Raw genomic sequence first — 278,784 nt, 5'->3', positions numbered from 1 at the left:
CCACAAATAGTACAGGGTGGGCCATTTATATGGATACACCGTAATAACATGGGAATGGTTGGTGATACTAAAGTCCTGTTTGTGGCACATTAGTATATGTGAGGGGGCAAACTCCTCAAGATGGGTGGTGACCATGGTGACCATTTAGAAGTCGGCCATCTTGGATACAACTTTTTTTCAATAGGAAGAGGGCCATGTGACACATCAAACGTATTGGTAATGTCACAAGAAAAACAATGGTGTGCTTGGTTTCAACGTAACTTTATTCTTTCATGAGTTATTTACAAGTTTCTGACCACTTGTGTTCGATGTGCTGCCCTAATCGAACCGGATGTAAGTCCCAAAAAACTGAATTTTGGAACTGAAATTGAATTGTAGAACTGAAACTCAATGGTAAGAAGTCAATCTGAAATTATTCGAGAGCTAAATTTTTAAAGGATAAAATACGGTTTCAAAGCAAATTAATTCATTTTCAAAATATAAAATTCTATTTCAATTTAGTGATGATCATTTTCAAACCAACAAATTGAATCTCAAATTAGGATAATTCATATTCAGTTTTTAAAAGCATTTATTCAAGTTACAATTCAGATTCAATCTGAGCAATTCAAATTCAAATTTAACTTATTCATATTCAGTTTCTGATGGCACAGATTTCTGCCCATAGTTGAAGCTGTGTTCAGCTTACCGCATGTTATATCAGTTGCACGGAAGTAGCTGACTACGTAAGTAATCTGGACGCTACAGCTTTAAGCAGCTGCGCGCGCTCCCATGGACGGTAATCACGATCACTGTCTAGCACAACACCTGGAGCTAAGGGGGCAAAACAATCGGGTGAGTGCTGCTGTTTGACTGAGGAAGAATAAAGTAGTCGTGGTAAGCCAATCACATGACCACTTAAAGACAAAGCAACAAGGTGATATATACCAGTTTTTAAATTGTGTTGATAGGCCACGTAAAACCAGAGTCATGATAAACAATATATACGTGGCGTTTTTTCCTCAATAGTTTCGTCACGTTTACTGTCTAAGGACACAATAATTATGGATTGGGCATCCCGGGTGCTGGAGCTGGCCCTTTCTGAGGTCCCTGCGACAGTGACCTCTTGGTTTGATGATGTCACGCAGCTGCAGTGCCCCGTATTGCAGGGGGCCCAAGCCCAGCTGCCTGATTTTTGAGATCTGGTGCACAGGCAGTTCGATGCTCTTGCCGCCTTGCACCAGTGGTCTCCTGCCTGCAGACGGTTTGCAGCTATGCATGGCCGGGAGCAGATTGCCTATGGCCCCCTTCCCCTGGTGGATCCAACCCTGGCCCCGCTGTTCAAGGGTTGGATCACCGGGGATCACTTGGACTCACTTCTGGGGAGAGCCACGTGCCCAAGCAGGGACGTTAGGGTGATGGACTCCCTGTTGGTGTAGCTGCACAGGTCCATGGCTACCCAGGCCTGTCTGTCTAACTGGACAGCCATTTGTCGCTTCATTTGCGGCACCTGGCCCAACAGTTGCACACTTGTTCCGGGGACACAGATGGTGCGGGGGAGCCACTGGCTGCCTCGGCCCACCTGGATTCGCTCATGAAGGAGCAAGTCATAGCTACTGGCAGCTTCTTTGTGTCATTCTGGATGCTGCGGCACCACCTCTGGCTGTCCTAGTCTTGGCTCCGGCAAGACGACTGACAGGACTGCCTTATGAGATTGCCGGTCGACCCGGGAGCCATATTTGGCCCAGGTTTACGCGGCCAGCATGGGCCCGCTCGGCTCCAACTTCAACGGTTGAGCTGCTGCTGCAGGCTGTGTTCCTCTGGCATATTCCCTGCCGTTCGCCGGGTTTCACACCAGTTGGACCCCACTGCTTCTGATACATTAGCCGATGAGTGAGAGTTCTCCAGCCTGCAGAGCCGGCTTTTTTTCTGGTGTATTGCCCACGTGTTGGGCAATACACCAGAAAAAAAGTGGGCCCATGCTGTAAACCAGCTGGGTTTACAGCATGGGCCCACTCGCTAGCTCAGTGAGCTACCCTTTCTGGCCGACTATGAAGCTCCGCTCAGTTGTGGTCCTTGTGTCTTGCAGGACTCACTCAGGCCAGTTTTGCATCTGTAGACTGATGCCACTGCCCAGTCTGATGTCTGTATATATGTGCATTTGCAATTAGTTTGTTTGGCACTGGGGTTTTGGTGGCCCTGTCTCCTCGCGGGGTGTTTTAAAGAATTACCCCGTACATATGAAATATATAATGGAGTGGAGAGATAGTCTCGATATGATAGAGAACCAACAGCTACACTATAACCTTGATTCTCTGAGTTCTCCACCTTCAGAGACGCGTTCCGATCAAACCATTATTAGTTTCACATCTGCACAGCTGTTTTATACGTAAGCTGTGGTGTGTGGCTGGGCTAGCCAAAGTGTCTTAAGAAGTATCCACATGCCACGACCAAGGGTGTGGCCATACTCCGTACATATGGAATATGTAACGGAGTGGAGAGACAGTCTCTCACTCAGAGAACCAAGATTACAGTATAACTGTACCTTGAATTTCTCAATACTGGAATGTTGAACATAAATAAAATAAATAAAAATAAATATGTTCAAGTTAACAGTATAATGAGTCAGAAATTAGAATAACAGTGACTCTAATAGTGTGTGTGTGTGTGTGTGTCTGGTGCAGGTTGGGGGTGAAAGCGACCAGAGATGGGCAGTAACTGCCCAAGTAGTTGGGCAGTTACAAGTAACGCGTTACTGTAAGTACTATTGCAAAAAAGGTAATTAGATTACTGTTACTTTCCCGTAAGCAAACTGCGTTACTGCGTTACTAAAACCGTGATTTTTTTGCGTGAGTGTCTCATGACAATAACGTAAGCGAGTGCGACGTTCGTGGCAACAGCTGTGTGCAGATCAACAATGGATAATATATCGAGTGCGGGAGAGAGTATGAGCGTGCAGCATTTAAAGCGTGGAAGTACTGACCTTACTTTGAGTTTGATTCCGTAAAAAGTGACAAAAACATTAGCGTCTGCTGTACAGTGCGTGGGAAGAAAAAATCTTTTTTACAGCGAAAAAAACCCCTAAACTTCCGAGCAAGCACAGCCTACGCTGCCACGTAATGGGAAATTCACAGAGAAACTCGAGGATTCTTCCACTGACCGCTGCGGCACACCTGCACCAGGACAAACATCCGCCTGCCCCACTCCTGCTATACAGGTGAAAATAGAGCAACAGGACAGCTGAGTCTTTGATTTTATTTATTTTCTGCTGTGTTTCACTTGCATCTTTTGGAAAGACTGAGTGTAAACACAAAAACCTATTTTATTTTATGTGCTGGAATGTGCAGAAAATAGGTTTAAATGTTAAACAAATTTCTTCCAGTCAGAGAATGTTGCATATAATTTAATTTTTGCTTGATGCATAAAGTTAAAAGATTAAAACTAATAAAAGAAATTTTAAAAAGAGACTTTTTCCATTTGATTACATTTTATATGACGGATTATGCAGAAAAAGTAGAATTGGGCTGAAAGATCTATTTCTTTATCTCCTATTCGGGTTGTAAATCATGTTTTTAAAAAGTAACTAAGTAACAAATTAATTAATAATTAATTAACTAATTACTTTGGAAAATAAGTAATCAGTAAAGTAACGGGATTACTTTTGGGGGGGAAGTAATCAGTAATTAGTTACTGATTACTTTTTCAAGTAACTTGACCAACACTAAAAGCGACACACTGGAGCCACTTATCTCAGAAAACGTCTGACTTACAAAATGCATGACTTAAAACAAGAAGTTGCATAAAATAAATAAGTGTTGACTGACACAGCGTTTTTAAAGAGTAAAAGAAAATATTCCTCTGTTTGAATTTGAAAACAATAAATGTTCATGTAAAAATGTGATAAAGGCAAACCTAACTGAAGCATTACATAAACTGAATGAAACATGAAGTGAATTATATCCATATGTGATGTGAATGTGAATTCTCTATGTTAAGAATAACCAAGAAAATGTAATGAAGTGATTTTAAAGTTCAGAAGTTTAAGCATTTTGTAAGTCAGAAAGAGAGAGAAGGTATGTGTGGTAGTGATGTGTCGGTCGCGAACGAAATGGCTCTTAGAGCCGGCTCTTTGACGTGAACGACGTGAGCCGGCTCCTTATCGCGAACCGTGGGGTTTTTTTTTCTTTCTCTCACCCTCTCTCTCGCACTTTTTTTCAGCTTCACTCCGCATGCGAGCCTTGTGTTTTGCGCTGGGCAGGGGCGGTAGTTACCACAGGAACAGAGCCAGAGGGAGAGAGAGAGAAAGAGAGCCAGGGACAACAACGTCACATTAGAAAGGTATAGTAATCATCCACAACTATTTTCAGTTGCAGATGATAAAGGATTCAGAAAGTTTATTCATGCAAGTCCATATGACAGAGAATATGCATCTTCTTTTAGTTTTCATATTTTAATTTATATTTAATTGTGTTGTGGTTTGCAGTGTTTTGTGTTGTTTCACTTGAAATTTGTTTAACAGGTAAAAGCTGGAAATTTAATAAATAATTAATAAATAGTTGAAAGTTGAAATGTGAATAGTTGTTTTTTGTATTATATGATTTATTACATTTTATGTGGAGTGAATAAATAAAAGTATATTTACGGTGGCCCCTACAGACAAATACAAACGAAAAAGACAAAAAGACAAACACGTACGAACTCTGAAGCACGTACAAACTCCAAAACACATACAAACTCCAAAACACATACAAACTCCAAAACACGTAAAAACTCCAAAACACGTACAAACTCCAAAACACGTAAAAAACTCCAAAACACGTACAAACTCTAAAACATGTAAAAACTCAGAAACACATAAAAACTCAAAACACCTACAAAACACAACAGAAGTGCTCCAGGATGCTAGGCGCAGTGTTGAGCTTTGTTACCTAGTGGCTACACAAGCCAGCAAGTACCAACGACCGGATTTGGTGTGTGGTAGTAACAGGTAAATGAACTTTTTTTTTTTAAATTATTTGAATATATATGAGTGCTTGTGTATAAATACACAAACAATAAACATATGCTTTCAATTGTGTAATTTAAGTGATCTAGGTAGCCCTGTCTTGAAATCTCGAAGCACAGGCCGAGGGGGCGGTGTGGCAGCAATTTTTCACACCAGCCTATTAATTAATGAAAAACCAAGACAGACATTTAATTCATTTCAAAGCCTGATGCTTAGCCTTGTCCACCCCAGCTATAAAACTCAGAAACCAGTCTTACTTGTTATCATCTATCGTCCACCTGGACCTTACACAGAGTTTCTCTCTGATTTCTCAGGCTTCTTATATGATTTAGTTCTCAGCTCAGATAAAATAATTATTGTGGGTGATTTTAACATCCATGTAGATGCAAAAAATGACAGCCTCAACATGGCATTTAATCTGTTATTAGACTCAATTGGCTTCTCTCAAACTGTAAAAGAACCCACCCACCACTTTAATCACACTCTAGATATTGTTTTAACATATGGCATAGAAACTGAACATTTAACAGTGTTTCCTGAAAACCCTCTCCTGTCTGATCATTTCCTGATAACATTTACATTTACTATATCAAAGTAGATGTCTTTCTGAAAGCGCTGTAAGTTTAAGAATATAATCCACCCACTGTTATCATCTTCAATGCCCTGTACCAACATAGAGCAGAGCAGCTGTCTGAACGCTACTCCAACAGAGGTCAATTATTTTGTTAATAATTTTACCTCCTCACTATGTACGACTCTGGATACTGTAGCTCCTGTGAAAACTAAGGTTATCAACTAACTAACTCTAATCAGAAGTACCTGACTCTGTGGTATAATTCTCAAACACGTAGCCTAAAGCAGATAACTCGTAAGCTGGAGAGGAAATGGTGTGTCACAAATTTAGAGGATCATCATTTAGCCTGGAGAAATAGTTTGCTGCTTTATAAGAAAGCCCTCCGCAAAGCCAGAACATCTTACTATTCGTCACTGATTGAAGAAAATAAGAACAACCCCAGGTTTCTCTTCAGCAGTGTAGTCAGGCTGACAAAAAGTCAGAGCTCTGTTGAGCCAACCATCCCTTTAACGTTAACTAGTAATGACTTCATGAACTTCTTCACAAATAAAATTTTTATCATTAGAGAAAAAATTACCAATAATCATCCCACAGATGTAATATTATCTACAGCTACTCTTAGTACCATTGATGTTAAGTTAGACTCTTTTTCTCCAATTGATCTTTCTGAGTTAACTTCAATAATTACTTCCTCCAAACCATCAACGTGTCTTTTAGACCCCATTCCTACAAAACTGCTCAAAGAAGTCCTGCCATTAATTAATTCTTCGATCTTAAATATGACCAACCTATCTCTAATAATCGGCTATGTACCACAGGCCTTCAAAGTGGCTGTAGTTAAACCTTTACTCAAAAAGCCATCTCTAGACCCAGCAGCCTTAGCTAATTATAGGTAACCTTCCTTTCATATCAAAAATCCTTGAAAGAGTAGTTGTCAAACAGCTAACAGATCATCTGCAGAGGAATGGCTTATTTGAAGAGTTTCAGTCAGGTTTCAGAGTTCATCACAGCACAGAAACAGCTTTAGTGAAGGTTACAAATGATCTTCTTATGGCCTCTGACAGTGGACTCATCTCTGTGCTTGTCCTGCTAGACCTTAGTGCAGCATTCGATACATTGACTGTTTTCTACAGTCAATGGTCTAAACAGAGCGCGTTGTGTGTGACGTCTTCTTTTGTGCATGCGGGCCGCTTTGAGGGTTCACACTAGAGCGAGTTTGCTGTTACATTTTATTTGTAGTGTGAACAAGCAGACCAAAAAATCGGATTTGATCAAAAAATCAGAATTGAGCATTAAGACCTGCAGTGTGAACGTAGCCTTAGATTCTAATGAATCTTGAAGTAAAAACAATGTGAAATTTCAAATAATGTACAAGCTTCTTCTGCTCACCTTCAAGGCCCTTCATAACCTTGCTCCTCCCTACCTTTCTGACCTGTTAAGCACTACCTCTTTTGCCCACTCACTTCAATCTTCTTCTATCCAATTTGCTGTGCCTTCTTTCCATGTCAGCACCATGGGAAGCAGAGCTTTCGGTTGCTCAGCTCCCAGGCTGTGGAACTCTCTGCCCCCAGATATAAAAAACATTGGTTCCCTCCTCCAATTTATTTTGGTTCAAGTCTGCAAATTCACTGTGAACTTAATGTTTGTTTATTTTATCTTGTTTTGTTTTTTATTGTTCTTCATCTTGTCATTGTTCTACTCTGTGTTTTATTCTATTCAATTTCAAAGTCAAAGTGATCTTTATTGTCATCTCTGCTATATACGGTACAGTATATAAAGAGACAAGACGATGAGGCTCCAGTTACATCAGTGCAAAAAAAAATAAACAAACAATAAATATAAGAAGAGTAGGAAAATAAATATACACTTTAGGAGTAGGGGTAAAGGGGTCAGTAACAAATTAAAATGTACAATTTTCAGTATGATGCTTTTGTTATTGCTATTGTTAAGTGTCCTTGGGTGTCTTGAAAGGCACTTTTAAATAAAATGTATTATGATTAAAATTATTATTAATAATAATAATATCACTATAATAATAATAGTTGTTTTGTTGTTGTTGTTGTTGTGGCAAATTTGCAGTACAATAGACAGCATGTCAGCATGTCTTTTATCCTGTCTTCCTTCTCTCACCCCAACCGGTCGCAGCAGATGGCCGCCCCTCCCTGAGCCTGGTTCTGCCGGAGGTTTCTTCCTGTTAAAAGGGAGTTTTTCCTTCCCACTGTCGCCAAAGTGCTTGCTCATAGGGGGTCATATGATTGTTGGGCTTTTCTCTGTATCTATAAAGCGCCTTGAGGCGACATTTGTTGTGATTTGGCGCTATATAAATAAAATTGAATTGAATTGAATTGAAATTGATGAAAAATAGCTGGACTGATACTGTTAGCCCTTTGCTGTCACTTTTCTTTGGTGGGCAGGGTTTGTGCGTTGAGGACCTTGACAACTCTGAGAGCGGTGCCCAATAACTGATACATCTATCTGTCCTGGACAGGTCAAAGGTGAGAAGCCAGGCAAAGGCAGACCCTGGCAGTTGTGCTATGGCCTAATAAAACCTAATGGATGGAAATATTTCTTTTAGTACTGAATGTTAATTATACTAATAAATGTAATCAGAGCTTTTTATACTTCAGCATAACAACACATACAATATACATAAAATAATGAAGACAACAGATGACGTATTTCATTTACATCACATGAATACTGTCACGGCTAGCGGGTCGGATTCAATTGGAGGCTACGGATCATGTTCACAGATATTAACTTTTAAACACCAGGTGCAATAAGTACAAAGTGAAGGAATCAGGGAAGGACACGAGGGGTCGGCTGACAGGGGGGGAAAGAGGTACTGTGCTTCACACACTGCTCTCGCTTCACTCTCGTTCTCACATTCAGCTCCAGTCCTGTCAGGCAGTCATGCTCATTCTTCCACAAGAAAGCAGGGTTACTGGATGGTTCTGGGAATCTACAGATAATAAAGGGGGTAATCACCACTAGGATACTGATGAATCACACAAGTCTATAAAGCTGGGATTTACACTAACACGTTAACTCAATGAAGTGAGCCGGCCGAGTGATGCAGGAGAAGGAGAGAGGAAGAGGGAGAGTGAAGGAGGGAGAAGAGAGAGCAAAACACAAACAAAAACACATGTAGCCTCGCAGGGCCCCCCGGGCTGACATGGGGACCATAACAAATACTCTGAGGCAATGACACAGAAATCAACTCAAACACCTCAAATGTAGAACAAACAAGAATCAGCTGGTTTTGGAATCTCAGTTATGTACGTGTGATTGGTCCTGGAATGCTTCCTGCAAAGAGTGTATTATAAGATCAACACCTAGCATGTCCAGAGAAATGTCTTTCTACAGGCCTTTTTTCTCTTTCCATCAGTATTGTCAGGGGTCACGGAGTGGAGGCGAGGAAGAAGGAACCCAAACGCAGGACTCGCAGGTAGGTGAAGCTGGGTGATTTATTGTCGATGGAGTGAACACACAGAACAGAGGTAGGAAATGGCTGGCTGGCTGGACGACTGACTGAATGAATGAAGGACGGACTGAATGGCTGACCGAACACAGGCGGAAACAACAACATAACATCAATGACACGACAAAGAACGAGTAGAAACAGAAGACTTAAATACACAGACTGATGAGGATGATAATGAGAGACCGGTGAGTACACAGCTGAACATAATCTGGCTAATGGCACGAGACGAGCTGACACAGGAACAAACAGGAAGTGAAACAGGCAGTGGCAAAATAAACTGAACATGAACAAAATTGAAAGCACTGGGTCGATGACCCAGGAACCCTGACAAGTATCCATCTTGCATGTTCCCTTTTGTTTTCAGGTTGCCATCAAAAGTTTTGCTAAATTTAGATCCTTACTTATGTTGCCTTTGACTGCAGCAATTTTCATGGATTGCTCAACTTCATGCACTTCTTTACAAAACATTACTGGCCTGCCACTCTGTGTACAGCTATGAAGTATTTGGAAAACAACAAAGATGAAAGAAACTGCTTCATCCTCAAGACTCTTAGCTAAATAGCTTATTTACTCAAGAATAAAATGTTCTTTAACCATCTCTGTCATCATTTTCCTCTCTTCACAACTTGTTTGGCACTTAGAAAATGACACTCCTGCTTACTGGCTTATTTGCTCATCAAACATGCTAAATGTACAGTTGCTGTATTTCCAAGACGTTAGCGTGCAACACTCAAAGATTTTTTAAAAAAAAATAACGACAAGAGATTATTTTCAAATAAAATAACTTTTCGGTAAGTTACATTTGATTAACTATAAATTAACATGATCTGTTCCTTAGTTATGCTTCTGTTTCATGTTGTTACACATTTTGCAGAACAAATAAATACAGTAATACTTTTGAGTTTCATGTATCTACAGTTTCTCCATGCTTGGATGAGTGCAGCTGGGCAGTAGTTACTGGTTGTGGCTTACTCTGATGAACACGTCGACCCAACATGTCCCAGGCAGATGTGATATACAGTTAGATCCATATATATTTGGATACTAACACAAGTTTTGTTTTTTAACTGTTTACTGAAACATATTCCAATTATAGTTATATGGACATGGATATAATGTGGAGACTCTCAGCTTTAATTTGTCGGTATTCACATTGAAGTTGCATGAAGGGTTTAGGAGTTTCAGCTCCTTAACATGTGGCACAGTCTTTTTAGAAGGACCAAAAGTAATTAGACAATTGACTCCAGGGCTATTTCATGGCCCGGTGGGGAATTCCTTTGTTATAGCATTATCAGTTAAGCAAATAAAAGGCCTGAAGTTGATTTGACGCGTGGCACATTTGGAAGATTTTGCTGTGATCAGACAACATGTGGTTAAAGGAGCTCTCCATGCAGGTGAAACAAGCAATCGTTAGGCTGCCAAAACAGAAGAAAAAAAACCCTAGAAATTGATACAATATTAGGAGTGGCAAATTCTACAGTTTGGTACATCCTGAGAAAGAAAGAAAGCACTGGTGAACTCAGCAATGCAAAAAGACATGGACGTCCACGGAAGGCGACATAGGTGGAAGATCTCAGAATCATTCAATGGTAGGAGTATCAATATCCAAGTCTACCATAAAGAGAAGACTGAATGAAAGTAAATACAGAGTTTCACTGCAAGGTGCAAGTCACTCATAAGCCTCAAGAACAGAAAGGCTAGTTTTGGGCATTATACAGATGGACAATGACCCAAAGAAACCCAGGAGTTTAGCAAAGAAGCGGAATATTCTTGAATGAGCAAGTCAGTTAACCCAACTGAGCATATCACTTGTTGAAGACTAAACCTTGGACAGAAACGCCCACAAAAACACAGGAGCTGAAAGCCACTGCAGTAAAGGCCTGGCAGAGCAGTAAAAGGAGGAGACCCGGCGTCTGGTGATGTCCATGAGTTCAAAACTTCAGGCTGTCAACAAACCCAGCAAAGGGTTTTCAACCAAGCATTAGAAATAAACATTTTATTTTTCAGTTATTTAATTTGTCCGATTACTTTTGAGCCCTTGAAATGAAGGGATTGTGTTAAGAATTTGTGTTAAAAAACTTAAGTTCCTCATATTATTATGCAATCTTTTTCTAAAGTTGAAAGTCTGCACTTCATCTGCATCTGAGTTGTTTCATCATTTCATATCAGATTTTGTGGTTGATTTGAGTAGGGAGCACATCTAGTCTTATAAGTGCAACTAACTTGAAGATAAGTTTTAGGACTTCAAACATGTCTCTTCTTCCAGTGTCTAAGTGTGTCTGTATCACAGTGCAAAGTTGCAGCTAATATTTTTCAGTGCAATGTAGTTTTAGTCATACAGTGTATCTGGCAGTTCTTCTAGGCTTTTATTAGAGGGGCACTGTTTGTACAAGTCAGCCTTTTTATCTAGTTTCATTTCTGGTCTGAAAATATCACCCATTAGCACTTTTTCTCTTCCTCTTCTCAAACGCTTTTATAGCTGTATCATATATAAAAGTGAACTGTGGGCTGTGACAACAGGAGCTATATCATTACTAGTCCTGTACTGGGCCTATAGAAGTCTCATTATCCACTGAGCATGTGTTGTGTGTTGGATATGCACTTCAGCAGACCCGCTAGTTCAGAGACTCATCACTCATGAAGAAAGCAAGACAACGACAGAACTTACTTGCTAGCAAGGAGGCTGGTCGGAACCCAAGCTCTTGGAGCTGAACGCTCCTCACCTGTTTCCTAGCCAACTTCAAATAAACAGCCTTTCTTGCAGCCTTTTTATTCTGTGACACACAGTTTACACCAACACCCATTGTAACCCCCCTATGGTCACAAAAGGTTAAAACACTCCGTGTGTGTGTGTGTGTGTGTGTGTGTGTGTGTGTGTGTGTGTGTGTGTGTGTGTGTGTGTGTGTGTGTGTACATGACTTCCTGCCACACAATATATGCTTACAACTGTTTAACCACAGCTTCTCTTTTCAGCATTAATTAAAATCATTTGTATAATGACTTCTTTGTGACTGTTTATATTTACTTTTTCAATTTAAACTGAACAGAGTCTGAAGAATAATGTTCACTTTTTTATAGCACACCATTTTAAAAAAAGACTCAGCGATAAACCATGGATACATTTGTACTTCTTGTATTATTGTGTAGTAATACTTCAGGATTACTACAGTAATACTGAAATATTTCTATTTTTATCTTAATCTTTTTTTCTTTTTTTTTAGTTTTTTTGGCATGTCGAGTGCACAGCACTTTGTGTTCAGCTGGGAGTTGTTCTGAAAGTGCGATATAAATAAATTCCTTGTTTCAGTCACGTGCTTTGCACAATCTGACTCTGTCATTTCTGACCATTTCTGTTGCGACTCAGATTCACACACACACACAGACGCACACTCAGATATGACATCTGTATTTCATTGCCTATTAAACTTCTATTGTTGACATCATTGGGCCTCTGTGCACAGGCTATTTATAGTCCAAATATGGTCATTGTTCACGTCTTTTCAGAGTCAAACTCCAACTTATTATAGATGTTGATTTTATACTGCTTCTAGAGGCTCTGTAGTCCCGTGTTTCCAGAGGGTGGAGGACATGTTTTCTGTACAGAAAAGCGTCTGCCCACGCCATCTCATAGATGTCTGCTGATCACTCTGCACACCTTCACAATAACACATATACTTTATAAATCAGCAGGCTAACACATAATAAATCAGGTTTGATAAATTGATAAATATCTGTATTCATATATATCATATTTATAACAACAATGTTAATATTTGTAAATAAACAAATGTATTAATCATGTAAATTTCCTGCACCTGTCATAGATGTCCACATGACGTCCAAAAATATTACCCAGTCCAAAGTTCAAGTTTTAAGACCAACAGACTCAAGACAGACATGATCTGCACGTCTACCCAACATCCAGTGTTTAGTGGGAATGTAATATTTTTACAAATATCTACAGAAAACCTGGTTTTCTGTAAAACTGCTGTGATAAACAGTGGATCAGTGTAACAAAGGCTTACTGGTCTTACGCTCTTCAGTGCAGGGATGTTTGCAGAGGTGCTTCACTGAAGCTGGCTCGAGTACACTAGTGAACACAAGAGAAGATAAGGAACCACAAAGAAAAATTATATCAGATGTCAGAGGTGGAGGGCTTATCGTAGTCAGCAGCAGCTGGGTGCACTCTCAGAAAAAGGTTCCCATGCTCTCTTCATGGCAGTATAGCAAGTCAAAACTGTATCTGCTAAAAATGCAAAGTCTCATTGTTTTTTCTACATTGACATAAGCATTCTGAAATCAATTGAGTTTGTTGATTTTAATAAAGATTTCAATATAATAACAACAAAATCATTAAAAGGCTTGTTCACTGTGTGACGTGGTTAACTGTCAATACGTTGGCTGAGCTGAGCACCATAAGTTATCGAAGTTTTCTCTCTACACCACAGGAATGTTGAAGACATTGCTGTTTACTGCAGACACTGGGCGAGTTAACAAGTACAGACATTCTGTACTTAAGAAAAAGTACAGATACTAGTGTTAAAAAATACTACAGTGAAAGTAGAAGTACTTTATTCAAGTAAAAGGGAAAAAGTATAGGCATGGAGGTTCTCGCTTTTCTCTTTTCTGACCTCTGCAAACTACATTGATCCTCGACACAGGTTTTCCCTTCTTTCTCCTGTCCTTTGCCTACTCTCTGCATTACTGCACACTCTCTTCTCTGTTGGCCATCAGCAGTAATGCAGACTCTCTCTCTCTCTGCTGTATTTGCGATTCTCAGTCTTATTGCTGTCTCTGCCTTATTGAAGATTTAAAATTCAAGAAGGTTTCATTGTGATTTCTCAAGGTATCTACAGAAACACACAGGCTAAAACAAAATATTCTTGATTGATTATTGTATTCTGTAGTATAATAATCAGTAAAAAATAAAATCAAATAAAAAAAGAAGAATACAGTAATAAAAACCCTAAAATGAGTATAAATAACAATCAAACTGCAAATTGTTCGAGACACTCAGCAAACACAGGTGTAAACAGTCACAGTCATTCAGCCAGCAGCAGTCCTCACAGTCACTGAGGGGGATTACATTATTTCCATTAATTGTTATTATTACATGTCCTGGCCTTCAGTGGCCTTGAAACTTAATACAGGCTCTCCCTTTTTCTCATGACCTTTGTTCATCATCATAATCATCATCATCATCATCATCATCATCCTGTGTATTTAAGTCCTGAGTTTCCTCCAGTTCATCATCTTTGTCATTTTTGATTCTGTTTGTCTGTTTCCAGTTCAGTTCGGTCCCGTCACGTGTATCAAGATCTTCCTGAATTTCTTTGTACTTGTTTACGAGGTGTGATTTACTCTCAATGTGTTTTTACATGTAAACTGTTTTTCTGGTCGCTATAGAGAAAGGTGCTCATGACAGCACACATTAGTTGGAATCCTGCAAGAGTCAAAATATTATCAAAAAAAATTAAGGCTTTAATTTTCATGTGGTGATGCTTTATTGAATCCTGGAATTTAAACTGAATTTAAATTCATTTTAACATTTTATTGTTCAAAATGAAATTTAATTTACCATAAAAAACAATTTGGTGCAAACTAAATGGACTTAGGAGTGACGTTAATGAGTTCACAGGATCATATTTTTAGACATTTTTCATGAAAAATAGTAAGGCGATATTTACCTTCCTTAAGAATGTGGTTCAAAGCCACATCACTGAGCATGCGTATGCAAATGACACAAAAATATAGGAAACATTTCAGGGTGAAAATGATCAGAGATTATTATTTCTCTTCAGTATCTCAGCTGAAGCTTTGACTGTGATCTCACCATGATTATTTACTATAAACTGGCATTATTGACACTGGTACTGAGCTTTCATCAACAAGGTAAAGATCTTAGCATATTTTACACACACATGTTTTCGTATATATACTTTATTTCACTTTTGTCTCAGGCCATGCGATCATTGGAGGTCACGAGGCTGTGCCTCACAGCAGACCTTACATGGTGCTTTTGCAGATGAACAAGCCAGGTGGTCGTATAGAGGAATGTGCTGGCTTCCTTCTCAATGAGGATTTTGTGATGAGCGCTGCATACTGCCAAGCCGAGTGAGTCTAACACACTGTTTTTAAAAAACTGTGTTTTTTTTTTTACCTGTTTAGTGTTTAGGGGCCTACTGTGGAATCTATAATCTCAAGATTAAAGTCAAGTCACGTATTGAGACTGTCTTTATGAAGCTTCATGGCTATTAGATAAAATTACCAGAAAAATATTTTTTAATTTGTGAACACAAGACCAAAAAATAATTATTTTTATCAAACAAATGATACTTTTTTTTTTTTTTAGGTCCTACAAAGTTTTTCTGGGACTTCATAATTATGATGATCAGAATGGTGTACAGCACATTAATGTGCCTGGGAGAAATGCATTTCCAATGAAAGGCTACAATCCAGTTGATTTTCGAAATGATATGATGCTTCTTAAGGTATATATATAAAAAAATAAATTATGATTGTACTTTTGAAGTTTATCATATTGCTCTAATTTAGTCTTTTTTTTCATAATCTTCAAGTTTTTTCTTCTGTTTTTTTTTTGGCCGATGCTCAGTTCATTCAAGTAGCACTGAAATCCTGTACATACTGATTTTTTTTTAAAAACTTTTTTCCCTCTTCGTGTTACTGAAGTTGAGCCCAACTGAATGCAGCACTGAAACAGACTGTAGTTAACAGCGTTAATATTTACTTTTTTCTTTTAAAAAAGGGGTTTTCTCTCTCTCTTCCTTAAGTTGAGCACCAAGGCAGAGTTGAACGACAAAGTGAAACCCATTGCTCTTGCTGACCGTGATGATGGATCTCTGCCAAAAGCATGTGTCATTTCTGGTTGGGGAAGCACAGAAAACGGCAACGATTTGTCTGTCAAACTCCTGGAAGTAAATGTGACCCTGACTGACAATAAGCTGTGTGCTAACAGAAACGTGTACTGCTCTGAGGGCAAGAGAAGACCTGGTGAGGTAAGTGTATTTTTGCACACTAACATGGAGAAACAAACTTTGGTCAACAACAGAAATTCACTTCCAAAGCAATCACTAAATATTGTGTAAATACTAAATACTTCCAGGGAGACGCTGGTGGTCCATTAGTCTGTGAAGATGGAAAGGCATATGGGGTGATATCCGCCAGCAGAAAAAACCCAGATGGCTCAACAATCCAGAGTTATACTAAGATACCTGACCACTCCATCAAAGAACATAAGGGAAAGTTACATTCTCCAACAACCGATACAGTAACCATCATTCCTGTTTCTAAGGAACATCATATTTGTGTTAGAGATGCTGATTAGTCTAATAATACATGGTAATTGACAGAAATTAAATCAGCTGTTTTGATAAACAGAACATTTGATAGTTTGTCAGATATGTGATTTTCCACAGAATATAGCAAAGGGAATATTTTTGGTTTTAGACGGCTGGAGAACATTAAAGAGGCTTTGGTTCCATGCATTTATTTGTTTTTTGTCATTGTTTATTAAGTTAAACACAAAACAAAAGGTCAACTGATCAGAAAACTAACTGTCAACAAAGAAAATAGTAATCGCTGGAAACATTCAATCTTCAAACAACATGAGGTGCATTTAAAAATCAACACGGACTCAACTGTGGTCATCAAATTGTGTAATGTATGTTTCCTTTTACTTAAAAAGAGAAAAACAGCTCAAACAGCGAGAGAAACCTTCCGGTGATAAACTGCAGATTCACATCAGATAGAGGAAATGGTAACAGTAATCGGCACTTCCTGATTATTACAAAAATAATGAGAGACGCAAGAACATTTCCACATGTGTGACTAAACCAGATACACGATACTGAGAAACAAACTGGACTTTAAATGGTCGTCCTCCAATAGTTGAACAAACAGTGACAGCATTTCTCTGCAACTTAAACCTCTAGAAGACAAACACAATAGTGTCTTTATTGAAAATAATTTTTACATTTAAATTTAAAATTAATTGACAAGACAAATATATTCAGAAATTTAAATCAATGTATAAAGATATGGTTTTCGTGCAGTCCAATGTAATAAATTCTCATGGTTATACAACATTTGGAAGCAGCTGCACAATTACATGACTGAGCTATAAATATGGGAAGGGGGTGGTAACACGTGTGTTACTTCTTCCCACTGCTTTTTGAACACTGGTTGTACTACAGGACAGTATTTTCCTTTTCGTATATATGCTCTATTTTGTATGTATGTACGCATATGCTTGAAATAAATGATCTATCAATCAATCGCCTCTGTTAATAAACATGGTGAGCTTCATGCAAGCACAGCTTAATGGATGGTGGCCAGGAACACTGAGACTGTGCAGTGAATTAAAACTTGATTACATCTACTTGTTCACGCCAGACTGAGACAAAGCAGGGAAAGAAAGACTAAAGTCAGGTTTGTGTTTTATATAGATTTTACAGACCAGCACAATAAAGAATGTATACAGCAATTTGTATAAAAGGTAGGATCTCCTCTGGAGTGCAGTCACCCATCTGCACACGGACTATAATACCATCTCATGTGGAGGATAAATTTGGTCTGTTGATCTATTCTTGAAGAAATATGTACTAACTTACTAATAACTTGCGCTGTTGTAGGTTTCCACTTGCTTTTATATGTGATTTTATATATTAGGTTTTTTAATGATCTGTACATGTCAGGCCTCGAATCAAAGCAAACAGGCTGTATCCCATTTCAGAGCCCTGAGTACTTTTTCCCACACTAAAAAAAACACTTGAATGATAAAATTATGGGAACATTACCAAATAAGACTGATTCAGGACAGACAGTTACTTTAAACTTTTCTAGCAGTCCCTCACAAACAGGAAACAGTCTGTCTCTTCTCTTCATCTGTCAGCTGCTGCGGGCTCTTCCTCCTCCTCTTCCTCACACACTGCTGAGTTTGTCCTGGTGGATCATCAGGGGTGCAGAGCCTCACAGATGATGTGCAGCAGTGGGTCCCTCAGTCTGTCCTCACTCTGGACACTTGCAGTTGTCACACATGGAAATCAAATGTGTGATAAGCTGCAGGATTCAAACACAAGTGTAACTTATAAATACATGTTCATACTTTTATTACACAATCAGAGAGAAAGAAAAAGAGAGAGAGTGCAGGACAGACAGACAGGTGACGGTCTCAGGTGTATACACTGTACAAGAGAAGGAGGATTTAGTCAATACGCCGTCATTCAAACAAAGGTAAGTCAGCTTGAGTACTGCAAGTAAAATGCATTTAATTTCCCCCCGTACTTTCAGATTAGTGCAAGCATCAATTCATTAATGAGGGGGAAATTACAGTGAGAACATGTGGAGGCTCTGTTAGATAGATAACATAGTGAGTTCAGTGCATTGATGTGACATTGTCCTGAAGCATTTAGTCATTCTCTATGGTTAAAGAAATTGCAATCATTAATTCATATTTATTATAAATAATCCTAATTATACATCTTGCTTCCGTGTTTATGTCCTGTGTCACTAAAAATACATTCTTTTTTGGTTTTATACATTGATTAATGACCTGCAGAATCTCCTTATCATATTAAGTGATTCATATTTGTCACTTAAAGTCGAACTTTGTGCTTTCTCCCTCTTGAAAGTGATTACATCCTTGCATTACATAATTTAGGTTCATTTTTTGCTGGCAGATTAAAAAAAAAAAACAAAAAAAAAACAGGCAGAATTAGAATATAACATGCAACATTCTATAGATGGATACATAAAAAGATTTTTAAAAAATTACATGTATTGTCTTTAAATTAACTTTGTGTGTGTTTCAGGTACTGCACGGCACTGAATGAACCAGCATTGCAGCCATGGGTCATTGTGAGCATCACAGGGAAGGTTGAAACCGCCCACTGCACCTGTATGGCCGGAGTCGCGGATACCTGCAGCCATGTCACCCCTCTTCTGTTTAAAGTAGAAGCAACAGTGTTGATCCGTGGCACAAGGACTGTTACAGATGAACCTGCATACTAGGTTTTGCTGGGCAATATGACCATGATACAGTCAGAAGTTGGCCATAAGATAGACTTCTCTTCAGCTGCCCCGAAAAAGGCTCTCAATCAAAACACAAACAGACCATCCGTAGTGACAGGTAAAAGAAGCCATCCTCAGAAAAGAAAAATTCCACCTGCTACTGTGGAGGAGTCGTCTCAACTGATGGGAAAATATTTCTCCAAGCATAGTTCTGTTCTGAATAACCCATAAAGTTTTATTTAGGGGGTCTACATTTGTGCCTGAAGTGCATTGCCATGTAAATAATTTGCATTTACTGAATATGTGCTTACTAAGTAACACTTCAAAAAGTTGAATAAAGAAACAAACTAATATTTGCCTTTTAATTAAAACCACTTTGTAGAATATCACATCAGTTACAATGTAGAATCAATGTATAGTTTACAAATGACAAAATGTTCAAATAAAATTATGACAACATTTAAATAATATCAGCCACTATTAGCATTCTGTAATTTCCTGTCTCTTTTGAAAACGTATAACTACATACACAGCACAAGACTTTTAAGAGTATTTAACAAGAGCATTTTCCCCTGGTTTTACTACCACTCACTCATTCACCAAAGCGCAGCAAACCTTCACTATCTTATCCAAAAGGGTCACCTCTTCACCCTCACATGGAAGATGTAGTTTGAAGCAGGGATTTCGTAGTGCCCCATATGTAGCGTTGGAACCCAGTCAGGATTTGTGCCATCCATTTCATAGGCTGGTTGGCCTGCAATAATGAAAAACAATTAGCAACTCTATAAATAGAACGTATATCTACAAAATCACTCATTAGGATGATTGTTCTAATTTGCTATGACCTCAGAGTAGGGCTGTGCGATATGACCAAAATCACATATCCCAATATAAGCATCTATAGCCCCGATAACGATATAAATCACAAAAATGTAACATTTTCTGTAAATTCTGTGAATCTCGGGCAGCTCAACTCAGCTGGGCATCGTGTACCTGGAGTTGAGTGTTTTAACCAATGCATGAAACGATACATAAGTTGTAACGGCAGCCGTTTTCTTCGTATTTATTCAACGGCGTGCTGCGGGGAAAGGCCTGTTCTAACGTTTGAGTCTAAGGTTTATTTTTAGCACATGGCGGCTCTTTTTTGCTTCTCATCTATGGGCTCAAATTGTGGTCGTAAATATTTTGTTATTTATTTCTGGGGCGGTCGTGGCTCAAGAGTTGGGAGTTCGCCTTGTAATCGGGAGGTTGCCGGTGTTGTGCCAAAAAGTGATTGTCTGCCAAAAACTGATTTCCAATGTTTCTGTGTATTTTTTATGTGTAATATCTTTACGTATGTTCATAAATAGACTTCGGTGAACAGGGTTTACAAAGGGGTTATATATAGAATTAAAAAATTATCCGTTTTTCAAGTATCTTTACAACTGTGTGTTATTGTACTTACATTATAACCAATCCGGTCCTTTTTTCCTACTTAAAATATTTTTACAGAACTATTGCAATATTTGCTGCCTTTTCTTCTGTCCTCTTGGCCAACTTACTCTTACAAAAGACATTTTTAATGTTAATGAGATTTTTTTTAACTGCATAAATAAAGGTTATATAAAAGTCGCTGCCAAAAACTGATTGCGGCTTCTACCTTGTTACACGAATGTTGTTTGTGGCTCAAGATGACTTCTTGACATTTGACATCTGTTTCATATATTATAGCCCAACAAGTTACTTATAGCAGTTTAAATACGAGCAATCAATTTTTGGCAAATACCGGAAATTAGTTTTTGGCAGACAATCACTTTTTGGCACAACACTGGTTTGAGTTTCACATGTACTTTTTGGCTAAGTCCACACACAAATCTTTTTTACACACAAAAAAATATATATGTATGACCACAATTTGAGCCCATACTCATCCGTAAACACTCTCACGTGATTCAGTTTATTTTGAAAAGTCTCAACAGGATCTTGAGCTTTATTGTGAAAGGAAATTAAACAAGCGGACACGATGGTTTTACCGTCCTTGTTGCTAACGACAACACATAAAAACAGTCGCTTGTCCATCCGTTTTACAAACGGTAAAAAGAGATCCCATTCTCCAGCTTATTCCCTTCCCGATCGTGCATCTAACATTACAACCGACAACACAGCAAGTGCGTACCACTGCCGATACTAACCGTGTGCTTTCGCTCCTTTAGCCCTTTGTTTGGCCTGCTAAAATGGTGTCTCGGCGGCCACGCCCTCTCCAGTGACATCACACTCCAACGCTGACGTTAGTGTCACGTGATACATTTTCAGCTTTGAGCTGGTCCTACCAGCTCATAAATAGGCTCGGAGGATTTATTTCCGAAATCGCCGAAGAAACTTGATACTAAAAGTTATTACAGACACTAGTAACGGGATCAGAGAACAGCACAGAAAAAAACCTCAAATGGATTCCTTTAAAGCAGACAGTCCACGGGAAACCAGGCCCATAGAAATATCTGAAGAGGAGATGCAGACAGTTCTCTTCAAATCCGCCTTTATGACCCGTACACGGGCAGAGAGACGAGAAATGGATGAAAAAAACTTTATCGTTCAGTTTGTTTTAAAGCTTTCAAACACCATTACAAAAGAAAATAAATTAGTCATGAAACCCATCGACATGTCTGCACTCATCAAAACGATCACAGAAAAGACTGCAGGAAAATTACCTGCAGAACTGCCAACATCTATAGACAGGGTGGTTAAGTCTGTTTTCCAAGGACTGCAGAAGATGTACAACTCCGAGGACTTGCTACAATTTGTCATTGCATTTCATCAGTCAATATTTGAAGCAAATGTCACAAGAATTTTAATATCAGAGATCAATAAGGTAAAGAAGAAAAGGATAAAGTGTTCTGTTTTTGGGGAAAATCAAATCAGTCCTGCTGAAACGTCTGAAGAACAGATCCCCTTCTTTGTGTCCAGTCCAGGGGAAAGGACACAAGAAACTAAAGAAAGAAACTTTATAATTAAGTTTCTTGTTAGGCTGATCAACATGATCACCTCAAAGACAGGCACATCAACAAAGCAGGTCAACACTTTTGCCATTTTAGAAAACGTTGTTGAAATGGCTGTGGGTAAACTACCCGCACAACTTCCAAAATCTTTAGACAAACTTGTTAGAGCCGTTTATAAGAGTCTAAAGAAGACATATAAGTCTAAAATGATGGTACAGACTGCCATGGAATTCAGGCAGTTAAACTTTGAAGATAATGTAGCAAGAACGTTGATATCTGAAGCGAGCAAGATGAAGGAGAAGAGGATTAAGGTTTTTGTTGTTACGGAGAATAACAACAATTCATCTGAACAATCCTCTTCAAAGACCTTTAGAAAGTGTTGTCCTTTTGGGCAATTTTTGAAAACATTGTTTTCCTACAAAATCGTAGTCGAAATCAGGCTATGATTTCGACTATGATATATACAATTTACAAGATTGAAACAATTTTAAAATCCTACAGTGTTGGTTCTGTCTCTCATTAGCCCCATCCAAACAGGTCGCGGCAGATGGCTGACCCTCTCTGAGCCTGGTTCTGCTGGAGGTTTCTTCCTGTTGAAAGGGAGTTTTTCCTCCCCACTGTTGCCAAGTGCTTGCTCGTCGGGGATTGTTTGGGTTGGAGCTTTAATTTTGTAAGGTTTTTACCTTACAATATAAAACACCTCGATTCAGAACCTCTCACTGTTGTTGAAATTGTTTGGCCTTTTCTGTGTATGCACTGCATGTTCTCAATCTCATTGGGAAATGCTAAATTTTGCACATGAATGCCGATTTATTCTAAATTGCAAAATGCATTTGCTAAATATAAACAAACTAAACTAATGCATGGCTATGGTCTATTTTTATGAATCTCGTACTCCGGTAATAAATACTTTTGTCTTATTACTGAGCAATAATAAAGTTTAAAAAAAACTCAGTTATATATAGCTTAGTTATAACTAACTATAGTTTAGTTATAGTTATAGTTAGCTACATTAACTAACTATAGTTAATGTAGCTACCCTAACCCTTTAGTTGTAGTTAGTTAATGTAGCTTGAACTGAAACCTCCATGCTTCATAAGTCTGGTTTAAATAAACTAGTGCTTGACGATGTCACTGTTTGCTTCATGATGGATTGCAGCTCTGTTTTGATTTCAAAAACGTATTTTATTAAATGCGGGGGGGGGGACTGCTGCAACTATACTAAATAAGGTTATATTAAATACACTTTAAGTAGGGATGTTGGTTGCATTGAAGTATAAATAGAAATACGGTTTGTAAATAAGGTGTAATGTCCATGAGTGCTGGCAGTGCAGTTATCCTCCAATCAGGGTGGAGCACAGCAAGAATTTGCTGAAATAATTTTCTCAGCAAGTAATTTTTGTAACTTTCTATGTTAATATTAGTAAATATGGTAAAAATCAAGAGTAACATGTGGAAATCACAAATATCAAAACTAATTACATTTTAACCAAACTACAGTAGCTGGTAAATTAATAAGTTGTCAAAAATATAATTTCATGTTTAACAAGTACTGTATGGATCTAAACAATTATATGGCTAAAAATCACATGGTCCCGATTCTTGAGTGGTGTCTCATGATGCCGTCCACTTTCAACCACAGTGTGTTTGAGGTCATGGTTTCATATGAAGCTACAAGGCCTGACACTCTCCACCAGTATAGTGCCAACAAACCAGATGAGTGGGGCTTTAAATTGTTCTGCCAAGCAAGTTCATCTGGCATCACCCACGACTTGCTGCTATATCAAGGGGGTTGTAAAAAAAAAAAAAACCACTATGCAACCCCATAAAAGAACCTCAGCTCTTCACAAGTTTCAGCTTGGTCCAGAACTCGCACACCTCCTTAGGTGTCAGGTGCAATGGTACTGTATGGTAAATGGCCTGTATTTGTATAGCGCTTTACTAGTCCCTAAGGACCCCAAAGCGCTTTACACATCCAGTCATCCACCCATTGTACATTGTAGCCACAGTGAAGTGCGATTTTTTTCTGCGCAGAGACCGTGCCAGCAGTGTGCAATTGCGCATGCGCACAGCTTAGAGGGAACATTGCTTATGAGTCTGTATGACCACTGCACTGTCTGTATGACCAAACTGCACTGATGGAGCGCCCCTGAAGGCATGCAAAGACCTGATGAACAAGGGTCACAGAGCCTGTTATTGCAGGCCTGATGGAGGTCTGATTGCAGTAAAATGTGTCAACCTTCTAAACAGTGCCTGCGGGTTCATTTCTCTTTCATCGGTCAAACGGTGTTTGCTTTGAGAGTGTTGATGGAGAAGTTTAGAGAAGATCAAAAGAAGCTGCACTGCCTTTATGGATCAGAGAAAGCAGATGATTGGCTGTTGAGAGAGGAACTGTGATACTGCACTGCGTCCGTACACCACCAACCCGTTCATGTGTCTAATCATTCCTCCCCACTCTGCGACACGACCGCCGGGGATCAAACTCTGGTAACTGCGATTTTGTTCTGGGATATGTGAAGCTAGAGACACCATCAACCAGGGACGAGAGCAGGAGACACTGAGGCAGGCACGGAGAGCACCACTCAAGGTTAACAAGTCTTTATTCCCACGTACCGGAAGAATCTCTGGATGGAACTCTGTCTTCTGAGCAGGACTGAGATCTAAATTAATAATAAGTCAAAGTATCAACATACAACCTTCAGAAATTTTCACTGCTCTAAATTTAACTGCCATCAAGTATCTGTTATTTCTGTGATTTGATTGACAAGACCGCATGTTAGAATATAGAATACACACTGAAAAACCACCAGTTTGCCGAGACGTTTCAGAATTCTGACCGCTTTACTTTTAATTAGTATTAAGTTATCATGTTTTTAGTCTGCACTAAAAGAAATTCAGAATGAAAATATTTCTTTTTTAAAACTATTCAAGTAACCATTGAAGGTTTATTAGAATGTTTGCTTTAAGGAAGGGTGTAGAATGTCCTGAGTCCGATTGGTCCTCATTCCCAATACAAATTCCAGCAACTATATCCTGAAATTGTGTTTGTACACCTTGTCAGAGAGCTGGTCAATATTTAGCCGTGTCTTGATAACAATTTCTGTGGAAACGTGGGTTTATTATCTAAAAGCGAGGTAAAACATTATTCCAGTGCAAGGTATTTGTATCAGTGCGGATTAAATGTGATTTCAAATTCAGAAATTAATTTCCAAAAACATTGAAAACGGTGTAACAGAAAAGTGTAATTTGTGCAGAGAACAGAAAAGCTAACGTAAAACCGAATCTCTCCAAGCACCTGCAAAGAAGGTGCTCAGGATCTCAAACATGCACGAGGAAGGCAATGATTGCTCTTTAGAATATAACCATATTATTCACTTTTCCCTTAGCGCTGGAGTTGTTACTTCATTATTGAAAACTGCATCCGTTACTCCAATTCTTAACAATTTCCCATAATTTCAATAACTTTCTACAGATATCTAACCTCTCTTTAATTTCTAAAATTACTGAGAATGTTGACGCCTCTTAGCTTCACACACGTCAATAATAATAATCTCTATGAACAATTCTAGTCTGGTTTTCGCCCACTTCACAGCACAGAAAATATTAAAAACGACCAATCACCTCCTGATGGCAGGTGACTGCGGTGTCCTCACCATCCTCACCCTTCTCCGAGTGCAGCCTTTGATTTACCACACTATCCTTCTGAAAAGACTTTGGCATTAGTCATATCCTCCTAGCCTGGTTCACCTCATATCTCTCAGGTTGCACTCATTTCATTCAACTTAAATCTCACTTTTTAGGTTCATTTTCTGTTTCTGCTGGTGTGCCACAGGGTTCAGTATTAGGGCCTTTTCTATTAATTTTTTACATGCTTCCACTTGGTTACATACTCAGAAATGTAATATTAAGTTTCACTGTCATGCTGATGACACTCAGCTGTATATTTCTTCCTTCTAGCCGCTCTGCACCGCGGCACTGGAATTCCCTTCCTCCTGATATCAGGAATACTGGCTCTCTCTTCTCATTCAAGTCAAAACTCAAACTGGCTAACTCTCTTTAAACATTGATTCCAATCAATGACACAGTTTTTACTGTAATACAAACCTATCTGAAAATGTGAGGAAAGAAGTCACAAAACTGCTGACTCATATTTGTGTTTGTGCAGCAGCTTTATTAAGACAAAGTATGAAACTAATGTACAGAGCAGCATCACCTCATCACGTTAAATATGAAGGCCACTGGCTATGAATGTCTCAGTGAGTTTGAGCTGGCGATGAACAGATGAATGAGTGCTGAGTTTCTGCAGAGCAGCTCGTGGAGATCCAGCTTCTCGGGTTTTGAACCAGCACGCAGTTGGAGTCGTTCTCGGGCTCACCGGGGCTCACCGGCGCCCCCCTCAGTCTGGAGGAAGACAGCGAGCGACTGTCAGCCCACGATGAGCGTCCTGGACCTCCAGACAGACCTGAGGAGCAGAGAGAGGAGCCGTCAGTCTGGAAGCAAAGCCTGACACGCACCAGGCCTCAGGATACAACATATCATCCACTGGAGCTCCAAATCAGAGTCACTGAAACAAAAACCTTTCATCGTCATCAGAATCAGCCCGAAAACTCATGAATAAAGAAAACCTGCTCAGGTTTGCGAGGTTAAAAGTTTCCAAAGAGTTCAAAGCATCAAAAGATGGCAGATTCAAGAGTGAAACAACCAGAACAACATGCTTGGAGCTCAGCGCCTGCAGCAGAGGGCCACACCGACACCACAAAGCGTCCTTTGTGTTCAGGTGTGTGAGAACAAATTCAGCACCTGTGTGACAATGATCCTGCAGTTTACCTGCAGCACAGCCTCCTGCCAGGTAACAATGACAGCTTCATCGCTCTGAGAACAGGGTTTAAAAAAGACAGTGGCTTTGCTTTCTTTGCCACATATTCAAAGTGATGTCCCAAACTCTAAATCTCTGAAAACAGAACTTTTCTTTAAAGAGTTTGCTCGTTTATTCCTTCTACGTCAGCATCACCTTTGATTCTCTCTGAGCCTGCAGGTCCAGCGAGGTGTTAGTGAAAATCTGTGAGGGACCAGATTCAGCCTGCGTACAGTTTCACATATCTGTGCTACATCCTAAAAAAAACAGTGAAATAAAATCTGTTTCCCAGTCCAACTGCAGAGGCCTGCTGGGGTTTGTTCAGACTTTCAGTTCTTTAAATGTGGATAAAAGTCAACATGACTCAAAAGCCAAGAAACATCAGGAAACAGCTAAATTAACTATTAATTAACTTTATTAATTACTGGTTATCATTGGACGATCTGATATCCTCGTGTTGGTGTTGTTCCCTCGTCATCATAAATAATGTTGTTCCATGTTCAACATTGCAAGTGACCAATCACCTTCTGCTGACGTCATCCGCGACCTCGAAAAAAAAACACAAACGCCTTCAAAAAATCTACTTCACATTTTGCAAATTAGAAATGAATCGGGAACTTTGACTTCTGATCCAACGGAAATCAACTCAATTTTTAAGTCATTTTATAGTTCTCTGTATACATCAGAGTTCCCCTCTAATTCTATAGATATGAACCAGTTTCTTAACAAATTGGATACCCCTACAATTACAACCTCAACAGCAGCAGAAATTGATGCACCACTCACTTTGGATGAGGTTATATCATCAATCACATCCTTACAGTCTGGAAAGTCCCCTGGTCCTGATGGGTTCCCTGCCGAATTTTATAAAAAATTCCACTTAAAACTGGCCCCTTTGCTGCTGTCGGTCTTTGAGGAGTCACTGAAATGCGGCTCTCTCCCTCAGACACTAAGACAGGCTTCTATCTCATTACTGCATAAAGAGGGAAAGGATCCTACCTGTTGTGGCTCCTATCGACCAAGAAGCCTTCTTAATGTAGACTTTAAAATCTTATCCAAACTGCTAGCAACCTGTTTGGAAAGAGTTCTCCCCTCTATTATATCAGATGAACAGACAGGCTTTATTAAAGGAAGACATTCCTTTTTTAATATACGGTCCCTTCTTAATATAATATACTCCAAAAATCATAGCACTGTCCCTGAGGTGGTGATCTCATTGGATGCTGAAAAAGCATTTGATCGAGTGGAATGGGAGTATCTTTTTGCAGTCTTGAGGAAATTTGGTTTTGGTGACAGTTTTATATCTTGGATTCACCTTTTATATACTACGCCACTGGCATCTGTTTGTACTAATAATGTGAATTCTGAGTATTTTACTCTATCACGTGGTACACGTCAAGGTTGCCCACTCTCACCTTTACTTTTCACTTTAGCAATAGAGCCTCTTTCTGTGACTCTCAGAACCTCGCCTGTTTCAAGGGGTTAATCGTGGTGGTACGGAATATAGGGTTGCTCTGTATGCAGATGACTTATTACTATATGTTACAAATCCAACAATTCATTTATCCTCTATAATGAAAATACTTCTGAGTTTTGGCTCTTTCTCTGGGTACAAGATTAATATACAAATAAGTGAATGTTTTCCTATAAACCCAGCTGCAAAAGAGCTTAGACAGACAGATTTTAATTTCCATTTAGCTTCTTCGGGTTTTAGATATCTAGGAGTGCATATTACCAGTTCATTTAAAGCTTTGCAATCAGCAAATCTTAACCCTTTGCTGGCCTATGTAAGGTTGGCTTTTCAAAGGTGGGCAAATCTTCCTGTATCACTTCTTGGCAGGATTAATATTATAAAAATGAATATTCTACCTAAATTCCTCTATCTTTTTCAGTGTATCCCATTGTTTCTACCTAAGTCCTTTTTCAAATCTGTGAATCGAATGATTTCATCATTTATATGGGCAAATAAGACCCCCAGGATTAGTATGACCTCACTACAACAGGGTAAGCTCAGTGGGGGTCTTGCTCTGCCCAACTTGATGTTTTATTATTGGGCAGCCAACATTCAGAAGTATACCTATTGGCTGACTGATCCTCAGGCTTCTTGGTGTTGCCTTGAGGCTCAATCATGTTTCTCTTCCTCACTCCCAGCACTATTATTTTCATCCCTTCCTGTTTCCCTGTTACGATTCACAGACAACCCTGTTCTAATTGGCTCTCTAAAAATATGGTATCAATTCCGGCGTCACTTCAATTCTGTCTCTGCTTCTGCTCTGACCCCAATCTGCAACAACCACCTCTTCCCCCCATCCCTGGTAGACTCCTCTTTCCGTATATGGGCAAGAAAAGGTATCAAATGTTTTTATGACTTCTTCAAAGATAACATTTTTCTCAGCTTTAGTGAACTTTGTTCTTTGTATGATTTGCCCTCGTATCATTTGTTCCGCTACTTTCAAATAAGACACTGTGCATCTTCTATCTTGCCAGAGTTTCCAAGTCAACCTCTCAAGCCTTGGTGGGAAGACTTATTCCAGTTGAAGCCTCACAGTAAGGCTCTAATATCACAAATATATACTTTAATTATGGCATCGGGCAATTACTCCACCAAGAAAATTGCCTCGAGTTGGGAACAGGAACTGGGTCTTCAGTTTGTTGAAGGTTACTGGGACAAAGTAATTGACAGAATTCATTCTTCAGCCTCATGTCCAAGACTCTCCCTTATTCAGTTTAAGACGGTATACAGATTACACTTCTCAACTTCTAGATTATCTAAAATATACCCCAGCATTCCTGACCTGTGCAACAGATGCAACACCTCTACCTGTGATTTAACTCATATGTTTTTTGCCTGCCCGTCACTTCAATTATACTGGACTTTTTACACTTCAGAGTAAAAAGTGCTCTCTCATGTTTTGAGTGTTACTCTCAAATCATGTCCACTAGTTGCCATTTTTGGTGTTTCTGAGGACGCCACCCTGAACCTTAGTCGTAAGCAACTGGATATTATCGCTTTCACTTCACTGCTGGCACGGCGTCGAATTTTGCTGTCCTGGAAAGCTCCTCACCCTTATGTTCTTCTTAAAAATGGAGAAAATAAAATTTAGACTCAGAGGAAATGTTAATAAGTTCTCACAGATGTGGCAGCCTTTTATCATTTACTTTAACTCATTGAAAACACTTACAACAGACTAAACTTTTGTACCACAGGGTTCCCTTTTGTTACGGTTTTGGGAGGGAGTTGATTTTTTTTTTTATTATTATTTTTTTGTTTGTTTTTTGTTTTCTTTGTGTGGGTTCTTGTTTTTTTTTTTGTTTTTTTTTCTGTTTTATTGTTATCATCCGAATCTTAATGGCCTAATTTGTTTTGATATATGTCTTTATATCAGTTGGTACTTGCTGTATTGGGCCTGATATGCCAAATTACACGTGCAAAACTTTATAAATAAAGAGGGGAAAAAAAAAAAAAATCTACTTCACTTGCGAGAAGAGAAACCGCCTCTGTAAGGACAATATGTATAATGCTTACCGTTTATTAAAGAAAACTATCCTGAAATGCAAAGAATTCAAGTTCCTGGATCGGCAGACAGAAGCGGTTTCTCTTCTCGCAAGTGAAGTAGATTTTTTTAAGGCGGTATTTTTCAAAGGCACAAAAGGGGGACGTCACAACAATGTGATTGGTCACTTGCAATGTTGAACCTGGAACAACATTTATTATGATGATGTGGGAACAACATCGACACGAGGATATCAGATCATCCGGTTATCATTATTGAGGAAACACCCACCGATCCAAAATGGCTTCTTTCCTGCAAACCTCCAGAGCCAGCTCACGTCTCTCCTGGAGTGCACGTCAGTCAGGCTGCTGTTAAACCTGCCAGAGGAGAGGAGAGCAAAGGTCACATCAGAGAGCAGGTTCTTTACTGATTAATATTTCCTTCCTGCTCATACGTGCAGCACAGAGGTGCATGACCTCAGGCTGGCTCAGCATCGTTGCCTTAATAAAATGAAGCATGGTTTTCAAATGCTCATTAAGTTAAAATAAAAATCAAACAGTCACTACGATGGTTCAAAATCTTTTCCTTGCTTTGCAGCTGCAGGCTGTTTGCCGCGCACAGCTGGAAGAAACTCTGTGAGGACCTCCTTTAAACCGTCAGATGTGTTACAGTGAGACTCGTGGTCATGTTTTAAACATGTCATGGACATCAGTGATGATTCTGACTTGTGTCACATCTCAGCTGAGTGACCAAATCTGAAACCAAAGATCAATCAGCAAACCGGAAACAGAACGGAAACTGAGAGGAGAAAGCGGTTTCTTTACAGCAGCGAGCAGGTTCTGTCGGCGCTGGCCCAGCTCGCCACGGATGGGCTGAGGATGTAACATCGTCTCCTGTGATGCGTCCAGCCATCAGGACATGAGCTGCTCACAGACTTCCCCACCTGAACACACACAGATAGCCGGAGGTCAAAGGTTACTCCGGTGTGTGTGTGTGAGAGTGTGTGTATGCCGGTGTGTGTGTGCAGGTGTGTGTGCCTTGTGCTGGCGGAGCTCGAGCTGGTGTTTCTGAGCTTGATGAGCCATCTGAGGAGAATCTCCAACTTGGAGTTCCTGCAGGGGGCGACCGTGAGCTGACCAGCTCCACTCGACATCGCCCGGTTGCAGCTCCTCCAGCCGGAGAGGAGTCAGGCTGTGGAACTGGAGGAAGAAGGGGAGGAGGAGGAGGAGGAGGAAGAGACATTATCACAGTGAGCTTCAGTCAGTCTCTGGATAAACTGGCTGAGCGTCTTACCGTCCAAACCTTCTCCTGCTCGTCCTCAGGCCCCCTCTGTGCAGACAGACGGACCTGAACAACAACACAAAATTCAGAATTTACAGAAACACACACAGACGAGAAAATGGATCACAAATCTGTGAACAGATATTGTTTGAGAGCGCAGGCGGTGCCCATCTGAGCCCAACTTCCTGTTCGCTGATTTGTTACGATCGTGTGACAATCATTCACTCTGACTGTTTAAAGTTTAAAGAACTCAGATTCATGTTCTGTCTGTGTCTCACCGTGCTCCCAGTGTTCCCAGTACTGCTTCCAGTGTGCTGCTGAATGTTTAGGTGGCTGCTGTGGGGGGTGTAGCCATTGCTGTGGGGCTCTGGGTCTCGTGGCTCCACCTCTTTGTAGTCCAGGTGGTGTCGATTCGGGACGTCTCCTCGAGGCGGGTGAGGCTGGTTCTCCCACAGCAGCTCCGCCTCTATATTGATGACCGGAACCTCCTCTTCCTCCTCTGGCTGCAGAGGATCAGGGAGCTGAGGAGGGAGAGGGGGAGGAGTAGGAGGAGGAGGAAGGGGGCGCTGATCATCTTCTACCCACAGGTCGTCTGGGTCACAGCTTCCTGAGACACAGAAACAATCCTTTAACGTTCAGTCGAATCTAAGACTGACCAGCGGCTTAAAGTCTGAACTGTGATGGTGTGAGGATGGTTTGATGGAGCAGCAATTTTCATTTCAAATCGACTGGAATCATTTTTAAATCCCGCTCACAGACAATTTTATTGTATTTATTTCTCAGTTTTTAGAGTTAAATTCATTCATTGGACTCATTGATCAGATCGATCATGTCACCTCGGCGGGGGTCGATGATCTCCACGGTGGCCGAGCTCCTTGGTCCCAGGACGGCGTTCTGGGGGTTTCTCAGCGTGACCGTGAAGCTCTCGTGGTTTTCTTCCAGGCTGTCGTCAATTAGGTAAATGTTCCAGGTTTTCACCTTCACACCTGAAGCACAACAAAAAACAGCTGTTAGACCAGGACTGCACGCTGCGCCACAACAGGTCACATGATGAGGCGGTGAAAGTCCAAGCGGCGGTCAGACCTGGATCGAACTGGATGAGACTCGCAGTGCTGTGAGTGAAATCTCTGCCAGCTTTGGCTGATCCTTCGTCCACCTGAAAAAGAAGACGTCAGGATTTTAGTCCAAAACAAACCGAGCTACAGCTTCCTGCTCGTTACACGTCGGCTTCACTCGATTCTCAGCTGCTTTTAATCTGAGTTTGTAAAAGCTGGAGTCTTTCGCAGGTTTACCACAGCGGCTTGAAAACTGAGAAACGCTCAGGAAGACGTCTGAGAGTCTGCGACTGCACTCAGACTTAAAACAGAATCTGAGCAGACAAAGCGGTTAGGAACTTCCTGTTTTATATATTATAAACCAGGAGGCGGGCGAGGCGTGACCTGGATGGCGACGTAGGCAGGGTCAGCGCTCCTCCCGCTGCGCTGCACGTGGATCTGAAGTGTCCCGGCCGTCTCACAGGTTCTGTAGCAGGTCGCCGACAGCTCCACTCGAGACCAGGACAGCTCCAGCCTGCAGGAAAAAGAAGAGGCTGTTAGAGTCAGACAGCACCCCCACCTGACCGAAGGTTTCATTTATGTTCACAGAGTAACCACGAGCAGACAGACAGGATGTGATGTAACGTACGTCTGAGGCAACGCGCTGTTTCCTGCAGGATCTCTGAGGACAAACAGGAAGCTGTCAGACGTCACTTCCACGTCAGCGGGGAGGACGAACATCACGGCTCGCCGATCCACGTCGCGCTGCGTGAAACGACCTTTGATGTACGACCCTGATGGAGCAAGAGAAGGAAGAGGAAGCGAAGGAAGCCTTTTAATCTGACTGCACAGTAGGAGAAGCACGTGAGCCCCGCACAGGTGAGCCTGTGTAAGCAACCATCAGTTTCCTCGCACACCTGTGGCGGCGTTCTCCAGGTATCCTAAGTGTGGAGGTCTGCTGATGGAGAACTCGAGCTCCTCTGTGGGGCTGTCAGGGTCTGAGGCCTGCAGCTCTCTGCTGGTGATGAAGATTCCGTAACGGCCGCCGCCCAGATCCACCACGGTGCTGGGACTCCCCCTGGTGGTCAGAGTGGGAGGCGTCCGGTCGACCCAATCCACCTGAACACAGCAGGAAGTTAAATCAGTAACACAGAAACAGCGAGCACTTTAGGGGGACGAAGATCAGAGGAAACTGAGCAGCAGGAATCGAAAAGAAACCAAACGAGTCAAACACACGCAAAAAACTTTTTTATTTTCTTTAGGGAAACATTTCGTTTGTGCATCCGTCATCAACTCATCATCTCACTTCAGGACCTGAATGAACAGTTTAACAAACAGAGGGTTTTCTGGGACGTGTCTTCAGATGAAGTTCAGAGGAGAGGATGAGGATGATTTGTCGGTCATGCAGAGATAACAGTCGGGCTTCAGTCAGGCTTCCCAAGAAAGTGTCGTTCTGTCAGCACTTTACAGAAAACTCAAATCTGTGAAAGCGACAGATTCTTACGCTGCTGTTGTCACCAAACTGAGCACAAATAATCTCCCCCTCGTTCTCTCAGTGCCTCCTTTTCCTGAAAACGGCCTGCTGCACTACATCTCAGGATTTTTATGTTCTGAATATTTCAGAGAACTTTGTGAAGCAGCAGAAACAGGAAACTGATCAGTGTGTGTTATTTTACCCATCACTCTCACACACACACTGTAGTAGAACAAGAGGCTGCCTGCAGTTCAGCTGCCGGACCACCAGGTGTCACCGATGTCCTGTGTATGAGTCTGTTCATGGATGATTCTGCTGACACTGATGAAGCTTATGCCATCCTCTGACTTCAGCTCTTTTTTGGTGTGTGTAATTCATTTTCAGAGCAGGAACAGAACATCTGAATAAGACAAGGTGCTTTAATATCTCAGTGACCTGCAGCTCTTTCGGTTTCTAATATTTTAAAGAACAGAGGAAGGAGCCCAGTTTCATTCATCCGGGTTGCCTCTGTTAAGTCCAAACACAAACAGATATAAAATCTATGTTATCATCAGGTCAGAGATTTGTGCTGCAGGCATGAGCAGCTCCTCTGTGAGGGGATCCTCTGCTGCTTTTCATGGATGCTCCCTGCTCTAGTGTTACACATTATACATATCAAATGGCTTCTCACACACACACACACACACACACACACACACACACACACACACACACACACACACTATTCAATGTTTGGTCCAATCACAGGTGGCCTGCAGAGTCTCAGAGGCTCGAGGTGATGGTGTTAGCCACCTGGCTGCCTGTCAGCAGGTAACCTGTGGGGAGGAATCCAACTCTGGGTCAAAATCAGGCTTTTAGTGGAAACCTGGAACTGGTTCCAGATCAGGACCAGCACCTCCTGTGTTTGGCCCATTTTCACTGCTGGAAGTTGCTGGTTTGAAGCCGTGTGCAGAGGTCCAGATCGTTGTTTGTTGGGCTCCGTCTGACCTGCTTTAGTTATTATTAAAATTTCGCGTTTCTGCTGTGAGATGAATAGAGTAACTCTACCTGTGGATTGATCCACACTGACCTCTGACCCTGCAGTCAGTGTTTGGTTCTGCTGGAGTTTTCTGCCTGATTAAATTGAGTTTTTCCTTCCCACTGTCCCCCCGTCACAGGGGTCATGTGGTTGTTGAGGTTTACTTTGTATTATTGTAGAATCTTTACCTTATCAAAAAACCGTCTTGAGGTGACTGTTGATGTGATTTTTGCTTATATAAGTAAAACTGAACTGAAATGTTCAGACTTCCTGTGTTGTGTTACTTCCTGTTACTTCGTCTGAGTTGTGTTGTGCGTTTGTGGCTCACCTGTATGTCAAACACAGCAGGCTCCTCCCTCAGCTGCCCAAACTCCAGGTAGCCCCTGTTGTGTCCGTCGCCCGGCATAAAGTAGAACCCGTCGATCTTCGCAGGGCTGCTCGGGTCGTGTTGGTAGGTCAGGTGGAGGTCGTCCACGTCCGTCTGGGAGAATCGGGGCGGCGAGGGCAGCGGCGTGCCTCTCAGCAGCAGCTTCCCGCGCTGCGGCAGCTGCGTGATGACGTATCCCAGGTTGGCGGTGGTAGTGTCGGGGTCGGTGAGCTGCAGCTGGTCTGAAGTGATGGTCACTGTGGAGCCATCCTGCAGCCGGAGGCCAACGTTGCGGCTGAGGGTGGGCGGGATGCGGTCACCATGCTCGATGGTGAAGTGGAGGGTGGAGCTGCGAGACGAGTCACCGTTTGTAACAACAAAACTGAGGAGAGAAGAGTGGAAGCAGTTCGAGACTGATCTGATATTTAGCGTCAACTCAGTTCTGCAGCGCCTCCCGATGGGAGAACATGTTATACAGGACATTGTCCTCAGGTTGAGGCAGTGTCCTCCAAACCAGTGTGTGTGTGTGTGTGCGTGTGTGTTTTGTCCTCTCTGCTCTGTGCCAACACAATCTGCCTCTTAGCCCTGCAGCTGACAAACTGCCTCAGGCCTACACACACACACACAGTCCTGGTGTAACATCTGGCTGCAGTAGCGTCCACGTTTGCCCAGGGATGGCCGTGCTCTGGTTGTCGGTCGCTGTCGTGCCAACGTTGTTGTTATTTTTCTAATAATACACATTCATCATCTGCTGTCACCACACACACGCACACACACACACACACACACACACACACACACGTGTGCACCTGAGTCCTAACACACATCATCAGTTAAAGGTAAATCCAGCCACAGCTCAAGCTCAGACTCTAAAAGAGGGTGTCGTGATCAGAATTAAAGGAAATGCAGTGTAGTTGAATCTTCTTTATCTGACTGATACCAGTTTGTTCATGTAAATGAAGCCTAAACTCTAACTCTAAACCTCGCAAGATAAGAAATACTTCCTCCCTAAAGTCTGGAAATGACTGTCCCCCAGCAGCCAATCAAAAAGAAAATACACAAAATGAAAACATCAACAAATTAAAGTCATTCGTATAGCTCTAACATGAATGCAGGTACTGAGGTGTGAGGTAGTAAAGAAAGTGTTCAATTATCAGTTATCCACATTCATGCACCACAGCTACAACCACTGGAGTCAGCTGATGGAGGAATCTAATCGGCGGAAGCAGTTATTAATTCCCGCAGCTTGTCACATGTTTTATTTCGTTCAATTAATGTTTGATGATAAATGATGACCTCACTCGCCATCGGCTCTACACAGCCACAATTTAAACAGACATAATCAGCTGGAGCTCCACAGGAAACACAGCACACTTTTTCACTATGCAGATGACACCCAACTTTATCTATGTGTGAAGCCAGATAACACACACCGACTACTTAAACTGCAGGGATGTCTTAAAGACAAAGACCTGGATGACCTTTAATTTTCTGCTTCTAAATTCACATAAAACCGAGGTTATTGTACTCAAACCTAAAAATCTTACAAATATGGTCTCTAACCAGATACTTACTCCAGTAACACCAGACCAGCATGTCATTCAGTTCACATATTAAACAAATATGTAGGACTGCTTTCTTCCATTTGTGCAGGATCGCTAAAATTAGAAACACCCTGTCTCAGAGTGATGCAGAAGAACTAGTTCATGTATTTATTATTTCCAGGCTGGACTACTGTAATTCATTATAATTCAGCTGCTCTGGAAGCCGTCAGAGTGAGGCTCTCTCTCTCAGTCTTGGCTGTGATCTGATTGGTGTTCTGGAGCCAGATAGCCAGCCGGCTGGGGCAGCAGAGGTCTGGGTGACAAACCCGGGGTCTGCACACACCAGCATGCTCCCCTCCTCCTCCTCAAAACCCTAACCGCTGCCAAATTGGCTGGAAAAGCAGATAAACATACTGGAGCAGAGAAAGCCTCTCGTCTCCTGATGCTGAGCCTTTTTTCCTCTCGTCTCCGTGCCCAGTTTTCTTTTGTTGGCCAAATGTTGTGTGTGATAGTTTTGTGTGTGTGTGTGTGTGTGTGTGTGTGTGTGTGTGTGTGTGTGTGTGTGTGTTGGGGGGGCGGGGGGGGGCGGGGGCGGGGGGGGGGAGCAGAGAATTCCTCCTCTCACAGTGTGCAGATTTTCACAGGATCCTCAGCCTTTTATTCATCATCACAAACATCCATTTTATTCTGTCATTGTAACTTGTATCTGGACACAAAGTGATTTAAGGACTAAAATATTCTTCTTGACAATTCTATTTCTTATTTAACAACAACAGCGTTTTAAAACTTCATAAGACCTTAACCACTCTGAAAGCATCACTTTTATTTTGAAAATTCACTGTGTTTAGTGAAGCTTCTTCTAACCAGAACCTGCAGCAGGAGGACCGTTTGTGAGCAGAACCAGCTACCACCTGCAGAACTCAATTCAATTTTATTTATATAGCGCCAAATCACAACAGCAGTCGCCTCAAGGCACTTTATATTGTAAGGTAGACCCTACCCACCCTGCATTCAAAGAAAAAAACCCAACAATCATATGACCCCCTATGAGCAAGCACTTTGGCGACAGTGGGAAGGAAAAACTCCCTTTTAACAGGAAGAAACCTGCGGCAGAACCAGGCTCAGGGAGGAGTGGCCATCTGCTGCTACTGGTTGGGGTGGAACAACATGGAGGAGGTGGAAGAGGGACTCACAGGAGATAAAGCTGATATCTCCTCACAAAGTGTACAATGTTTTTTAAGAAGCAGCAGTGGTGCCACACAAACACACTCTTCTGGCTGCTCTGCAGATTCGGCTGCCTGTGACTTTGCCCTCTTTGCAAACTTAAATTCAAGTTGACATTCAGTGTTTCGACACAGTGACGGAGTTCCAGCAAGCATCTCAAATCTTTAATGCACGGTCAGAAAAGAACCTCCAGGAAGTGTCCTTAAATCAATGAATTGGTCCGGAGAACACTAGCAGATGACCTCAGAGGGCAGGTGGGGTAAACTTAACACACTGTGTGTAACACAGGAACACACAGCAACGGTTTGAAAGCTGACAGATTGCACTGTAACGATTCTTGGAAAAAGAGCCGAGAGCAGAGAGAAAACCCGGAGCGTCTGTTTTTAAAAAAAATCAGGCTCCGCCTTCACCTGCACAGCGGTTGTCATTAAAAGAAGCTGCTCTGAGCTCCAACGCTCACCTGAAGGAGTCAGCCTCGGCATCATGGCTGTTGTCGTGGGTGTAGCAGACTCGGTGCGCGGCCACGTCCAGCTGGGTGAAGCTGAGTAGCGGGACTCCAGGCCTGTGGACGGCGTGGACGAGGCCGTGACGCGGCGGGTCAGACACCGTGTAGACCAGCTCCTCGGGCCGGCCAGTCGAGTCTGATGCCAGCAGGATGTCAGTGTTCAGGACGACACGCTGCCCCTCCCTCAGGTGCACCGGCCTGCTCAGCACCACGACGTCCCCTGGAGGCAGTCAGAGGGAGCGTTCAGGTGTCAGAGGGGACTGAGCGATTGCCTACATAATACATGTGACAGTCGGGGCCCAAGTTCAACTTTTCAACTAAAAAGCACCCAGAGGAGGTGAGGCGGCGCCCTCCACAGCTGCTCCACCTCCCCGCCATTAATTATTTAGCAGCCGAGGAGGTCGGCCATTTCTCACCTCTCTGTTCCTCCAGGATCACAGGGCGCCAAGCCAGAAGGGCCGCGGACCCACGGCAGCGTGTTCATCCGACTGGTAAAACCGGCAGGAAGGGGGCGCGCTCAATAATGAATGAAGCAGGGCCACACAGGGCCCTGTGTGTGTGTGTGTGTGTTTGAGTGAGTCTGTGTGTGTGTGAGTGTGTGTGAGTGCGAGAAAACATGAAATAAAATCATGACCTGGATAAAAGTGTTACTGCTGAATTCTCCGCATTAAAACTCTGTGACCTCTGACCTTTCTGCACCACGTGCACAGAGATGAAGAAGATCTGAGCCGGAGACTCGCTGTCCAGGTCGCTGAGGGTGAAGCGGAAGCTGTCGTGACCTTTAAAGCCGGCTGCGTTGGTGGCGGCGGTGTGTTGGTACCACAGTCGGTTCATCTCCACGTCGCCCTGTGTGAAGTTCTGACCCGCCGTCAGCTCGTTCCACCCCGACGTCGTCTGCGGGCGAGACGCTCAGATCAGGAAGAGACGCGGCAGGAAGACGAGTCACCTTCAACGTCTCACATCAGCCTCAGGTCACAATTTAATCAGGAGGATTTAACACCTGCACAAACACACCTGACTTCCTGTTTCTGCCACTTCCCCTCCCATCCTTCATTCCTCTCGTCCCTTTGTCTTTCCGCTCTTATTCCCTTACTTTATTCTACCTTTTGTTGTCTTCATCCTCCGTTCCTTCTCTTTTCACATTTCTTCTCCATCCTCCCTTCACTCCTCCTTTCCTTCATTTTCTAATTATTTTCCTCCTAATTCCATCCTTAGTCTTTCAATCCTTCCTTCCTCTACTCCTCTCATCCTCCCTTGTTCCTTTCTTTTTCCTTCTCTTTCCTCCTTTAATTCTTCCTTCTTTCCTTCCCCCCTCCTTCCTTCCGTCCTCTTTAAACTTTTAACCTGGAAACAACTCAAACTGAAATCTTTGCTTATTATAGAAGTAAAACTCAGTAAACACACACGCATGCACAAACACACACACACCTTCAGCTGCAGTTTTCCAAACCGTGGAGCAACATTAAGGAAGTAGTACACCTGTTCTGGGGGCGTGTCCAGGTCCTCAGCCTCCAGAACCACACTGGAGATCACCCTGAGCTCACCTGAGTCCACCTGCAGTCCAGCATTCCTGAAACACCACAGAAGAAAATTTCTCATTACGTTTGTGGTCAAGCACATTTTTCTGTTCTCAGCATGCTCATAACTTCCATCCTGCATGGAGTTCAACTCAAACATCTGTTTAACTTAAAGTTAAACAGATGTTTGAGTGCCCCCTCCTAGCAGATCTGTGTTCAGAGTGAGACAAAAGTTCACTTAAACTTCTTTCCTGTGCAACAAAACTGCAGACAGAGAGGAGGTAATGACACTGACCCTCTAAGAGCACCTGTATGTCACAACACCAAGAGCGGCATACCATACCAACATCTCTGAGGTGAAGCGCAGAGGTGAAATATTTCTGACTTTAAAAACATCTTGCTTTATTTTTATCATCAAACATGTTTCGCCCAACAGGACTCGAAGAAAACACGAACAGAAGCCGTTTGATGTGAGTCACGAGCAGGAGGGTAAACGTTTGTGTGAGCAGGCTTTTCCTCTGGGATGGTGGAGATGTTGGTGGTGCTGGTGGTGGGGTCTTTTTTTGTTTTTTTGAGGTGGGGCGGTGTTGAACATCAGGAACCATCTGGCTGCTTCTTCACTCGGAAGTAAAATCCACGCAGGAGCGAAGCTGCCACGTCCATCCTGCAGGAAACGGGAAAACAAGGCGGCCGGCATCTGCCAAGTCTCTGTGTTATTTCTGCCTCGGCGGCCTTTACAGCACCAGCTCAGCCTCCGCCAACAACCTCCACCCCCACCAACACAGCTGATCTGGGGACAGCGCAGGGGAGGGGGTGAGGGACAGTGGGTGGGAGCCCAGTCAAGGATGCAAATTCACAATCAGTGGAATGAAAACACTAAGGGTGGGGGAGGAGGGGGTCACAGGTCACATGCACCTACCACCCCCTCCCTGGATTACACAGCAGCTGCAGACAGATGTTAAACCGGACGTCTGCTGACTGTTCAGGACTTAAACGAATATCCGAACACCCAAACAACACAAAAAATTCTAAACAGCTCAAAAGGTGACGCGATCGGAGCCGGAGAGATTTCTGAATTTCAACTTTTAGGGTCCAACGCTCAGACTGCAGAGGAACAACAGAGGTACAGGTGTGAGGTGGAAACACCTGGACTGAGCATCACACATTAACTTTTATTTTTAGAGTTTTTACGCCGTATTAAGAATTTACTGCACTTGTTTCTGTAGCAGTTTGTGACAGTTAAATGGATTTCTGCTGCTCTGTTGTCACACTGTGCAGGTAATTCCCCCTCCCTGTGCAGCAGTGTCGCCTGCTGCACAGCTTCTCTTTACTTCCTCCCTGAAAAACTTTAAAGAGTTTTAAATCTCCTCACATACAAGGTCTTAAATAATCAGGTCTTATCTTAATGACTTTATAGCACCATATTACCCCATTAGAGCACTGACTCCTTACTTCTTGTATTTAAGTATTTAAAAGTAGAATGAGAGGCAGGGCCTTCAGTTTTCAGGCCCCTCTTCTATGGAACCAGCTTCCAGTTTGGATTCGGGAGACAGACACTATCTCTAAATTTAAGATTAGGCTTCAAACTTTCCTTTTTGCTAAAGCATATAGTTAAGGTTGGATCAGGTGACGCCGAATCCTCCCATAGTTATGCTGCAACAGGTGTAGGGTGCTGGGGGATTCCCATGATGCACTGAGTGTTCCTGTGTGTTAACACACCTCTGCTGCATGTAATTAACTTTTGTCTTCTACTTGCTGACGTCCATGTTTGGTCTCAGATAAAGGAAGCCAGTCTTAGATATTTCTGTGTGACACCATGTTTCTGAGGTTTTTAGGGACAAGAACATTAACTTCATAACAAAGAGAATAAATGTGTGTGACAAACTGAAAACGATGTTCAGCAAATGACACAAAACCACCAAGAAGAAAAACATTTTGCAGCAGCTGCATTTTTAATTCCTGCAGCAAATTCACAGGAAATGTAAAACATGTTCAGCCTCCTTTCACCTGATTTTAATTTCAGACCCACAGGAAGCCAGATCCACATCGGGGTGAGCAAACACCAATCTGTGTGTGTGTGTGTGTGTGTGTGTGTGTGTGTGTGTGTGTGTGTGTGTATATATGTGTGTGTGTGTGTGTGTACTTGAGCAGTCGTGGTTTCTCGTCGTTGACCAGCAGCACGGTGACCTGAACTGTTCCCTCGACTGCATGGACACCATCTGTCAGCCGCAGAGCCACAGCGTCCTTCAGGGTTTCTGTGTCATCGTGCATGTAGACGATCCTCATGCCTGCAGGAGGAAAACAGAAAATATGGAGCAGTGTGTTTCTGTGTGTGTGTTTCTGAGAGCATGTATTCATATCTTTGTGGGGTTAAAAAATTGGATGTTCCCACTGTTGCCAAAGCGCCTTGAGGCAACCGTTGTTGTGTTTTGGCGCTATATAAATAAGATTGAATTTAATTTAATTGATGTTAGCTATACTTAACATCCTGGTCCCAACAAGTTTGAAGGCATTTTTTAGACTCAAAATGTGGGTTTTTTGTTATTTTTTTGATTGACATTTAGGAATCACTGTACAATACCATCAACTTCAGCAATTTGTTACTACGTGTATTTCAAAATGTGGTTTTCGAAGAGAGACGCGAGTCCGTCTCTCTTCTTTGTTTTTGGCCCACTTTGCACCAGAAAGAGGAAACCAGCAGCTGAACAACAGCAGCACTATTAAGCTTGATAAGCTGTTGTTAGAATTTATTTAATATTACTTTCTAGACCAGGATCTTTTTCTATGTAGCTGACAGCTGGTAACTGTGCAGGGGCGGATCTAGCAAAGTTTAGCCAGGGGGGCCGATAGGGCATTAACAGGGAAAAGGGGGCACAAAGACACACTTTTCTTTCTTATTCTCATTTAAAATATTTAGCTTTTAATTATTTAATAATTATCTGAATCTTACACCCAAAGTTTTAATCTGATGTAAAATGTATAGAAGTCCATTACTGTATATAGTAACTGTTAAGTCTAATATACCCTAGTAAGCTGTAGTACTTTTTCCTTTGGGAAAGTACCATCTGTGAATTCTGCAATTCTGTTGAAGAAAGATGTTGAATCTATTTAATTATTCTTGAAAAATAATTTTTTTCTGTGAATTTGTTTCCCCCTGCATCAAATTAAAGTTGATTACATTGATTGAGCATCATGAGGAAGAGGGTGGTTCCCTATGTTCTTTTGCTGGGAGTTTGCAACCCTATTAGTTAGGTTGCTTAATACTTCTGCTAAGTACTCTTTAAAATACCAGAATAGGGAGGATGGAGTAGGTTTAACTTTATTAGATTGATCAGTGTTGCTGATCTATGAAATATTTTGGGCGCAGTGTATTTTTTACATACAGGTATAACAGAATAGCTTTAGTGTTGTTGTTGTTTTTTAACTTGAGTATAAACTTATACAAAATGCAGCAAGATATTAAAAAAAACAGTTTTATTGATTAAAAAACACACTATATCGGATTCATATCGGTATCGGCAGATATCCAAATTTATGATATCGGTATCGGTATCGGACATAAAAAAGTGGTATCGTGCCATCTCTACTGAAAACTGAGATTTTGAAAAACTCCTGCCAGTGTGGAGTTTTCAAAGTCTGTTCTTGCATTTACCTGTGGACGACAAAAACGGAGATTTAGTCACGCAACGTCAAAGGTGTGTGCCTTTTTTGGCATCACGCTGTGCGTCACGTGATGTTTACGTGAGATGAATTTCTACAATGGCGGACAGAGACAAAATACTGTTGCTGTTAATCTGACTATCTGCAGTTTTTACATAAACACACGCGGTTACTGTCCGTCCATTTAGAAAGACAAAGGCGTCAGAGTGAACTTCGGACGTGGCTTCTACGTTCACCACAGACGCTTTCACAATCCAAATCCCTACGCCAACGTTGTCGTTGGCGTAGGGATTTGGAGGTTTTGAATACATTTAATTTTGGAGGTTTTGAATACATTTAATTTTTAAAATTATGTATGCTGTATGCATTTGTCCATTCCTAAGTTGTGAGTCTACATCAGGCATATTTAACAGCGCTGTGACTTATGATTATGAATCACTCAGGCTGATTTTCAGTTTATTTACTGAATAAACTCTGGTCAAGGGAGCCAGTGAGACAAAATCCAAAATACTGTCTTTAGTTATTAACATTTGAAATGATGAAGGCATTTGAAAAATAACATAAAATTAGCTGCCTTTCCAGAAAAACACAAAAACTTTTCAGTACTTTACTCCCAGGCTTCTAGACTTCTGATTGGCCAAAATTTCTTCACAGTTAGGATTTGGCACGTTCTTGACAGCGTTTGACTTCATTTTTTTTGTTTACATGCGGACGGAGATATTTTGTTCAAAACTGCACATGGGGGCGGGATTCTTTTTTTTTTAACGAAAATGGAAAATCTCAGTTTTCAAAAATACCCGTGTACCTGTGGACGTAGCCTTAAATAACATAAAAACAAACCGTCTTCATGGTGTGATTATTTTACGCGTGGTTGTTTTTTTTGTTTTGTTTGTACTGTGTAAGAATATTCAACACTGCTGTCAATACAAAAAATTACTCAATAAAATGGGTCTAAAAACATAAACAACTGTGGGATACTGTTTGTCTGTGATTTGGACAGGGGGAACACATTGTGGCAGGATCAGCCTGATATTATTTGTATCCCACTGTAACTTTACTGTATAAAGAGCTAACATCTCCAAAATTTCAGGGGTAGTTAGTCATTATAATAAGTGTTTGTGAACTAAAAAAAAAATCAAGAATGTGGGATACTGTTTGTCTGTGATTTGGGGCCAAGGTATTCCTGCATGCACTCCCCGTGTATGCGTGGGTTCTCTCCGGGTACTCCGACTTCATCCCACAGTCCAAACACATGCAGTTAGTGGGGATAGGTAAACTCTAAAGTGCCCATAGGTGTGAATGGTTGTCTGTCTCTAAGTGTTAGTGACCTGTCCATTGCATACCCTGTCTCTCGCTCTAAGACAGCTGGGATGGACTCCAGCCCCTTCGCGACCCGGGAACAGCACCATGCAGGACAGACGAGCTCTACAGAGGGTTGTGCGTTCAGCTGAGCGCACCATCCGCTCAGAGCTCCCTGACCTGCACTCAATCTACAGCAGGCGGTGCTGGACCAAGGCCAGGAAGATCGTGAAGGACCTCAGCCACCCCAACAACGGACTGTTCTCTCTGTTGAGGTCAGGAAAGCGATTCCGCTCCCTGAAGACCAACACAGAGAGACTGAGGAGGAGCTTCTTCCCGCAGGCGATACGGTCTCTCAATCACACCACCACACAGTACTGACCCACACATATGGTTCTTACACACACACTGGACATTCTGGACATTGTTTTCACTTCATCACTTAAACCACTTTAAGCATATTTGCACTGCACAAGACACTATATAATGCAGATTGCACAACACTGGACATTATATTCCTCATTTCCAATTAATATTTGTACAGCTGCTGTTATTGTGTGTATATATATATATATTTATATTTATATTTCTTCATACATTCTTATATATTTCTATACTGTGTATTTTGCTGTACAGTTATTTTATTTTCAACTTTAATTTATATATTTTATCTTATTCTTCCCAGTTAAATTTACCCTTTACCCTTCATTCTAATTTGTGTTGTACAGTTATCTCATTCTTAACTTAATTTTTTTTTTTTTTTTTTTTTTTTAATTTTTATATTTTATTTTATTTTATTCCTTCCTGGTTAAATTTACCCTTTTTCATTTTCATATTTATTTCCTATCTTATTCATAGCCTTCTCTTTTTTTCTTTAGGTCACGAGCAGTTGTCCAAGCATTTCACTGCATATCGTACTGTGTATGACTGTGTATGTGACAAATAAAAATTTGAATTTGAATTTGAATTTGAATTTGACCCTGATTTAGATAAGCAGAAGCAAATGGATGGACCAAAAACATTTTATTTTTTAGATGGTTGGGAACACGGCCCTGCTGCTGACCCTCTCTGAATATAAAATAAAAAGCGATTATTGCTCTTGTTCAAAGTCATCCTGGTTCAAAGTGTTTGAATGATGATCATCTGTATAAAACACACCAATAATCTAGAATGTATTCACCTTGTACTTTCACACTTCCTGTTTGAGTGACTGCCTCACCTTGTCGGAGCTCTTGCAGAGTGAAAGAGGTGACAGAGAGGCTCCTGTGCAGGAGGTCAGCTCCCGCCTCCGTGCCGTGGATGCTGTTAATCAGGCTGCCGTGAGCCGGCGGCTGCACCACGGTGAAGGTGAGCAGGTCAGGTGGGGCGTCCAAGTCAAAACCATCCAGTATGGATGGAATTAGCTCCCTCATCCCGCCCTCTTTTACCTGCAGAGAACAGGAGGAGTGCGCCCCTGTGAGGCTGTTGTGATCATCGCAGATTCAGTTTCAGTCAGAGAAATCGTTTTACTTTTACTCTCTTGTGTGAATTTTGTTTAGTCTTTATTGTTATTTTCTCTTGTTTGGTGTCACAATTACAGCTTTGTCACCTCAATCGGGGGGAGGTGACAATGTTTTTAATAACCAGTCAGCTGTCTTCAAGTCATAGCTGATTGATGACCAATTATTGACCATGCCTCAGGTCAGGCCTCAGGTGTACGTACGGTGAAGTTGGCGAGCAGCAGCGACGGTGTTTCGTCATTGGTTGGTTTGATGATGATGTAGAAGGGGACAGGGGCGGAGCGATGCAGCCCGTCGCTCACACTGATGGACAGCTGGTCGACAGTTGGCTCCACCCCTTTGTGCTCCGATTGCACGTAGTTGATAAAGCCAGAGGTCAGGTGTGTGAGAGTGAAGGATTCTGGGAAAAGACAAACATTAGATTGAGATCTGAGTCGGCTCCCCGAGGTTCTGCCCGTGCACCGCACACTGACCGACTCGCACTCCCGCGTTGCTCTTCTCGGAGCCGGGCATCGGCTGCGTGTTCTCCAGGAAGCCGTGAAGGGGAGGAGTCTCCAGGTGAAAGACGAGCTGCTCAGGGGGACTGTCTGGGTCTGACGCTCCGAGGACCCCCCCGCACAGACAGATAGAAGAGCCTTCATCCACCACCAGCATGGACTCGCCTGAGCCAGGACACAGCAACACCTTCATTCTTCATTTATCAACTACGCTGCTCGCCACACTGACTGAGCGCCTGATGGTGGATTTCAACTCTACTGCTTCCACACATGCACGCCATGCAGTAAGCACAGCGTCCACCGAGATGTCCACTCGAAGCACTGGCTTATTTTCTGCCATGATGTTGAAGCCCACCTGAGGCACTAACACAACTCTGGGCTGGACATGTTGTACACAATAGGTACAGGTGTAGATGTTGAGCTGCCAGCTCCTCATGTGTTAGCGGACGGTTCATGCAGGCGAATCCGTCCATTCTTTCACTCCCACCTCATCACACTTTACCCCAAACTGAGATCTCTCACAGCTGGAAACTACACCTGTGGTTATTAGTTTCTAACTAAAGTTCAGGCATCGTTTAATAATCCTGTTTTTTATTGAGTGAAACTCAAACAGGACCAGGAGCAGAATTCCCTCCACCTGCAGCCTCCACCCCCCGTTTCCTGCAGACAGGAGCGGGTCTAAGCCTGCTGTGTTCAGTTGGAGTATGAACACTGTGGGCGGATGTGAGTGGATGGGTGTGAGCATTAATGAGGGACAGTCCTGGATCTGGCTGATAAACCAGCGTCGTCCTAAAACAGGAACACGTGGATGTGAGGCTCGCTCCACTAAGGCTCTTATTCTGCGTCTTTATTCACTGCTAATTAATTAGACCAAGAACCCCCCACCCAAACACCAGCACCACCACACGCGCATGCACACACACACGCACCACCCCACCCTCGGCCCTGAACTGTGCGCCGGTGCCGAATGAGCAGGGAGACCCGCCGGCAGGATTACGAGTCGTCCCGCCGTCGGCAGCGCTAAGCTGATCTGGCTGCTGAGCTGCGGCTAACACGTCTCCTATTGTGAGCACGAAATGGAGGTTCTGTCTTTTGTTTAGTTAAGACGCTCATTGTCCGCTGTCCACACACACACACACACAGCTGAGATAATCTCTCAGCCGTGTGTGTGTTTTCATGTAATACCACCAGACAATTAGCAGATTTCATTTAAAACACATCAGTGCCAACCTCGTTAGCCGGCTGACAACACACACACACACACACACACACACACACACACACACACACACACACACACACACACACGAACACACACACACCAAGTATCGGGCCAGTTTAAACAAAGACCTCAGCAAGTGTAAACTCAGAGCTCTCTCTCCAGAATAAACTCTATGCTGAGTTTAACTTTAAATCTTTAAAGTTAGAGATCATTCTGATTTCGGTTTCCTGAAGCTCGACAGGATCAGAGCACCAACCTACAGTTACATTAAAACTCAGCCAACCCCCAAACTGCTCCATCTTCTCATCTGCTGCCTTGATGTTTAAACCCTGGTTTTTGAAAATGTAATCCTTGGATTTCCAACACAAGGTCCGAGGGCCAGAATCATCCCGGCAAAGACTGAAATGCGGCCCACGGGATCTCATTAAAAAATGGGAAGGAGGGCATAAACTTTTTAATGTATTTTCATAAGTTTTTCCTTTTGGGTAGGGTTGGGGTAGTCTTGGGTTGGGTTAAGACCTTGCCCATGACTACTCACACTATACCAGGGGTGGGCAACTCCAGGCCTGAAGGTCCGGTGTCCTGCAGGTTTTAGATCTCACCCTGGGTCAACACATCTGAATCACATGATTAGTTTGTTACCAAGTCTCTGGAGAACTTCAGGACATGTTGAGGACATAATTTAGCCGTTTGAATCAGCTGTGTTGGTTCAAGGACACATCTAAAACCTGCAGGACACCGGCCCTCAACGCCTGGAGTTGCCCACACCTGCACTACACCAAGGTAATGAAGTAATAAATAAACAGTTACATAAAAGAAAAGTCCCTGCTTTTAACCACCTATTGTAGAATCTTCTGGTTTTATAGTGAGTAGTTAATGCATTGTTAAACTTCATTAGACTGACTGGAAGGAGAGTTTCTTTGGTCTGACCCACAGTGTTTGACATCCCTGCTGTAATCAAGCCAGCAGCAGGCTGACAATGCAGCTCACAGTAAAGTGTTATTTGTGAGACGGCTCATTTTGACTAAAATGGTTCTGATTTATTGCCCTGAAATAAAGCATCGTGTTCACATTTCACTCTCGACGAGCATCATTTCTGGGGAATTTTGCGCCGTTTGTAAAGGAACCCAAAAGTCTTCAGCCACCGACTAACAACACAGACCTGCTGTTTCTCATCTCCCATCATCTCCACCTGTGACAGGTGAGTCACTGAGTGCAGCTACCTCACAGTTTAAACGTCTGTGACCGAAAATCACCTCAAAGAACATCTTCAGGATTAAAACAGAGAAAATAGAGACAATGCACAGATGATGTCTCTACTGTGGAGGAGATTATCCCCTCACACACACACACACACACACACACACACACACACACACTCGCTCTCTCTCCTGGGATGGATGATCATTCTCACTGCTCACAGCCAAAAACAGGGATTGAAGAGCTCCATGGTTATCAATGGAGACCAGTGACCACTGGGACACACACTGGGAAGACTGGGAGACGGTGTATGTGTGTGTGAGAGATGTTAGCCCCCCTTGCCCCTCCCATTACAGAGTGTGTGTTGGACTGATAGGTAACGGTGTGTTGTTGGCTAGAGAGGATTAAACACACACATGCGCACACGCACACACTGAGCCTTTCAGTGGGAATGAAAGCACACACTTCCCCACAGTTCACAGATGTAAACACAAACACAACATTGAAAGGGCATTGTGTGAACGCCGTGTGTCAGCTTCACTAAAATCTGACCAATCCTGAAGGAGATCAGTGAGCGAACATCAGCAGTTTTTTAATGGTTTTTGTTATTTTTGACATTTCTTTATTTCTGCAGTTTAAATATCCACAAACCTGTTTCCTGTTTGCAATAAAGTAGTTTGATGACAGGCTCTGGTGTTGTTACAGAGGACAGTTAAGACTTTGGATTTTAGGGCTTCTCTCTGATTGGTTCACTCACACAGATCCAACAGGTGTGTCCACGTGACATCGTGAATGAGGCTGTTGTGTAAACTGTACACATGGTTTTTGTGAATTTGGTGAATCTTACCCAGAGTGACGGCAGGGACTTTATCGTTGACAGGAAGAACTGTGATGTTCAGATCGTAAACAGGAAGTGTACCATGAAGAGGAACAGGAGGGGGCGGGGCTTCCCCGTGGCAGCAGCTGTCCGGCCCTCTGGCCTCACTGTCGGAGATGATGAGGGTGACCGTGTCGAACACCGGCTCAGGTCCGATCTCCCCGCCTTAAACAGAACAGCATTTCCACAACAAACGTTTCTAAAGAGCTGCTTTCGTTTCATTTTATCTCATTTATGAATGCACCACGGGTTAGTTTCTGCTTTCAAACCTAGTTCATAACCCATTCAAACAGTTCAGCCAAGGCTGGTTCCTTTCCTGCGGAAGGAACACACATTTTTCCTACGTGCCGTGAACGCAGCCTGGCCTGCTCACCTGTGTGGGCATAGTAGATGTGACCCTGCAGGACGTCCTGCTGGGAGAACTTGTCCACAGTCACTCCGGCTCGCTGCAGCTCTCCCCTGCTCGGTATCCGGGCGAGCATGTAGGTCAGCGCGGAGTCGTCGCTGTCCCGGTCGGTGGCCGACAGGTAGTCCACTGTCACCTGGACACGCCCCCCTTCCTCGCAGCTCAGCCCCCCTTGCAGACGCGTGCCCAGCTGAGGAGGCTCGTCGTTCATCGGCAGCACCTGAGGACGGGAGGGCGGTTACATTTCGTTTTTATTAACCAGCTAAAAGTCCCGGCTGTGTTTGGTCTTTTTTACACACGCAGTCATCGCTCTGGTTTCTCTCCAAGTTTGAACTACAACCAGTGAAAACTCCTCACAGTTCACTGAAATAGGAAACTCTAGAAAGTAAACATTCACCAACATCAATGTCAGCCACATCTGCTGACCCCCCACCCCCCCACTCTGCTTGTTCCTCCTCTGCATTGCCCCCTGGTTTTGTGTGGGCAGGACTCAGTGTTTACAGGTGTTAAGCAACACCTGTAAGCACTGAGCTGTTTGCTATAAAAGGTGGTCATGCCCTAACACGCTGACCTCTTCTGATTTAGGTTGCTGTGTGTCACCTTGCTTTTATCCACAAACTGTCCACTGAGACAGACTGTCGCTGGTTAAACACTCGGGTGTCTCTTTGTCTCCCTGTCTTAATCTGTGATTTTTTAACTGAAGTTTTCCCGTTTCGATTTCTGCTAGTGTCTAAGCATCCCGCCCACAGTAGCACCTGAACTTTTATAATCAGCTTCTTCTTCACTTGTTACATGTCAGTAGAAACCTTTGAGTGCTCAGCAGGTGACACCTTTATTCAGTAGATTCACCTGAACGTGCAGAACGACGTCCACCGAGTTCAGACCGTCCGACACCTTGAGACCAACGACATCCTCGGTGGTCTCAGAGTCATCGTGGATGTACCTGAAACACAGAGACGCCGTCACGCTGACCTGTGACCAGCTCCTCAGTCAAACATCGGTGACATCAGCAGCTTCTACAAACACTGATGATGTTTAGAGCCCAAAGAGTTTCTGCTTTTTAAATGGAGACTACTGAACCTCTTGTGAACTTTCCAACAGCGGTAAGCCGGGGCTAAAGGTCCAGCACAACACTGAGTCTAATTTAATCTGAATAATTACACAAAGTAAAACTCAATAAGAAGCTTGAATCTTAATAAATACATTAAAAACAAACATTCATGTCATAAAATAAAATAAACTGGCACAAAATAATTGCTGAATAAAAATGTTATTAAATGTACAAAAGAAAACGATGAGTCGACGAGTCAAAGTTACGTGTTGACAGAGTCTGCCTTTAATCATCGCATTAACAAAGAAATTCTTAATGTATAAAATATGAAGCCTGAAGTGGGGTTTCAGCTAAAACAAGAACCTGGCCTCCGAGTATAAATATAGTAAAAACAGCTGCTAATTATAGAAATACTCATAGTCACCTAAGAACAACTGAAAAAATGATGGATGCCTTAAACATTCAAAAAAAGAAGAAACTTTCTGATTTTCGTGAACTTTAAGAACACAAACTGCTGGTTGGTGAGTGACCCGGGGTCCCTGAACACCACACGGTTACAGCCACCGGCTGGTTGGATTTTACGTGACTGGCGCTCTTTGCAGGGTGAGGTTTCAGAAGAACACGACAACAGCAAAAACAGCAGCATCACTCGTGTGTGCTGGAACAAGAAACCATACATCACCTACAAATGAATGTGAGACGAGCAAAAGCAACAAAAAAACAGGAACAATAATTGGTTTATCTAAACGTTCAGTGGACGTTTAAAACAGAGGTGCAGGTGAAACACTTTAAAGGTGACCTACCTGCACACTCTGAGCTCGTTATTAGAAACATGTTTAATGTGAACGCCCACCACTGGAACAGGAGGTACATGACAGGAAGTGAGGAGTAGAAAAGCTGGCAGTAAATCCGCTCCGTGCTTTCTGCTCTAAGAAACCAAGACTGACTGCAAACAGTCGACCACAGCGCGGTGAGCGGCTTCATGATCACCTGAAAACTTTGGAACCTCTGAAACCGAATCCTCTGGCGTTACATCACCAGTGAAAACACACCCATCTGCTGAAGCAGCGGATAAAACCAGAGAGCTCTCCGAGTGATCGCTGAGCTCAGATCACCACGGCACGTCCAGAACCACCTGACCCGGGTCTCACCTGACGCCCAGCCCTCTCAGTTCCTGCAGGGTAAACCCGCCTCCCTGCTGCAGCGCTCGGCCCCGCAGCTCCAGCCGGCCGTGACGAGCCGTGCTCCGAACCTCCACCCTCAGCGCCTCCTCTCGACTGTCCCGGTCCCGGACCAGGAGGTGCTCCTCCGTCACGAAGGCCGCGCCGCCCTCCTCTACCCGCAGCAGGTTGGTGAAAGCCTGAGGAGCACAGAGAGATTCAGCACGACATCCACAGCACAGTCAAACCAGAGGCTCTGCCCGTTTGACCTCTGACCTCTGGCACCTGGTCATCGACAGGGGTAACCGTGATGTTGAAGATGAGGCCGGAGACGGTGTCGCCGTGGTGATCGCTGACTGAGAAGATGAACTGGACGAAGAGCGACTCGGGCCCGATGTCCTCGACCGGCGGCATGAAGGCCACCTTCATGTGGTTCACAGCATGCTAGGAGAAAACAAGAAATTTACATCTTAACCTGCAAAAGCACGACCCATGCCAACCTCGCCAGCCACGCCACTCCCCCCCCCCCCCCCAGCAGCGACTCCTTCATATGTATTTGAACCAAGCAGGTGTTGCACACCTGAGTGAAGGACTTCAGCACGGGCGCTGTGTGGTCCTTCTTCATGGCGTTGGTGCTGTCGGTGTAGAACAGACGTCCTGCATCCATCAGGCTGAAAACGAATACAAACACGATAGTTAGTTTCTCAGTCACAGGGTCTGCTCTTCCTCCTCTGTCAGAGCTAAGCTGGCAGCCGGGTCCTCACCCAGGATGTAGCGAGCTGAAGCAGGGCTGTGTAATGACATAGGTGAGGTCAGCATCTGGGTGCTCTCGGTCTGTGAAGTGAAGGTGAGCCTGGGTGATGTAAACCACCTCCGTCTCCTTCACTGTCAGCGAGCGGACGCTGCCGGGAACTTCGACTGGCACCTGGTCCTCCACTGGGAACACGTGCACCACCACCGTCTACACACAGGGAGGAAGAGGAAGGAAGAGGTGAGGGGAAGAGGAGGTCTCAAAGCGACATTCAGACTTGTCACTCGCTCAGACCAGAGCTGACTCACGTATGTCTGCGACAGGTTGGGCGGCCGGTGGCTGTCAGACAGCGTGAAGTCGAAGGCGTCCTCAAACTGCTCGTCTCCCGAGTGCTGGTAGAAGATCTGACCCTGGATCAGGTCCCTCTGCAGGAAGCTGGCCACCCGTGACCCTGCAGGGAGAGCACAGAAGAGCTCAGAGACCAGCAGTGCAGGAATATGATGGTTTACAGCAGAGAGCTGCAGGACTGAGCCCTCTCACCCAGAAATCAGCGTTTTCACCCCCTTGTAGATTATTTCTGAATGTGTTTGTGGTTCAGTGAGTAAAGCTGAGCGTCCCCCAGGAGCTCAGGGGTGTGACCCCAAGTCATGTGACTGTGGTGAACATTTACCTTTACCCTTCAAAACCATTAAATTCAACACAAATGGAGTATCACAAACATTTATTTACCACAGAGGTGATTCTGGTCATTGAGGTCAGTATCAGCTGATAATCAGCTGACCTATCAGAGTGAGTTTGGATTGGCTGATTCTTCTGGGTGGGAGAGTCCCAGCGTTAGACACGCCCACATTGCCTCTCTAATTATTACGTCTAAATACTCGCCCTCACCTGTCTCATGGGCAGATGTCCTCCTGACCAGGTGCCCGGCCCGGGGGGCGGAGACTATCTGATAAAGGATGTAGTCGTCGCTGGAGTCGAGGTCGGAGGCCAGCAGCATGAACTCCTCGAGCCGCACGGCCCCACCCTCCTGCACCTCCACCGCCACGTTGTTGATGAGGAAGGGTGGAGAGTCGTCCTTCGGGAGGATGTTGATGGGGAACTTGTGGCGGACGCTGTGACGACCGTCGCTGATGCGGAAGACGACGTGGTCGCGGGTGGAGTCGCTGTCGGAGTGGTGGTAGACAACTGTGCCCTCCTTCAGGTCCCGCACGCGGAACATAAACGCCTTCCCGCCTGGAAACACAACGCAAAAGTCACATGACTCAAAGAGAAAGATCTTTGATTCTTTTCCACTAAACAACAGTGAGTCCTCACTGTTCCCACAGCTTCAGACGTCCGTTTTCTAAAATAAAAAAGCCTCAGATCCTCACCTCTGAGAAGCCTGACAGATCAAAACACCTTCGATTCCAGCCAGCAGGTTCAGAGCGATTTCAGACATTAGAGACTGAAAGGTCGGCGGCCTCCTTCCAGCCACTCAAAGCATCTGACTGGCAGCTAAAAGGATGTTTTTACCTGATCATAAATAATCTGTGATCCTCTCAAACTGGACCTTCAGTCTCACTGAGGAGGAACTTCAGTCAGTAACTTTATTCTTCACGCTCACTGCAGACTCTTGCCTGTCTGACTGGGGTCGCGTTCAGATCTTATATTTAATGAGACAAAACCTCATTTCTACATTTAAACAAAACTCTGACTGTGATGACGACTGTGTTAATCAGCTGGGGGCAGATTCACAACGACATCAGTCAAAAGAAAGACAGAAAATCATCTGCTGCAGGCTTCACCTCAGCGACAGCACAAATGCACCGAAGTCACTCGCTCTCTGTGCCTCTTCACGAACTACTGGCAGGATTTTTTTTTAATGCTGAAAGAAGTTTTTGCAGTACTGTTTGGACTGAATAAAGATGAAAGCACTCCCTCTTTAACCTGACTTATAATTCAGAAAACAGAACGATGCTGTAAACTCTGTTTTAAACACTGCACATATTTCTGACCCTTCACCATTTATTGTTACATTGCTATTATTTATTGTCTTCACAAGCGTCGTCTTTTTAAAGAGTAAATAGCCTCCATAAAGACTGATTATTGATTTATTTTTTATGGGATCTTCCCGCTGCAGCCCGGTTTCACAATAAATCTTCATGCTGACTTATAAACTGAAACAGATTGAATGTTTCCACGGAGTGACGCGTCAGGAGGGCATCGTGTCGTACTCGGGATGAACGTCAAGAGGGGAGGAGTCGGGGCAGAATGAGACAAGTTAGTTAAGGAAACTGTGGTTGGTTTATGGTTCATGTTTAAATTATTCTTTATAAAGGTTTTTTTTTCCTTCAAACCTTTTTCCCCGTCTACAAATGTGGCAACCCACAGTGAAACAAAAAAAACAAAAACAAAAAAAACGTCAAGCGTCTGCTTCTGTCACAGAGCGGCGGGATGCTGTTTGTCTCTCGTCGAGCCGAACATGAAAAACTTCGGTGTCCTACATTAATGAAACGTCGGCCGCGTCCATCTGCCAGCTCTCTGCCGCTGGCTGGCCCTCCTCGCGCTCTACAACATGCTGATGGCCCAGCGTCACGTGACCGTGGCCTACCGGAGGACACGTGTTGTCGGTGGCCGGTTTCCAGCCAAAGCTTCGCACTTTGATTCAATTACCGTCTCCAACACGTGCGCTGCTTTCCTCCCATTGTCACTTGGAAATAACAAGTTTGTGTTGGCGCCTGGAGGCACAGCGAGGCGCTGGCTCGGTCTGCGCTGCGAAAACCGGTGGGCTACAACATGGCGTCCTTCCCGGCGGCTGCCCGGCTGCCAGGACGGGGGCTTCCTGTCTCCCTGCGAGTGCCAGAGAGACAGAAGGGCAAGGTCAGCAGACAGATTGAGAGACGAGCGGTCGCAAGCCCGAACCTCATTAGCAACTTTACCGAGGGGAACCGGCTCGCGGTCCAAGTGATGGAAACAACTTGGTAATTGGGCCCAAAGGTGGCGTTGGGCAGCCGGCCCACGAAGGGAGAAACGGCACGCCTGTGTATATGTGTGTGCGAGAGTGTGTGTTTGTTAGGGACAGGCAGCCATCCATTTGGCTGAAGGCGTTGGAGCGAGCCCGTCCCCACGCTGCAGCCGCCGCCCTCCAGTCGCAGCACCGAGGGTCACCGGCGTCCTCAGAGACGCAGCTCCACCGCAGCTTCCTGCACGGACGCGGTGCCAAACTTCAGCCCAAACCGACGGGATGAAATGATGCAGGAGCAGGTGCTGCAGGAGGAGGAGGAAGCTGCCTGGTGGGACCAAAGTTTCAACAAGCATCCAACTTATTTTGAAGCGTGTTAGAGACGTTCTTCCCTCTGCAGGTTTCTGCGCTTTGAGGATGCAGGCATGAGGAGCAGCTGCGACTCCGTCAACGAAGCAAGCACGAGTTCTCGCTGTTGTGAAGTTTGTGGTTTGAAGCCTGACAGAGGTACAGTGAGCAAGCTTTTTCCATGATGAAATCATCAGCCTGACCTCACTGTAGCTTTTCTGTGTGACCCCGATCTGTATATCTGAGGAAACTGCTGCCCGATCTGAGTGTGAACACGTGGTAGGAGGCTTCCTCAGAACAGAGGTCTGAACGTCACATGTTGGATGGAGAATTTTTGTGGATCATTTTCTGCATCAGCTTACACAACACGAGTTTTTGTCCCAAACACAGTGAAAGCTCCTCTGCTGAAAATTAAACAACCAATAAAAACAAAAACACACATCTCGATCAATAAAGTAAAAAGTAGGACAAAACCAAAATCTTAAAAAGGTACAAACTTAGAGGAGCTGAAGAATAAATAAAAAAAATATATAAAAGTGGTTAATCATTTAAAATCTTCTCTCCTGTTGTTTTTGCGGCAGTGACGATCCGATTCATTTCAGTCTGATTAAATGTGTTTATGTTAGTAATAATTCATTTATTGGAATTCATAAACTCATTATTTTTGTTTCCATGGTTTCATTTATTTCTGTGAACTTTGACAGCTGGGACAAAAAATGATGATGTAATTATACCAAATTATTTTTGCCTCCACCTTTTTTAATTCCTGTTTATGGATGTAAGTCAGTGGATACGGCAGCACGCTGATGAAAAATCATGTTCAGGAAATAAAAATGAAACTTTTGCAAGGACATGAAAAAAAAAAGAGCAGAAATGTTGTGGCGTGATGGCGTGATGTCACAGCAGCTCAGGTGAGGACTGCAGCTTGAATCACTGATTAAACCTCACAAACGAGCGGAGGATGAGGCGAGCACAAAAGCAGCCATGAAAGGTTAACTCCCGCCCGCCTGAAGCCCTCGGGGCGCCCGCCACCTCCTCCCCCTCCGAGCTGGTAGCATGAAAACCTGTTTGGGGACAGTGCATCTGCTCCCTGTGCACGGCGCCATGAAATGGCAGAAGTCGCTCCAATCTGCTCCGTCCCGATGCCGTTCAGACAAAGAGGCGACCTCGCCGAGCGGCGGGCTGGAAGGGACGGAAGTGGACGGAGAGGCGGGCAGCGGCGGCCCCTGGCGAAGTGGCCCTGGCCCCATTTTACACCTGATTAGGAAACACATGCAGGACCGTGAGACATATGCTTCCCCTGCCACACGGCGGTCCCTGATGGACGCGCAGCACATGGAGCTAAAAGGGCGGAAAAGGCCAGACGCCGGTTTGCAGAAGTCCCGGGCGACCGAGCAGCATACCAGCGAGGGAGTCGAAGACGGAGGGACAAGGCAAGGCGGCGTTGCCGAGGGGCTTCCCGAAACCCGTCAACGACATCTTCTATACTTTCTGTCTGTTCTGTGTTTATCGTTGGTCTTGATGATGGTTTCTAACAGACGTAACATAAATACCCATGGATCATAATTTATATATAATAAGATTTAAACTCAAAATAGAGAAGATAAAAAGTAAATGAAGCGCAAATAAATAAATCATTAATTTTAAAATGGAAAATAAATCCTTGAAACTTGTTTTGTTTTGTTTTTATTCGATGTAAATAAATAAAAATAAAAATATATAATTTTAATAAAAATTATCATAAATATATAATTAAAATTTTAAGGTGTTTAAAAAAATATTTTGTCACAGCCAGAGGTGGGTAGTAACTAGTAATTATATTTATTCAGTTACATTTACTTGAATGACTTTTTGGTTACTGTACTTTTTACTTGAGTAATACTATTATTATGAAGTATCACTACTCTAACTTGAGAAAAATTTCCAGCTAATCGACTCAGTGTGAGTAACTTCAGTGAATGAATTACAAGCACGTTTTAACCAAAAATGCATGAGACACAGACACAAACTTGCAGTTTATGTCAAAGTGATTCTTGTTTGTACAAAAGGTTTGTTGTTTTAATGTTATTCTGCCTGTTGTGCCATTTAGAGATGAAGTAAAGTAACACCATATATTGTCACTGGAAGTACTTTACCCTTTTCTTACACACACACACACACACACACACACACACACACACACACCCGCGTATGTTTTATATTGAAATAATATTAATTTGGAAAAGTGCTTAGATGTATTATTTTGTAATCATGTTATTTATTTTTGTTTCAAATACCAAATTTTGGACTAAACTTTATACTTCTGTCTGTCTGATTATCTCATTTTCAAACATAAATCGGATGTTATGATCATGTACTCAGTACTCAAATAGGCTATATACTTTTTTACTCTTGAGTAATTTCTTGGACGGCTACTTTTTACTTTTACTTGAGTAAAACTATGTTGAGGGAGTGTTACTATTACTTGAGTACCATTTTTGGCTCCTCTACCCACCTCTGGCCATGACTCAAGGATTAAAAACTAACATTAAAACGATTTTTAATATTTTAATAAACGTAGCACCTCACCATGTTTTCTTTCATCTGCTCAGATCTGATCGGTCAAAAGAACTCAGACTACACAGAAAGCAGAAGCTTCATGTACAAAAGTCTCACCTACAGTTTCAATTTTGTGGCACATCAAAGTTTTGGTAGCAACTAAAACTGAAAAACTTGATTAGTCTGAAAGAGAAGAAAGAAAACTGAGGAGAAGATTTTTCTTCACTTTGTTTGATGTTCGATGGAGCATTTACCACCTTAGACCCAACCCTGCCGACCTTTGACCCCTCACCTCTGACACTGAGCCGCCCGTGCACGGGTCCGTCCACGGCCACCAGGTAAACGGCGTCAATGTTGTCGCTGTCGACTATCTGCAGCTGCTCCCAGGTGATTGGTCGGGACTGACCCTCCAACAGGTCTAGACCTGAGATGGCACACATGTTCACATGTTACCTCAACGAGTAAAATGCCATGAGACATTTTTCACGCCACAGAGATGGACGCAAACGTACCCACGTTCCAGGAGACTCTCGGAGCATTTGTTTCCGATGTCCTGATGGAGACGTGGACCACGATGGGTGGGCTGGTCAGATAGGAGCCGTCTATCACCTGAAACTCCACCTAAGCATATAAAAAGGGAACGCAATGACAGGAAATGACATTATTAAGCGTGTAAAACAATGTATGTGTGACCTATTTACAGCTTCATGCCTGTGACGCAGACAAGTTCCATCTGAAACTTCACAGAGTGCATTCTGGGTACACTTTCAGGGCTCATCACCTACATTTGACACCAGGATCATCTTCTAGTTGCGATTCCTTCTGGGTCAAAATAATTTTGTAATATATATTTCTTTAGCCATTCCAGCCCAAGCAGGCCAGCAGTGACTTTGACCCTGTGTGATTGTATCTCACTCTCTCTCCTGCTGCTGTTTTTGTACAGCTGACTTGAAGGTAAAGCGTCTCCTAAACCTCCATGTCTCCTTTTTTTGACATAGACATTTTTGAAGGGAACAGAACACGAACACTCAGATCTGGAGCCCCGGTTCAGACCCTCTGAAACATCGGTGTGGGGTGGGTTAGCTATGGTTAGCTTTGGTGTGCTGTTATGCTGTAGAAGTTGAAGCGGCATTAGCAGCTACAACGTTAGGTTTGATTCCTAGAATAAAAGCTCAGATATCTGCCACACTGCCCTAAAAAAAAGCTGGTTTCTCCAAAATTCCCAGTGTTGGTGCTTCTAACATTCCAACTTTTCTACAGAAACTGGAAGAACCTTTGGAGCCCTGTCACGTCTTCAGTACCTCATAGTTCCTGCGGCGCCCCCGGCTGCTGTTGGATGGCTGGTAGGCCACTTTCATCTCGTGAAGGTCCAGCCATGTGAAGGACCGGATGGGCTTGGTGTGGTCGTCCAGGTGTGTGATGTAGCCCTCGGCGGGTGGGACGGTCACGTTGAAGACCAGCTTCTCCTGCGGAGTCTCGTGGTCCTTGGCGTCCAGCGTGGCAGTGGTGAGCGGGGTGAGGATGAACTGGTCCACCTCCAGGATGAAAGAGGCCATGAAGGTAGCCTGCGGGGGCTGGTTCTGCATGGCCCCGTGGATCAAAACCGGCAGCCACACAGCCTGTGACTGTGGGAGGAGGAGGACAGGTAAAGTTTAACACACCACGCAGAGATCAACACATGGCGCCACAACTTCTGCTGTTACACCCGTGAGAGGTGTTATGCCACCGCTCACGTGCTAACGATGAGACAGAAATGCTTTAAAGGAATGCTGGAGGCTTCGAAACCCCGCACAACCTCCGCCTGCACATCCGTCCTCATCGCCGAGCTGAGAAGGCGGGATGTCACCTTCTCACTGCCAACATCTCACCTGCAAACAGCAGAATCTGCACTTTACAAACTTTCTTCCTTTAAAGCAAGTCTGAGCCTCATTTCTGCTCTCTTTGTTTCCACGCTGCTGTCTGAGCTGTGAGCTCATCGGTCTTTCCTGTACCTCCAGCAGTGCTCTGCTCGCCTGCTCTCTCAGCTCCACCCGGACGGGGACGTAGTCGATCTCCGGGGACGGCGGGCTGAGGTGCTGGTACTTGAGGCCAGAGCTCAGGAATTCATGGCAGCTGGTTTTGAGGAAGCGGACCTCGGTGGTGTCGTGAAGACACGGACTGTTTCCCGGGCAGAGCGTCGCCTGTCGACCTATCAGAGAGGAGAGCCGAGGGTTTTAGACCAGTCGGTGAGTGGAAAACACCAGACACACACAAACAGATAAACCACAAGCAGCCTGCATTTCAGTTTATATTTATACTAATGTGTATTTTATATTTAAGCATTTCTCTCAGTTATTTTTAAGTTTTGATATTTTTTATAGCTTTTGCTTTATTTGTGCTCCACATTGTAAATAAAGTTTAATTTATTCAACTTAAAAGGTTAAATGATATTTTATAAACTGTGATGACACAATAAAACAAAGCAAATTAAAAACATCTTATGAGTTTGGTACCCTTCCTCTGCGTGGAGTCTTCCTCCCTCACCAGCCGACCCGCAGCGGGGACGCTGGTGTCTGCGGTCAACAGCCTGACGGTGCAGACAAGGTCAGGTGCGGCCCTGATATTCAGCACCGAGCCGTTGATGGCGTTGGATAAACCGTAGAACTGGGGAACGACAAGCGGAGCGCTGCCGAGTGCCACCACGCCCTCACCCGAGTCTACCACCCGGACCCTCAGGATCACCGTCTCCACCTGCGTGTCCGAGGACGTGAACCTCCACACAGACACCACATGTCGTGTTAAACAGAGCTCCACACTGGCCCACGAGGTCATCACATGTACATCCAAGTTTGAATTAATGTTTAAGCCACGTCTGTAAACGCTCCATAAATCTAACCTGCAGAAATTGTTTTTCTCATTATTCTAAAATGAATGACAACCTTCAGGAAGCCTGCTGAGGGGCAGCTCCCAGCATTCTAAGCTGTGTCGTGAGTGTTGAGGGGGGTCGGGGCCGTTTTCCTTGGGCTCAGAGGGGTTGTTGTTACTGTTTGCAGGATCAGCTAACAGACCATGTCTGTGCCTCCAGGACTGGACTAGCACCTGAAATCTTATCTGCTGTGTGTCCCAGATGGGCCTCAAACTTTCCACCTAGGAGAGTCCAGGAATGTCCGATCACAGGTTGAAACTCCCTCCCTTCAGTGTTTCTACTCTGACCTCCTCGCCTCAGCCCTCAGAGGAGTCATTTCTGCTGCTTGGATCCTCCATCTCATTCTTTCGGTCATCACCCACCAATCCTGCTCCACCGTCCTCTCACTGAACAAGCCCCTAACACCCTGACCCCCCGAGCACTGCAGCCATTTCCAGCTGACCCTCATGGGTCAGAGCACCTCAGATTAGAAAGACATGTTAGAAGACATGTTGCAGACCTGTGGATGCTGCTGACTGACCTGTAGACTCTGAGCATCACCACATCCTCGTCCAGCAGAGGGTTGCCGTCGTGGACATACTTCACCTCGTCCTCCAGGAAGCTGCAGTCAAACACCTGCAGAGTGCACAGAGCAGAGCACCTGTAACTCCTCTGAGCGGCTGCCATACGGCACCAACCTGTTCCACCCTCACCTGTGGGCTCAGCCTCCCGACCCTCTGAGTCACGGGCTCGTTCATCACCACCTCCACCTTACAGTCGGCGCTCGGGTCCACGCTGATCTGAAGCTCCGCCCTCGTGATGAAAACCGAGCGCCCTCTGCTGACCTCCATGGCAGAGTTCACCACAACCAGAGTCCGAGGGCAAACGCCCGTCACAGCGAGCAGCAGCAGGGACATGAGGACGGCAGCCATGCTGTGGGTGGGGTCACCGGTTTCAGTAGTTCAGGTGAAGCAACACTGAGGGAGAATAAATCTGTCCGAGGTTTCAGAGGTTCCCGCTCAGTCCGCCCACATCGTCCTCAACTCCTCGTCTTTGGGCTGAAGGAGGAAAACAGGAAAACCTCATATCGTATTTCAGCATCACTTGACTGATTTCACACACACACACACACACACACACACACACACACACACACACGTCAAAATAAATATATATATGAAATCCGAATGGAAACAAACTGAATAATGTCAGAATTATTGTCTGACATCAAACAGACAGAAGATTCAACACTGTGTGGTGTTTGCATGTCTGCAGCTTCCTCCCACAGTCCAAACACATGCAGTCAGTGCTCAAATGTGCTCCAAATGTGAGTGTGACCAGTTGTCTCTCGGTGTTAACCCTGCAACAGGCTGATGACCTGTCCAGGTGTACCCCGCCTCTCGCCCTACGGTAGCTTGGATAAGCTCCAGCCCTCCCACAACCCTGATAAGGACAAGAGGAAGAGGATGGACAAAGATGTTATTCTAATTTATAGGCTTTTATACACTTACTGCAGTTTAACTGTTCAAAAAGCTCATGTTAAATTTAATGTATTAGTCATTTGTACACACTCATTTCCAGACCCTAAAAACAAAATAATGGATGATGGAACAGAGTGAATCATATTTTAGAACTGGTTGACTAATGCTAACATTGGACCATTTACAGAGGAAATCATATGAACCATATCCAATAAGGGAGCACGGAGCCAGACAGTGTGCAGGAGCGCTGCCTGATACTGTATTGTGCTCATTTACAGTTTACACTGTAAACTCTGTCAGTCTTAAATAACTGCAGCTGTCATGCAAATGAGCTGTCAAAGTGTCTTCATCTGACACAACATGCCACAGAAGCACCGACAACATGTCAGCCGACCCTGAGCTTATTTCAGGCAGGTATAAATACAGGTGTGCATTTACATTTTGGTTTGCCCTTCAGTGTGCTGTGGGTGCGCTTTGAACACCACCTGTCTATGAAACCGAAGACTCCAGCCTCTCCTGCAGGAAATACTGCACACAAAGAAGCAGGGAGCTGCTGCAGAACAACAGAGTCTTTCTTCTTCTGTGGTTTTCTTTGTGTGTCCTCCACAGGTCAGTTTTCTGCATGAAACCGGCTCAACACAGATCAAACTAAAGCACATTTAATAATGTCTGACTCCAACAGAGACAGATGTAATCCTGACTCTGAGCTCTTCCAACACAAACACTAAACCCAGCAGACCAGAATACTTACAGCAGATACTCCAGAGCAGCTTCAACCCTCCTCCACTGTTCCCTCTGAATCCCTGCAACTGCCCCTTTGCCACATAAAAAGTCCTCTAAATCCTTCAGACAAAAACAAAAAAACACTCCCAGCATGCAGCTGGCCAGCCCAGCTTCTTCCCCCACTGCCCACACTCCCAGCCGGAAACTGCTTCACCCTCCATTTCACTCCCAACCAAAACTGTCTGCAGGAAACGACAGGTTAATCTGCATGACCCCGCAGAGGTGCTGGACGGGCCGGGGGAGGGGGAGAAGGAAGGAGGAGGTGAGGAGGTGATGGGGTGTTTTCAGGAACAAAGCAGAGAGCTGGCGTGCCGCTTCCCATCCAGCCAGATGAGCGTGGGTTCATTAGTTTGAGGTTGGAAGGAAACAGAAGCTACAACGAACTGCAGTCCCTCTGACGTCCAGCAGATCAGCAGTGAGTCAGTCCCCATAGACTCCCATGTAATACATTAGAGCAGAAACGAACACGTTTAACAACCTGTTTTTATAAGTTACCTGTTTAAATTGTACTAAGGCTTAAATTAGGATTATTAGAGGCGTGGCCTCTTTGACTGACAGGTGGATGTGGACACAGGTGGCTGTGCCTGCGAGCTGTCTGCTAGGCTTCACCTGAGCTGGACCTCTGGGCCATGTTTGTTTTGTTTGAGCCTTTTAGAGCATTTTTAATGCCACTGTGATTTTTTAACTGGATATAGGATAAAGGATGTATAAAAGTCACTGCCACTGATTGCAGCTTCTACCTTATGACAGGAATGTGGTTCAAGATGACTGGATATCATTCGTGAGGGATCCATTATTATTGTTATTTATAACAGTTCAAACACATTTAAATAACGCTAATCACTTTTTGGCACGACACCGGTCAGCAGTCTACACACGGCTCATTGGTACTTGTCGCAATTGACCCAAATCACGCTGCAGCAGATGGACGGATGGATCCTCTCAGACGCTGTCTGGCTGATGTTCGAACAGTTCAACCCTCATCCTCCATCTTCTCTGAGTTGACGTGTTTAGATTTGCCCGAATCCCATTCTCAGAGACACCTGGACGTTAAACTGTACTGGACGGGGTGTATCTCTCTTACTTTAGTTAACGGTTGCTTATTTGGAATGTTAAGCCTGCATAAATTAAAAATTACTGGTCAAAATCATGTTTAATCGCAGTCCTGGTGATTTTCATCAACACCTCTTTGGTGGGCAGAAAAAAACCCAAACGCTTGATCGGCGGCACCATTCACAGAAATCAGTAATGACCAAAAAGTAGACGTACAGAGACTTACATGTTTTGTAAGGATGCCGGGTTTTTACATAAAAGGACACAAAGGTACTGTCACTTCCTGCCACCAGCTCAGCTTCGCCAACAAAACGTGTCATCACTTATAGGCATTAAAGAGCTGAACTGAGTCGCGCTTCAGGTGAATGTCTGTCTGCATCGCTGCTTCCTGCTGCACCAACACAGCTGACAAAGTTTCATCCTGAGCCTGCAAAGCCCAATGACTCGCTGTGTGAGGTTTTTCTTTTTTTAAAGGAGGAGGAGGAGGAAGCCAAAAGGAGAAAAGGGTGAGAGAATAACGAAGGAAAATCCTTTAATCTGCACGAGCCGGTTGGAGATGAGGGAGCTGGCACCTACCTGCAGCTGCAGGAGCTCCATACTTGTCTTCTTCACCTTCTGCACACGCTCACAGGAATGCTGTGACACAAACAACACAAACATCCACCGCGCGCTGTCAGTCACCCTGACACATCTGGCATCTGAGGGGAGCAGAGGGGGAAAACTGAGATAAGGAAAACAAGGCGAGCACAGACGTTCTACACCCAGAGAGAGAGAGCAGACAGGAAGTGTGCTGAGAAGTTTCCAGGACTTTTAGTTTTACTGCCCCCGTCTGTTTACCCCCTCTGTGCCTGACTCAGCTCCACCTTCTGCTCTCAGTCCTGAACCACATCAGAGCCCCGAGTCCCAAACACGCCTCTGATCCTCATCAGGAATACCAAACATTTCACTCACAGATCTGAGTCCACAAACTGAACTGTATCTGTTATCTGTACACTTCAGTGTAAACGTTTTAAACGTTAAGTTGAACCTTCTGGCAGGACGAGTGAAACCAGGGGGAAACGAGGAACAAAGCTCCACAAAGTTCAGACAATAAACTCCCAAAAGCAGCGAGAAGGTTTCTGGTTTCTCCAACAAACCCATGAAGACTGAAGATGATTTCAAATATATGAGGCCAACTTTCTTCTGATTGGCTGCCCATTAAAAACCGCAGGTGGGTGGGTCTTATATCCCTTCTGTAACATCCCACAATTTAACTTGTAAAAGAAAAAAAACTGTGTGAAGTCTAAACTTTCAGAAAATAAAGAAAAAGGTAGAACCTTAAGTTCCCACAGCAACTTAAACTGTTATTGTTAATATCATTGAAGCTCCTTAAATATAAATTAGACCTGTGAGAATCTTTCTGGTTCACGTGGCTCTTGCTTCATATGAAGTAGGAAGACTCAGATAACGATCAAGTCAGAGCCGTGTGAACGTCATTTGATTTCAGTGTGAGGCTTTTAACATAACCAGCAGATCCAGCTGTGAATCATCGCTGACGGCGTGTTTAATCAGAGGAACCCTGCTAACAGCTTTTTCTCCATCACAGCTGCAGCTCAGCTAACCACAAACACTGGAAGTGTAGCATAAGGACAGAAAGTCATCTTTCGAGAACTCGTGTTTGCGTCTTTTTAAAACTAAGCTGGTACAAACGAACTTTGCCACAGAGCCGCCGATGGCCTCACAGCTCTGTTATCCTCGTTAACTCCCAGGTTACCCTGATCCCTGCTCTCTGATGGCTTCTGCAGCTGCCAGAGGAGAAAATCTGCCTTAATGGAAGAACCAGCAGCAGAAGATCAGCTGACTCAGCAGAAACAGTTTCACAGCCAGCAGTGCTGCCTGTAACGTTCAGTCTGAGCTCAGCTGAGAGTCTCCCTCCATTCCAGCATTACTGAACCCAAAGCAACAAACTGGAGGCAAGAGTTAAACACCATCACAGCGTGTGTCTGTGTCGTGTGTGTTTCTGAGTCTTTATCTGTGTGTCTGTGTGTTTTTCTACATGAACAAATCTGATTAAACGCGTCTCTGCCACACAGAAGCTTTCCTGCAGGTTTTCCGGTTTCATTATGACTTCGCTGTCTCTGGCTCCTCCCACCACAGCTGCAGTAAACAAACGCTGAGTATTCCGGCCTTCCGTCTTTACCACCATAACAAGTCCATTCGTCTGACATCCTCTCAAACTGTCCTCGGTCTCTGTTGTGCAGACGTGATTGGTTCCTACATTTCCCTGTTCAGCAGATGATTGGGTGTTTGGTGGCAGCGAGCGAGAACATGTCTCGCCATTTTTGCCGTTACCAGATTACAGGTTTCTGTTCGGGATTCTCTGAGCGTCTCAGCCTCCCTGATAACATCTCTGCTGCAGAAAAAGTCTTTTTCATCAGCTAATTAACATTTTGATGATTTTGGAAATCTTCTAAACTCCATGCAGCGATCAGCATCTTTCCTGGGAAGAGCTTCAAATTTGGGACAAATGATCCCACTGACTGAGGGAGGAGGAGTTCAGCATGTTCTTGTTCATAAGGAATATCATGTCAGCTCAGGTTTAGTTTAAAATGCAAGAAATTTAACATGAAGGGAAAAGGCCCGACGGGTTTGATGAAGCCGGCGGACTGGACGTACAAACTGTTTGGAAACTGAGGAGCTGTGAAGAAGAATCATGAAATGGTTCACGGGGTCAGAAGGAGCGTTGACAAGGTCGTGTCCTCCCCATTCCTGTTTGGGTTTCCATCTGAAGCTCGTCCCAACAGCATTTAAACACCTGTTGGGAAGCAGCAGCGGCTCGGCCGGAAGAGGGAAACCGTCCCAGAGGGAGGAAACAGACCTGCTGCGGGTTTTTTACTTTAGTGGGATGAGCTGATGACTCTGTCACAGCTGATTGGACGAGGTCAGAGAGTCGAGGTCAGTCTTCATCAGGCACGAACGTGTGGGGCGGCAGTGAGTCCGGCCTCTGATTGGTTGGAACAGAAGTGAGTCATGCAGAGTCCAAAAATTGTTCATTTCTGAACCACAACAGACACACAAACCACTGTCAGATCATTTTTCTGTGGTACGGAGGCCCAAAGCTGACAAGAGTCAAGTCAAGTGGCTTTACTGTCGTTCCAACCCTGTGCAGTGGTACAGTACACGGTGAAGCGAGACAGCGTTCCTTCAAGACCATGGTGCTACATATAAACAGACAATCAATACAGGATTACATAAAGTGCAAGTGTGCAAAAACTGCAACAAAACAAAGACAGAACAGAACGATACAGGCAGAACAGCGCAATAGAAATGTGCAACAATGACAGTGGGTTGTGCAAAAAGTAACGTGATGTATGAATCTGTGTGTGTGTGTGTGTGTGTGTGTGTGTGTGTGTGTGTGTGAGAGAGAGAGAGAGAGAGAGAGAGATTGTGCATATAAATGCTTGGTAGGTCTGTTAAAAAAAAAATGGATCCAGTGATCAGAAGCTAATGTAAATGTGGAGCTGAACAGGAAATGGAAGTAAATGCAAAAAAATACACTTGATTAAATACTACATGTAAATGCAGAACTTAATAAAAACCAACCATCCAATAAAACTGCAAAAATGTATAAAAACTGTGGAAAGGTTCAGATTATTATGGCCAACATGTTTGGACCCCCGTACCTGAGTGAGGCGCTGTTGTGCATTTTTCCAGAGTTCAGAATAGAAACGTGATTTCTTAATGCATTTCTTTTTCATGCTTTGTGTAGAGTTTAAACCTTAAGAGCGATCTCTCTGAAACCGTCCGCACCCCCGTCCCCCAGGCCGTGCACACGTCCTTGCCGTGGCCTCAGAAAGTGGCGGTGAAGTTGAAGCGTGTCTGTCACATGGGTTTATGTTCATTCAGAGGCTTCGCTGCCAGAAACGCACTGACTTCCAGTCCGCTGTCCGGCGCTCTCTGATCACTTTTGACTGCTACCCTTTTGCGTGGTGACTTCAGAGGCTACCACGGCATTTGGCCCCGTGCCCGCCCCCCCTTGGCCCCAGGGCCCCTGTCAGCCTGACGCCGTGACTCCTCCACCGCCTGAGATTAATTTCCCTTCCTCGCTGACCCATAATTAAACAGGCCGTGTCGCCGAGCAGCAAAGAAGAAGAATTTTCTCTCTGACTTTGCAGGCCTTTAACTTTTCTGCTGCAGCTTCATTGTGGCGCTGAAGAAGCGCCACTCCAAGTCTGAAGCTGCAGATGTGCAAACGGGGCTGAGCTGCTGGCTCCTCCTACAGCTCCGGTGGCCCAGAAAGTGATTCTGAGTTCAGTGAAGATCAGGTAAGAGCTGTGGTTCCTGCTGAGCCTCTTACAAAGAGAGAGATGAAAGCCGCTCGGGTCTGCAGCGTGCTGGCAGGAGAGCGACGGGCCGCTGCCAGTGTCATGGCTGCTGTTCAGCTCGATGGCATCGACCCACAGAAAGCCGCCGCTCTGGAGAGACGAGGGGCTCTGTAATAGCAGACTCAGAGGTTCCATCGTGACTGAGCGTGCTCTGTCTGTCAGAGGAAACTCTACTCCACTCATCATCATCATCGGGACGCAGAGAAAGAGAAGGCTCCACTTCCTGTTCTTCCACTTCCTGTCAGTCTAAAGCAGCCGAAATCCCAAGCAGACATAAAGAAGCACGTTCTGAGATGAACCTTTACAACCTGCGTTTGTCTGCACAGAGTTAAGTCCTTTCAGCTCTTTCTCCCGTACCTGTGAATACAGCTGATCCTGCAGCCAGAGTCCACAGCTGCAGGCCAGGCCACACTTCTCATGGCCGAAGAATTCATGATAACATGGATCTGTACAATTTATCTGCAGGAAGAGCAGGTTCGATCCCTGGCTGCTCCAGTCTGCCTGCAAGCTGCTCTCTGAGTGTGAATGTTAGATAGAAAGTGTGTTTGTGTGAATGAGGCGTGTTGTATATAAAGCCCTGTGAGTGCTGAGGAGAAAGGAGGACCCGTCCATTTAAAGAATCATTTTAACATGTGTGAAAATTTTGCTTTTTTTGGCAAAAAAAATTACTCTTAAAATATGAGCACAGAGCAGAGGAGAGTCTCTGGAACCAGAATTGACCAATTTTATCACATTTTCATATTCAAATTTAAGCCATTACTAATATATTATCTTTAAATATTTAAATGTTCTGATGTGGACCCAGGAGCTTTTGGAAAGATTCTTTCCTGTCCTGAGGAAAAAAAAGGACATTTGGGGTCAAAACAAAATTACAAATAACCGAAAGAAAAAACTACTGGGAGACATCTGGATGGTCTCCAGCTGTTTGGCTCATTCAGCTCCAGTTTAACACTCAGCTTCACATCCTGAAAGTTCTGGTTCAGGCCGACCCATCTTGCTGTGTGTGTGTGTGTGTGTGTATGTGTGTGTGTGTGTGTGTGTCTCTTCTCTCAGGCCATTAGACCCATTAAGGGCTATACTGGTAACCAGTGGATAGTCACACTGGGAAGCTGTCAGCTCTCATACATCACAATCACTGACTGACTGACACCCTCCTCCTCCTCAGGAGAAGAAAGGAGTGATCTCACACACACACACACACACACACACACACAGAGAGGCCTGCAGGTCGGCCTGCAGTATCAGGTGAAGGCATATTTAAGGAGGAATCAGACAACTGGATGAGATGAGATGATGAAGAGGAGAGGGGAGAAGGTGGTGGGGATGGTCTGTGGGGGGATATCGCCTCCTGAGGAAGATGGGGAGCGGAGGGATCGACCTTCCCTGGCAGTGATGAGGAGGGAGGAGCTCAAGCTCAGATTATGCAAATGAGGCGTTGTTTTGATGCAAAACAAGCCGGACTGGCTGCTAATGTTTCTCCAGTCGTGAAAGGGCGAGACTCCCTGGGAGAAATACCAGAAGAGAGAGGGTGGGGGGGAGTGAGGAGGAACAGGGGAGTCTGGGTAATAAGCGGCGCTGGGCAGGCAGCTCCCCCGGCGTTATACATTATCATATTTCCACGTAATTAGTTGGTTTTTCCACATGAAATGAGGAAGCAGTTCGACGGTGCGTTCACTGCCGCGAGGACAGCCGGCTTCTTCTTCTTCTTCTCCTCCTCTGTTACCAAGAGATGACCTTTGACCTTTACTCTCTCATCAACTACCCTATGCCCCCCCCCCCCCCACACACACACACACACACACACACACACACTTACTTCACTGGTCAGTAAACAATAATTGAGCTACAGGACCTGATTAATATATGAATCGAGGCATGTAGAGGCAAACAGGGAGTTAATTGGAACCTTCTGGAACCTTTCATAGTCTGATTTCAATATCAGAAAACACACAGCAGGATAACTGGGACACACAAACAAAAAACACACACACAATTGTAAAGTGAATCAAAGCAGCAGAATCATCTAATTTCCAGCAGGACAAATCTGCACCTGAAATAATCAAACAGCCACCTTGCTTTAGCATCCTTCCCTCCATGTGCCTAATATAAATCAATTCTGGTTGTGCTTTAGTCTGAAAGGTCTAGGGGCAGCTTTCGCACATCAGCGACATAATTTCCTGATTTAACAGTCAAGTAGTGATGTGCGATACCACTGATTTCCTTTCCGATCCGATACGAAGTAAAATTCAGGGTGGCATCGACGATACTGATTCGATACCGATACTTTGTACAAAAAAGTAATATTTCATTGTATTTCATATATAATTGTATTATGTAATTGTAATAATAATATAGCTTCATAATGATTACAGGACATCAGACTACTTGTTCTTATTGCTTAATAATTCAGAATTATATAGAAATAAAACTTAAGCCCGTATTTCACACATGACTATGAAATGCGGAAGAGGAAGTAGTTCCTTCCAATTTAGATCCAAATGATATAGTTTCTACTGTGTTCCTGTTAATGGTAAACTACAAATTTACCCCAAAATACTAAAATATCAATATTTTAATATAAGAATCGATTCTAGAACATAAATTACTGGTATCGGAAGAATCGATATTTCAATACACCACTACAGTCAAGCCAGCGTCTATTGTGTGTAGCTCATTCTGTCAAAATTTATTGTTATTCATGCATTTATTTCAACACGTCTGGATAATTGTAGCTCATTGTTCACTTGTCTTAAAGCTGCCCTGAAGCATCTGCAGGTTGTTGAGAACGTTGCTGTCTTATATTTGCTCTAGTGTCACACCGCTGATAATTCAGCTGCACTGAAGTCGTTCACGTTACCACGTGGTCCCTGTAATATACCATGTGGACATCACAGAGACCGCGTGCACGCTGAGAAACTCCGTGATGGTCAAAGATGCTACAGAAATACAGCCTGACCCCATCTCTGACTGAGGTTCTCACACAGCAGGTGAGTTAGCTCGATGGTAATGTACCACAACCTCAACTTTATTGACATGAACACATGACATTAACTTTAGTTGCCTGAAAGCCAAAACTCTAGATGTTGTGGCCCAGTTTATCCCACATTTATACCTGACTGACATCTCACCTGGATACCAAACGGCTTTGAACAAACAGCTGACGATTAAGCTGTTTAACTCTTGGAAGGTCCTGGAGCCATTTTAATAAAAAATAAAATATAAAATAATAATAATAATAATAATAATAATAATAATAATAAAACGTGTAATTCTGAGATTAAAACTGAAATGCTGCTCATACATTTTAATTCAATAGCATATTTAAACTTTGGAGGAGTTTTCCACTGACACTCATCGTTTTTTTTAATAAATGTAAAGGTGATGAATGTTCTGCTGTGAGGCTGCACCTGCAGCGAGTCAGGTTAGACGTACCTGTTAAATCATCTTCACAGCACGAAGCCTCCATCAGCTCAGGCTGAGTGCCACGTGCTCCAGCAGGTATGCTAGCCAGGTACGCTTCTCTTCATGATGGTGCATTCAAGGAAACTCCGACATGTTAGAGTTAATGATGTGGATCGATACTGAAATATCGATTCCTTCTATACCAATAATTTATGTTCTAGAATCGATTCTCACATTAAAATATTGATATTTTAGTAATTTAGGGTAAATTTGTAGTTTATCATTAACAGGAACACAGTGGAAAGAAACTATATCATTCAGATTATCTACATTCAAAGGAACTACATCCTCTTCCGCCTTTCATAGTCATGTGCGAAATACGGCTGTATAAATGTGTCGCAGCCCCTTGGCGTGCGCACTCACAACAATGGCTGAGCGTAATTGTGCAGACGTATTTTATCTCCACAAACAGCTGAGACGTGGTTTGCATACATGTGGCAAAAAAGTGAGGTGTTGTGGCCATACTTGCCAACTTTGAGACCTCAGAATTAGAGAGACATTCAAAAGGGCTGTTGGGGGGGGTGATAAATACATTTTACAGTGTTGATTTATCGGATAAAATACAGCGGGGGTGTCCAAATTCAGAGGCTGCTTCCACCTGAGGACCCGGCCTTCGCGGTCTAAAGAAAGCCGGGTAGTATGTCACGAGCTCCCTCGATGGAGTGAAACTCTGCCGTCTGCTCCTTGCTATCTAAAATATAACCGGGCGCTGGCGTAAACTCTCGACCGTCTCACACTTTGTTTAATTAGTTTTCTGTTTGACATTTATTCAGCTGTGTGAAAACCCTGGAGGAACCCTCCCGAGGGATTAAATTTAATTTAATTTAATCTAATAACTTTAATCTCAGCCAAACCGATTTACGCACAAACAAAACACTGAAAAAGCCAAACAATAACATTTTTAAGTTATCAAAGTGACTTATATATCATGTTTAACCCGACTAGTGAAAGACCGCGGGGATTTGAAAACGATGTGTCGTTCGGCTCAGATATTTGAAGTTTACACAGCTACATTCTCACCTGAAAATGTTTTTTTGCGACCCGGAAAGAGAAATAAGAGTAATATTAAAACTAAGTAGCTGCCATCATTGTTGGAAACTGGAATTGGCTGGGCCGCGCTATGAATTCTGCGATATGGTTTTTCAATTTTGTTGTCCGGGTGGAAAATCGGGAGAAATTCGGGAGAATGGTGGCTCCGGGAGATTTTCGGGAGGGGCACTGAAATTCGGGATTCTCCCGGAAAAATCGGGAGGGTTGGCATGTATGGTTGTGGCCACATCACTAACCTTGTCAAACACCTCAAAGTAAATCATATCACAGAATATGACGAGTGTATGTTGAGTCGAACTGAAGAGGAGGACAGGGACAGGTGCTGCTAGGGCGAGACAGACGTCTCTCACGGAGTCCTTTAGTGCTGCAGGCAGGCATGGTGCACAACATCAGTTTTTTCATTTCTATATGATGAGCTCTGCATTACTAAGTGATAAGAACAAGTAATCTGATGCCCTGTAATCATTATGACGCTATAATTTGAGATACAATAAATAAAATAAGTTTTTGTTTTTGTAAGTATCGGTATCGGATCAGTATCGTCGATACCACCCTGAATATTACTTGGTATCGGATCGGAAAGGAAATCAGTGGTATCGCACATCACTAGTTAGAGTTGAGTATCAAGCAGGTGCTAATCACATGATCGCCACTAACTCGGAAACATCTACTTTCAACACAGAATTTCAAAATAAGAGAGCACTCTTCCTGCTTAAAACAACCAAGCTTGTGTTAAGTAAATAAGTCGGAGAAAGTTTTTCTGAAGACGAAGAAGCTTCTCAGAATATTTTTCACCTTAAAACTTTATCAGCTAATATTAAATAAATCCACTTCATCATGTTTGTCGGCCAGGCTGATGTCACCCAGAGCGCTCAGACCTCTGGCTCGACTGATCAGCTGATTATTAAAGATTTCCTTCAGTACCCTTCAGTCCAAACTGAGGAGGATAACCAGGATAATTTCAGCCTGTTCTTCTCCGCGGGAATTTTTTTTTTTTCCCTCCCAAATTCCTCTTCAGCTCAAACTCCTCTAAACTCTTCTGACGTGACATCTCCGTGCTCTACATCCATCCCTGGGGGTTCTGCAGTATGTGTGCTCAGGATGGATGGATGGATGGATGGACCGGAGGCGGGGTGGAGCAGCAGCAGTGGGCTGGGATGGCGTGTGGCCCGCAGAGTGTGCTCAGTGAAGCAGGAGGCAAGCAGTAGCTTCAGATTAGGCCACCAAGGCTGGAGAGGAGCTGGCTGCGGTCCGGACTTCATGCATCATCAGCCTGTGTGTGTGTGTGTGTGTGTGTGTGTGTGTGTGTGTGTGTGTGTGTGTGTGTGTGTTTTCTATGTTTGGTGCTCGGCTGTCATCCACCATGTTTTTCTTCTTTAAACTGGACGCCATGTTTGTCCATTTGGCTGGATCTGACTGAACGACCTCAGTGTGTGTGTGTGTGTGTGTGCTATTCTCTGAAGAACCAGGAGGATAAAAGGTGGCTCGTACCTGTTGGTGCATTTCTGTAAGAGCCGATGCAGCATGTGTAGGATTAATTTCTTATTTTTAAAATTCAGACATTAAAAAAATCATTAAAAGTTTTGGACGTTAAATTGTGAAAGAAGATCAGATGCTTTAGTCCACAATCTCTCTCTGCTGCTGTATCCTGAAATCATTTGACTGAGCAGATCAGAGATGAGGCAGTTCACATGTTAAAAATAATTTTTTAATGAAAATTGTATAAAATCCTCAAAACTCAAGAGATTACACTTTTGATGTTCTCAGTGGTGCTGTTTTGTTGGCCTCCTTTATTGAAAAGCATGTTGTCACAGTGATGGACATATAACTTAACCTCATAATGGAGTTTCCTCATCGATTAAATACAAATGTTCCCAAATAAACGTGTTCTTTGTCCCTTCCTTTGAATTTCACGTTTCTGGTTGATTTGTTGTAAAGTACATTTCAGGTTCGCCTGGTGTTACAGACTTTGGTCACAAGGTCTTCTTCTTCTTCTTCTTCTTCTCACAAGGTCATCTTCGTTTCACGTTGGCTTTGCGTTTGTTTCTGACTGAGCTGGAGGAGCACGGAGGACAGAAATGTTGCACTGCTATGAAGTCGTTGGCCAATATGTTCATAACCTGTTCAGATATCCTTGTGTGAAGACTTTTAGGAAGTCATGAGGTCATATTTTAAGAGAAGCCGTTGGTGTTAATGGCCGCCATTTACTCGAGACCACCGTGTCCTCACATGTGTAGCACGACAGTAACCGTGCAGTCTCCAGAGTCCAAAGCTGACGTCAGAGAACCTGTTCTCAAATGTGTATGTATGTTCGGCATTTCACTTTTGGGGCTTTTGGTTGGGCACTCATTTGTGTCTTGGTGTTTCGTTCTGAGCCCGCTGACTGCTGTGTTTTTTTGTTTTTTGTATTTCCATCCATACATTTTCTACCGCTTACCCCAGGTTCAGGTCACAGAGGCACCAGTCTGAGCAGAGAAGGCCAGACTTTCACCTTTTCCCGTTTCTCTGAGGGAACACAGAGTTGTTCCAAAGCCAACCGAGAGATGTAATCTCTCCAGTGAGTCCTGGGTTTACCCCGGGCCCTCTGTCTCCTTTTGATGTGGAGGAGCAGCAGCTCTGCTTCGAGTCCTTCTTGAATGACCCAGCTTACCCTATATCTCCCTCCTCCTTATAAGGAAGAGCTCAGCCACCCTTCAAAGGAACCTGTCCCACAGACTTGAGGACAAGTGTCTTTTGTCTCAGCCGTAGCCTGAAGTAGCTACATGGATCTGTCCTCCTATGGGCTCATCCCACACAGGAGGGACCATAGGGGTTCAGTAAGGCAGAGGTCCTGGCACTACACGCTTATCTTTTGTTTAGTGTAGGTTTTATCACATTTTCATGAACTGTTGGTTCCCAAATATTTTTGATGTGCCAAATGAGTGAATCATAACAATCATGGAACATGTTAGGTCCCATGTTTTAGATCTTCCTTTCAAATCGGTGTCATTAAATGTGTCATGTGCCAGTTCAAAGATGTAGAACTACTTGTGAGACATTTGATTCACAAATCAGTCAGTTGGCTCAAATCATTCTTTTGGGCTGTTGTGAAGCCTTTGCTGAAACATAAATGTGTGCATCATCAGCAAACATGCATCAGTAACATTGAACACATATCATTATGTCAGGTTTATGTCAGAGTTTTGGATGAGCATTTACAGTCGTGTGAAAAAGTGAATGACAGTCTGGGGCTATTTTGCTGCCTTAGGACCTGTGTTAGATGGAACCATGAATTCTGTCGTCTACCAAAAAAATCCTGAAGGAGAATGTCCGGCCATCTGTTCGTGACCTCAAGCTGCAGCAGGACAACGATCCAAAACAAACCAGCAAGTCCACGACTGAATGGCTTAAGAAAAACAAAATGAAGACTTTGGAGTGTCCCAGTCAAAGTCCTGACCTCAATCCGATTGAGATGCTGTGGCATGACCATTAAAATTTGGTTCCTGTTGGGGCAAAATTCCTCCTCAGGACTGTAAAAGTCTCACTGCCAGTTATCAGAAACACCCGATTGCATTTTTTAAGGATGGCCCAATCAGTTATTAGGATTAGGGGGAAAACACTTTTTTTCTCACCACTCATGTAATTTTTTCTAATCTTACTGACCACTTAAAGTGCTTTAGAGTCCTTTTTAACTTTCTTTTTCTTATTTAATTTATTTGATGTCTTATCACATTTAATTGTTAAAATTGTGAAAGGTCAGATAACATTATATGCTCCGCAGTGTCACGCATAGCCACTCTGAGGAGCAGGCTTTAAGGTTGCCATTCCTCGGCAGGAGCATGAAAGTAAGTGCCTCAAAGGTCAAATCTCAGTGGTACTTTTGCTACTTATTGTAGCTGTTTTGCTTTAGTATCATTTTAGGCTTCTATAAAGCTAAAATTCTAATGTGTATTAGCTTTGTTACTCTCAGTGCATTTTCTGTTTTAATCTAATCTATCTGGACTTCAGTGGATGACCTTATCTGAAAGACTGGGTGGAGTAAAAACGCAGGAAATCAGGTTGAAATTGTGTTTCTCCCCATTTTCATGTCTCCATTTTATGCATAATCAAGCAGCACAGATGAGCTCTTCTTAAGGCAAACATGTGATCATTATGAAAATATGTCTCAGTGTTCACATGTGAGAAGATGGAGATGATGGAGCTGGAGAAGCTTCACAGTTTCCTGTGTGAGGAACACTTGTTGCCGCAGATATGAGAAAAAAAGATCTCAGATTCAACCAGAGTGCAGAGAGGAGGGGGAGGGGATGAAGGCGGTGTGGAGGAGGATGCTAGCTGGCTGGTGGAGGAGTGGACGGGGCAGCATGGCGGAGCTCCAGTCGGCTGGCCGGAGCCCAGTTGGTGCTTAATCACAGCGAGTGGTCAGCCTCCACTTTTCACAGCCAGCTGACATCAGGCCTGTGTGTGTCTGTATGTGTGTTTGCAGGGGTTGCCCCAACACCCCCCCTCCTCCCCCCACATCCTCAACCCCTCACCTCCCATCCAGCATGTAGGTGTGTAATCTGCAGCCAGGAGGAGGATTAAACACGGCTGCTGTACATCACTCTGTGTGTGTGTGTAGGTTGGGGGGTGAGTGTGACCTGCCAACACCATGAGTACATGCAGACGGTGGCGGAGAGCCGAGCCAAGGCCGGAGCTGAGCTGCCAACCGAGCTGGGTGACCCGTCCGTCCACCACTTCTCCCCTGACACAGCCGAGCAGTGTGCCAACATAGTGTGTGTGTGTCTGTGTGAGTCTGTGAGAGTGTGTGTGTGTGTAGCAGATTTCGGGTGTGAAAACGTCACATGATGAAAGTTTGGCTGCACGGCGTCACATTTGCATCCCCGCTGAGTCCGTGCTGTGAAATGAGCGTTGAGGCTCCACGCGGGCACAGCGGGCCAAGACGAACAGGAGCACAAAACAAACGCCCCCAACAAGCAGGGAGGAGAGGATTCCGACGTCCAGGTGTTCAATCAAACAAAACATCTTTACAGCGGCGTGTTTCATCAATGGCTTCTGAATCCAAAAGAGCTGACAAACACAGATTCGGTGCCGACTATCGTGACCTCAAAGGAAAAATAATAAAAAATGACAGTGCTCTCGTCTTCCTCTTCTTCGTCGGTCGGCTGGTCCCTTTGGAGGTTACTGAGGGCAGTTCAGAAGTACCACATTCACACAGCTTTTGTTCCTTCCCTTCTCGTCTTCTGTCTTCTTTTCATTTTGGGGTTGATGTCTGACTGAGTGCTGACCCACATGTTAGTACTTGAGCATCATTGTCAGTGCAGGAGAATATTTCATATTTATAATATCTGTATTTTTCCACGAGTTATAATGTTACTGTATAATAATAACGATGCTGTGAATCAGTGATTTAAAGATGTATGTGAGTTTTCTTTTCTTCAGGCTGACCAGCAGCAGCAGGAGGAGGTTAAAAAAGGAGAGATTAAAGGAGGAAAAAACTTTGATGCGTACATATGCAAATGAGGCTGGAAATGTCAAATTAGCATAGATTTGGGTCGGCCTCCCTCGCAGCTACGGGCAGCCGGGACGCCTGACAGCTCGGCCCGCGTCCAGACGGCCTGCTTTACATATTAGAGAGGCCTCCCATCACCGCGGGTTACCACCAGCATCCCGTCGCCTAGGAGACTGATGGAGACTGACAGGGCAGACGGCCTGAGTGATAGACTGACGGCTGAGAAAGAGAGAAAGAGAAAGAGGGGGGATTAGCTGTGGGCCTCGCTCGTCCACAGAATGTAAACAGGCTCAATTATGTAAATGTGTCGTTAATTTAATCAATTACTGCCGGAGTGTTCAGGACGACCCTGAGCCGAGCGCCTCAGTGGACCCTACGCTGCAGACACAGCACTGAGAAAATCTTCATCGTCACATCTTCACGGCATCCTTTACTCTGAGTGTTTGTGTTCTGTAATTAAATTCTGTTTCAGGTTGATTTCTGTGCAAACCTCTACAGGTTAAGCAGGTAAGACAGCTGCCTGCTCAGGTATGTGTGAACCCTGCAGCTTTAAGGACACAGCTCCCCCTGCTGGGGGACACTCAGATGGCAGGGAGGACAAGATCCATGTCCTGCACCTTGGTGTGGATCCTCCAGCCAGACGTTTGAGCTTATTTCAAACCTTAAAAACCAACAAATCGAAAGAAAGACATCCTGAAAAACGCCCGACATTTTAAAATCTGCTGCATGTGAAGATACGCAATAAGGAATAACAGATGTGATAGTGAACAAATAAATCTTTTAGTGTGTCTGATCTGATTTCTATTTCTGTGTTTATTGTTGTTCTTTTTCCTTTCTCTGACTTTATGAAATTGTTCTCGGTTCACATGTTTAATCTTTTGTCTCCGGCGGGTGTCAGGGCTGCTGTATGAATAAAGTTTAATTGATTCTTGTTGTCATGTGTGCTCGCTGAGTCGTTCTTGTTTTGTAATCCTGCTTAAATGAGACTGTTCATCTTACAGGAAGTGACAAAGACAAACATGGCTCACTCACACTGTGTGTTAGCGCGCCGCCCACACGCTCATTTGGAAGTTAAATTTGAAAGCCGTGCAGGCCTCTGAGTGTTTACACTCCGATTTATCACAGCGATTATTAACCAGCACTTGATCCTGGTTTCATCCTCTCTGTTCATGTAGGTCAGCGAGGAGCCCGAGGCGCTCTGATCGGACCCTGCAGAGGGAAACACACACACACATTTTCTATGATTCTTCTAGCACCACTTAAATTTGATGTATTCTATTTGAAATTGCAGTGTAATTATATCTGCCTACAAAATACAACACAGCTACACTAGAATAAGAGTTAATAGGTTTTTACAGGAAACAAAGAAATAATTGTAATTTTAAATAATTTCAAGTAGTAATTTTGTAGTAAAGGACTGTTCTCCAATACCGGCTTACACAAAAAACAAATACCATCAAATTATGCAATACTTAAAGTGACTCATGCACTCCCTAAAATGACTTCCACATTATTTAAAATTTCTTTGTTTGCTTTAAAAACCCGACTTGTTATCTCTTATTCTCGTGTACCTACCTACATTTAATTATATAAATATAATTACATTGTGATTTAAAATAAAAGTCCTTAGTCACAGGCAGTATTGCACATTGTTACATTTTTCTCTTGCAATAAAATTCAGTTGAAACTTCAGATTCTGAGATGAGCAGCAGTAACATGAACAGAGCATTTATACATTTTACAGTACTTTTGTACAGTATAAGTTGCCTCTGGTTTAGTTACTCTGTGCTCTGTTAAATGAAACCATCAGAAACAGCTTTGTGGGATTTTCCTCTGCTGATAGAGGACAACAAGAAAGTGTAGTTTGAAAATGGTTCCTGGTGTGTTTGTGTGCTTGCGCGAATGTTTGTGCGTGTATGTGTGCGCGCGCGTGTGTGTATGTTCCTCCATCTCAGCAGCAGATCAATTAAAAATGGTGGATGAATAAATGAAAGGTGTTTGAGGCCATTTAAGCTGAGTTTGTCCATTCAGCTGACAACAAAAACCAGACTTTCTGGCAACATCTGGACACACACACCTCCCTCCCTCCCACCCACACACACACTCGCCTCCTTCATGTATGTATAATAGATGTGCTGGCTCTGTGCCGTGTGGGACCGGCGGGCTCTGCTCGCTTCACTGCGACACTGCAGGTTTTGAAAACATTTAAAGCTGAAACACACCTGACGAGTGCAGCACCTGAACACGAACACTGCGTAAAATCATTAAAACCTGATAATCACACAAAGAAAACGTACTGTGTGTGTGTGTGTGTGTGTGTGTGTGTGTGCTCATTCTGAATTTATTGCAGCTTCCTGCATGATGTAGGACATCAGCTGCTCCCTTGTTGGTTTCATGAAGCTCCACATGTTCAGTGAGTGATGGTCTGGACTGTATTCAGCTCATCTTGACTCTACCTGTGAAACCATACATCTGGAGTACAAACTCAGTGCTGTTCATTCATCGTCTGCTTGACTGTTGCTCCTAAACCTGCATATATGGTTCAAGGGGCCTTCACAAGTGTCCCAGTTACCCCTGCCATGTGCACTGATGCTCCCCTCACGTACTATTAGGTCTGTTTTAAACTTTGTGCTGAGGGTGCCCCTCCTCTTTCGCCCAGAGAACAGAGCATCCATGACACAAAATCTCACACTCTTATTGGTCCAACAACAAGGCAGCGATTGTGATCTTGGGCCCAAAGGAGGAAAAATAGGATAATGACCACATGAAACATGGAGTGTGGAAACAGGACATTAGCAGCACTCGCTCTCCGATCATTTGGATGAGTGAGATTTATTTTTATGACTCAAAGAATCTGAACTTTTCTCCACTTTCCACTGTGAGCGAAGTTCAGCCTGCCAGCACATGACGCCACGCCAAACTGAACCACGGCCCATGGATGGGGACTGTTTTACTTTTATGTAGAAAAACACATTAATGACATCTCAGTGTATTCCACTGTTTTTTCTAATCCCTCTGACTTAGGTTTGTATTAAACTAAACTCACTAAAACACATGCTAGACGGACTGAAAGCAGAAGAGCTGCAGTGCTGCATCGTAATGGACAATCAAACTGTTTGGTGTCCACATACTTTTGACCAGGTGATGACAGCGTGATTAAGAGGACCTCTCTTCCTGTGGTCTGTTTCAGGTCCAGAGTTATTACCGACCAATCAGCAACTGTAAACACAAGTCACATGGACTGACGGGAAACTCATTCATTCACTCACAGTTGTAGTGACCCTCTGCTCCTCGCCATGACATCACGACTGAGACAAAGCCAGCGTTCATGAAACACACGCTTACACTCAGTGAATCTGGCGCCTCAAACATATCGCGTACACACATGCACACATATGCACACATGCGCGCACACACATACACAGGCACACAAACACACACACACAAATGCACACACACACACGCACATAAACTCACACACACATGCACACACACACACGTACACAGACACACACCTACACACACACATATATGCACACCCACATGCGCACATACACAAATACACACACACGCACACAAACACACACACACGTAGACACACACACTGGTGAAAACCAGCTGCAATGTTGTAACTGTTTGGCATCTTGATGCTGCCGTGATAACAGACTACAGAAGAACTCAGAGACATCATCGATCTTCCACCTGAAGGTCTCTTCCTCTTCCTCCACCATCACTCACACACAGTGAACAGTATCAGCACACACATAGTAGAAAACTTCACAGCAGTCTTCAGCAGTTCCTATCAGCTCACTTTTTTCTGATTGGCTAACATCTGGAAGCCTGCTGAGGGGCACCTCCTGTTTTTTGTGAGCTGCTCTGGTCCTGATGACCGGGTTCAGAAATTTTGATTTTAAAGATAATGAGATAATGAGAAGGAGATTGAGCTATCTTTAATGCTCCATAATGGCCACGGTGGGGTGACATGTTTCTGCTACTTTTTATGTATAAAAATGTTTTGTGCACATTATTTATTTCAACATATTTTAATAATATCAACACTCAGCAAGAATAAACAAGAATGAACAAACAGATATTTGTCAAATAATTATTTGGCAATATTTCTTTTGATTCTGAACGCAGGTGATGTATTTCTACTCCCTAACCTCAAACGTGTTTATCTAGTAAGTGTGAAGCGTCCACCTTCATTTACTCTGGAGGATGCTGTAAAACTGAGACTGATAAGAGTCAGTGAGTGAGAGACATTCACTTCTGTCTCACAGCCACACTGAGGTGAGTGAGCATTGCTCTTGTTGCCGCTGTTAGACTCTTTTAGCTGCTGTTACCCAGGGTTGCTGAAACTATCTTTGGAGAACTGAATTTAATAAGTGGATCTAACAATTTTGGACCTTCAGTGAATAAAGTTTGATTCACATTTGAGGATGTAATCACAATGACACTGGAGGCTAACATCAGCTAGCATAATGTTAGCTTGTAATCAGCTGCTGTTGTTGTTTAGCTGGCTCATTGTCAGCTGTCCAGAGAGGGTCACATGTGTAAACTGCCATCAGTAAGGAACTGTGACTGTATCAGGAATAAATGAGTGTGACTGTGCACGTTTTCCTATGTTAGAGCATGACTTCAGTTCAGGAGGTGAGGAGTAGACTGAGGTGGAGATGAGGGAGGAGAGAGGGCAGTGGGGAAGGCGAAGAAGAGGAGGAGGAGAAATAGATGACGTAGAACAGCGGTCCCCAACCTTTTTTGCGCCACGGACCGGTTTATGCCCGACAATATTTTCACGGACCGGCCTTTAAGGTGTCTCGGATAAATACAACAAAATAAAACTAGTACCGGTACCGAAAAAAAGAAGATTTATTCATTAACGATAAAAAACGATAACAAAATAACGCTGAAAACCGATAAAAACCCTGAAAAACATACATTTCACACCTGAGCCTCAACTCTCGTGGCCCAGTACCAAACGACTCACGGACCGGTACCGGTCCGAGGCCGGGGGGTTGGGGACCGCTGACGTAGAATGTAGAAATGTAGAAATCCTACATGGTTACATATAGTTTAAAAAGCAAATTGTTGTTAAATGAAAACCAATATATAACTGAGACTTTACAGCAGTTCATGTATTGTATTTATTTACTGCTTTTAGATGTTAGCATGCTAATAAACCATTGTTGGGGTATCGAAGGTTCATCTTCTGAGGCTTCTCATTATTTAATCCTAACTTTAGCCAATCTTTGCTAGTCTCGCTAGTCAAACGGCAAACAGAAAATACTCATTCTAGCTGAAGAACAAAAACAAAAAATCAGTGTTTTTCCATAAATATCAGTTGGTCTTTGTGGAAAGTAAATGGAGAGGGTAGGGTTACCAGTGATAATGGATCAGAGCATTTATGGAGCAGGACCGAGAATGTGGACAAACACCATCACGTCCAAATGAAGGCAAGAATTTAGGCTCCACGTGAACCTGTGAAATGTGGATGGACAGTTTGTGATGAATAAATTTCCCTTGTGTGGGACTAATAAAGGTTATCTTATCTTATCTTATCTTAACTAGAAACCACTGTGGAAACGTTTAGTTTCATCGCTCTTCACAGCCTGTGTGCTGTGGATCAAAACGATCATGCATTAAGGTGAGTTTCAGTGAATTCGAAAGAAAAATGGAGACCCACAGACATCAGGAGAGAGTGTGAAGTTTCCAGGTTCTTAATGTTTTTGTTTGAAGTTCTCCATCTGGCTCTCATTAATAACCGCCTGATTGTGTAATGTGTACAAGGAGCTCTGAGAATGCATTTCCAGCCATGCTTTTCGTGGTCGAACTGATGGGATTTATTGTCGGAAAAGCCCTTTCTGAGGTTTTTTTCTTGGCAATAAGTTGATTGAAGCTTGTTGGTGGTGAAAATTTAAGGAGGAAGCAGAAGATCTCCTGCAGCATGTGATCAGAACATATTCAGCTCATTTAAAACAAATATCTGCAGATGTGGGAGCACGGAATGATCCATGTTCTTTCCGAAGAAACCAAGAATATGTTCAAGAGGATGCTCAACACCTCACATTTATCTGAAATCAAATCACAGTGATCAGAACAGAGGTTCTAAGAGCTTAGCTCCTGGTCGGCCTTTATTGTCTGCTTAAGTTTTGTAGTTCCCTGCATGAAAATGAAGAAATAAATGAATGCTTTTAATCTGAAAGTCAGAGTTTCTTTCAGCTGAAGCCATCAGCTGTGTCTCGGCGATGTTTACAGGAGAAGATATGAAGCATTAAACTGAGGAGCTCTGGGTGCTTTTGGCTCCGTGGATCCTAGATGCTGATTGATGAATCTTTCATCGTGTCCTGAATCTGAAGCTTCACGCAGACCGAGGAAAAAGTCCAGGAGGAAGCTCGCAGCTGCCAACCAGACTGCTCAAACGCAGCTTTGTTGTTTTTCTGTCATCCACCAATGAAAAGCAGCGGGAGAAGGTGGTGATGTGTGTGTGGATGCTCCTAACAGGCCCTCCACCCGCACCGGCCTCCTTTTATTCAGGCTGGAGGTCGGCCATCTTCCCAGCGCCACCCACTGACCTCGAGCTGCTGGAGGACGTCAGCGGCCACTGGGAGCTGTCTGCAGTCAAAAGACTGTTATCTGCGTTTCTCGCGGTGAAGAACACACACATCACATTGTTCCTGTGCGAGCTGAGGGTGTGTGAAGAGCGCGACACCACAGCTGAGAGAGCGACCTGCCACCTCCAGCAGGCTGATTATAAAGAGCTGGAGACGCTCGGATGATAAAGTCGCAGCAGCAGATCATCTGTCACCTACGCTCCTGAAGGTTTAAACATCTCTGTGCATGCACGAGTTTATCTCCATCTCACTGATGGAGAGCAGATCACAGGAAGGAGCATACATGTCTTTGGTTTTTAAATCTCCAGGTGTTAAAAATGTCTCACTTTTCAAAGTAAAAGCCTGCAATTACTCTAAGGAGCTTGGAAAGAAAGCAAGTGGACTTTGAGTTTCTTGAAGACATTTCACCTTCAGCTTATTTAAAATAAACATCTGCAGATGAAACTTAAAGAAGTCCACTCGCTTTCTTTCCAAGCTCTTTAGACTACCATGAGCTGGATGACTGAGAACCTACACAGACCTACAATAACTCATTGGATTGGATGTTACCAAAATTACTTTGCTGTGACATTTTCAAAGTAAAATCCCGTCTTTAGTTTTACAGAATTAACAGGATACAGAGGAATATCTCAGATTTCCAAAATAAAAGCCCACGTTGTCTAAAGAACTCACTGTACCTTAGAAAAATGGTAAAACCTAATATAAAAAATGTAAATATAAGCTAGAACACCTTTTGAGCAACCTGAATGGGTCAGAGAGTCACACCCATCCCCCACATTCAGAGCTCTGCAGTGTGGAGGCAGCTGAGCTGGTCCTTGAACACACATCCTGAATCTGAAGTGAAAATACATTCACACCGTTCCACTCCCCCCGGCTCTTCTCTGCCATGTTTGCCAGCTCTTTCTGCAAACACAGGGAGTTTTCACCCTTTTATCTTACACATAATTGGATGGCAAGGTGCCCCGCGCCACCCGCTCACCGTTTGCTTATCTTGGCTGGTCTGCCTCATCAGCCTGACTGTAAGCCCCAAGAGTCCCGAGAACAACCAGACTGTGGTGAGGTTTCAGATCTGACACTTCAGTGATGTCGAAGAAAAGCAGCAAAGAAACAAACAAATGCAAAGACATTGTGACCACAAGGTCACGTTTTAAAGGACCACATTTTAAACCACACAGGACAAACTCACTCAACCCCAGTAAGTCCTGCTCCAAGGTTGGTGTTTCAAATACTGAACTCAGTGAGTGTGCAGTGTCCCTGCAGGCAGTCAAACAGTCCAAGGAATGATCTCCTACATCTGCAGGATTACTGCTACTATTTCCTTTTCCTACATCTTTTTCCTTGAAATAGGGAGTATGAAAGTATGAAAAGTATGAAAAAGAGATCTGGAAGTCTCGAGGTCACACAGATTTTAGGCATGGGCACCTTCATGCATTAGCGTCTGATGCATCCCAAGTCATTTTGTTCTGGGCTGCAACGAGTCCCAGTATCACTGAAACCTAAATAAAAGTTTATGATGTTTTCCTCTTTGTGGAGACAGATGATTTAATCTGCTTGTGTCCTTAGACATGTGTCACACATCTTTGATGTGTTTTTAGTTTTTTTTTTTTTTATCCAGTTAAACAAACTGATCTGGACGATAAAAACTTGTCCAACTACAGTCCAATTACACATGTCACTGAGACACATGCCTCTGTAGTTGGATTAATTGACTTTTAATGCCACAAACACAGAAATCTGATTCCTCAGCCTTTACAGCCCACAGCTCCCAGTCTGCTGATGGTCAGCAGGAAATAAAGAGCAGGTCTGAGAGCGATGGACCCTCTCACTGAAAAACACATCACATGACTGAAATAATAAAATCATGAAACACAACCTTTATAAACACACCCTAAATAACACAACCTAAATAACCAACACGGTTTATCTCTTCATCATCATTGTCATCACCATACGAACGACACAGCTTCCCCCTCTTTTTAAATCAATTCGGCTCTCACTGCCATCAGCGAGGCGCCTCTACAGGGCATGGAGCTCGCCTGCCAGCAGAAACTCCCCCACCCCCAGCCGGCCAGGCCTGATTTAGTTTTGGCTCCGGCTTTGTTTGGGACAGCGATCCAACATGTTTCTCGCCCATCAATGGAAACATTTGGAAGCGTGACCAAAGGCACGGTCCTGGTCCAAGTCCCTCCCAGCAGGGGGCCCCGGAGGCCCCTCAGGACCCTGCGCTGCCTCTCTGCGACTGTGAGAACACAAACCACACAGGACGAAGCTGACATTAGAAAAATAAGACATACGGCTCGTCACAATAAAGAGAGCAGACCGAAACCCGATTTCACCAAATAATAAAGAGACAAACAGCAGAGAGTGTGTGTTCGTGTGTGTGTGTTTGTGTGTGTGAATAACAGAAGGCGTCAATATGTCTGCAATGACACTGTTTGTCTTTGATTTTTAATTTTCTAATTTTTGTGTGTGTGTTTATGTGCATGTGTGTGTGTTTGTCTGGTTACATGCACTTAGACTTGACTTCAGGTGTTTTTGGCTGTCAGAAATGCTGTTAAAAGAAATTCTTCTTCTCCTTTCAGAAATCAGTTGCAGCACGCTAACACTGGTTAGCACAGACTTCCTGCTTTAGTCACTTCACAGGTTATAAGAGTGAAATGTTAGCTTTGAAGCTGCAGCAGGTCTGTGAAAGACAGGACACATCTAAATCATTATAGCTTCAGCTTACAGCATCTTGGCTAACTCACCTTAGCAAGACCGTGTTAGCGTTTTTTGGGGGTTTGTTTTTACCTGGTAGCCTAAGCTAATAAGCTAACACTGTCCAAAGAATCTTTTTAATAACTGCAGGAAAATAACGAACCAGCTGCAGCCGAGTTGAGGAACCTTGAGGAACTTTCTTTATCTTCAGTTGGAGATCTTCTTTGCTTCAATGCTTTTTGGCAGCAATGATGAAATCATGATCACTGATTAGCTGAGGCAGTTGATGTCAAAGGAGCCTCACATAAATCTTTTTATTAGACAGCGTTCATCTCATGTTTTCAAGCTTCTGCTTCACCACAGTGACCAGAACCCAACAAACCAAATATGAAACAAGGTTTGTGGGACAGCGTTGATCAAAAATGTCGTAGTAAGTAAACACACACAAACTTGGCTGATTACTCTTTTAAGTTTGTATACAACTGAGAAATGTGTCTTAGTGTCATGAAGCAGTGGTACTGTATGGACTAGATGGCATTTCAAGTATATATAATACACACATCTCTACATAAATATTAATATAAACACACTATAGGAATAAATACTGATTGCGTCCATATTTTAAAATAAATTTCCCCATCCTTCCTTCCCCGCAGGTAAAGAGTTTGGGTGTCATACTTGACAGTACTCTCTCATTTCAGTCTTACATTAATTACATAACCCGGTCTGCATACTTAACATAACTTACGTAACATTAATCAACTTTGTTCCTTCCTTACTCTCCATGCTGCTGCCATCCTTGTCCATAGTCTTATTACTTCCCGGATCGATTATTGCAACTCCCTCCTATTTGTTCTCCCCAATAAGTCCCTCCATAAACTTCAACTCCTTCAGTATTCTGTACCTCGGGTCATGACTCGTGACCATGTCACCCCAATTCTTCAACAGCTTCACTGGTTTCCCATAGAAGCCAGGATAAACTTTAAAATCTTAGTTCTCAGGTTTAAGTGTATTAATAACCTTGCCCCTCCTTATCTCTGTGATCTGCTTCATATCCCCACTCTTTCCCGCTCTCTCAGATCTTCATCTGCCACTCATCTTGTTGTTCCTTCTGCTCGCCTTACAGAGCTTTCAGTCGCTCTGCTCCTCGGCTCTGGAGCTCACTTCCTTCAGCCTTAAGGAATATAGATTCCCTTCCCTTATTTAAGTCACAACTCAAAACCTACTTGTTTAAACTGGTTTACTCGCTTTAATACAGATTTTACTTGCTGTCAAATCGTGGGGTTTTTTTTGGTTTTTTTTGTTGTTTTTTTAAATATGTTGTTTGTGGTTGTATTTTGCTGGTTTCTGTATCTTAATTTATTAGAATCTATTTTAATCTACTGTTTTATTGATGTCTTTTTCTCTTTGTAAGGTGACCTTGGGTTTTAGAAAGGCGCCCTCAAATAAAATGTATTATTATTATTATTATTATAAAAATAAAAAAGCCTGAGCAGTCAGTGTGTGTAAGACACTGCGACAAATAAGACTGGCAAATGTTATTTGAACTAAAATAACAATTCCCTCCACCAGCATCACCCACTTACCAGCATTTCATGGTATTTGTGGCAGTTTTCCTCCCTCTCTGCAGGAACTTGCAGACCCTGTGATGTTGTGAATTCAGGTTTTCATCTCATACTCATCAGTCAAGAACTGAATGTGCAGCCTCTCATGGTTTCAGACTTTTAAATGCTTGAGCCCATCAAAATGTGGAAATTTTGATCTAGCTTTGCCTCTAGACAAAGTGCTGTGCACTTCCACAGAAAGAAAAACACCTCCGCCCTGTGCTCTTCCTCCTCATCCCTCTTCTTCTTCACATCCAGCTGCTATGCTTTGGTAACGCTGATGCTTACAAAATCAGAAGAGGTTTCTAAGAAGGATGAGAATCATTCAAAGGGCAACGGAGGGGAGCTGCTGCAGGTTTACTATATCTGCTGTTACACAGAGAAAATATTCCACAACAAGTCGGTTTTCCATCCGCTGGGATGGATTTCTGATTATAACTCCAAGCAGAGGAATTTCCACTGCAGCTGAAATATCATTTAAAGTGAAGATTTACTGACAAACTCTTTGGCTTGAAGCTCTTTCACAAGCTACAGCTCATTTACAGGACTGCAAACATGGGCTGCAGAGCAGTTCTGCTTTCTTTAAATTAAAATAAATATTTATATAAATGCATTTTAAAAACTGAGCAGTAATGTGTCTGCAGAAGTCATTCAGAAACGATTTTCTTTGGACTGAGTCGTATCCTTGTGCAGAGACACGTGCACTACCTGTGAATGAAATGCTCCCCAGCTGAGCGTCAGTGTTAGGTAGCTGCATGCTTCTTTTAATCTGGAAGATGAAGAAAGAGGTTTTATTGCTGTGCAACTCGCATAAACCATCATTTTAAAGAGGAAGGGTACGTCTGTATGACTCAAAAATCCACGCCGGGTGACTCACATCTGCATAAACAGCTCTGCAAACCAAAGAAAACATCTGTACATGTGACTCTGAGGTGAAGTGAACCTTTAGCAAACAATGCTGACTCCGGCACGAGTTTCCCCTCATCGTGTGGTAACCCTGCAGCTCATGAAGATGAGATGAGAGTGGATCAGTGGTAACACGAGGAGGAGGAGGAGGAGGAGGAGGAGGAGGAGGGCCAGCTCACAGCTCTAATAGAGCTGACTGCACTCATTAATTATCTCATTTAAACACTTATTGCCCAGCAGCTGTCTTCTTACAGCAGCAACAGGGGGGAGGAACAAAGAGTCAGCCACTCTGGCTCTCACCTGATCTCCTCAAACTGGGAAACCCATTGCAGCAGGAAGCCCATTAAAACTCAGTCTGCACAGAAATATGACAGATAAGTTGCCGGTGCTCTGATTACTAGGTTTACTAGGTAATTTTAGGTTGCTCAATCAGAATGCCCACACTTCAGATGGCTCCAGGCCTAGCTGACTGGACTCTTCTTTTGGTTGATTCACTGCAGACGAGTTGTTCTTCATCACTGCTGAAGCCCACATCCTCCCATGAAGAGAACTTCTCACTTTATAACTGATCTAGTGGAGATTTCAGTCTTCTATTGCCAAGTCTCATCCTAAGTGGCCGTTTCCTGCTGTGGTACAGGTTTGGTCAGAATCAGAGAAACTTAATTAATCCCAGAGGGAAATTCAGTTGTCATAGCAGCAAATATACAACAAAAAACAAGTACTCATATAAAATGAGTGTAGAAACAGAGTCATGATAGATAAATATTGGGAAAAATAGATAATGATAGAGATATACATATAAATATAAAGGACAAGTATGTGTGAAAATATATGTTGTGGTGTACAAAAGTGATGGTGCACTAAGGTGTGATTAATTCTGTTCCACATGTGTGGACCTGACCCAAGTATATGAATTAAAGAGTCTGATAGCAGCGGGAAGGAACGACCTCCTGTAACGTTCCCTCAGACAGTGAGGTTAAAGGAACCTATTGCTGAAACTGCTCTTCAGATTGTCAAGTGTGTTATGGGGGTCCTCCCCCCCCCCCCCATAACACACTTGACAATCTGAAGGGGGGGGGGGGCATAGTCCATGATTACCAGCAGTCTTGCCAGCATTCTGTCACCGATCACCTCCTCCAGGGTGGCGAGCTTCACGCCAACGACAGACTCGGACCAGGACCACAGGACAACACACAACAACTGGCACAGAAAGCACAGGGCTTAAAAACAGAGGGATAACAGGTCATAGACACAGAAGGGAACACAGGTGGGAGTAATACACAAGACATGAAGCAAAACTGAACATACTAAACACTAGACTAGACTATCAAAATGAAACAGGAAACATGAGACACAAGACTAAGACGCAGACTTGACACTAAGACCAGGAGACATGACTGACTAGACAGAGGGAACATAGTCTGGTCTAACTTAGAGACAAGGATGACTAGACATGAAACAACAAATCCAGGGGAGGTGTAGTAACAAAACCTAAATCCTAGAAACTACAGAAAATAACTATGAAACAAAAAATACAAAGACTATGAAATGAACAACACTAAATCAAAGAACCCTGGGTCCCTGGACCCAGCACTGTGACAGCAGGCTCCTTAGCTTTTAACTTCCTGTTAAAAGGGAATTTTTCCTTCCCACTGTCACCAAAGTGCTTGCTCATAGGGGGTCATATGATTGTTGGGGTCTTCTCTGTATGTATTATTGGAGCTGTAGTTGAATTATTTGTTTTTGTATAATATTCTTTATTGTAATTTGGATAAGAGTTTGTTTAATGGAAGACTTTCTGACGTTCAGGACAGGTGTGGGTTTATGCTATTCCCACAGTTGTGTTTTCTCTCACTTGCACAGCTCTGAACCCAGAATGGATGACATGTCGTCAGCTGTTTCAAATCTCAGGAGCATGTTCACTGAGTACTCTGTGGTCTTCACTCAGTATTTCAGCCTTTGAGGTGAGCTCCTTCCTCGGGGATCGGGTCCTGTGAAACAAACTGAAGTGTTTAGGAAAGGACAAACTCTGGCTAATGACGCTAATTAAAGGCACTTATTAATGAGTGCGACACAGCTGAGAGTCCCCGGTGATATTAACTGCTATTAATCTGTGCTAATCAGTTCTGTCGCCCGGCAGGAGGACACCCCCTCCCTGCTCCTCCTGTGAGCGGGCCCCTCTGTCACAGCGGTTAGCGTGGCGTGCTAATCACGGCAGGCCTCCATATTGTAGTCCCCAGTGAGCAGGTGGTGCGAGTCACAGGCGATGACTGATGAATCTGCACGGGCGCTGCAGGCGGGACCTCAGCGAGCCATGCTGCCTTTAACCGCTCAAATATGTCCGATTTACATCCGCTTTCACATTTCAGAGCGGGTCTGACCTGGAGCAGCGGAGGACTCTGATACAAGCTCCCGTGGCTGCGCTCCAGATTCGATTTAAATATTTTAGAGCAGCCTGCAGCCGGGACTCTCTTCACATTAACGCTCGACATATTTTGTGTTTCCTCTCAGCCGTGCGATGTGGCACAGGGACACCGCCCCTCTATGACTTTAATGTCATCACTTTAACTCGAACTGCTCGTCGGAATCACGGCGACATAGAATATCCACTCAGATTATGGAAATCAGTTTTTAACAATGGAATAATTCATGAAACGGAATTTAAACACAAAGCTACACAGAAAGATGAACTGTGAGGAAAGAACTCCATTCATTTAGAAAGGACAGAGAACTTCAGCAAAGACTGACAATTACAAACTTCGTGTGCGCTCACAGTCCCAACTCTGACTTAAACCAACAGTTAACATGGTCGAACCAGTGGCTTAAAACGTGGTCACCATATGACGGCACAAACTGTGAAGATCCAGCGACACAAAGCAAGAGACATGAGTGAATTACTGCAGCGCAAAAATACATGCTTTGTATAGGTGACATATGGCTGCTGACTGATTTGCTCACTAAGAAAAGACGTCCCGTCAACATCCATGCACAGAGTTTCATTTCACCACAGCCTGATTCTTAAATAACAGTTTCTATCTCTCGGCGTTGCCTCTGTGTTCCCGTCATCATCGTGTTTAAAGAAGTGGTACTCTGTTAGCTCGGTCGATTGGTTCCTTTTGTTCTCATCAATAGAAGAACATCCATCCAGATGACCTTCACCAGGCATGCCGAGCCTCTGGTGAACATCTCCAACATTCACACAGCAAAAATTAGTCTGAGTTTCATTTCAATGCTCTAGTGGCTAAAAAAAAAGCTCCTAAAATCAGATGCTGAGGATAAAACAGTGCAAATTCTTTGAGTACCAATAAACTGATTAGTGAGGTTGTTTGAATTAAGTTTAACACCAAGTATTCACAAAGCTTTCTTCCTGCTCCATCCTCCTATGATGACAGAATTTCTGGGTAAAGTTTGGACTGAACCATTCTAGAAACGACCTCTTCCCCTCTTTTTTCTTCACGTCAGGAAACTGTGCAAACACACACAGGAGTGTTTGTAACCTTCAGTGGTGTTTCAGAGTTCAGTGAAGGCGGATGTGGGCCTGGATGATGATGTGAGATTGAACAAAAGCAGCGAAAAGGCCCGTGCAGGACATCTCGAGTCCAAACACAAACATTTTTAAGACGATTTCATGTTTCTCTTTGAAACCGAGCAGCTGATGCTCAGTGAAGCACTGCGAGTGTCTCCTCGCTGTTTCCTTTCTTAAAACTTAATCTGAGATTTTAAACGGAAGCCCCAGACTGAGCTCCGAACGGAGTCATGTGACCGCACAGCCTCACTTTACCTTCAGACAGATCGGGGTGGTCCTGGCTCTGAGGATCTGCTACAGGATCAGATTTCAGTACTCCAGGCAGAGGAGGAGGGACAGATGATGATGAAGAACTCCTGACCCAAGGGCGGGGGCCCTCTGCAAGAATGGAGCGAAGCATCCCGGGCCGAAAAAAAAGCTTTGTTTTCAGTCCGCTGACCGCCAGCCCCGCCTCGCTCCTCCTTAATGCCTGTGTGCAGAGGAGAGGAGCTCAGGAGCAGCAGGAGAGGAGTGATAACAAGGAGGAAGTGCTCTAAGCCTCAGAGAGGCTTGGATGGGGTCCCGGGATGCCGTCCTCCTCTGGGTGTTTGGGTGTGAAAAGCTGTTTTGTTGGAGGAGCGCTGTGTCGGGGTCCACGGGGGGAGGCCGCTCACTTTGTTAATCTGCGCCCGGCAGAAAAGGCTGACGGACACGGTGCCAAGAAGGAGCCAGCAGGCCGCAGACTGCGAACCTTCACAGGCTTGTGCACGAGTGCGGAGTCCTTCCTTTAAGAAAGCAGGACTCTGAAGTCTCTCTCTCTCTCCCCCCCCCCCCCCCCCCCCCCCCCCCCGCTGCCAGCTCTCTTTAATCAAACACATCTGCAAAGGAAGCACAAAGAAAGACATGAGCTGATGGAGGCAGCACACCTGCCAGGATATGAGCTGTGTTAAAAACACACCCGGAGAGTAGGTGGCACCATGCAGCTGTCACGCCGACTTATCCGACACTTAAAGAGAAGAAAAAGCCCTGAAAACAGTGAATCAGGGAGCAGGAAGTATCAGGTCATCGTGGTGTCGGTCTCTTTACTCCCCAGAACCAATGAGCAGCGAGCTGATGGACATCATGATGTGCACAGCAGAAAACAATCAACGCATCACCAATGATGAGGTTAGATGATCCATAACTCCATGTCTTTCCAAACCCTGAAAAACAAAACCTTCATGATTTAGTGTCAGGTTCTCGATCACAGCGGTCCGAGCTTCTTGGCCCGATCTTTGCAGACAGTCCTTACACCATCCACACCATCATGCTCATTTCTGACATCATTCCAATTTTTCCTTGTAAATGTTTAATTTTATAGCCAGTGACTTTTTCCTTTTAATTTTTTGTTGTAATGAATTTTTGAGTTTTTCAAACATTTACAACTTAAATGTTATTGTGTTTTTAGTTGTCGCACCTCCAGGCCACCCTACCTGACCCATACAGGGACGACACATATGGGGAAATAAAGCAGGAGGATGCTTTACTCTTCCACAGCTGGAGTCAGGACCACAGGTGGGGTAAAGATGGAAGCAGTTACCATTTTCTTTTAAATGCGAGTTTCTCAAACAGAAAGGTTTTTTTTTCTTGGAATAACCGTCCTTCATTGGCCCCGATACGTCTTCACAGGAAACAGATCTGTGTGACGGGAGTCAAATCCAGAGCTGATGCAGAACAACACACTCCTGATCTGATTTTTTCTTTTTACTTTAAAGCGTGGATTACGTTGCCTCTGCTGCAGCTGAAACCTCTCTGTGTAAAAGCATTCCTACACTTGGTGGAGCAGGTGAAGGACACCTGAAGGTCGGAGTTATTTGCAGAGTTGGGTGCCACACACATCTGCATCGCCTCTCATTAAAAACACCACAGAGGGACTGGAAGAGTGTCAGAGCTGCGCGCCAGGCCCTGGAGGAGGCGGCAAGGCTCGAATCACAGCGGCAGAAGCTTTACGTTGGAGCCTCCAGTCGGACATCTGCTGGGGGGGTTGGTCAACATATGTTCCCACAAAGACGACAATCTGATCTCCCTCCAATTAAAAAAAAAACCTTGAAAATAACACGAAACGCAGCGAGCTCAGTCAATGTTGCAGAGGTGGTGACGGATGAGGCTGAGGAAGAGGAGGAGCTGCGGCTTCTCGTCAGGACTCGTTCATGTTCTCCAGAGGGGCACCCAGGTTACTGCTACAGTTCCAGTTTACAGAAGTCCCCTAAACGCATCACACACAGATCCTCTAGAAAGACTAATCTGAATGACGACAGAGAGTGACCAGCGACACTGGACTGAAACCAGCTGAGGACATGGAGGCCGCCCCACCAGAGACCACAGCTCGAGTCCCACACAGGACAGATTTTTGGTCTGTTATTTTAAATGCATTAATAATGATTGTCATTATAAACCATGCAGTCAAGGTTAGAGAAAGATCTCTGACAACCTGCACAGGTGACTTCATGTTTTATACAGTCTGTGGTCAGGACAGCGTTAGCTTAGCTTTTTTAAATTTTTTTATTGTTTTAAGAATTTAAAAGTTATGCTTGATGAAAACCTGAAGATTCTCGATGGTCTGACGCTTGGCAGGAGCTGGTTAAATATCCAGCCTCCTGGTTTCTCCTCTCAGAAACTCTCGCTGCAGATAAAAACCCTCTCTCTGTCTTTGATCGTCCCCGCCGCCGTTAAACTGGTTAGCGTGGCGATGTGATGCCCAGTGGCAGCAGCCCGGGCTCGCTGGGCTCCACTGTGGGCCGATCACATTAATTATGCTAAGCAGCAGTCAGAGGCGGGGGGGCAGCAGCATTGTTCTGCAGGAGATAAACTCATGGCTGATGGCATTCACAGATCACAGCCTCCAGTCAGCCATGGTGACCGCACGAGGCGGGCAGGTCAAATTTAAAATGGAGGCCGGAGGGAGGGAGCATTAGCATGAACCTTTGCAGGGGAGACGCAGTGTTGTGGCACCTTCCAGCTTGTTCCATGAAAAACATCATCGTGGTTAAACATGCGGTGGCGGCTGGAGGTGAGAGGCTGAGTGAGGAGGCGGAGGGGAGGAAGAAACATGGCGGGAAACAGATTCAATAAATGAGCTGAAAAGAAGGCAGGAACACAAAAAAACCCCAAAAAGAATGGAAGACATGTAAAATATGAGAAATGCTTAGTTATACACAAGAAACAAACAATAGTGAAGTCAAGTCAAGTCAACTTTATTTATACAGCACATTTAAAGGACATCGGTCAAGTGTCGGTCAAAGTGCTAAACAGAGGGATAATATAATCAAATAAAAGAATTAAAGTAGATGAGATGAAAAACATTATAAAAAACATCATAAGACATCCATATATATGTATGTAAAAAATATATATGTACATGCAAAATGCACATACATATACATATACAAAAGTGTACACATTCACACACAAGCACACATACGTGAACATAAAATACGTATATACGTATACATATGCATACATCATCCAATGAGATAAAAGACCAGAATAGCTAAAACAGATTAAGAGTGGTGTCAAAGAGATCCGAAAGCCCTGGAAAATAGGTAGGTCTTCAAATTTGATTTGAAGCTTTCCAAGGAGGAAGAGGATTTTATAAAAGAGGGAAGACTGTTCCAGAGTCTCGGGGCGGCAATGGAGAAAAGCCCTGTCAACTCTGGATTTTAACTGGGAGCATGGAACCAGTAAAAGAATCTGACTGGAGAAAGGCAGAGTTCGAGTGGGTAGGTGCAGGCTAAAGAGATCTGAAATATAACCCGGGGCCAGACCATGGAGAGCTTAAAAGACAAATAATAAAACCTTGAAATCAATTCTATATTTAACTGGCAGCCAATGTAAAGATGCGAGTATTGGAGTAATACTCTCTCTCTTTCAGGTACCCGTCAGGAGCCTTGTGGCTGCATTTTGAACAAGTTGCAGGCGGGACAGGCTTGATTGACAAACGACTAAATAGAGAGAGTTACAGTAGTCAAGATGTGATATGAAGGGATGGATAACGGTATCCAGATCTTTAGATGACAAGATATTTTTTAGTTTAGAAATGCTCCTGAGCTGGAAAAAACTGCCACAAGATACTGAATTTATTTGTTTGTCCAGCTTGAGGGTAGAATCAAAAATGAAACCATGATTTTTTACATGGGGGTGTACTTTCGCTGATAGTCGGCCCAGGTTGTTTCTTATGAGACTAACAGGGTCTTGCTTACCAAAAATTATAATGTCGGTTTTGTCGTGGTTTAATTTGAGAAAGTTCAGAGACATCCGGCAATGTATGTTGCTAAGACAATCTGAAACTTTCTGCAGCGTACTATCAACACCTGTTTTTAAAGCCAGGTAGAACTGTGTGTCATCTGCATAAGAGTGATAAGAAATCTGGTGTTTCTGAAAAATAGAGCCTATTGGGAGCATGTATATGGAGAATAAAACAGGGCCCTGAATAGAACCCTGAGGTATTCCACAAACAAGTGTAGCATGGGAAGAATATTTGTTACTCAGCATCACAGAACATGTTCTGCTCTCTAAGTAGGAGGCAAACCATTTTTGAGCATAGCTTTGAATGCCGACACATGTCTTTAGACAGTTTAATAGGATTGTGTGGGCAACAGAGTCAAATGCTGCACTCTGGTCTAGGAGAATTAAGACTGTACTTTTTCCAGAGTCAGCAGCTAAAAGCTGAACACCTTCAGTAGAGCAGACTTTGTGCTGTGGAAGCCTCTGAAACCAGACTGATATTTATCCAGATTATTTATCCTGAATACTATACTTTACCACAAATAAAACAAGATAGTTGCCGTAGGCTAACGTTCGTTTTTTAAAAAGGAATTACTTCCAGATGTTTCTTTAGGTTGAAGTCTTCCGATGCAGCTTGGTTGCTGGCAAATAATGTTTGCATCGCATGGTCAGATTTCGCCCATCCTTTTCTTCTTTATTCGCTAGCTGGGCCCATGTCCTCATTTTGGTTTGACAGCGTTTTAGTAGGTAAAAGTGAATGGACTTTGACATGAATTGAGCTGCGGTTTGGGAAAGGCCTCGAATGAACAGCTTGCACAACTAGGGGGAACCTAAATAGATGACAACCAGAAGGAGCGTGTTTGGAGGGGTGGTCCCGCTCCTGAAATTCCGATATATAATCTAAAAAAAATATGAAATGGTGTTGGAATTTCAAAGTGAGAAATGCACTCCTGCCCATGCACTGCTGACTCTGTTATGCTGGCTCTGGCTCCATTGTGTAACTGACGCCACCAACATTAACAGGACACTCACATTAGAGCCTCTTTTGTGTGTTTTGTTTGGGTTTCTGGCATTGCATTTAATTACCAACATTAGAGAGGGGATAGCTTAACATATGAAACAGGAAAAGACGGCTGTGTAATCCATCTATTTCAACAAAATTCTATTCTAATTATCACCTATTTAAGCGGTAACTGTAACAGAATAAGGTTATATTTTGTATTATAAATACATAACACGTGTATTCCGTTACTCCCCAACACTGGTGACGGCGATGGATGCCGACGTGCTCACACTGAATTTAGAGGAAGAGGAAACTAACCTTCACTCTCCACATTGTCCTCCCGCCCCTGTCATTTTTCTTCCAGTCTTATTCCGGCTGGCACAGCCTCCAGCCTCATGTTGGGAGCTCCTGTAGTGACCATTTTCAATTAATGTCTCCATTCATCAGCAGGCAGCGGCCTAATTCTCGAGCCGGCGACCTCATTCTCGTACAGATTTTATTTTTATGGATGAGTCTTTAGACAGCAGAGTTCACTCTGTGTGGGTTTTAAAGTGAGGGCCTTTAGCGGCTGTAAATCAGATGTTTATCCACCGTTTTATCAAAAACGATGACCTCTGATGCACAATTCACAGTGTGAGTTCAGCTGTAGATTTAACAGTGTCATACACTGAAAGCAGCACTCCATTTTAGCATAAACACACTCAACCAAACAAGAATATATATTTATTAGAAAGTCTGTTCATTAATTTTCTTCCGCTATTTTAACTCCGGGTTGTCATGGGAAGAGGGGAGGAGTACACCTGGACAGGTCGCTTGTCTGTTGTAGGTCTGACACAGTGACACAAACAGTCATGCTTAGTTTGACACCAATTTTGAGAAGTGTCTGGCTGCAGCCACTGGGGAGCGCCACATTAACCACAAATACGTGACCTCCACAGTAACCAGAAACACGTGACCTCTGCAGTAGGTAGAACCACATCCAATATATTGCAATACGGGATACAACACAAAAACAGAGGCCGTTTCTCAATTCTCAAGTACGCAAGTCCGGACTTCTTAAGCACACACGGAAGTCCGGACTTCCCAAAAATGCGAGAATGAAATACGATCGTTCTAGAATTGGAACAGCAGCATACTTGATGACATCACCGTTCCAGAGTTTTTTACTGCCTCCTCTACTCCTCTCTTAGGCTACGTCCACACGTACACGGGTGTTTTTGAAAGCTGAGATTTTCCGTTTTTGTTTTAAAAAATAATCCCGTCCACACGTAAACGCAGAAATGAAGGAAAACGCTGCTAGGAACATGCCAAAGCAACAGGTGGCGATATATTTCTAACCATGTAGAAATGTTGGCCAATCAGAAGTCTAGAAAACTCGGTGGGAAATAGTAAACAAAGATGGGGCATAACAGCAGAACCAAGTCGTATGTGTGGAGGGACAGTAACTATGTGTGTATATGTAAGCATTTAAACACTGCAGAGAGTACAAGTAACAGTAACACTATTGTAGAAATTCATTTCACCGAAACAATAACGTGGCGCACAGTGTGACGTCAAAAAAGGCGCACACCTTTGACGCTGCGTTTTCTCCGTTTTTCTCATCCACACGTAAATGCAAAAACTGAGTTTTTAAAAATCTCCGTTTTCAGTGACCGAAAATGCTGTTTACGTGTGGACGAAAGGTGCGAACGCATAGAAATATCTGCGTTTTCACAAATACCCGGGTACGTGTGGACGTAGCCTTAATTTAACTGTGATTAATATTTACAACGGAAATTACACATGCTGTTGTAGGTTTTCTTTTCTTTCTTTCTTAAAAAAAAAAAAAAAAGATAATTTAAAAAAGTATGTTAAGCACTCTGGAAAAATTCGCTTTTATGTATGATCTGTTCCATAATGTCACTAGATGTATGAAAACACAAGCTTAATCTCTCTATTAATAAAAATAGTATACATGTATGCCTGAATAATAACAAACAGGTGAGATGTTAGAACGCTTTTATTTATTTTTATTTAAGTAGACACTGACACTTACAATAGACAGCTGGGGTTTGGAAGAGAATTGAACAAATATTTAAAATATAATCGGATCATTTTGGAGCAGCCTACAGGATCTCCATGCATTAACGTGCTGTTTTTGCTCCTGGTGAAACTGTTTCCTCTTGAATTTAAATATTTTTAATGTTATATTTAATTCAGAGTCAGCTGTTTAAGTAAGAACAGAACATTTTACATCAGGGGGTATGACGGGTGAAATTCAAAATATACTGACAGCTCTCCAAGTAAGACTTCAGTATTAAATAAAACAGTCCAGTTATAAAGCTCAACTTTAATCTCAGCCAAACTGATTTGTTCAGGAACAAATACAACACTGAAAAAAGCCAAACAATAAAATTTTTAAGTTATCTAAGTGACTTATATATCATGTTTAACCTGAGTAGCGAAAGATTCAATTCAATTCAATTCAATTTTATTTATAGAGCGCCAAATCATAACGACAGTCGCCTCAAGGCGCATTATATTGTAAGGTAGACCCTACAATAATACATACAGAGAAAAACCCAACAATCATATGACCCCCTATGAGCAAGCACTTTGGCAACAGTGAGAAGGAAAAACTCCCTTTTAACAGGAGGAAACCTGCGGCTGAACCAGGCTCAGATAGGGGCGGCCATCTGCCACGACCGGTAGGGGTGAGGGAAGGAAAACAGGATAAAGACATGGAGTGGAAGAGAGACAGAGATTAATAACAGGTATGATTCAATGCAGAGAGGTCTATTAACACATAGTGAGTGAAAAAAGTGACTGAAAAAGTCTGGGTTTGAAAACCGGTGCTGGGAGTTTGCTGTTCTCGCCCGGTATAGTGATCCTTGACCTCCGGTCAGCTATTGAGCTGACGGGTAACAGACGTCTCCAAAAACGTCAGAGCACTTTGGCAAATATGTGATGTCTTGACAAATTTAAAGTTTACAGAGCTACATTCTCGCCTGAAAATATCTTAAAAGTTTATTTTGTGACCCAGAAAGAGTAACATTTCTAAATTTTTATATGTACTGTGTGCACACATGCATGCATATTAAGACACGGCTCGTGCAACGTAACCGTGTTCAAATTTGAACTCCAATGTTTCCGGTTACTGTGGAGGTCATGTGTTTCCGCCCACTGTGGAACTCCACAGTGGCTGCAGCAACATTCTTGCCTGAAAATATCTTAAAAGTGTATTTTGTGACCCTAAAAGAGTAATATTTCAAAGTGTTTATATGTACTGTGTACATACAAGAACGCATATTGAGGCACGGCTCGTGCAATGTAACTGTTTTCAAATTTAAAGTCACATGTTTCTGGTTACTGTGGATCTCTACTGTGTCTGCAACCGGGTGCTCTTGACAATTTTTAATCACCATAAGAATTAATCTAAATGAATTAAAGTTCTTTCCAAGCATGAAAGTGCAAACTGTCAGTAATGTTATTGAAATTTATATCGGTGCCTCCACTTAACAATCATTCCAGTGAATCAGGCCATCGACAAACAGCTGAAGTGAAATATAAACACAAATACACAACCCTCATTAACCGAAATAAGAGACTTTAGTCAAAAGAATTTGATTGTTCAAAGGCTTTGAACAAAGTTTCAGAATAAACAAAATAAATGTACGATATAGTCCCAGTAGAAAATTTCCCTGCACACTTCCAATTGTCAGAAGGCATCCGCAAGGCCAACACGAGCGAAAGGGCCCAAGAGCAGGCTCAATAAACTCTAGAATGAGATGCAAGAGGGGCATGGGAAATGGGTTGTCCACAGCAGGAGCATAGGGTCTCTAGAGCAAAGGGAGAACAGGATTTGTGAGGCGGACCGAGGCGGAGAATCAGAGGAGTGGTTTTGCGGAGCGGTTCTCCAGTCGTGGGTCCGACTGAGCGATTAAGGGTCCAGGATTATCCGGCCTGTGAGTCCAAATCTCGAAGCAGGCAGCGGAGGCGAAGGAAATCCAAATCTTCACACCGCAGTTTCTGCAAGTGAAGAGATTTTCCAGCTGGAAGCTGCCAACCATTTGGCAGAGTAAGTGGTGTGGCAAAACTGTGAACACAAGTAGAAACGAGTAAGGCAAAAACATTGACCCGACAGAAACACTGAGGTATGCGGCCTGTTACCACCATTAGCAACTGACCGACTGGCAAAGGAGAGATGAGAATGCCGGGTTTAAATGCAGCTTCCTGATTGCAGCTGATGAGTCACAGGTCCACCTCAGGTGGACCCAGGAAAAACACTGCCAGCCCCTAAGACACATGCACCACTCACTCACTCGTGACACCAATACTCCCAATGACTAAGGAAAAAGTTCTCACACCGTTGTACTGCAGTCAGAGTCCTTTAATATTAAGTGAAAAGTTGCAGCCCTGTGTGCATGTTTGTGTGCATTTTGGTCTGAAACTATGAGACCCTCTCACGTGCACGTGCAGCAGTTTTACCTCCTGACAGTCAGCTGTCACAGCCTGGTAGTGAATTAGTGATGGAAACCTGGAGGAACCATCGAAGAGAAGGACGAGAGGGTGCAGCGACAGAAATCCCCACAGGAGAAAGCGAACATCTGGGTCCGTCTGTGCTCCATCAGGAGGAGGTTAGCCTCCTGCTGCTGTAGCTTAGCGAGCGTGCACAAATGTTTCTCGGTGCGTTTACTTAATGAAGCTTTTAAACCCGTGTCAAGTTCACTGAGCTTTTCCTGACTTACAACAATGAAACACATTACCATGGTAACTGACACAGCTACAGGTGGTACACGTGCTAACATTGCTATCCGCTATTAGCATGCTTAACACTGTGCCTGAGACAGTCCAAAACAAACCTCAGATGCGTTTACCTCCACATATCTACAAACTCGTTAAACCAAACTCTGCAGTTGCCATGGTAACAGTCACGTATTCACTGCTCTTCACAGGTGTCATCTGTGAAGTCTTTCAGCTTTCGCTCCGCATCTCGCACGGCCGCTCTCTACAAGGTCAGCTTCACATCCCACACCGACAACTCCTGAAGTTGGTCTGAAGTTCACCAAGAACCAATACTGACAGTGTGCAGCTCAGCAGGGTAGGTACGAAACAAAGCTGTATTCAGTTTTATTAACATAATGATAATAATAATGGATTGGATTTATATAGCGCTTTTCAAGGCACCCAAAGCGCTTTACAATGCCACTATTCATTCACTCTTGCATTCACACACTGGTGGAGGCAGCTACAGTTGTAGCTGGGGCAGACTGACAGAAGCGAGGCTGCCATATTGCGCCATCGGCCCCTCTGGCCAACACCAGTAGGCGGTAGGGTAAAGTGTCTTCCCCAAGGACACAACAACCAGGACAGAGAGCCCGGGGATCGAACCGGCGACCTTCCGGTTACAGATATGCTTCCCAACCCCCTGAGCCACGGTCGCCCCAAAAATCATTTGTTCATCATTCAATCATTCATATAGAAAATCATTTTACAGCTAGTGTTTTAAAACAAATGATTAACTTTAAAACACTTCTAAATGAACTTTTAGGTATTTAAGCATAAGTCACTTATGTGCTGGGCTCTATGTGTTTAAAGTGTTTAAAGCTTCATGAATCTAACGCCTAACCGGTGACCTGCAACAGAAATTGACACCAAAGCTTTAGAAACATGGATATTTTTTCATATTTTTTATTTATTTTTTAATTTAAAATAATAACTGGGGTGCCAGTTTAGCTCATCGGCATGAGCAGGCGACCACATGCTGCTAGGCAGAGAACGGCTGGCCCAGTTTCGACTCTGACCCGTGGCCCTTTGCCGCATGTCTTACCCCCTCGCTTCCTGTTCTTTCCCATCACTCTTCACTGTCCTTTGTAGTAAAGGCCAAAAATAAAATATTTAAAAAAAATAATAGTATTAACAGGAGAACATGACGAGGTCCAGCAGTGACCTTGTCAGGTAGACAGATAGTGTCTGAGCTCAAGGAACACCAGAGACACGTGTCTGTAGTGAGACGATTGTTCGATTGTTTCCGTGATGACAGGATTAGCTGTCGGCAGGAGCTGCAGGCATGATCCCACGTTCATTAGTCTGTGTTTGTTTCTGTAGCATGATATAACGAGCTGACGATAGAAGTGTTCATCAATACAGCTCAGCTTGATTCAAATACAACATTTCATCTCTTTAGAGGCTCAATCTTTCCGCGCTGCCTTCCTGATTCTCTTTATTATAACATGGCCACTCATGGAGTGCACATCTGTTCCAGCTGTGGTCAACTTTCAGTTTATATGACCTGTGCACTGCAAGTGTGGCAGTAATGATCATCTGAGTAACTTCAAATTTCAAGATTCAGTGTTTCGTTTCGTTTCTGGATGTGACGAATCAGAGTGGATCTCACACTGCAGGTTCATGTGTGCACCTTTGTAGCCCCGCCCTAAATCCTGCACTGCTTTCTGACTCAAAACTCATCGGGAAAGTGATCAGTGAGATCAGAATAGGTGAGCAGGAGGATCATTTCCTCACAGACTTCTTTTTACAATCAGAAGAGTCTCCCCCTGTTGGACATTAGAATGGATGCAGGTTTAATCCTCTTCAGCTCTAGCTTCACTTTGCAGACCTGGAAGATACGGCATCTTTATTTACAGTCTATGCTTGCTAAATACATCAAAAGGTGACAGCTTGGTCTTCAGAGGGGGAAGGTGAGGAAAAAGAGGTATAACATGCAGGAAAAGGTGCAGCCACACGCAAATCTGCCAGTTGGTTGTTGTTTTGGGGTTTTCTTCAGTGGTATTTTTCTGAGTTCAACCAGTTAGGACCAAGCCCAGTCTCACCCAGTTTCTGGCTCTCTTCCTCCGCTCACCTCCAACCAGTCATGGCAGACAGCCGCCCCTCCATGAGCCGGCCTCTCCTACATAGTTTTTCCTTCCCACTGTCGCTGCGTGCTTATGTAAATAACACTGAACTGAACTGAATTTCACATGGCAGCTCCAAAGACCTCTCCTGGAATTCATATCGCTACATGTCCGAGCTAAGCTGGAGGTCACAGGTGAAGTATTCTGTGTAACAGGATCAGCTGTCAGACAGAGGCAAAAAGAAGTGGAGAATAAATCAAGCGTTTGGTGGTTTTGTGTCGGTGCTGTCCTGCAGATTCAAAAATTAGACACTAATGGCGTGTGAAATGGAGCTTGACATATAAATCTGTCGAAATACACAAGAAATAAACTCCCAGATAGCCCAGGCCTGGATGCTGAAGGCAGATGAAAAACTCTGAGTTTTTCTTTAAGAGAAACCAAGAAGAGCAGACAGCTTATTTTACACAAATGCCCGCTGAAGATTTCCTATCACGACAAGCAGACGATCGTATATCAAAGAAAATTCGGCTGTATTGTCGTCGGGATGGACGGGCTAATTCAGGCGATGGAGTGTTAGTCGCCCGCTTCAACCAAATCAGCAGATGAAAGCGTCCTGGCCCGGGCCGGCTGCTGAAGCAGGAGGAGAGTTTCAAAGGTAGAAGGAATAAAAGTGAGCTTTCAGGCCGTCCACTCAGGGGAGAGCAGCTACTCTGTGAACTTCAGTTCCAGCGTCTAATCTGCAGTCACAACAAAAGAGGCATTATACTGAGAAGAGGAAATCTTAGATCCAGCTTTCACCCAAACCCCCCAACACACACACACGCACACACACACACACACACATCCCAAAAACAGCATTTTAAACCAGCGGCCTCCTCGTTACAGCAGATAGGTCTTCCGCTCTTGATACAGTAAAGCAGACATTCCTGTGCAGATTCCTCTCCTCAGATAACCGGGAAAGGTTTGCTCAGAAGTTTCTGCAGAATGGCAGCTCAGTGATGTACAAAGCCGAGGTTAAAGAAACCGTTTCCTCCCACAAAATTCACTAAATGTTTTTAGCCTGGAGCCAGAGCACCAATCGGATCATTTAAGATCTGATCTTACAACAAAGATTTGAGATGCTCGATGTCCATACGGTCAGTTTTATGTTATTTAAGGACAGGATCCTGTTCTTTTTTTTAGTTTAACCAATCAGGATCAGTCAATAGGATGCGCTTTTATCTCCACAAATAACCTTAGTGATGTCTTACAGGTTTTGTCTCTTTAGTCAGAGCTCACAGAGACAAAACCTGTTTGTGAAAGTCGAAATCAGCCTGCTAACAATCGTCACTGCGGACGTGTCATTAAACTACAGATAACCTCGTCATTAATGCCGATTACATCATACACGTTAACTGAAGCCTACGCTAGCTAGCTGTACATGTTTAATGCAGTGTGGCGAGTAGCTCTATAGTATTTTGTTATTTGTACCAGGATGATGTGCTGAGATGAAACCAGGAGTCTTTGGATGCTAAGCTGAGTCTGCTGCGCCTGCTGGGTCAGGCAGGTTCTAAGAGAAGAAGTGATCGGCATCTGCTGCATTAATGAAAGGATTTGACCCTGCAGCATGAATGATCTGTGCTTTGTTAGCAGAGCAGAGCGAGCGTGTGGTTATTTGCTGTAGAGGTTTTCCTGAAGCTGGAGGCTGCAGACATTTGATTCTGTAGTTCATGATTCTTCATGCACACGGGAAACTTCTCTGATGGTTCAGTCCACTTTAGGAAGCCTGCATGGTGCTGTTCTTCGGTCTTAATGATGAAGGCTGTGTTTCTGTTAGCACAGACTGAAATCGTCACATCATTTTGGCTGCACGTGTTCCTAAACTGGCCCAGTTTACCGCTAAGACTCTGAACATCTCGCTGTGTTGGGCCGGGCTGTGGAGAAGTGTTTGTTGTGTTGCTCTGGCTGGAGAAACCCTGCAGCGCTGCCAGGACAAGAGCTGCTGCCAGCCGCTGCCTCGCAGCCCAAGAGGGGAAGAACCTCAAAAAGCCAAATCCGAATTGAGCGATGGCCAGTTTAACTGATGTCTCATGCTCTCTGTGTGAAAAGCAGCGTCAGTCTGCATGAGTGTGATCATATTTCAGTTAGCACTGAAATAAAGATGCAAACCTTTAACATGCTGGCTTTTAGAATTATTTCATGTTCAATCTAAAAATGTGAGGAAGTTAAAGAGAGCTCTGGCGATTTTCACCAGTAAAATGTGACTTGAACCAGGGTTAGTGGTCTAAAAAGGCTACCAGAATATGAAAATACTAACCTGCAATTATAGCAGAGCGAAATCGATGCGACGAGCAGCACTGACCATCAAGAACCAAAGCATACCACAAAAAATGATTAGAGAGAAAAGCAGTTAAATTCACTTCTTATTAACCCGTCATCTATAAGTCAAAGAGGTTTGATTAGGCTCCAGTCCCAGTGGCTGGAAATGTGCTTCAGGTAGCAGGAACTTTATTATTGAACGGACATGAAACCTCTGAGCTGGCTTGGTTTCAGTTTTATTCTTTATTTGATCTTCTGCCTTAGACCAGATTTGGTTAAATACTGGAAGGAAGCCTGTGCTGTCCTTTAAACACCCCCACACTGTGTAGCATCTCCTCAATATGTGAAACATGTCCTCATAAACATAATTTATACAGCACCAAATCACAACATCAGTCTCCTCAAGGTGCGTTATATTGTAAGCTAGATCCTTCAATAATACATACAGAGAAAAACCCAACAATCATATGACCCCCTATGAGCAAGCACTTTGGCGACAGTGGGAAGGAAAAACTCCTTTTTAATAGAAAGAAACCTCCGGCAGAACCAGGCTCAGGGAGGGGCGGCCATCTGCCGCGACTGGTTGGAGTAGGAGAAGTAAGACGGGATAAAAAACATGCTGTGGAAGACAGCCAGAGAGGAACTACCGACTGTGCTGCTATCTCAAGAAAAGCATGTTCTGTGGAGCAGACATCAGTCTGAAATGATGAAACTGAAAAATATTAGATTTATTTCATTCAGTTTTATTTATATAGCACCAAATCACAACAACTGTCACCTCCAGGTGCTTTATATTGTAACGTAAAGACCCTACAATAATACAGAGAAACCCAACAATCATATTGAGCATGCGCTCAGTGACGGTGGGAAGGAAAAACTCCCTTTTCGCAGGAAGAAATCTGTGACAGCAGGCTCAGATTAGTATATTGATGAATGATTTTAATTGCACTGAGATGTCTGCCTCTTTAGACAGCAGCCAGCTCCCCCTGAGCAGCATGTCGGCTGCACACATGCATCACCCTGATGCACAGCAGCTACCAGTTGCCTTCCACGAATACGATCATATAATATTAATAAAATTATGTGTGATAAGAATATAGTTTTTTGTTTCTGTTAGCGCTCATATACTCAGCAGCAGCTGTTTTCCTGTCTTATTTTTCTGACCGTAAACTCAAGGCCTTGTGTCTGAAACATGCCGTCAGTGCGCAGTGGTGTTTGGGGCCGAGGTGGAGGAGCGAGGTCTGGGGGGCTTGTCGGGGGTGGGAGGATCCTGGCTGTCAGAGGACATGAGGATGACGAGTTTGGCTGACACTCACCGTCACTCTCTCTGATCGGCTGTGATGTGCCAAGATGGACATCAGCACAGTCGGGGATGCTCTGGCTACCGGCCCTGCCTGTCTGCTCGCATGCCAACACAAACTGCACAATGTCTTGTTTTAGGGGAGGAAGCGTGGCTCTTTTGGCATCCCACGCCGCCTCGCGTCATTTGGCTGCTGCTCTGCTGTCTTCAGGGCCTCTGTGGAGGGAGGTGCACGGCCTCTGTGTGTTTTTGTCAGGAAAAAAATCACTCCAAAACTTTCATGTTGGGTGCCAACGTGACCGTCAGGCCTCACCCAGCAGAATTGATGAGTGCCTTCTGATAATCCATTAAGACACAGCGAAAGGTCGCGGGGTATAAATAGCCTTCAAGGACGCGGCGTGGCGCCATCTGAAGAGGACATGCAGAAATCTCCTCATCAATCTGCATGTGAAGCTGTTTGTTTCTGAGCAGCTTTGTCAGGCAGCCCCTGACATTTACACAGACCGGGGGTGGACAAAATAGCAGCAACACCTGAGAACAGGACGTAACTTCTCCCCGTGACCTGTTTATCCTGCAGCTCATCAACTCAACATGACGGCCTCGAAGCGGAAAGCCCACGCAACCACAGCAGCAGTTGAAAACTGGACTCTGGTCGTGACACACTTTCTTTCTGCTGCAGCAAACGTAAAGTCTGTTTACACTCCCAGCTAGTTTACTTTGGTGCCATTTTAGGACTTTTTCATCTCACACGGAGAAATCTACCAACTTTTTTCAACAGCAGGTGGGTGGGGCTTCTGTGCTCAAAATGACCACATTACCGCTATCCTGTTATGACATCATGCAGCTCCAACAGTAGGAAAAAACTGATTAACCTGAGTTTTAGGAGCAGCCTGAGGTTTACTGCACATGCACTGGCCTCGTTATTAGAAACTGTGGATGCATTTAATGTGAACATCAATCACTGGAACAGCAGAAGAAGCAGAACAGATCTCCCTTGAATGTAAAAACAGGTTAAAGTCTTACATAGTTTCATATGGGATGCAAAGGGAGGTTCAGAGGTTCCCATAACAACACATCACACAAGTGAATGTGAAAATAAAGCCTGCTGCATTCAGCTCAGACATACTGTGCACATAACAGGTCTGCCGTTCCTCCGTAACTGAAGCTTTGTCATTACATGCACAACGATCCTGTTTGTCTCCGCTGGGAGAGCGTGTCATCAGGCGGCGCTCAGGTGACCCATGAGCTGATAACAGGCAGAAAAGAACAACCTGCAAACACGGTGAGCAGGACGAGCGCCCAGCCTCACAACCACGTCCAAGCTCGCCGCCGAGCACTTTGACCAAACGTCTTGGCTCTGAGTGATGGAGAGGCAGATGGTGCTCATGGCTAACACATGCACACACACACACACACACTCGGGCTGAAGAGCAGCAGCTGTTGTACAGTGGAGGTGGCAGCTCTGCTGTGTGGAAGCTTTCCAGCAGAATACATTAACCTGCATCCGTGTTCACACAGAAACAGGAACTAAAACATTTGTTTTGATGCACGTTTTACTACAAGAACGGATTTTATTTATTTTTGGGAACCATCTAAATCACTCAAATCACTTCACACCTTCTCTTTGTTATCAAAGGAATTTTATTTTGAAAAACGTGCTTATTGTGTTATTATTTAGTATCATTTATTTAATTAGAAGAATATCTATTAACACTGTCAGACTGTCAGCGCATCGGTGTGAAAGTGAAGAAAATGTAATTAAAGAAATAAAGTCGTGACACGACCCCGCCCCCCACAAATGAAAATAAATGATGGCAGATGTGAAAAACGGCTGTAGCTTCGTACCTTACCAGCTGGGTGGAGATGTGGTTGCACCGCCTGTTTTGCGAGAAATGTCTCCACATGTTGTTTGAATCTCTGACTGAGGAGTGATACGCTGCAGCATTTCACTATTATTACTGAGATGTAATGTATGAAATCTAGACCCATCACAACAACTGTTGTGTTCAGAAACCATGTACTGGACCGGCTTGCTTCAGGATGCAGTGCAACCGTGAATAGAAATGGTGTAAGACTGCTGATGTTCAGTGTCTGTCTAAGGTGGTTCTCAGCAGCTCTGCAGCTTTGGCATCAACAATCTTCTTGGGAACAAACCAACAACCAGAGAACAAAACAACACCCCTCACAAACGTACTCATTCGATTTCAATTCAGTTCAACTTTATTTAAATAGCAAAAAATCACAACACAGTCACCTCAACGCGTTTTATATTGTAAGATAAGGACCCTTTAATGATAGAGAGATTACCCCAACAATCAGACGACCCCCTATGAGCGAGCACTTGGTGACAGCGGGAAGGAAAAACTCACCGTTTACTGGAAGAAACCTCCAGCTCAGGGAAAGGCAGCCATCTGCTCTCCAGACAGCTTCACATTCTTTACTGTTGGCTTCAGAAACCGTCAGCCACCATCATCCGTGTTTACATTACCTTGGTAAGGACAGGAACCCCGTGAGGTGTAACAGAGGCCACGTGACCAGGAGGTATCACAGTTGTCCTCCAGAGTAAGAACAACTTTCTCCCTGCAGCACAGAGCTAAACTCTCCGACATGTTTCTCTGGGTTTGCTGTCTGTAATGTTTAAGGATTGCTGAAGTACCACAAACTTGCAGTCTGTTCACACATCTTTGTTTTCCTCATCCTGAGAGGTGATCTAAATATTCGTGTCTCGGAACAGCTGGAAAACTGACAGGTGTGCTGTACAGCGTTTGGAGGGCTGTTTGTGCTCTGCGGCGGCAAAATAACAACAGTAATGCTGTTTGACACGGACGCAGATTCATGAAGCAAACTCATGTGGAAAAAGAATCAGACAAGAAAAAACGAGCTCGGACAAATAAAACCATGCGGACAGGTGACGGTTACATCGAGGTGATGGCGGTGTAAGGGTAACGTGCTGACGTTTGGGTATCCTGCTAGTAAACGTGAGAGCGGCGACGCTCTTCGTGTGGAGGCCGACGGGAAGTAGCACGTCAGGTAGTTTGTGTGCGAGTGCTTCAGCGTCTGTTTCTCTGCTGCGGAACAATGAAGTCATTATTGTGCTCATTTGTTTCTCGTGCTCCGTAAACCAGATGCAGCATGTTTCTAATCGTCAGAGCACGCGTCCATCGGGTCCTCGTTACTACCTCCGCGGTGACATCAGGACACGTCCGTACATTAGAACAATCAGCTCAAAAAATATTTAGATTTACATGATGGCCACTAAATTACTTCCAAGTATTCCTCCAAATTATTTGGACAAGACAGATTTTTTAAAACTGTCCAGTCGCACCAGTGAGTTTTCTTCTTGTTTTTACAGGATTTATCCACAGTTTGGTTCCAGATGTCATGTTGTTTCAGGAGTTATTGTGTGTGATGTTTGGTGTAGTGACTTAAATCCTTTCATACTGGAGAGATTTTATTCTTTTTTTTTTTTCTGTGATCTGCTGTAGTTCTGTGGTTAAATGCTTCTTGCTTTCTGGGTCCTGTTAGTTTATCCTCTATTTGTTTCAGCCTTATTCCAGATTTCACCATCACCTCCAGTTTCATCTCTCTGGCAGTGGTTTCTGCTTTGTAGGAGGTAAAAGAGCTACAGACCGAACTGTGCCAGCACCCCTCCCAGTGTAATGCATTCAGTATTTCAGAACCATCCCAGCAGTTTGTACTCACAATCCTAAAAAAAAATTCACACTGTGATTATTTGCTTTGATTTATTTTATGGGAACTGAAGAGAACCGACTTTTCAACATGTGACAGAAAACATTTTCCAGGTCTCGATCTTGTTGTCTAATTACAGATTAACACATATGTTCATAGCATCTGTCTGTCATTGGAAATGTTCTGGAAAATGACTTCCTAAAGGAGTGGAAGGCCTGGTTAATAACAATTAGTCACGAGCAACAGATTGATGAGGAATTCTTCCAGCTTTGTGTCCACAGTTTACTTTTTCCATTTTGATGACCAGATTCTGCAGAAATGCTTTTACAACAATCAGACAACCCCCGTGAGCAAGCAGTTGGCGACAGTGGGAAGGAAAAACTCTTTTAACAGGAAGAAACCTCCGGCAGAACCAGGCTCAGGAAGTGGCGGGAATCCGCCGAGACCTGTCGAGGATGAAGGGAAAGAAATTGAAATGAAACTGAGGGAAGTGATGTGAAAGTGAAGAATGCAGTTGTAATTGCTGGTCATATTCAAAAATGCCCCAGATCAAAATGAATAGTTTCATACGATTATTATGTGACCAGATGAAAACAATATGTTTAGTTGTTGTTATTTGTTTAATATGGTCGTTGCAACTCACTGTTTTGATATTTGATTTTCAGATCAAGCTAGATTTTTCTGATTTTTCGCAGGCGAATAAACAGATCTGACACAGTTTCCACTTTAGAGTCCACACCTCAGCTTTCAGTACTTTTAAGGAGCCTGCTACCCAAGCCTTAGCTATATGAGACCAGAACACTTCTGGACCTGTGGAGGATCTCCTGCCGATTTCCGTCAGGATCAGAAAATCATAAATGTTTTTCTGTGAGCAGCAGCATTGACCTTTATTGGATGCGAACCCTGAGAGAAACACAGGTTAAATACCACTAGTGAGCTCATTCACTTTCAGCTGGTGCTGATTCGTCAGTGGCCCGGAGACAGTAATCAGTTCCTGTTGTGGATTCCCTGGCCATGTGGTTCTTTTACCCTTGGTGGTGTGCTGAATGTGCGCGCTGACAGCAGCGGGAATAAAGGAGGATGTGTGGTGTTTGTTTCTGCATGTGGTTTTCCCTCTGCAGCCTCAGCCACCTGGAACACAAAGGCATCTGACAGCAATCAGGACAAGGGGGAAAGGCATGAAAACAAACACTGTTGTTTGGAGCTCAGGCTTCCTGGCTTTTGTCAAACGCTTCGTTTGAATGCTCCTCTAATGTTCTGCAAGTGCTGCACGGCCAAACAGCGAAGATTAGGTGCGAGAATACACGAGAGACAGGGAGCAGGAAGAAGACAAAGGGTCATTTAATATGGCTGATGTGGCGAGCGCTGCGGGGACAGCTGGCGAGCTACTCGGGGAAATGTCCCTGATAGCGTGTCCTCATATGAACGCTTTGGCTTCGGTGAGCTTCAGCGGCCGGGTGGACGGGCAGACGGGTGGGTGGCAGGGTGCTCCTGCTGCGGCGCCTGGGGGCGCCACCGTGCTGCGCAGAGAGGGGGGGGCAATGGGAAAAACAGCTGCTGACAATCAGGTCTTTTTGTCTCTGTAGTTCGGGGGAGGAAGGAAGTGAAACACATATATTTGGGTAACTTATTGGATTTAGTGGAAAAATTGGAGAAATGTGTTCTCGGCTCGTCGTGCTGACAGTTTGTGGTCGACACGAAAGGTTGTTGTTCATGCTTTGGGTTTTGCAGCATTTTCACTTGTTTCTGTGTATTTTTGTACTGTGCTTTTTCACAGAGGCCAGAAAAATATTGAAAAATGAGCCGTGTGCCCCGTGAAACGCAATACCTGTGCTTTCTTAATGTGTTAACTGTGGAAATATAATAAAATTAACGTAAAAGAATATGTTCCGTATTAATATAAATGTGCTTTATATTTAATTCAGTTACACCTCATTGTCTGAATTCCTTAATAATATGTGGGAACAAATATATATTTTAAGTAAGTGTTTATTTGATTAATATCAGCGTGTCCGCAGTGTGATTTTAAAAAGGTTTTCATTTTTGCTCCCAAATGATTCCTTTTTAATTTGTTTGCAGAAAAAGTCACGTTTTCAGTTGATGAACACAGATACATCTAATCTCTGCCCTGCAAGAACAAATGATTCCACTGAGTGATGATGATGATGAACGTGATGCGCTTTTCACCGTCAGTTTTGTGTTTATTCTGAGAGAATAAATTACTGCCCTGCGGCAGGTGAGTAGAACTCTCAGCAGAATCAGGTGGAATAAGGACAAATGTGCCAACTTTCCTCTGCAGGTGAGCACAGGAGGTCCAAGAAACACAACAGCGCCTTCTGCTGGGAGCTGAGGTAAAGCCCGGCAGCTGCTTCAGAGTGTGCAGGTACTGCAAAGCGTGGAGGTCCCACTCATCTGACACACGAAAGGGCCACACAGAAGAAAACTTCACACTTTTATTGACATCCAGTCAGGTCTTCACACACAACATCATCACTTCCTGGTTAAACCCGGCTCCCCGCGGTGAGGAGGTATTAATATTCAGACAGTCTCACCGTTTGGAGCCTGCTGCACTGACAGATGTTTATTTTTTAGACCCACAGACACACATGTGAATGCAGACCAGACATCATTTCTGAATTAAAATCTGAACTTCATCACAAAGTAAAACGTAAAGTTTTTCATAATTTTTGAAAATACATAATTTACAACAAAAGTCGCTTTTTAACATTTATATTTAATATAGATTTTTTTTTGTTGGGGGGGGGGGGGGGGGGATTGTTTCAATCAATTTCAGTATTATATATATGCATGTAGCACCATTCATATTCATAACAATAATAACATTAGGCACTTATAGTTTCATTTTTTTTTAAATCAACCACTAACATTTAAAATAGACTTACATAATTTTATTCAATAACAAAAATAAGATTGCTCAGATTTAATGTGTATTTCCGGAAACGTACAAGAGCATATTATTGCTATAAATACTAGAAAACAACCCACCCATAGTAAACGTTTATTTCCAAATAACGGATACGTAATGTCATCATTCCTGTGACATCAGCTACTACATATATAAATATGTAAATCATTGTAAAGATTTAAGTGTTTTTGTGTGTTTTAAGAATTATTTCCAAAGCATATATATATATATCCTGAGCAGTTCATATAGTAAATTTCCTCGTGATGTGATGAACACTTCTACGAGGAGTTAGAGACACGTGTATGCTACGATGGTGACGGTAAGAGATATATGTGGTTTAAGCAGCTCACAGGTGCAAATGTAATGTGACCAGTATTAATATCAGTTAAAATTAGTATATTCAGTTTTATTTTAGTATTGATCAACATTATATTTTACCAGCTAAAGTTTTTTTCAATTTACTTTTATTTTTGAAGAAAAAGTTTGATTTAGTTTATATTCAGTTTTTCTTTTTGTGTAGGTTTTTATTCAGCTGTTAATTTTACATATTGAACATGTGAAATTGTCATGTGTGCAGTTTTTCTTAAATAAATCGTAGAGTTTAGCTTGAATGTGAATGTTAGCTAACTGTTTAAATGATGCTAAAAAAAACGAACGATTAGGCTAATATAGTTTAAGCTAAATTTACATTAACACATTAATACATTTATGATTTGTTTCAGTATGTGTAAGTAATTACGATTAACTTATCCAAATTTTAAAGGTGAACTTGTGGTAAATTATTCCACAGCTGAATAATTTAATAGTTTTTTTTTTATGGCGGTTTTTCGTGACTTTGAAACGTGAAGGGACGTCTCTAATGGACTCAGCGGTACGAGACCAAGAAAAAAGAAGCTTTGAAACGTGTGGTGAAAATGTTTCACTCTGTCCACGATGTTTTCATTAAGCCGAGCGAGTTGCCCAAAACGAAACACAGAGGAGCTGAAAATGTCTCCAAGCGTTGAACCCATTTCTGGTTCAAACTGGAACTTTGAGGTAAAAGGCCTCCTCCTCATACCTGGAGTGGACTTCAGGGACAGCTTGGTGAGTATTTCACAGCCTGCTGTGAGACTTTTCACTTATTTTACATCAGCAGCTAAAACAGGTTTAATTTACAGGAGAAAAGTGTAACTGTACCTTTAATCATGAAGTCCAGGTGGATTAGAGCTGAGATGGGTCCTTTTGGGTAGCAGACAGCGTACTTAAAATTAAAACTGACATCCCAGCTATCATGGAGAGGCACAAACTGGATAGGTCACCATTATAATCAACATTTAACAATTTTAAAGGATACTGCAGAAATACAGTGAGCATAAATGTATTTGTCACAACAGTTATAAATGTAGGGTCTCTGCTGCTATAGGAATTGGCCCTAAAAGCCAGTATTTAAAAGTGGTTTACATTTCCTGGTTCCTGACGTCTCGGTTAAGAGCTTAGTGACGTCTGGCTTTCAAAAATAAAAATCATCAGGAAAAACAAGGGAAGTGTTTCAAGGTCCTTGTCCGTGTTAGTCAGGTTATTCTATTAATGGTAAACAGCCTCAGGTATTTGCCTATCCCGGCAGGCCTCGCCTCGTCCAGCTCTCTCCACAAATTTAGGATACGAATCGGCGAATTAGACGCAAACAGAAGGCGGTGCTGCCAACTGTTCACTTTCATGTGAATGACTAGCAGTTTTGTGTCGGTTTTCTTAGAATAAACTGGAAAATAACTAATCGACCGAACCAACGTGTAACCGCGACCTACACCGCCGTGTGGATGCCGGTTGAGGAAGAAACCACTACTGTTGGTGCTGGCACTACTCAGGTTAGTCGCACTCCAGACCAACCTGACAGTGTGTGTGTGTGTTTGCAGCGCTACACACAGGTCCGCAGATTTCGACGACATGATTTGATTAAAAGGAGCCTGACTAACAAGTTCATGCAGCTCTTTGAATGCACAGGAAGTATTTCTGACCGATTATTAAATCATCTGACAGGAAAATTCCTGATAAAACCTGACAGGTGGCTGAGAATTGTGAAAGCTGTGCTGGTTTGCAGAAAGCTTCTGAGTGAAAAAAACACGCAAGCTTCATAAAGTCTGAATTCAGAGATCATCCTCAGCGCACATGTGGAGGGAAGCGGAGCTGGCCTACAAAAACAGTTCCGCTCGGCATCTGTCGAACGCTCGTGGCTGGAGTCACAAAGTTTGTCAGCAGGGAAGACGGAGCTGGTTCCTTGTGTTCCCGGTGAACGACGTGTCCTAGATGATCCCAAACAGCACCACAGACGATAACTGCACCTGAGCATGCTCCATAAGCCCGACTTGATTTAACCTTTCACTGCAGGGCTCTCCAAATCTATTCTAATTTCTTTCCAAACTTTACAGAGACCCCCTCCTCCTGGCCTGGGGAAGCTTAACACCCCCCACCCCACCCCCCCGACGTATCTCCGGCCGAATCGCATTCCTCCGTTTGGCCGCCACAATGGGTGAACTGTTTGATGGCGGCTCTGCCCTGGTTCAGGTATTCCCCGTCTGATTAGGAACCTGAGCTTCACAGACCCCCCCCCCCCCCCACACACACACACACCTCCTGCTCAGACCCCCCCACGCACACACACAGAGCGAGGCTCTCTTAGGCTGAAGGGCTGAAGCACATGTAATGGGACGACACCGCCGCTCTGTCCATCCTGAGAGGAAATAAAAACAGAGACATGTATGAAGAAGATTCCAGAGTTTAATTACCTGCATTTCCACAAAAAGAGAAACATAAAATAATAAAGGTAATATTCATACACACAGTGAGTACACAACAGAAATATATGCCACCTGACCATTATCACTTGCTTTTATTATTAAAAAGGAATAATTAAAGACCTGCATCATTTTCTAATTAATTCCTTCCTATTCTGTGTCATTATACATATATATAATTAAAAGTTATTATGTATGATGAGGACAAATATTTATCAATGCTTCCTATTGATTTAGCTTAATAATTTTTCTCTTTCTATAAATGTGAAATAATTACAAACAGGAAGTGCTTTGGCATTAAAATCTCCACAGCCAGGAAATAAAATACATATTTCTTTTTTATAAATATACAGTGCTATAAAAATAATTTAATTCTACTCTTTGAGTTTACGTATGGTGTAAAGCGTGGCTGTGACATAAACTGTCCTGTCAGATTGTTGTTCAGATTTGTTTTACGCTCACACTAAAATAAATAAGAATAAATTTGGCTTAGATTGAAATAAAAAATAAATCATAATTTACAATGATTTCTGTCTCATCTGAAAATATATGAAATATGAAAGCAGCTCCTTTATTAATGGCTGTAGACTCCTAAACAAAAATATGAAAGTTTAATTAAAGACTAAAGCAGCGTCTGTCTGAAATTTTTATTTTTACATCAATAATAAAGATAAAAACCAGTCAAGCTGATTTTAGTCTCAAGTTTAAGTTTAAACCCTCTCTGTCTGTTCATTTTTAGGCTTGGAGTGAGGCTGAGTCTCCTGCTGTCTCCTTCCTACAGGTGAGGTGCATGATGGTGGAGCAGACTTACTGATTGAGCTCGGGATGATGAAGCTTCGGCCGGGAGAGGTGCGCTCTGTCCAGGGTCCACTCGCGCACGGCCCCTCGGTCTGGAGGTATTTATGCCAAAACACACGAGGCTCGGCTGCAGGAGGAGGAGGTGGAGGAAGAGGAGGTGGAGGGCTCACAGAGGATGAAAACAAAACAAAGCATGATAAGCAGTTCCATGTGCACCCTCCCTCCCTGCCTCCCCCTTACCTGCCTTTAAAGTGACCACGAAGAAGAAGTTTGCAGAGTTCAGCTCGCCTCCTCTTCCTCTGCTCCTGATGATGATGAAGAAGCCCTAATTAAACCGGAGGAGGAAGAAAGGGAGAAGCGACCCGAGGCGCGCGACGATGCGTAAAAAGGCTCGTCATTCCTGCGCTCGAACGCGCGCGCGTGTGAGTGTGTTGTGTGCGTATAGAGTGTGTGCGTGTGTATATGCAGTGAGTGTGTGTGTCTGTTTGTGCAGTGAGTTTGTGTGTGTAGGGTGTGTGTGTGTGTGTGTGTGTGTAGGGGGTGTGTTTTCCTCGCAGCAGATGACTGCCGCTCACCTTGCCACGGGGTCTGCAGGAGATTGGTTCATTGTCAGGGCGCTTTTTTTCCCATGATTCCATGTGCTGCGGCTACATGTTGCCCAACATGCCAGAGCAAATGTTTTCTCGGTGAGGTGTCTCATGTCCGGTGAGCGCGCTCTCAGATGAGGCTCGCGGACAGCGTGATGGCGGGGAAAAGCTCGGAAGGATCCATCAAATGGCAGCTGTGCTACGACATCTCAGCCAGGACGTGGTGGATGGTGAGTTGGCACGAGCTGCTCTCCTCCTTCTTCTCTTTCTCTTTTCCTCCCGCCAAACACCCCCGCTCCCCTCTGCTCCTCTCTCTGCTCCTCTCTGCGGTGTCGGAGCTTCTCTCTACTCAGAAGCGCAAACTTGTCAAAGCGCGCATAAAGTGGCTCCGCGTCCGTGTCCGCGCGCTCCTGCCGGTACTTACGGAGCGGACACTCCCGCCTCCCCCCTCCCTCCCCGTGATGTCCCGGGACGAGCTGGGCTCCGGCCCCGGTCGGCTGCTCCGTGATGACGCGTAAGGGTCGGCGGACCCACCGTGGTCCCGCGAAGCTTCAGAAGCTCTGGGGCCGGAGGCACCTGCAACTCCCGCTCCTCCAGCCTGAGCGCGGAGACACAACGGCGGCTTCATGCTGCCGAACAGCTCCGAGAACTCTGCATTCCTCCGGTCACACTGTGCCGTCCGCTGCCGCCGCCAGCTCCCGGTCCAAGGAGAGAGAGTTTAGGTGAAGAGTTTCTATTAAAATAATCTTTTGAATTTAGTTTGAAGCAGGAAAAATAAAAAAATAATTTATTTCCCGTTTCAATGAAGTGAATGTATTAAAATAAATTTATGGCACGCGCTGAGCACAAGATAGAAACGTCTGTTTGTCCTTAAACGTTTCTTATTAAAGGAAAAGTTTCCTGTCGTTTTACTTGATTTAAATAATTTTATTTAAATAATTTTATTTAAATCAAGGAGGTTAAATTAAGCCCATTTGTACTTTATTTATAACATTTATTTAAAAATACATTCGGAATATAAATGTAAAATCCTGACTGGACTCTACTTTTACTTTTTATTTCTTTATTAAAATGATTTTGAACCTCACAATTAAATGTAAATATAAAAAACTGAAAATAAATTAAAATAATGCCAATGCTGGAAGTTCACAGTGATTTTAGGCAATAATTATGCACAAAAATTACGTTTTTTGGGATGTAAAACCTGAAATATAACCTTTTTCCTCTAAATGATTTAAATGAACGGCACAGGTATTTTCTGGGTTTTTTCTACTGGACTTTGGCAGTAAATTCAAATTAATAATGATTTTAATTTTTCGCTCTGCGTGAAAAATTTGACAGTTCGTGGGGAGATAACAGACACGTTTACAGTGACTGCATTAAAAACTCAGCAGTTGAGAGTTTTCTAATGAGGTATCACCGCAGCAGCGTCCTAAATGATCATAGCGGGTAATTAGTGGGACTTAAATCTGTGAAGCAGCAGGAAAGGTTAAACTGGCTGAAAGCACAAAGAGGATTATCTGCTCCCATTTTCAGAAAGCAGCTGTGATTATTCCAGATGATTTCAGGCCAGCGCACCAGTTTTCCTTTAGTGCTTTAATGGATTTTAGGTTTTAATCTCATTTAAATATTTTTTATAATCTGCTGTTTGGTGATTTAATATCGTTAATGAGTCTTTCAGATTCAGGATATTTTGTTTTTAAAGCTGTAAAAATGTTCTGAATTCCTGCTTCCTCTTGTGGAGTCGGGTTTTTTGTGAGCCTTTCTTCGGCCTTCTTCGTCTTCGCTGCACGTTACAGTTAAACGCTGGAGAAGTGAAGCTGAATTGTTGCCAGTTTGTATTTATTGCTGTGCAGCATCTGCAGCAGTGAACACGTCGCCTTCATTAATAGTCACATTTACAGTGAGAGTAGGATGAAGGCGGAGAGCACGAGCAAAAAGAAAAATAATATCAGGGAGTTTTTCTCAGAAGAGACAGAAAATTTATTTAAATTATAAACTCAAAACCATGCAGGACAAACGGGCTGCGCTTCAATTTAAACTACAGCAGAAGAAGAACATCTGACTTTCATACACAATAAAGACGAGAGAGTTTGTGTGTGTGTGTGTGTTCTCTGCAGGGGTTAACAGCACTACAAGCGACGTTTAGCATCACAAATAAAAAAGCAACTCTATTTTCAGGATGTTGTTGTGTATGTTTATAAACATGTTTGTAAACATGGTGTGTGTGGAACATGTGGAATGTTATTATTATTATTAGAGTTTCTGCAGATGCTTTAAAAACTGCGAAATTCATGAATTTGAAAATTATTTTTAAATGTGTTAGAGAGCTGAGGAGGAGGCAGGTGTAAACACCACTAACACTGAGCTCCTAGAATATTCCCATCTCTTCAGATTGTTCTCTCTCGCTCATAGTGCCAATAAATGAGTCTTCGAAGACACAAATTAAAATATTTAGTTCCTTTTTCAAAAGCTGCTTTATGCTCATCTTAAAAGCAGAACGTTGGAGTAAGCACTGGTGGCGATTCGGCCGCAGGCGCTTTATGATTTGAAGTACCTGATCAGAGCTCATGCTGGGTGTTGGAGGCTCAGGAGGAACAGTAGCTGTGTGCTGCAGACGGAGCACAGTACGGCCTCATGTCTGCACCTCCATCAGTTTCAGCTTCAGTGACTGACAAAGCACAAAATCCAAGTGATCTGAGTGTGTAACCCTCAGGAACTCTACACACACTCACAGACACTCACAGACACATACAGAGACACTCGCAGACACACTCACGCACACACACTCACGCACACAGACACTCACAGACACACACACAGACACACACTTACGCACACACACACAGACACACTCACAGAAACACACAGAGACACTCGCAGACACACTCACGCACACAGATACACCCACACACACACTCTCACAGACACTCACACACATACACACAGAGACACTCGCGCACACACACTCACAGACAAACACACACACACACTGATGGTGGCGTCGGGGCAGTTTGCGGGTGTCGCCTTCAGTTGTGAGGCAGCTCTTCGAACCTGTGCGTGTAAAGTGTGTGATTGGTCGGTGGGATGGTGGTGCAGTGGATCGCATGTGTCTCACTGTCTGCTGCCCTTTGCACTTGTTTACTTCGACTCTGCAAGCTGATTGGTCCGGGCTCTGAGACCCGTTTGATGGTTTCAGGAAGGTGTGATCAGTCTCAGTGTCGCTGCCGTACGTCCGACACCGAGGTTCAGCTCGTGTTTGTCTCTGAGACGCCTGCAGCAGAGCGAGCTCGTTGATCGTTTATTCGAAAATCTTTACCATTAATGATGAAACCGTAAAACGTTAGAAAACCATTACGATGTCCTGTCAGCGGAACCTTTCTCGATAAGGTTCAGCTGACCTTATCGAGAATCTGAGTGAAATATTTAAATATAAATCATCAGTGTTGGTGTGTGCGAGCGCGAGTCTTTACACATTCAAAGAAAATTTGAATTCTCTGCATATGAAAAGAGTTCAATCACAATGTGCTTCCCGTCTGAAAGCGTCGGAGAAGCGCTTACTGTCACAGAGAAAAACTGGAGGATTTCAGTCCCGTGTATGAGTTTGATGTGTCAGAGACCTGTGAGCTGAGCCTGATGGGTCACTGTGTAATATGCAGATTCATCCTTCAGGGTGCTGAGTCTGTGAATATGTAGAAATTATGTTTTTGGACAGGGACACAAGTAAATTAATAACAGCCAGCTGTGTGTATTACTTTTCATCCAGCTCCATGCATTGCCTCCAAACACGCTGAACATCCTCATGACTGTCAGTATTAGTAACAACTGATAATAATTCATTTAATGGCCACTCCAACGTGGGAATAATGATTGGTGTTGGCATCGATATTTTCTGTTAGTCAGTACTTAGAGTGTAAACTGTGCCGCGGCTCTATAAATCAACAAAACGTGATTTATTGATACTATTCTCTGAGTTAGATGAAATGATGACGAGTTTACTGAGAAAGCAGCAAATAAAAACTTTTAAAATCTTTCAGCAGAGAATTTCTCAAATGAAAAAAAAAAAAAGATCAACCAGGTAAAAAAGATTTAGGTCGGCTGTTCGGTCATTTTGAAGAGTCTGGTTTATGGTGTGTTTGTGTTTATGTTACTTTGTCCACCCAGTGAGGGTGCGTTCAGGTTCGGAGAGACGTTTTAAATCACAGTGACGAACCTGTTTATGAACACCGCAGCGTGAACCGAGCAGGTCTGCATGGACGTGATGATGATGATGTCACAGCGGCCAGACTGTGTAACTTCCTCCTACACAATAAAAGAAGCTGAATATGGAACAGAGTAAATTATTGATCATTAAGGATTCATTAATAACTACAGCTGATTGATGATTCGATTGGTTCTGACAAATTTATTTCTACAGTCCAAACATCACAAATCATAGATGAGCTGTAGGGGGCGGGGCTTACAGCATGACGCTGAGGGAGACGGACAGGAAGTACCAGCTGTGCGCGTAGAAGAGCAACACAGTGGATATGTGATGATGTAGGCGTGTAAAGAATCAGAAGGAGTTGCTTCCAGGTGTATTGGGAGAAGGCGGGGCTTTCTGACATCCATGAGCAGCTCTGACTGTGTTCTTACAGCACGGTGAAGATGACATGGCGTCTTCGTCTGGCTGTTATTATTAACCTGAGCACCTGAACGCCACTCAGGACGCACTCTGTTGTCGTCTTTAAAAAGCTGAATAATTGTTAAAGCTAATTAATATCAACCACAGTAATCAAGTTATTGTGTAAGAATTAATGAGCAGTAGGAAGGTGTGTGTGTGTGTGTGTTCCAGGTGAACATGCTGGCTGTTTGATGGCTCTGGTTACTGACCCGTGTCCGGGTTGGCAGTGTGTTCGGGGTCAGAGGTTGAGTGAGGTGATGCTCGGCTCTGTGAAGCGGTGACTTGGAGCGGGCCGGTGGCGCCTCAGCGCTGTGTTTGTGGTCCGTGTGAGGTCGCGTTCATTAGCCAGAGTCTGAGAGGAGGACCGGGCCTCAGTGATGAGCTCAGCGAGCAGAAACGCAGTGCAGGAAGCAGCCGAGCATAGACAGCACGCCAAAACTTTAGAGACGGTCCTGAAACCAGGGCGCTCTGACTGTAGCTGCGGACCGAGCAGGAGGGTGAAGGTCTTCCTGAGCTGGGCCCAGTAACGTGCACTGAGACCACTGTGGGTTTGATCTACAAATGAACACTGATCACTTTAAAACAAGCAGAAGGCTTTAACTTGTGAGTTTGGTGGTTGCTCAGTATGTGAGCGACGAACAACTTCTGCTTCTTGTTTTCAGTGTAAAAATCAGCTTCACGGTTTTTTAAATCTACAGATGTGCATGACCTGATTCAGTAATCCACCACCCTGCTGTTATTTACATTTAATAGAAAATCTCTTTTTTCTTTTCTTCTGCAGAGTCATTGTAAAAAAAAACCAAAACAACATTTTATAGTAGATGGTGAAATTGTCTGTCTTTTATTTATTTATTTCTTACCTACTTTGGTGTAGTATGTCCATGGAGGAGCAGGAAAATCTGTAAACCACAGTTAAGAGTCACAATTTAAACTTTTCCAACATGGTCCAGAAGGCCGGATTGGAGCCCTCTGGCCTTATGTTTGACACCCCTGGTCTAGAGATACAGGACTGTATCAGCTGGGAGCTGTGGACCAATCTAAATCCAGGTTTTTGCCACTTGCTGCTCCTAAATGGCCACCTCCTGTCTGCCATTCAGTGGCCCGATCATGATGATTGTTGACCTTTGACCCAGAGGGCTCTCGTTATTTAACGTGCCTTTTCTCTTTGGCGCTCGGGTTCTTAGTAAAATCAGACTGATGAGAGGATGAGTTTTTGGTCTTCAGTATGTTGAGAACGAACCTGGAGAGTACCACCTTTACCTCCGCCAGTGACATCTCGTGATTGGCCGGGCTCCCTGAGGTGGAGCTTGCACTCAGTTTGGATTTGGATTTAGGATTTTTTGGGTAGATGATTTGGTGTCTGAAAAAAAGAGACTCTGCTCCACGCTTGGAGGTCATTTTCAGGCTGGGAGGACTGCTCTTTAACTTTTCTTCCTCCATAAAAACTCGAATCAGTGTGTGTAGGAAAGGTGCGCTGATGGATTTAGGTGGTTTCCCAAACAGACGGCAACTAAAAGAGCGCGGACTGTTCCTTTAAAAGCGCCGCGACCTTGTGCTTGATCAGCTGATGGAAATGACTCATTTTTTCACACGAATTTTACCTTTTCAGCACAGAGTTCACGCAGAGATGGCCCGGCAGGGTCACGTGGTCTGTGTGTGTTTGTGTGTGTGTGAGAGAGTATGTGTGTGTTACACAGCGAGTGTCATATTGAGCAGAAGATGTTTCCAATTTGGAGGCGGCCATGAGCAGGCAGAGCTGATTAGAGGGGAGGAAATTGGAGGATTAGGATTGTCTGCTTGAACTTCCTGAACGTGGCATGCTCGCTCGCCCACGCCTCTCTCTCCCTCTCTCTCTCTGTGCATTTGTCCTGGCCCTCTCTCGCCCTCCCCGTGGTTGTCCCGCGGTGTGGAAAGTGTGAGGACACGTCGAGTCCTCGAGCTCCCGGCGAGTCTCAGGCTGTCGAACGTGACTCACTCCTCTGCTCGCCTTTCACCTCTCCTTTCCTCTCCCCCATCATCCCTTCTTTCCTTCCCTTCTGTCCTTCCTTCCTCTCTGTTTTCTTACCTTGCATTTTTCATCACATCCTATTTTCTTCCTTTTTCTTTTTGGTTCGCTTCTGTTTTATTTCTCACGCTCCATCGTTTCTGTCTTTGTTCACTTTTTTCTTTCCTTCCCTTCTTTAGAGCTTCCCTTCCTCTTTTTTTCCTCAAGTATTTATCTTTCTTTCCTCTTCACATCATCTTTTCTTTCTTTGCTCTTCATTCCTTTTTCTGTTCTCTTTCTCGTGTTCGTGTATCTTCAGATTTCCTTTTGCTTTATTCCTTTATTCTCACTGTGTTTCCTTCACTCTTTGTTTCTCAGTTTAATTTTCTTTATTTTTAACGATCTTCATTTCCTAATGTTAATGTCTCTGTTGTTTCCTGCGCTGCGTCTCTTTCTGAAACACGATGAAGTGAAGCCGTTGCTGTTCTGTCCGTTGTATTCGTTCTCAGACTCTGTGGAGTTTGAGTTTATCTGTGAGCTGTGATTCCAGTACCTCTCTGCAGCTTCTCCTCCTGCTCTGTGTCCAGGGAGAGGTCGTCGTCGGCTCGGGGCTCTAATATCCGCTCTTGTTTTACCCGTCTTAGTGAGGAAAGCTGAGCCCGGGGCGGCCTTAAAGGAACATGCTGCATTTCTGCACTTCTGTTGCTCACAGAAGGAAAACTACTGACCAGATCTGCGCCGCGTGAGCAGAAGTATTTGGAGGGTGAGACATGCAGCCTTATGTCAGCGTTAAGATGAGTCTGATATCGTCCTCTCACCTTCGGCTCTGAAACGTCTGACCGCTCCTTAAACTGGTGTCTGAACTTTGACCTGAGCGGGCAGCAAGCAGGTGACTCCTGAGCGGCAAGGATCTGTTTGGCGGGTTTTTCCTGCTGCTAGTTTCTGGCAGGGTCCTCGATGGAGCTCTGAGAACAGACGTACCGGCCTGGAGTCGGTCCAGAGCCCGAGAGCCGCTGACTCCAGATCAGATTAGGTGCACAGAGGGTGGAAATGAAAGACTAAATGAGTTTTCATTTTATTTTCAAAGAAACTCTTAAAACGTGACTCAGGCTGATGACTTTTAATTAGAAAAATCAAATGAATCTGATTCAGTTCCATGATGTAAAATGTCTGAATCGGATCATCATGTAATTATCTCCACTCTCAACTGATGAGTGTTTGTTCAAAACTACTTTCTGTGGTGGTTTAATCCACATTTAGCTCTGAACTGTTGAATGTTGTCGTCCTGCTCTTTGCTGTGATCGTCTGATTGCACTGAATCAAGCTCAAAGATTAACTTTTTACTTTTCACATGTTCTCATTTAATTTTAGTTTCAGCTACGGGCCGCACTCCAACGGCTCCGTGGGTGTGGGAAGAGATTTGAGCTGTATTAATCATTTAAAAACCCGATTCTTTGATTTTAAAGGGATGCAGCTGCTCAGGTTTACCGATGTATACTGAGAAAATGGCGAGCTGGATTCAGGTCATTTGTTAAAAAGAAGTGCGTCCACCACGCCATGCTGAAACCACACATCTTTTCCTCAGTCAGATTCCGACTTTTCCCAGATTCCTGAATAATTGCTGCTGAAATAAAGGACAAGAAACTGTCACCGAGCTGGCAGCTGAAAACACAGGTGTGTGAGCCCGGAAGCTTTGTACTTCATGTGCGACCAAACCTTTGCTATAAGAAGGAGCACATACCTGAGCACACCTGCCCCCTCTGACAGGAATGACCGCAGTCACGTTTTCTTTAAATATCTCAGATTTGACGTCACTTTTTTCCTCCTTGTGTGTCTTTTTCGTTGCACGGTTCTTCCTCTTCTTCTTCTCCTTGCTCTTTTCCATTCCCAGCTCTTTGCCTCCCTTCTTCCTCCTCTCCTTCCTCTTCCTCAGCCCCTCTTTGTCCTCCTCCTCTGCCTCCTGCTCCCTGTCTGTTCCTCCCTGGAGAAACATGGCTACTAGCCAAGACAGCTGCTTCTTCTTGGGCTTGTTTTTGTATGAGTGCTGGACGTCCTGCTGGGAGGAGAGACAATGGGACAGTTGTTGATGATGATGATGATGATGATGATGATGATGATGACGACGATGTGAGCTCGTTTACACCCTGAATACTTCATACCTTTACCTGCTGGTATGATATTCAACTCTCAAACAAGTTTCTGGTATATGTTTTTCACCATTAAAAACCACAAAGTGAAAAAGAGAGAAAAAATACTATTTTATTTATATTATTTTTTATTAAGAATTATTTTTTATACTCAGACAGAAAATGTGTTAAAACTGAAGAGCTTTAAACCCACCTTCCTTCCCTCACCCAGGAGGGGGCGACTCCTCCGGTGGTTTAAAGACGCCTCTGAGGAAACGAGCCTCGTGCTGATAAGTTTCTGGTCTCAGTCGCTGCTTTCAGGTCTGATTGAAGGTCATTTTGTAAACTCTGCTCCTGTTAGAGTCTGAGGGGACGCTGACAAGCTCCGCCCCTAACTGGTCACGTGTGGTTTCCGAATAACAAAGTTTGTATTACTCAGTGCAGCTTCGTTTGTGTCTTCTCTTACATAAAATTCTTTTGTTAGTTCGAGTTTTCTGGAGTCTTTATTATCATGTCTCATCATGTGATTAGGAGCACACGTGTGTGCGTGTCAACATAAACATGAGTGATTATATGAACAGTGCATGTTGTGATTTATTAAAATAGCGAGACGGTGCCGAGGTTTTCATTTAAAGAAGAAGGAATAGTGTGAATAGCCGACTTATTGTTATTATTATTATTGTTATTAAACATAAACAAAAATTTTAGCTAGCGTTGCATGGTTTTAGTCACTGTTTTCTTTTGTTGTATTTTTACTGCATTCATCTCCATAAAAGTTGCTCTCTGAATGAAGCGTGACCTCACGAATGTCGTTTGTGTGTGTGTGTGTGTGTGTGTGTGTGTGTGCGCATGTGTGTGTGTGTTGTCTATCTGGAGGTCAGGTGCGTGCACAGAAGAGCTGCACGGCGGATGAATGCAGCGCCGCCTTCCCCTCTGTCTCTGAACCGAAAGATCTCGGCTGAACAAAGCGAGCTTTGTCTGTGTGCTGGGAGCCGCGGCTCTCTGCCAGCTTGGGCTCGGTATCAAAACGCTGCTGCTCTCCACATAAGCCGCTCTCTCGCTGTAATCACTTCAGTAACTGATATTTTTGGCCTCTCGGGGAAACGAGTCAGGACACTGCCATATCGCCTTTAACAGAGTCTGAACTCCTTCTCTCTACGCTCCGGGTTTGGTCTCCACCACGGAGCATTTGTCAGCTCAGACTGCAGACAGCTTCTGAGCGTCTCTGAGCGTCCCAGGTTATTGGGATGTCACTGCAATAGCGGATATGAACGTAGCTTCAGGTTTTTGTGTTGTTAGTGAAGGTGTTTTACTTCTTAGCGGGGTACATCACCATGGTGCGCACAAAACCACCACCCACTGATCAACCAGAGCTCAGATTGGTCCGTGGAACGTCGTCCCGACTCATGCAGATACAGACAATCTGAAGTGTTTGAATACCTTCTTTCTTTTTTCCAGTTGACTTGCCGGTGGTCTTTCCCCGCTTTCCTGTCCTGCCTTCACTGTATTTGTCAAATAAAGTTGAAAAAAGCCAAAAAAACCCAAACACTCCAACTTTTATCTCTTTATTCATTAGAATGGCAGGAATTTGTGGTGAACACCTGTACATTCATGGGGGCTGTGGGGGCCCACTGCAGGCTTTCTGCTGGGATCTGGCCATGGTTATGGCTCTTGTCCTCTCTGGGTGATGGTTTTCAGTAACTCCGCGTGTGTACCTTTTTCGACCCTGCCTTATTGAGGCTCTGTGCGCTCAGAAAGGGCCAATCAGAGCTAAGCTGTGAGTCCAATAGCAAAGTGTTAAAGCCTCAGTTTCATCTGTGTGTATGTGTGTGTGTGTGTTTCATCCACAAAGTGTGGCTGCTTTGTGTGTCTGTGTTTTCACTCTTTTGTGATTGCAACAGGAAAAATTGGAAACAGAATCCAGAAACACCATCTGCTGTGTGTGTGTGTGTGTGTGTGTGTGTGTGTGTGTGTGTGTGTGTGTGTTGGTCTGCAGCCACTCTGAGTTCGGCTGCCAGCAGAGGTGTCAGTCTTCAGGCTGTTTGCCGTTTGCTCGATTGGCAGAAATGGATTTTTGCCATTTTTTCTCAGTAAATATCACCTGTTCTGTCACGCAGCCGTCAACACTCCGGCCTGGAAGCATTCACACGCTTTGGCTGTTTTTGCTCTGCTAGTGTTTCCCTCCTGTGCGTCTGTTTATTTCTCAGACTTTGCTTCTGTGTGAAGAAAATTAAAAATCTGGAGCTGATCCAGGTCCCGGCTGTTTGTTGTTCCTGCAGAAAAAGGATCGCAGGAGGTTTTTATTCCTTTTTTAAAGAATAATTCTTGTTAATTTCAGTCTGCTGCGTTCTTGTGACTCAGCTTCAGATTTCAGGGGGAAGCCAACAACAGCGAGCATTAGCAGAGATCTCTGACGGAGCTGGCCCTGCTGCTCTGGCTTCCTACCAGTGTGCTGTGTGTCGTCATCATATAGAAAGTACCATATTTAACCCCACATTTGACCTCTGACCTCTCCTTCTAGGTTTGCTACCTCTAAGTGCTTCGAGTCTGTTTGTGCTCACGTTAATGAAGAACTCAGCTAACAAAACCAAAATAAGAGCTCTGCAAAAGGATGAAAGCTGAAACTCAGAGAAGCATCAGTGTGGAAAACAAAAGAGCGATGGATGAAATCTTCTGCCTCTCACCTGAGCGGGTGGAGCGGGTGGAGGGGCCTGGGCTTCTACTGCTGGGCAGAGACACAGCAGTGTGTGTGTGTGTTCACAGTAATCATGACGTGACTGAATATTATCGGCTTCGTCCTAGTTAATTATGTCCTATCAAAGCTTGCAGCAGCTGCAGCATGCCACCAAATGTCCTTTAATCACATATGCCCCCCCCCCCCCCCCCCCCCCTCCCCGCCTGGCCCCCTCAGCAGCCGGGTCGTGACGCTGTGGTGAGAAAGTTTAACCTGTTAATGCTTTAATAGCAATCCAATTGGTGAAACACTTAAACAAATGAAACAACGCCTGCAGGAAATAACATCAGAGTGCCACTTAGCCCATGATGGTGAGCGGCAGGGGATTAGTGGAAACTTCCAGATGTTTGCATGACATCAGACGGCCGATGAGCCCTCGTGCTGCTGTCGGTGGTACAGACAGGAAGTGAGATGTTTCTGACGTGATTCACAGCTTTGATTCGAGGAAGAAGAGTCATAATTGGTTCTATAGGTGGGACCGCTGTAGTAGATTTGACTAGTAAGCATGGCGGTGACAGCGTTTCCCACCAATCAGCTGTCAGGAAAACATCCTTGTTTCAATTTTTTTTTTCTGAACACAAGTCCTCTGAAGAGAAGGCTGAAGCTGAAGCTAAGCAGGAAGTTAACGGTTGTGGTGCGAGGGTGTTACTGACACAGGATGACATGGCGGCGGTGAAGATCATGATCCTCTGGGACGGCAAAGAGGCTTGGCCAACAAATTCCAGTCACCATCTCTGGTGCTCCCTATGAAACAGGAAGTTCAGAGAAAGGAGGAGCTGTGTCTGCACTCCGGGGTCATGTGATCCGTGTTGTCCTGACTTGAGTCACGCCCGCGGCTCCTTTCAAGGGTGAAGAAAAAGACTTGACTGTGATTTGCGAGGACAGGTGGGTGATTTTAGGCGTCCCCGTGGGGCCGTACGTTTTCGACGTACAGCATCCAAATTTCACGAGCTGGCTTTCACCCCTGTGGAAATGTAACTACATGTCAGGTCGACCACGTATGAAACACTGAGACACGTGATTCGGTGACACAACACGCGACGTACTGGCACGAGCACGATGCGGCAATGCAGCCACCTGACATCATCGACTCTGCAAAGACTCTCCGCAGAATCTGGCCTGAGGAGGGTTTGTCAGCCGCTTCCTCCAAGGACTCGTTCACCACCGCCAAATGATCACCTCTTTATCAGAGTGCACGCACACTCACATGCACACACACCTCCCTCACCTAATTAAGTTGATTCAGTGGTGCCTGTGTGTGTGTAGGAGCCCATTATTTACACCTGTCCGCTTGGCTGACCCTGCCCAGCCTGTCGCCGTGTTTTGCCAACGACTCCAACAGGGGGAGCCTCGACCTCGCACCCCCCTCACCGTCCCGCCCCGCCCCTGGGGGACCCGTGAAGGAACAGCTGGTGGGGGCATCGTGGGAGACCTCGTCTCTGCTCTCACACATGAAATACCCACTAACAGGGGAGGATGTCCTCTCCATTTCTTTTAGTCTGAGGGTGCTCAACGGGGGGTCTGTGGACCTCCAGGAGTGCTTTGGGATGGGTGGGGGTGGGGGGGTGGGGTCAGAGTATTTATAAACTTTCTGCGGAGTCTTAAATCTGCTGCACACTCTCAAGGCTTAAAGAAAAGGGTAAAGCTGTTGGCATGTTGGTTAAAACTGCTTGACGCTCCATGCAACTCAGCCATGCACAAATGCATCATCACAGGTCATTAAGGAGAACACAGATCTGAGCATATGGAGCATCACAGCTCTTTAAATGGAAGGAGAACCCAGCTGGCACCAGGAAGACGAGCAAAGTTTAAAAATGTTGGCTTCAGTCTGAGCGGTAAACTAAAACTGAAGTCAGAATTAGTTTTCTCTCGACACTGAGGATGTGTTTAAGGGCGTTCTGATGTCATGTTCAGAGAACGTATACAGCAGATAGATTCGGGACTAATCTGGGCTTTTCTTGGCTCAGGTATGTGTTCTGAGGGTCAGCTGAAAATCGAATGTACCTGAGAGCCGCCTGGGTCAGGTGGACCTGTGGCGGCGTTGAGTCAACGAGGGAAAGTGTGGAAGTGTGATGGGGTGGTGCAGCCAGGTGGAGGTGCGATGGAGAGCTTTGATTGGATAAAACAGTCTGAGGTGGTGGTTCGCCTCTCCTCACCTCTCTCCTCTTGTAGCTGCACATGCAGATTAAAGGAGGTGAAAGTTAAAAACATCACAGCGGAGTTTTCTCTCCTCCTTCATCCTCCCCCTCCCCCTCCCCCTCCTCCGGCGCAGCAGGAAGCCCTCCCCCAGCCTCCTCCTCCCCCTCCTCTGCCAGCCGGGCAGCGTGGAGGGCAGCGGGGGCGCAGAGGAGCCTGGTGCTGCCTGATGGCGGTCAGGACAGGCCGTGCCGTCTACAGATGTGATGCCAGCTTTTGCCGGGGGTCACCTTGGAGAGGCCGATGGCAGCACGTCCACCCCCACCAACCCCCCCCATCACTACAGCTGGCTCCCTGCTTAATCCGCCACAGGGGGGACAAGCGGGAGGCCACGTGGCCCTCTGCATGTTCTGCACATACAGACGCCGGGTGTGTGTGTGTGGGGGGGGGGCTGAACCAGGCAGAAGCTGAACTGTGAGCTGGAGGACAGACTGAAGTTTGAGCGAGCTGCAGGTCAGAGCCCAGAACACCCTTCTGAAGCTTCGCTGCGAGCTCGCCATTGTAACCAAGACATTATTGTGTGAATGGCAGACATCAGGGCGGTAGGGCGGTAGAAGAAAAAGGCCACACGATGCATTCAGGTACATTATAAACTGTGCGTTAAATTACTCTCAGAGGTTTTTATGGTGGTTTTACTCTTCCAGCTGCAGCACGGTGCCCTCAGAGAGCAATCACGCCACCAAGAAACATGAGCGAAAATCAATTTCATATTAAGTCTCCGAAGTTTCAGGAACATTTTCAAACAATAAAACCTGGACTGGAACTCAACGAGCTGAAAACAGAAACTCAAAATTAAATAAAAATGAAACTATTGATGAAATTATTATGATGGAATATTAATAATCATAATAAGAGATAATATGTATTTAGTTTGCTGTAGTTATATAATATAATAACTGGCTTGTGTTTTTAAGACTGTATTTTTTGGCTGTTTTGGCAAATACAGAACAATGAAGTGATTTTCACTCAGCAGGAAAACGGTGAGGATTAAATCTGTAGTTCTTATTGATGCCTCGATACAGGAAAAACCTCTTCCCTGTCACATCTTGGAGGGATCTTCAGAAAATGTCACGCTGCTTTCCAGAGCCCTGATTGGTCAGTAGGCGGTAGTTTTGTCTGTGTATTATCAGATGTTTTTGGCAGGGTGCTGCGTGTTCAAGCATCAGTTTTTCTCCAGCCTTGAACACATGCTGAGTTGATGAGCTCGGCACCACAGAGCTGCCCCGGTTTCCACCAAAAGGTCTTTGTGTGTCTCGGTGGGCCTTAAAATCCTGCGTGAGGTTTTTTTTGTTTCTGTTTCTGAGTCATTCTCAGAAAGGTCAGGGTGAGTTGGAAAGACAAAGAGAGTCTTTCAGAGCTCTCAGATCCTCCTGGCTCCATCGCCGGCTTTGGAGGCTCCAGTTTTTGGTGGTTCGGCACTCTTTCTGCTTCCTTTCCGAGCTCTTAAAGTCGTTTGGTTCCTTGCCGTGTTCTCCAGCCTCTCCGTCTTTGCGCTCAGCAACAGCCGCGTTTATTCTGAACTAATCAAAGGAATTGATGCCAGCTGTGCGGCAGTCTGCCCGGCATGTGATCGGGACTGAGCTCTGTTGATTTCAATAATCTTTGTGAATGTTATTAAAATGTTGATGCTGATGGTTTAGAAGCAAGGTTTAACCCGGCATGCTGATCCCAGTGAGGTAGTAGAGTTCAGATATTTGCGTGCTGGGAACATCAGAGCCCTCGGAGCGCAGTAGAAGACGTTTTAATGGTGGTGAAGCCGACAGCGTCAGTCAGACTCTCCGTGTGGTCGGCAAAAGGTGAAGATCTCCTTTTCCAAACTGGATCCATGCTCTCCACTAATCAGCCGCACATCTGCATGTTCCTAATTTTTTCCATGTCCCGTCCCGATTCTCTGCGCTTGCCTAGCTCTAATGGGCTGGTTCTGGTTTCAGCGGGAAACGTCGGAGGGGCTTTACTCTGCCGAACCTGCAGACATTAACAGATCAGCCAGAGGAGATTACATTCCTGCCTCGAACTGAGGGTTTCTGTGATAGACTGTGCAGATAAAGAGGTCATGATTAAATTATAAACTGCGTTCAGAGCCCATTTTCCAACTCTGGAACATCCTGTAGAAAGCGGGTTTAATGATGATTATCAGAATTATTATGGATTTATGAGCTAAGTCTCTCAGGTCTTCAACTGTTTATATAAATATATTTATGTTGTTGTTTTGAAATTCAGTCATGAAATATACTTTGTGCTGTTAGTTGCAGCAGATATTATCAGTGGGAATGCAGGACGTGGTGGAATCGTCCTTTTAAAGCCTCCGTGTCTGCTGTATTTCCAGCGTGACCGCCTGCGCTGCAGTTCAGTGATCGAGCAGGTACAGCTGCAGGTGAGTGAGGCCTCGGACGGGACGGGCTGAAACCAGAGAGGGCCGAGGCGGCTCGGCGCTGATGGTCGACTGGGAGCATTAATGAAGCAGATTAGGTGTCCCGGTGGCCCTGCGGGCCTGCAGAGGCCAAGCAGGCTGCCACGCTGTCCACACACTGAACAGCAACAACCCAGCTCGCCGTCCACCACACCAGCACAGACCCAAGGATCCTCAAACCCCGCCTCCACACTGATGGACTCAGAGTCATAGACGTGGCTGCTGTTGGGAGATGAAACAGTGTTTAGAGCAAAATTCCATCAACACTCGGATTTATTTGTGACTGCTTCGTGATACCCGTGCAGCTGTAATGCTTCACCAACGAGCCCCTCAAACAGCCTCAAAGCTGTAACTACAAACCTTAACTAATTACTAACTATTGTTACTAACTACTGATTAATCAGAGGAAGCTGCTGTACCGCTGATCACGACTTTAATCAGACGCCTTCCTCTCGAACGTGGGTGATTATGCATTTTTGAGCTGAAAATATTCTAACTCTTTGTCGCAGAAAGACTTCCAGCTGATAGAGGTGGAGAAACCCTATGACATCCTCTCGCTCTGAAAATAAGTGACTTTAACTTAATTCCAGCTGTAGTCCTCTGATTGGCTGTTAGGAGGAGTTTATCAGTGGTTTGAGGAATGTCCAAAAACACCTGAGTTTGTGCGACTGACGTGAGGTGAGCACGTCGTGATGTCAGTGTGATGTTACAGAAACACGGGCAGCAGAGACGTCAGCAAACCACAGATGGAGCTCTGAGGTGGGTTTTGTTGGTTCTGTTGTGGTTCTGAAGGCAGAGTTGTTCTCAGGGCTGGCATTACGCTGGGATTAGTCGCTGAATCATTGATCGTTAGTAAGCAGATCACACGAGTCTGGCACGAGTGCAGTGACCTGCTGTTGGCCCATATTAATATTATTCAGATTCCCTTTCCTGACCCCTTCTGTCTGCTCATATTAGCTTTGCATGATTCACAGTTCAAAATAATTCCTCTTTGTCTGATACTGGACCTCAGTGCAGCCCCTCAGTTCAACCTTATGCTGAAACAAGCTGTTTTAGCTCCTCCCCCCTTGTTTAAGCAGCCATTCTTCAGCACAAGAATACCTCACATCCACCTTGTGAGGTGGGTGGAGCTTCCATTCAGTTTTTCATGACATCATCCAGATCCGAGAGTAGAAAATCTGTGATAATGATAGCTCATCATTAGAAAGCCTGATCATGTTTAATATGAACACGCAGCTCTCAAACAGCAGTCACACAGCAGGAATTGAGGAGAATATAGTTGGAAATGTGAAAACATGTCTCTCAAACAGTAAAAGGAAGTCAGCCTTTTTCCATGCACGGATTAAAACCACTCGTTATGTGTGGCCGATTTCAGCAGATTCAGGAGTTAAGATCCTCCACAGCGTTCTCCCTCCTCATCCTCCGCCTCCTGCTGCTCCTGCATGCCGGACTCATTTCAGCTCCCACACACTCTGAGCCATGCAGTTTGTTTAGGACTCGAAGCCCGTCCCATAAAAGAGCCATTTCGGGGTGAATGGAGAGGTCTGTTCGAGGGGCCGGAGGACAATGAAATGGGATCAGTGAGCAGCGGATTTAATTAATCCGGGGAACGAGGAGAGAACAGGAGAGACCCAGCTGGAGATCACAAACCAGCTCTGCAGGCCCAGATCAAAATACTGGAAGACTGCTCACCACTCTGACCTTTGACCTCTTTGCAGGATGAGCTTACAGACGTCTTAAATATACCGAAGTATTAATAATACTTGAAATAATTTCCCTGACTCTGATGGGGGTTTTTTCTTTGCTAAAACCAGCTTTAAAAAATTAAAAAGTCTATTTGAATCATTTCAAAACTCCAAATTTTCTGATCCTAGTCAAAAATTATGATTTATTTTAGCTGTGCGCAGACCAGCAGACAAAGTGTCCGTTCACGTGTTAGTGCTGCATCCAGTGAAAGCTGCTTGTTGTGTCATGAAGGGCGGGGCCAGCGTAAGGCTGCGACTCACACAGAAGTACCGACATGCTCTCACACACGAAGTGGGCGCTTTGTGACAGAGTTGACTCATTTGGATATTTGAAAGTTGTGATGTTCGCAAGCTGACCCTGAAGTCGATTGTCCCAAACTCTCCACCTCCCGATTCCCAACTTCAACCATTCTGATAACTCTTGAACCCCCTCAGTTAATCTCCGGGATCAGTGTGTCAGTGCAGGTGAAATCATGACATCACGCTACAGTACATCTGACCTGGAGCTTGTAGAAAGACAAAATTCTACTCATCCGCTCTTAAAATAACCGTTCAGACATGACAGTGAGCATCCAGGCTTCTGTTTTCCCTTTAATCAAACTCAGCAGTAAGGAAAGGGAATCGCAAACAGTCCCTGGAGCCGGTGGGGGTGCTCTCTGTCATCTGGAACGTTTGGCAGAGACTTCACGTTAGCCGAGCTGTGTGATTGACAGATATATTGATTATCAGTCCATCGCCGTAGCGATCAGAGCCGTGCTGGATGATTATTATCTCATCTGGAAAAACACTCCTCCTCCTCCGGAGAGTCGTGCCCTCAGTGCGTCCTGTCAGGTGACTGACAGGTGACGACGGCCGCTCAGGGACTCTCTCCAAACACACTCTCTGACCTTTGACCTCTGGCTCGGTGTCAGACTGACAGAGAGCGTTACCTCATCGGCAGCAGGGTTAACCCTAGGCGTGCCGCAGCTCTTCAGGAAACTCGGGCGATGATGTTAGAAAGTTTTGAGCATCTGTCTCTGAGCTGAGTTCCGTCGCCTGCAAGTGTTTGACCACAGCCTCCATTTATTCCTCCCTTTAATTATTACTTAAACTTAATTATTTCTTCTGTCTTTTGGTTAAACACATAATTATTCCTGGAATTCATAAAGGATCCAACATGTAAGCTTTAATGAGCCCGCGGTGGAGGTGCTGCTGGATTCACTGCACCCAGAAACACAACGTTTTTCATTCTGGAGTCATTAAAACTGATCAGGAATATTTAAGGTCATAAAATGTATTTACAAAATATCATTGTTACCTGAGGTGGTGCACATCACTGTGACAAGTTCACATACTTTGTTAGATGATGGGGATTTACCTTTGTCATGGTTCTGGGTTGTCTGACCCAGTGTTGGCATGTATTATTAATTATTATTATATAATGTTCATTAGTTAGTCTAGAGTTTATCCTATATCTTGAATTCTCTAGGTTTCCCTGTTTAGTTCTTGTCTTTGTCCTCTCTGTCCCTCTCTGTGGGTTTGTATCCTGTTTCCTGTTCCCATGTTCCCTGCTCCTCGTGTTCATACCTTGTCTCCCATGTCTGTCATGTGTACTCATGTATGTTTCCCCAGTTCTGTCGTGTCTCTCTCTCGCGCCCTCTCTCATGTCTTTCTCCTTCCTTCGGCGTTCCCCTCGTTGTCTCTTCCCGTTGTCCCCATCTCGTTTCCCTCAGTGTTCTCTCCTCCCAGCTCCCATGTCATGCTGTATGAATTAGTCTGCATCTTAGTGCTTCCTGTTTTACTTTGATAGTCTCATGTTCAGTTCTGTTTCCCCACGTCTCGTTAGCTAGATCACGTTCACCTTATTTGCTCTTATGTGTATTTATGTCAGCGTCTCCCTCTGTCCTGCGTCGCGATCTCCCTCATGGCCGTGCGTTTCTCCTGGTTTAGTTTTGTATTATTTTCCATCCAGCAATAAAGCTGTGTTTTTTGACTTAAGTCCAGCCTTCCGCACACAGCAACATATGACAACCTTTTATTATTATCTTACTAATTTACAGGGGTGATTCCTGATTCATTGTTAGCTCGGTTTCTCTTCAGCCCGGTGTTTGATTGACAGCTCTGTATAGAAAACTTTGGATATAAAGTGTTCAGTTTGTTTTCAGTTTTGTGGGTGGGCATCTGTATTTCCTGTACACACCAATAAGCCTGATTTTAAGAAAACTCCTTTTTTTCCTTCCTTCAGCTTATTTTTTTCTCATGAGTTATCATGCTTGAATTCAGCTTCCTGTCTCACTTTCCTGATAAAATTCATTTCCAGCTCTTCATTCCTGGAAAACCGCTGGGTGGGAGCGTTCGAGCTGGTTGGCGACTGTTTCCTGTCACACGTGTTAAAAACATGTTCACATGTGATTTTTACCAGGAGAGCATCTCTCTTTCTCTGCCTTCAGACCTTTGTGAGACTTTTCTGTTTTCCTGGACCGTAAGCGCCTCCGGCCTGCCATCCCTCCTCCTCCTCTTCACCTCCCCTCTCTGAAGTGGTGTCAGGTAGACGCTGTAAAAGCAGTGCAATGGATACCTCCTCACCTGCTCCTTCCCCGGGACCCCTGCTGAGAGCAAGCTGTTGTTCTGCAGCTCCTCCCCCCTCCTCACCCTAAACACACCTGTCCACCTCCCACCTCCACTCTGCAAACCCGCCTCTGGCCTGGCGCTTCAATTATTGATGAGGCCTAAAGAAGAGTTCAAGCTCGGCTTTCTGTGACAGGACTTTCCAAACTATTCTCTTTGATCTGCTGAATACATTTTTTTTAGACTTTTGTCACAGAAACGTTTTCATTATTTTATTTAAGGACATCAAACCTCCTCAGAAACTATGTGAGGATTTTTTTGCCTCTCATGAGCTGAGAAAATAGAAACCATCAAACATTTTTTAATCATTTTACTCAACAAGGCTTCTGGTTTCTTTAGGATATATTTAATGAATCAGGAGGAACTGATTAAATAATTTCAGTTTTTTAAGTTTATTTGTTCTGACTTTGCCAACTTTTTTCTATTTGGCTTAAGTGTAAAGAACTGCATCGTCTGCATACAGCATCACGTGTCAGACGTATTTACACTGCAGCGAATAATAACGGGCCTGTTCAGTCGTTCTGTTTCCTCTACAATGTAGGATCTTCCTGACTCGTCAGGTGATTAAGTCACTTTGGGTCTGCTTTAAATTCAGAGATCACCGTGATTGTACAGGTTGTTAATTATATTTCAGTTTACATTTATTGATACAGAAGAACTGGATGAAACAACCTCAACATCCAGGGAAAAACAGAACATCTTCCTTCGCTAAAACCAGAGATGATTAGATAAAGAATCCTGTCTGACAGAGCAGATATCAGTGATTCAAATTGATGCATTTATCAACAAAGCACAGTTTTTTATAGGTAATTATTTTAAATTACATTTAAAAAAAAAAAAAGCACTTGACTCTGTTTTATGAACTGTTGAAATCTGAAAAGTAATGTGCAGCCCATATATCACAAGTACTTTGGAGTAAAGAGTACATTTCTCTTTTTGCAGTAAAAACTACGACTATGAGTTCAGCTGGAGTTACAGTGAGAGGTTCTGAGATGAGTTCTTACTGAGGTCAACCTGCACTTCAATTCATGTGTTTAAGAAAGCAGCTGAAGCCAGAGAGCGGCACACATGCTCACAGTGGAGGAAGAGGAGGGGGAGGAGGAGGGGAGGAGGTCTCATGGTTTGCTATCTGTGCAGGACTGTAGCTAATAAAACTAAACTGGGCCTGAGGGGAAGCGGCTGAACTTCCTGTAGCGGTGGTATTTATTTATTCGGAGGGTCCGTTTCAGGTCTCCAGAGTCAGCCGTAAACAAAGAAAACTCTCGTCCTTCTCCTCCTCCTCCTCGTTCGGGATCGCCTGCTCGACTCTGATTTATTTATAATTCCCTGAAACCACTCTGCGCTGCAACCCGATCGCTGCGAGCTTGTGAAAACGTCGCTTTTCCTCGAGATTTGCTAAAAAGGAAGTTCTCCTTCCCTACACCGTTTAATTCCAGCCCTCGGCCACGCACGCAAATAAATACCTTTCTACTTTAAACATACACGGGATCATTAATTTGGCCCATCTGTTCCCCGCTCTGCAGCACAAACACATTTGGCTCATGTTGCATTGATAAGTGGGACGCCGTGAGGAACACGATGAAACAAACAGATCTGACGGTTTGAATCTTTTTCACGCTCTGAGCGGCAGACGGAGGAGGCGCTCTGGAGGGAGCGCACGCACCGACGAGCAGGTTACTCCTGGAAACGGGAGGTCAGAGGTCGAGCCTCATTTAACTTCACCCCAGAGCCAAACGGTCAGAAAACACGGTTGCGTGCAGAGCGAAGGATAACATCAGCTGTGATGTACTCACAGGAAGTGATTTCAGTGGCTTTCTCGAGCTGCTCTCAGGACATCAACTTTAACAGTCATCGCATCAGGAAAGGTGACAGACTGAGAGCTGGACATGAATTTGATCACCGCCAGTATAACAGTTACTGGACTCTGCTGATGTTACAGTTGTAGTGTATGATGTGACGTCAGCCATAACAACAGCATCAGGCTCCAGAAGCACTCAGGTATAGAAAACAAAGTTTGGGTCAAAGTGAAACAGTTTAAAAAAGCTCCGATTTCTTGGTCCCTCAGAGAAGTCGAGCAGAAAAAAATGGGATGATTCGCGATCACGTGTGCAAAACAACAGAAATGATTTCTGATCCTGATCAGAAGTGTTTTTCCGTCGTGAATTAGCCACAACGTGTCGGCTGAAGTTTACGCGTCCACAGGAACAATCATTAGTTTAGATAATGCTTCAGGTAACGTATCAGGATGGCTGCTGAGTAGGAGAGGGGAGCGTCTAACAGTTACTGAACGTGACTGCAGTTCACTGTTGATCACCATGACGTTTTTAGTGACGGTTCTGGATCTGTGAGGGCTTCTTTGTGATTCCTACTTTATGTCAAATTTTTTTCGTCAGGCTGTATTTTTGGGGTTTTGTGCCAGAAACCGAAAGGCCTGAATCTAACCCAGCAAGGACTATCTGTATGAGGATGCTCCATCTTAAATCAGGTCAGGTCTCCTTAGTAAGAGGATGCTGCTGTAGCCTGGTCCATGGTTGATATAAAGTCCATCAGACTGGGATGTAGAAACGGTGACGGGGGGGCGATGCTGGAGCTCTCTCTGCCTTTTATGTTGGTTTACATCCTCTGAAGGGGGTGAGGTCAGTCAGAGAGGAGTCCTCCCTCCTCTGAGCATTTCACACCAGCTTTAATCCCTGAATCCCTGAATGAATGCCTTAATTTCAGTGTTATTACTGTTAACTGTTCTGTGAGAAATGGACGAGTCTCCACAGCAGAAACCTGAAACCTGAAAGAAGAAAAACAATGATGAAAAAGAGGGAAACGAACGACAGTTTGAGGCGGACGGTGTGATTAGCAGATCAGATCAGAGACGCTGTGCTGAGACGGCACAGCTGTTGTTGGTGCGCGCCTCAGAAACAGCTGAGTGACACGTGAGGGCCGGCCCTCCAGAGGATACCAGACAGTTGTTGCTCGTTGCTGGAACATCTGGACGGCCGACCGAAAATTTGTCTCGCTCGCCTCTCGGCGACGGACGAGCTGGCGGCATAATTGTAATATTTGGGGAAAAGTTTGGAGGGAACTTGATTTAACCCTGAAGAAGGGAGTTTGGAAAGTGGCTTCAGGGCTGGAGGGGAATATTCCCCCATCAGGAAGAGCTCAGATCAAACAGGAAATGACATCTGATTGGCCCTAAAGTTCTAAGAGATGAGAGAGGAGCTGGGATCAGCCTGGGAAAATATCTCATCTGCTCCAAGTTTAACACACCGGTAATGACCCAGCGCACTGAGGAGGAGTCCGCTCTCACTGACCGGATGGTGATTGGAGCTGTGGTAAAACGTCACACTGTGGTTCTCGGTCTGCCACCTTCAAAAACCTGACGTTTGAATGCTGATGAGTCACATGACAAACCGTCAGCGAGCTGACGAGCTGAGTGTGGTGGAGTCCAAGAATAAAAGCACAGAGGTGGACATGACCAGAATAATCCTCTAAAATCCAAACTAATAAACTAAAAATGAGAATCTAACGAACCTTATGATGTTTGACGGCTGAGTCCATGCCAGCTGTGCGCAGATACCAGAGGTGTTAGCTCGAGTTTGAGTATGACTCGCTGTGATGCAGATGAGCCTGTCTGCCAAATACGATTGGTTGGAAAGATGTTTCTGATGTTCCAACAACATTTGGGGAGTTTTTGATCCCAGACGTTTGAACATGTGAGCAATTTTTCACGTAACCCTGCAGACTGAGTTTTATCTGAAAAGTGAAGAGTGTCCTCTGGATGTTTTGATCACTGTGTGTTTATTTAAAGTTGTCTTTTATAGGCCGGGCCAGATGTTGGGGTGTTTCTGTCATGCATGCAACCGTAACTCAGTTTAAACATCTGTTTAATTTACTGCAAGTTTCGTTTAACCAACAGAACACGGGCCACCTTTTACACAGCACAACACACCTGCTGTATAGGCCAGACCAAGGAGCCAACCCACAGGAAACGTTTGCTAAAGACGGCGTGGTAGTACGAAACTGTTCCCCACAGCGCTGTCCGGTGGACGTCACAGGTACTGCACTCTGTGCTCTGCTTCCTGTTTGTCAAAACGGAGCATGTCGAGTGTTTGTCATTGTTCCCGTAAGTGTGCGATGGCAGCCTGCTGACTTCAGCACATGTTAGCGACAAAGCGGCGTTGTTGTTGTGTGTCTCAGCCTGAAGCAGACAAACAGACAGATTTCCGTCCAGCTGCTGTAGCCATGAGAGTGTGTGTGTGTGTGGGGGGCGCCCGTCTCTCAGGCAGCTGTTTCGACCAGAGGCTCCATCATGAATATTCATGATACACCTATTCCCAGCAACTTGCAGCTGGACACACACACATACACAGACACACACACACTCTGAATGATGGTAACAATGGTTATAAAAGCTCACCTTTCGTACTTTGAGTTTACCTTTAAAGCTCCATTACTTCAGTCTGAGCGTGCTCGTCAGGGCGTCACATCAACCTGTTGAAATCCACACATTAATGTTTTACTCGGGTCAGTTTTCTGTTACCTGAAGAGTTTGAATTTTGTGGGGTTTTTCCTGGGTTTGTCTGCCAGGCTACACACAAGCTGGTGCTCTACTCTTTGATTAGTCAAGATAACCCTTTGACCCACACTGCACCATCATCATGTTAACATGGTGCTATTTCCATTTGTTGTTGTACACATTCTCCTGTGCTGTTGGAGATAGAAAAGCTGATAAATTGAGCTTTCAGGTTTATGATTTGAATTGATTTCAGTCACTGGTTTGATTTAGTTCCCCAGTCTCTATGTTTAGATTTAAGAAAATGCGACATTAACCACTGTAGGGTTTGCATGCACTTCTTCACTCAGCCACTAGAGGTCTCTGCAGACAATCTTGCTTTGTCAGCACTTCTGTTTTTTTTTTATCTCAGTTATGCACACAAGTTTCCTTCAGCGGCCACCTCATCGTTTTTCACTGTGTTGGTGTGAAGTGATAAATATTAAAATGACAGTGTGTAATATTTTTCATCACTAGTCAGTAGATTGCAGTCAACTGAGTTGTTTCTTTTAACCACTAATTTATAGGCATTATCATAGCTAATGTGGCTGCTATAGGACAAACCTATAGATAGATCAAACACATTCAATTGAAACTGTACGCCATAATGGCCATGACCAGCCAGCATGTTTCTACTACTCTTTGTATTTTTTCCCTATCAGTGGAAGGCTGTCAGTCCACTTTTTGCCTCAGCTGTCAATGGTGGGCGTAAAGCATCCACATTTATTTACTCTGGAGGAGTCTGTAAAAAAAGGAGTCAGAGAGCCAGAATCTCTCTTCTGTGTGATTACAGCAACACTGAGGTGAGCTGTTGATTATATATATATATAATATATATATTATATAACTGCAGCCTTTTTTCTTAGCTACTCTTAGCTGTTAGCTCCTGTTATATGGTGTTAGCGACTGTCAACTACTGTTTGCTGCTGTTAGCTACTGTTAGTGGGTGTTAGGGATCCTATCTTCAAAGTGTATTTAACATTATTGGACACTTAGTGATTAAACTCATACGGTGTGTCAATGTATCAAACTGTATCAGAGGGGAAGTGTGATGTTTTTGGACACTTGAGCCTGACATTAGCTGCTTTAAGGTTAGCTTGTAACCTGTTGTTGTTGTTCAACCGGTTCTTGTCAGCTGTCTGGAGATGGGAGGGTCACATGTTTCATCTTCTGACAGTAAGTGAGTGTAACAGCATTGGGAATAAATGAACTTGTGCACGTTTTCCAGTGTCCAGTGTTCCAGGCCTGACTTCAGGACATGAAGGTGTGGACGAAGAGGACGAGGTTTTATTGTTTGATTGTGGTTTAGGTTCTTTTGTGAAGAGGACCCTGTCTCTGATTGTAAGACAGGTATGATGCTTCGCATCCTGAGTCTGAAGATGTAGGCATGAATTTAAATGTTCCTCCACGGCAGGCGAACACCTATAACTTCTCTTTTCCTCCACCTTTGGCTCGGTACTCTGTGGTCTTCCGCCATCGGCAGAAGGCAAATGTCCTTCATGACCTGTGTATTCAAACATGGTGGGGGAGGATGTATGTCCTATGTGTTTTTAATACAATAATTAGACATTTGTGAGAATGCGTCAGTTTGTTGAACACATTCATCTCTGCATATTTATGTGTACACAATCCTTTTTATTTATTAAATAACCTCTTAAAATGACTGACTGCACCTTAAGCCCAAACTGCCAGCAGCCAGTCAGTGTCGCCTCATTCATCGTGTCAAAGCACCAATGCAATGATGCTGAGGACGGGGTGACGTATCAAGTCTCCTTCTGTCACGAATAACGGTGGGAGGCAACAGGTGAGGGCGTCAGCTGGCAGCGTGTGTGGGATCGGTCACAGCCAATGAAAACTGTGGAATAAATTTGCAGATGATGCTCTCTGCTGTGATGCCTGCCGTGTGAAATGCATGCTGGGAAGAACACATTTGAGTGTTAAAAGCTGTATCCATGAAAGTTTGATCCGTTCCTCGTTCGCTCCTCGCTGCGTTTCCTGTGACTTCCTGTCTCACTTCGAGAGCAGGTGTCGTCATCGGAGTTGTGAACGGGCAGGAAGCGCATCTGATGTCACATCTTCGTTCTTCATCCTGTAACAGTTGAACAGGCGGCGGATGCTGCGAGGCACTTTAAGGTGGAGAGAAGAGTCTCTGAGTAAAGGAGGGAGTTAAGGTGGTATGAGGAAATTTTTGGATCTCCAGTTTCTAATAGTGGAAATCCCCCTCGCCTCCTCTCTCCTTCCTCTCCCTCTCACAGATTTTTGTCTCCCCCTCTGGCCCCAGTCAACCCGAAGAGGTGGCCTGGAGGAAGCAGAGGAGTAGGAGGAGAAAGAGGAGGCGCTGGCTGAAGAGAGAAAGCAGCCATGTGCTTCTTATTAAGCACTGCGGAAATAAGTTCTGACCTGCTCACTCGGAGGGGGGGCATAGAGGGGAGATGCAAGAGGTCAGAGAGAGAGGAGAGGTGAGGAGGTGAGGCGTGATGAGGAGACAATTACTGAGTTAAAAGTGGCACTGAGATGTGTTTAAGGTGGTCTGAAATCTGTGGGAGGTAGTTACGGTGATGTGAGACTAAAGGTTTTGTGTTCAGCAGCATTTTTATTAGGATTAACGATGTCGGCAGGACTTAAGGAAGCATCTACTTCCCGTTTGGATTTCTGAGATTAGAAGATTACCTCCCGGTGGTCTGTGATGTCACTGTGTTGAAGGCGGTCTAGATCATCCCTGCACAGGTGTAGCGGACGGGCTAGCGTGGTACAGACTCTGGTCGGGTTAAAGTTTCCGACTCTGCATTGTTAACGAGCTGAAGATCGAACGTGACAAACACGCTTGGCCGGGCGCCCAGGTGTGAGCTCAGGTGCATGCATCATCCACAAACCTACATCATCTCCCTATGCTACACATATGGGAGGAGGGATGGAGGTGGGAGGGGCCAGTGAGTGATGGCGTCCCCGCGTCCCACTTCCTCCCACAGCGTCCTTCATCATCCTCCCTCCCTGCTGTTGCCCCCCACGGTGGTCATCACTCTCCTCCACGCTGAGGTCACACACCTCTGAACCCACTCACACAGATTCACACACACACACACACACTCTTATTCACACACACACACACACACACTGGTCATGAAAGGAAGTCTCTCTGTAAATTTAGATAAAAACTGATTTGAGTGTTTGAGTTTGTGGTAAAAAGAGAAACTCTGAGGATGTGCAGAGACCCAATGAGCTGAAGGCTCGTATGGTCGTGATGTCGTGATGCATCTCCGTTACCCTGTAAGGCCTTTGCTGTCAGTGCTTTCAGTACTGACCACGAGAGCCCACAGTCCTGTTTTACAGACGTGGTAGAGTTCAAGTCTTGGTTTGACCTCCTCATCACTCACTGCTGCTCTCCTGGCATTAAAGAAAACACACAAAAGCCAGGTGCTGCTCTTAGATTCCTGTAAATGATTGCTTCATGCAATTAAAATGACAGAAATATGAAATAAAAACTAAAAACACCAAGTTAAAAACATAAAAGAGAAGGGCAGTTAAAAATGCTCAGGACGTGAAAGAAACACAGTGGCATAAGAAAAGGCTGATAGTAGACTCGAGGAACAGGAAGCAGGCGCGAACTTCCTGTCAGGTCACATGAGAGTTTCTGCTGCAGAACTTTGAGCAGATCAAACATGTGATCGAGTTACGTCACACTCTGCTAACCTGCAGCTTCACATGCTTCTTGCTGGACTTACACGTGATTGAGGAGGCAGCGTGGTGCGAGGAGGTGGTCACGGTCATGGTGTATTGTTGGAAGGAGGCGAGGTGGGCAGGAGTTACATCAGACGCTTCGTGTTCAGAGACAGAAATGACGGAGCATCTTTAACCTGAGCTCGTCTTCTGTGTTTGGAAATGAGATTTAAATGTGCTTCAGCTGCACCACATTTAAAGCTGAGGCGTGTGTGAAAGCGCCAGAAGAGCCGCCTTCTGCAGTTTGACCCTTCATCCTCTGACCTCCTCTCCTCTGTGTTCAGATCTTACTGTTGTAGTGCTCCTGAGCAGCCAGCAGAGGGCGCTGTTGCACTGTTGCACTTCCAGCTGTGATGTTTTTTGGTCTTTCTCATTTTTTGGAATACAAAACTCTGTTTTTCTTCTTCTGCGGTTTTTCCTGTGAGTATCTGCAGTCAGCAGCTTCATGAGTTTCTCGCCAAGCCTGTGGAGAAGTTTGAACACACTGCTCGTATGAAACCCAACACACACAGGCACACAGACACACGTTTGTGCTAAATGAAGACATTAAAGTTGTGGGGGCCTCAGGAGGATTTTGGGGGAGCTTCGGCCACTGACAGCAGCACGTGTTGTGGGAAGATAACCGGCGGTGACGGCGCACAAAGCCGGCATCGAGCCGAGCAGAACGGCCGCAGCTCTCTGCCACCTTGGCGCTGTCGCTCCACGTTAGTCACACCGCAGGAGACGGGGGCCCGGCCTCCCGACCACCGCCGAGGGCCACAAAAGGCTGAGCGCCACTCCTGTCTAAACGCCCCCGTCCCTGTCAGGAGAAAGAGTGAGACAGGGTGAGAGAACGGCCGCAGCGTTCAATTAAAAATGTATTAGGGTCGGAACCAGTGGCCTAAACCAGCCACTGAGGCGTGAAATGGGCGCGAGTCAAGACAAAGCTGGAAAAAAACATCAACACAAAAAAAGTGCAAAAAGAAAAATCTATTCAAAAATCAACATTAATTGAAGAGAAAAAAAGTTCAGTTTTAAAGTTTAAATAAAATCACGTCAGAGTCCTTCAGACTCTTGTATCTTACCTTTAACTTGTTCCCGTTTGGCCGTTGGACCCCTGTGATCTTCCTGAGCGCCCCTGATGGGGCCCTGAACCACAGTTTAAGTCACAAACAGACTCTGTTTTCTCTCATCGCACAAAAGCAGGTTTAAAAAAATCAAAGAACACACCACATCTAACCAGCTTCTGCTTTATAATCTCATCATTTTAATTAAAACAGCGTGTGCATTGGCTCCCCCGGCACCTGTGTGTGTGTGTCTTTCCAGCTGTGTCTCCCGTGTTTATGTGAACAGCTGGCAGGTCTCTGTTGTTCTCACATTGTGTTTTGGGGCGTGGGAGGGGGCGTGTGTGTGTGTGTGTGTGTGTGTGTGTGTGTGTGTGTGTGTGTGTGTTCAGGTGAGTTCCCTCCATTAGAAACACAACAAGCTGATCAGGGGCACGTCTGCTGAACACTGATCAATATGATTGCTGATCAGTTTTTGTGCATCGAGAAAAAAAACCTTCATCAGAGGATGAGATGAACGTCAGCACATTGAGGGCTGCATAAATGAGACTTGAATGGGCAGGCGACTGTCACATGAATACAAATGGTGTGAACTGATGCAGTAATCCACTGGATTATTAAAATCTGTAATCTGAATCCTTTTGATCTTTTCCACATCAAGCAGTGAAAAATGAACGACTTCTCAATAAGATTCATTTATGGCTGAAATTCTCTCTTTAAACATTTGAAAACATTTTCAAATAAAAACACAATTTCACATGTTTAAAGTTCACTTTCACATCGTCATATTTTAGACTAGTAATCTAAATCTAATGCAGTAATCTGTAATATTCATGTGCCTGGTCTGGGTTTAAACTTGCGCATGTACGGAGGAGCAAATCTGCCAAAATCAAATATGTGACTGAACGGATCAGTAAACTTCATGTGCAATAACAAGAAATCCCAATAAACTAAAAAATCAAATGTAATTTATAAAACTGATGTTTGCGCTTGAATCTGCTCCTAGAATTTGTTTTCTTTCTTTTGATTTTGATTATTAATATTTACAAATCTGTATTTCTGTTGTGAGCCTGGTATCGACTAACATAAGAAGAAAACGATTTACGCGTCAAAAGGTAAAAATAAAAAGGAAATATAAATCAATGTGAACTTGAAAGAGAAATCAAATATATTTGAAACAGAAACAGGAGAAAAATCTTCATCTTCACACAGAGAAAACTTCACTTCTCAAATGTAAAGATCAGGACAAAGATACTCGGACGCGCTCAAAGCTGATGAAACACCGTAATGTGTGATGAGTGCGATCACATCACACGGTGTTCGTGTCTGCAGGAGCTTGGGCCCTCTCTCATTGACCCCACTTCTCTTCACGGGGAACCTCGAAACTGCTGTGCATCTGTCTGTCAAGGTGACCCCAGCGGGAGGCCTGATTTTCTGACTGGTTTCACTGGCTGTGCTGGTTTGCAGACTGGTTTCCTGGCAGAGAGGAGACAGAAGGAGGCGCGGGGGGGTTGTTGTTGTGTTTTTATTTTTTTCGGGTGGGGGGTGGGGGGGCAGCATATGCCCGGCCCTGCTGCCAGCCTGCCTGCGCTCCCCATCATCTCGCCTGCAGGCTTCCTTCTTCCTCTCAAAGCAGGCAGAAGATTTTTTGGGCGCCCCGTCAGGTTTGGGTCCTGCTGAAACCTGGAGTGCGTGGGCAATCTGCTGCTGAGGGAAGAGCGAGGCATTAACGTGTGTGTGTGTGTGTGTGTGTTAGATTTGTAAGACAGAAAGAAGAAGAGACAAAGAAGAATCTGAGGAGCTTGTCTCTTGTCGGGGTTGACCTCTGACCCCTCGCTGCTTTCCCTTCAGCGCTTCACCAGATATTTTCGTTAGCTTGTATAATGTGAAACTTTCTCCTCGACTCGATCCATAAACCGAGCCGAGGGTTTCCAACCACACACACACACACACAGACACACACTCTCTCTCTGAGGGAGGCCGGAGGTGAGTCTAGGAGGATTTTCTCTTGTTCGTACCGAACCGCTAACTCGACTCGTCCTCCGGCCCTCGCAGCGCTTCATCTTGTTTATGTTAACGTTCCCGTCGGGCTGGACGGAGGCACGGGTCACCTCAAAATCCTCTGAAGTCTGCTGCGTCTTTGCCACACCGGGTGAGACGGGGCATGATCAAGCATGCTCAGTACCGCAAACAAGTCTGGGTTTAAATAATCCCAACTCTGAGATCGGCTTAGAGGAAACACAAAGATGGGTGAAGACGTGCTGTTTCTTATATTTTGCAAACAGTGTGTTACTGTTCTTGTTGTCCTGTAACCACAGGATTAATAAAATATTCTGTTTCTGATAAAAGATGCTGTTCCAAAGATGGGTGGTCAAGTTTAAATCCTCCTTCACATTCTCCAAAGCTGCCGATTCTGGCCTCTGGGCCTTATGTTTGACAGCACTGCTGTACTATGGACGTGTTTGCTGTTTCTGACATTCTTACAAGTCTAATTAACCCGACTCCTCGCTGTCCTTCATGTAGAGAAGAAGCTGGCGTTAAAACCAGATGTGCACACCTGTAATCAAGCCCGCAGCAGCGATCAGGCGCTGCTCTGGTGTCAGGGAGCGTTTGTGTGGCTGCGTTTGTTTCTCAAGTCGTCAAGTATGTATTTGTTCAGTCGTGATCAAGTTTCACTGTTTCACATTTTCCTCCATCAGCCAGGTTTCTGCCCGTGTGTGTGTGTGTGTGAGTCTGTGTGTGTGAGCTGATTGAAGCTGAAACCAGCAGAAACTGTTTGTGTGGGGATGCTGGCGAACGGCTCCATTTGTGTCTGTGTGTAAACTCAGAATAGTTGGGGTGGTGCTGCTCTAAATAATACTGCGCAATGGCATATGTGTCTAACACGTGCTACATACACACACACGTACACACACGGGCTCATCAATGAAAGTCGGTCAGAGGGTGGGGGGGTTCCGGCCTCTCCCCATGCTCTGCCAGGCCATCTGTTCCTCCTGCCTGCCTCTCACCACACAACTGCCTTCCTGTTTCATCCTAAACACACACACACACTCACGTACACGCGCATGCACAGACACACACAGTATTCAGTAGAAAAAGGAGTTAAGTGTGTGTGAGGTGAGGTTGTCATCATAGCGATGATATTCTGACGTTCATGGAATTATTTTTTGGTTTGTTTTCAAACTGTAAACAGAGCCCCACCCACACCGCCAAGGTCAGCGTCAAATGGGCGCTTCATTTTCCAGTAGCCATAAACACCTTCGGCGAGCAGACAGAGCAGCTGCAGTAACACTCTCCGAATCTCTCCTGATCCCGGTCCGATCTTGCTCTCCCCTGATCCTGATCCAATCTCCCGGTCCGATCTCGCGGTTTGGTCTCGCTCTCACTCTCATTCACGTTCACTGTTATTTGAGACATGCATGTTTCAGATGTCCCTTTTGCGCCTCTTGCAGACGTGAAACTACGAATCTGCGGTCAGGCCCTCCCTGCGGTAGAAGTACGAGAGGACTGAAGGAGGGTTTGGATTTTTCCGATCTTGGGATTTAAACTCTCAGATTGCGATTACTGAGGTCTTCAGAGAGCAAAGTGATGCAGCTGACGGACCCCCGTGTTAGGTCTGTACCTGCCACCTCCGTGCAGGCCGCCGGGGGCCCAACAGGTGAACAACACGGGTCCTGTGTGAAAATGTACCGGAACATAAAAAACGCCTTTCTGCTTAATCCTGAGCCCTCATTCAGCCAATCACACCCAGAGCTTTATTCACACCTGAGCAGCTCTGCCCGACATTCACACTCGCGCAGGTTTGTTGAGGCTAGCTCAGGGTCCGCTATCTTCTCCCAGGAGGAGCCGGGGCTCAATCCAGGTCTACCTGAGCCTCTGGGGCTCCATGGATGGGGTGGCAGTTAAAGGTGGAGATCAAAGCTGGCTGCAGAGATGTAGAATGTCAGCGCTTCGTTTATCCTACTATTGGACCCTCAGCAGCTGCTGCTGTTTAACTCCAACAACAGAGCTTCTGCTGCAAATGCCACATCAGGCCCAGATGTGTGTGCTGATGTGACTGTCGTTGACGGTGATGATGCTCCTGCTCACCGTCTCAACGACGGTTCTCTCTGACTCGTGTCATGGATCCAAAGAAATAAGGGAGAACCGAGGCTGTGATGCAGCTCTGCTCAGCAGCTGCTGCAGATGTTCTCAGAGGGCCTCCACTCTTCTTCCTGTCCTAAACAATCTAACCTCTCCTCTTCTGTTCTCCAGCTTTGATCTACACCTCCTCGCTGTAACGCTCCTCCTCATCTGTGGCCTCCCTGCTCTCATATTTTTATCATCACTCATTTCTGAGGTTTTGGGACTAAAATCAGGCGTTTTTTGGGGTTTTGAGATGTAAAAATTGATTACTGATTGGCAGAGATGATGGCCGATGATCAGCTGCTTCAACGTCTCAGATCCACAAAGAAAACAAATGAGAAGCGTCCCCCCTCCTCCTCTTCTTGCTTTTCTGACCTTATTCTTCCTCCCCATCGCTCCGTGCTTCCTCTCCCCTTCTGTCCTTCTCCCCCTCCTCCCTTGTTTTCCTCCCTCTCTCTCTGGTTGTGCGAGCTTGGCTGCGGCTTGGTTTCAGGCCTGGTTCTGTTGGCTGGTCTCCAGCCTGGCAGCAGCTCAGTGGGAGCAGGTGGAGGAGCCCCCGTCCCCCCATCACACACACATGCACACATACTCACTCACAGACACACACACATGCACACAAACACAAACACTCACTCACACACACAGAGAAACACACACTTTGTATTTTTTAGCCCAAACTGCCGCCGACATCAGCCCGTCTCCATGGTGACGTCCATGTCGAGTTTTTGGATTTCTGCTCACGTCTGATTGGCTGGTTGGTGGCGTCCCCCCATCATCTTCTGACCCGTTCCAGTCTTGTGCGTTGCACTGCAGAAACAAACAGACAAAAAACTGAATCTTTATTTAAACAGCGCTCCGTTAAAGATGAAGGAGCCGATCGGCTGATTGGCCGCTCTCTGAGGGGTGGAAATGTAATTGGAGTCTCGGCCCTGGTTACACGGGTTATAATCTGTTACCATGACAACCGCCCAGCACTTCACAACGCTGCGCTGACGTTCAGGGCAACGTCCTGTCGTCACAAACATCCCCGTGACATCAAATTCTCCGAGCGCTGCAGGCCTGAGCTCCGGGACCTCGTTCTGTGGTCGTTTGACCTTTAACCTTCCAGGAACGTTCCCTGAGGGACATTTCTATCATTTCAAACGTTTTCTTGAAAATGCCGTCCGAAATCGTGGAAGGTGCTGGCGGAACGTTCCAGCTCGGTTCCTTCTGTTGTTCTGTTAGGACAAAAGTAGTTCCACAACTTTTTACTGAAATGGCAGCTCGGTGGCGTCCAAAAAAAATGTCACTGCAGGAAATCACCACTGATTGGCAGAAGCAGGTGGGGTCAGATTGCAAACACAGACTGCTTCATGCACCCTCCCAAAAGACTTCAAATGAATATTTTTACTACTGGTGTTGTGGAAATTTATTTCAGGCTTTGAAGTTTTACTCTTGTTTTTGTCTTCAATGTTTTTACTTTTTATTTACTAAAATGAACGAATCAAAATCAGATTTTTAGCTTTTGTTGAATCAGAGAATTTATCAAAGTTTCTCCCTTAGATCCTGTAAAATGAACACACACACACACACACACACACACAGATATTCAAATGCATACACACAAAAACACACACACTCTCACACACGTACATGTCTGGTTTGTGATCCTTGTGGGGACATCCCATTGACATAATGTTTTCCCTAGCCGCTTACCCTAACCATCAAAAATGAATGCCTAACCCTAACCCTCTCCCTAAACCTACCCATAACCCAATTATAACCCTGACACTAAAACCACATTTTGAGTGTGAAAAATGCCTTCAACCCTGTGGGGACCTGAATTTTGGTCTTGGTCCCCACCAGTATTGCCAATTTCAGATTTTGGTCCCCACCAAGATTGTAAGAATTCATACACACACAAACAAACACACACACACACACACACACACACACAGGCTACAGGCTGCTGTAGTGTCAGTGAGTCTCCTCTAGATGGCGCCTCAGGCTGCTTTTCTGCCTCTGCTGCCTGATGAGGCAGAGAAATATGAGCACTGTGACACTCAGCAGGCGTTCACCTGCACCTTAAACACCCGATCATCACTTCATCACATGTGGTCACTTAAAGCTCCGCCCTCTTCTGATTCTGATTGTCTGACAGGTGATTACACCTGTGCTGTCTGAGCTGTTCTTTGGAAGGTTTAAAAAAACTTAGAAAAAAAATTAGACAGGCAGAAAGCACCATCTTCCTCCCATAGTTCAGTCACCTGTTATCCCTTCAGGTGAGGGCATACCTGATTTGCCCAGGTGTTTTCAGGTGAGTGACGTGCTCTTTATGAATGCTGTGTGCGCTCCATGGTGGCAGCTTTGTGCTGCAGAATCAGTGCTCTGTGCAGGAAAGGACTGAGAAAGTGGAACATTTGAGTCTTTGATTGGTTCATGGTGATGCTTTTCTCTCCTTTGGTAAAAGTGGATCTGCTCTTCGCTGCGGTCGCCTTCGTGGTCGCTATCAGAAGTGATTCTACATGTGATTCTCTGGCTCCGAGGTGCTGGCTGGTGGAACAGGACTGATGCTTCTCAGGATTCTTAATGAGTCAGACTGAGAGAGCAGGAACCGTGAGGCGAACTCAGTCTTTGAATAATGTCCTGAGGAACAAATAAAAGTTCTGAGCATCTGCGATTGGTCCATCTGATCATCTGCCTGTAGTTCAGGATGTGAGGCCTGACGGATGAGTTCTTGTTGACATAAGGTGAGGCTCGGAGCGAGGGAACGTGAACGCTTGTTAAACCTGAAGCTGGAGCTCAGATCATGGCGCATCTGCTGGAAACGATGAAACGGGAGCAGGATGTCCTGCTGTGAATTCCACATTAAGATTATTGGTCATATCAAAAAGCTGGTTTAATTGCTCTAATCTAATTACCGTCTCTGTGTGCCGACCTTCATTCAGAGCCGCTGTTTGGCCGCCCGATAACGAGCAGCCTCAGACGTGTTTGAGCCAAAGTAAATGTGCAGATTGTCTTGTTAAATCACGGCGCCGCTCCTTCTATTAACATAAAAGCTTCTGTTCATTAACCTCGGACGACTCGCCGCTCAGGTCCAGCCCGCGGGAGCACGCAGCTGCTTCACTAGGCAGACGTCACGGCTTCCTCCACATCCTCTGAGACCATCGATTACATGAGCCTGCAGAAGGAAGTGACGTCAGCACATCTCCCACCTGCTTCACCAGCCACCAGCACTGAGCTGGAAACATCTTAGGATCACAAAACACTTCCATATATACAGTGATCCTGACTTCACAAGTGTTCCTCACAACAAACAAACAAATAAAAACAGCCTGACGAAGGAGCCGCTGAAGTGTCTCAGTTAGCCAGACCAACCCCTTTCTGTCCTAATTATTGATTTATAATAGTTTTTGTGGTCAAACCTGACTCACCTTTGTAATGGTGCGTACGGCGTGTAATCTGTAATCTGAGTAATCCAAACCTGCTTTTATCCTTTGTGGACTCTGACGATCAGATCAAAATGCTTGATTATTGATTGATTACAGCTGTGATGTTTCATCTGAGACAGACTTGTCGTGACGTAGCGTCCTCTGATTGGATGATAAAAGAACCGTGCGTGTGTGTCTGAGTTCAAAGAAGATAACCTGAGTGAATTTCTGCTGCTGCTGATGTTGATGGCGATGACGATGATTATGAGGTGTGATCTGATTGGTTTGTTCTTGTGTTGTTGTGTTTAACTGTGGTGAAACAGAAGGTCCTGTGGTGGCTCCGCCCACTGATGTTCCTGCAGGTTGGTCACCTGAGGGGCTGTGTTGGGGACAGGTGGAGGCTGGTGCTGATTGGACTGCTGTATGGGTTTATGGTGGGTCTGTGCGTCTCCGTGGTGATTCAGCGTCGGTTTGATGGTACTGTCGGGACCGTCGGAGCGTCTGCAGCTTTATGGAGGCTTTATTGAATCTTGTAGATGCTCCTGCAGGATCTCCACAGACTAATATCCCCGTAAAGCCGTTTACAGACTCTCTGAGTGCCTCGGGTGACTCCGGCCGCCTTCCTTCAGACCTGTGAACTTCCTGCAGGTGTGAGGCTTTAGCATCACAAACAGCTTTTCAGATATTTTATCAGACAGCAGGTCCTCAGATCACCCCAGACGCTCCTCACAGTAAACGGCAGGATCTGACCTTTAACCTTTCAAAGCGGTTCTGTGTGTCATCATCCTTCTTCCTGTTCAGGTGGAACAGGTAGAGCCTGCAGCGCACAGAGGCACAGAACCGCAAACGGACGAGCTTTCAGGAATCAGTTGTTTCTGATGGCTGCTGATCCAGAGTCAGTGTGAAGCAGAGGATGGTGGAAGTGGTGGTGGTGCCAGGTGTGTGATGGATCTCAGAGCAGCTTGATGCTGAAAATGAAGATGCACACATGTGAACAATGAGACACCTGTGGTGAAGAGGGCGGGTCCATACTCGTTCATTTGTCTGTTTTCCTCATTTCTACTGCGGGAAACAAAAACTAAACATCTGTGGGAGCAAAAATATCTAAAAACAAGTCAAACATGGAATTAAAAAAAAAAAAGATGAAGGTCAACAGCTGTTTACACTCAACTCAGGAAACAGGTCGGAGGTCACAGAGCTTTACATAAAGAACAGCTGATTGGCAACATATCTGATCACACACATTATATAAGTGTGTGCGTGTGTGTGTGTTATGTAAAGTAGAGCTGAGCTCATTTCTCCTCATAATAATAGTAATAATAATAATAATTTCAAAAAATTTCAGCGGTTTGTTTTTATTTTTATTGTTTTTATTTGTATTTATTTGTGTCTATTTGCATTTACTTGTATTTATTTGTGTTTATTTGTATTATTTCTGTGTAATTGTGCGTACTGTTTGTGTGTATTTGTGTGTTTGTATCATTAATATTTATTTGTGTGTTTGCATATTATTTGTATTTAGTTGTGTGTATTTGTATTCATTTATGTGCATTTGTGTTTATTTGTATTATTTCTGTGCTTGTGTCTTTGTGTTTATTATTTGTGTGTGTTCGTATTTATTTGTGCGTTTGTGTATTATTTGTGTTTATTTTTATTATTTCTGTGTATTTCTTTGTGTGTCTTCGTGTGTATTTCTGTGTACTTTTGTGTCTTTGTGTTCATTATTCTGTGTGTTGTGTGTGTTTTGCCCGGGGCCCCTGAGTGCCGTGCCCCTGCCCCCTGTGCGGGCAGACCCCGGGGCAGAATCAGGGAGCAGAACTGCGCAGCTGCAGCTCGGAGTTCCGACCCAAACTGCCCCCGCCCCCCCGCCCGCGCTGTTTTCGCCGGTCACGTGAGCCTCCAAGTTTTCAGCCCGTCCCGGTGATACCGATCAGTGAGTCCGTGGTCGGGTTCACGCGAGGAGCATCCAGCAGCTCAGCCGCGCGCGCACGCACGCACGCAGCGGAGGCTCGAGGAGCGGGTGTGAGCGCGCGGACGCCGCAGTCCGGAGGTCCCGGAGCTCAGGCCGGAGCGGGCGCGCTCTCTCCGCGTGCTCGCCGCACCGAGCAGCCTCAGCGCCGCAAGCCGGCCACAGCGCACCGCAGGGCGGACGGACATGCTGCCGGGGGCCGCCTCGCGCCGCGGCCGCGCGGAGCTGTGAGCGCGCTCTCGGCGCCGTTACCGGGGATGGTGTCGGGCTGCGGAGCGGAGACGGCGGGGTCAAAGTTCGGCGGCTGCTCCTCGCGCACGCACGCACGCACACACGCGGGGCCGGAGTTCCAGTAAGAGCCCCGCGCACGCGCAGCCGCTCTCATAAACGCAGCGCAGCTCGCGGGCGGCGGACGGAGGACGGACATGTACTCTCCGCTGTGCCTCACGCAGGTCAGTCACACTTTCTGCACTTTTCACGCACTTTGTCCGTGGCCGTGCGCGCGGCTGTGCGCGCGGCACACGCCGCTTGGAGCTCCGGCGGTTCTGCCCGCGGCTCCGTGCCCGGGCTGAGCGCTGAGTCCCGCCGCCGATCTGCGCGGGGCTCTGCGGGGCTCTGCGGGGCTGTATGCCGCCAGCCGCTCGCTCTTGCGGGGTTGCGTTCAGGGTCAGAGGTGAGAGTAGAATTATCTGGACGTGTTTCAGGCTCCGAACAGTAGCTCTGGTGTATGAAGCGCAGAGAAAACGCAGGTTTAGTTCTAGATGATGAGTTTCATCAGAGGATTTATTGATCGTGGCTGTGAATGAACGTGAGGCGTGCTCGTGTTTGCCCTGTCGCCTTCTTTCTCGGACTCTGGTTTTATTTGTGGGTGAATCTGCAGCAGCTTTACATGTAATCTGATTACCGGGCAGTAAAACCAATAAACAGCAGACTGTCGGTTTTTACAAATCCTGCTCAGAGGAAAATGTTTTAGTGTGAAGGTGTGTGTGATTCATCTCAGTATTCAGCTTTTTATTTTTGTTTCAGGGAAATATTCTGACAACTGTGTGTGTCTGTGTGTGTGAGAGGGAGAGAGAGAGAAACGGGGGAAAATCAAAATTTAAATGTGAAAATTAATTATTATTAAAGTTTTGTCTGTGTTCAGTCTGAATCTGAAATTTCATAATTCTTTGGGATAAATTTGTTCAGAGGTGATGTAAGTGGCTTGTTTTTGCCTGCCGGCCACGGGAGGGCGCTTCACACGAAATGTTTTGGTCATTTACGGTGTGATTAAATTTGTATATTTCTCTGCAGTGGTTCGGACGAACGTTTAAACTTCTTTTAAAGAAAAACAGCTCAGATCTGTGCGTAGTTCCACGTCGATTATTTAAAAAGAATAAAAACAAAAAAGCAGCAGATTTTTCGATCGTTTTTAAAATATAAAAATCTAAATATTTTTGTGTGTTTATCAGTAAAGTCAGAATTAAAGGGTCCGATCAGCTGGACTTTCCCAAACCTGCATCAAGAGGATCCAACACCATCAGATCCCCAAAACATAAAGCAGGAATGTGTATGTGTATGTGTGTGGCTGGTTTAATAGGAACGTGCTGTCTTTGAGTTGGTATGAGGGGGATCGAACCCTCTGATTGGTGAGAACCTTCCTGTCGGTCCCCGGGCGCTCGCAGCGGAGCGTCGGCAGCTCCGCCGGGCCTCAGACGACAGGCCGATAATTCCCTCAGTGTGGCAGTGGGGGGGATTAGGGTTATTGCGCCTCTAAATGACTATGATTCAGAGGGTTGTTGTTACTCGGTGCCCATTACATCTGTCACCGAGGTGCACGGGGGACGCGAGCCTCGGCCCGTGCTCGCTCTCCCCTTGCAGGGAAAAAAGGCCGAGAGATAGACGAAGAAAGAAGCCCACTTCGGCTGGGCGGCCTTTCATTCAGCGCTGAGCTGCAGCGCGGCTGGCCGCTTCAGCACAAATCAGCTCAAACCAAAAAAAGTCAAATTATAAGGAGAAAGCTTCAGGAGGCGGGAACGGCACCCAGATTACATCCAACCCGGGAATTTCATGTTTCAAGGAAGCTGAAAAATTCCCTGCAGCTCAAGCAAATCGATCAGCGTGTCGTTTGATTTTTAATGAGTCTGATTTATAACACGCTCACTAACAAAGTGCAGAGATTTAACTCTCAGCACTAGTTTCACTTATTCAAATCCATCCAAACATGGACATGAGGCTGTGGGGAGCGCCGATGCCTGGCTTCAGCCTCCCGGTGATTTTCCCGACACGCTGAACGTCTGAATTTTCTTTGTTTTGTGGCTTAAAATATTTGCAGCAGAGAGACTGAAGTAAACCTCTAAAAACCCCAGAAACACAGCGGGAGGAGTTCTGCGAGGAGTGCCGCAGGATTATTCAGTCTGAGGACTGCAAACATTCCTGAGAACAGGAGGGATTATGCCGGCCTGTTTTCAGGCTCAATCTGAGAGTGAGTGACTTGTTAAGTGGGATTTTGTTTGCAGCGGGCGGAGTGTGAAGAGGCAGTGGAGGAAGCGGCGGTTTAGTCGGTGTGAGCGGCTCAGGAAGCTGAAACGTTGCACTGGGCTGTGAGGAATGTTGGTATGTGGCTCCGGCGAACATCCAGAGCCAGCGAGCTGCAGATCCACTGTGGAATGTGTGTGTGTGAGTGTGTGAGAGAGAGAGAGAGAGAGCACATCGCCTGTCCAGCAGCCGCTCTGCGTCCTAATAAGCGCCCGAGGACGCTCGCAGACAAAAGGCCGTCCTGCGGTGAAAGCCGGGCTCGGAGAGCGGCTGCAGGTCGGCCGCGGAGCTGCTGGAGGCGCTTTGGAGACGAAGCCGCTCGCCTGGATCGTCTCCAACCAGAAACAATGTGCTGTATTCACAGCCTCTGACAAGGGAGGGCGAGCAGTGTTGTATGAAAAAAAAGGCGTGCAGCTGGTGCTCTGATGCACAGCCTGGAGATACAGTTTCCTCTTTGGAGGCAGCGCTCCGAGCTCCAGGTTTAATACAGCTCTGACTCCCAGCTGGAAAACTTTGGTTTCTATACATTTAACCCCGAACCTGCAGCCCCAACCCCAACTCTTCTTTTAAGAAACCAAACAGTTTGAGTTTTAATGTTGAGCACCCAGTGTGCACCGATCCTACAAACATATTAATCCCCCGCTGAAACTAGGGCCCAAAAATCCAGATTTCCATCCTGCTTATTGGAAAAAATCCCACAAAATGTGTTTGTGTTTGCAGAGGGAACCAATGAGTTTCGAGCTGCAGACAGGAAGCCGACGTTGGTTCAGTGTGACGGTTTCCTGTAGGATAAAACATTCGTTGTATTTATTGTGATTTAAACTGAGATGATGCGGGGGGTCACAATTCCACTCTTCCCACTTTTTCCTTTCTAAGCACTCTGCTCTGAACGAGTGCAGATATATTGGAAACTTTCAGTTTTAAAATGAATGTAATTAACAGTTTCCTGCATGCTGCGCTGAAACACACAGTCTCTGGGTCTCGTGGAGAATCGGGTCAGACCTCAGGACATCCTGGTTCACTCGGACATGTGTGTGCACTCTGAAATCAGCTGTGATGGCTGCTTGTAAACATGAAGTGCTACAGGAGCTTGTCACTGAGGCAGGAGAGAGTCAAAGAGCTGCTACAGGTGGACTCTTGGATCAGACTCGGTTCAGGACAATGATGATAATAATGCGCTGTGCTTTCAGGGACTCCGCAGCTCGAGCTCCTGTGAAGTAGCTCGCCTCTGAAGAAAGAAAGCGGGTTTGTGGGGCTCGCGCACAGCTGTGAGCCGGCGTCCACATGCCACCCGGTTGGAGGCATTCACACGTATCGAGATCTGTGCAAGCCTCTTTGATCTATGAATAGAGCTTTTTTCTTTTTCAGTACGTGGCTGAGGAGGAGGAGGAGGAGGTGCTCTGGGCCTCCGAGGGGTTTGGTCCAAATCAAAAATGTTCCATGAAGACGTTTTCTGTCCGTCTGCTTCCCCGGGACTATATTTTCCTCCTTCCATGCTGTTGCTGCTGTTTTCCTTCATAGCCGTCTGTGTTTAGAGGGAAACAAAGTGAAATCACAGGTTTTCTCTGAGCGGCACCACAGACCACAGAGCAGTAGTTAGTTTTTCATCCATGCTCTTGGACACTTTGATTTCACCTGTTTAATCAGCTCACATATGAACCTGCCACCCTGCCTCTGACCAGCCCCGAACACACCTTTATACTCTGTAAATAACAGACAATAATAAAAATCAGCTGATGTGTTGTAAATAAAGTAAGTCTTTCAGCCTGTGGAGTTTAATCACACGCTGCTCTTAAATCAGCTCGATGCTAATAAAAAACAGTAAAAAACAAATAAATTAGAAACTGCGGTAAAACCTGTTTTCTGGGATAACATCTAAATGTCACGGCCTTAACTTCCTGTTGACTCCTGATTGGTTCCCGGCCATTGAGGGTGACATGTGCTTGTTAAAAGCTGAAAGTGCATGTGTTTTTGTTTTTTGGTTCAGTATGTGACCGCAGTCGTTTCATTGCCACATGTCAAACAGCCACACGTCCTGTACTCGGATTACTTTTACCTGACGGTGATTTTCTTAAATCTAAAAACAGCGTCTGTTTATTCCTGGGCTCATTATCGCCGTTAGTACAAAGACGCTGGGTTTGAATCCATTGCTCGTCTGAGGACGAAGCCACGCACTTACCCCGTTCACGGCACATTTGCACTTTTTACTCGAATGTGTTTTAGTCCGGAAGGAAAAGTTGTTTTTGCTAGGGTTCATGAACCAATCACAGCCCTGAACTGGCTGCTGCTGGCCTGGTGGATGGTTGCTTGTGTTTGAGGAGGTTGAGTGAGAAAATGTTGGACTATTTGTGACTGTGAGGCAGGATACTGTCGTTACTGAAGCTCTGAGATTTTACAGCAGGTAAAATTTGAAACCACGAAATGAACAGATCTAAGAAAGCTGTGTCTAAAAATGATCTTTTATAAAATTCAACTGTTAAAAATCAAGAGCTGGAGCAGCTCACCTCACCGAGATCAAAGTGCGGACCACATGTGGCCACATCTGCAGCCTGGGTTAGTCCTAGCTGGGCCCGCTGTGCGTCAGAGGTCTCTGAGTTTTGGAGGCTTTCTCATCTTTATTGTGTTGGCAGACGGGAGGAGGAGGTGTGGGCTCCGTGTGCTTCGTGCAGCTTTGCTCCCTGAAACCTGAGGCGGCCAAGCTGAGCCTCCTCCTCCTCCTCTTGTGTTTGCGCGCTGTGGTTTGCAGCACCTTAGTCGGCCCGCAGAAAGCCGGCACAGAGCAGGTGTAACCCGCCCCATATTGGGTCTAATCCACGACGTGCTGTCTAACCATATTCCCACCTTGTTAACTGCACCACGCTCACCAGCCAAAAGCCACATAATGCACCTTTAATGCAGCTGTAATCCCCCTCGCGGTGCGCTCTGAGCGCGTGCAGGAACGCTGCCCTGCGCTGGGCTTCCCGCCGCTTGCTCGGCGGTGTGTTTTTTTTTTTTTCATGTCACAGAGTCGAGGACAGGTTTGAATTTAAAGCTGCAGTCTGAACTCTGCTTTTAAATTTTCTACTTTTCTTCTGATTTTCCTTTTCAAATTTTTATTCCTTCCTCCATAATTTCCTCCTCATTTTCCTTCCACTTTTACTTCTTACAGTATTTCCTTGTTTCTTTTCTTATTCCCGTCCATCATTCCCGATTTGCAAATTAAAATTTGGAGAAATATTCTATTATTTTTTCTGTGGAGCAGATACTTGATTATGTTCCAAATACAAACATTCACGTCTGAAAAGTTATATTTTTAAAACGCATAATTAAGAGGTTTTTAACAGCTCCTCAGCCTCACTAAATTCCTCCCTGCAGACTTTTTGACTGCAGGTCGTTAAAGCCAAATTTTGTGAAAAATGTCCTAGAACGATGCACAAAGAGACATTCAGAGAATTTTGTTGAATTGATCTCCAGTCCTGCTTTATAAAATCATTTTTCTAAATTCACACCAGCTGAAGGGAACCCGTTGTTAACCTCTCTGGTCGACGCGAGTACGTTTATGTGAAGCTCTCTACTGCAGTATTTGTGATGACAGCAAAAGGAATGAGTCGACAGACAGACAGGGGAGGCTCAGGGTGGAGGTCGGGGAGGATGGATGGGTCGATGTCAGTGCAAAAGGCTGTTTCCTGCTTTAACCAGCAGACACCTGCATGTTTCTTATTATCCTTCGCGGTATTATGAAGCCGAGACAAACGCTTTGTTTTTGGAGGTCTGAGTTTTAACAGTCACCCAAACACAACACAAAAAGCTTTACTTAAAGCTGCATCTGTAACATGCTCATTAGCCGGTGCTTCAGTCGTCATGTTTCTTATAATGTTTAAATGCTGTATGTGGCCACGTGACATGTTACCTGCCGCTCACCGCGTCTCCCATCTCTGTCCCGCAGGATGAATTCCATCCTTTTATTGAAGCACTGCTGCCCCACGTCCGGGCCTTCGCATACACATGGTTCAACCTTCAGGCCCGTAAGAGGAAGTACTTCAAGAAGCACGAGAAGCGCATGTCCAAGGAGGAGGAGCGCGCCGTGAAGGACGAGCTGCTCAGTGAGAAGCCCGAAGTCAAACAGAAGTGGGCGTCTCGCCTCCTGGCCAAGTTGCGCAAGGACATCCGGCCCGAGTTCAGGGAGGACTTTGTGCTGACCGTGACGGGGAAGAAGGCACCGTGCTGCGTGCTGTCCAACCCCGACCAGAAGGGCAAGATGAGGAGGATCGACTGCCTGCGCCAGGCGGACAAAGTGTGGCGGCTGGACCTGGTCATGGTGATTTTATTCAAAGGGATTCCCCTCGAAAGTACTGACGGGGAGAGGCTGGTAAAGTCTCCTCAGTGTTCGAACCCCAGCCTGTGCGTACAGCCGCATCACATTGGAGTTTCAGTCAAGGAGCTGGATCTCTACCTGGCCTACTTCGTGCATGCAGGTAAGCCCCGCCTCTCCTGCTGCTGGTGTGTGTGTGTGTTTGTGAGAGAGAGATGCTGCGAGAAAATGGCGGTCCTGCTGGCGGATCATCAGATCACTTCAGGTGCTGGATGCTGGTTTCTCTGAGTTTGCTGTGGACATGTTTGGTATTTCTGTGGCAGCATCAGTTTGGTTAATGAAGAAAGAACGTGTCTGTCATGTAAGTTAAACTCCATTTAGCTGCCGACACCTAGCAGTTTCACTGCAGTGGTCTTCCTTTGGTGGAAGACAGAAATGATCTCTGTGAAATGAAATTTACATGGTTTTATTGTGGTAAAAACTTGGAGAGATGACAGACTTTGCAGGTAGCTAGCTTGTCCTCGAGTCCCTTCACATGGATCCACATGGGATGGCGGATTTCCTGTCTGCACTCGGAGCGTTAATGCTGTGCTATTTTTGGCTTAGCCCACCTGATCGCTGCTTTGGTCTGACTCTCACAGTTTTCAAAGATGAACTTGTTTGTTGAAGGAAGCCTTTAGCTGATTAATAAATGCATCTCTGGAAGCTGTTCTTTGATGACAAGACCTAGTCTCACAGCTAAATGTGCCCCAGCTGTGCAGGCCCAGCACACGTTTCAGAGGGCACGCCTTGCGGCGGTTGGGTGGTATCTGCTCTGGGATCTCTCTGCAGCAGTAAAACTTTTATTCTAAGTTGTTGTTTCATTTTGAGCAGATTTATAAGGATTTCCCCAGTTGGAAATTTATGTTTCCGATTATTCCAACATCACGTGAAAACCCAGTAATTCAGGTGCAATATGAAGCAGGACTTAAGGTGTAGATGGGTTTCTAAGCGACTTGCAGATGTGCACCATGCAGGCAGGCTGCAGCTGATTAGCGACAATCGTAGGTGAGCTTTTACTTTATGGCTAAAGGTAGAATCACCCCACAGAATGACATTATCACAATATTTCACTCATGACACTAAATATTACTGTGATATTAGTACTACTTTTAACATGTTGTAATACACAGAGTATTACAGTATTACATTTACTTTTTATTTATCACCTTTTTTCAAATGTCCTCAAAGTGAAACTTTGTCAGTCTCTTATGATAGATAATGATATATGAAGACAATCATGTCTCACATCAGTTTTATTTTTGCTGCAAAAAGCTTGTCAAGCAAACCAACAGTGTCACTAAAACCGGCTGCAAATGTTGCCACAAGAAAATCAGTCTGCAGTCAGTCTGCAGTCAGTCAGCCAGTTAATGGGGTCAAGTTGGCAACTACATGCAGTGTGTGTCTCAGAAAACACTGATTAACTGATACCACAGATCTGTCTCCGTCCCATCGTTACTCGTGTGACTGAGCTGTAAGCTTTGTCGAGCTGAGCATGTCATGTTTTTGTTTTTTGTTTTAGCTGATTTCCGTTTGCTTGGCTAAACTTACATTAGATGAGTCCTCTTGTTGGTAGTATTTTAATTTATTAAAAAAAATTATATTTGGTGTTAATGTATAATATCCTAATAGTCCTGTTCTGTATCGACCTTTTTTCCCCCAACACTCCTGTTTATGGATGCATGATGTAAACCCAGAGAGCGGATTGGTGGTGTTATATCTGAGGATTTTCACTCAGGAGACCACGGTTAGTCTCCTGAGTGCTGCTGTTAAAATTTCAGTCTCGTCTTAGTTTAGGACTAAAGCTAAAGTAAGACCCTTTCACAATGTTAACCACACGTTGGGAGTCCATTTCCCTTCCACTTGGTGACACAACCTAACAAATATCAGAGTTTTCCAGCCTTGAATGCACAGATATTACATTTTGTGCTTTGTGCACAGTTTGCGGGATGACATCTGCTCTGTTTGCATTCCTGAGAGGTTTAAATATGAGATTGTTTAGTTGTGAGCTGATAGAATTTGCTCTGTTTGTCTGGGGATGAAAGCACACCCTGCTCTCAGTTTTAAAGCAGATCAGCGTGTTATCTCCTGCAGACACTCGTCTTTTCGTCACCAAAGCACAAGTCAAAGGAAACTCGGAGACGTCGGCATGAGCAGAGCAGCTCGGCGTGCTTTTAGGGTGAAGCTGGCACAGAAAAAACACAATTATCTCTGGAGCGATTGCTCAGCACGTTCCCGATTTCCGACTGATTCTACGGGAAAATAATTTGGCTGGCTGGAATATTCTAGAGAGCAGCAGCGAGCGGTGGCAGAGGCGCGCAGAGGAGATATTTGGCAGCCGGTTTGAATATTTGGCACCGAGCTTGTTCTAAGTTTGTTGGAGCTCCTGAGTTCAGATTTATCCGCCAGGCCCACTTTCAGATTCCTCCAGCAGCGGATTGATTTCCAGAGGCCTCAGAGCCTGAGTGAAAACAGCCGTTTCCAACCAAACATTTCTCAGGTCAGGTTAAATTCTGGTGAATTTCAAAGTTCAGTTTTTACGTTCGGTGGCTGAAACACAGTTTGAACTACAGGTGCATTTAGGAGAAAAGGAGAAAAAGTCAGATTTAAAATCTTAATTTCCTTGACTCTGATTTCCTGGTTAAAGTTGGATGACTTCTTTCCTCCTTTCTTTCTTTTGTTTTCGGGACTTGAAGTGGATTTTTTGAGGCAGACATCAGTAGAAACAGTTGTTTTTGCAGGTTTTGCCTCAGTCTCGTGTTTTTGTGGCGGTAAGCTCTCAGCTGTGATCCGTCATCGTGCACAAACGGCCCGAGCGGAGTGCTCTGAAAGATCTCCATCCCTGAAGCTTAATTACAATCATTTCCTCTCTCAGACTGAAGCCTCTGTGAGCCCAGAGAGAGCGCCCATTCTCCACACCTCCGTCCACATCGCCTCGCCTGTGTATGTTTCCACTGTGCGCTCGCTGATCAGCTGTGCAGCTTCACACTGAGCCTCCTTGAGTCTGGAGGCGGCTGCGGTCGCGGTTTTATTTTGAGGGGAAAGGCTCTGATTCTTGGCAGCGAGCATGAAACCCTCAGTGAGGTTTTTGTTTGAGCGGAGCAGCCGCTCGCCACCGTCACAAACACAGAGGGGGATCATTTGCGGCGAGAACAGTGGCAGCTCTTCAAAATCATCTAAATTTAGCTTTTATTTTGAAAAACTCTCACCACGCAGAGCTGTGAGGGCTTTGAATCCTTGAATTCGCCCGGCCTCTTGTTTAAGACGACCAAGCTTTTTTTGGAGCGACGGCATCGATTAAAAGCTGTGTGAAGGCGGCCTGACCTCGTGGCTCGTGGGGCCGGAGGTGGGGTCTGTCAGGGCAGCCCGAGTGGGTAATTAAATTCATCCCCGTCACGCTGACTTGGGGTGGGGGCCAACATTGTTGCCCGTAGAAACAGCAGCATGCGCCAAACCATTTCTTCCTTAATCCTCAGAGTGCGGCGCAGCAGAGACTTCAAAGAGACGAGAGTTGAACGTCCAGTTGAACTCCACCTTCACCTCCACCTGCTGCTGGCAGGAGGCCTCCCCTGCGCGCGTCTGCTCAGTGTCTCCTGTGTTAGCAGCCCTGAGGTGCAAGCGATTGGTTGGCTGCAGTCAGTTATCACATGACAACCTTTGCTTATATCCACTTTAAACTGCAGCCTTAGACTCACACAGCTCTCCAGGTTTTGGTCCAGTCCAGACCCTGAAAGCCACTCGCTCGCTGCCTGTGTCCACTCACGCCACCCTAATTAGAGCAAGCACAGCTAACAGGAAGTAGTCAGCAGTGTGGACAGGTTTCACGCCTGTTTGTGGTGTAACTGTCGTCTACTCGACTGTAAAACGCCACTGACACCTGCGCTCGGTGCAGCACAGTCTGGGACGCTTGTGTGCATCACTACGGTAACACAATGGATTCGTATTTGGATTCTTTCTGCTCCACTCGGTGTGCGATGAGGCGCACTCGGAGCAGGGAAAGGAGGAAAGACTCCCACACTGAGCTCCTATCACAGCAGGGACAGTCAGTGAAAGACATCATTCTGATCAGTTTATTTTACTAACAAATTCTAATTGAGTGATTGTTTGGATGTATTGATTTTATTAGCAGTCTGGTCCTCACAGTACAGACGATCCACTGGACTCAATATCAGCAGATTGCTAAAGCCGCACTGCAGGAGCTAGATTGTTATTAAACGTCCCAGATGTTCAAGCCTGGAACACATCGGGAAAATGAGACGGTGGAGCTACAGCAGGTCGTCTGCTCACGAAAAGGTTGGCGGTTTGATTCCTGGCTACATGCCGAAGCATCCCTGGGCAGTTACAGCAGAGACCTTTCAAAAAGTCTCAACTATAACCGAACCATTAAAGCTGAGCCCAGGAAGCTCCTCAACAAGTGGAGCTTTTCAAATTAACAGTCTTCGGCTCGCTGTGAACACACAGAACAGGCACACGCAAACTTATGCAACTTTTGGGAGGTCAGAGGTCACATAGACCCCTCCCCCCACCCCTCTGATGTGTGAGCTCGCTGGCAGCAGTGGCAGCAGCGGGTGTTACAAACACAGGAAGGATCGACACGTGCTGGCAGGTCAGAGGTCAGCACGTCGGGGTCGTGACCTCCATCATTGGGCCGTTTGACCTCCAGGATAAACATGTCAGCCCCTCATTAGCAGCCAGTTGAGCGCACATGGAGCTGGGGGGCGGTTTGGAGGGGGGCGGCGTGCGGGACAGAAGGTGAAAAAAGGTCGAGAGCAGCTGTTTGTGTGATTTAGAGCTGTCGCAGGCGGGAATAACGGCGTTAACGGTTATTACTGATGGATAATATTTATGTGAGCAGTAAAGGCGATTAAACACAATTAGAGAGATGGAATCATAAAAGTCTGATAGAAGGACTTTCACAGTAATGCTTGAGGCTCTGCGGCGTACCGCTGCCACCGCCTCAGACGGCACCGCCCTTCATCTGCAACACAATGCTCCAGAGTCAGCATCAGACCTGGGCAGGGTCATCCACCTGAAACCTGACAGGATTTTATTGGCTTTATCGCCCTAACCTCTACTGCATCACAAACACGTCTGTTCATGCAATAATCATTAACCTCACAGCTCTGCCCACCCGGCGCTGACGGCCATATTGGATGCAATAACTGAGCATGTGTCACACCTGTTTTAAGAACACGATCAGCAATGCTGGGTTTTTTTCTGATGTTTTCGGTCAGTTTGTGCTGAGCGCAGACTTTATTCTTGTCTCTTCTGTGATTGGTCACCTCGTGCTTCTTAGGATTTTTGTGTGTCGGCAAGATAACGAGCCGCCGGGTAGTACAAAATGAGGAGGGTCAGATATTCTGCTCGCCGTCACCTTAAATGGCCCCGCAGGGCTCAGAATGAGTAAACAGAAAGACTGTGTGTGTGTGTGTGTGTGTTTGAAGATGTGTGACCCACTTCCTTCGTCCTCCTGAGCTCTTAAAGAGATTTGGAGCTTCGTCTCTGAACTTGTTACCACAGGTCTGAGCAGCCCCAGTCTACGCCACACACCGGACGCCATCTTAGTTTAACCACACACACACACACACACACACACACACACACAGGAGTTGTTCAGAACCCCCAGAACTTTATTTAAACTCCAAACTTACAGACGCCGCCGTCAAACCTCAAGAGCGTGTTTGATCTGAACGGTTTCTGATTTTTGTAAAAACATTGAAATCGGACTCTTTGTCCTGATCCCTTCGTGTTTCAGCCTTTAAGGATGATGCTTCAGTGAGACACAGATCAGGAGAAGACTGGAGACTTGAAGCTGACGTCATCACCGTCCTCTTTCTCCGTAGGTGGTGCTGTGGATGCCATATTAAAGCAGGCGTCTGTTGCTCGCTCTGTGTGGGGGCATTTCCCTCTTGACAGCTCTCTGCCTCGTTCCTCCGAGCGTCATCCTGCTTCCAGTAAATCCACCTTACATGTGGAGGACTTGCAGATGAATACGCCTGTGATTCGGTCCATTCCAGGTGGCTAATGTGTGTCTGCTTTGCTTCCTTCGAGTCAGAATTGGAGCGTTTTATCTGAAGTGGGCTGGACGTGTTCAGAGTCCGTCTGACTGCAGACACATAGCTACTGAAATAAAGCAGAATAACCTTTAATGTGAGGGCATGGCGCTCTCAGCACCTTTCTTTCCTTTCATTTAGGGTGAAATTAAACACAATAACAACAAGTTAACGACCTGTGTGTGTGTGTGTGTTTACTTTGCGCTGAGGAAAACTGAATCTGGAGACTTTCTGTGTGTGTTCCCTTGTCTTCTCTTACATATACTTTATGTTTCCTCTTCTTCTCCTCCTTCTCTTCCTGCGGCTGGTCTGCGCTCTTCATATGGAGCCATTTAAGGCTAGCGCGCCATAAAACCACACGCTCTGATGTGGTTCCTGAAGTACACATTATGACCGCAGGAAACACCCCGACCCACCGCCAACCAAGCAACACACACTTCGAACCCTCACCCAGCATCCACATCTGTGACTGCTGCGTCACACACACACAGAGCGAGCGGGGATCATTCATAAAAACACTCTGGGAGGAAGAACAAACTGTTTCCTGAAAGTTACATACAGAAAGTTACGAGAAGCTTTAAAAACGGCATCACCGCGTGGACCCAGGGAGCCTTCGTCTTGAGTCGTAGTTTAATCTGTAAAAGGAGACGACTTCATGTTTACTGCCTTGAATATGGAAATATGAGAAATCGCCCCTACTGAGCTTGCTCAGATCATATTTACTTGAATCCTGAGTGATTACTGGAACAACCACAATCAAGATTATTTTTATTGTTCGTCCCAAAAGGTTGATTCTCTTCATCTGCTGTTCATCTGGTCATAGCCAAAGGGAGAAACATTTCGTCACTCCAAGTGCCTTCTTCAGTCTTAGCTGACTGCAGGTTTCCTCAACCTTATAAACACTACATTTGCGCAATAACTGAAACCAGCCCACTGAATGAACAATGGGCTGTGAGGACAGATCATCATTAATATGCAAATTGTCATGACCATTGATCGACAATCACTGATCAAAGCCCATTGATCATTGATCAAAGACCACTGATCAATGGACATGAGTGCCATTCACAGAGAGGGCACGGCTGCATTGTAAGATGGCGAAAGATGTACCCTTAGGCCCCCACCTCGATTCAGAGATGGTCTTTCCCTTTTCCCATAAATGGCCTCCTTGACTCCGCGCTCAAACCAGCGTTCCTCCCTGTCCAGGATGTGTACATCCTCATCATTGAAAGAGTGTCCACTGGCCTGTAGGTGTAAATAGACTGCGGAGTCCTGGCTTGACAAGGTGGCTCTTCTGCGTTGTGCCATCCACTTCGCCAGAGGTTGTTTGGTTTCCCCGATGTATAAATCATGGCAATCCTCCTGGCACTTAACAGCGTACACTATGTTACTCTGTTTGTGTCGGGGGACCCGATCCTTGGGGTGGAACAATTTTTGGTGCAGCGTGTTTTGGGATTTAAAAGCCAGGGAGGTGCAGTGTTTAGAAAAAATGTGTCTCAACTGTTCCTGACACATACAGGATCACTATGGGTTTTCAACCTTTTGGCATTTACTTACCTGGATGATTGAGCATGCATCAAGACATTTCATTGTTCTTATTTCAGTGATTAATAAACTTGGTTTGAGTTAAATATTAAAAATCAGTGGATTTTAACAGCAGCTTTTTTATTTGTTTAGTATGAAGCTTTTGTGTTTACAGTCGTGTCTGACATGCGGTGGCTGGAGGACGAGCAGGTCATGCTCTGGCTTCCTTGCACAGGATACTGACCCCAGTGAATAAAATCAGTGATCGTCTGGACTGATCTTTTTAAAAAGACTGTTTTTTCATTCATCTGGTGTTTTGTACAGTACCATGTACACACAGTGATGATGATGACGATGAGGACAATCAGTAGATCTAAAGTTTGGTATAAAACAGCGCCTAGATGTTTTGTGGCGTGGAAACGTGAACAGTTTTTAGGCTGTGAGCTGTTTGCTCCTCCCCCCTCCTCCCCCATGCAGCGAAGCAGATATCAGCTGATCCCTCTATAAAGTCAGGTAATCCGGTTTAAATTGTAGTGTCAACGCTGCGCTCTCTATTGATATTCCAGCCTGCAATATGTTTGTGATCTCACAGCGCCACACACACACGCGCACACACACCACTCTCCGCCTCCTGCTGTGTTAGTTTCTGGTACCTGAACTGGAATGTGCAGGACCTGAACTCTTCTTCCTCCTCCATGAGGCTGGTTACCAGTGAGGTTAGATTAGAGATTAAAAGCACAAAGAGCAGATTAGAAATGATAAACCTATAGAAGTAATAATTCAGCACAGGTACCGCCCAATCAGCTGACAGGAGGATCAAAATAAAGACATTCAGTTCAGCTTTATTTATATGGCGATAAATCACAACAACACTCACCTCAGGGAGACTTATATTTTCAGGCAAAGGCCCTACAGTACACTGTCCATAAACCAGTGTGATGTCACTGGTTCCGTTCTTGACTTACGTACAGGAGTTGGACATGCGATATGCATAAAAAGAGGATACGAGGGGAGGAGCAGGAAGGAGCAAATGGAGGTAGAGGAGGTCAGAGACAGAAGGAGGGAGAGGAAGAAGTTAAAGAAGCAGGACCCTTCTCTGTAAATCCTTCTGTCACAGAGCGTCTGTCTCCATTGTTTCTCCTTTTCTTCTCCTCCTGCTCTTCCTCTCTCCTCTCAGGAACATTCCTCTCTTCCTCCTCCTCTCCCGGTCCTCTAAAGGTCAGCTCGGCTGTCTTTCTGCGGAGGTCATCCTGCAGGAATGTGGCTGCGCTGCCGGCCGTGATTTGTGTCTTTTACTAACACCCCCCCACCTCACTCCTCCACCCGTGGAGGGGCTGACGGGCTGCAGGGAGGGGGGGGTTGGGAGTCCATAGCAACAGGGACCCCTTGGCAAAGGCCCCCCTCCCTCGGCGGTCCAGACTCCGTGCCAACATGGAGTCTGGCTGCTGTTCAGCGTTTTTGTTCGAAGCTTCACAGGAAAAAAATTCAAGCTGGGAAATTTCTGCAAGAAGAAAATCAACTTCCTGCCAGGAAAACGACGATAAACACGGCAGCGGGAAAAGTCAGGCTTACCCGAGGTCAAAGGTTCTCAGCCAATGCCAGCATTCCAGGTGCAAGATGGGGAATGTAGGCAGGTGTAGTGTACTGGTGTCTTGCTTCAGAGCAGAGATAACAGGAGAAAAAGAAAAACACCAAATTATTTTTGATGACGTTTAATTTGAAGCTTTTCTGCTTGTTTTCTTTTCAAGCATATTTTAGTATTTCTATTGTTTCATTGGGGTTTTAAGAATGAAAATATAAATATAATTATTATAATAATTTTTAAAAAAATCTTTACAATTTTTACTTTGTGGATTTAATTACTGTTACAAGAATATAATTTCAGATCATTTTAAATATATTTTACACAGTTTAGGCAGCTGTTGGCTCAGACTTAAAATCAGAATTACATACATCACCATTTTACATTTTCTACAACAAATGAATATTTTACAGATACTATTTTTAAATATTTTCACAATCATTCTGCAAATAACAATCCAGCCATTGGATATCAAAGGAGCTGAAACGGCTTGTTTCAGAGGAGGAGGAAGGCTGATTGTGAACCGTGAATCATGCAAATAAAAAAAAAAAAACACGGTGAGTGTGTGTGTGTGTGTGCACGGATCATCCCGTGTTTAAAACCGGGCCAGCTTTGATCTTCATGGATATTTCTGTGTTTCCGGCACAGACAGGAAGTAAAAACAGACAACATGTGAGATCATGGCAGCCCCAAAACCCAGCCCAGTTTCACCTTTGACCCCTGAACATGATCCTGAATCTACTAAATCTGTGAACAAAGTTTCTGCGCGCATGTGTGTGTGAGTGAGTGTGTGTGTATGTGTGTGAGTGAGTGTGTGTGTGTGTGTGTGTGTCCTCCCATCGTGAAAGGCTGAGGGAGAGTTTCATGCCAAAAAAACCCCCACAAACCCTCCCACACACACACACACACACACACACAATCCCATTGTGTGTGAAGCCAGCGTCGACGTGAACCAGGACAGCTGTGAGCGTCTGCAGGGAAACTCTCCACAGATGGTGGAAGGAGAGAAACTCCAGAGCGCCGTATGGCTGCTGAAAAATACAGGAAGGAGGAGAAGAAGAAGAAGAGGGTCAGAGCGACACCACGTCTTCTTCTTCTTCTTCTTTCTCCGTTTTAGTTTTACTGTCAGCAAGAAACAAGAGAAACACAGACGTCCAATATTTGGGATTTTTTTTTTTTTTTTTTAAATAAAATCAGTTTCAAAACATTTTTTTTGACACATCCTGTTAAAATTAAATTTTTTTGTAGGATTAATGTTTTTGATTTAAATCACATGTTCCAGTAATAATTATTATTAGTTAACAGTTTTTAAAATATTATAAAACATTTTACAAATGTATGTTTTCATAAACTGATCATTAGAAGAATTTATTATTGTTGCAGTGATTAATTTTATTGGAATAAGGAGATGTTTTCAAATTAATTCACACTTTTCTCAGATGATAATTTTTGATAGTAAGTTAATATTTGTGGTCTACTTTTATACAAATATGAACAAGTATGTATTTTGTAATTAATATTTTACTGATAATTTTAAAAAGGTAAAATCATTTACTAATGTTTTATAAGGTTTTATATTTTTTTAAAACCTTCCTGTTTTATTTATGAGTTATTAGAGAAATATATTAATGAATAATTTAGGTTTTTGGGAAAAAAATCTGTGTTACATCAAAAAGAAATTTAATTATGAATAACATAAAATAATAATATTTTTGTAACTTTTTAAAAATGCGATATAGCTTTGTCTGTGCTCGCTCTCAGCAGCTCGTCTGATTGTCGGGTCTCTACGAGATAAACATTGAGGCGATCGCTGTTGTGATTTGGAACAATATATAAATAAGATTGAATTGAACTGAAAGCTAATTTCAGTCTGAATGTTTTGCTGATAGCTGTCAGAAATGTTAGATATCATTATTAATATATCAATATAATATAAATATCATTATTAATAAACGTTAGTAATAACTGGGTGGGGACGTCCCTTGTAATAACAGTGATTTTGAGACTGTGGGTTTTTGGCAGATTTCAGTGGGATTAGCCGTCATGCTTTTAAAACGGGGCTCGCTGTTTGGCTCTGATGAGAATCTGAGGATGAACGATTCCGTGAATATTCAGCGGCTCTGCGTGAGGCCCAGACGCCTAAACGTGAGAGCTGTGCAGACCTTTCAGGGTTTTTTTGTTTCGTTTCGTTTTTGTTGAAAAATTGAGAGAGAGAGAGAGAGGTGACTCCCCCCCCACGCCACCACACACACACACACACACACACACACACACACACGAGAATGAAGAAATCTTACTTCCAAAATGAGAGTGAGAAAAGGTGCAGCAGTGAGAGGAAGGGGAGCTGCTGGTTGAGGAGTCTTCGTTGGGTTGGTCACGTGTTAGAGAGCGAGAGCGATAGAGTGAGCCTCTGTCAGACTGCAGGTCGAGCTCTTTGGCCCGAGTCCATGAGTGAAACACACAAAGAGCTGCTTCTGTGGAGGCTTTTCCTTTTGTTCCTCTGCTCTTCGAGAGAGTGTGTGTGTGTGTGTGTGTGTGTGTGCGCGCGTTCATTTTTAATTATTGACATGTGAAGGATTAGTGGAGGTTGGGGAGCCGATAACTGAATTATTGAACTATTTGTGCCGTCAGTCGCTGTGAGCTGCTCTGAGCTACTGGGGCGGTGCGGATGGTTGTTGGTGGTGGATAAAGGCGGTTTCACAGATTTCAGCGTGTGACCCCGATCTTATGTGAAGTGAGGGTGAAGTTTGCTGCGTGTAGGTGGATCTGTGATCTCAGGTGTGATCTAGTAAAGTGTGAACGTGCAGATCAAGCCTGAGTCCGTAGGGAGGAGGGCACAGGTACAGACCCCGAACCCCCTGTCGACCTCTGTGCACGCCCGGGTCACCACACTGACGGAGGGTGTGTTTGAGCTGCACGCTGAGCACTGCCTCGTGGACGTTTCTCGTTATTCTGAGACAGTCGGTATGACCTTGTAAAGGGGTCCGCGTGAGAGCAGTTCTAACCCCAAACCCCGTCATGTGAAACGCCGGGGGATGTGAGCGCGCCTCGCTCGGCTGCCTCCTCACAGCAGCGGCAGCTCACGTTTACTCACCGGGAAAGGGTTAATGAATAATTTGAGCCTGTGATCATTCAGGCTGTTCATGTTTTCTGATGTTGTGTTACAATACAGCCAGTGTAATGTAGATGTTGTGTCCTGCTCCTCAGTAATGGATACCACCTCCTTTTGTGTGTGTGTGTGTGTGTGTGTGTGTGTGTGTGTGTGTGTGTGCGTGCGATCGCCCAGGTCGTCGGCTCGTTAGCGTCATTCTGTGACACCCCCCCACCACCACCCATCCACGCTCGGACGGCCTCGGCGGGGCCTCCGTTTTATTCTCGCACTCAGAGCAGAAAACAGTTTTCAGAGACGAGACAAAAGCTCCACTTGATTAGGTGGTGAGAGTGTCTGGGAACGTGGGGCCTGGTGACCGAGCTAATTGGTGAAACCCACCCCTCCCTCACCCGGGGTTCTCCCACACTTTGAAACTCTCCACCGCCCTCATCGCTTTCTCTTCACCCGTTCGCCGTTCTTGCTTCTCATCTCTGAATTTCGGCACAATCCAATTACAAAGCGGCCACTGAGCGAGGAGGCGCAGCTCTGAATGCAGACAGATAAGGAGCAGGGAGGAGGCGTAGAGCCACAAGTTCACCTCTTTTTTGTGTCTTTGGGGGTTGTGGAACAGAAAGTGTGACTTCAGTTTGCTGTGGTTTCAATCTGCGTTCTGTATTACACAACGCTCACCTGATGAAGCTTTTCCTGCCACAGGTGTGCTATAGGGCACCTGCCAGGTGTCTCCTATTTTAAACAGGTTAGGCACATTTCCAGGTTTCCCTCAGATTTAGTGCTCCAGATAAATAATAATCCTCACCAACCTGACTCACAGTTTTAAAGCGAAATTATCCAGACATGCAGTTTAAAGTTTCTCTTCTTATGTGTCTGCGTACTTTCACTTAATTTGGCTCGGAAATTTTTGATGAAAACACATTTTCAGACCATCGCTCTTTAAAATGACCAGAAACAAATTGTCTCATAATTACACACAAACACAGGCCCTTCTCCTAATGAGGACACTCGTATGAGCACCGTTTTACGACAGTTTGCGCAGCGAGGTGGGTACGAGGTATGATTAACTACACCGGTCTCAGGTGTCCTCTGACCCCACCATCCCCCCGACCTCCTCCTGGTGCTGAGGGAAAGAACGAGATTGAGAATTGAGGAAGCTGAGACGAGTCTCTTTTGGGCTCAGGTTTTACTCATGAGCTTTGGACGGTGTCCACAGACTGGAATTTTTTTTTTCCTCGCACAGGAAGCAGTCTGCTTCACTGCTGAGGTGAAGGTGACAGAGCTGCCTGGACGGAGCATGCAGGAGGCTGTGCTCTTCGCTGATTGGCTCAAAACAACATCACAGCGGTTGCATGCATGTCCAGAGAATTTCAGAGCTGCGGTGCAGGAACGAAAACATCTTCAGAGACGGGGTGTGGGGCTCGGGTGGGTTAGAGGTTTCCTTCAATTAAAGGCTTCTCCTGGGAACTGATGAGGGCCCCGCGAGATGGATCCAGACTAGCTTTACTTAATCTGCTGCCCCAGGAGGAGGTGCAAAACATAACCTGACCAGACACCAGCACAGGGTGGATGGATGGGTGAACAAATTGATATATAGATATCATTTTTAATACGTGGTTCGAGACGGCATTTGGAGGTAGTGAGCCTGAGTCCTGACAGGAAGTGAGATCACCTGAGATAAACAGAAGCTGACCCCCCTCCCAGGACAAACAAGCATAGAACGTCCTGCTGATGGACAGGGTTTCCAGAGGATGACAGCAGGGGTCGACCGCTCAATGGCCTCACGCACACACACACACACTCTCTCACACACACTCTCTGACACACACACTCTCACACACACACACTCTCCCTGTGCTGTTGCCCCCCCCCTCTCAGCCCGCTCTGCGGCTTCCTGCTAATTAAATTCCTGCGCTGTCCATTAGACGGATAGACTGAGCGGGACTGCTGACTCGACACAGGTAGGGCAGCTCTTCGCCGTAATGGCTCGAAGAGCTAGAGTGCCCGAGCAATTCATTTGGCCACCCCGTTTTACACATCCCTGGGTCACCGCAGACTTTCAAGGGTGCGGAGGGGGGGATAAGCTAATACTGTCTGCTAAATGCTTTAATTCTAAATCGGACACTTGGCGAGGCTGTGTCCTCTAAAATGGACGACATGCTCTTTCTAAAAAAAAAACCCCACCCACCCTGTGCTCTGCTGCAGGACCCCACTCGTCTACTTCCTGCCCGTCTCCGTGGGTGATGGTGGGTGTGTTCCACCCGAGCTTCAGCCTCAACAAGTCCTCACACCTGAATGTATAACAGGTCATTTCAGGCTGCGCCCCTGTCACGGCAAGCTCAGGCAGCTGAAACGTGATGAGGGAGAGGCGGTCTGTGTTGGTCACTTTGGTCTGACCAAATCAGAGTGAAACCTGTCAAAACATACAGACATAGAGCAAGAAACGGTCTGATTCAGACACGCTCTCACAGGTGTGCTGAAGGTGACCTGTTCTTCTCATGGCGATGACCCATGAGGGTTCGTGTGGGTCCGCCAGGGTTGGCGTGACTTGCAGGATATTTGAGTGCGTTTGCAGAGCAGCTGTTTGATTGTCAGGGTTTTTTACCTTCAGTAGAGCCCGTCAGCTCGTAGTGCTCACACGGAATATTTGATTTTAGATTTTGATTTTAACTTACTGTTGCAGCTTCAAAAGCACGACTCAGGCAGGTTTAAGAAACAAAACGAAAACCTGTAATGGAAAATAATGAATCAGAGTGAACATGAGAAATAGACCAAAAACTCAAAATTGAGAGCGCCGCAGCTGCTGCTGCTCCTCCCTCGGTCAGCGTATTTGTTCAGCAGTTTTTGCTTAATTTCTCTAAATGTTCCCCAAATACCCTGAACTACTCTGAACCCCACTGAAAACTGCAGGTACCACTGCTAACGAGGTGCACTGAGCACTTCACCTGTTTCCCAAAGCGTCTGTGGTGATGCGGGGATGATGATGATGACGACGGTCTCTCGACTGATTTGATGGTTTTGTCAGCAAACAGAAAGAGCAGCCGCTGGGTCTGCAGCAGAGCTGCACGATGACGGGCTGAGAGCTGGAAAGCGCGCAGAGGTGAAGCCGGCTGAGTTTATTTCTGCTTTATGAGCCATTTAATTACATTCGGGCTGATACTCCAGCCCAACGTGAGCGGACGCATAAATAAAAAAGATATCATGCAGTCAGTGTTGCCGATCTCTCGCTAGCCCTCTCCTCGGTGGAAGCATCCAGCTCCCAGCATTGACACACGCAGCTACTTGATTTCATTAGGAGCAGCGTTTAGGTGTGCATGTTTAATCTGAATGAGAAGAGTTTGGGGGATTTATGGAGCATCCGGCTCCTCACGGGCGCGCCGGATTAAGTTTGAGCTCCGATACTTTGAGGAAAAGCTGCACACGGCCGATTTATTGGATTTGTTTGGAATAAAAGTGGATTTAAAGGATTGTGGATCTGGTCGTGTAGGTGGATATGCAGCTCTTCCTCACTTGCTGTTTCTCTTCTCCTGTCTGTCCTCCACTGTAACTTCACACCTCCCTCCCCAGGGGGGGGGGGGGGGGGTCAGGCCTGTATGCAAGACGCAGCAAGTACTATTTAGGAAGTGACAGCTAATAAACAATGAAGAATTTACGTGAGCGCTGCAGGACGGACGTGCGGGGGTGGGGGGCTGCTGACTGGACGCTCTGATGTCTCTGTCACACCAAGCGGAGCAGGTTTACGGTCTCATCCTCATGCTCTGCTCGCCTGCGAGTCGCTCCACAAACGACCCTTTAGAGCTCAGCGAATCACGGAGCGGCCAGTGGGGGAGGGTGACGTCCTCCTGCAGCATCAGACCCGCTCGGCTCTCCTTTAGACTGTGTCAGCTTCCTCCTCCATCCTCTGTAAACTCTGCATGTGCATCGTCTTCTTTGTCCTCTGGGAATTTGTTCGGCCACAACCTCCAAACAGACCAAGGAGATGTGACGTGGCCACTCGCTCTGAGCACTTGTTGCTCCACATAGGATTAATGTGCTCAGGTCTGCAGAACCACCGTTCCTCCCCACACATCTGATCCACACACCCCTGATGTGCTCCTGGTGTAGGCGCCGATCATTCAAGCACATTTCATGAACAAAAAATCTTAATCTAGCATAAAGTTTGACCAAAACTGACAAACCTCCTGCTCTGAGCCTTTCAGGAAGACTTCATCCAAAGCACTTCAATAAATGTTTAACCTGCTGATTCCTGAATTTTTCCTTTTTCCATTCACTTGAACACGGTTGTCGGTCATCTTGCTCTCGTGCCGATTTGTGTCCATGAGAGTTGTTTCAGGTGTAAGGGTGCGGAGGAATACGTGTGGAGGCTGGAGGAGGAGGTGGTGTCAGTCTTTCACACCAGACAGCACCGTTCCATTAAAACTTCACTTTTATTTCTTGAACTCCAGGTTTAGGTCAGGTCTGCACATTCTCTGCAGCTTCACGCCAAGATGGAAGATGCTGTAAAGCAGCTTCTGTGGCTGTGATTCTGACGGAGATGTTTCACTACAATCGAGGACTTAGAAAGAAAAACGAAATATAAAATAGAAGATCTTCTGTTTTAGCCTTCGTGCAGAGTGATGTGAGGCAGACTAGAACATCAGAGCTGCATTGCAAAATCAAGCTTTAAAAACATTTCATCTTCTAAATGTAACTACGAATCCCACACCGCACTGCTGCAAGAACCCTGCAGCTCAGTAAAGGTTGCTGAGGATCATGGTTAGCATAGTTTATTGCTTATTGGTTCATTTATTGATGATCAGCGTGCACTATCAGGGATTGGTTGTTTTTCGCAGCAGCCCTCTTGTTGAAATTAGAAAAAACAACAATGGCGTCCCACCTCTTCTTCCTCATTAGCATGTCAATCATCTTTCTTCATCATCTTCATCACAGCATCAGGAAAGCACACAGAGGCATGCTGGGAGGAGGAGACAGATTAGGAAAGGGCGAAGGAATAATGGGAGGACTGTGAGATGGAGGGGAGGAGGAAGGTGTGAGGAAACGGGATGAGGAGTGAGGCGGAGGAGTGCAGCTGCCTCCTCATTCCCACACTCTGTCTTCCTCCGGGCTCGTTTGTTCTGCTCCAGACTTCATTCACTTTTCGCCTAATTAACATCTCATCTGCATAACTTGTTGCTGCCCCCCTCCTCCTCCACTCTCTCTGAAACAATGGCCGCCAGACCAGAGAGAGACTTAATCCTGAGCGCCTCTCCGGGCCAGATAAAAGCGATCTGTGCTGTGGAGCCACTCGCCTTTCTCCCTGCCAATTAAAACTCCTCTCGGCGGTGGCAGAGGCACCGGCAGAGCCTTCAGACCCCGATGCGTGAGCAGCGCTCAGCTCCCTGACCTCAGCGTCTTGTTCAGTAAAGTGTTTACCTGCGGTGGGGCTGGCCTGCGCACTTCCTGTGGAGATCCCACAGGTTTTGGAGGATCTCTGAAGGGGTAGGAGGTCGTGTGAATGCAGAAGTGGGAGTGGAGAAGGCTTTTGTTTTCCTCTTATTCAGCCCCCCCGCTCCTAAACCCTGCAGTGGATTTATGAGTCCAAACAGCAGAAGAAATGCGGTTCGGCTCTGTGAGCCTGCCGAAGGTGAGCGGACAGTCAGCAGTGCGTGGGGGCGGGGCGCAGGAACGTTTCCAGGTCTCAGAGTCTCCTGGAGATGTGAGCCAGATGTTGCAGCGGCAGGGTTTGGATGGCGAGCTGTCACAACCCCTGCCTCCATGCCACACACACACACACATGACCGAAGCTACACACTGGCCTCAAGGTCAGCAGCAACAGACACGCACAGGGACACGCACACACTCGCTCCGCTTTAATAAACATGCACACGGGGGTCTGGAAACCTCTCTCCTCCTGATGAAACGGCCAAGCTGCTTGGACGGATGAATTTGGACAAACGAGAACAAATCGGCATGGCGGCTCCAATATTTTATTGTTTGTGCTGTCGCTGAGGCTTTGGTCAGAGTGCAGCACCTCTAAAATCAGAATGGATACAGCATATATACTCGTACCCTCACGGGGCTCGCTGCATCTCTGATCCTCAGAGTTCGACAGACTTCAGTAAATCAGACACTTATCTCTCCCAGCCAATCACAGAAAGTAAAAAAACACTTCTCAACAAAGGCTTTGGCCACAAACTGTATATAAAAGATGGCAAGAGACACAGTTACATCCCCTACTCTGCACATCTGGAGTCCCGGCATTAGTGACCATATTTCCGGGTGTGTGGAGTTGAAGAGCGGACCGTCAGCGACTCTGCTGGTCACACACTACGCTGTGACTTTCACCCAACAGGCTGTGTGGTTCCTGCCCCATGTGGGGGAATCATGTTCTTTAGTTTTGGTTTTCATTGTGATCTTTTCCTGCTTAGGTCAGGAAATGATGCTAAAATAAACCTGAACGTTTGTGAGAGAACCGTCCTGAAGATGAGCTTCTCACAGCCACGACATTCATGTTAGGTTAATGGCACTAGATGAAGCTCTGTATGGATGTCTGTGCACTGATTGGTCAGTAAGACCTCGTGCTGAGGACTTCTGTTCACATGATCACAAAATGTTGCAGTAATGCTGTTGTGTGTGCGTCGTGAGCCGGCTGTAAGCATTTCTTGATGCTGGTGACGATTCATTCAACAAACAACAAGAGCCAATTTTAAAGTGGATGAAATAAAGGAGTTTATATAATATTCAATATTCAGCAAAAAGAGACGTGGGATTTGTGCTTCAGTGAACTCTTTGAGTTCAGGTGTCGCTACGACGGCTGGGTATCGTATTGACTCAGTCAGAAATATTAGTTCTGATCATTTATCAGTACATATTCATATTTTTATATTTATGTATAAAAACAAATCTGACACTTGGAAGACTTCGTCAGAGGTGTGAGCATCACAGCAGGTGCCTTTGTGTCAAAGTAACTGAGGATAAAACACAGAAAAATGTGAAGGAGATTTTCCTGGCCTGACTTTTTATAGCAGATAGTCCCTAAAATTATTCTGCAATAGATCAAAAACTGGAGAAAACCATCAATCAAAAGATGAACATTACCTGATGCTGCTGAAGTGAAGCAGAGCAAAGTTACAGAGGTTTTATTAGAGACGCAGCTTAGCAATAATTTGTAAAAGTTTACATTTCTTCAGTATTGAATAGCAGAAATGAGGCTTTCTTGTCGGAGACCGACAGCACTGAACACAACAGTAGACTGGTGCGTAATAAGCAGTGAATAATGCAGAAAACAGAGGTTTATGATGGCAAACTGGTCTCTGAACACTGTGCAGGAAGTGTGATTTTATCGTGGTGGAAGCAAAACAGCCAAAGTAAGAGGAAATTGATGACGGTGTTTATCAAACGTGAAGCGTAGTTTGGATCTTCTTTTGCTGCTGGTTCAGTGAATTTTGGTCAAAGTGACGAAACCTGCATCTTCAGAATCCGTGAGATGTCAGCTTTCAGCATCGACGACATGTCTGTGTGCGGGCCAGGTTGGGTGACTAATCCGCGCTCTGTTTAGAGAGTCTGTTTACCTGCTCTCATTTGCTGTTTTAGCTGTTTGGTGGTTGTTGAAATAGTTGTGTGAGCTTTAAGCTGAGATTATGGCGTTTCTGGTAAAATTTATGTTTAAAAATCGATTCAGGATAGAATCAATCACTTTATTCAAACTAAAATTGATTTTTTAAACCCACACCTAGTCGTTACTGCGTGGAGAGCTGAGCTGACCGTGATGGAGCCTGTTTGCTTGCTGTGGTTGTTTCTGAGTTGATTTTAAGAATAGCGCAGATCTGCCTCCTTTGAGTCCGCTTGTGATGTTGGCGCTCTGAAACGTGGAGTCGTGAGCCGCAGTGGGGTCATGGCGGTTTCTGGCGGTTTCTCCAGTGAGACGAGGGTTTGAGCTTTTCTCCCGTCCTCACATGTGGAGGTGAAGTTTGACTCTGTGCTCTCCTGCAGGAGAGAGCGTTTCCTCCCTGCAGGAGCGCCGGGCTGCAGCTCTTTATGTTTTATGTATATTCAACGTTTCCTGACTCAGACCAAGCTCCTCTGCAGAGGCAGCACCCAGATTCAGCCCACTGCTTTCTGTGGAGCTCCTCTTCATCGAGCCTCCTCCTCCTCCTGTCCCCTCTCCTCTGGGGTGATTCAGCAGTTGGGGGGGAGAGGGGTTGTTGTTGTAGGAGGGAGACAGAGGAGGGTGGAGGGGTCCAGGGAGGAGAAAGTGATATTTCTATTTTGTGGGCCGGTCCTGAGCTGAGATGACAGGCTGAGGGGTGTGTTATTACCCCAGCAGCCTCCTCCTCCCCGTCCTCCCTCCGCAGTGAGGGGGAGGCGGGGAGGAGGATAATTTGTGTGGCGGTATCCGAGCTGCTCTCTCCTGACCCGAGGAATAACTCACAGCAGCAGCAGCCACAGTTTGTTTTCTGCGTGAGGAGAAACTCCAGCTCTGCTCTCCCGCCCCGTGCCTCCTCCCTCCTCTCCTCTCACTTACTGTCTACCCTCTCCTCTCTTTAATGTCTCCTCCCTCACTTCCTCCTCGCCTCCTCTCTCCTCCTGTGTCAGCAGCTCCTCTGTTAGCAGCAGTATTCAGCCTCCAAGGGCTTTTGGGGGAGACGGGCTTTAAGATGCCACCGGAGCAATTAGCCGCAGGCTCTATTAAAGTCCCCTCCTCCCCCCACTCCCCTTTCACACCCTGCACTTAAATCACACTGCCAGGCCTCCTTAAGGTGGTCCGACTCCCTCCTTCGTCCCGTCTGTGTGCTGTTTCCCTCCTGGAGCAGGACGGGAAGCTTCCTACAGACTTGAGCCGCCCCACTCTGCCGGCCTGCCCGCGGCATATTGATTGTAAAAGTAATCAAAGGTATTGGATCCTCCTCCAAACCGCATATGTGTGTGTCTGCGCGCGTGCGTGCATGCGTGTGCACGCGTGTGTGTTTATGCTGCAGTATCACCGCTCTGCTGCCTGCTGATCAATGAGAGGACTGAGCAGACGTGTAATGTGAATTCATGTATTCAGTTATCAGAAGAGAGTCACTGCATTGATCTGCGCACACACGCACACACACAGACACACAGACACACAGTGGGACGTCCTGTATGGCGCTCGTGGCGATGATCTCACAGCGTGGGCGTTCTCTGGTCTCGAACGTTTTCTGTTTGAAGCTCTGAGTGTGTCATTGATGATGGGCCACACATGGGTCATACAGAACTGATCGACTCAATCAATTGAAGGTGGCAAAAGCTGCTCCCCATTTAAAGTCAGCATGGTTCTGCACATGCTCCGTCTGTACTGTGGCGCTACTCACAGATGCGTGGATGGTTCCTCTTCCTGCGGTCTGCACAGATTTCTACTCGCAGAAACCTCAGAGGTCATTGTCTGTGTCAGCATTGCCCTCAGGGAGCCAGAGATTCGGAAATGGTCACAGCTCTGTCATGGTCCCAGGTTTAAATCCTGGTTCCACCTGCTCGTTGTTCTCCGTGACATTTATTGGACGTTTCTATCGCCATGACATCAGAACACAGCTCTAGTTTGAGCCTAAAACTGGGCAGTAGCGGCGAGGACGTGTCTCTGCACCGACCATTGACATCTAATTCCTGTCAGGAGTACGATGCTGTCCTCACGATAGCTGGACGCTTCTCCTGGCGCAATGATGTGGTCAGTGGATGTAGACGGAAGACAGAAAATTGTTCCGTCTGTGACATGGCTCTCAGTGAGGCGTGTTTGAGTAACCAGGTACGGTTTATTTCAGAGACGTTATTTCTGCCATTTGATTTTCTAACAAGGACACAGCGCCATCTTACCAGCTGACGTCTACAGGGGGCCCCGCCATTTAAGGCGGAATTACTAATGTTGCCTTAAATGAACATGTAAACGTGAAGTCGCGTGGGATGTTTAAAATTTTTAAATTCGACCTTTTGTGTTGTTAGTGTAGCTCCGTCAGCTGGGCGGGTGAAGCTCTGTTACTTGGGTGAAGGTGCACCCACCAGGCGTAAAGCCTTCCACCCTTCCCGCCACAGGTCTGCTGCTCACACCCGATTAATCTTCAGTGTAGTTCATCCATCCATCTCGTCCTTCCCCTCGCTGCTCCACCCGGCCAAACAAGATTGAGACATATTTTTACAGATTGCCTCATTGTAAATAAGTTAATTGGGCTCATTAAGCATCCTGAGAGGCAGCATGGCATGCAGAGGAGAGATGACGTGGCACACAGGTTGTGACCTCAGCAGGGGAGAGGTGGAGATAATGGATCTGAGAGGTTTCTGCTTTAAAGAGTACTGCTTTTGCTTTTGTTCTAACTGTGGGGTTAATAAAGTTTTAACTCGTAAACTAAAAAAATAAAGTCAAACAACCAGAACTTTTCTCCAGATTTACACGATGACTCGAGATCCGGTTCAGGTGTGGTGTAACTCAACGGTCCCCAATCCCCCGGGCCTTGGACCGGTACCGGTCCGTGAGTCGTTTGGTACCGGGCCGCGAGAGTTGACGCTCAGGTATGCAATGTATAGTTTTCAGGGTTTTTATCGGTTTTCAGCGTTATTTTGTTATCGTTTTTATCGTTTACTCAGTTTTCCTTGGTCTTTTCACGTGTGTTATGAATAAATTTTCTTTTTTTCGGTACCGGCATTAGTTTTATTTTGTTGTATTTATCCGTGACACCTTAAAGGCCGGTCCATGAAAATATTGTCGGGCATAAACCGGTCCGTGGCGCAAAAAAGGTTGGGGACCGCTGGTGTAACTGACCAGTAAACAAATAAATGTGACGTTTTATCACTGAGTGTCTTAAATTCTCAGAAAATACAAAAGGGTTTGGTCTGTCAGTGGATTCTGGATAACCATCACACTGCTTATTATGTGGCGTGCTAATGTGACCTGTGCGTGAGCCTTAGATTAGAAAGATGTAAACTGCTGATTTTAGAGGGAGGACGAGGAGGGAGAGGAGCCATTCTTCATCACTAACAGCCCGACAACAACGGAGCAGATCTTCCTCCAACTTCTCCATTATCCCTAATAATAGTCAATCATCTCCCTCCCTTTCTCTCCCCCGCTGCGTCCCTCCCTTGCTCCACCTCGCCACATGATATTTAATCCGTCATCTTTGTTTTCAGCGCACACAGAGCAAGCTGTTGCTGGCAAGGCCTGTTAGGGCTCGGGCCCATCTGGAGAGCGGGCGCAGCCTTTTCTTTCAGTCTGTGTGTGTGCTTGTGTTGTTGTTGTTGTTTGTGGACGCTGCGCCGCATGTGATGCGTTCACTCCCTCTGTCCTCAGCGGGCCCGGCGGGCGCGGCTGCGGGACGCCGCAGCAGCGCATCCAGGAAATAAATGGACTGTCAGGAAACTGAGCCGAGGATCCACAGACCCGATTTTAACTCTCCTCATTCACACCATTGGCAGCTCCTTATACGCCGACTGCTCAGAGGACAGAAGCAGTGGCTGCTGGGAAAAGAAGAGAAATGGTTATCGTCTTCAGACCGCAGATTAGAGACCAGATAATCCAGCTGCTTTAACGTGGATAGCCACCTGCAGTTTCAGTTTCAAGACGTCAGTGCACTGTGAGCATGTTATCATGCAGCAGACATCATGATAGCATTGTGATCAGAAATGTTTGTGACCTTATAAATGTGAAGTAGCGTGCTTTGAATTTCATGTTTCAGCAGAACCACAGACAGTCTGCAGGTCTGATGGCCTTTGCTGCTCAGGTTCGATGTCTACGTGAATTTGATGGTAATCTTCGCAAAGAAGTCTGTAGATGAAGCGATGATAATCACAGGTCAACGCGCTCGGGATGGTCACATCACAAATTGGTCAGATCAGCTGATCTCAGTGCCAGCCGACATCTGCTGGTTGTCTTCTTCTTAAAGTTAAACCGTCTGCTGCTGCAAGCCACTTTACAACCCTCCTCTAGCAAAGCTCAGAGGGCGTAACAGAGCAGTGTGGCACATTAAACTCACTGCAGGTGAAATAATGAGCTTCTTTTGAATAGGCTGGTTCAGACTGAGCTGCTGAGGTCACACACCCTCAGTGTACCCAGGAGCTCGCGCTCACTCACGTGGTCTCTGACAGCAGACTGAAGTGCGTTCAGCTCCTGAAGAAGTCGCAGCCATGTTTACTCTCAGAAGGAAGACGATTGGATGTCTGTCAGCCCACCCCCACCTGTAATTAGTTTGATGTGTTAACGGCTGTCATCCTCACCGTCACGTAAATTAAACACACACCTCCCCTGTCTACACACACACACACACACACACACGTACACTCAAGCTGTCTGGCGGTGACGGGCAGCTCTGAGCTGATTACGTCTTCGGTTTTTGTTGTTATTGATTGAGGAATAGGAACCAAAGTGATTGTAACTCCATAATCAGTTCAAGCTTTCAATTAAAAACTAGAAAAACCCCACGTCTGTCCGAGAGCTGCTAATCAGTGTGTGTAACCTGGCTGTAATTGCCCCTGCAGTCTTCCTCTGCTTCATCACAGCCGTCCGCAGCAGTCCCACCTCAAAAACAATCAGTGGCTCACTCAGTTTGAACTCTGTGGGTTTAAAAGATTGATGTCCCAATTCAAATCGATTTTAATTTGAATAATCTGATATTAATTCATTCAATCCTGAAATCAATTTTAAATATAAATGTATTTTACCAGAAAAGCGATTAAAGAGCCGGAAAACTGAGTCCACACATATACGTAAACGCGGAAACACAAAGCATGGATCGTTCACCCACGGACACGGATACCGTCACGGATTGACGACATCAGACACACCCATCGAATCCCTGAAACAATGGCTACACATGAATCTTGTGACCCCGCCCACTTTTTCAGACCTGAAAAAAACACATTATGGTGTGTGTGTTTCTTTCAGGCCATCTGTGTTCAGTCACTTTAAATTCTTGAAACATGCAGACCCCCAACGCGCGCACACACACACACACACACACACAGGACGATATCCTATCAGCAAGTGTGCTTGAAACTTTCACTGTGTGTGTGTGTGTGATAGTGCTGGCGCCGTATGAAGTGAGACCCTCCGGCTGCTGCCTGTCCTGCTGTGTTCTGAAACTTTAGAGGCATACATGACCACTCACTCACTCACTCACACACACACAGCACATGTTGCAGTGCAGATATACTGCAGGTAGTTACTGTAAGGACGCTGATGTGTAAATTCAATCGTTGGTCAGATTACAGCTGTTATGAAGGGACAGCTCAGGTAAAAGTTTAATCACATGGGTTAAAGTCAGGCCTTTAAGGTAAGAGGACCACCTTTGTCCGGTCGAGTTTTTCGTTAGCCCATTTCTCCACCCTGACCTTCACCCTGCACCCTCAAACTGTAAAGTCATCAGGAACTGTCCTGAAGCTCTAAGACGCTTCCGGCGGTCTGCTGGAGCTGATGCTCGCCCTTGGTGAAGGTGTGTGTGTGTGTGTATGTGTGTCTGATGCTGATGCAGGTGAAGAGGTCGATGCGTGCTGCGTTCGGGTGACAGCAGCAGCTCAGTGTCTCCACATCTGCTCTTTAATTATCTGAAGTCAGCTGGAGGTCCCAACTCCACACAGGTCTGTGTGTGTGTGTGTGTTTGGGACACACAGGTGTGCTGAAGCAAGAAAACACAATCAAAACACCAAACTGATCCCGAGATCAGTCTTTCAGTGGAGGTTGTGTCAGTTCACCTGGATAATGCGGGGTTTTTTTTAACAAAACACAAACACAAACACAAAACGTATTTAAACCTCCGGAGCAGCTTTGAGAAACCGGCTGATACCACAGAAGATCACCCAGCAGATTCAGAGAAATAAAAGCAGAGAAGCGGAAATTCAGTGTGGTTGGGGGTGGAGCTTCGCCGTCCTGAGGCTCCACAGTGCTGAGGTCCCTGCAGGTCTGAGGGGGGAGACTGCAGGTCCAGGCTCAACGCTTGTTGACATTCCAGAGGCAGTCGTATGATACAGTATACAGCATCTGAATTAGTGCTCACACACACTAACACACACACCAACACACACGCACACACGCAGCTCTCTTCCTCTCTGCAATGCTGCACCGTGAAGGGCAGCGATGGACCCAAGTTCAGCATTACGACGGTGTGTGTCTGTGTGTGTGTGTGTGTGTGTGTGTGTGTGTGTGTGTGCAGACCGTGCCCTCATAAATAATTCCTCTCCATATTGCTTTTAAACGATAGCATCCCACGGCTGGCCCGTCGCAGCGCACAGCGCGCCCATAAATGATGCTGTCAGGGCTAATACACCGCTTCCATTATTAAGGAGGCATGGAGCGCGTGCAGCTCCGCCGCGTCCGCTTCCACCTGCACACCGTCCTCAGAGCACACAGGCGGGTCGGACTCTCAACCGACGACTGGCAATGGTATTGGATACAACTTATGGGTACACTTCTCCCTCCATCCCCATGGCGGAGAGAGAAGTGCCCCCCCCCCCCCATGCAACGTGGCCAGGCAAAGTTTATCACAACTGAACCAGCACCGCCAGACGGGCAGAGGTCCTCCTCTGCGTCTCTCAGATTATATTATTTTGGACTTAAGGGAGTTTTTGGTTTCCACTTCTGGACTGAAGCCTCAGTCCCAGATGATCCGCAAAAAAGTTCAAATAGCGTCAAACATATTGAATAAAATAAGCAGTCCAAACAACACTGGTTGCCGGTTCTGTTTCTACCCTTCCTGTGCAGATGGTAGTCCTCAGATTCCAAACTTCTGCAATCCACTTATTGCTAAATTTGGTCAAATTTGCTTCAGCTGGGTGTGCGCGGTTTATTTTATCGGTGCAGGATCGGACTGGTCTACAAATCACTGCTGGAGGGAAGAAACAGAATCTAGACAGAAGAGGAGGAGAACTGTTACACCACAAGCAACCTCCTCTCTCAGCCCCGAACGCCGTCCACAGCCCCGGTTAATCTCTGAATGCTTTTTTATCAGAGCCAGAGGAGCCCGAGACGAGCTCAGGCTCTCCATCTTCTGCAGAGGACGCAGAGAAAAAAAGGTGGAAGGATGGAGGCTGGAAAAAGTGCAGGGTAAATAAATAAGCTGCCGGAGTGTTTGGAGAGAGGAAGGAGAGAAAAAGGAAAGCGGGCGTCCTCGGGAGGCATGCCCTCCTGCGACCTCCATGCATCGCCGTGGTCTGGCTCTCCCCTACAGCTGATACATTAAGGAGCCTCGGTGCTTTATGTGAGCAGAGCCGCGAGACACGGCGGCTAGCGAACCTCTGCTGCGCACCAGGAAATGCTTTGGGGAACAGTTCCCTCCCTCTCTCTGCAGCCACGGCCCTCGCTCTCCCACAGACTCTCAGAGACGGCGTTTTATCTGCAGTTGCTCGGATAAAAACTGCTCAGCTTCCAGCAAGCCGGCGAGGCCGGCTGCTGCTCACATTTCCTAAAAACGCAGCAAACCCCCCTCTGACGGCGTGTCCGCCCGTCCGGCTGTGTTTAACTTTTGTGAAAGAGAAACGATTTTGGAAAGTCGCTCGTTTGTTTCAGCGGCTCGTTGAAGTGCGTCCTGAGCAAATACTCCCCCCTCCGTCCCCCTGAAGTGTTCCAGCTTCTTTGTCCTCAGTAGTGTGGTGTTATAAAGGGTTGCAGTAGGTGGCCGGGCGTTCGATTTCATCTTAAAACCAGAGCGTTCAAAGTAATCACAGCCCCACCCCACCTCCCACCCCCGGCCTGCTCCGGCCCCTGCACACATGTTTGATTGCGAGGATTAGTAAAACAAAGGCCCCGGCAGCAGTTAGTGCCGTCCTAATGAAACGCCGCCACAGATAAATGAGTGCGCTGGAGTGAACCCCCCCCCCCCCCACCCCGCCGGGATTAAGTGGACCCCTCCTGCTTCCTTTGTGGCTTCGTTTCCCAGCAGCACAGCCAGGCCCCGAGTCAGCGGCCCGCGGAGCAAAGAAGCCCCACCCTCCCCGTAATTAATTTAGAGAACTCTCTGTGAGGAGTCAGGAAGTTGATGGCAACAGTGAGGTGGGACAGGTGGCAAGGAGCAGCGTGATGGTGAATGAATGCTCCATAAATCAGCGTGAAAGCAAACAGACACGTGAAGTCAAAGCAAGTCCGAGCGCTTCAGAGGAATAATAAAAGTTTCCATTTTCATCGGGAGCGTTTATGTAACGTCTGTCTGCAACCTGCTGGGAGGACGCTTACTCGTCATCGTCTCTCTCACCTGCACAGCCTGGCCATCATGTGACCTAAGGTGCCGTAGGAACTGAGTGGACCGTCGTTTAGTGCAACGCTTCAGAGACCTTGGCGTGTGATAGGAGTTTAGACATCATAATTAGAGTGTTAAAACGCAGGTTTAGTATTCAAACTTCTACACTTAGCCTCAGCGCAGCGACGCCTTCTGCTGCTGATCTGCTGTTTTTCATGCCAGGGTCACTCAGGCACCCTTTAAACGTCCACCTCTGTGTGCAGGTTGGTGTTTCTGCACATCAGAATATCTGAGATAGTTGACTTTAGCTCTGAAGAGCTGCTGGCAGAGGCGTGTGGCATTCCTCGGGCCGGTGTCTCAATAACATTTCAGGTGCTGTAATTTAAAATCGGTAGAAGAAGAGCAACAGTTGCAGCTGCTGTATTAAAACAGAAGTTTGTTGTGTGGTATAAATATTAAAATATGAAATGTTTGTCAGAGTTGGCTTTGGGACAGACACTACCGCTTTAAATGCTGGTGGAAGTTTAAAGGTTCGGACAGGAAATGGCGCCGTCTGGATGTTCGTTCACAGAGCGGCTGCTGCTCCTCGCTGTGTTCACAGTCACTGCAGGTTTAGCTTCTGTAATCACAGCGCCACCGATCAGCTCCATCCCCTTGGTGTTTGTGGCTGACGCAGCCCCGAGGGGGGGTATCGATATGAGTGAGGCATGCTGGGAATGCAGAGGGGAGGTCAGTGTGCCAGCAGGCCTGACTGGGTGACCTACATACTACATAGCGTGCTCGCACCGCTCACCTAAACTGACCCCTTGCTGCCTCCGTGTTCCGCCATTAAAGCTTCTTGTGGCCACTGTGTCAGCTGCACATGTGTGTGACGCTGGTTTCATTGCAGGCTGTCTGTCACTCTGAGACTCAGACCTCAAACTGTTGGGGCACCCATCCTCAAAGATCTGTGGGAATGACTGGGGTCTGCTGGTTGTGACTTTTATGTCCTTCAGAGAGAGACTGAGGAGCGAGGACTGTGTTTAAGCTGGGACTGAGTTTGGTCTTTTACCCTTTCATGCATGAATTATGACGACCTCAATCAGGATTTTTTTTTTTATTCATCTTTAGGCATGAAAAAAAGATTTTTGAACTTTTTTAAACATGTACTTTTCAAAGACTTTATTACACGTCCACTTAGTCCACTGGCTGACCAGTGGGTAGCAGGGTATGGAGTGACACATCAATGTCCAATGTAGTGATTTATGTGCAAGTATACCATCAACACTGACACAAAAAGAAAACAGCCTTTGAATAGCTTTCCACTGTAGCGACCACTATACGCGAAAGGGTTAAGGGCAGTTTGAAAGCAAGGTCAAAGGTCGGGGGGATCTGAGATGAGTGTAAAAAAACTTTTTCACCTTGATGATGTTTTTATAAAATCACAATTGTGTAATCATGACATGTACCCCCACCCTCGAGTGTCGTCTCTTCCCTCCTCGCCTCTCTCTCTCTCTCCTTCTCTGTTGAGCTTGACCTCTGACCCCTCAGACTTCCTGTCTTTTTGCCTGCGAACTGAAATCACGAGCCCTGATTAGCAGCAATAAGTTTGTCAATCTTCACCGCTATCTCTGCGATCTGACTCCAGCAGCCAGAAGAGCGTGTCTGCTGCTTTTGGGGGGTCTAATCTCCCCTACAGCTTATCTCACATACTTGTAGAGGAGAGACAGAGAGGAGGAGTACGCGAGGGAGGCAGGAGTGTCAGAGCAACATAATGCCGTCTTTGTTGGGGCGATCGTCCCATCGAGAAGTGTACAGCTGGATCATATCTGCAACTTTACACTGTGTGTGTGTTTCTGTGAGTGTGTGTGTGTGTGTGTGTGTGTGTGTGTGTGCCTGCGGGTTCCTCTCCTTTTCTGTCTTCCTCTCTTGTTCTTCATTCCTCCGGTCTGTGGAGCAGCAGCAGTCCTCTGGGGCAGAACGAGGCAGGGTGGGGTACGACGGGGGGGAGGGGGGTCAAAGGGGAGGAACATGAAGTCCTGTGCGGGGGTGTGATGTTGGGTGGGGTTGGGGGGTATTTTTGGGGGGGTAGGAGGGCAAAGCCGGGGGAAGATGTAAGCCTCCGCCACAGGCCCTGACAGCCACACAGGAAGGAGATCACAGGAGATCAGCCCACCGCTGCTTCAACATTACCCCCCCCCCCCCCCCCCCTCCTGAAAACCACCACCAATCCCATTGCCCACAGCGCTCCCTCCTCTCCCCCCTCCCTGTGAGGCCTGTCTGCTTCCTCTGGAAAGAAAGAGGAGACAGAAACACTTCAGATGAGGAGTGTACATTCCTCCGGGTCATGAAAAGTGAGAGAAAACTCCCAGCGTCCTCTGCTGCTCGCTCTCGCAGCAAACCATAGTTTTGCCGTTTCTGCTTTTTAAGGAGTTCATCCTTAAAACTGCGATTGTTTTATGGTTTCAGTGATGACTCTGGCTTCAAATGAGCAGAGGACAGCCAGATAAAGACCGCTGCTTGGTCCTGCTGTTACAGATGAGGTTAGGTCTCCTCTCTGCATGCAGATCTCAGATCAGTCCTTCCATAATCTGTATCATGAAGTCTGGGCCAGTGTGAGTAACAGGAGCAAACTGAGGAGCACACAGGAGGAGCAGACGGAAGGAGGAGTAAGTGTTATTCCTCAGGATACATAGTGCTGAGGGTCGGCGCTCTCTTACCTTTTATTTTGAAATAAAAAGAGGAAACATCCTCGTAGTCAGAGGTCACTCAATAATGAAGGAGGAGGGGATTTAAACCTCGAACCTCAGTGTTCGGATTTGTTTTCATTTCAGGAGAGAGAGAGCTAAGTCTATAGCTGAAAGCCTCGCTCACTCGGTCCAGTGGGCAGCCTTGGCCCAGAGAATGACAACAAAGCGAGTTTCTGGAAAAGGTCGCCGCTGCTCTGACATCCAGTCGAGCTCCAGTTGGCTCGACAGAGAGGGGGGAGGGAGGGTCCGGGCCGGCAGCCATGTTGGCCCGCAGAGCAAGAAGCAGCTGAGCTGAGGCGAGTGCTGGGCCACGAGCAGAGAGAGCTGAGGCTCTGTTGATAACGCGTACACCTCCCACCTTTAGTCCTGGTCTCAGGCCTGCACGCCAGGACTCCTCATACCTGTGTGAGACCACATCACCGACACCGCGGCACACAAACGATGTTGAGGTGTGCCATGCACAGGTACAACCCACTCTGCTTCCCACTGTGTTGGAGGAGCAGCTCACCTCACGCACACACTCAGTCACTTTCATTCAGACAGCTGCAGAACGTCTGCTCAGGGCCACACGTTTGTGCATGGGCCTTGTGATTGTTGTGATTGGACTCAGTTTTTTTCTGTTTTTTTTTTTGTTTTTTTTTGACTGCTCATCGAGGCTGTGAGCAGCTGTTTGACCTTTGAAAATAAAAGTTCCCTCTTTATCATGAGCACATTAGTGTAAACCTGCAGTCATCTTTTATGTGTAAAAATAACAGATCCATTCAGCTGTTAGAGTCTTTGTGATGTATGAAATGGCATTTTTAACACTGCTTTCAGTTTAATATACTTCCAATAAATTAAAATGACATCTTCAATAAATGTCACAGGCAGACTTTATTAATAGAAGTTGACATTAAAATAACAGGTGGATGTATTAAAAAGGTGGGCGCTGTAGTTCAGTCAGACTCTGTGGGTTTACCAATGAGATCCAGACTGGAGCGTGTTTGCGGACGTGTCGCTGACTCTATGGCTGCTTCCCAAAGTGCTTCAGCACTCAGGTTTCATGTCTTTACTGAGCGTTTTCACACCTTTGTCCATCTACAGAGAGACAGCTGTACCTCTGGCTCAGGGCAGTTAAACCTGGTTAAACCTGACCACAAGACAGGTGAGACGCCCTGGGCTTGTCCTGACGGAGGCCCGCGCAGCATTTATCTGCAGCCTGTCATAAAATCTGGAAAACACGACGAGTCTGTTCGTTTGATTTGATTTGCAGCCTTATTACCAGGCTGAGGGCAGAACAGGTTAATGAGACACTATTGACTGATAGTGGAGAGCCAGAGACCACATGCACACACACACACATACAGAGGCAGTGGTGGAAATCAAACCTGAGTGTTGTGGTAAAATGTGGTGTTCTCGGGTTTCAGCTGCTCGGCTGAAGGAAAGGCTGCGTGGCTCTGAATACTACAGTACCCATGAGCCTCAGCAGCCACTGCTAACTGTACACACCGGAAAGACAAGTGTGGTATGAAACTCTTTACGCCATCAGCACTAGGGCTGCACGATTTTGCATAAAATGAGAATCACGATTTTTTTGCTTAGAATTGAGATCACGATTCTCTCACGATTTTCTTTTCCAATATAAATATTTATTGCACTTATTAACTGCACATCAACTTTGTAACAGTTGAGACTGAACATAAAAACAATAAATAAACATAAAAACAACAAATGTCTCACATTTTGTCGTTGCCGCAAAATGTTGTACTGCTTGAAATTCCGTCTCCACCGTTGCTCGACACTGCGTGTATAGAGCAGGTAGTGCAACAATAGAAAAATTGTTGCGGGACGTTTGCACAGTGTTGATGGGAGCCATATCTTTGGTCAGGTGATAAGTAATAGCCTCCGTAATTTCTTTGTGCCTGCAGGAGTTCGACAGGTATAGGGAAGCGCTGTATAAGGTTCCCGTTATCGATGTTTGGGTGGTTGACCGGGACGGATTTTCTCCTGTCACTTTCTCGTCATCCCTGACGTGTTCTCCATTGTTTTTTCCCTGCCAATTTTAATAGCCAGCTTCTGTATCACGTGGTATAAGGCTCCGACTTAGTCATTTGTTGAGCAGGAAGAGTGAGCGCTTGTTTTCATGAAGATTACGTCCCGGATCAAAATGCGGTACAATCGTCGTCGTCTTTTTTTTTTTTTTTTTTAATCGTTGTCATTTGGAAATGAAATCGCACAAAAGTATGAATTGAGATCGCGATTTTCTAACGATTAATTGTGCAGCCCTAATCAGCACAGTTAATAACTGTTATAAAAAAATGAAGGAAAACTAACTACAACAAACAATTTCTGCCAAACTGTCCAAAAAACCAAAGATGTGTTTAAATAGGTTTACCACAAATGTACCTGTACAGGTGCGTGACACACACACAGATACCTACTAATCACTGCTTGTAACATCCAATCAAAATCCTCACAGGAGCCATATTATTGGCCACATAATATAATCAAAAATGCTCCAACAGCAAAAATACAGTCCAGAGGTCCAGTTGAGGTGACTACATCCACCTTTGTCACCATCCACCTGTCAGTCATAGAGGCCACGCCCCTAATAATGCAAACTTTAAATTAGCTTAGAGACCAAACAGTTTGTGTATCAGGCTGTAAACATGTACAGTTCTGCAGTTAAGTTTTTACATGGGGTCTGTGGGGACTGACTCACTGCTGGACCCCCTGCTGGACATCAGAGGAACTGCAGTTCGAGCAGACACTAACCTGGATTGATTGGCTTGTTTTGTGGTGAGATGCATCGTGGGAGTCGTATTTTATTTGTGTACAGGCTGCTTCCACGTGAAACCTGCAGAGCGGCAGCTGTCGGTCTGCACTGTGAGGAGATAAACGTAGGAGTTTTCTCATAAAGCAACTAAACTCCTTTAATGAATCTCCTCCTGTGGCTGAAGCACTCCGTCTCTGTAAACTCTGCAAGCAAGGTGTCAGCATTCGTCCTAAAACCTGCAGTGTCTCATACCAAGGTCTGTGTGTGTGTGTGTGTGTGTGCTGGTGGTCTGGGCTGTATTCATTATTTAGTGAGAGCTATTACTGGGGATAAGAGGCTGCTCTCTCCTCTCTCTCAGGACCGTATCGATTGCTTTAATTGCCCTGAAAGATTGTCAACTCTTAAGATAGATATTAAAGCGCCGACGAGGCTCTGCCAGGATGCATGGCAAATGGAGCTAACGGCCCTTCTCTTGTGTGTATGTGTGTGCATGTGTGTGTGATGGGGTGAGGATGTAGGATTGGCTGAGCTCAAAGTGGGATGCAACATGTCCCAGGCCGCCTGTCGTGCAGCGAGCGAGGTCTCGCCTCGCCCGATCGATAACATCCTTGTGAACACACGGGGCGCTCTATGCGCTCACTGACAGGAAGTAAAAACATTTAAAAAGAGGGAGGGGGGTGATGGGAGAGGAGGGGGGTCAGAGGAGGCATTTTCTGGTTGGTCGTTTGTTTGCAGATCAAATATGTTTAGGAAAGAGTTGTTTGTTATCTCGCAGGCAGCGAGATGTGACTGCAGTGGCCACATAGTTAGGACTCACACACACACAGATTAAGCTTAGTGTGTGTGTTGGGGAAGGGGCAGTGATCTGTGTAACCTGCTGTTCCCTGATGGATGAGGTCAGCCAAGGTGTCGCCGCGACCATCACACATCATTCAGTTTAATTCCACAGCTGCAACAAATAAAAGTGCAGAAGAAGAAGAGAGACAATGCAGAAGGGGCGAGTCACAGTGGCTGCTGTCCCACAGTCTTTAACATCAAGTGTTTATTTATGGTTTACTATCCATCATTATTTATTCATCCTGATCACACACAAGTTAGTTTCAAATTCTTTTACATGACATAAACATTTGCATATATGAGCTGTACACACGTGCGATCAACACATCAAAGAGTAAATCACCAGGTCTCAGGGTTAAAATGTCTCGGATTAAATGTTACGAGCAGCTTAAATGTGTTTTAGTATATTTTAATTAGTAGTAATAACACATTAGCTGTGATTTAAGAATAGATTATTAACAGCTGCTGGGAAACGTCTCGCAGTGATAACGTCTCAGAAACGTTCTTAATGTTTTGCTGTAGTTATGAGGAAACTCCTGCAGTCACAGTTAAGCTGATGCACTGTCAGAGTTTAATATCCAGTATTGTGTCTGAAATGGTTCACATTAGCACTGAAACGTTCTGGTAAATAATTTTGTGTAAAGCAGTCGCACCTGTAAAGCTAATACCTGCAGGTTTATTTTTGCACAGTAGTAACAGACTGTGCCGATCCTGGTTCATCACACTCCGACCTCAGGATGCACTACCAGCGCACGAAGTAACCTGCTTATTGTCGACCAATCGCAGCTGTGTGCGCTGTGTGAGTTATGTCAGCTGTTCGTGTGCCTCTCAGGGTGTTTGTTGTGTTTGGAGGTGAGAACAGGGCGTAGGATTCCTCGCCATTCCAACCTGGAGAGGAGGTTGTTTATTTGTTGCTAAAAGTGGAACGCTGGTCGAGGATTAACCTGCTGACTGACTTAGTGTTGTTCCACTGCTGCTGTGAAAAAACAACCTGAGGTACACCTCCACCTGCAGCACAGGTGGAGGTCAGTCCAGTCCAGATTTATCATCAACGGGAACCTGAAGCCCGTCTGATCCCACGGAGCCTGAGCTGTTAGTCCGAGAGCGCCGACTGGGCCCGTCGCTGTTCCTCGTTACTCAGATTGCACCCTTATTGTCGGTGCACTAAATGGGGTCAATTCACCTGATGTATGCCTGCTGTGTTGCATTAATTCTGCTCCAGTTACCTGTGTGGAAAACAGTGTGACGAAGAGCCGACGAAGAGCTGAAAGTCACGTTTTTTGCCCCGCAGCCGTAGAAGGCTGGCCGGGCACCCTGGACACCAGAGGTTGTGAATGCAATAACTCGAGAATGAGGCAACGTAGCATTTTCAAACTGATAGCGCAGGTGTGTCTATAGCAGGTTGAGGGGTTCACTGGTGGTTGCCAGTATTCCTGAAGTCTTCCTGCACAGAACAGGTTGTGAATAACGAACAGAGGTGTGCAGCTGCTCTAAACAGGGACTAGAAAGAGAGAGCATATTTCTCCTATATTGGCTTCCCTTCATTGGCTCCCTGTTATATCCAGAACTGAATTCAAAACCCTGATCCTTGCATACAAGGTCTTGAATAATCAGGCTCCAGAGTATTTAAAAGTAAAATGGGAGGGAGAGCCTTCAGTTTTCAGGCCCCTCTTCTATGGAACCAGCTTCCACACTATAGAATAGAGGAAATATCCCCAGAGTGTGGCGATTTTATAAGAAACCTACCTGATGAGTTTTGGGTGCAGACTGATTTTTTGAAATCTGACATGTGTCCTTCATACAGTAATAATTAATAAAGACTGAAACTCAGTGAAAAGCAAAACAAAAATATCTCAACAAAACCCATCAGTGCATCATCAGAAGCCCGTCCAATCAAACTCATCCGAGCCGCCCAGGTTGGGATTGTTTTTAAGCCACGATGCAGGTTTTCTTCATTTTTAATGACAAATGCTTAAAACAAGTCTGTCTGTGTTTTCTGTGATGGCGTTCAGCGACCTGATCAGAGCACCTGATCGGGTCGCTCTGATCCTTTAAATCAACTCTTTCTGACATTAGCCAATCAGCTACAGTCACGCAGGGACCCCAATGGAGCAGTGAGGAGACTCTGAGAGGAGCCGCGGCGTGCCTCCTCGTGTTTTGGTGGCGGGAGGAAACACGGCAGGCACGATTAGGAAGGAAATCCACGAATAATCCAACAATCCTGTCTGACTTAAAGACATTAAAATGGGGGAGGAGGGGGGTTCATGGAGGAGATGCACACTTCCTCACTTCACCTCCTCTGCAGGGGGTTTCCTCAGCTCAGATAAGCTTGTGTTAGAGCCGGACTCTATGCTCCTCTGCAGGTTAAACTGCGTTCTCCTCTCAGCGGTAGCACATTTCACTAAACGCAAACAAAACGCACACCTCATCCTCTGGCCTGTCCTCGGCGCCGCGTGAAGGCAGTTTGACGTGTTTGAAAGTTTTTAGTCACAAGGGCTTGACGGGTGGATGCGATCTGCTCTCCCCCCGTCGGCACAGCTCCTGTGGTTGATTAAGGAGGTGCTTCTCAGCTAATCATCGCTAACAATTCAAGAAAAACGGTAGAAACAGCCTAAAGAAGGACTGTAAAACTGTCCCTTGTACATGTGATGTCAGGTGAGGACAGGTGTGCTCAGGACACAGCCTCCGCAGCCTCAGGCGGGGACACCGCCTTGCCTCGGATGAAAGCAGGTCATTAAAGCCTATTTTAGCCTCAATCTGCTCCAGTCTGTCACCCATTATCAGGCTGAGGTTTACCTGAAGTGACCTGAAACCCTACGTGTCCTCAGCTCACCTCTCAGGGTTAGTTAGGGACACGGTCATTTTGACCCGCCCACCTTGCAGGTGAGAACACTTCTTCACGTCTCAAAGACCTTCAGTATTTCTTTACTCCAGCATCTCCCATCACCTTTCACTCTGCTCTCTTTGGTGGGTTTCAGGTGAGCGGCGGGGGAGGGAGGGGTTAATCACAGGAAGTGTGAGGAGTCTCTTCCAGGTGGTGCAGCACAGGTTAAATCCCCTCAGAAGAGGAATTGGAGCTGGCCTGATCCTCCTCAGAGTTCCTGATCTCCTCCCAACCTGTTCATGCACACACACACACACACACACCTTTATTTAAGACGGATGAGTGAAACCTTTAATGCTGTTTGAATCCAGAGTGAGCTTTACTGACCTTTGACCTCCTTCTGAAGTTGTTCAGTGTGATAAACGTTAACAATTTCAGCTGTGTATGTGTGTGTGTCTGTTTCTGTTTATAATGACGCCATGTTTCTGAGTGGAGTCTGGAGATCATCTCTCAGCTGAGCTCCTTCTCTTTTTCCTGCTTTGAGTATTTGTGACGCTGAAAAAGTTTAAAAAGGAAACAGAAATGCTCTAAGGTGTGTTTGTGTGTGTTTGTGTGTGTGTGGGGCAGTGTGTGACTGTGTTGTGTGTGGGGCAGTGTGTGACTGTGTGTGTGTCTGCGTGCTGCGTAGGTAGATTTTGAGTAAAGTTTTCCTCGCTGTCCTCTTGCTGCACTCCCATTAAAGCTCCTCCTCCCGCTCGGCGCCGTCCAACAGATTTGAGAATGACCTTGCGGCGTTCCTCCGCCAGCCTTCCCACTCGTAAGTGCTCAGGATAATTTATATATAAAAATGTGGGCGTGTGTGTGTGTGTGTGTGGTGGGGGGGGGGTTGAAAAATGGCCATTTCCATCTTTAGGTGGCCGGGGCTCTCCATTACCAAAATGGGCTGAGTCACCGCACCGCGGGAATGTTAATGAGCAGCCCCACCCCCCTCTTCATCCAGCCTCTTATCTCATGATGCAGCAGATTATTCCATTGACTTATTCAAGGGCTGCACTTTGTGATCATGAATTTTACTGTGCCAGCTCTACGTGTCCTGCACTCCACCCCCCCTCAGACTTTCTGAGCAACCGTTTTTGTGAACGTTCCAAGTTAGAGACGTGCTGCACCGGGTCAGAGTCCAGCTGTGAATGCAGTTAGAGAGTTCTGGTTTAGGAAGGGCAGAGCCACGTGTAGTTTTCCTCTTTCTCCTGTTGCTGCTTCTATATTTTTCTCCACCTGCTATCTCCAAACTGACTCCCCACAGCTCCACCTATGTGGATTTTTGTGTGACAGAAACTTCCTGCTGCATGGCTTCAAAAGTGTAGTTTTCTTTATGTAAAAATCTGCGACCCTCAGTGTGCTCGATCATTAGCTCCGTGCTGCATGCTGACAGAAAGATGCTGTTGTTCCAGCATCATGACAGAGATCCTGAAGGAGCTGCTGAGCACGTTGGACTCCATTATTTCTCTACAGCAGAGGTTCTCAGCTACATGCAGGCTGCAGAGTGATTAAACATCTCGGTGGATCCTTTGCAGAACTTCTTGTATTATTTGAAATAGGCTTTATGCTAGGCTACGCTAACCTTTCGGAGCTGTGCAGGGTCAGGAGAGGGTGGGCATTGGTCTTCATATTGGTGTTGTTGGTCTGTTAGCTGAACCCATGTCGCTGCAGCACGTCTAGCTCCTCATGCTGCATTTTTCACGCTCCTTCTTGTAAACCAATCAGCATTCAACCCTACAGAGTATGTGCAGTTGTTTTTGTTTGGTTTTTTTTGGACTGCACACGGGCACGTCTCTGTTAGTTACCCACAATCCTCCAATCCAGCCAAAGACCAAATGGACGGCAGCACTGGAGCGTAATACAAGCTCGCCATCATTTCCCCGTCCAGCAGATGAAGACGAAGAGGATGTGCGCCATCTCCCTGCGTGCAATAGTTTTACATCATCCACTTGTGGAGCTTCAGGGTTCATCATCGTCCCTTAATTCATGTTTGAAAATAATGAAATAATCAGGAAATGGCTGCTTTGTGTGTTCTGCTCATTCCTGCTATTCCAGGAATAAAACAGACCCCATCTCAGCTGCTTATCTCCCCCCAGCCCTCCACCCGACAGGAAAGAGCAGCTCCAAATCCCCTCCAACAATAATGAGCCGAGCATTGGAGGATCAGCCACCTTATCCCTGCTAAGGCTGTTAGCACTCCAGAACAAGTCACTCTTGGTCCGCCCCTCCCTCCCTCCCGGCCTGCCTCCCCCCTGCTGTAAGTGCTTTACAGCGCAGATGTTCCCGATCACAAAGCCTTCAAAGTCTTTTTTCCTGCTCGTTCACGCCTGAAAATCTAGCACCAAAGAGATAAGAGCAGCGGCGAGTTATTAACGGGCCGATTAGAGCGCGAACACAGACCACCAGGTTGCGATCGTCACATCCAGTAAACGCAAGGAAATCGGACCAGAACACACAGCTGCTGCGGCACTGTAGGCACAAACATATCACACAGCATCGAACAGCAGGTTTCATCCCAGAGTCAGAGGGAGGGCAGCCATGTAGAGAGCTAATCAGAGCGGGTGAGACAGGTGACCGCCACCGTGAGGGGTAAGAGGTCTATAATCAAACGCAGCATCCAGGATGAAAAGCTTCGGTCTCAGAGGTTGCTGCAGAGTCCCAGCGGTTTAATGACCCTCGCGACGGCAGCTAATTTACACTGGAGAAGTCTCAGGGTCCCTGCTCTTTAATTGAAATCTTAATTGAGTTTTTAAAAAAAACAGGAGAAGGAGGAGGTGTCCTTAGAGTGTGTAACAGACTGGGAGCTGGGGGGGAGACAAAGGTAGACGTCCACTGTGGGTCGAGTGGAGGAGTCCTGCTGTCACGGTCCGCGTGGCAGACCGTGGGGATGTGAGGAAGGAGGACCCAGGTGCGGAGCTCTGAATGCAAACAGTGCGTTTATTTACAGTGAAATGGAAAATAACAATAAATCCACAGTGCGTTCCCGACTCCCGTGACATGTCCTCTTCCCAGTGTCAGTGTTCTTTGTCCCCGCTCCTCAGTGTCTGAGCACCCCGTGCTCACTGACCTCTCGTCTCCACGCTTCTCCTGGGGAGATAACAAACAGGCAGCCGTAAAACTCACACTGCGGCAGACTATCCGTACTGACTGGCCGAGAGACTAACGTGAAGTCACACAATGATCCAGCGTCAGAGAGAGCTCCACCGCACTCTTAAGTAGCTCCTCCGACGAGGCTTGATCAGCTGTGTGATGGTCTTCCGGTGTGGCTAACCACCTGGCAGGGCCACACCCACCACACCTGAAGGTGCCTGTAAACAGGTGCTCTCAGAAACACCAGCACCCACACACACACACATAAACACACACATATACCTGCAAGCAGGGAGAACGAGAGACAGCACACCAAAAACACACATGTCCATAATTGCTCAGGGACCCTGGGTCGCTTAGACCCAGGACCCTGACACCTGCTGGTGCTGGTGTTTCAAAGAGTCCGAAACCACAAAAGCAGAGTTTGTGTCCAAACTGAAGTTTGCCTTCAGGGTTTTCAGCAAATCAGAGCTCTCTAACACAAGATTAATGTGTGGGAAGATAACCACAGACTGTATATAACCATGGACGCAGCTCCTTAAACCTGCATTCTTCCTAGCGCCCAGCAGCGAGTGACTCCTCTGGATGTAAAAACAAGTCTAAGAGGAAAATGTGCCTGCTGATCAGGTGTTTGCTGCTGCTCACCTGACCGCTGAGAGTGCTCCAAACATGCTTCTTCTGCTGAGCTGCAAAGCTGTGCTATGATTGGTGGGTTACACTGATGTTTCTGCAGCACGCTGGCACTCTGGGAAGAGCGTACCCCGGCGCCACGACAGCTGCTGCCCCGCCCCGCCGTACAGATGCCGCCGCAGATGGGACCCCAGTACCTGCCTGCAACATGCCCCCCCCCCCCCCCCCCCCCTTGTCTTTTAATCCATAAATATGTAATTTGTTCAGCTGTCTCCATGAAATATGCATATGAGAAGCAGGCGTTTGTTATTGTGTTAACACCGCGCTTTGGCGTATTAGCAGCTCAGCACCAAGGAAGCAACAACAGGAGGAACAACGGGAGGAACAGGAGTTCAAGGGGAGCTAACACAACATCTGACAAGACAACAGGAGGAGGAGGGGATCTTCTGCAGAGATCTAGAGATGACCCTGACATCTTCAGTGAGTGAGAGGCCGCCACCTTAAGGAGCTCTTCACCTTTGACCTCCGGCCTGCTGTGAATGGCTCGGTCTGATGAAACAGACACTGTGTCTCAATACCGACGACCTCAGCACACTTACGCCATACATTGCCTCTCACACACTTTTCCCTTGGTCCAGTCAGACCGTGAGAGAGCTGGAGGAGAAAAAAGGACTTTGAATTGTTTCTGTTCCTGCAGCTTCAACACTGCAGAGCACCCTGAAACCAGATGAATTCAGCTTCAGAACAGCAGCAAAGATGGCTGCAGGGTGCTGAGATTCCTCCTAAAAGCATTTTGGACAGGAGGAAAAGCAAAGAGCATTTTATTAGGAATGTCTGTGCAGTCAGATGCATTCTCTTCATGAAACCAAAAGAAGACAAAGGATCGTCCTGAAGCTCGAACTCGATGGTGTTCTGAGCTCAAGAACAAAAACAGGAAGTTTGTTTACAGCTGGAGTCGTTAAATGAAGTCATCACCATCACGCTTTGTTTCTGACCTCCGACCTGCTGTGGACAGCGAGGGTCAAGTATCCCGACGTGTGACCTTTGACCCCATTCAGACACTCCTGAGGTCCAGCAGCACAGACAAACAGCAGCTCCTGCTTTTAAGTAGCTGCTTTTTGATTGTTAAATTCAACACTTCCTGCAGACCTTTCACATTAAAAGTCTGACAGGAGGAGCTGTGGTTACTCCCTCTGAGCTGCTGCCTTTGAATGGTTGAATTTACTTACACCATAATTATATTGAGCTAAAACTGGGAATGCAAAATTCACTTCACTGGATAAAAATAAAACACATGCTTAGAAAAACACAGAAAAAGTGGAACAAAAACTAAGGAACCGAATAAAATGCAGGAAACATTTTTGTGTTTGTCTGATTACAGACTAAAAACGAGTGTCCCACTCTGGAGGGCGTTAACCTCATCTCATCTGCTGGTGTCTCTGTTCCACTGAATCCCAGCCCTCTGTCCAACCTCACCCAGCAGGCATGATATGGACCTATTTCTGTCTAACCTGTAGCTCCGCTTCCTGCAGAGTAGTTTTACTTCCTGTGTTTCCAAAATAAAAGTTTCCCATCAGAGCAGCTGATGAATTGCACTGTTAACGGGTGGAGGTGTTTGGGATTCTGAATGCAGTTGGATGACAGGAGGAGCAGAGATGCTCCTTGTGGCATCAAAAGTGTCAGAGGCTGACACTCAGAGAGAGGAGCGAAGATTTGGCCCAAGCTATGAAACAACCTCAGAACATACGTGTTTCCTGAGTGACTGAAGAGTTTCACGTATTTTTCCCCCAGCAGTGAGTGCACCAAAAAGAAGACGCCCGTTAGTGACAAGTCTTTAATGAGCACAAGCTCCGAGAGTCCCGACTACAGAACGAGCTTCAGTCTGAGACCGCTTTACACTCATTCCCTATGTCTCTCGCTCTCTCACTCTCTCTTGAGTTCTTGGGTTTTTAAGCCGTATTGGCCGTGATGTTATCACACACACACACACACACACACACACAGTAGAATCAGGTTGCAGCAGGCGCGTACAGCAGATGATACACGTGTGCGAAGTGTGTTTGTTTGTGTTGCTGTGGTAACGCTGTCAGCCACATGGTGTTTATGCTGGCTGTGTCAGGAGACCGTCATCAATATTCTAGTCTCTATTTTAACATGAAGTAGGTGGATGGATGGATGGGTGGAGCTTGGATGAATGGGTGGATGGGTGGGTGGATCTTGCCAAGGATTCAAAGCAATGACATCACTGAAATGTGATTGGTCAGATGCTGTGACAGTTGGAGAACCAAGCAGAATGATGTCAGTTCTGTCCATCTTTTCTTTACAGTCTGTGGAACAGACTGTGGAAGAGTGAGGGGGTGGGGCTAAGCTCACAGGAAACAGTTTCACACAGCAACAAGTGTGTGCGCTGCAAAGTTGCACAAAGAGGAAGAAACAGAGAGCTTCATCATCTTCATCGTATTTCTCACATTTGTGCTCTCAGCAACAAATCTGTGTGTATGTGTGTGTGACTGTGTCTGTGTGTGTGTCGTTGTGTGTGTGTCGTTGTGTGTGTGTGTGTGTCTGTGTGTCTCTGAGTGTTTGTGTGTTGGTGTGTGTGTTTTGTGATTTTTTTTTTTTTTTTTTTTCCTGGCTCTGGTTCAAACTCCTCGCTCAGCTCCCTCATCTGTTTCTACTCAAAGCCTCCTCTGCTGTCCTTATTTCCTTTCCTCCTGTAATATTCCCTCCCTTTTTTCCCTACTCATTTCCTTTCCTTCCTGCTCTTCATTGTCTCCTTCTTTGTTTTTTCACCTTGATTTTTTTTTTTATACTTTCTTTATTATTTTTTTTACTTTTCCTTCTTTCCACCTTTCTCCTCCTGCTATATTGTTTTCCTCCTCACCTCCTCTTCGTCTCTCTCTCATGCTCATCCTTTGTTTGATTTTGTGACCATTTCTTCTCTCCTTCCCTCATTTCCCTTCACCTCTCCTCTCCTCTCCATCCTTTCATATTTGCTTTCCTTCCTTCCTTCCTTCCTTCCTTCCTTCCTTCCTTCCCCCCTCCTCCTTCCCCTCTACATCAGCTACTGCTGCTGATTGGGATTGAAGTGGAGCATTGCATTGTGGGAAGTTGGGGGTGGGGGGTTGTGGTAAACTTTCTCGTTAGCGGGAATAGAAGTAGCCCAGTGCATTGTGGGAAGGAGGCGATGGTATTGCGGGGGGGGGGGGGGGGGGGGGGGGGTCGCGTTCAATTTTGTGTTTGCTGCCTCTAATTCCAGCTGAAGGTTCTCCTGCTTCAAAGCCATTACCATTGATTTTCTTTTTCTTCAGCCGCAGCAAAATGGGATTGGAGTCGCACTGTAGGACCTCCGACTCTTCATCCTCCTCTTCTTCATCGGCATCCTCCTCCTCCTGCTCTTTGTCTTCTTTACTTACTGTACTCATTTGCTTTTTCTGCATCTCTATTGAGTTGCGAGCGTCTGCGGGACATTCCGTGAAATTCAAACAGTTTGTTAACGTTGAGTTCAGAACAAGAGCCAATCGACGTCGAATCAACACAAGGCTGTTCGATTTAACAAAACAGGAAATCACAAGCACGTCCAAACATGCACAGCTATTTAAACCAAGGAAATGAAGCAAACCCAACAACTGGTCCCGAAATGACAAACCCTGGCTGAAATTCAACGGTAACCTCGGCATTACCGTCAAATCAGGTACACAGAGCGACAGAGCGTCTTCAATCCTCTCGCAGGTCGAACTCTGTGAAAAGGAACTCAAGCTGGCAGTGTTGTGGATCTGTGGATGTTAGACAGTGTTTGGTGTGGTGGACTGAAATCAGACTGCCAGGCAGACAGAGGTGAAGGTAATGCGAGCCGTTTCATAGTCCAAAAACTGAAATCTAGAAATACATGACACCAGAGACCCTAACTCTACAGAAACAAACTTGGACAGATGCTCAGCAACTATCTTAACACAGAACAGCCATTAGTAGACAGCTGGGAGGATGATACACAGCTGAACTTAATCTTAGAAGAGAAGAGGAAGAGGAAGGAAGCAAAACTAAGACCAAAGTACAAGGAACACTGAATGTCAAAATAAAACAGAAACTGCAAAAACTAAACATGGAAAACTCAAATGGACTAAATACGGAGACTTGACCCAAGAAGAAGGAATCACCTCTAAAACGACTGAGAACTGGGAACAAGACTAAATACAGTACGAGGAAAAATACATGAAACAATATGAACACAAACCAACAATCACAAAATACTTGAACAATCTAAACTTAAAGTTCACAAAACTCAGAAGCACTGACCCAGGACCATGACACACAGATGAATGTAGCCCAGAGGTGAAGCATATCCATATGTCAGTCAGAGAGGCCATGCTCCTAATAATGTGTACTTTAAATATCAGGCTGTAAATATTGATTTGTGCTGTAAAGGGCCCTGACTCACTGCTGGGGCCCCTGCTGGATGCTAAAGGAACTGCAGCTCAGAGGCTGCTGATTGGTCCGTGCTTCATTGAAATTTGTTTGAAGAGAAAAGTGGACTTGAGTTTGTCTCTCTCTCTCTCTCTCGCTCTCTCTCTCTCTTGCTCGCTCGCTCTCTCACACAGTAATCTTTATTCCTTATCAAATACTTTCCATTCTGCTCCACCCACCCATGCTGACCTCTGACCTCTCCTCCGTACAGCCCTCTGTGTGTGAGTTTGTATTTCCACAGAAGGCTCTGGAGGCCGGTGAAGACTTCAGGGCATTTTTCATTCTCCTTCTAACCCCTCCCTCTTCTCCTCTTTCTTCTTCTTCTTGTTCACTGCAGCGCTGCTGTGCCTTCATTCCCAGCATGCCTCAGTAGTGAGAGCTCTGTGAAGGACCATTAAGAGCTGAAACTATGCAGCACAGTAAAACAGAAACACATGTGGACTCGGAGCTGGTCAGTGTTTAGATCATCACGGTGACGGAGCTGTAGTCTTTCTGAAGGGTGGGAGTCTGCGATCGATTCAGACTGCAGGGAAACACTCACAGTATCATCCGTCATGTTACCATCCTTCATGGTACCACCTGTCATGTTATCATCTGTCATGTTATCATCCCTCATGTTATCATCCTTCAAGTTACCATCCCTCATGTTACCATCTTTCAGGTTGTCATCCGTCATGTTGTCATCCATCATGTAACAATCCCTCATGTTACTATCCGTCATGGTGACATCTGTCATGTTATTATCTGTATTTGATGTGTTCTTCGAGTGTTGGTGCAGAAACGCTCACTGTTCACTTTCAGGACATTCGTTCTGAAACGTGGTGCCGTGGGTGGATGATGTGGGTGGAGTGGGAGTAAGTCCAGACTTTAGTGAAGTGAGGCCTCTCTGAAACACCAACATGACAGCTGAGTGGAATTTTTCAGCTGTAAAGCAGCAGGTGATCGGCGATATGTATTGATGGAGAAACGTAAGCACGGCAACGTTAGAGGCAGGCGATCTCCGCTGAGCAGCATGTGGAGACAGCGGGGAGGAAGAAACCTCTGGCAGCACCGGGCTCAAGGAAGGGGCAGCCTCGTTAAGACCAGTAAAGTCCAGTAAAGGAACACTTCACATTGTCTTTAGAGCAGCGGTCCCCAACCTTTTTTGCGCCACGGACCGGTTTATGCCCGACAATATTTTCACGGACCGGCCTTTAAGGTGTCGCAGATAAATACAACAAAATAAAACTAGTACCGGTACCGAAAAAAAGAAGATTTATTCATAACACACGTGAAAAGACCCAGGAAAACCGAGTTAACGATAAAAACGATAACAAAATAACGCTGAAACCAATAAAAACTCTGAAAACCATACATTTCACACCTGAGCCTCAACTCTCGCGGCCCGGTACCAAACGACTCATGGACCGGTACCGGTCCGAGAGCATGTACACATGAAATGGTCCAGTGGAGTTTTCTTGATTAAATTGCTAACTAACATCTGCATGTGCGCCAAGATAATATTAAGCTGTTTTCAAAGTAATAGTTCAATCAGCTGTAAAACAAAAGTCTGAGGGTGTTTTTAACTCTTTGGAAAGGTCCGCTGAAATGAAAACCGGGCTTTCCCGACTTGTCAATGGATTGTGATCGGAACATTTCTGACATGCTTCACTTTGTGATTAGGAGCAGCGGGCGGGGTACGTGGGTGAGGTGGGTCTGCAGGGGTGAGGAGGCTTCATAAATAGGTTATCAGTAAAGCGAGCAGGATTTGATGATTTTTTGTAATTCAGCAAGCGGGACCCGGGTGTCAAGGCGTCGTCGTCTTTTAATACGTTGACACAATAAATAAATTAGAGGCGTAATGTTCTTTCCTCCTTCAGCACTATTTATAGTAAAGAGGACGCGCTGCGGATCCAGAAAGGATTAGCATCTGTGTTTGATGTGGTTCCACTGTTCTGCGGCTGAATGCGATTGCTCGTCCTGTTTGTTTGCAGCTGAGGAGGAGGAGGAGGAGGTGGAGGGTGTGTGTTTTTAGACTGTTTCTTGGATTTTTTTGTCTCCTCGTTGCCTTTCGGGGCGTCGGAGGAACACAATGCCAAGTAAAACCGCAGAGACGCTGCTGCTGTTTCTGCTGCTTTTCTTTCTTTGTGTGGTTTGAGGAAGGCCCGGCTGCCCGAGGCTGCAGACCAGAGAGAGAGAGAGTAACAGAAAGGCATGATGGGAGGGAGGACAGATTTGTCTTAATTGGAGGTTTTTCTGGTGCATCGGGGAGAGAAAAACTCAGTCAGGTATCAAAAGGGCATTTACAGCCCGCTTCCTGTTTCCAGAGGAAAAAATAAAAGCAGGAAATATATTCGTCAACGATCGGCCTGACCCCTGTCTGCCGCTTCAGCCGAGCATTCTGGGAGTTCTGCCTTTATGACGGCTCCTCTTTGATTTGGCGTGACGAGGCGAACCTTTTATTCTAGGGTTCTAAATCTGTCTCGTGATTAGCGCTCCGGCACTGACAAGCCTCGCAGCTCTACTTCCTCACAAACTGTGAAAACACATCCTTCATGAAACCACAAACACACACACACTGCAACTACGGATTCATCCGCCCCTGAAAACAGTTCCAAACAACCCCGTGTTTGTCTCTTTCTAAAAGTGTGTTAGTCTCAGGCCGACTCCACAGGCTTTAGGCCCTGATTCCAGCCTGCAGAGGTCACATGATGCAGGCGTGCTCCTGTGGCGTGCTGTGATCTGTCAGGGTGCCGTTTCCCTATGTTTAACGCACCTCAAAGTGTGTGGCAGATTACGATTACAGCAACAGGAAGGCGAACAAGTGTGTCGGACAAAAGCGGACATCCAAACACTGAGAGCCCAACAGGAGCTTCTATTCAGGCTCTGAAGAGCCGTGGGTCACCTCCTCCACCCTCCACCTCCTCTTAGACAGCTTGACCTCTGACCCTTTCTGTCTGTCTTGGCCCCCTCCTCCTCCTCCTGTGTAGTTTTCTGGAGTGTGCGGAGGTGCTTTGTTGAGATGAAGCGATGGTGGAGCTTAATCTGAGAGTGTAAAATTAGGGCTTTGTAATGCTGCCTACAGGTGGGCGGGGCTTCTAAAAGCATCAAAACACTCTGAATCTGTGTGAGGACAAACTGAAGATCCGATTTACGACACGATCATAGGTCACAGGTCACTGTCAGCCAGTGGGATCACTCCTTCCCTCTGGTGGTGTTTACATTTGACTGCAAATCTTAAATCAGTTATTTACGCGTGAGTGTGTGTGTGTGTGTGTGTGAGAGTGTGAGAGTGTGACTTTAAAAGTCCTGATTGAGTGAAATCAGCTGATCTTTGTTGATCTTGGTGGATTTTCTGATGAAAATTAGTGAATATTTCAAAGGGTGGTTCGTCTTCATTCAGACTGCGGTTTTAGCGGTTTCTGTCAATGGTGCCGTCACAGCTCAGATCTGGACGGAAACACCAGCAGCACACGGTTTCAGCTTCCTCGTGTTTGTAGTCAGAAATAAGTCTAAATCTGACATCAGCCGTAGCCAGAAACGCTGCAGATGCTGAATGAATTTTGCTTTGAGTGTTATGTTATGTTATGTTTGAGTTGAAAAACTTAAATATGTTGTTCATTTCATACAATCAAGTGTCAGGTTTTATCTGAGAAACTCACTTTAACATCCTTTCCTTATTTTAACCAATCAGCACTGAACCCCCAAGAACCTTTTTATTTAATGCTTGGCAGCACCTACATTCAGGAAATAAAGGAACTTTCAAAGAAATGATCTGGAGTGTACTGGACCGCTAAAAATATACCATACTACCTAAACTATAAAAGAATAATTGCAGTCTTTTCCTGACCGTTGAATGGTGGCTGACACTGTCGCTGATATTTTAGGGTTAAAGGTCAGCTAAGTGTTTGGAAATTATGAAGATGCTTTACAGGAGATCATCTCTAAAATATCCAGCCTCTGAAAAACATGTTACTAAACTGCAGCACACCTGATGAACAGGTACCTGTGGGGGGGCGGGCTTTAATTTCAAGGGGTTTAAATGGACTCCTGAATACGTCTGTATCATGAGCACGGTCTCTGTAGCACCTGTCTGACGAGACAAGTGACAGTGAAATGGGTGAATTGTAAAATAGCGTGTTTAAAACGGCCTTTGTAGGTTTTGGGGGTGTTTTTCAGCTTTTTTACTCAACCTTGCTGCAGGTGGTGTTAACACCTTTAATATCAGCTGATTATAAAATCAGTGAAAAGCTTCGCTTTGTTTTCTTCACTCATGTTGTCGGATTTTTCGGGTGCTGGGATCCCCTAACCTCCACCCCTCTGACACCACAGCAAACCCGCCATCCCCTATAGGGCCCCCACTGTCACCGTGGTAACCCTGAAAGTGGTATCAGGCTGTCCTGAAGCCCCGCCCAGCCTGAAATAAATAGTTCCTCTATACTTTCCTGCTCCTTTCTGCTGCAGTGTGTGTAATCCATACAGCTGACGGATAGACGGACTGTACACACACAGACACACACACACACACACAGACTCGCACACACACACACACACACAGACACGCACACACACACACACACACGGACACACTCACCGTGATTAATGGCAGCAGACTCTATAGCAGATTATGGTGAAATCACTACAGATAAAGCACTGCAGTGTGTTTCTCTGTATGTGTGTGTGTGTGTGTGTATTATCAGAGCCAGACATCCGTTCTCGCTCACCCAGAGAGGGAAAAGTGGTGGAGAATAAAAAAAAGATTGAAAATGTTGATAAAGTTTCCAAAACACAGAAAGTAGCCAATCAGAGAGAGAGTTACTCCTCCATTCCTTCATCTCTCCAGCTTCTTCTCATCCTCCTCCTCCTCTCCGAACGGAAACCAGCAGTAAAATGCTGTTTATTCAGGGGTGAAATTTGATTGGATGGTGGTTCTCAGAACTAGGCTGTGATTGGATGGATTCTCTAAAAGTGTTTAATTTTCTCTCAGAGTGATCAATAATTGATCATTATTGATCAGCTTGCAGAAGAAGAAGGAAGGAGGGAGAATGCAAGGAGGGATGGGTGTAGTAAAGGAAGGAGAAACAAGAGTTATGGTGACAAAAAAATGTTTCTTCAGATTGTGATATTGACTCTGTGTCTGTTAGTGTGTGTGTGTGTGTGTGTGTGTGTGTGTGTGTGTGCGCACGTGTGTGTATATCATCCATTAGAGAGCTATAATTATGGTAAGTGAGGCAGCGCTGCGATCAATACAGCAATTCATCAATCTGACCCCGCCCACTGAAAAACACACACTATTTCATTTTGACCAAAGTCCAGCTGTAACCACTGACCACACACACGTTCAGCTCTGGTCTGGATTAAAATATCTAAAATATCTTTAATGAGTCTCAGTAACCACAGATTTGAAGATCGATCAGTGATGGGCTCATCAATACACATATTAACCCAGCTAATGTTGCAGTGCATTATGGGTGTGTGCCAGAGCTCAGAAGGTATATGTTTGTTTGATTTATTTATTAATTTGTTTATGCAGTTTGAAGACATCACACCTGATCTGTCGAGACTACAACACTTCCTGTTGGTCTCGCTGCACAGGAAGTGGCAGGTGAGTGAACAGTAGGAGGCGCTCTGATCTGGTCCTCAGTGACTCAGAGAGGATGCAGCTAAATGGATAAAATAAAGATACCTCCACCAGAGGTTAGGAGACCACTAGGAACTGCACGTGTGCAGAAGCAGCTGCAGGTTGTGATGGTCAAAGGTGATGCTGTCTGGAGGTTGCTGCTTGCCTCATCCCCCAAATAGAAATGTACGATGCAAAATAAGCGCTCCTGGTCCTGTGATGTCCCTAATACACATCAAAATTCATTTAAATGAAAACCAGTAAAAAATTGTACACATGGATCTGGGCTCGGAGATTCCGGATCAGCTCGACGGCACCCCCTCTAGGACAGGAAGTGTGCGCATAGAGAGTTCTCGTTTTGTTCGCTTCAGGTCACATGACTTTAAAACCTCAGAGAACCCTTGTATAACAGCTGAATTGTGTCCTGATTGGCTGAAGGCCTCGCATGATGTGGCCTCGCACTTTTATCTTCCGAGGTTTTCTATCCCAGAGGAGATTCGCTTTATTTCATCTCATTCCTCTGGCTCATTTTTTAAACTGTGCTTTTATTTTCCAGCAGTATCCAAAGAAAAATGACCTCAAAGACTTACAAACAGATATGAGGACTCTGAGAAAGAAAGTCATTCTTCTGCTTTTATCTCACTGCTGAAGTAATAAACCACAGAATACGTCCTACAGAAAAACACGCCTCATTTTATTCTAATATTCATTTTAATCCCGATGAGGTAATGTCATCGGAATATGCTCCAAAGACAAAAAAAATCCAACAAAACCTCAAATAAGTACACAGAAACTCAGAGAGAGCTTGTAGGTGCATCTTGTCTATAATCTCTGCAGTTTGTCAGTGATCTCTGCAGTTTTTCTATAATCTGCAGATTGTTTATAATCTCTGCAGTTTGTCAATGATCTCTGCATCTTGTCTATAATCTCTGCATCTTGTCTATAATCTCTGCATCTTGTCTATAATCTCTGCAGTTTTTCTATAATCTCTGCAGTTTGTCTATAATCTCTGCAGTTTGTCTGTAATCTGTAGATTGTCAATGATCTCTGCAGGTTGTTAATGATCTCTGCAGTTTGTGTATAATCTCTGCAGGTTGTTAATGATCTCTGCAGTTTGTTTATAATCTCTGTAGATTGTCTATCATCTCTGCAGTTTTTTAGTAATCTCTGCAGATTGTCAATGATCTCTGCAGATTGTTGACACTCGGCTCTCCTGGAGCTGATTGGGGTGGAACTCTGTAGTTAGATCAGAGCAGAGTGAAGCAGCTTCAGCACATTTGGGCTATTTGAAGAGAGGAACAGAAGCGAGTTAACGCCTTCTTTCAAAACGTATGCTACTGCATCTCGGCCTCAGCCGCTCTTCCCGATGCTAATCACCAGCCTGAGGTCGAAGGTCAAACACATTTATATTTGCAGCCCAATTTACTGGCTGCTCTCCAGTTTGGATCAGTGTACAGTTTACAGACATTTCAGCGAGTTGGAAGGTTCCTGGACGGTTTGTGGAGGGCTCATTTTGCATGTGTGTGTGTGTGTGTGTGTGCACGTGTGTGTGTGTGGATGGCTGGTAATGGCTGCGGCCCTCTTTTGTTCTGGCAGAAGGTGGCGAATGGCAGCGGCTCAAAGAAAACAGACAGAAGCTTCAAAATGGTTGCCAACGCTTTAAGATGGCTGCCAGGCTGAGAGAGAGGGCAACCACACACACACACACATATGCACGCGCACACACACAGACAGGCTGTGTGGCAAATGTTAGCGTGTGACAGAAAATATTAAAATGTTTGTGATTGAAAATTTGAAGAAATGTGTGTGCGAGTGGGTTGTGTGTGTATGTGTGTGTGTATTGCAGTTGGCAGCGCCTCCTTGGCAGCGGCGGCTGGCTGGGCGTCCAACAATGGAGACGGCTAAGGGGATTCTCTCTTTCTCTCTTTTTTTTCTTTTTTAAACACCATCCGAGGGGCGAGAGACATCAACCACAAACAGAGAGAGAGAGCTTGGCTGTCTTTCTAAAATGGCGGCGTGTTGGCAGCGGCGTCTTGCCGACACAAAGCCTCGTCTGCCTCGTGTGTTTGTGCAGTTTTCTTTCATAATTAACCGAAAAACAAAAGACAGAAGAACACAAATTGACTGTTTTCTCTTTCAGCCTCAGTGCGTGTGTTTGTGTGTGTGTGTGTGTGTGTATTAAGGATTTTTGGGTGTGATGTGCCGAATGTGAGGGGGCTGCCACAAAATGGCGGCTGGTGGACGGCGTCAAATTGCAGACCGGCGTTGTTGAGTCCAAAAGTAGAACCTAAAAATTTGTGTGTGTGTGTGTCGACTGGCAGAGCGTGTGGTGCAGGCGTGCCATGGTTCACAATGCCAGGTCGGGGTCCTGCTCCTGCAGCGCTGCCTGGAAACGCAAAACAAACGCACCCCCCTCCTGCTCAGAGAAACATCATCAGATTCATTTTTATACTTCAGTTTTATTTTCTGATGCTGTGTGTGTGTGTGTGTGTGTGTGTGTGTGTGTGTGTGTGAGAGTGAGTGAGTGAGAGAGAGAGAGTGTGTGTGACAAAATATTTAAAGTTCATGCAATAAAATGATTTTAGTTTAATTCCAGATGAAATAAGACGTTTATTTGATCTGATGCTTTGTTCTGTGTTTACTCACATAATCGAGCATGAAAGAAAACAATACCTTTAATGATGGACCTTAAATAAAGGTGCCGATTTATTTTTAACAAATCATATTTAAGTGTTTTTCGAATGCTGCTGACCGTCTGAGTCACCTGACTCACACAGGGACCTACAGCCTACGGTTGCTACAGCTCTCTTTGTAGAGTCGTACAATATAAAACACCCCGAGGCGGCTGTTGTTGTGATTTCTGAATAAAACTGGATCGAATTAATCAGGCGTTTGCTCTGTTAGCTGCAGGAAGAGCTTAGAATCTAAAAGAGGAAAATTACAATTTCCTGTCTTTTCCTGGTAACGCTTGTTATAATCCAGAGGAAATGCTGTTTGGAGCGTGCGTGGAGCTGTTCGGCCCTCGCAGAGCTTCACACAGCTGCCTGCAGGTCAGATAATTAGCCCCCGGGGTGCACAGGTGTAGGTGTCACCTGCAGGAACAGAGAAGCTTTCATTCCTTTCAGCTTCAGTCACAGTGCCTCATCGCTGCAGTCCAGCCGGACTTCAGGTCCGCGAACGTGTGTGAGAGAGAGTGTGTGTGTGTGTGTGTGTGTGTGTGTGTGTGAAGGTAATTTATCCTGCGTGGCAGTCTCAGCTGATTTGTGGCCTTTAAAAAAATGAATTCAAACGTCTCTTCATTTCATTAAAAGCTAAATCAGAGTGCGCTCAGATCGATGCCGAGCGGTTTATTTATTTATTTATTTTGTACCCACTCAAAGCCCGTCCGTCCACGTCTTCGTTTTCGTATCCTTCCGGTAAAGATCCTCCAACTGTCGTCCTCGGGCTGAACATTGGAGGTGTGCGGCGTTCTGCTTTCCCCTCTCTCTCTCTCTCTGTAGTGTCGGCATGTCTCTCGCCCACGTCACTGAGCAGCCAAACACGGAGAGAAACAGATTTTGGCAGCAGAGCGCTTCGCTGTTTCTGTTTGTGTTGCCTCCTGTCGCTCTGCCAGGAGACGACAGCGCGATCCCAGCGTGGCTCGGTCATGGGGGGGCGGAGTCTGTGTGCATTAAAAACAAACCCGGAGGAAGTGTGACCTCTTTAAATGCGAGCTTTTTTGTGTCCTAACGGTGTGACAGAACTTCACACCAGTGAGAAACGGCGTCTGTGTCAGCTGACAGCAACTCTGAACTGACGTTTCATTTTTATTTTGCTCTGCAGTAAAACTGGTGATGATGTCATTATCATTAGATTTACTACAGATTTACTGCGTCACGCTGAGATCAGCGACGTACACGAGAGAGGCTTTGCTTAAATGCACCATCCAGCTGCGCGTTCCTCCCTCACACAGGTCGTTCTCGTCCAGGGCCTTCGACGTGTCACACTGTAATAATTCTCCCATCCTGTAGTTGCAGACAGACCTGGTTCCTTTTGACAGAAGCTTTTGCGTTTTTGGAAATAATCTGCAGAAATTTTAAACTGATTTATTTGGCACTTGTATAAAACTACCATAACGTATGATTGCTCTAAATGAGCACGTCTTTTCTCATAAGGTAAGTCATCCACTCCCATCACAGAAGTAAAACCCGTTCTGTGGAAACCAGTGGAGCTCTACTTGAGGTGGACTGGTTGGACTGGTGCTCTGCTAGTTCTTGGGTTTAATCAATAACCTTGCAGCAGAGTCCTGAATGAGCTGCTGGGAAAGGGGAACGTGGGGGTGAGGCTGATCAGGTGGGGCGCAGGTGGTGACGGTGCAACTGTGTTCTTGGCAGTGATGATATCTGGTCGGCACCATTAATGGGAATCCCAGGAACGTTACCTGTTGACCTTTATTCCCAGGAGTTAACAAGACGACTTCAGAAGTTTTTTTCAGAAAAATTCAGAGGTAACCCCCCACCCCCACGCCAACCCATCCCCCACCGCCTCTGACTCTCTGCTGCCTTTCTGGAAAGCATCCAGTAGCCCCCCTCCCTTGTTCCTAGAAAAGCACCAGTTCATGTCAGAGAGAGAGAGCAGGGCGAGCGAGAGGGAGCGACCTCTGGGACGATCAAGTTTGACTTTCCCACAGAGAGAGCTAGAGAGTCTGGTCCCATTGTTTCCTTTATGTCCCAGTGCTCTGAGTGTGTGTGTGTGTGTGAGTGTGCGTGCGTGCGTGTGTGTGTGAGTGTGTGTAAGGGTCACGTGATCTGCCGGCATCTTTCCATGGTGGTCAGGTGTCCGAGGCTCCACTAGCGTTCAAGTGGGTCTCCTAACCCAGGATACGCGTTACTTGAGGAACTTTTCAGAGTAAAAGCATAGGTATTTTCCGATTCTTCTGATTTCATTTGATTTAATATTTAAAGTCTTTGATGGTGACAGATGGAAAAAAGTTTTCAGAGGTGAGTGTGTGTTTCAGGATTTTTTTTCTAAAGAAACAAAAAGGACTGTAAACAGGAAAATAAGAAGGATCAGGAAGTTCATTAAACTTCCTGATCCTTCTTTATTTAAGGAAAAAGCTTTTTAAATTCAAAGTATAGATGGAAAAAAAATTTCTTTTATAATATATGACTTAATTACAAGTGTATGATGAGGGGGGGTTTGAGTTAGATGATCCACGCCCCTCAGTGGGGGGGTGGATGCAGACAGTCCGGTCTGCTCCCACGCCTCATTAGCATATTTAATTAACCTGCTGACGGCTGAATGAGGGGAGCGGGGGACGATGGGGTAGGGGGGCAGTGTGTGAAAGTGCCCTCCAACACACACCCATCAGCAGCACCCCTAACCCCCCACCCCATAGTTGCCGTGGTTTCCGCCTGATGCTCTTTGTCTTAAGCTGCTGAAGCAAACAGACGCGGTGAACAGCATGCAAAACAAGCCTGATAAATGCTGCTCTGTGTGTGTGTGTGTGTGTGTGTGTGTGTGACAGATGAGGGGGCCGGGGGGGGGGGGGGGGGTCCTCTCAATGCAAAAAGTTCATGTCTCTTAAATGTAACTGAACTGCACAGCCTCGCGGCGAAAATGTGCAGGCGCAGCGTCCATAACGTGTGGTCTGCGATAAGAACTCCACAGAAAGAGCTCCACGGAAGGGTTCAAACCTGGACCAAAGTGATTCACACTAACGAGAAGCCCTTTAATCCACGCAGGACGACCCGACACACTCAGCAAACCATCACTTCAAAGACAACCTGCTTTCCTTCACTCAAAAAGCGCTCCTGTCACCTCCTCTCACATTAAAGAAAACATATTCACGCCTCAGAACCAGCAGGAGATAATCACTTGACTATCTCTTCACACCGTTCAGCCAGCATGCGAGTCGTTAAAGCGAAGCCCCGCTCTTCCTCTTGATCCTGATTTTCCTCTTGGCTCACACATCTGGGCCCGCGTGGCAGCGGCTTCAGCCGGGCCTCCGTCACGTTCGCCGTGCGTCACTTTCCTTCATGTTTGCCTTAATTAAAAGTTTTGCTTTCCTGGACGTTCCAACTTCTCTCCGTCTGCTCCTGAGTCATGGCCCCGCCAGCAGGCTCCGGGGGGATGATGGGTAATATTTCTTCCACTCCCTGCCTACTTTATCTGCAGCGTGGCCGATCGATGCCCCCGAAGCCGCTAAATCATTTGAAAGAGTGGAGCTGCACCGGAGCAGAGAGCATGCTGGAAGAGGAGGCAGACGCAGAGAGGCCGGTCGCACGAGCTGCACACAGGAAGAACGTTTGCCATGATACTCGGAGCTGACCTACTGCTGCTCACACGTCCACAACATAAAATGTTAGATCTCACATAGAAGAGAGAAAACTCTAAAAACAGACGACAAGTTTAGTTTAATAAAACAAAGAAATGTGTTACAGACGCCTGCAGCTCAGTTTGATCTGATGCAGTTTTAATGAAGCATTTTTAAGAATGTGAAGCAACAGCTGATAACACATTAACGCTCAAACCATCCGTGTTGTGTTGAAGAGATATTCTCAGGTCAAAATAGGACTGGGCTGTACTTCCATGTAATACCTCTATGTGCCACAAGGCGGTTCAGTGAGTGGGTGTAGCCTTTATTTAAGCGATTAATAAAACGATCGGGGGGAAAAAAGACTAAAAGTTTGAAGAGCAAAGCATTGTAGCACACCTGCTGGTTAAACACTGCCCCCTGTTGGTGAAGGTTTGAGTTCATATTTGCAGTGGGTAATTATAAAAGTACCTTTACTATTATTATTATTATTATTGTTGTTGTTGTGAGATGTAAGACACTCCTGACTGCTTGAGACCTGCAAACTGCCAAAACCTCTGCTTTCACAGAGGCACTCACACTGCTGATGATCGGTTAATCACGTGACTGATTAGCAGCACCTGGCTGCTGCTGATCCCGCTGTTCCTGTGGAAGCAGTGAGGCTGGATATTGTTTTTCAGAGCACTGCAGAGAATCCTTTGACATAAGAAAATGACCCGTTTCCTCTTTTTTTTAACCACCTTGCTGTAGTAGTTCCAAGAATTCCCACCTTCCAGCAGCTGCATGGATTGGGACTGAGCGGGACTCTATTAGGTACAGATGCCTTCAGCTGATGACGGGATAATCGATGACTTTTTGTGTAGTTGTACATTGTAATCATGTAAACATGCGGTTGTTGAAAACGCTCGGGGTGTACCATGTGAGATTTTGTCTCGCACCGGGTATTTCTGCCGTTTTAACTTCAGGTTTAGCTATCAAACATTATTCAAAATGCTTTTTAAAGACTAAGTATGAAGAGGATTTATCCGTTCATGCGTCGGTGGTCGCAGCTGCTTGGCTTATTTATGATATTTGACACGAGCTCCGCCTCAGACATTTCACTCCTCCATCCTTCCATCCGTCTGCTCACTCTGAACTTCAGCATAGGCTCCAAGTTCTTCCTGTGTCACTGAGCGTGTGCAGAAAGTGTGACTGAATCAGCTGCAGCAGCTGGAGTCTGCCAGTCAGTCTGCTGTGTGTGTGTGTGTGTGTGAGAGAGATACCAGGTGAAGGTTTTGTGGTGTGGAGATCAATACAAGCATCCCCTCTACACACACACACACACACACACACACACACACACACACACAGTCAGTGTTTAACAGCAATGACACACATGCTGACCCATTAACAGAGTGCTTTTGAATGCACACTGGAGCAGCTGGGAATCAAACCACCAAACTTGTGATTAGCAGATGACCTGCTGAGTCCACATTTTGGTGAACGGCCGAGCTGGTGCTCGTCTCTGTTCTCGGATGATCTGGGATTTGTAGAACAAGAGAAACTGCAGCAACACCTTAACTGATTACTTATTTGAAAGAGTAACTAAAAAAGTGATTACTTTATCTGCAGAGACAAACCTGATCTGCAAATGGTAATGCTTTATTTTACCAAACACTAAGGGCAGCGGCCACGACGTAAAGACAAAATTTAGCCAACAGCAGCTCGAAGGTGATGTCGGCTCTGTGTGGGACTTTCTGACGCTTTAAGAATTTATTCTGAAAGCGTTGCACTTCCTGATTGATGAATATTTTTTATTTCGAAAATGTATTTACAGCGTTTATGAAGGATGAAACACATTTCATGATAACATTAAAGATAACTTCTTCTTTTTTTTTTTTTTTAAACTCCCAGCTATCAGTGAAGTAACCGCTGGATCAGAACAGACAACTGTGTGTGTGTGTGTGTGTGTGTGTGTGATTGTGTTATTAAGTTGGTGTTGTTCAGCTCGTCCTCATCTTTGTGTTTCTCTCCACAGAATCCGGCCAATCAGAAAGCCCGAATCAGGCCAGCGAATCAGACATCAAGGAGCAGCCGGAGAACGGTGAGACACACACACACACACACACACACACACACACACACACTGAGGCCAACCTGTGTGTGACCCTATGTGGTTAAACGAAATGAGGCTGTGGTCAAATATGCACACACACACACACACACACACACACACACACACACACACAGATTCCTGAGAAGAGGTTGTTTGTCTGGATCAGGGAAGTGCGTATGAAAGATTTTTAAGTGTGTGTTGATGGATGTGATAGCTGTGTGTGTGTGTGTGTGTGTGTGTGTGTGTGTGTGTGTGTGTGTGTGTGTGTGTGTGTGTGAGAGAGAGAGAGAAGGATATCCTCTCTACTTTGTGTGTGTGTGTTAGACCTTGACCCTGGTGTTCAGCTACGTGCATGCAGACACACACAGCTGGTCCTGATTATTCCTGTTGGGAAACAGAAGCCTGTACTTCCTCACTCATACTGATCCTTCCCTGGTACTACTGGTACGAGTACTACCTGTAATCCTGCTGCAGGTGTAGATTTCGGGGGCTTGTCAGTGTTTGGCTGTGCCGATATGTGTTGGTGATACAGTAGTAATATAGTAATAACCTCCTCCCTCCCTCCCTCCCTCTGCTCACAGGTCACCTGGGCTTCCAGGACAGCTTTGTGACACCTGGAGTTTTCACGGTGGCCGAGCTCGTCCGAGTGTCTCAGAGTAAGTTCTGTCTCCCTCTCTCTCTCTCTCCAGTGAGGCCGAGTGAGGCCGAGCACTGATTGGATCGCAGATCTGTCATCGATAGTGGATCTAATGTAATTCCTCCAGACCAAACCACAGGCTGCCTGTCTTAATGAACACACTGTGTGTGTGTGTGTGTGTGTGTGTGTGTGTGTGTGTTTGTTTGAGTAGTCTTCCTGCTGATGAACATAAGAACATGTTTAGGAGAGTGTGAATCGTGAGCTCAGCTTGCAGCATGAGGCTGAGCACCTGTGCATCAGAGAGCCAGGTGTTTACCGTATTCTATAACAGTAATAGTAATAACAATAGTAATAACTGTTACTTAGTAACACCTTATAAGTAACTGATTACCAAAATCACTGTATGCATAATAACATCATAGATTAAAATGTGAACAACACAGACTCTAACAGCATGTGTTTTAAAGATGGTGAGAGTCGACGCTGCAGGAGAGTGCACAAGTGGCCACTCAGCTGAAGGCTCTGAAGCACCATCGATTAATCGAATTCTCAGATAAGAAATGCTTCTGTGATAAATATTCAAAAGAGAAAAACACAGGTCTTGCAAAATGACGCTTTACACACCATATTAAAATAGAAAACATTTTCTTAAATGCAAACATAAATAAACCTCAAGTCTCTTATCAAAGGTCAATATAATCTGTATGCAACCGAAACCTAAAACGTGTAGCTTTACTCTGTGTTCTTGGAACGTTTGTGACACTGTTTCATCTCCTGGATGAGCCAGATTACATTTGGTTTGTATGTATGTATTGTGTGCATATGTGTGCAGTGAATGACCGAGTTTGTGTCTGTAAGCCTTTAAAGGAGAACGCGGTGTCTGCGAGCATATCGGCATTGTGACATTTGTCCTGTGCTTTGATGCAAAGCGTCTGTGCTGCTGAGAACACATGCTTTGATGGTGCGTCGTTAATTAATATTAATAATAACAATTCATCTGCAGATTTTTCTCTGTGTAGAACAAACAGCGTTGGGCAGAGCAGCTACAAACCTCCTTTTCTTCCTGTGGTAGTTTGTCGATCAGCTGCTTTGATGAAGGACTCCCGCTCGCTGTTTCCCAGTAAAGGTTTTAATGGTGATCACAGGAACATCTACTGCTTTGGGCTATACAAACAAGTTTTTTTACTGTATTGTTGTGGCTCCGCCTCTTGTGCAAACAGACTCCGCCTCCGTGTTAAACTGTCCCAGCATCATCAAGACTGCGTGGGCTGAATGTGGTCAGACTTTTTATCCACACGCTGCTCCTAAATGTGTTTCTACTGCAGGTCTGTGAGTGAGTGCTGCAGAGCTGTGCATTAAACTAGGATTTCATATAATCGAGTTATCCGAATTACTCGATGAATCGTTGCAGTCCCAGTTGATATTAAAACTCTTCAGGTCCAGGATCTGCTGCCAATCAGCAGCCGCTCCAACTCAACTCTAATTATGAGGAAATATGAGCGACAGGCGGGCGGTCGAGAGACCGCAGGGTGGAGGAGAGAGAGGGGAGGGGTAAGATGGGTGTGCGATGGACAGAAAGGACAAGTGAGAGAGAGAGGCGGGGGGACATGACCTTTAAAAAGTGCCGACATGCAGGAGAGAGAGAGAGAGAGAGAGTGACAGAGAGCGCAGTGGGATCTATATGAGTCTGTCGATCGCCCACCGCTAACAATAGGCGATGTAAAGTGCCTGTCAGCACACACACAGACCCCCGATCAAAGAGCCATCGATCACACACACACAGTTATCCCTGCTTGATCAGATACTCACATGCAGCTGCTATATCACACTCACTTAATGACACTGAAATATAAGGCATTCTTTCAAATTAAAAGCATCAGTGAAGTCTGTTAAACTTTTTGTTCTCCAAGGGTAGCTTTGCATGATTCAAAGTTCTGAATAAGTCTCCTCAGCTATGTCCAAATCCAACTGAAACCCATGTACTCTGATTGGCCAGTATCTGGAAGGTTATTGAGGGTACAGAGCGCATAAGCACATGTACGAGTACGTGTTGGAGCCTGAATGGAGCCTGAACATCCTACATACAGCAGGAACATCATGATGTTGGTAAATGGTTTGCTCAGCAGGAAAACCCGAGGCTGGACTTAGTCTTTCAAGTACACAAACACATGTTGCTGTGTGCAGCGTGTCCCTGAAATGAGCTGTAATGTCAGGTAACGATTAAAATGACTGCAGCCTGCACAGACTCCTGTTCACACACTGGACTTCATTAGTGCTTTAACACAATAAACACGAGGGCTGTGGTTGTGATGCTTCACGGATATACAGTTGTAGAAGAGTAACATGTTCCTCCACACAGAAACACGCAATTTATAGAATGATGGTAGATGCACTAGAACAGTGGTTTTTGGTGTTGCATTGCTGCTGATGTCTTTGGCTTGCCGTGTCTTCTTCAGGGTCTGTGTTTCTGCCCTGAAAGTGCCAAGTGGTGTGTTTTTTTTAAGTGCCACCCATTTTTTGATTTGATTGAGAAGCCATAGAACGATTTTGAGCTGATAGCGCCGTGAGTGCAGTGGTGTTCAGAAAATGTTTGCTCTGAGGACTTTGAGCTCAGGCTTATTGGAATTGTTCAGATAATAGACGCTGAGAGCAAAAGTGAGGAAGCCTGTGGGCAGACCTTTGCAAATCATGCTGTAAACGACACCTCTATGCTGACAACACTGTCCTTTACTGTTCAGTGGTGCTGTACATTGTGGTCTTCAGTGTTGCTTTGGATGGATGAGAAACTGAATTTTAAATTTCACATGACACCTGTCAGCACATTCGGCAGGAGAACTAGTTCCTTCAGAACAGTAGATGATAGAAGAGAGGAGAAAAGGCCTTTACTGTCATTGTACATGTACAACGAAGTTGTGGGTGCTTCACACCGACTTTGCCGGAATAAAATATAAAGCGTATAAAAGAAATAAATAATAAAAATAAGAGAAAGGCACACAATAGAGGACAAAGTGCTCGGAAGCAGTGCAAAGAAAAAAAGGACTTCTTAGAGTCCATGTGTGAGTGTCCTGAGTGATGAGGGTTACTCAGCCTAGGACTGGGCGATATATCGAGTTTTTAAATATATCGATATATATTTTTACGAGATATGAGATGTGATAATATCGTTTATATCGATATAGTCTATGTTACGTTATAATTATACTTGTGGAACCGCAAGTTTGCCTCTTTCATCCACTTTTGTCTCTACGCAACGTTACTCTGCCTCGCCTCTCTCCTTCACTGAACACAACTCCTCCCCCTCCATTGCTTCACCTGCAGGCAACGACAAGATGGACACGGTAGCTATCACAGAGGTGCTGGTCGGTAAAAAGAAAAAGTTTGGAGATTACTATTTTAGTGCTGTCAGCATTACTCTCGTTAAAATGACCTTAACGCTGTAACTGCATTAATGCGGCAAATTAACGAGTTACCGTTAGTGCGTGGGGCTACACGGCATCGACGCATTAGCATTGCAGTTAGCGTTAGCTTGTTAATGCGTTGACGCCATGCAGCTAGCACTACTAGTATTTTCACCATTTACAGCAGCACCATAAAGTGCAAAATGAAGAGTGTGTGAAACTGCGTGCTGTATCCCAGACCGCGAAGTCTCCCAGCCTCCTGCCCCAAAACAAACCACCTTAGAAAACTCGTATACCGTATTTTTGGGACTATAACCTTACACTAAAATCCTTTCATTTTCTCAAAAATCGACAGTGCGCCTTATGTATGAATTCTGGTTGTGTTTACTGACCGCGAACTGATTTTATGTGGTACACGGCGCTCAGAAACCTCTTAAAAAATGTTTTAGTATGACTTTGGTAAGCTACGAACCCGCACAACTTGATGGATTATTGGAGCATTATGGCTACTGTAGTCAGGAGCCTCGCAGAGTAACACGTACTCTGCTTCAACGTAATACTATAAGGACCACAAAGTGTGTATAAGGACCACAAATGGCACCTGTTAAGAGGCATGGTTATGAAGCGGATTTTCAAACTCAAGGCTGTCAGTCACGCAGTAGAACTTGGGAACAGAGCAGCCTCGAAATCTGTCTTTGTTATTATGCTCAGCGTCTTTTTAGTTTACATTTTGACTGCACAATTGTGAGCTTTTTGTTCTGCACAAAAACAACATTATTTTATTTTATTTATGGAGCATTATTATTTAATAAATGCTAATAATTTATTTCTGAGTAATTGTTTCATGTACATCTACGCTGTATGTTAATAAAAGTGCCTGTGTGAGATCTGGGACACAGCTTTAAAAAATAACTCTCTTTTTGTTCTAACTTTATGGCTTTGAAAAAATATCGAGATATATACCGTATATATCGCCATCCAGCTAAAGAATATTGAGATATGAATTTTGGGCCATATCGCCCAGTCCTAACTCAGGCCATGGCGCAGATTGTTGGGTGGGCGGGCAGGCTGGGGTGGGGTGTGGGGGAGTAGTGTTTGTTAACAGTCTGAATGGCCCAGGGGAAGAAGCTGTTAGTGAGTGTGGAGGTGTGGGACCTGATCGACTAGTGGGTTAAGCAGGTGGTGGGCGGGGTGCAAGGGGTCACCTGTGATGGCCCTGGTTTACCTGAGATGATTTTTTTCTCTGGGGAGATGGAAGCAGTGTGTCCTATCAGCGTTGAGATCATTATAATGCTCCTCAATATAAGCTGAGGTTAGACCGTCAGCCCTGGCTACTATTTCGCTTCAGTTACTTTTACCATCGCCCTAGGGAAAGCGTTGCAATTTGACTCAACGTGAAGCTGAAACTTGGAAAAATATGAAGAACAATGAGATTTCTCATTTTTATCCTTTAATTTTGAATTCTACCTCCAGATGTTCTTGTTTCACTCCATTATTTGCTTTTTATAGAAATAACTTTATTACTTTTACTTTTTTTTTTGTTCCTACTGACAAAGTTTTTCTATTCGGCTGTATTTTACAAATTAAGTCTCTCTCAGGCTGAATGAACATGTATTCACACACACACACACACACACACACACACACACACACACACACACACTATTCAAGTACATTAGCTTTTAACTGATAACCTGAAATGCCTATTGCGCACACACACACACACACACACACACACACACACTGTGGACTCTCCTGCACTCTAATCCATAAGTGATTCTTCCAGAGCCGCATCGCTGCAAATCTGCTGACCAACACAAAGCGCGCGTCTGCACACACACACACATACACACACGTACACACACACACACACAGAGCGAAAGGGTGTGTGTGTTTGTGAATACATTTGTGTCTGTCTGAATGTGTCTGTGTGTGTAAGTATATGAATATATACTGTACTTATAGAGTGTGTGTGTGTGTGTGTGTGTGTGTGTGTTGCAGCAGCATTAAAGCAGCTCGGCTCTGCTGCCACAGACACTTTTCTTACTCCTCACTTTGCTCACATTAGAAATATTAAATGTAGATAAAGCTGAAAAGTGTTTTTCATCTCATCTCCTTTTATATTAATACAATACACACGTTATTTTCAGTACATCTCAGTACATTTTATTCATACAGCCAAAAGTTAAACATTTGTGTGAGTGATTTCTGTAGAAAAATTTATCCAGCCTGATGAAACCTGTAAATGTCTCAGAGTACAGTGGAACCTGAAGGAAGCGCTCCATCCTCAGGTTCCCCCTCAGTCGAAGCGAATTCATGTAGAAGTTTCTGCTGATTTATGTTAACGTTCACCTCATGAGTCTGAACTCTAAAGCTTTTTATGTTCCTCTTGATGAAGCTGTTGTCATAATTTTCTGTAGTTATATATTTGTGATGTTTTGAGCTCTCAGGGCCACCGTACTGTGACCAAAGAACATATGTATGATGCTGAAGCAAACCTGAAAGGACACCTTTACTTCAGTGTAAAACTCAGCTGACGTCGGCAGATTCTCGCTGCGGCCCTCGTTCTCCTAGGCGTTCCCCTTTAAGAGCATAAAAAGAATTCATGCATTTCTTCATTCAAATAAGCAGCTGTGGGGGAGTGACAACAGGCGAACATCTGCATCATGCAGGATCAAATTCAGACTCCAGCATGTTCGGATGAGGTGGAAGAAATTACGATTTGCCGCCAAAGGTCAGTCAATCGCTTCAGTGTGTGTGTTAGCAGGAGGATAACTTTAGTATGTATTTCAATGAAAGTGTTCCCGGTGGTAGGACATGGTGCAGAAGTAGCACTGGGAGTCTCCGTTTGATGCTAAAGAAAAGATCACAAACTTCTTCTGGTTCCTGCGTGCTGAGGGGGAAGTCTCAGGAAGACCAGGAAACCAGGAGCCTGAGGAAAATCTAAACGCGTAATGTGACAAGCAGTGTGAAAAACAGTGAGACTGAGGCACAGGAAAAAGGCAAAGTCCAAGAAACAGTCCAAAGATTAAAAACAAGGAAAGAACTCCGAACATGGCAATAGACAGAACCTTACTTGAAGCTTCACCTACATCACCATCACCCCACAGCACTCTTTGTGATTATATGAAGAATCATTTCTGGTGTGGTTCTTCTTTAAATGGAGTGAACACACACACACAAACACACACACACACACGGGGGTCTGCAGGGGTGACTGAAGCCTATAGCTCACCAGAAGATGAGATGTGGTTGTGGTGGAGGGGGGGCTGGTGGGGTATTGAACAGAGCGCGCACGCACACACACAGCGGGTGACCTTGGCGTTGTGCAGCCATTACACAATTCACTGGCAGGCCAATCGAATCTCTCTCTGTCGATCAATATCCTATTAAAGCAGCACACAAAGAGAGAGAGGCCGGCCGGGCGAGCGAGCGGGCAGGTTAGTGTAGCGGCCGCGGTCACATGTAATTGGTCACTTCAGTGTATTCCTGACTTCTCCTTCCTCTCTCTCGCTGCGATGTGTCATTAAACTCTCGCTCTCTCTTCCTGTCGTTCTTCCTCTGATCCTCCTTTCTTTTTTTTCTTTGCTCATATTCCTCCTCTCTTTCTTCCTCCCTCCGTCCTCTCCCTCGCAGTCTGTTTCTGCCGCTCTGTACAAACCTCACCTGAGCGAGACATTACAGCTGCGTATATGAGGGCCATAAGTTTGTGGACAGAAACTTGTGTTTGTTGTGCTTGTTGAACTGACAACAGCAAGGCGTCCGTCTGTCACCAGAATTCCTACCGGTCAGAATTTAACCAAAGCAGTACTCCTCAGGAAATAAGAGCTGCTGGTTGCTGACATGAGGGTTGTCGTCATAGCAACGCATCCAAGCATCACGCAATGTAATTAATATACGACATGATTGCTACAAAAAAGGTGGGCGTCAAGGCAAAAATTTATCTGCTGCTCGGTCTGTGGCTTTTTGTCAGACTCGGGGAACACGGCGTCGTTTTTTTGTAACCGTTTCCTTCGTTGGCGAGTTTCAAAAAAGGGTGGTTTTATTTTTGTCAACATGACGCTCTCATGACTCATCGAGTGACGCTACTGTCCAGCTAATCGGTGGCATGCAGTCTGACGATGTTACATTTTAGTACTGACTAAGAACCCTGGGCAAGCAAGTACTAAAAAAGTACTTGGTACCACGTACTATGACCTAATGGAAAACCCTGATAACTGTTGTGAACCGTGCCAAGTCGATCCGAGTAGGTATAATAGAAAAGGGGCTTAAGGCTAACACAAGCTAACAGTACCTAACTAAGGCTAACTACAGCTAACTTAAGGCTAAGAGTAGCTAAATAAATGAGGACACTTCTCACCCTGCATTGACAGCTGAGGTAAACAGTGGACTAACAGCGTTCCACAGAAAATTCTGGGGGAGATCCGTCTAGGTGCGGCTGTTATGGGGTAAACTCAAAATGTTTTTGATCTCTGTTAGCTGACATGTTAGCATGTTTGTCCTACAGCAGCTAATATAGCTAGAATTATTCACTTGAATTGGGCAGTGTAAGAAAACAGAACTCGGTTGACTGCAATCTGTAATCTACTGACATCTAGTGGTGAAAAATGTTACACACTGTAAGTTTAAGATTTGAAAGGTAATTCAAGCATGATTGTGTATGGAAATCTGTTAAATTACTGCAGGTGAAGGGACTTCTCAAACCTGGTTTCTTTACATATTAGATTTAAAACGCTGATATTTGTGTTAAAATGATACGATCTCTATCTAGCGTTCTCTATCTCTACGATTTTCATAGTCAGGGGATCTTTTTAAGTGAATCGATTAAACAATGGGTGTTCCAGTTATTAATTGTGCCTAGTAAACTGGCACGTGGGTGTAGCACAGGCTGTAAAAGGAGCTGCAGCTCACTCTGAGTCTCTTTGATGTTTTTAGACACTTGTAACCAGCTCTCTCACACGCACTCACACACACAGATGCATGAGTGGAGTGCCAGCAGTGCACCTTGGCACTGAAACTGATTTCATGAAAACACACACACACACACATACTTCCTGCCAGTGTGTCAGGAGAGCTGATATTAGACGTAAGGATGTTGGGGATTACAGCTGATATGATGGCTTCACACACACACAGTGCAAACACACAAACACTCAAATAGATAAGAAGGCAGATGACCCACTTGGCACCTTCTCGTACCTTCGTCTGTCTCGCTATCGCACGCGCACGCACGCACACACACACACACACACACACACACACACACACACACACACAGGATGAAAGATGAATAAACCTGGAGGCCTGCATGCTTCAGACTCCTCCTCCTCCCTCCCCTGCCCTCTGCCACACACACCTGGTGGTGTGCCAGCAGCAGATGGGCACCGTGGCACAAATGACACAAAGATGTTTGACAATTTTAATAATAATCACAATAATAATCATAATAATGAAAGTGTGCATTGGAACAATAAAACAAAGGGAACAGCTGTAAGCGATCAAAGAGGTGCCTTTGCGAGTTCTCGCAGAAACACGATGAAGATGTGCTTTAAAGAGGGGTTACAGTAGTAACCACTGTATGGCGAGTGACCTGAAAGCATCATTAATACAGCGAAGTTGAGCCGAAGCTCCGGCTGGCAGATGTCCAGACAGCAGAGCACCGGCCCCCGGCATTCAAATGCAAGAAGTAAACACAGAGCAGCTTCATTACTGCCAGAAATCTAATCAGCAAGGATACAAATCAACCAGGAGCAGCTGCAGAGTGCTGCCAGCGCCCTCCACAGGCTGCACACGTCAGTGCAGCAGTGCCTCTCAGACGGAGCCCATCAACACCATGTTTCAGCTGTCATCTCATTTATGATTAACCATTAACATCTCAGAGGTTCACCCACAGCCTCAGTGAGCACATGCAGCAGATTATCCATGATTGGCTGCTTTTATATCCTTATCTCTTTTTATTCTAGAAAAAATCAGCTTTTCACTGAATTTCACACCCAAGGGATTATTAAAGTTCTATTTTTATTCTTAATATTAGATGGTACACCATACTTTGTGTCTACTGATTATCTTTATTTTTACCACTTTGGACAGTTTCAGTTCAGTTCAGCTTTATTTATATTGCACCAACAACAGTCGCCTCACGGCACTTCATATCGTAGAGTAAATATCCTACAATGATACAGAGAAACCCCAACAACAGACAACCCCCTATTAGCAAGCGTTGGGAGACAGCTGGATGGAAAAACTCCCTTTTAACAGGAAAAAAACCTCTGGCGGAGCCGGGCTCAGTGAGGGGCCGCCATCTGAGAGACCAGTTAGGTTTACTACTATCACAAGGACTTATCCATTATTTTTAACAGTTTATGCAACTAGTCAAGGAGTCTAGGACTTGCTTATGATGGCTGTTTTAACATCATTGATTGTTGGCGATCTCCATGTTACCATGGAGATGTTTAAAATGTCTAAACATGAGTTAGCTTAGTGAGCGCAAAGCTTCAGAAAGCAAGTGAACAAAGTGGTGTACGATATAACATGTTCTCAAGGTTTTCATCAAGACTGCAATAACGAAAAGAATCGAGTCTATAGGGGAGTTTGGGATTTGCAGTGCATTATGGGATGAGTAGTTCCTTCACAGTTAAGTCACTCTCCACACAGTTTTTCAAAAAAAAAGTGGACTACAATTATTAAATTACAGGGTAAGTTTACTTGTCCTCAGACGTAAAAACACAGACTGTTCGTTACGAGCCCCGGCAGTCACAGGAAACTTGTACGTTCTTCATTTTTCAGTTTTTAAATTATCTTTGTTTTTACTTCCTGCTCCCGTGGGAAAGGAGTTTAAAACGTCCACACACGAATGACCAACTCTCTGTGTGTCTGTCTGTCTGTGTATATGTGTGGGTGTGTGTGTGCATGTGTGCGTGTCTCAGGTCAGCCCTATCTCTGCAGGGCAGAGAGAGAGAGAGAGTGATAGATAGGTGGAGCGAGATCACGGTGCTGAGCTCAGCAGAAAACTCCCCACCAGGTCCTGTCAGTCCTCCCCCTCCCTCCTCCTTCTCCTTTCATCCCATCACACCATCATGCTATCTGTCAATAAAACGATGAAGAGTAGGGATGAGGGTGTGGGGGGGCTGGAGGCGAGGGGGTAGATGGATGTCCGGTTTTGAAGCTGATTGCTGCCTTTGTTCAGCAGGATTTTCAAATTGAAGCATTTGACAACAAAGAGCCGGATCGCTCCCTCCCTCCCTCCCTCCTTTAACACGGAGAGCCTCGCAGGGCTTTGTGGAAGAGCTTCTGTCCCCCGAGAATAGGATGGGGGGGGGCAGCAGAACATGAACAGATCAGAGAGGAAGAGGGCCACAGCTTGTTGTTGTTGGTAGATGCTAATGTTGCGTGCTAACTGTTCTCATATACAATGATGACATAAACTCCTGTTGTGAGCTATGTATACAGAGACAAGCGGTGCTCGGCTGCTCGTCAGGCTGTTTGTTGGGAGCAGCGGCAGACTTTAAATAAAGTTTTTTCCTTTTTTTTAGAGTCTTGTTTATAAAAGCGACTCATTTTTGTCTTTTTTTAAGGAGGGCAGTAATTTTATCACCTCCTGAGCCAATTCATCCACCTGCCAGATTGGTCCTGACGATCCTCTGACCGTCAGAGGATCGTCTGACGTTAACAGCTCTGGGCTGAACAGAGTCCCACTACTGCACACACAGGTGGGGCAATTTTAAATGCATACACCTGTGCACTTACACAGGTGTATGGAGTGTTTAACGAGGAGCTAAACAACAACACCTGTCCGCACACAATCCCTGCATCATGCGCTTCAGGGTGAGCTCAGAAAATGTTCCTTGGAAGCTGCAGGAGGATCATATGTCGAAGCTAATCTGCTGGTTCTGCTCGGCCAGAAAATCCCAGTGACTGATGCAAACACACAGTCACTCAGAATTTCTCCTTAAAATATTCTTGTTAACCTGTTCTCTCACTTCTCTGATTCAACATAATTATCTTCTGTTCCTGATTGGAGGCTGAATTTAAAGCCAAAGAAGGCAGCTGTGTCCCTCTCTTGTCCTTCACCTCCATCAGCACCATCTCTCCGTCACCTTACAGTTTTTGTTTAAGAAGTGCAGATTAAGCACAGAGGTTTCTGTTGGTCTAGTTTCTAGGGGAGAGGAGGTCCAGGATATAGCCTAACCCCGTCACTGGAAGAACGTGATAAAACTTGTTATGCTTGTGGCGTGATGGGCGGTCAGATGTCCAGTGACGCGTTGTGTTGCAGCATCTCTTCAGGCAGGAGGAAACACATTTAATAAGAGTCAAGCTTTACTTTTTAAATGTGCACTTTGGATGATTAGAAGCTTTAGTCTTCTTTTCTCGTGTGCAACAGCTTTATGAGACAGTAACTGCTGCCGCAGCAGGCTTTCATTGGAGTGTTCATACTCCCATGAAGTCTCCTTCACTGCAGGAAGTTTCTTGTCTCCTTTAAGGAAACCTGAAAGTGTCAGTGAGGAGCTTTCACAGCTTGTCCTCCTGATTTTTATCAACATGTTTAACGCACCTTGTCCAGCCTCCAGGTGTGTGTGTGTGTGTGTGTGTGTGTGTGTGTGTGTTCACTGGTTATATAAAAATGTCACCATATCCGTACTGACACTCTCTGTCTGTCTGTCTGTCCATCAGCGCCCATCGCAGCCGGCACCGGGCCAAACTTCTCGCTGGCCGACCTCGACAGCTCCTCCTACTACAGCATGAGCCCAGGAGCCATGAGGAGACCACTGCCCAGTACCTCCTCCTCCAGGTACACACCAGCACACTCAGCACCTCCTCCTGTTGTTCATGTGACTTTTTATCAGTTTTAATTACTGCAGTCAATCAATCGATTGACTAAGGTCAAAGTGTTTCTCAAAGAGGGAAACATGCGCGTCATAGAAAACTCTAAACAATGATCCAATAAGTGCTTTTGTAAAATAGAAGAAGTAGAAAACTGATTCTATAATATTTCATGGAGCACCTGAAATAAAATAAATGGGACGCAGAGTCTGTGCAGTGACTCGCAGCACCTGCGCCCTGTTTAAATAACCTTTGTTGAGAACGGTGAGGCCTCAGTGCTGAGTGTGAGCGCCACCTAGTGGCCCGTGGACTGACCTTTCAGCGATGCTGGAGAAGTCGCTTCGTCATTGGCCGATGTTCCCAAACCAGAACTCGAGATGGCTTCATTTCGTTTTTTTACTTCCAAACATTCAAATCCAGATGGTTCATGTTCCAGCCGTACAGTGCTCAGAGGACACACAAACAACAAAGAGTTGGTTGGATTTGTGAAATGAAATGACTGCAATGGACAGATGCAAGGATGACGACGGTCACACCCTCGTGCAGTGCACTGGATGGATGCTGTATCACAGACACGATAGGACGGCTGTCAGTATTTCATTAACTCACCTACAGGGTGTGTAGAGTGTAGAGGCTACGGCAGCTTTGGTCTGTGCAAGAACACTAACTGTTTGTTCCTAATGTGGCTTAATGTATGTTAGAGCACACACACACACATACAGCTGATTGGTTCTGACCTGACCCCCTCAAACAGCCCTTAGAACACATGTGTCAAAGTCAAGGCCCGCGGGCCACATCCGGCCCGGCGTACATTTATATCCGGCCAGCAAGATCATTCTATATAGATTTATTATTATTGTTATGCATGGCCCGGCGATATGAGGTGCTAATAATATACAAACAACAGATCCCATAATGCAGCGCTGCAGCCTCCTTGCTAAACGCTAGGCTGTTTGGGAAAATTCCCGCGTCAATCAAGTCAAACTTCTGTTATTGCGAAGCTAGCCGCTCACAATGGTGGAGAGAAAAGTTGACTCTGAAAGCAGAGCCTTTCAGCGCCAGTGGGTGACTGAATATATGTTTACAGACATTGCTGGTAAACCCGTGTGTCTTATTAGTGGAGCTAATGTGGCTGTAATTAAGGAATTTAATTTAAGACTGCACTACGAGACAAAACGTCAGGATAAGATGAAAAACCTAAATGCAGAGCAGAAACTACAGAAGGTAGAAGAGCTAAAGAATCTGACATTTCAGCAGACTTTTTTCACCAGAGCAAAATCACAAAGTGAAGCTGTTGTGAAAGCAAGTTTTATTGTAGCAGAGGAGATAGCCAAATCAGCCCGGTACCACTCTGAAGAGCTGCATGATGAAGGTGTGCGACATCTTGTGTCCAGACAAAATGCAGATTTTGGCAAATGTGAGCCTGAGGAGAAATACGATTGCTGATGGGGTTTGTGAGACAACCTCTGATTTAAGAACACAGTTGTGTGAAAAAAGCAAAAATTTTATCGCATACTCTCTTGCTGTGGTTGAAAATATAGACATGATGGACATTGCACAGCTGACCATCTTCATCCGTGGAGAGGAAATATTGAACATTAAATCGGGACAACGACAGGAAAAGACATTTTTTAAAACATATGATAAAGTGTAACCGACATGAAACTGCCCTGGGACAAACTTGTTGGACTTACAACAGATGGAGCGCCGGTGTTGTGCGGTGAAAAAAGCGGACTAGTCAGCAGGATGCGAGTAAAGATGCAGGAGGAGAAATGTACCGGTGAGTTAACAGCATATCACTGCATCACACACCAGGAAAGGCTGTGTGGTAAAGTCTTAAAAATGGAGCATGTAATGATCACCGCAACGCAAACCGTAAATTTTATCCGAGCTAAAGGTTTAAATCATCGTCATTTATTTAATCTGCAATAATATTCCTGTCTGTTTTTATTCATATTTATGTTTAAAAAACATTGTTTTAGTGTGTTCAGTAAATGTTTATCTTGTTTGGCCCGCGACCTAAAATGTGCCTTGAGTTTTGGCCCCCTGTGCAATTGAGTTTGACACCCCTGCCTTAGAAGGTACTCATAACTCACTGATATCCTCACAGTGATGGTTTAAACTCAAATGATTATACAAACACACTCTGTCTCTCTCTCTCTCTCTCTCACACACACACACACACACACACACACACACACACACACTCTCTCTCACACACATATGCTTGCAGGGTTTGCCCTGACCTCTTCTCTTAAATCGATGCGGTCGCAAAAGTCGTCTGTCTGCTGAAATACCTGCCCTGCAGCGCGCACGCACGCACACACACACACACAGTTAGCTGAGTGTGTGTGTGTGTGTGTGTCCTTTGTCTCTCTCCCTCTCTCCTCTCTGACTCCAAACACATCTCCAGAGACCTCCCACACACACACATTACCACACACACACACACACACACAGATCGCTGTGAGGCAGTGAAGCAGATCCATATGGAAATATTTAAGTCTTTACTAATGTCAAAGACCCTCCATTCATACAAACACATCTCAGTGTACAGGCAGGTCACACACACACACACACACACACACACACACACACACTGTTAATGTTTTAACTTCCTGTTAAACAAACAGATCTGGCCAGTGAGGTGTAAACCTGCTGCCTGTGAGTCGTTGCTCTCATGTTTCAGGCTTAAACTTTAAAGTAAAGCAAACAGAAAATGTGTGAAATGCATAAATAACTGCACAAGTACACAAAGACTACAGCTGGGTTTGGAGGGTAAAGAAGGACATGTAAATTTATGTCTTACAGAAAGGTATGAATTCAGACTTTGTCCTTCCTTTTCTTCCTGTCAGGGTTGCTCTGGTTTATCCAGTGTGAGGCTTTAAAGCCAGATCAAGTGTACATCCATCAGATGCTGCTGTAAGTCGATGCCTGAGAGTCATTTAGTCCACGGGACGCGTACGGTTTGATCTCATGTCAACCCTCCTCACTGGTCCTTTCTTTTTACCATAAAACGCCACATTGTCAAAGTTCACATGGAGTCAGCCAATCAGTGATGTCAACAAATGAGCACTGGACTCCAGTGAAAGCAAAAACGGCCTCCATGGAAAAGTTCAAGGAGAACACCACTGCTGGCCAAGAAGATCACAAAAGCAAACTGCAAACAAACATCTGGATGATCCCCGAGACTTCTGGGAAATCTTCTGTGGACTGACAAGACAGAAGCTGAACTTTGTGGAAGGTTTGAGTCCCGTTACATCTGCATCAAACTAACAGCTTTGTTCCCTTAATGAATAAAATCATCATTTAAAACCTGCACTCTGCATTTACTCAGGTTCTCTTTATTTGATGATCTGAAACATGTGAGTGTGACCAATATGTGGAAGGAAAAAAAAAGAAATAAGGGAGGGGCAGGTAGGTGAGATTGAACAGTTGGATGTGTGGGAGGGAGCCTGATGTGCTGGTCTTGGGTTTGGGTGGGACTTCAAACAGCTGATAGCAGGAATCAGAGGGGTCTGTGTGGGTGTTTAGGACTCCACCTGTCCTCTGTTTGAGCTCTGAGCTGGAGAACAGCGGGGTTAATAATGGGAGGAGTCACCAATGCTCCTCTGTCTCTCTGCAGCTCTGCCAAGAGGATAAAGTGCATGGAGGAGGACGTGGACAGCCCGGGGGAGGAGTCCTACTACCCAAGCCAGGGTCGGTCTCCAGGCAGCGGCAGCCAGGCCAGCAGTTGGCACGACGTGGAGCCAGGTACGTAACCACACCCCCAACGAAACCCCAGCCGCCTCCTCTAATAACAGCCCCGCCATCTTAATACCCCACCTGACCCCGGCCCTAACACTCCCCCCACCTCCACCATGCAGACTCTCGTCATCACACATCCCAGAGCTAACCTGCCGCTCCAACGCAGCCCAGCGGAGCGATGCTACCATGGTGCAGTGTGCAGGTGGTGCTTCCAGCAGGGTGTGTGTGTGTGTGTGTAAGAGTGATTTTTTTAATATTTTGTCAGAGAGTGTGATCTCTCGACTGCCTGTCTCATAAAGAGGACGTCACAGGTTTGATCCTGCACACTTGCAGAATCAGATCCAAACAGGAAGTCTGTCACATAAACAGGAAGCAACCTCCAGCATGCCTCCGTGTAGCTCAGTGTGAATCTGAACAGTTCAGAGACACAAATCTGTTCAGTGAGCCTCACGATGCCGAGAAAGGGGGGAAAATTTAATTTGCATTAATATGTCATTAAACTGTCAGCTCAGAAAAAATCCATGTTTTTTAATTTGTCTTATAATTATTATAAATTATTCGATTCATTCTTCACTTTTAATTACTTTTTCAACAGTCAGGCAGTTTGTATAGTTACCCTTAGTTACCTTTAATTTTTGTATTTTTACGTCATATTTTGAAATATTTCTTTGGTGATTCTTTTAGAAGTCAAATTATACATTTAAATTTCAAATGTTTTGATATAATATAAAGAATAATCTGGCATTTGATAAATATACAAATATCAGTCAAATAAAATATATTTTAATACAAAAAGTCTTTACGTTCATTTTGACATTTTTATTCAGTATTTTTATGATGTTTTATTTCAGTGAATGTTGCGTTTTTCAAATATATTTATAGATATTCTTTGCGTGGCTTTTATGGGTTAGAATGATTTTATTTATTTTTTTGCCAGGTGTTTTTTGTTAAATGGGTTGGAAATTTATTCAGTTACATGTTTTAGTTTTTATTCTGAATTCAATTTTACATGATCATTTATTTATTATTAATGTTCGTTAAAACTATACTGTAATTGTTATTGAACTTATCAAAATATTTAGATAGAAAATTATAATCTTGCATTTAAAAGATGTGAATATCAATCAAATCTAATGTTTATTAATAATATCAGAATAAGAATATTATATTTTTATAATTGCTATTATGAAGCTATTTAAATTTTCTTTCTGTTCTCTATGTTTCATTTTTTTTATTTCTTTAAAAAACATTTTTTAATAATATTTTGGAAATTCGAGCAGACCCCCGCGAGTACCCGGTTCGATTCCCAGCCGAGCGACCATCTGCTGCATGTCGTTCTTCTCTCTGTGCTGTTTCCTGTCGCTCTCTCTGCTCTCAGTCTTTTGAAGGAACAAAAATGTCCAGAAAGATATGTGCAGAATAAACTGCTTTCCTAATATAAATTCATTTTGCAGAGATGTTTAGGTTTCTGTTGAGTATTTCTATGATTTCAGTACAATCAAATCTATTTTTAAAGCAGGTTTACAGCTACAACAGAAGCACGTCCACTCTGGTTCATACTGAATTATAAATCACAGGTTAGCTGTCTCAAAGGAAACTTTTAAATATTTTATTTTTATTTTATTTTTTATTTGCGTTAGAAAAAATAGAAAAATGCTTTAATTCTCAGTTATTATTTATTATATTCAGTTCATTGCATTCACATTGTTCCAGTGCATTTTTGGTTTATTTTATTTTTTACTTTCATTTTTGCAGACTCAGAGATTTTGTAGTTTTATTTTGGTAACCATGTTCTTAAACACACACGCATACACTGATTATATTTATGAGTTCCTTCCTCTTCCTGTCTCCTCTTCCTCTCTCGGCCGGTGTATTCATGCTACTTTTCCTTTCCGTTTCTTTTCTTCCTTTCCTCCGTCTTGCGTTGGAAAGCTGGATATAAGCTGCGTGGCTCTCTAGCTAGCTCTTTCATCTCCCGACAAGGTAAAGACGTCAACACGCCTCCTCACTTCCTGTCTACATGTCTGTGAAACCGCCTCCTCCTCCTTCTCCTCCTTTTTGTCTGAGTTTTCGTCTCGTGCCCCCCTCAACCTCCTTCACCTCCCCACCGCACTCCACCCAACCCTAACTCCACTCACCTGGCAGCATGCTGATGATGTCACTGTGGCACTTTGTTTATTGGTCGATTTTGTTTAGTTTGTGGACGAGATAACCAGCTGGATGGACAGCCGGACAGTTTGTGTCTGTGTGAGAGTGTGTGTGTGTGTGTGTTGAATGTGAATATGTGACATGGTAACGAGTAAAGGTGCTGTTAGTGTGTGTATCAGGAGACGTTTGAATCTGATAAATGACCAAAACTAACCACAGATTGTATATTAAAGATGGAAGGTAACTCAAACTGGTTTGAAGTGTGAGGCAGCCCAATGGCTGCTGGATGAGAGGGTGGAGCTCTAACTTACTGCTAATCAGTAACATCAAAACCCTTGAATTTCACTCAGCAGTCCTGGAGCTCCGCCTTTTTGGACGCTCTGCTAGTACAGGAACCTCACAGCAGCCAAGTTATTGGTCAGTTGATGTCATTATGACAGTCCAGAGGTCAATTTCGGGTGAAGCCGAGCAGACAGCTAGTGGCTACAGCCACCTGTGTCACCATCCACCTGTCAATCAAAGAGGCCACACCTAATTATTATGAAGGGCAATATTATCTAGAGACCAAACAGTTTCTGGATTGTGTTGTATTGGACAAAGGTGGATGAAGATGGAGTTGCCAAGCAGAAAGAGAAGAGGAAGACCTCAGAGGATGTTCATGGATGTAGTGATGGAGAGAGATGAGAGAGGAGGATGCTGGGAATGATGGAGGCAGACGATCTGCTATGGAGACCCGTTAAAGGTCTCCACATTTAATTAAATAGTTGTGGTTTTTTATGTTTATTTTATTGTGTTGTTCCATTTTCATTTTGTAATGTTTTACAGATTTTTATTTGAAATAACATGTTTGGTTAAATTATTAACTGGGACACATTAAATAATCGATAAATGGATGATGAATGAATGAATCATAATCAGTGACGGATCGATGGATTATGGATGGATGGATGATGAAGGATGGATGGATGGATAGTGAATGGATGAATGGATAATAATTGATGGATGATGGATGATGAAGGATGGATGGATGGATAGTGAATGGATGAATGGATAATAATTGATGGATGATGGATGAATGAATGATGGATGCATCATAGATGGATGAATCATGGATGGATGACGAATGATGGATGGGTTGATGATGGATGGATGGATAAATAATGTATCACAGATGGATGGAAAGATGGATGAATGATGGATGATTAATGGTGGATGCATCATGGATGGATGATGATGAATGATTGATGGGTGGATGGATAATGAATGATGGAAGGATGGACGATGGATGGATCAATCATGGATGACTGATAGATTGGATGGATGGATGGATGGATGGATGGATGTGGAAACAGGTTGAGGAAGAAGACATTGAACAGCCTCAGTTCCACCTGACAAAACCTCTTCAGTCCTTCATCACACTCACAAACAAACAACCCCCTCTTCCTCCTCCTACTGCACCTCTGCCCGTCACTACAAGCCCCACCCCCTCCAGGTAGACCACAATCTGTGTTGTTCCCTCTGTTCACAGCTCGTCTCCAAGCTGTGGAACAATCGTGTGTTTGTGCTGATAATCAGCCATGCAGAGCCTTATTTGCAGTAAAAGTACCTCCAAGTAAAAGTACTCCATTACAATAAAAGTACTGCATGTAGAAAGCAGCCAGCCCTGGTTCAAATCTGACATGCAGCCCTTTGCCACATGTCTCCCCCCACCTCCTGTCACCTTCACTGCACTGTGTAATAAAGGCCAAAAATAAAATATTTAAAAAAACTGTATTGAAGATGATCACTGTTGTTCCTGTGATGAACTAATTCAGCCTGAACTGCATCTATCTGGTAGCTATGGTAAAAATTAAAATGTGACCAGTCAAGATGTTCCCGTCTGCTGAACCTTATTAAATATTTCAAATAAAAATCATCACATGTAAGTGTGTCTCGATATTAACGGCAGCCAGGTTATGTTTGTTTTTATCCCAGCTGATAGCGTTTCACACTGCTGAGCTGACAGGAAAGAGAAACAGCATGTCTGAGTTTCTTGTCTCTCAGAAAACTGACTGACTGACGTTTGAATAAAAATGCTGCCGGCTGGCCCATCTGACACACAAAGAAATAAAAATAAATGATGGGCTTTAGATTATCACTCAAAGGAACCTTTCCTTAAACTATAAAAGATAAACTTGTGTTATTAAAAAAAACTGAATAAAATAATTTAATTTCACATTTTTATTTGGTTTTCTGTGTTTTTATTTATATATTTTGTTGCACTTTTCATGTCGATATTATTATTTTTATAAAATTTCCGGCTTTTGTTTTTATGTTCTTTTTTTATATTTTAGTGTTTCATTTTATTTGTTTTATCATTTTTACTCATGTTGTCATCTTTTGCTGGTATCTAAAAACTAAAAAAGGCTCAGACACACTAAACTCTGACACCTGCAGCCTGTGACTCAATCTCCAAGCCCCGCCCCTGATCTCTAAGCCCCACTCCCAACCACCACCTCCCTCCTCCCAACTCCTCCCCCCATTGGAGGTGCATAAAAAGTGTTTAAAGAATCAAATCTGCCATGACCCGCTCCTCCTCATCATGATCATCATGGTTCTTGGCAGGGATGCCGTCACCCGCCAGCGCTCTAAAGAGGTCAGAGAAGTCCGGTTTCTGCGGCACTGCGCCTTCACCGAGCGGCGCTTCCTCCACCTCCTCCTCTTCTTCTTCCTCCTCTTCCCCCCGAACGGCTTTCACACACCATCACCGGCCCGTCATTACCGGGCCTCGAGGTGAGGTCATCCCCAGAAACCTCCCTCACCCGCCTCCCACCACACACACTCACCTCCTTCACCCCACCCCCACCCCCGTCAGTCTCTGTGGGTTTTGTCAGGAGGAGGCACCTGTAGACACACACCTATAGGCTGTAGGCAGGGAACTGTGTGTGTGTGTGTGTGTGTGTGTGTGTGTGTGTGAGCATCCTTCCCACCTCACACCTGTTCTTACATCCCACCCACCCACCACTAACCCGTCTCCTGCTCCTTTCTCATCTTCTGATTGGCTAAAATAATCTACCACAGAAACACACTTCCTGCTTATGTGTGTGTGTGTGTGTGTGTGTGTGTGTGTGCGGCTGTGCGGCTGTTGAGTCTTGAGAAGTGTTTTCCATAATAATAATCTGCAGATAACCCTCATTCATCACTTTACCATCTAATCTAGCGAGTAGCTGAAATGCTCACAGATCTCTGGCTAAAAAATGATTTTTAAGCTGACAAACTTTCTGTGTAGTACAACAGGAAGCAGAGGGGTTATAAAATAATCTGATTAACTAAGCAGCACAGGCGCACCTTAACGATGCGTCATGTGATGCTTTGTCCAACATGAGGAAATTAAATCCTCACATATAGTGTGATTTGCTTGTAGTTCAGGTCTCAGTGAAGTTTGTGCAGGAGATCCGATAAAGTCGTCACATTACATGTAAGAAAACATTCCATCTTAAAAGCTACAGCAGCCTTCAGAGCTGTGACGCAGCAGGAAATCCTGCAATTTCGCTGCTGAAAGTTAAATGTTTCACTTTTTCGAGCTTCATATTATTTCATCTGTTACCAATTAAAAGACCTCAACACCGAACACTGTCACGTCTTTTATTGTGAAAGCTGTGCAGGAACAAGTTGAAGCAAACTCTGAGAGATTTTATTTGGAGGACAGGAGATTGTCCATGTGTGGACGTAGATGTACAGGCTGATGGAGAGACTCTCTGATGGACAGCGATCTGAATCTTCTCCAGGAGGATCCGGAGGATTAGTTTGAGTTTAGTGGTCTGAAGATGTTATTACGAAAAAAAACGTAATTTTAAATTTTTTGGTATAATTATGTGTGTGCAATTTCTTTAGCGCAGCGTACTGATCCCAGTAAAGTCTGAGAGTGAAGCTGCTCAGAGTAGAGCTGCTGCTCCTCCACATCGAAAGGAGCCAGTTGAGGTGGTTCGGGCATCTAACAATGATGCCTCCTGGGCGAGGTTTTCCAGGCAGGTCCCACCGGGAGGAGGCCCCGGGGAAGACCCAGGACATGGTGGAGATTATATCACTCGGCTGGCCTGGGAACGCCTTGATGATCCCCGGACAAGCTGGAGGAGGTGGCTGGGGAGAGGGAGGTCTGGGCTTCTCTGCTTGGGCTGCTGCCCCCGCGACCCGGCCCCGGCTAAGCAGAAGAAAATGAATGGATGGTCTGAAGATCACTTTGGGCCTTTCTTATCAAGGTCTTTCCTCCACACCCCCTCTCTGCACCTCCAGTGATGGAGTATGAAGTATTCCTGTATTTTCTCCATCCTCACCTCCTTTAAAATTCTTCCACATGTGGTGAAAATGAAGGAACTCTGCTGTTTTAATTCTTTACCTTCTTCTTATCGTTTATCAATCCACCTCCTGATGGAGAATATCTTCTTCAAGGAATAGTTGGCAGGGGAGAGAGGAGGAGGAGGAGGAGAGGGGTGTCTGAGGCAGTGAAGCGAGGCAATTTGCAAAGTGGAACTAATCCCAGCTCTTTCTTCTGTGTTCGACATACCACACACACCGCTGCTGCAGCGCCGCTGAAGGCAAATCCTCCGCTTTGCCGTCTCGCCCGAAGAAAGACGAGAAGATCGATATCAGAGAAGTTCACAGATTCAGCTGATGACAGGGAAATCACACACTTTCATCCTACAGCTGAGATAGATGCTGAGATGTGGGAAGGGGGCTGATTTTACGCTGTGATTGGATTGGCCACCTGATCTATGCTTTAGCAAAAAGGAAAGTGTGAAGACTAATCTGAAAAGCAGAGATAGTGTCTGTCTCCTGAATCCAAACTGGAAGCTGGTTCCACAGAGTAGGGTCCTGAAAACTGAAGGCTCTGCATCCCAATTCTACTTGAAAATACTCTAGGAACAAAAAGTAAGCCTGCAGTCTGAGAGTGAAGAGCTTTAATGGGGTGATATGGTACTGTAAGGTCATTAAGATTAGATGGGTCCGGATTATTTAGCAGGAGCAGGATTTTAAATTCTGGATTTAACAGGGAGCCAATGAGGGGATCTGAGGAGAAACGTGCGTGTTTTTATCTTTGGAAGTTGGTTTGTGGGTGTGAGATCCACTCGTTTACTCTGTCGATCAGTGAGGCCATCAAATAAATGAAGTTGGCACAATGCATCGAAAAAAAATCCCAGAAACAAGATGTGGGACCAAACTAAATCAAACACACACACAGGTGCCTGAGCATGCCTGCACACTGAGTGAGATCATTTCTATTAATGTACACACACTCTGTCCCCGTGTGTGTGTGTCTGTGGTTACAAGAGAAAGAGAGAGGGCAGAGAAAGCCATCCATCCAATGATTACTGTAAATACACTGCTACAGAGCACATACACACACACATACACACACGCACAGTCGGTCAGTGTGTATTGTCAGAGTGATAAATCACAGCAGACTTTAAGTGAATTAGTGCAGCAGCTTTAACTCTCCTTCCTACGCTCCCTCGCTCTCTCTCTGTCATTTCTAATGTCTCTCTATCTCCCTCGCTCCCCCCTCAGCATCTTCTCTGCACTCTCCTCAGACCTCCATACATCACAGGCATTAACGAGGCCTCATCCACTAACGAGCAATCAGAGAGTATTAGACCAATTAGAGCCTTAATTAGACTGAAGGAGAGAAGGAAGAGGAGGAGCCACGTAAATGATGTAGCCTCACCTCCATACACCTGTAGTGTTTGACAGCTGGGGTGTCCTGTTGTCATTGGTTCATCTGCTCTGTGTGTCCATCGTCATGTATCTGCATGTTAAGCCACGCCCCCTTAATAAACTTAATAAACTCCTTGCTTCCCACAATGATTATGTCTCTACCTTCCTCCACCAACTCTCCTCCCCTTTAATCATGTAATCTCTTCCTCTCTCTCCCCCCTCAGCGAGCCCCCATGCTCCCCCCTCCAGCCTCCACTTCTCCTCCTCCCCCATCCTGCAGCAGCCTGGCTCCTACTTCTCCCACCCGGCCATCAGGTATCACCCGCAGGAGACGCTCAAGGAGTTCGTCCAGCTGGTCTGTCCTGACTCCGCCCAGCAGGCCGGACAGGTGGGCTTCCTCAACGTAAGCACACACAGAGACACAGACACATGCACGCACACACACATGTACACACACACAAACACATCTGAGCTGGGTTTTCCATCCTCTGCAAAGGTGGGATCTGTTTGCAAAAGTGCTGCAGTGTGTGTGTGTGTGTGTGTGTGTGTGCCTGTGTGTGTGGCCTTTGTACTGCAGTGAGATAGTTGATATATCTAAGTCTAGACACTGAATCAATACACCTTCCACACACACACACACACAGGCAGACACACACGCACAGGCTCAGACACACAAACACAAACACAGAGCATCTGCTTTCCGTTTTTCCTACATGTTGGCCCGATTGGAAGGCCGAGCCGCCTCTCACTTAACCTTAACCCCCGAGCACTCGTTCTCTGCCTGGTGTCGACTGGATGAAACAGCTGATCTTTTTCTAATTGTTACTAAGAAACGATTAAAATTGTGCAATAGTCACACTGAAATTTGTTGGAAACTGAAATCATATTTTGTTTTGTTTTTTAACCTGGATAAAAACCAGGAAAAGAAAGCAGCCCGCGTCCTGTTTGAACAGTAGAGGCGGTCACTTTGTCAGCTTTTCATTTCAAAAAATTAAAACCCATCATGTCAAATTTCTCAAATTCTAAAATGTGATGTTCGGGACAAAAAAAAAAACTCACAACCTCACACGCACACAGATACAGCCGCTGGGAGGAGTGTTTCCACTATAGACACGCCCCTTTCACTTAATTGCAGAGTGACACCAAGAGATGGGGCTTTCTTCCAAAAACCCTTGACCTGGATCGTTAGCTACAGATGGTTTTCTCACTTTTATTGTCGGGTCTTTGCTTTATACTCTAAAGCTCGCTGAGGCCACTGTTGTAAATAAAACTGAATTGAATTTGACATTCTTTGATAGCTGTCGCTGTAAAACTCTTTACCCATTAAAATATAAAAACTTTAATTTTTAAAAATGTAAAATAAAGGATAAAACTTCACAGTCTATTTGGCCATCCAGACGTTTTACACTGCAGATCACTAAAACTGTTTCCAGTAAAGTTCTTCATTTATCCATTTCAATCTAATCTAATAAATAAATAAAATTTAAAAAAAAAGAAAAGAAATAAGCTTCCTCATAGATCCCAAACCAGATGTGGAGGTGATTTCTGAGACTGGTACATCTTCATTTATCATTTATTCTGTTGTTTGCTGGGCTGTTGCCTCTTCAGACCTCTGTTTGAATTATAAGCGCATCCTTCATCGTTTCTGTTAAGCTGCAGCTTAATATTCTCATTCATTCTTTAGATTTCTTTAAACTCTCATGTTGTGCAAAAGTCTTGAGCGAAATGTAATTCCTCTATATTTTGTATAAGAGAGGGCGGACTTTCACCTGCCCTCCAGGCTGTATGATGGTTCCAGAATTGTCCTTTGGACATCCTGGTACCTGAGATGCTCTGTTTTCACCTTGAAATCAACCAAATGAAAGTTTATCAGAACAGTGTTACCTTGATGGATGTGCGTGGGTGTGTAACTCTTATCAGCTGAGTTGTCCAGGGGCTGGGATGATGTCTTTGGAAATGTGCAACATAAGCAAACAAACAAAGCAACCTCATGGTGCCTTCCATAAAACAGGACATCAGAAGACTGCCAAAGAAATGGAGTGTAGACTAGTGATGGGTCGTTCGCGAACGAAATGGATCTTAGAGCCGGCTCTTTGACATGAACGACGCGAGCCGGCTCCTTATCGCGAACCGTCACGTGGGGTTTTTTTTCTTTCTCTCAGCCTCTCTCTCGCACTTTTTTTCTGCTTCACTCAGCACGCGAGCCTTGTGCTTTACGCTGGGCAGAGGGGGGAGGGGCAGTAGTTACACTCAGTAGCACAGGAACAGAGCCAGAGGGAGAGAGAGAGAAAGAGAGCCAGGGACAACAACGTCACATTAGAAAGGTATAGTAATCATCCACAACTATTTTCAGTTGCAGATGATAAAGGATTCAGAAAGTTTATTCATGCAGGCCCATATGACAGAGAATGTGCATCTTATTTTTTTTCATGTTTTAATTTATATTTAATTGTGTTGTGGTTTGCAGTGTTTTGTGTTGTTTCACTTTAAATTTGTAAAAGGAAATAAATAAAAGTATATTTACGGTGGCCCCTAGAGACAAAGCACATACAAACTTCAAATCACGTACAAACCCTGAAGCACGTACAAACTCCAAAACACGTAAAAACTCCAAAACACGTAAAAACACGTATAAACTCCGAATTACGTAAAAACTCAGAAGCACATAAAAACTCAAAACACGTACAAAAGACAACAGAAGTGCTCCAGAATGCAGGCGCAGTGTTGAGCTTTTGTTACCTAGTGGCTACACAAGCCAGCAAGTACCAACGACCGGATTTGGTGTGTGGTAATAACAGGTAAATGAACTTTTTTTTTTTAATTATTTGAATATATATGAGTGCCTGTGTATAAATACCCAAACAATACACACATGCTTTCAATTGTGTAATTTAAGTGATCTAGTAGCTCTGCTTTGGTAGTTCAGTTCATGCTAGAAATGTGTTTTGGAGTTTGTACGTGTTTTGTCTCTAGGGGCCACCGCATATATTTATATATAAACATAATAAACAAAACCACTTTTTTTACGTTAGTAATTTCTTTTGTGCATAATTTTATATTATTGTTAATAATAAATTAATTAAAGCAACAAAACAACCTGAAGAGCCAGTTCGGAGTCGAAAGAGCCGGCTCTTTTTAGTGAGCCGAACCGAAAGAGCCGGCTCTCTAAAAAAAGCCGGAAATCCCATCACTAGTGTAGACTACTGTGTAAACTAAACATGCATGTTCTGTCACGTCATTGCACCAAGTAGAAATTACTTCTGCATGTTGTTCATTTAAATTAAAACTTTTCAACATTTGTAAAAATCTAAATGCAACCTTATGTGATGAAATTTATTAAAGGACACGGCGGTGGCGTTCAAACATCGCAAAGATGGGGGGTTGCTGCTTGTCTGTAGGGGGCTCGGAGCATGACAGTTGAACAACAAGCACTAAAATGAGAAAAGTGAAACTCCTTTATATGAACTTTGTCATAAAGTCCGGGAATATACAAAGAAAATGATTGCTGTTCTCACACGTGTTCGTGAGTTCAAATCACAGTCTGCGCTCTCGCTCACCTGTCTGTAAACGTTGGCGCTAAAATTCCTGCAGTGATTTATCAGAGATGTGCAGAGTGCTGAAGGAGAGTTAAAAAATAGAAGCGGTTCACAGCTGCAGTTTACTGCACTTTAAATCCAGACATTATTAGTAAAATTACTGTTAATATATTTAACAAACTGTGTTATTAAAGTGTTTATTTATGTATCCATCATCAGGATTCTAATAAATTCAATAATTGCAGTAAAAAAGCAGCTCAGGACTCATGAGTACTGAAGGTCAACGCTATGATTCTCTTCTAATTCTAGGATCCATGAACAAATTGAAAAGGTCTCGTGTAACAAGCTTGTAAATGAATGCGCCTCCACCCTGCTCCCCCTGATGGATACACAAGACATTACAACTGATTTTCCTAAATGCTGCTTAGAGGTCTTACTACCCGATGTTGTATTGTCCCCGTCATAGGCGGGGATATCATTACGGTCCTTCAGGGAGTCAGTCGAACTGATCAGAGAGTCCAATCACAATAAATAAAGAGTAAAGTCAGAGGAGAGCAACCAATCAGATGGCTCCATGTCTGAGGAGCAGAGCTGGTGTCTTACTGACTTGAATCCCTCCTGGGTCCTTGCTCTTTGTTATGGTCAGTTTTCTTTGAAGGCAAACATATTTGTCCCTTTCTTTTTTCCACTTCTTTGTATGTTTCTTGACATCCACTCTTATCTCCCTGTTGTCCGACAGTCTTCGTATTAAGGTGTTGATTATTGTTCTGATAAATTCAATAATTGCAGTGAAAAAGTAGCTGGAAATGCTCAGGAGGACTCATTGGTACTGAACAGACCAATCACAGTGGTTTGGGCTGCGTTAACGCAGCGTTTCCAGGAAGGTTTCAGAAGGGTTTGTGTTTGCGACGTACCTGCAGCATTGATTTAACACTGAAGCACCTGCAAGTCCTTCTTGGGCTAAAAGCATGAGGAATTCTGTGTACAGGTGTTTTGGATCATCATTTTATGGATGAGAACAAAATTAAACCAACATGTCCTTCTGACTGATGGAAACAAAGACGCACGTCTTTACTGCACTGACAGGACAGATATTTCATGCTTTGTGAGAGATGGTTCTTCACTTCCAGGCAGGTCTGTCACAGCAGTTTTTACTGCATGTTCAGCCCAGGGGTGTAATTTGCAGGGGGGTTACGGTGGTAGCCCTTACCCTAAACCATAACCTAACTGTAACGCTGACACTAAAACCACATTTTGAATCTCAAAAATCCCTTCAAACACACACACACTCTCACACACACACACGCACACACACTGTCACACAGTCTCACTCTCACACACTCTCACACACTCTGTCTCTCTCTCTCTTTCTCACACACACACACACACACACACACACTGAGAGGACGAGCTGTGACCGACCTGTTGATGTTTCTTTACAGAATATTGTACACATATTCTAACTGTGTCCCCCCACCTCTTCAGCCTAATGGTAGCTCCCAGGGAAAGGTCCACAACCCTTTCCTGCCGACGCCCATGCTGCCTCCCCCACCGCCTCCTCCGATGGCCCGTCCCGTCCCACTGCCTGTTGACGCCAAGCCGCCCTCCACCTCCTCCACTGAGGGAGGAGGAAACTCACCCACCTCACCCAGTGAGTGTGCGCACACACACGGCAGATTTAAGTACCATCACGCATCACTTCTGCGTGTTTAAACTGGATTTTCCTGCTGGCTGTCACGCCCCCACACAAAAGGAACAACGCATCAGGGTTCAGTTATTAATCTGATATTTAGTTCTTGCGTAATCTGTAAGAAGTGATTTGTGATTGGATTATTTTTGACTGCAGGGTTCAGTGACGCTTCCTGTCTTTTGGCGAAAACAGACGCAGTCACTGCCAAAATATTTAATCCTCCTAATACTCATCAACGACACATGGAGACACTGAAATGTCTTTGTATTTATTACTGATGTTTTTGCTTGATGTGTTTGTCATCTGTCTGACCTACTTCTTCTAAATAACTCTGTCAAGTCTTTCAAAACTTTATTAACAACGGCATAGAAAATATAAACTTTCAAATCAGGTTCCTCTGAATCTAACTTGATTTGGGTCTGTATTTAAGGAGATAAGGAGATTGAATTTAAAGTGTATCAGAGCTCTGTCAGGTCATCACGTGTTAATAACGGGACCTGTGTGTTTGTTGTGCAGCCTACTCCACCCCCACCACGTCTCCAGCTCAGCGGTTCGTCAGCGTCGGACCTCGGGACCCCGGCTTTAACATCCCTCAGCAACCACAGGTAACCAACAAACACAGGTGTGTGAGCTGCAAACATGTTTACAAACATATAAACATGTTTATTTCTGCTGTAAAGTTTTAACATGGGAGTCTATGGGGACTAATTCACTGCTGGAGCCTCTGCTGGATGTCAGAGGAACTGCATCTTCTGGCCTCATTTTCAGCATGAGAGCGTGCTGCGCACACATGGTGTACCTGTGCTGGTCAGTGTGAAACTAGAGGAAGCAAAGAGAGGTCAGACACCCATCAGCCAATTGGAGAACAGGATTTTGGGATTTATAAACAAAGACATTAACAGGGAAAGAAGCAGCGCTTTACTTCAGGCCTGAATCATTTACTGCAGGGCGGGTGGTTAGTGAACACAGCATCCTCATTGGATACTGTGTGTGCGTGTGTGTTTGTGTGTGTGTGTGCGCGCGTGTGTTTGGGGGGGGGGGGTCAGGGTCTGTTTGCTAGCTGATTTATGAAGAGAGTAACGATTGGGCAGCCTTGACTTAACTCATCCTGCACGCACACACAAACAGTGAGGTGGGAGTCCTCTGTTGACAATCCAGACATGCTTGATTGCCTTGGTGTGTGTGTGTGTGTGTGTGTGTGTGTGTGTGTTTGGTGGCCCGCAGTGAACAAGGGTGTCGATTTATCGACTCTGTCACACACCAGCGCGCGCACACACACACTCTCCCTCGTGAAGACATGAGCCAGGTGTTTGTCACCGCTGCCAGAAACAGACTTGTGTTATTTATTCTTTCTCCGTCTCTCGGGGACGATGTCGCGCTCCTCGAGTGATGAGCAGCTTCTCCTCCAAAGGTTTCCTTTCTGGGAATGAATTTAACCGTCAGTCATCAGAAAAATACAAAAATATCCAGGAGAATTTTTGTGTTTTGTTGGAAAATAAAGAAAATTTTGTCTTTTTTTTAGTTTTATTTCTGCTTCAGATTCAGCAGGTTTGGAAAACGACTCACAGCTTTTTTAGGAAATGTGGACGTTGTTTGGAGAGTTTAAACACAGTAGAGAAGAAGACATGTTTTTAAAGCCAGCATGTATGTTTTTTAAATAAGAGATTTATTATTTTTTGGGGGGTTATGTGGACATAACATGATGAGGAAGGATTTAACATCTTTAACATCACACTTGGGCTGGATTAGGTCCTCACACATGAATGTAAACACGTGTGAGTGTGTTTACATTTATATGTGTGTGTGTTGGGTGTGGGGGGCGGGGGGCAGCTGGCGTTGTCTTTGTGTGAGAGTGGGTGTCGTGCCCACACGGGTCAGAGTGGTGGTTGCCCATGGTGACAAAGATGGAGGGAAGACGCCAAAACTAACACAGACACACACACACAGCATCAGGGAGAACACGGACTTGCGGTGGGACACTGGGTCAGAAAGTCAGTGCTGAGCCATGCTGTCAGCATCACTGGGAGGCGAGACAAAACACAAAACTACAGAAGAACCACAGCATGTTCTCTCCCAGGAGCTCCAGAACCAGCCCAGAAACCACAAACGCACTCTGAAGTGCTCGTTTTCTGCTTTTCTTTTATTTCCTGTCAGATATCTGCTGTTCCAGTCGTCAATGTTCACATCAAACACGATCAGAGTTTCTGATACTGAGCTCAGTGTACAGTAATCTCTGCAAGCCCAGAGCTCAGCCAGATCTACATACTCAGGTTATCACAGCTTTTTCTACTGTAGCATCAGGATGATGTTGCATAGAGAAGCCCCACCCACCTTCTTTTCAAACCTCCTGTTTGCAAGCAGGTGCCAATCAGATGAAAGCTAACTTGAGAGGCTGAAGCCAGAAGAAGATGGGGAAGATATTTTGAGCATTGAATCATGCAAAGCTACTCTGGAAAGATCCAAGAAAAATATTATGGAGCTGTAAATGAGCAAAGCAGGTCCTCTTTAATGTCTTTTATGAGCCTGTTCTGAAGGACAGCTTGTATCTTTAAGACGTCAGAGGCTTTCACAAAAACCTGATGCCGTGCAAATGACAGCGAGCTGCAAAACTCAAATACCTACATGAAAATCCTGCTTTTATTTCACAGTCTGTAATTTTAGCTACTTTGATCATGTCTGTAATTCAGACATCAGGACTCAGGCATGTGGACTCAATTACCAGGAATCACACAACAGGACTCCAGGACTCAAACATCAGGGTTTGGACACCAAGACTCAGATATCAGGATTCGGACATAGGAAGGACACCAGGACTCGGACATAAGGACAGACATCAGTTCTCAAACACCAGGACTCAAACATCAGGACACCAGGACTCAGACACCAGGAATTGGACCACAGGACTCCGATTCCAAGATTCTGACATCAGGACTTAGACATCAGGACACCAGGACTCGGACATCTGGAGTCACACATCAGGCTTCTGAACTTGTCTTTTTTATTCAATGAGTATTTGTCTATCATCCATCTCTCTCCGTCTATCATTGCTACTGTTTCTGTCTTGTCCTGAGTCAGCACTTCTCCAAGACTCACACACTCACTTAGTGAGTCATGATGTGGGTGTGGTGTTTGCACTGCATACGTGTGTGTGTTCAATACAAGTGTGTGTGTTTTAGCTTCACCTTGCAAATCGGACACGGAGACGGTGGATGACTATACACACAAAGGGGAAAGCACCCTCACTGCCTCCGATGAAACCCTACCACACAAACACACACACACTTGTATTGATCAGGTTATGGCTGGCTGTGGTATCACGGTGTGTGTAAATGTTTTAGTACCAGTTTTTCAGAAATGCGATTCTTTTGAACTTTTTAGACTCTCAAAGACACAAGTGACTTTTTGTTAAACTGTCATGATATCAGGGCTTTTTCTCCACATCGGACATTCGTACGGTGAAAGGTCGCTGTTGGAAGAAAAGAAGAAAATAGTCTTCATCAGCCTTTTGCTTTTAAGATAAGATAACCTTTATTAGTCCCACACGTGGGAAATTTGTTTTGAAACTGCCCTTGAGTTCCTTGTGTACCTCACACAGTTTTTCAAAGCTAATACTTGTTTGCTCCACAGCTCTGGTTGATAACTGGTTTTGTATACCTCTATATTGGGAAATCTAAGAGATCTGTTGCATTAGCTTTGGTTGAGGCACACCTTCCTCTGCAGCAAATGACGAGCAGATGACACAGAGTGTCACTGAAATCTTCTCTCTCTGAGTGATCGATAAGCCGTCATACTTAATCAATATGTTATCAATATCTCTGGTTTTTCACTGCTTTCAGACTGGTGCTGAACAGTGATTTAGACTGGTTTTACATGTTACTTTGGATTGGTTTTAGACATTGTCTTGAACAGCTTTTAGAGCGTCTTACAGACTTCCCTGGACGTTCAGGATGGTTGTTGTGCTGCACAATGAATTACTTCCTTGAAGCTAAGAGCCACAGACAGAGTGGGATGTACCGAGGTGGACAGCACATTGAGATTGCTGAGAATATGAAAAACATGGAAAAACAACAGCAGATTGCTCCTTTAAAATCGCCTTCCGTCTTTCGCTGTGATGAGTTTCTACAGTCTGAATCACAGCTGTCAGCATCAACCCACTGTGTGGTAACATTACTCCACACACACACACACACACACACAAACACACTCTGTCTGGCCTGTGAGAGTTTCATCTTCTGAGTCTTCTCAGGACAGAGGGAGGAGCTGCAGTGCAGCGAGCAAGCGAGAGGCCGAGAGACACCGATAGAAACAGGAAGAGAGAGAGCGAGGTAGAAAAGTCCCAGCGTCAGCAAGTTGTATTGATTAAAAACTAACCTTCCAGTCTTCTCCTCTATCACTACTGCACACACACACACACACACACACACACAGCAATAGAATTACAACGAGTCAGGAGCAACTGAGGTCTGAGTGCAGAGAAACCCTGCAACACACGCACACAAAGAAAGAAAAGGAATGCCTGATCCCGCGTGTTTCATTTAACTTTCACTTTAAATTCAAAATTCAGAAGCACATTTTCTAAAAAATGTACATTCTTTAAGTGTGTGTTTTGTTTTTATTCCTTTGTGTGTGTGTGTGCGTGCGTGCGTGCGTGCGTGCGTGTGTGTGTGTGAAGAAGTGCCGAGTGGGACGGGGAGGAGAAAGTGATCGAGAGAGGATGAACATAAAGAAAGAAACGGTGGGAGAGGATAAAAGAGGCGGGGTAGTGGGACGGGGATGTGGAGGGGGGGGGGGGGGGGGTGATGCGGTTGCCTTGGCGATGGTAGTCACGTCCCGGGCCGTCTGGTTGTCCTTAGCAACCAGACATGATGTAACGCAGAGATGAACTTGAACTGGACAGGCCAGTGAGGAAGAGGAGGGAGAGATTCATGAACGATGCACCTTTGGCGATCGATACGAGCCTATCAGAGATGGATTACACACACACACACACACACACACACAGAGTTTTGTGCTCCTGTGTCATAAACTCATACCCAGAGAGGAGAAGCAGCGTCCTGTGTTTGTAGTCCGAGAACCTGACGGTCTGACATCAGCCTGTTGTGGGTTCGACTAAATCAAGCCCCACTGGCATCCCCTAGAGGCAGCAGTGTTCATTACAACCATATCCTGAGGATAGCATCAAATAGCAAATAACAGAAATCCAGTCTGGAGGGACTGTTTGAGGTGTACTTAAAGGAGGCAAAGTCTTTTAATTCCCACAGTGTATCTGTATTATTGGACAGCAGCAGAGTAGCTCGGCATGATACAGGGTTCAAAATTATCTTCATCTATCTCTTTACACTATGCTTTAGTGCACCACCTCAGTTTATGAACATGCTGTTTTAGCTCCTCCCCCTGGGAAAGACTTTCTTCTGATTTGCTGCTACTCGTAAATGGAAGGGTTGAACATACCTATATGGTGATCTCTGTTGGAGACTATTTAATCATATCATATCTCTATGACATCACACAGACCCAATAGAAGAAAAAAATGGATAAACTGGTCCCAGAAAGTTGATTCTGTTCATCTGGACAAAGCGTTTCCAAGTTTCTGGGATTTCCTTACCCCCGGGTTAGAGCACTCTGTAGCCTAAGCTTTTAGCTCACAGTGATTACATTACATACACTGACCTCATAAACCTCTAAAACTAAATTTTGTACACCTTTGCACTAGGGCTGCCACGATTAGTCGACTAATCACGATTACGTCGACTATCAAAATCGTCAACGACAAATTTAATATTCAACGCGTCGTTTGAAGCTTTGTAAGATCCTGAAAGACGCAGGAATAAGTGGTAGGATTTAAGAGTTTAATAACAGACTGAAACAGAAGATGGCAGCAATGCATCTACAGCTGCCGTTAAACCCAGAAGAAGAAGAAGCAGTCTCCGGTATCGTAGCTGTGTCCAAATTTAGGGGCTGCATCCTCGGATCCGATTATGTTACAGCGACGCAACGAAGGCTGTCCAAATTCGAAGACTTCTCCAAATGCGGCCGACAAATGCGTCCTCCTTTTCCTCAGATTTGAAGGATGGGTTGGGTGTGTCCTTCGTGGCCCAACCTATCCCAGAATTCATAGCGCGGCCCAGCCAATTCTAGTTTCCAACAATGGCGGCAGCTACTTAGTTTTAATATTACTCGTATTACTCTTTCTGGGTCACAAAATAAATGTTTAAGATATTTTCAGGTGAGAATGTAGGTGTGTAAACTTCAAATATCTGCTCGGTTTATCAAGACGTATTAAGTATTTGTAAAAGTGCTCCGGACTCCCGGCACATCGTTTTCAAACCCCCCGCGGTCTTTCGCTACTCAGGTTAAACATGATATATAAGTCACTTAGATAACTTAAAAATAATAATAATTAAAATTAATTATAGTTTGACTTTTTTCAGTGTTTTATTTGTTCCTGAGTAAATTGGTTTTGCCGAGATTAAAGTTATAATTTTCGCACAGCTGAATAAACATCAAACAGAAAACTGATTAAACAGAAGTGTGAGATGGTCGAGAATTTACTCCAGTGTCCTGTTATATTTTAGATAGCGAGGAGCAGACGGCTGAGTATATTATACTCCACCGAGATAATCTGCAAATTTCATTAAAAGTTTAATAAACTATCATCTTGTCTTTATTTTTAGTTAGCACATAACTTAAACACTTCAAACTGTAAGCTAAGCTATATAAGAGCAGACGCATGCTGATGCAATAAGCTGTATGTTTTACATCCAATGGATGCATGATCTGATTAGCCGACTAATCGCAAAAATAATCGGTGACTAGTCGACTATCAAAATAATCGTTTGTGGCAGCCCTACTTTGCACCCATATAACTGAGAGGAAGTATGGAAAACGTCATATTTGCCCTTTGTTGGGGGCAGCCCACCAGACGCCATCAGCATATATTTTTGTCATCTGTCCTACAAAAACAGGCAGTTTCACTCAAAGGTCAGTTAATGCTTTAATTTTGATCCATCTGGGTCCCAACTGTCTGGAGGTTTAATGTGGGTTTGTTTGGCCTGCTGTCAGTGTCAGAGTGAAGATCGGGAGAGCTAAAACATCTCTTATCATTCATGGACACACCTTTTCTGGTCTTGTGTTGTAACAGGATATATTGAATAACAGTCTCACTTATTTCAATCTAAAGAAATAATTCATGTTTCCTCAAAGACACATATTTGGTTTGGCGCTACAAGCTAATCCACCTTAAGATTTATACTGTAACATCATGAATCCTTAAAATGTGACAGTTTGGAGAATTGTTTCTATAGCAACAGGAGTTGAATACAATAGTGTATCATCTGCATAGAAAAGTCCATAAACTTCAGTCACAGTGTCATTGGTTTGTGGCCAATAACAAACCACACAACAAGTCGTCCTGGAGGCTGCACGGTGGGAAGATTTCATACATCCTTAGACTAATCTTTGAAACCTTTGTGATAAATGTGTAACCCCGCTGATTGGTTCTGGGTAAATTTGGACGACAAGTACCTGCAGTCGGGATCGTCCAGTAAGTGGTTGCTAAAGCAGTCCAGATGTTAACATTTGTTTTTGTCTCTCCACAGTGGTACCTGGGATAAGGACTCCAGAGGCCCCTCCGCCCACCTGTACGACAGATCGCTGCAGTCTCCTCTCCGACCTTTCACCTTTGATGCCAGCTGTGACAGAAAGCCCAGTCTAACCTATCCCTACTCCTTTCCTGTTCCGCCTCCACCAGCACCACACACAGGCTCAGCAGCATCAGCATGGCTACAGCGGATCAAACGCACCGTGACCCCCTGCAAACTGTATATCACAGACATCCCTGCAAACGTATGGTTCACACCTCAGTGTCCATATACAGTGCCAGACCCACCCCCCACCCCAAATCCAACCAGGTTGATAAGTACGTGGGCGACCTGAGCCTACAATCTTTGGGAAAGACTGAGTCACAGAGCTTCTGACGACACATATGCTCTCCCATCATCCTTTGCAGCGGGTGCATCCGTGGACTTACAGTCATACGAAACCCTCCCCACACTCATCACCCGCCCCCCCGCCTGGAGTCCGATGGTTTGGGGGTTCGTGAAGTTGGGATGTGGCACAGTTGGTACGAGGGGCCACCAACATCGCCACCACCTGAGCCTTCACGGACTTCCTGGGATGGACTTTACGCCTCTCGGTTGCTGGCAGGTCAGGGAGGGGGAAGTTGGAAGGCTCTTTGAAAGGACATGAACCTGGGTGGATGTGGAGGTGTGACAGGCGCAAACAGACGCCCCCACCTGTTTCACAGAAATAACAAGAACTTCATGTGGAGGGGGGTTGTGACGGGCGACTGGGTGGAGGGTGGGTATAATCGTGGGGTTTTAGGGTTTAGGGTTTTCTTTATGTGAAGTGTTGCGACCAGATGCTGGTGGATCCGAGTTTGTTCCTCTTGGATGCTTTTTGGCTTCACGGCTCATTGATTTTTCTCTTTTCGCCACCATTTCAGCCTCCTCGTCCTCCACCATCCACCCATGGGGGTGAAGCTACAGCATGCTAAGAGTGGGCCGAAAACTCTGGTGTCCGAATCGAGGCAGGCAGATAGGAGAGAGAAGAGCAACTCAAACTTTACCAGTGAAATATTGATCATGAGGAAAGTGCAATTTTGTTGGCTAGCTGTTGGATAGTTAAATATCTTTGTAAGATAGCTCGTTGAAAACAGTTGATGAAAAGTATATATAAATATATATTTTTCTTCCTAGTCCGCTCACACCTCTGGGACTCTAAAATAGCGGGGTAAAAAAGACAACCACACAGCGCTGAAGTCGAAACCACAGCCGGGTGAAAATAAGGCGAGCTGTATTCACTTTTATCGTTTCTTCTTTGTCGTTTGTTCATCGTGTGAAGCTGTTAGATGGTAGAATGAGAATCCCTTTAACAAATATCATTTTAAACAATCAGTCTTTTAAAGCAGCTGAAGTCTGCGCTTAATTTTGTTTGAGGAGGGAAAAAAAACGCCAAGCGGTTAACTTATTTTAATGAGCACATCGTTTTACTTTCGATCCGAATTTAATGAAATCAGGAGAAAAAGTACCATGTGAGTTTAAGCTGAAAATAATCGTGTGGTTTAATCTCATAACGGGTGCCGCCCAGTAAGGGCCTGCCCTGCGATTGGCTGGGTCTCCTAGAGGTCATGCCCAGCCAAAAGCACTTATTCCTGCAGTTGGCCAATAGGCTGTGAGTTTGTAATCAGGGGTTTTGGTTTAGCTATGAAGAGGTAGAGCAGAGGGTAACTCTCTGGAAGCTTTCGTCCACAAACAGACGGCCGACAGCGCTTCACGTGCAACTCAGCATTTTATCGATCTTCAGTTTTGTTTTTCCTTTCCTATACTATATATATGAATATATACACACACACACACACACTTACGACCATCCAGCGTTGAACAAAAGTGAATTTAAGTGAAAAAGTTATTTAAAAAAAGAACAAAAAAATCTGCATGTTCTAGTGTTAGTGACAGATTTTTCCATAGATGATGTAGTTAGTGAGAAAAGACACTATATTGTAAACCCAACATCCGGCACTTGCCAGCAGCCGTCTATTAGTTTCCTCTCGCTGTCCTTCACAAACAACCAGCTCTCTTCGCTTCTCGTCATCTCTCCATCCTTTTTATTTCTCCTTCCTTCCTTTTCCTGCCACAACAGATCAGTTCTGCTTCGGTTCCGAGACGTTCATTCTTCCGTTTGATCTCAGATTGCACGGAAATACGTGTTCCTCATCGATGTGCCTTGAGCTTCAATTCAGTCCTGAGAGGTTCCACAAGATCTGGCGTGGAGAGTCGTGATTGGTTGTTTCTTTCCTTTAGTTTTCCTACTTTTCCTCCATACCCGAGATGTCGTAGAAGGCATTGAAGCTGAGGAGGAACCCTTTGTATTACGAGCTCTCGGGCCTGCGTGGCGTTCTGCCCCGCCCTCCAACACCTGCAGACCCGAGCAGATGAAATCTACACCAGCTACTATCAGCTCCACGTGCTAACAGCTAAAAGCACGCTGAAGTTTGGTGGAATGAGCACCCAGTCCAAGGTCATGTGATGTGATGATGTCTGGTTTGAACAAAAGGAAGTGAGCAGCACAGTTTGAGCCAACAGTCCTGCAGCTAAAAGTAGGTTTCAGGAAGTGCAGAGGTCAAAGTTCAGGGTCTCCTCTTTAGCAGTTTGGTCTTAGTTTTACAGCTGAAAGTGTTCAGCCAACAGTTTCATGATGGCAGACTTTTCAGTAAGTGATCCGACCACATCACCTAATGAGCAAAACGTCATCCAGGTCTTGGTGTTCTTACGCACTTCACCTGAAGGCAGCTGGACTTCTTCTTAAGGTTCCTCACCTCACTGAGAGGCTTCCTCCATCCTAAAAGTTAATGTGGAGTCCTGGTATTTCTCTCAGGACCTCCTCCAAGGTGACAACCTGAGACTCCCTGTTTCTAGAATGGAGGAAGTGTCTCCTTTAGAAGTAGGGTGAGGAGTTCACTCCTCCTGCTCCTCCACATCAAAAGGAGGCAGCCGGGGTGTCAGGCACGTCTCACCGTAGAGATTACATATCTCGGCTGTCCTGGAAACCAGCACCGCCGCTGTCCTTGGAGGTGGCAGAGGCAAGGGAAGTCTGGACCCGGCCCTAGATAACCTGCAGAAAAAGTCGAGCAGCTTTAATGATAAATGTTAACAGAGCAGCATATTTGTTCGCCATGAGCAAAACAAAATGTGAAAGAATTAACACACCTTCAGGTTTTAGATATCACCCTGGGTCACCACACCTGAATCAAATGATAAGTTCATTACCAGGCCTCTGGTGGTAATTTAGCCATTTAAATCAGCTGTGTTGGATCAAGGAGACATCTAAAACCTGCAGGAAACCGGCCCTATTTTAAAGCCTGGTTAGGACACTTTTGGTCCAATGCGTTCCAGACCAGCTTGTTACAGGTGTTTAGATGGTCACATGATTCTCTGAGAGCCTGCTACACCAGGTGTGAGTAGGCTGTCACTGCAGGTGTGCTCATTGCACTGACCTTCACGCTCGTGTTGAAGGGGCAGAGCGCTCTCCTGCGATGACTTGCGTCTGTTGCTGCGATCTCTGAACAGCAAAAAAACGTTTCTTTCACGTCTTCCTGTTTCCATTTTCAGTCCGTCAGTTCTTCTACTTTTGTTCCCACATTTGAATAACAAGGACATAAAATATGCAATACCTGCTTGCACTCAGACTTACGTAGTCTTCTGTTTCGTCTGTTTTGTGTTTGTTTTTTTCTTTCAACCAAAGTTAGCGTGCATGTGACTTCTGTCATGCTCCATGGTCAGTCCCTGAAAATGGTGAAGCCCCGCGGCGCCACTCAGGGTGATTTCCTCAGTTTCTTCCTTCCTTCCTTCCAGACAACCACAGTCTGACATCCGGGTCTCTCTTTCCCAAATCCTTTTTATTTGATTCCTTTAGTTGCCTCCGACAAGTCCAACTTCTCGTCCATCGTTCGGAAACGTTTCCGACGCCACTGCCCGCCTGCTGTGACGGCGCCCGCGGCTGTGACGGTCGAGTGGTTTCTCTTGCGGGTGCCGTGTTTCTTCCTCGTGTTTGTTCTGTCTCTGTTCTTGCCTACCCTTTAGCCATGAGTTGGGCATTAATTATCTGCACTAAATATGAAATAAATAGTGAAAAGTATGAAATTTAAAAAAAAAAAAAAAAAAAAACAGCTTCCAGGGCTTAAAGCGAGTGAAGGGAATAAAAAATTGCACGGACATTTTTTTGAAAGTGTCAGAAAAACTAAAAAAGCAGCCTAGCATCTAATCAGCGACGTACGGCTGCATGTAAGATAACAACACAATTGCACCGTTTTTAAAGACAGAAGATGATATAAAGCAATAGTTTGGGCAGCGTGTTTTGTTCTCGTGTTGTGTCATTTAGTTCAGCGGCGAAGAGACGGGCGGTGGGCAGAGCAGCAGCTGACTGCAAGACTTGTTTGTATGTTGTATAGTTTTATTAATTACACTGATTTTAAAGCTGCCCTATTTTCTAATGCAGGACTTTTGTAACATTGATTAAATGAGGAAAAAGTAGTGTTGTGAATTTTCTGATCGTTTGTATCGAGGCCACATTACTAGAACTGGGTTGGTTTGTTTTCTGGGAACTGGACTTGAGTTGAAAACTTTCCTGTTTCCTGATTTGATTTCTTAGTTTTTCCTTTATTTGTTTTCCTTTTTCTATGTATTTAAGGACATTTCCTCTGTTGATGGTTTAGCATATTCCTGCACTTACACGTTTGGGCGCTGTGGTGATCAGACCTTTGTAAATGGATGTTACAGTATGCTGTATGTTTTTGAAGGTTCTTTGTTGCATCAGTGTCGATGAAGCTAAATCCAGTAATTCTGAGGAAAATTGGTAAGAAAAGCGAGTTTTTTATGCATTTTTAACATTTTCGTTTTAGGCAGGAGACAATGACATAGCCAGCCAAAGGATGCCCCTACTATAAATGCATCTCGGCATCTTTTTTTGTGTTCACCATTCCATGCGGGAAAATAAACAGCTTGATTATGCAACATGATTCTTTTTCTTTTCCATCTGTTTCTTTCTTCACTGGCCCACAAGATCACCTCCTCCTCCTCACCCAGCCCTCCTCGAGCCTGGAGGTCCGCTTTGATCTCCCTCCATCCACACATCTGCCGCTGCTCCTCACATACAGTCAGCAGGTATCAGCCTGCGAGCAGCGAAGGCCAGCTTCCAGCGTGTTCTGAGGTCCCGCTCGCGATGTTTAGAGTAAACATTGAGAGGCGAGAACGCCAGCGAAGCTGCAGCTGGCGCTGTGGCCTCTGATTGCTTACAAGGGTCAAAGTGTCACGATGGCCGCGGTGGCAGCAACGGTATTGTCATTGTCAGCCCCTTGCTGGCAGTGCCGCCATCTGTGACAGGAAGCAGGAAAAAAATCGCACGTTAACGTCAGTCAGTCAATGTGTCGTTATCCTGCTGCTAACACGACACGTCTAAAGTTCAGTCGGGTGATTGAAAGAACGTGATCGGCAGAAACGGTTAAAGTTTAGAAGTTTAGGATTTTTACACGAGTCCACCTGTATCAAATTTTTTCTCACTCTAATGTAAACCAACTGACTTGACCAATCAGGTAGTTCCGTCACCTTTACAGTTTTGTCTTCGGAGAGGACGCCGACAGCTGCCCCGAGTGGTTTTACCGTTTTAGTGAAAGCGGCGGGACTGGCCTGTCACTCATTTGTGACTCAGATTCTAACTGCAGCATCTCCAGAGACTCCTGTTGTTTCATCTACGAGTCTGAGCTGCGCAACGTCACAGAAAACGCATAGCGAGCCAAAACCCGCATGGTGCTGCCGCGGTGACTGCACGTCCGGCCCGCCACTCGTGTGCTCAGCGTCAGTGTGTTTTGAGTTCAGGACAGACTCGATCAGCGGAGCAGCAGTGGTCACGCTGGAACTCGTTGAAGAGACCCGGCTCTCTCACCCACCACACCTCCTTTACATTAAAAGACACATAAACCCCACCCCCACGCTGTGTCCAACCGGCTGAACCACCAGCAGGGGCGTTTGTTCGAAACACCTCACCCGCCTGCAGCCTCCTCCACTCCACTCACCCCCACACAATCATCCAAAGCTACCAGACAGAGAGCTGGAGTCACAGACTGAAAAAGTCCAGAGGAGAGCCGCCACCCGTGTCTCCTCCTCCTCGTTGCTAACCGTAGATCCTCGGGTCGGAGGAACCGTGCCGCTCCATCAGGAAACAGGGTTGAATGAAGGCCGCGCTTTTTACGCTAATGCCTTTGTTGTCTTCACGTTTGTCCAAATTCTCCTGGGCAGCGATTAACCCCTCACACCTCACACCTCACACACCCACCCCCGCCACCCGAGAAACACATCAGACCGGGCGCCGTGCGAGTCTGCGGGTCGGAAATAATCCGAAGGGGAGTCGGTAGAGCTGGGTGTTTTTTGTCCACCCGAGGGTGAAGGCAGAGCGCCCCCACGCTTCGCTCTAAACCGAGTCCAAACGTTTCCCACAGAGCAGGAGGAAGACATCTTTCAGCACGTCGCTGTGCCGGAGCGCCAGCCAGGAAATCAGTACAAATGGCTTCAGTTTAGAGAAATGAAGGAAAGTCGTTGGACACGAGGCAGGTAGCACTGGAGCTGCTCTCTGGCGCTCGGCTGTAATGAATCACGGTGTCACTGTTCCTTTGCAAAGATATTTATTTATCCTGCAAACATTACAAGGTGCTAAGTGTTAAATGGAGCCAGTGAAGCTGAGCTAAGCTGCAGAATGGGACAATTTGAACTCGCCATCATGCTTCCTGACAGCGTATCACAGCATAGCAGTCTAATCTGCATGAGAACTATGCACTGACTAAAAACAGACACCCACACGTGCACGTGGCACGGTGTGGCACAGCAGCCCATGTGCGTGCGCCCGCCTGCTCGCCCACGTGGACTGGTTTGATCTAAAATCTTCAGCCTCTGCCTTCTTCTTCTTCTTCTTCTTCTACGGTCGGTCCTTCCATTTCCAGATCCCAGCGAGTTAAACATGTGAAAAGAAAAGAGAAACCAACCAGCATATTACACGATATATCAAAAAAGATCAAATGTAGTGCCTGTGAACTCCTGTATTATAATGCTCTTCTGAATACTGATCCAATAATTGTTTGTAACTGTTGACATTTCTGAACACCAGTAGCCTTTGCTGTCTGTCAGGCCCCTCTGATTATAGCTGATGTACAATAACCATGAGATATAACTGCATGCTCTTCCATAATCGCCTAGTAAGCTGTGACGAAGACGACAAATGAGAAAAAAAAGACAACTTCTGTTTCTGACCTCTCCCTGTACGCCTCAAACTGACTCACCTCCTCTCCTTCATCCTCCTCATCCTCTCTCATCCACCTCTTTCTAATGGGCGTGCCACCATGATGACTGCCCCAGGCCGGCGCCGGCGGCCTCAGCCCCGCCGGGTTTCAATCCGACAATCTCCAGTGAACTTTTTACATCAGCAAATGCCCGGCTGGCCTGGCCTCCCCACCTCCTCCCCTCCCCCTGTGCATCCATTGACCAGCAGAAATCTGTATGTGGCTCTGGGTGAATCCCCCTCCTCCTCCTCAGGCAGTTTCCTGCAGGAGACCAAATCGATGGCCTCGGCCTTTTTCTGCAGCGCTCAGCATTCTCCAGGACCGAACCCCCTCCTTCCTCCTCCTGCCTCTGCTGCGTCTCCCTCGGCGGGGCTTCAAACGAGCCACTGCTCCTCCAGGATGAGAAGGGTTTAGACGGAGGAGGTGGTAGCTGCACCTGGGAGACCCCCCTCCTCCTCTCCCGCCTTCTCCTCCTCCTCTCCCAGGCCAGCTGGGGTCGATCGGCTCGTCTAGCTCACCTCCAGTGGCTCCTGCGTCTGTCGATGCCGCTCGGCTCTTTGAAACCGAACAGCTCCTTCGACTCGTGCGTCTCTTTCAGGCAGGAAACTTTCTTGATGACCACACGCTTTTGTTAGAGGACGCCGCCGCTCGATTCGCCTCCCGCCTGCTTCACTGCAGCCAGTTTTCTAAAACATGCTCTCCTGTTTTAAACTCTTTATTCATGTCTTTCTTTCTGAGAGCTCCTCAGTGCACAGCTCTGCACAGCTTAACCCTCAAACAGCCTTGACATACTGGAGCACAGGGTCATTTAACTGCTCCGTTTGTGTTCTTTACCGTTTCCTTTTCCTGTGACAGATGATCTAAAATGTTTTCATGTCATTAATGAAGGATAATAATAAAGAGCCAACCCGACTGTCTGAGAACTGCAGACAGTACAATCTAAAGATTAAAGTCACAATCAAAGCAGCATTTCCTGTAAAAATAAGAATAAAAACAAAATAAAATTCTGCATAATCTGCTCTAAATATCTTATCCATCTAAACATGTAGTAACAAATGAAATAACTGCAAACTTGCTATTACATTACATGTGCAATACATTCTGGTCCAATGACATCATCAGCCACAGCGTTGGCGTTGGAATGTGATGCACAGAAAGACTCACAACAGCAAACAACATTAACGTCCTGTCAGGACCACGAACTTCGTCATGCGACGATGCATGGTTCCCGGTGCAGGTCAATACGGTTGGTGGATGTAGACGGGGAAAAGAAAGTAGTCACTGCATGAAACTGCTCATGATCAGGTTACGGGTCATGACCTCAGTAGAGAGACACGCTGCTGCTGCGGCTGATGATGATGAGTTTATTGAATATTTTTTGGATTTTTTTTTTTGGCATAAAATATGAAGACAAAATTCACCAAAATCAAATAAATAAATATTTAATCTCACCGACTCAACCAGAACTACAAATCAACACAAACTTACACCAACGTGATTTTTCATCAGAGCGCTCCAATGTCTCCTGATCAACGTGCACAAAGTGAAGATTTTTCAGTTTAACAAGCAAAACATCCCATGAGGCTTGAGAGGTGTCATGATCATATGTAATACCAATGTAATAACCTGAGGCGGTTAAACTGATTGTATTATTTTTATGTATTAATTAAAAACACATAAATATATAAAAACTAAAAACATGTTTAAACAATAAAAACTAATTTGAAACTGAAACAAAAAGAAAAAAAGAAAGTAGTGAAAAAGTCTAAACTGTAAGTCAGAAAGACGGGCATTATCAGGTGGGGTTGGTTGCAAAGTGTCTTGTAGAGGCAGAAGCAGCTTAAACAGTAAAACCTGTTCCCAGTTAAATGTGTAGATGAGAATCAGCTGATGTGGACAGGCTCTGAAATCAGCTGATCTGCTGAGATTGTGATTAACTCCATGCTGTATAGAATGGAATAAAATAGAATAGAATCCAGCAGTAAGAGTTTTTGCCCCGTATTTACATTTTTGTTCAAATCAAGCCGGGGATTCATTTTTTGATTATTTTTTTTAGTTCACTCATTTTGATGTTTGAGGCAGTCATCAAACGTATTGATCTGCTCAATCAGCTTTCAGAAGCTTCTGTCGTTGCCTTTTGTCCTGTCCGCTGGAGGTGAAGCTAACAGTCACTAACCCACGACAATCTCGAGGAAGGAGAGCTTTATCTTTACCCTGAGCGTTGCTGGGCAGGCGGGCCGCAACCCGGGGCAGTCTGAGTCACATAACCGTATCCCATCATCCCACTCTCACTGCCCAAATCACCATGGAAACCAGACGCCATCTTCACCCACACCGCCACCCTGTGTTTAACCATTCAGCCATCAACTCCACCTTCATTCTCACCCAGAACTGACTGAAACCTTGTGCCTCTACAACTCTTTTATGGAACAGGGCGGCGTTTTCTGCTGCTGCCGCGCCGGTCCACCACCCGGTGTCACCAAACCTTAGTTTGTGTAGTTTCCATTAGCTCTGTGTCCATCCTCTGTGTTCTGAAGTTTGCACTGACTTCTCCGTCTGTCCTTCGGTTTCTCTCGTTTCTGTTGAAATGGTGAACTTTAGGTCCATCCCTCCCAGCCCCATTAGTGACTCCATGTCCAACAAAGACTCAATTTACTGGAAGCAAGATGTGCATTTCCTATGCAACAATGACAAAAAATAAAGACGCTAAAGCTCTTTCGACCTCCTTGGTTTCTTTTTCTCTCTGTGCTGCTTTCTTTCCTTCCCAGGACAACAACTGCTGCACAATATTTATGTGCTAGCTGAACCAAACCTCCAGGTTTGACCTCTGACAGTGACCTCTGCTGCAGTATCTGAAACTTTATATCTGTTTCACAAGTCAGTCAATTTAGTCTGCTTTTCACTGCTGGAAGTTTGTTTTGTATGAATCTGCTCACACCATTAACTCTGTGAAGTCTGAGTCATTGACCGTGATGATCCCAACCCTGACCTTATAACCATGATTTTTTCTGTTTTCTTGTCAGTCAGAGGACATGAAATAAAGAATTTAACTCCCATCAAGAATTTTCAGAATTTTTTTTATTTTGTTCTTGGGTTAGGATTCGGGTCTCACGAGTGATGATTTAGACCTCACCGAGTTAATGCAAACTCAAAGCTTCTTGTGTGCAATCAATTAAAACTTATTGCATACATACTCGATATAACCACAGCTGAAAGAACGACAAACTGAAGTAGACGATGGAAAGAATTCAGGTAGATTACATCAGAAATGTCAAAAACCCGACCTGATCTAAAAAAAATTCTGGGTTACAACAATAGTGTAGAAAACACTTGAATATTGTTTTCTGCACTTTAAAACAGTCACACACATCTCTACACTCATGAGTGAGTGAATAGGGTTCTTATCGAGTGTAATTCTCTTACTGCACTGGCAGATTATTTCACTAAATTTAAGAAGATTTAGACTATAATCTATTATTTTTAACTTATTTTAAGATGGATAATTTTTGCAGTGCATGCACATGCACATCCTACACCTTTGAGCAATAATTTTAACCCATTTAGCTAATAAAATGCTGTGCTCACTTTTTCTTTCATGCTGTAATAAATTGGGGGCTGATCTGGGATGGGTTTGTTATGTGTGTATACAGAGATAAGAGTGGAATTTTGGAGATGGAGGAATCCCAGGTTCTAGAGTAGTGATGTAGCATGGGGAAACAACTCACTTTCAAAGAACTAATGGAGTCATGTTAAACATCTCCATAGTTTCCTATGGGCCTATAGACAGGCTGTTGCTCCTCTTTGTGCATTTATCTGAACACACTGGAAAAAATAAGTATCGAACGCTGAACTGAGGTCTAGCAGGACAACCACAGAGATGAGTCCACTGTCAAAGGCCATAAGAAGATCATTTGTAACCTTCACTAAAGCTATTTTTTGTGATGAGCTCTGAAACCTGACTGAAACTCTTCCAATAAGCCATTCCTCTGCAGATGATCAGAGATGATTGACAACTACTCTTTCAAGAGTTTTTGATATTAAAGGAAGGTTGGAGATTGGCTTATTATTAGCTAAGACAGCTGGGTCTAGAGATGGCTTTTTAAGTAAAGGTTTAACTACTGCCACCTTGAAGGCCTGTGGTACATAGCTGATTATTAGAGATAGGTTGATGATATTTAAGATTGAAGCATTAGTTAATGGCAGGACTTCATTGATGAGTCTTGTAGGAATTCAATTCAATTCAATTCAATTTTATTTATATAGCGCCAAATCACAACAAATGTCGCCTCAAGGCGCTTCATAGATACAGAGAAAAGCCCAACAATCATATGACCCCCTATGAGCAAGCACTTTGGCGACAGTGGGAAGGAAAAACTCCCTTTTAACAGGAAGAAACCTCCGGCAGAACCAGGCTCAGGGAGGGGCGGCCATCTGCTGCGACCGGTTGGGGTGAGAGAAGGAAGACAGGATAAAAGACATGCTGTGGAAGAGAGACAGAGATTAATAACAGATATGATTCAATACAGAGAGGTCTATTAACACATAGTGAGTGAGAAAGGTGACTGGAAAGGAAAAACTCAATGCATCATGGGAATCCCCCGGCAGCCTACATCTATTGCAGCATAACTAAGGGAGGATTCAGGGTCACCTGGTCCAGCCCTAACTATATGCTTTAGCAAAAAGGAAAGTTTTAAGCCTAATCTTAAAAGTAGAGATAGTGCCTGTCTCCCGAATCCAAACTGGAAGCTGGTTCCACAGAAGAGGGGCCTGAAAACTGAAGGCTCTCCCTCCCATTCTACTTTTAAATACTCTAGGAACAACAAGTAGGCCTGCAGAGTGGGAGCGAAGTGCTCTAATAGGGTAATATGGTACTACAAGGTCATTAAGATAAGATGGGGCCTGATTATTTAAGACCTTGTATGTGAGGAGCAGGATTTTGAATTCAATTCTGGATTTAACAGGAAGCCAATGAAGGGAAGCCAAAACAGGAGAAATATGCTCTCTCTTTCTAGTCCCTGTCAGTACTCTTGCTGCAGCATTTTGGATTAACTGAAGGCTTTTCAGTGAGTTTTTTGGACGTCCTGATAATAATGAATTGCAGTAGTCCAGCCTGGAAGTAATAAATGCATGAACTAGTTTTTCAGCATCACTCTGAGACAGGATATTTCTAATTTTAGAGATGTTGCGCAAATGGAAGAACGCAGTCTTACATATTTGTTTAATATGTGCGTTGAAGGACATATCCTGGTCAAAAATGACTCCAAGGTTACTCACAGTGTTACTGGAGGCCAAGGTAATGCCATCCAGAGTAAGAATCTGGTTAGATACCATATTTCTAAGCTTTTCAGCGCCGAGTACAATGACCTCAGTTTTATCTGAGTTAAGAAGCAGAAAGTTAGTGGCCATCCAAGTCTTTATGTCTTTAAGACATTCCTGCAGTTTAACTAATTGGTGTGTGTTATCTGGCTTTATGGACAGATAGAGCTGGGTGTCATCTGCATAGCAGTGAAAATGTATGCTATGTCTTCTAATGATGCTGCCTAGGGGAAGCATGTATAATGTAAACAGAATTGGTCCTAGCACTGAACCCTGTGGAACTCCATAATTAACCTCAGTGTGTGAAGAGGACTCTCCATTTACATGCACAAATTGGAGTCTATTAGATAGATATGATACAAACCACTGCAGTGCAATACCTGTAATACCTACAGCATGTTCTAATTGCTCTAACAGGATATTATGGTCAACAGTATTGAATGCTGCACTAAGGTCAAGAAGGACAAGCACAGAGATGAGTCCACTGTCAGAGGCCATAAGAAGATCATTTGTAACCTTCACTAAAGCTGTTTCTGTGCTGTGATGAACTCTGAAACCTGACTGAAACTCTTCAAATAAACCATTCCTCTGCAGATGATCTGTTAGCTGTTTGACAACTACTCTTTCAAGGATTTTTGATATGAAAGGAAGGTTGGAGATTGGCCTATAATTAGCTAAGACTGCTGGGTCTAGAGATGGCTTTTTGAGTAAAGGTTTAACTGCAGCCACCTTGAGGGCCTGTGGTACATAGCCGATTATTAGAGATAGGTTGATCATATATAAGATCGAAGAATTAATCAATGGCAGGACTTCTTTGAGCAGTTTTGTAGGAATGGGGTCTAAAAGACACGTTGATGGTTTGGAGG

General features: G+C 44.9%; 3 protein-coding genes across 11 annotated transcripts; 2 read left to right on the top strand and 1 right to left on the bottom strand.

Annotated features, from left to right (window-relative positions):
* Window positions 1-14,875: 14,875 nt before the first annotated feature.
* LOC102783686 (mast cell protease 1A-like) lies at window positions 14,876-16,387 on the top strand. Its single transcript, XM_006790305.3, has 5 exons — window positions 14,876-14,934; window positions 15,003-15,156; window positions 15,395-15,533; window positions 15,834-16,058; window positions 16,166-16,387. Exons 1-5 carry the CDS (start codon window positions 14,877-14,879, stop codon window positions 16,385-16,387), a joined length of 798 nt encoding a protein of 265 aa, XP_006790368.3. The 5' UTR covers window position 14,876.
* A 9,809-nt stretch (window positions 16,388-26,196) lies between these two features.
* Window positions 26,197-66,779, bottom strand: frem1b (Fras1 related extracellular matrix 1b). Of its 2 annotated transcripts, none has more exons than XM_087836302.1 (36): window positions 66,586-66,779; window positions 63,406-63,750; window positions 63,234-63,328; window positions 62,301-62,560; window positions 61,800-61,996; window positions 61,110-61,433; window positions 60,321-60,429; window positions 60,101-60,232; window positions 54,870-55,214; window positions 54,290-54,432; window positions 53,995-54,191; window positions 53,811-53,901; window positions 53,507-53,674; window positions 53,222-53,430; window positions 51,869-51,962; window positions 50,987-51,239; window positions 50,584-50,778; window positions 47,291-47,479; window positions 47,021-47,217; window positions 46,538-46,745; window positions 42,503-42,647; window positions 40,271-40,412; window positions 39,532-39,736; window positions 38,798-39,062; window positions 35,531-35,951; window positions 33,628-33,829; window positions 33,360-33,504; window positions 33,116-33,245; window positions 32,760-32,832; window positions 32,513-32,662; window positions 31,955-32,283; window positions 31,689-31,742; window positions 31,433-31,594; window positions 31,220-31,338; window positions 30,687-30,772; window positions 26,197-26,508 (listed from the first exon to the last, which is right to left on the bottom strand). In XM_087836302.1, exons 2-36 carry the CDS (start codon window positions 63,622-63,624, stop codon window positions 26,300-26,302), a joined length of 6,462 nt encoding a protein of 2,153 aa, XP_087692428.1. In that variant the 5' UTR covers window positions 63,625-63,750; window positions 66,586-66,779; the 3' UTR covers window positions 26,197-26,299. The 2 variants fall into 2 exon arrangements, with proteins under 2 accessions (XP_087692428.1, XP_087692429.1); XM_087836303.1 differs by lacking the exon at window positions 66,586-66,779 and adding an exon at window positions 64,925-65,020.
* A 55,317-nt stretch (window positions 66,780-122,096) lies between these two features.
* nfia (nuclear factor I/A) lies at window positions 122,097-265,447 on the top strand. 8 transcript variants are annotated; one of them, XM_006790298.3, is made up of 12 exons: window positions 122,097-122,392; window positions 167,880-168,408; window positions 227,974-228,039; window positions 228,633-228,707; window positions 240,757-240,874; window positions 244,532-244,659; window positions 246,586-246,636; window positions 249,406-249,573; window positions 252,717-252,880; window positions 257,514-257,679; window positions 258,235-258,323; window positions 265,317-265,447. In XM_006790298.3, the coding sequence occupies exons 1-12, from the start codon at window positions 122,297-122,299 to the stop codon at window positions 265,329-265,331; spliced, it is 1,665 nt and encodes a 554-aa protein (XP_006790361.1). In that variant the 5' UTR covers window positions 122,097-122,296; the 3' UTR covers window positions 265,332-265,447. The 8 variants fall into 8 exon arrangements, with proteins under 8 accessions (XP_006790361.1, XP_006790360.1, XP_006790362.1 ...); XM_006790297.3 differs by having other exon boundaries at window positions 252,717-252,895; XM_006790300.3 differs by lacking the exon at window positions 122,097-122,392 and adding an exon at window positions 161,387-161,889 and having other exon boundaries at window positions 252,717-252,895.
* Window positions 265,448-278,784: the final 13,337 nt, after the last annotated feature.

This window comes from Neolamprologus brichardi, chromosome 23, assembly GCF_056152115.1.
Source record: "Neolamprologus brichardi isolate AB-2024 chromosome 23, ASM5615211v1, whole genome shotgun sequence".
In the NCBI taxonomy this organism is placed as follows: Eukaryota; Metazoa; Chordata; class Actinopteri; order Cichliformes; family Cichlidae; genus Neolamprologus; species Neolamprologus brichardi.
This window is presented reverse-complemented; position numbering and strand designations above follow the sequence as displayed.

Bases quoted from the DNA above. Each gene is read 5' to 3' on its own strand.
- LOC102783686 (XM_006790305.3), top strand. From the start codon at position 14,877: ATGATTATTTACTATAAACTGGCATTATTGACACTGGTACTGAGCTTT. The intron at 15,534-15,833 runs GTATATATATAA...CTCTTCCTTAAG, and splicing joins ATGATATGATGCTTCTTAAG to TTGAGCACCAAGGCAGAGTT. The intron at 16,059-16,165 runs GTAAGTGTATTT...AAATACTTCCAG, and splicing joins GCAAGAGAAGACCTGGTGAG to GGAGACGCTGGTGGTCCATT.
- frem1b (XM_087836302.1), bottom strand. From the start codon at position 63,624: ATGGCTGCCGTCCTCATGTCCCTGCTGCTGCTCGCTGTGACGGGCGTT. The intron at 54,433-54,869 runs GTGAGGGCGAGT...CTCTCCCTGCAG, and splicing joins GACATCTGCCCATGAGACAG to GGTCACGGGTGGCCAGCTTC. The intron at 53,902-53,994 runs GTGAGGACCCGG...ATTCGTTTTCAG, and splicing joins TTCAGCTCGCTACATCCTGG to CCTGATGGATGCAGGACGTC.
- nfia (XM_087836909.1), top strand. From the start codon at position 122,297: ATGAGGCTCGCGGACAGCGTGATGGCGGGGAAAAGCTCGGAAGGATCC. The intron at 168,409-227,973 runs GTAAGCCCCGCC...TTCTCTCCACAG, and splicing joins GGCCTACTTCGTGCATGCAG to AATCCGGCCAATCAGAAAGC. The intron at 228,040-228,632 runs GTGAGACACACA...CTCTGCTCACAG, and splicing joins CAAGGAGCAGCCGGAGAACG to GTCACCTGGGCTTCCAGGAC.